At 43.6% G+C, this 288,358-nt stretch overlaps 3 protein-coding genes across 4 annotated transcripts in view; 1 reads left to right on the forward strand and 2 right to left on the reverse strand.

The window, feature by feature from the left end:
- Positions 1 to 5,898: 5,898 nt before the first annotated feature.
- LOC143984136 (uncharacterized) lies at positions 5,899 to 133,983 on the reverse strand. The gene is made up of 9 exons (XM_077484447.1): positions 133,865 to 133,983; positions 105,945 to 106,020; positions 84,716 to 84,774; positions 60,573 to 61,051; positions 58,565 to 58,617; positions 58,054 to 58,479; positions 31,930 to 32,082; positions 27,523 to 27,675; positions 5,899 to 6,108 (listed from the first exon to the last, which is right to left on the reverse strand). The coding sequence occupies exons 2-9, from the start codon at positions 105,993 to 105,995 to the stop codon at positions 5,899 to 5,901; spliced, it is 1,584 nt and encodes a 527-aa protein (XP_077340573.1). The 5' UTR covers positions 105,996 to 106,020; positions 133,865 to 133,983.
- Positions 133,984 to 190,796: 56,813 nt separating this feature from the next.
- Positions 190,797 to 194,751, forward strand: TOMM6 (translocase of outer mitochondrial membrane 6). Its single transcript, XM_077481373.1, has 3 exons — positions 190,797 to 190,956; positions 191,046 to 191,159; positions 194,232 to 194,751. Exons 1-2 carry the CDS (start codon positions 190,850 to 190,852, stop codon positions 191,140 to 191,142), a joined length of 204 nt encoding a protein of 67 aa, XP_077337499.1. The 5' UTR covers positions 190,797 to 190,849; the 3' UTR covers positions 191,143 to 191,159; positions 194,232 to 194,751.
- A 60,382-nt stretch (positions 194,752 to 255,133) lies between these two features.
- LOC143982541 (ubiquitin carboxyl-terminal hydrolase 49-like) overlaps positions 255,134 to 288,358 on the reverse strand; it is a 110,018-nt gene continuing 76,793 nt past the window's right edge. Inside the window, exons 5-6 of one of the 2 annotated variants that reach the window (XM_077481374.1) lie at positions 274,121 to 274,323; positions 255,134 to 258,671 (exon numbers count right to left, since the gene is read on the reverse strand). In XM_077481374.1, coding sequence (XP_077337500.1) covers positions 258,451 to 258,671; positions 274,121 to 274,323 — 424 coding nt within the window. In that variant the 3' untranslated portion in view covers positions 255,134 to 258,450. Of the gene's footprint in view, positions 258,672 to 274,120; positions 274,324 to 280,256; positions 280,315 to 288,358 lie in introns of those variants that run through there. The other variant, XM_077481375.1, reaches the window with a different exon arrangement.

A 288,358-nucleotide genomic window follows, 5' to 3' on the forward strand; every position in this document is an offset into this window, starting at 1 on the left:
GGGTGGGGGGTGGGTGGATGCGCGGCGCCTTCGGGAGTTTGCAGCTTGTGGATCTCACTGCTGTCTGTCAATGAAACCAGTTCGCAGACCCATTGGTCGGACAAACTGCATACTCTCTGAGCTGCGGTGAAGTTTTTGATGAACCATTGCCTCTGCATGCGAGTTCTGGGTCTAATGGTAGCCTCCTTTGAGGTGGTACCGTATGCCTAATTTCACACCAGAGCCTTGCAGAGGGAGATGCTGTCAAAATGGGACAAATCTCCATTATCCATGGATCGTCAGATTCGGGTGAGCCAGTTAGTCAGGGACTCTCTCTTCTCTGGTGGCTGAGGTCTCCGGCCCTTTGGTCCGGGAGATCGTTCCTTCCTCTTCATTGGATGGTGATCATAATGGATGCCAGCCTGACTGGCTGGGGTGGAGTGCTGGGGGTACAGTCGATCCAGGGCCTCTAGTCATGGGAGGAATCCCAGTTACCGATTAACGTGCTCGAACTTCGGGCGATCAGACCGTGTCTCTCCCCATGGTCAATGAGGCTACAAGGGCGTCCGATCAGGATCCAGTCAGACAATGCCATGGCGGTGGCATTTGTTGCTCATGAAGGAGGAGCGAGGCCGTAGCACGAGAGGTCGCTCACGTCCTCCGGTGGGCAGAGCGACGTGTCGGCCCTGTTGGCCATATACATCCCGGGGCGTAGAAAGCTGGCAGGCGGACTACCTAAGTTGCCAGATGCTGAACCCAGCTTCTTTGCCTGTGGTGGGGCACACCAAATGTAGATCTCTCGGCTCAATCGAAAGGAGCAGAGGTTTGTGTCCAGAACAAGAGACCCCTAGCTGGATGCGTCAGACGCGTTGGTGGCTCCATGGGAGCAGTACCGGCTGATTTATGCCTTCCCTCCACTCAAATGGTTACGTCTGCTTCGCAGAGTGGAGGAAGAGGGAATTCCAGTGATACTGATCACTCCAGATTGGCCCTGACGTCCCTGGTACGCCGACCTAGTACGCCTGGTGGCGGATGCTCCTTGGCGATTGCCGATGCTAGAATGCCTCCTATCGCAAGATCCGATTCTCCATCCTGCTTTACCGTCGCTGGTTTTAATAGCATGGCTGTTGAAAGCCAGGTGCTAAAGGACTCGGTAATTTCCACTATGCTGAGGGCATGGAAATCGTCTTCTTGGAAGATATACCATCTACGCGGAACTCTATATATCTCCATGTGCGAGGAGATGGGATGGCGTCCGCGCACCTATTCGGTTTCCAGGATCCTACTGTTTTTACAGCGAGGAGTGGATCACAAACTTGTCTTAAGCACCATCAAGGGACAGATATCAGCCTTGGCTGTCTTTTTCCAATGCTCCTTGGTCTCACTCACTGGCGAACTGGTTTGTGCAAGGGGTTCGGCGTGTAGTCCCTCTGGTTCGACCACCTCTGCGGGATCTGAACCGGGTGCTTATCGGCACTTCAGAAACAGTTTGAAAACATCAGGGAAATTCCCTTGTTGAATCTTTACCAGAAAGTTGTCTTTTTAGTGGCTATTGCATCTGCCAGGAGGGTTTCTGAGTTGGCGGCAATGTCTTGTAAGACGCCCTATGTGGTTATTCACAAGGATAAGGTGGTGCTTCATCTGCAGCCCTCTTTTCTTCCAAAAGTGGTTTCGCCTTTTCATCTCAATGAGGACATTGTGTTATCATCTCTTTTGTGCCCCATTCCCTGTCATGGCCCATTCCACCAGGGCAATTGGGACCTCCTGGGCTTTTCGACATCAAGTGTCTGTGTTCCAGGTGTGTAAGGCAGTGACTTGGTCATCCGTTCACACTTTTACAAAATTCTACAAAGTTGATGTAAGCGCATCCTCGGATGCTCACTTTGGCCGCAAAGTTTTGCAGGCGGCTGTGTAAAAGTTGCAATTTACACTCTTTTCTTTTTAAAGAAAGTTAGTTTTGTTTTAAACACATTTTTTGATGCATGTGTTGGCCGCAAGTTCTGATGTGGTTGTTTCAGATGGCAACTCCTCCGTTGAGGCGTGCCTCTAGTTGTGGGTGAAGTTATGTTTTTTGCTGTTTCCACCCCTTGTTTTGACATTGCTTGGGGACGTCCCTACGGTCAATATTTAAAGCAGCTGGGTTCGTTGTGAAACAAAAGAGAAAATAGGATTTTTGTACTCCTTTTCTCTGAAGTTCATTGACGGACACAGCACTCACCCCTCCTATTTTTACGTTATACTGCTTGTTGACATACTGAGCTACAGAAAGCAGGCTGAGGGGTTATAGCCCTCTGGGCAGAACTATGTAGTTCTGCTGTTTTTTACATGTGTTACATGTTCATGGCCAAGATGTGTCGAGTGGTTGGATGGTACCTGAACAGAAAAAAGATAAACTGTCACATAACAGTGTAGATTTAGATACTAACAAATCTGGGAAACATTGTTCCCGAGATATGTTTAAAAGAAAGCATGCCATGCAAACCATCTCCATTAGGTTTCCACTTAGCCAATACTGTAAAAGAAAAAATATAGCATAATGAATTTATAGATTTATTATCATTGCTTCCAATGAGCAAAGAATTTTTGAAACAGAAAAAAAATAGTCCATTATGTGTCACTTACCTGACACAGGAGCCAGCGAAGTCACTGCTGTCCCCTGCAGTCCAGCGCATCCATCTTCTCGGTGGGTCTCGCTGCCCCGCCGCTGTCATTCGGCGAAGCCGCAATGACTTCACTGCCGCGAATACGTACGGGAGCCGCCACTCGCAGCATATCGCCGCTGATCTGTGCGCCTGCACGCCGCTGTCTACAGGTAAGCCTTAATACAGGTAAGCCTTAATCTAGGCTTACCTGTAGGTCAAAGTGTGTTGTAAGGGTTTTAAACAAATGTTTGGAGTTTCTAAACTTGGATGGTTTTCAAGTGTCCAGTCATTCATTAAGGATAGGAGCTGCAACTACAGCAGCAAATATGGGTTTAGACAAAACTAGGCTAAAAATAATTGGTAGAGGGAAATCTAACCGCTGCGGGCGTCAATACAATGTTAATGACTCACCCAGATCAGTGTGAACTCTCACAGGAATCAGATCGCATGGGTGAGAACACCCATGCGATCGGATTACAGTCTGGAGGGGGGGGGGGGGGGAGGAGTCTCTGCACTATTTTTCTGCGAATCAAATGCGTGTTCAGCCATACAACTGGAAAAGTCAAAAAACTGTGGATAGAGCCTCCTAGGCTGCCAACATTCCACTAGACATATAGTGTATAAAAACATGAAAAAAAAAAATGTGGCTCTCCAAATGAGAACAATTAAAAAAACATGTACAGATATGAACCTGCAACGTCCAAGGTAAGAAAATGGTGAATGATTGACCAATAATCGTGAAAAAAAAATGTTCTAAAGTGAATAAAAAGTGGATTAAAGTTCATAGATGAATGTGTTTGTATTGAATTTTTGTAAGTGTACACCCACCCCCCTTTTTTTTTTTTTTTTTTTACATTAAACCTAAAACTATGTGCGGTTTTCTTTTTGCTTTTTTCACCCATTACCATGGATTATTTTAACTTCTGATGCAGTCCACTGCACAATATGGAGCTTGTTTTCTGATATTGGAACCTTTCCCTCAATACCGGATGGGGCTTACTCTCTAATCATCAAGCTTTCTGTACTGGATACTGTTGAGGTTATTCCCTCATGACTGCCTATTTGACCCATATGCTGTACCATATACAAGTCCACAATTTCTAGTAAGCGTATCATCACTTGTTTATTACACTTTAAAAAGATCAAGCTTTTATTCACCTTGCCAAGTGTGAGAGACTCCTATACGTTTTATTCCTAAGAACTTTTCTATGATGTTCATCTATGAACTTTAATCCACTTTTGATTCACTTTAGAACCTTGCTTTTTTTCATATATATTTTATACTTTTTTTTTTCTCAATTTTTATTTTACTATTTTTCACGTTTTTTTTGTCATTCATTCACCATTTTATTACCTTAGATGTTGCAGGTTCATATCTGTACGTTTTTTAATTGTTCAGATTTGGAGCCCTCCATTGTTTTATAAAACTGCGTTGCTGAACTCGCATTACACAGACATTGCATGCAATCGGCACCACAAAGCTGGTGCGAATTACAGGCAATGTCTGCGTTCGCACAAGTGTGAACCCAGGCTAAAGGGAATAATTCCAATCATTGCAGTTTTTTTTACAGCAACAGTCAGATACAGGCTCCTACCTGTTCACAACACTGGTCCCAATATAGGGTTTAAGCTTCATCTGTCATGGTGGGCATACTCCCAGAGCAATTACAGGATCCAGTGCCAGAAGCAATGTTACAGATCATCCCTACAGCTTAGGGTCTGTAATGTTTTACAGAGGTCACACCAATCCAGATGCATTTCTATTGTTGTATTAGAGAACAGTGAGGAGTTGCTTAAAGAATTGAAAGAAACAAAATATTAGAGTAATTAAGCTACAGCTGATTGCCCTGTAAAGAGGAGAATGTCTGTCTGTCACCATAGGACACTAGCAAAAAACCGAGTACTCATGGAGTGGTCTAGAGTTATTTGGGGGGGGGGGGGGGCGCGCACACAGTGGGCATGTCCTCAAAAGCTTGCTAGTGTCCAATCACCTTTACAAGTCTAAGTTGGGGTCTATGAATACTCAGCCCATGTCTTGCACAGTAAATAAATTTAACCACTTCAAGCCCATATGACGTCCTGGACTTGAAGTGGAGATATTGGATACCTCTCCCATGTGATTGGGTAGCACAGAATTAAATCCAGCAGCAGGTTACCAAATTTCTGGCTCTGGCAGATGCACTGGCATTTTTATTTCTGCAAAGAGATCAAAGTTTTCTTTTTTTTTTTTTGGCCTCATGCTTTCCAGGGTAGAGGAGAAATCTGGGGTCTTATAGAGATGTCTCCATAAAGAGGACCTGTAATGCCTTATTTTTTTTTTATCACAATGGAGGTTTACATTTCTTGTGATAGGAATAAAAGTGATCAAAAAAGAAAAATGAAAAGGACAGTGTAAAATTTAAAAAAATGTGAATGCATACGTAGGTTGTGCCTAGGATGGCTGAAGACTCCTGGGATTGTTTGCACCGATATCCCAGGAGTCCACACTCACCTAGGCCGGAACCAGGAAACAAAAAAAAATACAATATCCAAACAACACACTATGAGTGGACATTAGGATGAGACTAATGTCAAAAAATGGGTGAACAACTGCTTTAAGCTCAACAATGTATGTAGCTGATATATTGAGGAATGCTTATTAGCAAGCAAGAAGACCCTTTCACCCAGCAAACAAGAAGTGATGAGGGGAATGCAAGTACAAGGTTCTATCAGCAGCAACAGGTAGGTGTCTACACTAAGTTTTGCTAAAAACCTTGCAATGTATATAACAGACATGGAGAGGATTAGTGTTTTTTTGGAGTATAAACGACAAAACCAGCCAAATGAGAAGGATTTGCGATTAAGAGAGACACATTTCCTGCTTAGTGGCTCTCATTTCATGTAATGTGTACACACAAAGACAGCACACATACAGGTGCAAATCACTGTATGGTGTGCTAGAATATCGATTTTCTGGTTTTGAGTATGGTAAATACAGCCTTGGACCCTTCGTGTAACATATAAATAAAGCAGATTTTTTTTTTTTTTTTGGTCTATGGTTTTATTTATCTCCCCATATATAATACTGTTTGGGAAAAATGGGAGTTTTTCAAACCAGAATAACACAATCAAGAATACAACTCAGACATGCCTTGACTGCGGCAATCTTGGGCACTTGGGTGCAGTTTCTATAAAAAAAATTCTAGATGTGCTAGAAACAAGTCCAAGATGATAAAAAAAAAGAAAAGAAGAATGAATCTTGCTTATCCCTATAATTACAAACTGTCAGTATCAGTCCTCATATATCAGAATTCTGCAGTCTTTCTGAAATGTCGACAGGGATATTGTCATAATGGTCTATAAATTTGCTCAGTTCTTGCACACAACGTCCAGCAATGTCCTGCAGAGTAGACCGTAAGGCATTTGACACAGCAACCTCAAGAGATGGGTCTTTTTTTAGTAAGGTGCTAGCAACATATGCAAATGTCCTGCAATCTTGGGAAAATGCCTAAAAAGGAAACAAAAACAAAAAAATAGTTATGCACTTTTATATATTCTCATTTACATTCTAAAGTTGCTTACAGGGATATTGCCCATGTGAGCCCATTCCAACCCAATATTGCATATGGGGATGGCCAAACAAATCGTAGTCAATTTTGACATGTATAATAGATAGGAAATAACTGCTTAAACATGTTAAAGAACATAGTAACGAGGGGAAACTCACCCCAAAATATGGGCCTAGCTGGCAAACAACCACAGAAGGCCATGAAGAAAGGAGGAACCCCCCTCGTAAGCATGGGAGCAGGAAGCCAGAGCTGGTGGGATTTCTCTATATACTGTATATTATACAGACATACGCAAGTATATATAGTATCCATTTACGAAGGGTACACTTTACGTAGAGTATAAAAGGCAGGGCAGTTGCCATAAGAATAGAGGTTTACATACCAGCACAATAGTGTTCGCACCTGAACCGGGCTTTGAAATCGCACTGCAAACGGCCAGCACCTATGTGAACCTAGTCTGAAGGTATTGCTTTTAGTATTGAAGCTTGTACATGTACTCGTAGTTGTCATAAGGATAGAGGTTTACATACCAGCACGATAGTGTTAGCGTAAGTAAGTAAAGTTGGTCTTCGTTCTAGAAATTATGGCATAAGTAAAGCAGTGCTGGGCTTCAATAGTTTAAAATGGTTCTTTTCCAAGATGTGTAGCTTATAAAGTAGGTTGCAGTATACAGATAAAGTTGTTAAATAATGTAGTGTACCTAGGGATATGCAAGAAGATGGTATAGGAAAAATATCTTTAAAATCATAAGGGTACTAAAAAACCCCCATGCATAAAAAAACACAGGGGATTTGAACATACAAATGGATACAAAAGGCAAAAGACTCACCCCAAAGCCTGTACAGCCAGCAAGTGACTAGTAAAGCTTCAAGATGGCAGGGACATACAGTAATCATTACCCTGCCTTTATACTCTACATAAAAGGCACCCTTCATAAACGGATACTATATATATATATATATATATATAATTATACACATTATACACACACGTCGGTATAATATATACAGAGAAATCCCAGCGGCTCTGGTTTACTTGCTCCCATGCTCACCGGGGGTCCTCTTCCTAGATGCCCTTCTGTGGCTGTTTGCTGGCCAGTCCCATATTTTGGGGTGAGTGTCCTCCACATTACTATAATCTTTAACTTGTTTAACCACTGGGCACTTAAACCCCCTTCCTAACCAGACCAATTTTCAGCTTTCGGAATGCAACACTGTACCCATATGCAATTTTTGTCCTTTTCTTTCACACAAATAGTACTTTTGGTGGTATTTAACCACCGCTGGGCTTTTTATTGTTTGCGCTATAAAAAGAAAAAAAGACAGAAAAGTCCACAAGCTATGGTGCCAATATCTGCAAATTGATCACACCTGAAGTACTGGCGGCCTATCTCATTTCTTGAGACCCCAACATGCCAGAAAAGTACAAATACCCCCCAAATGACCCCTTTTTGGAAAGAAGACATTCCAAGGTATTTAGTAAGAGGCATGGTGAGTTTTTTTAAATTGTAATTTTTTCCCACAATTCTTTGCAATGTCAAGATTTTTTTTCTTTTCACAAAATTATCATATTAGCAGGTTATTTCTCACACACAGCATATGCATACCCCAAATTACACCCCAAAACACATTCTGCTGTTATTCTCGAGTATGGCGATACCACATGTGTGAGACTTTTACACAGCCCGGCCACATACAGAGGTCCAACATGCAGGGAGCACCTTTAGGCGTTCTGGAGCACCCAGACCAATATGACATTTCTCTCCTACATATAAAAATCATAATTTCTCTGCTAGAAAATTTCATAGAACCCAAAACATTATATAGGTTTTTTTTTTTGTTGTTTTTTTTTTTTTTAGCAAAGACCCTAGAGAATAAAATAGCGGTCGTAACTTTATCTCGCTCAGTATTTGCGCAGCAATTTTCCAAACGTGTTTTTTTTTTGGGGGGGGGGGAAACGGTTTTGTGCTTTAAAAAAAAAACAGTAAAGTTAGCCCAATGTTTTGCATAATGTGAAAGATAAAGTTAAGCCGAGTAAATAGATAGCCAACATGCCACACTTCAAAATTGCACACACTCATGGAATGGCGCCAAACTTCGCTACTTAAAAATCCCCAAAGGCGACGCTTTACATTTTTTTACTGGTTTAATGTTTTGAGTTAGAGTCTAGGGTTAATATTTCTCTCGCTTGAACGTTCGCAGCGATACTGTCAGGTCACCTTGAGCCCAGGTGACAGATGCACACCATAAGGATTAGGAGTGCACCGCAAGGTTGTGGACCCAACGGCTGACTGCTGCGGACAGGGGGTCAAGGTGATAGGGAGACAGGGCCGCCAGAACACCAAGATGGATCCCACCGGGGTTAGAGCGTAAGATTCCCTGGGGCACGGAGTCTAAGAGCCAGCAGGTGTTCACCAGAGCCTCGAGTGTTGAGGATGGATTTGGCTGCAACTGGCTCCAGGTCGCGACCCCCAGCTCACACCCACAGTAGGCAACAGGAGGCTAGGGATGGTGAGGGACAAAGCCAAGGTCGGGGCCACAAGCAGACAAGAATAGTCGGGGACACGCCAAAAAGGTCAGGATCACAGGCAAACAGGGATAGTCAAAGGCACGCCAAAGTCGGTAACGGAAAACAGTAGAAGAGCACACGGCAGGTAACAGGAAGATAACACACAAAGGTTGATCAGCAGGATGGGCTTGCAGTGCACAGGTAAATATAGGGTTCTCTGATAGGAGCTAGGGTGGAGCCATGCCAGAGAATGGATTATAAAAGCAGTCAGGTGAAGGCCGGCTGGTCTCTAGAAATGAACACACGGAGACAGGTAAGCAGACGAACTCTATTGCATAACCATGACAGATACCTCACATATGTGGGCAGGAATTACTTATGCGCGTGCTTCTGCATGCGAGCACACTGGGACAGGGGCGCTTTAAAAAAGTATTTTTTTTTTATTGTTCATTTATTTTGGTTTGACACTTTTTTCCCAAAAATATTTTTTTGATCACATTTATTCCTTTTACAAGGAATGCAAACATCCCTTGTAATAGGAATATGGCATGACAGGTCTTCTTAACAGTGAGATATAGGGTCAATAAGACCCCGCATCTCACCTCTAGGCTGGCAAGCCTGAAATAAAAAAAAGTGAAAAAAAGCAATCCTGGCTTCGATCGTAGTAGTGAGTAGGTAGACGCACCAGAGGGCAGTGGGGGGGGGGGGTGATGTTCCCTCTCGCCTCCCGTAAGAACGATCAAGCGGCGGAACAGCCGCTATGATCATTCTTCCGGTTTAGGGAATCACCGGCTGAAAAAGCTGATATCTGAATGATACCTGTAGCTGCAGGCATCATTCAGATATCCCCGCACAAATTCAAGGATGTCATATGATGGCTGGCGGGCGGGCGGGAAGTGGTTAAAACGTTTTTTTTTAACACAAAGTTGTCCATTTATACAATATTTCTAACACATAGAATGTACATACCGAAAATTACACCCCAAAATAGATTCTCCTACTCCTCCTGAGTACAGCGATACCACATGTGTGAGACTTCCACAGCCTAGCCACATACAGAGGCAGAGTATGGCTGAGCATGGCTGGATATGGCTGAGCATGGCTGGATATGGCCGAGCATGGCTGGATATGGCCGAGCATGGCTGGATATGGCCGAGCATGGCTGGATATGGCCGAGCATGGCTGGATATGGCCGAGCATGGCTGGATATGGCCGAGCATGGCTGGATATGGCCGAGCATGGCTGGATATGGCCGAGCATGGCTGGATATGGCCGAGCATGGCTGGATATGGCCGAGCATGGCTGGATATGGCCGAGCATGGCTGGATACGGCCGGGTATCGCTGAGCATGGTTGAGCATGGCCGAGTATGGCTGGGTATTGCAGGGTATGGCAGAATATTGTTGGTAGGATTTTTGCACAATACCCTGCCATTACCCAAGCAGTGTAGAATGAGCGCAGCTAAATACTCAGTGAATATGCGAATAATATCCAACCTCAACTCAAACGTACCCAATAAAGTATACACATAACAAACAACATTGATTGTTAGCAATTTAAACTATAATAGCAACACCCTGTGAAGTGAATAGTTGCAATAGATTATATGAAAAAGTAAATAAAGTGTCCAGTTTTAAAACACAGAGTACAACGTTCATTAGATAGTGACCAGTGAATCAATATAATTCATAAAGACTTCCAGAAACACCACTCCACCACAACGCCCTGACTTCAATCCCCTTATGTGCACACACTCACTGGCTGATTATGCCTCACACTGCCGTGCCCGGCTATAGACGCTTAAACCATCCCTTCACAGGCAGGAAGAGTGACAGATCCCCAGGCGCCAGTTAGAGGCAAACAAACAGCTCCCGACCAATCCTCTTCACACACAGCTGTTCATTCCACGCCTACAGACGCCTAAATCCTCCCTTCACAGGCATGAAGAGTGACAGATCTTCCGGTGTCAGCCAGAGGCAAATGCACAGCTCCCAATTAATCCTCTTTACACACTCCACATGTAAATGAAAAAAAACACAGCCTCCAATAGTGTAAAACGTTCACACACTTTAATGTCATAAAATGTGGAATATCAAAGGCACCCCCATAAACAAATTGCACAGCACTCCAAGACCAAAGTAGCTGGATAATGGATGGCCACAGCAGACCCAGGGTTTACGAGATAGCAGCTGTAAGGCTCACCACTCCTCGTCCCAGCCCCCGTCAGTAGCCACTCTGTGTATGTTGGTCAGCGTTCCGTGTCTACCTCAATGATCGCTCTGTAGCCACGCTCCCGACATGTTTCGTCATAAATTTTAGTTAATCATGGCAGGGTATTGCAGAGTATTGGCACAGTATTGCTGGGTATCGCAGAGTATTGGCAGGGTATTGCTGGGTACAGGTCTAGCCCACAGCGCTGCTGCCACCAATCTCTCCCCTCTCACACTGTACCGATTGGTACAGAGAGGGGAGGGATGAACGGGTATCATGACATGACACCGGTTTGTTTACAAGTGACCGCTACGTCATTTGACGGAGCAATCGCGTGGTAAACGGCTGCGATGAGTGGCCGTTTACCGTGATCCGCCAGGTCCAGATGTTTTTGGGTGCGTGCCCCAGGGGGCCGCGCAAGAGCGGGATTCTGGGAGGACATCACTGTACGCCCTCCCCGAGTTAAGCAACCGCCCTGTAGCCATCATTCGGCTATGGCCCGGTTGTTAAGTGGTTAAAAGAACTGTATGACATTCATCTGCTATGATTATATATATATATATTATATTACATTTTCCATTTGTATTTTAGTATATATTCTCCTGAAGAAGTGGGTAATCACAAAACATGTTGAGAGCCTGATGGCCTACACCAAAATCCCCCTGAAGCAACTCACCAGGTAGGAGGTGGTTCCCTTGATGGAGATGTAGGACATGCTATTAGGGAATTGTTTACCTGTATTTTGTTGTCCTGATGGGCTGTCTTTTTATATACTGTATGTGTATACAAATAAAATGTATTGTTTAAAAACAAAAACAAAAAAAAAAACCTTGTAATGTCCTTTGATGGTACCAGAAAAATCCTGCTGCCCCCAACTCCATCCAAGTTCTCTCTTGATTGGATAATATGTCCTATTTAGCACAGTTATTATAAAAGTCGTTTGCCAGGTCTTGTAATCTAGTATTACACTCAGGTGGCTAGACCTTTTATGCAATTTTTCCATAGTTTTTTAAAAATAAATTTTTCCCTTACAGCTTTCAGAGTTTTCAACCGCTTCCCGACCACCTCACACGATATACTGCAGAAGGGCACATACAGGCAGAATCATGTACCTGTACGTTGCCCTTTAAGAGGCGGGTTGCAGGCACGCGCGCACCGGGGGCTTCGTGAGCTTGATCGTGGGTCCCACAAACTCTCCAAGCGCTCCATTGACTTACACAGTGGGACTTAGTCAAATGCAGTGAAGAGGAAGTGGGTGGGCAGGCCTGACAGCAGCAAGAGCCAATGACTCCTGCTGCTTCTTGAATGCTGTGTGAAGAGGGAGTAAGGGGAGAATAGATGCAGCCATGCACAGCACCGATCTATTCTCCCCTCTCTTACTTTTTCCACAGGGGAGGGGCACAGGGAAATTGAAAACATTTTTTCTAACTTAATGCATTAAAGGTGAAAAAGCTTTAAGGTTTAGTAACATTTTAACCGCTTTCTGACCGCTTCACGCAGATATACTGTGGCAGAAGGGGATGTACAGGCAGAATCACGTACCTGTAGGTTGCCCTTTAAGAGATGGCATGCGGGTGTCCGCCGGGAGCATCGTGAGTGTGATGGCGGGTCCCACGGACTCTATGTCCACAGGGATATCCATGATCATCTCACGGAGGGAAAGAACGGGGAAATGCTAATGTAAACGAGCACTTCCCCATTCTGCCTAGTGACACTGTCACTGATCACAGCTCCCTGTAATCGGGAGCGGTGATCAGTGTTGTGTCACACACAACCTCTCCCCCCCTCAGTTAGAATCACTCCCTAGGACACACGTAACCCCTACAGTGCCACTGAGCGGTTAATCCCTTCATTGCCAGTCACATTTACACAGTAATCAATGCATTTTAATTGCACTGATCGCTGTATAAATGTTAATGGTCGCTATTTTTTTTTTTGTTTATAGCGCAAAAAATAAGGGGCTTAAGTGGTTAAAAGACCCCCTTCTCCCTCTGCAAACTATACATTTCCTGAAAGTATAGGACCAGTAGAATAAAAAGGTGCTACTGCTTTTTCTTTTTAGGACCAGCAATAGTTGTGCAAATTTTTATCACAACAATGTGTTTGCTATAAGTACACTAAGATAATTATTAGCACATACAAACACAACAAAACTTTTGGCTAAATTTCCACTAAATCTAAAAAGAAAAAAAAAATGTATTGAGTTAATAAATATTTGTAAAATTTTACATTGTGCCTTTTATCAAAAAAGGTACAAAAAACTGGATAAGCAGATGACTCTAAAAGTGTAGAGGTTATTTTCCATATCCAGCTTTCAGTTTGTGAAAGACCCCGGAAACTATACATGTTCTAAGAGCATAAAACCAGTAGAATAAAAAGAAGTTGCTATTTTTTTTAGGTCACAAACACAGCAAAAAAAAAATCCCTGTCAAATTCTCACTAAAGCTAAAAGGATAAAACTGTATAGAGTTAATAAATCTTTTTACCTTGTTCCTTTTTGTCAAATAATGCAAATTGAAGAAGGTCCCATTTTTTGACCTTCTTAGGCTCTGTGGTCATACTTATCTGGTTCTGTGGAAGCTATTGGCGAAAGGCGTCAACCGGTGTCTATGATCTCGACTACTAAAGTATACTAGAACGTGTTCTTATTTTTAAATACATTTTTATATGTATATGGTTCGTATTTTGTATCAATAAAATTAGAAATGTATTAAATTTTGTTTGTATATCTTGTTCAGGTACTGGTATAGTCCGTTTTTTCCTTCCCTTTTTTGTTTATGCCATTTAGGATGAGGTAACCCCTTAGCTTTTATCATATATTTTGCATAGTTAGTTTTGGGCCAAGCTGGCCCAAACTAACCATGTCCCTTACGAACCTGTGAGGTCACCGGATGTGCTGTATAAACTGTATGTTGTATGTATGGATTTAGTTTATAATTGGTGTTTTATCTTTAAATGGGGGCAGTTATCTGACAATTAATGGCAGCCACGCACAAATTGTTTCACACAGATTTTTCTAAATTACAAGTGTTGTAAATTACAAATATGTATATACAGTATATCAGGGCCGCTGTTAGAAATCATGGGGCCCCATACAGCCTACTTGACGGGGCCCCCTTGACCCCGCCCACAACCCACCATGGCTCTGCCCACAATCCCCGCCCCTCATCCCGCCCCTGCCTCCACACTGTCAGGGTGGGGGGTGTCTGGAGCCAGGAGCTGGAACATGTAACATTTACAGCGCCCCACCAATCATAACTGCATCTGGATGGGAGAGATGTCAGTGTTTTGACATCTGTGCCCATTCAGTTTGTTCCTTCATACAACACCGACTTGTGTCCATTTACATCAGGCTACCTCTGATCTGTCACATTTAGGTCTGGAAAAATAGGAAAGGATATTCTTTTCCAATTTTTTTTTCCCACCTGAATGGACACGGAGGAAGGTGGATATAAATGCACACAAGTCAGTTCATACCTGTAAACCTACATGGAGCTTTCAATCAGGTCTGCGTGAAAAAGGACCTAATTGCAAAGCTTGGGTGAAAGGTTATGAAAGGGGAGTGGTTTGAGGGTGGTAAAAAATGCAGCTTGGCTGTGTGTTTTTACTGTCCCTTCCCCCATCACATATATAAAAGTAGCATCTCACTATGTGCTCATTATCATTATGATGATTAGAGCACAGCAGGTGATGTATGGCTCTGTCAGTGTAACATGACTGTGTGGTGCTGACTTTGTTATGGCTGTGCTGAGATATAGTCTGTAACACACAGTCCAGCCAAATATCAGGAAAGTCAGCACCCAACAGCCATGTTACACTGACAGAGCCATACAGCACCTGCTGTGCCCTGATCATCATAATGATAATGACCATGAGCACACAGAGTCTGGGGACTGCACATTCTACAATAGTGTGACCTATCAGTGTGTGTGTGTATGTGCAGGGGACTTCTTGCCTGTGGACCACTGCCGTTGTACAGATTACTCCTGCTGTTCTGTCTGTCTCAGAACTCAGTGATAAGTCCCTCAAGCTGCAGCACTTACTGACTGAAGGGAGCCATCTAACAGTAATATCCATCCGCCGGAGAGGCATACAGTGAGAAGGAAGTACTTTAGTTTGTGAAGGTATACTGAGAGCAGCATGCTGCACAGAATTGTATCCCTGCACCCGAAAATGGAAAAAAAGTCCCTCTTCTGCTTTCACCTCCTGGGCCCCTCTGGTAACCTGATGGGGCCCATGAAATGAATATATATTGCTTATATACCTTAACAATCAAGTTAATGTGGGTTAATATAGTTATTGAGCTTTTTTTTTTTTAGCTAGAAGTTAAAAGCTGCTCGGGCCCCCCCTGCTGGCCAGGCCCGGTACAACAGGGCTGGTTGTACTGCCCTATCAGCGGCCCTGCAGTATATCTCTGTATGAAACATATGCATGTGCGCTATGACTAAGCGCTGAGGGTGGTGATGCTGTTCCCCTATAGCTTGTGTTTTTGGAATTTTTATATATGTATATAATTGCATATAATTTTTTATATGTATATGGTTCGTATTTTGTATCAATAAAATTAGAAATGTATTAAATTTTGTTTGTATATCTTGTTCAGGTACCGGTATAGTCCATTTTTTCCTTCCCCTTCTTTGTTTCAACTACGCAAAATATATAAAAAGCTGGAGTGTAGCTTTAAAGCTGCATTCACACCTGAGCGTTTTCAACTCAAAGCGCTCGAAAAACGCCCAACAAGCAAAATCCCATTCATTTCAATGGCACCTGTTCACATCTGAGCATTTTGTCACCTGAAAGCAAAACACCTGAAAAACGCCCTAAAGCTCAAAAAAGAACATGAGCTTCTTTGGGGCAAATTACAGGTGTTTTTCTGCCTTTTAAATTGGTGAACTGAACAAAATCGTGGTAAAAACCACAGTAAAAACGCGTGACTTTGAAACGCTCAGGTGTGAATGCAGCCCAATACGAATACCAATTATCGGTTCCCATTTTTATTGTCATGGGACTTTTTTTTTTTTTTTTTAGGGCTTGTTCACACAATACATGCATGAATGGGAAAACCACACAGATTTCACTGACAGACATCAGTTTTCATGTGCTTTTCAGTGAGTTTTCATGGCCTGTTCACATATATACAGCTAAGCCGCAGTGCAATTTGAAAAAGAGCCCTGTGCGATTTCAGTCTGGTTCAGGCGCAATTTCTAATTTCATACACTACAATTCGCACTGGATTTGCACCTGAACCGGGCTTTGAAATCGCACTGCAAATGGCCAGCACCTATGTGAACCTAGTCTGAAGGTATTGTTTTTAGTATTGAAGCTTGTACATGTACTCATGCAAATGCTTAGTGTCAGCCCTGATACTATCGGTGCAATGCCATTTTTCAGTGTACTCCAGCGGTAAACGCTCAGATTATGAAACAGACATTGGGACACAGTACTTTAGACTAGGAAAAGGATGGCCCGTGTATCACTAATGTAGCTGGGAGGATCTGCCAAAACTGATCAGGATACTGCATGTATACCTACCTACCCTAGTATTGGTGGCTAATAATTACAATAATAATTAATGCACTTTAGATAAGTTCACATCATTCAAGTCAAAGTCAGATTTCTATACAATGGCTGTGAGTATAATATATATATATATATATATAATATTGCATTTACTCTACGACTCATAACATCTTCTTATAAATTTTACAAAAATTTGTATTATATTGTGTTTGTATACACTATACTTCATTAAAGTGTATTTTTTCCAAAACATTTGCATAACCAATGTGCAAATATCGTTTCACATAAAAAAAATTACAGCTACCAACATTTTTTTTCTCCCAGGCCTTTTCTTTCAAAAGATATTTGGGGTTTCTAAGTAATTACCTAGTAAAAATAAAAGCTGTTTTTTTATTGTATGAAAGAAGTGTCAGAAATGGCTTGGGCAGCTAGTGGTTAAGAAAAAAAAAAAAAACTAGACACAAGATCATGCTGTACACTATTTTTCTTTGAAAACCTCCTACTTCTCATAACTTGAGTTGTACAGCCATTACATGGGACACATGACTGATGGAGAGATTTGGGACTCCAAATGAGGTTTAAAGCCACACAGGTCACATGTTGTATCTTAGTGTTGAAAATATTTTTTATTGAACATTTCAAGTAGAAACAATAAGACAGTAACCGTCATGAGGCAAATACAAGCAGGAACAGTAACAGGACTACATTTGTGAATGGACGGCTAACGACTATCAACCACAGTCGGTCCCGTCGGAAAGTTTGGAAAACAAGGAAAACAGCCTGTTCCCGATCCACAAGGCCACAGTAGGGAAAGAATACTCATGGGTTACTACATGAGACAACGTGTAATTAGTATTACGAAGAAGACAGAAAGAGAGAGAGAAAAGAAAGGGAAGAGAGGAGCAAAAAAAAGAGAAACAGAGTGTTACAGGAAAAAATGAATATCAAGATGAGATGAGAGGGAAAAGGGGGGAAGGGAAAGGGATACGGGTAGGGGGGGGGGAAGGGTAGGAGAGAGCCCACAGCGTCCCTACGCATTCAATATTTGTTCCATTAAGGTGTCAGAGGAAGAGAAGCGGAGCCAGATCGACCATTGAGATATAAACTTGGTGTAAGTATCATTGTCCAGTGCCAACATCTCCTCCATTCTCATGGTGTCATTCATGATGGATACCCACCGTGACAATGGGGGGGTAGTCGTCGTCTTCCAATAAGCAGGTATCAGCTGCCTAGCAGAGGACATAAAAAAACGAAGCAATCTTTGTCTCTGCGATTTAATAGACCCGGGCAGTATGGAGAGTAATGCAATTTTCGGAGAGATAGGAACCGGAGTATCAGCTAGAAGATTATAACATTCAAAAACCTGTGTCCAGAAGGGGCGGATCCTCTCACAGTCCCACCAGACATGTAGATAGGTGCCGACTGAGGCTTCACAGCGCCAGCAGGTGGCTGGCGTAGACGGGAAGATTTTGTGTAAAGTAGCAGGGTCTCTGTACCATCTGGACAGCAGCTTATAGTTCTTCTCTTGAGAGTAGCAGGAGATGGTCGACTTGTGGGTGAAGTGGAAAGAGGTTTGCCATTCCGGCACAGAGATGTCTTCACCCAAATCCGCAGACCACAGCCTAGTATAAGGTGGGAGCTGATCATGCACTAAAGTCTGTAGTAAGTTATATAAGGAGGATAGCAGGTGTTTGGGGGTTTCTGGGAGGGAGCACAATACCTCAAAGTTGGTAAGCTTGCGGTGTATTTGAGAGGAGGAGTGTAGGCGTTTGGTAAATGCGGACACCTGAAGGGCCGTGAGCCAATCTCCAGAGTCTGCTAGGGGGACCGGGGTCCCCTGAGAGGGATGTACAAATGTGAAAGCTTGCGGCCACTCCGTACGCCTAAAGGGTCCTAGGGAGGCTGCCCCTGTACTTTGTGGTAAAGCAGGGTGATCAAAGAGGGACGTCAGGGGGCCCGGATCAGAGGAAAGGGTGGTGTTTAGCCCTGTCTTATACCATAATTTCAGAGAGGCCAAGGTCAATGGGGATAAGGATGTCATACTAGAGTAGTCCTGATTGTATCCCCATAGAAGAGCTCGGAGATCCACAGGAGAAAGGTCCTGTTCAACGGCCACCGAGGCCTTGCAAGGAGGACGGGGGAACCACTCTATGATGTGAGTCACAAGAGCAGCCGTGTGGTAAGTCTCAAAGTCAGGGAGGCCTGTTCCCCCCATAGTCTTCGGGAGTGTAAGCAGTTTAAATTTAACTCTGGGGAGGCCCCTGTTCCACATGAATCTGATGGCTAACGAACGCAGGGAGATGAAAAATGATTTGGGGACTTGGATGGGGATGGTTTGAAATAAATACAGGAGCTTGGGCAGGATGTCCATCTTTAGGATATTAATCCTTCCGAACCAGGGCAAGGGAGACCCCCCCCATTCCTCAAGGTCCTTCCGTATACGGTTAAGCAGGGGAATATAATTCAGGGAAAACAGGTTAGCTAGGTTGGAGGGTATAATAACCCCTAGATAAGAAATCCCCTTGGTCTGCCATTTAAATGAGAAATTGGATTTTAGAAGGGACAGTGTGGAGGGGGCGAGGGATATGTTAAGGGCTTCAGTCTTAGTAATGTTGATCTTGAAGTTACTATGGGTACCAAAACGTTGAAATTCTCTGAGTAGGGATGGTAGGGAGGTGTGCGGATTCTGAAGGTACACAAGGAGGTCATCAGCATACAGGGAAAGTTTGTGATGCGCAGACGGAGTTTGGATACCTAGAATGGAGGGGTTTTGTCGTATGGCACAGGCCAAATGTTCAATAATAATGACAAAGAGGAGGGGGGACAGGGGGCAGCCCTGGCGGGTACCGTTTGCAATGTCAAAGGGGGCTGATGTGGTACCGTTGACCAGGACCGTAGCCGAGGGTCGTGAATATAGGGACAAAACTTTAGAGATGAAGGGAGTTCCGAGGCCAAGTTGTTGTAGAGACAGCTGTAGGAACCTCCAGCTGACCCTATCGAAGGCCTTTTCAGCGTCAAAAGATAAAAGGCAAGCTTTCAGACCTTTACGTTGGATCAGGGAGATAAGATGTATCGTCTTGGAGGTGTTGTCCCTCGCTTCTCTGCCAGGGACAAAACCCACTTGATCGTTATGAATAATTTTAGGCAATAAAGGGGACAGACGGGTAGCCAGAACTTTCGCAAATAGCTTAATATCTATGTTGAGCAGGGATATGGGTCGATAGCTGCTGCATTGGGATGGGTCCTTGCCCGGTTTAGGGATAATAGAGATGTTGGCAGATAAAGATTCCTTGGAGGGGAGGTTAAGACTGTCTACCGAATTAAAGGCCTTTGTCAGAAGGGGTGCAAGTTGTGGGGCAAATGTCTTGTAGAACCGGGGTGTAAAGCCGTCAGGACCCGGGCATTTGCCCACTTTAAGGGCTTTGATGGCCTGCAGAAATTCAGAAGTAGTTAGGGGCTCATCTAGGGACGTAGCGTCTGCATCATCAATAGTGGGTAGAGCAGTTTCCATAATATAATCCTGTGTGGGGTCGGGAGAGGGGGGGGACCGGTCGGAGGGGTTTGCACGCGGGAGGTTATAAAGCTGTGAATAGTATTGCCGGAAGGATTCAGATATCCCGGAGGTGTTAAACGTTTTCCTAAGGTCCGATTGGACGATAAAGGGGATAGAATGTCGTGGGGGTCTAGGGTGAATAGTTCTGGCCAGGTGTTTACCACATTTATTCGCCAGGGAGTAGAAGCGATTCCGTGCTTTATCCCTGGCAATTAGGGAGTGCGCGTCTAAAAGCTGGAGCAAGTCTCTGCGGGCGTTGGAAAGCTGGACAAAAACCGTAGGGTCCAGGTCTTTTTTATGAAGGGGTTCAAGGTCCGCTATGGTAGAAAGGAGTTTGCGTATGTCATGAGCGCGGGCCTTCTTAAGGCGGGAGCCGTGTTGTATGAGGGTACCCCGGATCACACATTTGAGTGTGTCCCACTGGTTCAAAGGGGAGGTTGTGTCCGCGGAGTGGTCACCTATGAAATTTTTAATGACTTTGGAGACATCCGCCACGCACACGGAGTCCCGCAGCAGATTGTCATTAAGCCTCCAGCTCGCCCCCCGGCGGGCAACAGGGGGGCGGACTAGAGTCAGATAGATGGGGGCATGATCGGACCATAGGAGGTTACCGATCGCCGTTTGGAGAGGCGTGTCTAGAAGTGATTGCGATATGAGAAAGTGGTCCAATCTACTGTAGGAGTTGTGTGAGACTGAAAAATAACTGTAATCCCTTTCTGTGGGATGCTGGACTCGCCAGGCATCCACCAGATGGGAGGAATGGAGGAGTGATTTAATACGTGTCAAGGTGGAACAAGGTACAGAAGACTTACCCGAGGACGTGTCTGCGGATGGGGAGAGGGCAATATTGAGATCACCTCCAACAATAAAAGTCGACCCTCCAAAGGAGGATAGTCTGGTGAGGACTGAAGAGAGGAACCGAGCCTGGCCCACGTTTGGCACGTAAACGTTAGCTACTGTAAAGAGAAAATCATTTAGTTTCAGTTTCAAAAATACATAGCGGCCTGAATCGTCTATGAGAGAGTCCAGAACCTCCGGGTTAAAAGATTTATGAAAGGCAACAGATACCCCCTTGGATTTGGCCTGTGGATTAACACTGTGGAACCATTGAGGGTAGTACCTATTGCGCAGTGCCGGAATAGCTCCAGCTCGAAAATGTGTTTCCTGGAGCAACAGAATTTTCACGCGCTTTTTGTGAAAATGGTAAAGTGTCTGGCTCCGCTTCTCGGGAGTGTTGAAACCCCTACAATTAAAGGAAGCAAAAGTTATCGACTCGTCACTAGCCATGGGGGATCATTGGGGTGGAGCTCGGGATCAATAGGATGAGTGACACTATGGGCAAACCCCATTGGGGTAAGGAACAGGAATAGAGGATGTAAAGGGGAGGTAAGGGAGGGGGGAAGGGGTGGGAGGGTAAAGGCAGAGAGAAGGCGGAGGGGAGAAGAGAAGGAAGAAGAGAGAGAAAGAACAGTACAACAACCTTGCATAGGTAGTAACAACAGTGGCAGGTATGGCAACCCATTCCCAGCACAATAAACAGAGGGACATGAAACAGGGCATTTAGAAACATCAGTGACAGGAGATGGGCCCAGTAGGTCAGGCAGAAAAGAGGAGTAGGCAAGAAAGATAAAATAAAAATAAAAACAAAAAAGGCCACTAGGTGGCTCCAAAAGGCAAACATTACAAAGAAAAGAAGCCTGTCATAAAGGCACAAATCAGTGCATCGCACAGTGATCATAGGATCACCGTGGGGCGCACAAAAAACAAAAAAAACTCCGTAAGGGGGGGGAGGAGTGTGGGATAAAAACACAGAGTCGGGCAGCTCCCAGCACCCCGGCCCCACGGGTAAACCAGTATCAGTTGCGACCTAAGGAGTAAACTAAAGAACATATTAAGCATAATCATCTTAGTGGTCATCAATAAATGCAATTGTAAACCGGCATAAAATAGAGAACATCTATGAGTCATAGGGGGAAGGACATGCAATAGGCCCAACAAAGGGGTCAGATTAAACAAAACAATAATCGTAAAGTAAGTCAAGGGCAACACGGAGGGGACCGTTGTATACAGTGGGTTGCAAAGACAAGTCTTGAGATCAGTCCAGGAACTATCAGCACAACGGAGAACCCCAACTATAGGGAAAGGGGGGAGGGGAACACAGCAACGGGGGTTATAAAAGATAAGTAAAAAACCTGTAAACATAAGGGTTAATCAACATGTGAGATATTCGACCCATATGGGTCCAAGGCCATCACAGGGGAAGGCCCCAGCGGCGGGAGGAGAAAACAGACCCGGGGGGCCCACTGGATCGGGTCAGTCGTTGGGATCCTGAAGCTGCGGGGACCGAGGGGTGCGCTTGCGTCCTTGCTTCTGCCATTGCGGGGTGTAGGGTAGACCTGGAGTGGTCGGTGCAAACGGCCAGTCAGGTAGGGCGACTTGAGGCAGTTCAAGCGTACTAAGAAATGTAGGCAGGTCTCCCAATGTACGAAATACAGCGGTTTTACCCGCGTGGTGCACTCGGAGATGAAACGGGAAACGCCATTGGTATTTGATCTGTCTTGCTTGCAGGAGTTGCGTGAGGGGTCGTAGGGATTTCCGCAAAGCCAGTGTTTGGCGAGAGAGATCAGGAAGAAGCATGACGGGTGTGTCATTGAAGAGGATCGACTGCTGCGTGCTAGCGGCCCTCATGATGTTCTCCTTTACTTTGTAGAAATGGACACGGCACAACGTGTCACGAATGAAGGAGGGGTCAGGGGTACGGGGACCCGATGTACGGTGCACCCGGTCCAATTCGATCGGGTCATCCTTGGGTCTTTGAAGCATTTGTTTGAAGATAGCCGTCACAGCTGCAGGCAGATTTTTGGGGTCAACCGAATCCCCCGTATACGTATGTTGTTGCGGCGACTGCGGTTTTCGAGGTCGTCCTGTTGGTATGAGAGCTGCTGAAGCAGGACAGTGTGAGTATTGAGGATCCGATCATGCGATTGTACGGTGTCCCGTAGGCCATCCACTGTGCTATCCACATCATCAAAACGCACCCCCACATCTTTTCTCAAGTCAGAGATCTCCTTTCAGTACGTTTCCTCGATCCGGAGTACACAATGTTCAAAGTCAGCTTTGGTGGGTAGGGACCTCATGTAGCTGTGCAGGGATCTAATCTGTGATTCCATGTCCCATCCATCCCCCGAACCTAGGGAGGCATTAGAGCGGCTTCTGGTAAGCCTGGGGGAGAGGGCAGAGTCCTCAGAGTGTGAAAGCAGACTGTGGGGTCTCACCTGAGACTGCAGAGCTGATTCAGAGCGTGCCGGGGATGGAGGGGCCGGCGTCCTCTTGGATGCCGGTCGGTGCTGTGAGGACGACCGACCATGGCCAAAATAATCATCGAGATCCCCTCCCGGGTGACGGCTATTACCGCTCTTGTGTGCTTTGGGCTTGTCTTTCCCCATGGTGCTGTGAATAGCTGGTTTACTGTCCGAAATAAGGGCCGTGGGGCCGGGGGAGCCAGGAGCTGAGCGTAGGCCCGACCTACATCTCCATACGTGGGGGCAGGCCCTCACAGGTGAAAGTCCAGATCATTCAGGAGGGACTTGCATAAATCAAAACGTGGTCCTATAGTTACAGACTTGATGTAGAGCAAGGTGACCTTCGCCGTAGTAATTCTGTGAGGTATAGTGACGTATAATCTGAGAGAATGAAAGGATTATCCAGGCAAAAGGAATGTAAAGTGGTCAGTCCCCTGCTGCAGTAGAGTAAATGAGTATACCAAGGTAGCCAGAGCAGAGTCTGTGTGCAGAGGGCTGCAGGGGATGCCTGGAACAAGGATGCCTGGAGTAGTGGACCAGGAGAGCAGGCTGGGGTCACAAACAGAGGTGGATGGAGAACCACAAGCAGGGGGACAAGTCAAATAAAACAATCCTCCGTGGTGGGGGTGGGCAATCAGGCCTGAGCCGACAGGCAAACCGCAGGAGTGGGCCAGAACATCCGCGGAGCACGTTCCCGGGCAGCAGCCGTAGGAAATCCCGGGGATCTTCAGGCCTCAGTAGGCCGCACTAGGCCGGAGCCGGCCGCGGGGCCCACCCGGGAGCCACGGGGGTCCGAAACCACCCCAATTACAATCCGGGCGGGGGGGGGATAGCTGGAGAGGGCCGATGACAGCCCCTTACCTCACCCGCCGGCGTGGCTCCGGAGGTCTCGGGCGATCCCGGAGGCCCAAGATGGCGGCGGCCGGCGGAGAAACAAACTGCAGATCCAGGCGGCTGGGAGCCCCAATTCCACATGTTGTATCTTAGAAGAGACTGGATGGATGATGAATTGCATGCATCATTAGACATTGTTCACACTGTGAAAAGTTGAATTGCAGGATCCTATAGCTGGGTACATTACAGAATTGCAGTAGACCAACTGCATTTATACCTTGTCTGTATATCATTCATCATTATTCCTTTTTCCCAATGGAAATGAACGACTATTAACAAAAGTCCTGCATTTACAGCAGCAGTACCCCTGGAGATCACTCTGATCTCCAGAAGGGGGCTGCAAACTGTGTAGGAGCCTTGACAGATTTGATCATTAACCACTTCAGCCCCAGGCCAATTAACAGCCTAAGGACCAGAGGTCTTTTTACAATTTCGCACTGCACTGCTTTAACTGGTAATTGCGCAGTCATGCAATGTTGTATCCAAACAAAATTTGCGTCCTTTTCTTCCCACAAATAGAGCTTTCTTTTGATGGTATTTGATTGCCTCTGCGATTTTTACTTTTTGCGATATAAATGGAAAAAGACCAAAAATTTCGAGAAAAAAAAAAAAGATATTTTCTACTTTTTGTTATAATAAAAATCGAATAAACTCAATTTTAGTCATACATTTAGGGCAAAATTTATTCAGCCACATGTCTTTAGTTAAAAAAATGTCAAGCGTATATTTATTGGTTTGCGCAAAAGTTATAGCGTCTAAAAACTAGAGTACATTTTCTGGAATTTACACAGCTTTTAATTTATGACTGCCTATCATTTCTTGAGGTGCTAAAATGGCAGGGCAGTACAAAAGTACAAACCCCCCCCCAAATGACCATATTTTGGAAAGCAGACACCCCAAGGAAATTGCTGAGGGGCATGTTGAGCCCATTGAATTGTGATTGAATAATGACACAAAAAATAAAATAAAATAAAAAGTTTACAAAAAGTTGTCACTAAATGATATATTGCTCACACATACCATAGTTATATGTGGAATTGCACCCCAAAATATATTCTGCTGCTTCTCCTGAGTACGGGGGATACCACATATGTGGGACTTTTTGGGAGTCTAACCGGGTATGGCACCCCGAAAACCAATCATTGCCTTCAGGATTTCTAAGGGTGCAAATTTTTGATTTCACTCCTCACTACCTATCACAGTTTCGAAGGCCATAAAATGCCAAAATAGAACAAAACCCCCCCAAATGACCCCATTTTGGAAAGTAGACACCCCAAGCTATTTACTGAGAGGCATGTTGAGTCCATGAAATATTTTATATTTTGCCACAAGTTGCAGGAATATTACAATTATTATTTTTTTTTGCACAAAGTTGTCACTAAATGATATATTGCTCACACATGCTAAGGGCATAAGTGAAATTACACCCCAAAATAAATTCTGCTGCTTCTCCCAAGTACGGGGATACCACATGTGGGGGACTTTTTGGAAGTCTAGCCATGTATGGGACCCCGAAAACCAAGCAGTGCCTTCCGGATTTAAATATAAAACGCTACAAAAAAAACTGTTGGCGATCGCAGGGATCAGGCCTGACTCTGCGAATGCTGCAGTTATGCGTTTAGTGTTTTGTAAGTGACAGTGATCGATCAATACTGCACTTGGGTGGGCTGGGCGGAGGGGCAAAACGCAAGTGCCAGCAGGTATCTGGGCTGATCCTGCTAACAATGCGTTTTTTTTTGGAACCCTAAACTGCTGGGGACGCTAGTATAGATCTGATCAGATCAGATATTGATCTGTTCAGATTCTATACCACTACGGGAGGTTTATGCTTTGCGCGTGGGTGTTAGCGGTACTGGCACTAACCTAGCGCTGCCTGGGGTAACGCAGACCCTGACCCTAAAACCTAATTGATATCACCCGCCGGGTGATCAGGGGGTTAAACCTTTATTGGGTAATAAATGGTGGGTGCCTTGAAGCTATAAAAAGCAAACTAACCAGAGTCACCCGTAACACTTATACGGTGATCACTGGTGAAAGGGTTAACTAGGGGCAATCAGGGGGTTAAAATCTTTACTAGGTAGTGAATGGGGGTCCCTGGCGCTATATAAAAACCTGACGAGGAACCGAAATAACTAACTGGCTAACCAGCGTCACCAGTGGCACTTATACGGTGATCGCTGGTGAAAGGATTAACTAGGGGCAATCTGGGAGTTAAAATCATTATTGGGTAGTATATGGGGGTACCTAGCGCTATAAAAACCGGGCGGTGAACCTAAAACAATAGGGGTTTGTGTGCCTACATGTTAGTGTAGTGTTGGTGCACACTTACTTTCACTCTTCTCCTCGTAGTCCGGTCAAAAAGACCGCCCCGAGGAGAATGACATCACTTCCTCCCTGCCTGTGTTTACTATACACAGCGGGGGAAGCTTCTCATTCACCAGGAGCGATCGAGAGGGGATGGCCAGAAACCAACGGCCATCCCCTCATCCCGGATTGCTCCTGAAGCTAAACGGACCACCGCATCCAGTGGGAGGGGGCCCGATCGGACCCCCCACCCGCTGGAAGGCCAGCACGTACATGTACGTGCTTGTGCCTGTACATGCCATTCTGATGACGTACATTGGCATGTGGCAGTCCTTAAGTGGTTAACCACTGAGTGGTGTCCTGAAAAAATCCTGTCAAAGGTCAAATAGAATCTCCTTGTTCAGGAAGAGAAGAGATCTGTCCCACCGGGACCTGGTACAGAATGGACCAAAGAGCAATAAGCCATTACACAAAAGGGGACACTTTCCTTAACCCGAAGTCCCGCGTATAGTGCTTTGCTCTGCACTACATTGGCCATTATTTGAACAATACAGGCTTCCTGGGACTTTTCCTGGTTTGTAATTTTTCATATTCTGAATGCTCAATGCTTTGTTTTATATCCTTTTGTGTTTAAAAATCTATATTTACTTGGATATATTGACAGTCTGTTGTCCATAACAGCAACAACCATCATATAGATATTTCTACTAGATGGCAACCACTAGGATGGCTTTTTTTCCTTCAACTGAATAAACAGGACTACTCTAGTAGGTAGATCTTCAGAAGTTTTGCCCTGGAAGCTCTACAGGAAGCGTACAATAAAGTGATCCTAGATCATCAGTCTCAAAGTAGTCAGCCAAAAAGTACTTTGTTAGTTTTTTTTCTAATTTACCCCCTTTTTTGTTTATAGGGGGGGGGGGGGGGAAATCATAAATAAACATAAAAACATAGACCTAAAATTTTATTTGTGTAAAACTTTGCATGGCCGCGCAATTGCCAGTTGAAGAGCCGCAGTGCTGTATTGCAAAAAAAAAAACCCTGAACTGATGAAAAGAAACTCACCAACTCGATCTCTTCTTTCTTCGCCAAAATAAATGCTTTCCGTAGTTCCTGTGCAGTATGAGAGAGTCCATAGTTCACAACTGGTTCTAAATGTCTCTTTGTACTGGTGCCAGCCGCCTCTATAGAGTTTGAGGGCATATCTGCCCAACCATCCTAAAAGTAGAAAAGATAATGCAAACATATCAAACTGTTCTCCTTTCATTGTCATACATAAACTGATTTTCTTTTCTATTCTAAGTTTTACTTTGGGCAGGCAGTTATATTAAAACACAAGCATTAAACTCTTCATAGCCATATAGAGCAAAATCGCTTTATTTATGTTTCCTTATTTCTGTACCAAACAGCCTTTCTAATCAATCCTACATTTTGCATCCTTTCCCAGAAAAAAAAAATATGAATTTAGGATATAGGTTTTGATTTGGAAAAGGGGGAGAATATGGTCAAGTAATTTTTCCTAAAAAGTTGTGCTATAAACAAAAATAGAGCGACAATTTTGAAAAAAATACAATATTTTTTACTTTTTGCTATAATAAATATCCCCAAAAAATATTTAAAAAAATTTCCTCAGTTTAGGCCGATAAACTTCTATATATTTTTGGTTAAAAAAATTAATAAAAATATTGCAATTAGTGATTGATTGGTTTGCGCAAAAGTATAGCGTTTACAAAATAGGGGATAGTTTTATAGCATTTTTGTTAATATTTTCTTTTTTTTTTACTAGTGATGGCGGCGATCAGCGATTTTTATTGTGACTGCGACATTATGGCGGACACCTCGGACATTTTTGGAACCACTGTCATTTATACAGCAATCATGCTATTTAAATGCACTGATTACTGTGTAAATGACACTGGCAGTGAAGGAGTTAACCACTAGGGGGCAGTGTAGTGTTATGTATGACGTTATGTGTTATTTTTATTGTAAGGGGGCATGGCCTGGCATGTGACGTCACGTCACGTCCTTCCATATAAAAGAGAAGAGACGATCGGTGACAGCCACACAGGGAAGCACGGGGAGAGGTTTGTTTACACAGACTTCTCCTTGTTCAGCTCTGTGACCCGATCGCGGGACACCAGTGGCGATCGGGTCCGCTGGTCCCGCGGCCACAGTCACGGAGCACAGGACCACGGCTGGGCACTTAAAAAGCAACGTACAGGTACGAGCTTGTGCCCAGCCATGCCATTCTGCCGATGTACATTGGCGTGAGGCAGTCGTTAAGTGGTTAACCCCTCAGCTAGCTACCATAACCCCCGGTATCCTCTTCAAGAGTCTGCGATTCTTTTTCAGATAAAAGTGGTCTCAGCGGCGGATTCGCCACAAGATCACTTTTATTGGTGGCGGGAGAGGGAGCTGCACTCCAGTGCCCTCCGTCGCTTACCAGAGCCGTTCCCTAGCTGTGCATGGAGACGAGTAAGGGGGAAGATGGCCCCCCACCTGTCTCCATGACACTGTAGGGTGGAAGCGATGTCAAAACGTCACTTCCGCCCATACCTCTTAAAACGGAAAAAAAAAATGTAATTTTTTCAAATGACATTTATTTTTATTTTTTTGGGCATTTTAGTGTAAATATGAGATCTGAGGTCTTTTTGACCCCAGATCTCATATTTAGGAGGTCCTGTCAAAAAACTAAAAAGATTTAAATGTGCCTGTGCCGCCGAGCTCGCTCGCAGAAGCCAACGCATACATGATTAGCTTCCGTATATGAAAGCTGTGTTCAAACCACACATGTGAGGTATTGTCGCGATCGGTAGAGCGAGAGCAATAATTCTAATTTTGAAGCGTAACATGTTGGGTATCAATTTACTCGGTGTAACATTATCTTTAACAATCTAAAAAAAAAAAAAAAAAAAAAAAAAAAAAGGGGGGGGGGGGCTAACTTTATAGCCAGACACTTGCTATGGGGACAAACGTCCACGTGCTCCCGAACTGTGTGTCTATGAAGCTGCGCTTCATTGACTTACACAGTGGGACTTAAGCCTGCCCACCCACATCCCACGTCAATTTAGTAATTTTGTTTGGGAGCCATGTCGGATGACTGCACAATTGTCAGTTAAAGCGACTCAGTGCCCAATCGCAAAAAGTGCTCTGGTCTTTGGCCAGCCAAACGGTCCGAGGCTTAAGTGGTTAGTAAGCCTAAGAAAAGCATAAAATACCCCCTAGGTGGGGCTTTAAATTGGCAACACTAAAAGGTATATAAAATAAATATTTATTGAAAGATAAGAGAAAAAAAAAAAAAATCATCCATCACATATGATGATTAATAAAACACACAGGCAATTGACAAAAAACAATATACAAAATACATAATATCTTGCAGTAGAATATTGGTACATATGTCTGATAATTGCTCTCCAATGTCTGAAGAGTTTTCTCTGATACTAATAGTACTAATAATAATAATAATAATAGTACTAATAGTCTACGGCAAGATATTATGTTTTTTGTCAATGGTCTATGTGTGTTTTATTAATCATCATATGTGATTGATGGAGTACCGAAGAGTTTTCTCCGACATTGGAGAGCAATTATCAGACAGGTCTGTTGGCATGTACCATAGGGTGAGTACATGGATTGAAAATTGGCTACAGGGGCGAGTTCAGAGGGTAGTGATAAATGGGGAGTACTCAGAATGGTCCGCGGTGGAAAGTAGGGTCCCCCAGGGTTCTGTCCTGGGACCAATCCAATTTAATTTATTCATAAACGACCTGGAGGATGGGATAAACAGCTCAATCTCTGTATTTGCAGGTGTTGCTAAGCTAAGCAGGGTAATAAATTATTGGCAGGATGTAGAAACCTTGCAAGAAGATCTGAAAAAAATAGTGGGATGGGCAACTACATGGCAAATGAGGTTTAATGTAAAAAAATGTAAAATGATACATTTGGGTAGCAGAAATATGAATGGAATTCACTCATTGGGGGGGGGGGGGGGGGGGGAGAACCTCTGGGGGCATCTAAGATTGAAAAGGAACTGGGGGTCCTAGTAGATGACAGGCTTGGCAATGGCATGCAATGCTGCAAGCTGCTACAAGCAAATAAAATAGAATATTGGCATGCATTAAAAAGGGGATAAACTCGAGAGATAAAACAATAATTCTCCTGCTCTACAAGACTCCCAGCTGCACCTGGAGTATGCTGTGTAGTTCTGGGCCCCAGTCCTCAGGAAGGATGTGCTGGAACTGGAGAGAGTCCAGAGAAGGGCAACAAAACTAATAAAGGGATTGGATGACCTTAGTTATGAGAAAAGGTTACAAGCACTGAACTTGTTCTCTCTGGAGAAGAGACGCTTGAGAGAGAATATGATTATTTCAATGTTTAAATACCATACTGGTGACCACACAATAGGGATAAAACTTTTCTGCGAAAACGAATTTAATAAGACATGCTGCCATTTACTAAAATGAGAAGAAAAGCGGTTTAACCTTAAACTGCGTAGGGGGTTCTTTACTGTAAGAGCGGTAAGGATGTGGAATTCTCTTCCACAGGCAGTGGTTTCAGCGGGGAGCATCGATAATTTAAAAGAAAACTATTAGATAAGCGCCTGAACGACCACAATATACAGGGCTATACAATGTAATGCTGACATAAAATCACACACATAGATTGGACTTGAAGGATTTGTGTATTTTTTCAACCTCGCCTACTATGTAACTATATGTACCAATATTCTACTCCAAGATATTATGTATTTTGTATATAGTTTTCTGTCAATTGTCTAAGAGTGTTTTATTTATCTCATCTTTCAATAAATATTTTATTTGATATACCTTTAGTGTATTTGCCAATTTAAAGTCCCACCTAGGGGGTATTCCATTTTTTCTATGCATCTAGGGATGTGGCAACTCACTAATTTGTTCTGCTATGGTGAAAACACCCTTCTATTAATAATGCTAAGGGCCCTTTCACACTGCCCATGAGCTGTAAATAGATGGTTGCTTCTTAAGGTGCCAGAACCAGACAGTGTTCTTAACCAGTGATAATGCCTTACCCATGGTCAGCATTCTTTAGCTCAGGTGCGATGCTACCACTGGAGGAGGCGGTGGAGCAGGACAGGAGGGAGCATTGGCATGCAGAACTTTATAAACCGCAGTGCAAGCGCAACACAGTGAAAAATCTCATAGGCTTTAAAAAGGCAAGTAATTTTTAATTTGCTTTTGTCCCACTGGAAAGGTGCGTTCCAGTGCGGCAAAAGTGCATCAGTAAGAGTTAGGGCCCTAATCCATCTATAAATACAAAATATGAACAATACAAACTTTAGGGTTTTTAAAGTTTATTTCCATGCAGCCGATTTCATGTGTATATCTAAAGAACATTGTAAAAGCTACGAGGTCCTGTTTAGTAGTAAGGGTTAAGGGCAGTAAAAAAACAAAGATATATTGAAGTAGCATGAACAATGGAATGGACGAATACCAGTAGTGGGATCTCCACACTTTTATTCATGAAGAACTGGTCTTCATCTTGTCTGCGTATTCTCTTTCCCAAAAAAGTTTCCTCTTGGGTTCCATTCCCAGTATTGCTGGATTCTTGTTTTTCTTCTTTAAATACTGTCCTTGTCTGAAAGTCCTAAAGAAAACAGAGGAGTTCAGAACCCTTCAACAATAGGTAAAAGCATCAGTGCTTGCAGGTTAGACAGGCATCAGCTTTACTTAAAGGAGAATTATGGGTTTGGGGTTCCCCCCCCCCCCCCCCCATTATACTTACCTAGGTGGATGCAGCATCGGTCCGATGCTGCATCTGTCCCCGGGTGTCTCTGCACTAAGAACCGAGCCATCAAACACAGCCGATGACTTGGTTCTCTTGGCTCTGTCAGAAAGCAGCTCTCCATCCAGGGTCAGGATGACAAGGTGCCTGGACTGATCTATGTGACGTCAGCAGAGAGCAGACTTCAGACTGCTGAAAATGGGATAGGAGAAGCCCAGCCAAATGAGCTCAGGCTGGACTTCTCCTTTAAGGTTCCCTTCAGACTTTCACCCACCAGCCACTTTATTAGGTACACCTGTTTAATTGCTTAGTAACACAAATTGCTAAACAGCCAATAACATGACAGCATCTCAATGCATTTAGGAATCTAAATGTGGTGAAGACAACTTGCTGAAGATCAAACGGAGCATCAGAATGGCGAATAAAGGGGATTCAAGTGACTTTGGCACAAGCAACCATGTTGCATTCAGACGGGCTAGTCTGAGTATTTCAAAAATTGCTGATCTACTGGGATTTTCATACACAACCATTTCTAATGTTTACAGAGAATGGTCCGAAAAAAAAAAAAAAAAAAAAGAAAATATCCAGTGAGCTGTAGTTGAGTGGATGAAAATGCTTTGATGATGCTAAAAGGTCAGAGTTGCGCAGACGTCATTTTCTGAGGTGCCCATGGCCGAAAAGTGGCAGTGCATACGCAGAACGTCACGCCACCTCCAGTTCGTAAGTAGGAGTTGCTTGCAAGTCAGAGGTTCGTAACTCGAAGACTGCCTGTAAGTCAAAACTCCTCTTAACTCAATTATACAATACAGGACACAGTCCTAGGAAGGATTTATAGACCCTGGGATGTACCCAAGCAATGAGTGAGAAGGATGGGCAACAACTAGGCAGATAGAAACTGTGCCAACAGGCCCAACAAAAACAAGGGTCAACAGACCAACTTCAGAGTGCCGCTGCAAGAACACTGAGGCTGAAAGTTGTATCCAAGAGGATTGGTGGCCACCTGGTAAAACTTTGAAAAGCTATGAACAGAGGAAAGATGGCACACTTACAAAACCGCTAAATTGGCCTGGTGCAGGAAAGCCCAGGAAGCTGGTGGAGTGAGTGCATAAGATCACAGAAGGAGTTTTATCCTTTCAAGGGTAAGCTCTGGTAATCAGTGATCTTATCCATCGAGCAATAGTAGACATTGCTTATGTGTCCACTATTCAGGACCTTGTAAAGTATACCCTGCTTCAATGTCTTCCTGATGGAAACTGTTGTGTTGAGGTTGATGCTAATGGTTTGGTCATTGAGGCGGAACTGTGATACCGCCCTTAGGAAGAAAGGATGGCTTTGGACACAAGACTCCCCTAGTCATTGTAAAGAATATGTAATGGCTCGCTAAAGGAGAGATGCCAAGTCAGACACATCTGACAGATGTGATCGCTACCAAAAAGGCCACTTTGAAGGAGAGGCAATTTTGGGGAACTGCCTCCCTGATTGGTTCAAAGGGTGGTTTCTGCAGGATAGAGAACAAAGTTGAAATCCTAAGGGAGCACAGGTGCTGTAATGGGGGTCTGATGCAAAACGTGCCTTATATTAAGGTTTTCAGAAGGAAAAGGGAAGCCAGAGGCTTTTGAAACAGATTGAGGCCAATTTATGGTCAAGACCTCATTAGAGGAAGGCCAGAATGCAAGGCACAGAGCAGTCTCTGGAGCTGAGGTGCCTGTGTTCACACTAGGAAGAAAAATTTCCAGGTACAAATCGCATATGTTTCTGGAAGTGGCTTTTCTTGCTTTTAGCAAGGTAGAGATGTCAGATTCAGAAACCCCACTGTTTCCCAAGCTTCAACAGCTATGCCATTAAAGTTTGTGGATAGAGCAATAAACATACCACTGTAAACACTCCTCCTCTGCCTGCTGTCAGGTGCCCACCAGCTGTCATAATATAATAGCCAGAGACTCCATGATTAAGCCCTTCTTTTGGGTGAATTGCCTTGGAATAGGGGGACAGGAGAGATCATATGCTGTAAACCTTTTTTGCTGGAATAAAGTCTGGTTCGACATTGGTGAAAAAAAGTGTATGCGGCCTGTTTTTTTCATTCTGACAGCCATTCTATTAAGCAAATGAGGACAAAGTGAAAATCAAATTTGTCAACATTTGCTCTAAAAATAAAAATAAATAATTGATAAAGATTTAAGATTTGTCCCTATATCCGATTTTATCTAGTTCAAATGGGTTAAAGACCTTAACTTATAAGCTAGCTCTAGACCTTAACTTACTAGCTCTTAAGAAAGACCATGCTAAGAAACATACCGAAAGGAATGTAGACAAGAAAGGTTGATAATTAGGCTTGTAGAATCCTTGCAAAGAGATCAAATCCAAAAGTGGTAGGCCCTTTCAAGAATCTGAAAATGTAATAAAACAAACTCCCTTCTCATTGAACGACCACATGGTAGAACTCTAAAAAGGTATGAACATAAGACCAGGTGGTGGCCTTCCAAAGCTGGGCAATAGAGGATTGGTGTCCCAGGATGCACCCACCAATATGGTGGAGTAAGCGTGTAAAATGCAGAACAAGCTTTGTCCTTTAGGGTGTATCCTCGGACAATGAGTTGTTTTATCCATCTTGTGATGGTGGACTTTGAAGCAGGATTGCAAGGTCCTGAGGAAAGGGTGAAGAGGGAGTCCATTATCCAGACAGAAGCTGTTGCTTTGAGGTATATTATAATGGCTCTTACTACATCCAGGCAGTGAAGAGTAATTGCATTTGGGTACAGAGCACAAAAAGGGAAGGACTAGCTCTTCACTGAAGAAGAGACTGATACCACTTTAGAAAGAAAGAATGGCCTTAGATGCGAGACTAGCTTATCCTTGGTGAAGGAAGAGGAATAGCGCCTTACAAACTCAGACATGTCTAACAGATGAAGGCCACTTTGAAGGAGAGATCATCCAAGGGAATTTCCCTGATCAGTTCAAATGGTGGTTTCTGCAGGGCAGAGAGAGAGACTGAGGCCCAGGAAAGCACAAGGTGCTGTAAGGGGGCCCGATTCAAGATACTCCTTGAATAAAAAAGGCACAGAGTAATCTATGTGACTAAAGTGCCTGTATTCACACCAGGCAATAGGAGGATTTCCAGGTAGAATAGTAATTCGGAAAATGGTTCTTCTTGTTTTTAGCAAAGTAGGAATGAAATTCATAGACCCCTCTGTCTCATAAGACTTTTGCTACATCAGCCACATCAATAAAGCCAGTGACTGAGAAGCAGGATGCAAAAGGGGGCCCTGAGGCAGTAAGCGTTGCCTGTTGGGAACCAGTTGTATGCTAGCAAACTGAATATGTCTGCGTACTAGGTTCTCCTGGACCAGTTTTATGCAATGAGAATCACCAGTCTTTTCTCCGGCTTTATTTTACAACGCAGTCGAGGAAAAATTCATAGGAGAATAGGCACAGAGACCAGGGAATTATCAAACCTCTAATGACAATGCTTTAGGATCCTTGGATCCTGGCCTCAGGCAGAGGATAACTTATTGATGAATCTGGAGACCAGGATATCAACATCCAAGGTTCCCCCCATCTGTGCCATAGCAGCTTGAAGAGGTCAGGGTGAAGGGCCCATTGTCCAGGCGATCGCAGTTCAAGTAATCCACCTTCCAATCGTCCATAACTGGGATGTGGACAGCAGAGATCGCTGGACAGTGCTTCTTCATCCACAAGATGTTCTGGTTTGCTCCTTTCAGGGCTGCATGACACCTGGTAGGCCTTTGGCGATTGTTATAGGTCACAGTCATGGTGTCCTTAAAGGGGGGTCCAGTTTTGTAGAGCCAATGCTGTGAACTCCAAGATGTTGAATGGGAGTTTGGTTTACTTGAGTGACCACGTTTCCCGACCTGCAATGGACTGGAACACTCCTCCCAAGCCTGAAAGCCTGAAATCTGTTATGATCACCTTCCAGTGATTTGGCAGAAATGACTTTCACGTTGTCAAGGAGCAGTGGGAAAATCCAAACTAGGGAATTCCTTAGGAGCATAGGTGTCATGATCAGGGGACAGGCTCAAAGACCATATGCTATAGCAGCAACAGGACTTCCACTGACCAATGGGATAGGTATACAAGGGGGTCAACCCTGGTGGATGACAAAGGCTCATCTGAGGTGTGGGGTCTAAGTACTAACTGGTGTTCACCAGAGCTCCTGATGGTGGATGAAAGAATCTTGTAAAAAAAAGCCCACCTAATGTTTACACTGCTTTGTGCTATATTATTGAAACTTAAGGCTAGAATGCTCCTTTAAATATATTATTGCTTCGGTACTCTGTAGAGAAAGAGGAAGTATTGTATTGGATTTAGCTGTGTGTTAGTACCAGGTTGTGTATGATCGGTCCACAAGGAGGTGAGCAAGGCGGGGTCCAGAAGCGTATATATATCTGGTAAGGATCAAAACAGAAGAATAGTCCGTAAACAAGCCAGGAGGTCAGTAATAGGTAGTTGCAGGTTGGGATCAGGCAGAAGTGTAAACAAGGAACAAGCCAAGAGTCAGTAACGAGTGGTAGCAAAAATAGGGGTGGCAGAAGGGAAGACAGAGCAAGATACTGGCTGGAGAAAACACAATAATCTGGCAAACAGGGAGTGCAGAGACATTGCTTAAATCAAGAAGTTCATGGGAGGAGCAAAGAGTTCAAGGTTTAGTAGAAGTCATGGCACAAGGCAGGACTGTCCAATAGATCAGACAGGGTGCTGTCCAGTATCTTAGGTAGTTCGTCAAGAAGAGTAATTTCCAGACACAGCACAGGTCCCAGGTGCAAGTACAGACCCTGACAATGGGCGAGTTGAAAGAAGGAGCATGCTTGCTTCAAGTCAAAAAGATGTGTTGGTGAGGTCTCAAATGAAATTGAGTGAATGGGCCAGAGATCAAAAGGGTAAGCCACAGTAAGACCTAGAACTCTAACGGAGAAGCTCACAGAGTGGCATCTCTGATCTCAAGTCCTGAGTTCTGGGAGAGAGCAGTTTTTTTCTCTGGCAGGAAGAACTTGAACTGTATCTAGCATTAGGTCCAAGTATTCCAGGCAATAAGGTTGGAGAGCAAATTTTTGGAAGTTGATGACCCAACCATAAACCTGAAGCATCTGAATTGTCCTCTGGATGTTCTCAGATAGCTAGCCCGTGACATGGATGTCCTGAATTCTCAAAAGGGCAAGGAGGTGTGCAAGCACTTTATGAATACTCCAGGAGCAGAAAATAGGTCAAATGGAAGTGTGACAAATTGGAAGCCTGTGCCTCTTAACTGCAAAGAGTAGAAATAGCTGAATAGGTGGATAAATGGGATTACGCCGATAGGCATCTTGGATGCCTATTTAAAAAAAAAAAAAAAAAAAAAAGTATTCCCCTCGTCTCACAGAGACAATAACTGACCTTGTGGCTTTAGTGCAAATTTTTTTTAACTCAAAATAGATCTGCTTAAAGACTTTAAAGCAGACTTTCAGTAATTTTTTTAAATTTCCACCTATTAAATATTCTGCCCTTGTTAATCAACTTTGCATAGTAAAACTTTTTTTATTTTTATTTTTTTGCCTGCAAATACCTTTTACAGCCCTGTTTCTTGTCTGGTCACAGCTGTCAGAAAGGGAGGGGGAGATGAGTCATAAGAGGGCCAATGAGAGCTACAGGTGTGCCTGTGTGTTTATGTAAATCCAGGAATTGAACAGGCAGCAGCTTCAGCTGCCCACAGTTAAAATAGCTGCAGCCTGACTTCATTAAGAGATTTCTGCAGCATATTTGGCAAGTATAGAATCACAGTATAGATAAAAATTTTATGCAAAGTGGTTGGAGGGAAGCTTCAGAATGGCAAAGATGTTTGATTACAAATTATGTGAGCAGACTGCAGTTCCTCTAAGTTAAGGGCATTCTGAAAATCTAGCTGTCTTTGGGCAGATTTTGGTTAATTTGATTTGAGAGAAGAAAGTGGTTAGGGAGTAGTTTTGAAATTACCGGCTGAACGCTCAGGTCTGGAACTTCTGTGACCCAGAGATAGGCAAACTTTAACACATCCCCACTTAGCAGTGAGGCCACCCTTATATTTGAAAGAGGGCTTTGGGGAAGACTTTTGTGGACAAAGTCTTGTGCTGCAAAGAAGGTTGTGGAGGTAAAAGCTCCTGGGGTGGGGTTTAAACTTTCTGCTTTGGAAGGAGAAGCTTCCTCCTCTGACATCTTTGATGAATTTAAGTGCCTCACCAAAGAGACGTCCTCCTTCAAAGGGCATGCATGTGAGGCGTCGTTTACAGGCAGACTGAGATGACTAGGCTTTGAGCTACTATGTTCTGTGCATGTGAATGGAAATCAGAGCTATTCTGGAGATTTGTGTCATAACTTGCTTTAGGTCATTCACACAAGAGCAAGGCATAAAGGTAATTGTATTAATTGCTCAGTTAAAAGTAATTGCCCTGAGATTGTCACCTGTGGCACAATGTGGATGAGTTGTTTGTTGGTTTGCCCGTGTGGTCTCCTGTGCGGTGGGGGGGCCGCCCGGCCTTTAAGGGTCAGAGTTGGACCAATGTCCGCGGGGGCTTTGTTGGCCGTGGTGTTTCTGGACGCTTTCGTGGGCATCATGGGAGGGACCATTCTGAATTAAAAATTATAGCCATAGAGAGGTACACCCTAATTTGGAAAGGGAGTAATATGGAAAGACAAATTTCCAGAAGAGAAACTCGATGGATTTTTGGCCTTTGTTCTTGCTACCCTATGGGGCTCAACATTGAATGGGACATTAATTGCTATATTAATAACAGCTGCATTTGTAGTTCTTTGTAAACCCTCACTGGAGTATAATTTTAATTAATTAAATAGTACAAGAGGTAATCAGATTAATGGGTGGTATTTTTATTGTTATTAAAAAGTCAGTCAAATGATTTTTGTGGGGTTTCCGTCTTGAGGGGCTGTCAGACGGATAACCTCACATATAATTATTAGAAGTAATATATTAATGTTTTAGGACTGAAAATAATAATAAGCCCTAGATTTAGATAATGTTTTAAGATCAATAATCGTTGGTGTTGTGGGACTTATTTTCTTCTTTTTTTTTTTTTAAGAATAAATCAATTAAAAAGCGGAGAACTAAGAAAAAGAAAATTTCATTAAACTTTTATTTTTTATTTTTTATTACATTTTTATATAATTTTATTCATATAGTCTTTTTTATAAAGCTGTGCTCCAGACTCATTGAATAAAATATTTCTGATGAAAAGTAATTGCCCTAGTCCAGCTAGCTGCAGTCTGGCTGACAGAATAGCAGCGATAGAATAGTTAAAATGTAGCACCAAGGTTGAAACGTTTACATTGTAAAAGTAAAGTTATAATAGGATGCCTATTTATTGTACCGTTACAGTAGCCACATAATCCTGACTAGTAAGTGTTCATACAATGCAACCATCAAGAAACCAGGACTGTGTTTGAAACATACCTGTCTATGTTGCTGGTCCCTGTATAGGGTCCAGGCCTCACCCATCATGGTGGGCATACACCAGAGTTCCACAGGGATGGACCATGGCTCTGGACCAGTGTAGCACTCTGCTGTTATCTCCGTGGGTTGCAAAAAGTGCTGCGGTGAATGACCGTGATCAAGTGCCCAAAGCAACATTGCAGGTTGTTCCAAAAGACCTAGGGTCTGGGTATGGCTTTCAAGGTTGTACCAAACTGGGTGCACAGTTTCTAATCTTGTAGTAGAAGACATTGAAGAGTTGATTGAAAAACCCAAAGAAAAAAAAAATTAAACTAGTTAAGCCAAGAGTGAGTTCTCCATGAAGAAGAGGTCCATCACCTTTGGACACTAGCAAAAAAACAGAGCATTCACGGAGTGGGGTAGGGTTATAGGGGGATGCCCAGGGAATGTGTCCTCAAAAGCTTGCCAGTGTCTAATTTGCCTGAAGGTTCCAGTCTTACCCTGCATCTATGAATATTCTGCATGCGTTCTGTACTGCAAGATCAACTACGTGCCACCGCACACTGTAGCTTTACTGCTACAGTGTGGGCCGGCTGCGCAGAAACACGTATATACGCTCAATTCAGCATCTACAGGTAGGGGGCATGTGCCTGCTGACCCGACTGTGCTGTCATTGGCTCCAGCATATGACAATCAGTGGGTCCCAGCCAATGATTTATGGCCGGAACCTGTCAATTGGCGAAGCGGATGGCAAGAGAGCTTGTATGTAAACACAGATCTCTCTACTAACAGTGGGCATGTGCTGATTTTTGTCTCCCTGCACCACACCGTAAATACATAACCACTTGCTAGGCACACAGTTAACCCATTGATTGCTCCAGATGTTAACCTCTTCCTACTCAGTGTCATTAGTACAGGGACAGTGCATGTTATCAGCAATGATCGGTGTTTTAGCGTCACTGGAGAGGTCTGTGTCAGTCACAGTCACTACAAGTTGCTGATCGCTGTCATTGCTAAAAAAAAAAAAAAAAAAAAAAAAAGGCAAAAAACAAATAAAAATTTCAGTATCTATATCACAGTTTTTTTAATTTTGGGTCTATTTCATATATATAGCAAAAAATAAAAAAACCCAGGGCTGATCAACTGCCACCAAAAGAAATCTCTATTGGTGTGAAAAAAATTATATAAAATCGTCAGTTAAAGTAGCGCAGTGCCGAACTGCAAAAAAAATCGCCGGGTCATGAAGTGGGTAAGACCTTCCAGAGCTTAAGTGGTTAAAATGGGTTCTTTACACTTTTTTTTTTTAACCACTTAACAACCGGCCCATATCCGGGCGGTTGTTTAACTCTGGTAGGCCGTCATATGACGTCCTCCCAGAATTCCGCTCTCGCGAGCCCCCTGGGGCGCGCACTCGAGAGCCTCCATGACCGCCGGGTCCACAGAACCCGGCACATCACGGATCACGGTAAACAGCCGCTCATCAAGGTCGCTCTTTCTAATGACGGAGGGATCACTTGTAAACAAACCGGCGTCATGTAATGACGCCTGTTCCTCCCTCCCCTCTCTGTACCGATCGGTACAGCGGAGGGGGAAGAGATCGGTGTGAGCAGCGCTGTGGGCTGCATCTGCAGTTCCCACATCGCTGCTCACCGAAATTGAACCCCTCAATACCCTGCCAATACTCGGCAACACCCTGCCATAAATTGCCATACCCGGACATACCCTGCAATACCCAGCCATACTCGGAGATACCCTGCAATATGCAGCCATAGGTCCTATTTCAGGCTTCCCAGCCTAGAGGTGAGATGACCCCCATATCTCACTGTAAAGAGGACCTGTCATGCCATATTCCTATTACAAGGGATGTTTACATTCCTTGTAATAGGAATAAAAGTGATCAAAAAATGTATTTTTGGGGGAAAAAAATGTCAAACTAAAATAAAGTAAAATGAACAATAAAAAAAAATAAAAAATTAAAGCGCCCCTGTCCCCGTGTGCTAGCATGCAGAAGCGAACGCATACGCAAGTCCCGCCCACATATGAAAACTGTGTTCAAACCACACATGAGGTATCGCTGCGAACGTTAGAGCGAGAGCAATAATTCTAGCGTTAGACCTCCTCTAACTCAATACATGTAACCAGTAAAAAAAATTTAAAGCGTCGCCCATGGGGATTTTTAAGTAGCGACGTTTGGCGCCATTCCACGAGCATGTGCAATTTTGAAGAGTGACATGTTAGGTATCTATTTACTCGGCGTAACTTCATCTTTCACATTATGTAAAAATTGGGCTAACCTTACTGTTTTTTTGTTTGTTTTGTTTTTTAAGGACAAAACTTTTTTTTCCCCAAAAAAACACGTTAAAAAAATTGCTGTGCAAATACCGTGTGAGATAAAAAGTTGCAACGACCACCATTGTATTCTCCAGGGTGTTTGCTAAAAAAACATATATAATGTTTTGGGGTTCTATGTCATTTTCTAGCAAATAAATGATGATTTTTACAAGTAGCAGAGTGTAGCCTTATGAGTTTATGTGAAATCTCCATTAATACCTGTACAATATTGTAATTAGAAATATATTTCTATTAGATTTAAATATATATTTAAAGTATTGAGTGTTTGTGTTGGTGTTACTGTAATTGGTTCAACTTCAAAGCTTGGCCTTTTGTTTTCCCTGATAACATCTCACCTGGGAAGTAAACAACAGCTTTCGTTGACTCATCCAATCAGGCTGTTCCCAATATACATTGACTAGGTACAGTGACCAATTAGGGAGAATATATCAGCCACACTACAGAAAGTAGGGGGGGGGGGGGGATATAATGCTTTGTGAGCAAGCCAAGTCACTCTGGTGTGGGAGCACACGGCAGTCACCATGGGCTGACCTGAAGTTAACAGGTAATCTAACTCTGAACTTGCACCTTATATTGTATTGTAAATATGATTCTGTGAGTAATTTGTAAATATCATGTAAGCCAGGGGACCTACACTGTATATTGTGATGTAAATACTGTCTGGTGTGTAATTTGTATATATTATGTAACCCTATAAATAAATGTGTATTGCTGATTGAACTATCTCTTTTGTACAAGATCTCTCAGATCTAGATATGTATATGTCCATACTACTACAATGATTGAGGGGTATGCACATAATCATAAATACTAGTCAACAAGAGAAATGTCAGAATTGTCCTGGGTGCTCCAGAATGCCTGGTGTCGCTCCCTGCATGTTGGGCCTCTGTATGTGGCCACACTGTGTAAAAGTCTCACACACGTGGTATTGCCATACTCGGGAGTAATAGTAGAATGTGTTTTGGGGTGTAATTTGTGGCATGCATATGCTGTGTGTGAGAAATAAACTGATAATGACAATTTTGTGTGAAAAAAAAAAAGTAAAAAAAGAATTGTGGGAAAAAAATGACAACTTCAAAATCATCATGCCTCTTACTAAATACATTGAAATGTCTTCTTTCCAAAAAGGGGTAATTTGGGGGGGGGGGGGTATTTTTACTTTTATGGCATGTTAGGGTCTCAAGAATTGAAATAGGCCGTCAGTACTTCAGGTGTGATCAATTTTCAGAGATTGGCACCATAGCTTGTGGACTCTATAACTTTCACAAAGACCAAATAATATCCACCAATTTGTACTTATTTTTACCAAAGATAGTAGTAGTAGTATAAATTTTGGCCAAAATTTATGAAGAAAAATTACTAATCTGCTAAATTTTATAACAGAATTTTCGGTCTTTTTTCTTTTATAGCACAAAAAATAAAAAACCCAGCGGTGATTAAATACCACCAAAAGAAAGCTCTATTTGTGCGAAAAAAAGGACAAAAATTTCATATGGGTACAGTGTTCCATGACTGAGTAATTGTCATTCAAAATGTGAGAGCACCGAAAGCTGAAAATTGGTCTGGTTATTAAGGGTGTTTAAGTGCCCACTGGTCAAGTGGTTAAGTAACATGAAAATGTGCAATTGTCCACACAAAAGATAACCAAAACAGTAACAGTGTTTCTATGAACCTTCCAGGATGGCACACCTGAAAGATAAGAAGCACCTCCCTACAGGAAACAATCAGTTTACCGTTTTTTTTAAAACCCACACACTTCCCCCTCAGTTGTAAAAAAATACCTCTTCCAACCAGTCCACAAGGGGCATGGATTTACAAAAGGTACTCACCACCTACTATACAAACACTTTTCCCTCCTCCAATAGGTAGGAACTAGGCCTGCTGTCCTGTAAGGTTCGTAGAAACATTGTTACCGGTAAGTCTAACTGTTGGTTTTCTCCTCTCACCTTCCAGGATGGCATACCTGAGAGGAAACAAGTAACCATTGGCCTACCTTAGGGTGGGGCCCACTGCCTGTAGCACTTTTTAGCCAAAGGCTAGGTCTTGCTGTGATATCACCTCTACTTGGTAGTTATTCAAGAACGTGTCTTGGCTGGACCAGGTGGTTGCGCTGCAAATCTGTTCCCAGGAGGCTCCTGCCTTCTCAGCCCACGATGTTGCCAGAGCTCTAGCTGAATTTGCTTTTAATCATGCTTGTGCAGGGATACCTGAGCTCTTGTATGCTATGGTAATAGCCTGTCTGATCCACCTGGAGATTGAAGCCTTAGATGCTTGAAGTCCCTTCCTTGGTCCAGAATAGAGGATCAAACGGTGATCGGACCTTCTAAACTCTTTGGCCCTTTGCAAGTAAATGAGGAGGCAGCTCCTTACATCTAAACAATGAAACTACTTTTCCTCATTCTTAGTGTCATCACAAAAAGATGGAAGGGTTATTTTGTCCTATGAAATGATGACACTACCTTGGGCAGATATAACGGATCTGGCCTGAGGGAAATCCTATCTGGCAGGATCAACAAAAAAGGTTAGACTTTTTAGGTCCCCTACTCTTCTAAATGTGCAGATAGCCAACAGAAAGGCTAATGTTACGGTCAAGATCTTAAAGGTAACCTCCTCTATTGGTTTAAATAGGTGCCTATATAATGCTTCTAGTACCCTAGGCAAATCCCACAGCAGGAACCCATCTTTAATAACTGGGGTATCTATCCCTGGCCACCAGAAACCTTTTAACTAAAGGATCTTTTGCTAATCTAGCATGAAGAAAAACTGAAAGTGCTGCGACTTGCACTTGAGGGGTGTTGCCTGCCACACCCTTTTCTACCCCATCCTGAAGAAATTCTAGGACTACTTGAACAGAGGTAGAAGAAACCTTTTTTTATTTTTACACAATGTACCAAAGGTTTTGGGTACTTTAGAGTAGAGCTTTCCGTTACTAGTTTTCTGGTTTAGAGGAGAGTGTCTATTTCTCTGTCCAAGCAACCCTTTATAATGAGGATCTGGCGCTCACAAGCCAGGCCATAAACTTGTACAATTTCTGGCCTGGGGTGCAGCATTGGACCCTGACAGAGGAGGGCTGGTAGGTTCATGAGGTTCCAGGGAGGCGCCACTAATAGCACCTTCAAGGTTGCAAACCACGCCCTCCTTGGCCACCATGGCACAATCAGGAAGAGTAGGCCCAAAGACTGACTGAGTTGTTGTAGAACTCAGGGGGAAAAGGCATATGCCAGCTTGAACTGCCAACTCTGGCCTAGGGCATCCAGGCTCTTAGACTCCCTCTCCAGAGAGAGCAAGAAAAATTCTACTTTATGTAGCTGGCAAACAGATATATCTTTGGATAGCCAAACCATTTTACTACTGCTTGAAATACTTTGGAGCTCAGCTCCCCCCCCGGCAGTTGCGGAAGTCTGCTTCTTAGTTGCTCGTCCCTCTTATGTGGGACAGCCGACAGTGAGACTACGCTTCGCTTGGTCCAGCCCAGAATTTTCTTGGCTATGTCTAGGAGAGGTTTGGATCTGGTTCTTCCTTGGCGTTTCAGGTATGCTATCGCTTTAGCATTGTTGGAGCAGACCTGAACCTCCCTGCCTGAGATAGTACTCTTGAAGGTCTTTATCGCTTCACCCACTGCTCTGAGCTCTCTGGAGTTGGAAGAGGTTTTGGCTATCCCACTGTCCCAAAACTGTGAGCCTTGGCTTTCTCTAGGTGGGATCCCCACCCCCAGGTGATTGCATCTGTGGCGACTCAAACAAGTCCCACTGAGCCAAAAGGCCTACCCTTCTCTAGGTTGTTTGGGGCCGATCATTAAAATTTACCTGAGAAGGACTGCGCTTTCGTCAAGGGACTTTTTTTGTCCCAAGAGGAAATATGGAAGAATTGAAGGTCTCTTGAATGGAACTGAGCCCATACAAATTCAAGAATGCTGGCTGACATGAAACCCAAGACTCTCAGGACTTCTCTCCTGGAGCAAGAGGGAGGTCTTCTTAATCTTTTGACAGATGAGACTACTTTCTTTACCTTTTCCTTCAGCAGAAGAATTTGTGCTCGAGAGTATCTGATAAACTAAGAAGGTTTTGACCTGAGCTGGCTTGAGGGACAATTTCTTCATATTCACTAACCATCCCAAAGTCTGCAGGGACTGTAGTTATCTGGGTGTCTGTCCTCACCTGAACCACTGAAGGAGCAAAGATCAGTAGTTTGTCTAAGTAAGGAATTAGAGCTATTCCATGGAGATGCTGGTAGGCTACAGCCTCTGCTAGGACCTTCGTGGAGATCCTTGGACTGTATTCAAGTCCAAAACGGAGCGCCCTGAACTGCCAATGAAAACCCCCCTCCTGGGTTACTACCACAGATCTGAAGAATGCCTGGTGTTCCTGGTGGATAGGAACATGTAACTAAGCATCCATGAGATACAGAGTAGTCAAATAAGGTTTTTTTTTGCACACTGAGTGAATACTCTCCATTGAAAACCTCTTGCACTCTAGAAATTTGCTTAAATTCCTGAGATTCATGAGGAGGCGGTATTTCCATGAGGGTTTGCAGACAAAAATGTGGGAGTAGAAGGCCTGGTAAAGTTGACTTTGTGGAAGGGCACTACCACCTGTGCCACCTGGATCCCTTCTGGGAGGGTTTCTTTTTTTATAGCATCCTTGGGCAGATACATTAGAATGATCATCGTGGGGGCTTGAACGAGAACTCTAGCCAGTAGCCTTCTCGGATGAGCTGACAAATGTACGAGCTGTCTGATATCCCCTCCCATTGGGAGATGAATCGAGACAGCCTACCATCTTTGGTACTTGAACCTGGGGAGGAGAAGAGCAAATTAGTTCTTTACTTCCCTCTACCAAATCCCCACTTGTTACTGGGTTATTTCTTAGTTATTTTCGGCTTGTGGGCAACACATTTTTTATATTTCTCCCTCTTTGGCTTGATAGGGAACTTCTACCCTTTCTCAGAGGATCTGGACAACACTTTGTCCAGGCCTGAGCCAAACAGTAAAGATCCCTCAAAAAGGATGATCACACAATTTAGCTTTTGAAGATCACCATCCAATGCTTTAACCCAAATGGTCCTCCTGGCTGAGAGGCAGGAAGAAAAGTGCCCTGGTCTCTTTGGGAGGGAAAACTCGAGAGGATGGGCTCTCCTTTGGGGTTGGCTACTCTGGGCCTTGCACCCAAGGCAGAGCTACAGAGGTGCAAAAAGACTGAATAGCTGGCAACATTTCTTCCTGCACCGATTTAAGCAAATCATTCAGTAAACAAGAGGCTTCTTTGCCAGCCACTTTGCTAATATATCTAACAGAATGGATTGGAGTGAGAACTGGGCAACCTTCCACAACAATAGCCAATTTTTTTTTTTGGAGAAGCTAGAACTAGCAGATGTAGAAGGTGGTTTATCAGAGGCCTCTTGGGTTCCAATTGGTGATTCTCCAAGAGAAGAGAAAAAACATCCAACTGTCACTCTTCATGCCCCCCTTGGCTGCAGGCCCCACCCAGAAAGAGGAGAGCATGGGAGACTACCAGGGACTGCCAACGGCCTTACTATGGCATCCCCCCCCCCCCCCGGTAAAGGCATTTACTGGACCATGACTTGCTCTGGCCCACAGCCACCTGTGCTTTCCTTCCTCATTTTCCATGAGGTGAATCCAAGCAGGCTTTTTGCAGCTCTCAGGCTTCCAGGTAGCTGAAGTCCCATGCCTCCTTCCTGCAGCCTCGGGGGTCCAGCTTCTCCTCCGCACTTTAACCCCTCTTCTGGGTCATGCCCTGTCCTACTCTGCTTCCTTCCCTGCTCTGGCCGGAAACTCCGGTTGCCGAGTCCTCTGCCCCCATCGCTGCTGATGTAATCCGGCTGGCTCTTCACAGCATGGTGCTCGCTGTGTGCGGGAGAGGACAGGAGGAGAACCAAGTTGCTGATCAGCACACAATGGTGGGAGTTCACCACAATGTGCAGGAACCACCTGTGCAAACTGGGGAAACCTGTGAGAAGCATGTGGCATGCAAGGTGCCTCACAGGGGTACCATCCGACTCTTTAGTCTTCTGGTCAGAGAAAAAAATAAATCAAACGTTTCACTGTGGGAGAAACAATCAATACAGAGGGACAAGAGGAAGGGTGGGGGGGGCTTTTAACAGCTGTAATTGTGTTTCCTGTAGGGAGGAGCCTCGTCTCTCTCAGGTGTGCTGTCCTGGAAGGTGAGAAGAGAAAACCATATTCGATGTCATGCTATAAGTAACATGTTACTGCATAAATGTTGCAAATGCACACACTCCGGAACAGAGAAGGGCATACAATTTCAGGGAAGGAGAGCAAAAAATACATTTCACAAGAGCCAATTTTTGTATGTCTGAAGTCTAAAACACTGTGGATAATATATTTCTCATGCACGCTGTAAGCAAGGCACAGGAAGTTGCTTTCATTACTTGTAGGTTAAAGTGGAAAAGAAAACAAGCTTTGAGAGGATGAAAAGAAAAATAGTATAGAATATAAAGGAAGACAAGTGCATGTTGTTTGGGTGTCTGAAAGGCCAAAATTTGTTAAAGCTGAACCCCGGTAGATTATAAAACTTTCTCCATAACTGCAATGATTCTAAGAATTTATGTAAAAACTGCCCTGTTTAATAGAACTTTAACTTTGAAAACTGATATTATCAACCCCTTGGATAAAATGCAGCTCTGGCTAGGCACTTGGAGGAGGTATTATATAGTCTCTGTGCAACCACTGTGCAATGCCATGGGAATTGTAGTTGTGACTAGAAGTGTACTAATTTGCATAGTCTGCCAGTTGTAGGCATGACAGACCCAGAGACTCATGGTCTGTCAGCCAGTGTGAAGCCATGGTGAACGGGAAAGTCCAGAGTTTCCGGGTCAGTAACTCAAAAACATGAAATGGTAGATGGTGGGTTAGATCATAAGTCCCTGCTGAAAAATTGACCGCAGAGGAGATCGGCAGCTAGAAGCATAGCAGGGCTCACAATATGTATTTTTTACTCTCTGCTCATCCCTACAATTGTGTCTGTTGTCTTGTGGTTAGGTTTTCAGCCACTCATTTCTCTCTCTCATCAGTGACATCTCCATTAAAAATTAAATAATTGCTTTGTTCTTCCCAGCATATTTTCCATTTTCAGAACACATATGATCCCCCTGATTTTTTTAGAATGACAGAATTTAGATAAACCTTTCAAAAAACGTAATCTATGGGTCTTGTAGCTTGTATTCATCACTGAAAGATGTACCAGTGGATTTATAGAGCTGGAATCACAATTGTATACAAACAGCTGTGGCCGCTCAGCCTGTACAAAATAATGACCGTAGCAATTGCAGTCAGCATGCAGCCGCACAAGTAGAGGTTAGGGACAGATGAGTGACCCTGGATGCAGACAAATGGGTCAAGGCTCAGACATTCGTCCCCTAACAGCAGCAGCAGACATTTTGAGCAGTACTGTGTCATCTCAAAGATATGGAATCCTTCCAATTCTTACTATGGACTATAGAATGATTAGTCTATATTTGATAGAACATACCAAGTGTGGAAGTAGTTCAGTAGTTTATCAAAAAGGACAATGGAAAGTGTAACACCACTAAGTCCACAAAAACAAACAGTTGTCCGTCCACAACAGAGCTTAGTGCATTTCTGATGCATTACATTACAACTAAAGGCAGCCTATATATTTTTTAGTGAACCAATAACAAAGTTCATGAAAATTATACATTATTAAAAATAATAAACACAATAATGATTACCTAATTTTACACCTACAATTGCTTGCTATAACCTCCCTCCCTGAGCCTGTGCTGCTGGATTCAGATAGTTCTGCTGGGAGGAGTCTTGCAGATATAGCACACCATTACTCTACACCATGCTAGCGTCTGACTTGCACAGGGAACTACAGTTTCCATGATTCAATGGGCAGTGGACAGAGGCAAAGGTGGGACATGGGAAGGGCATAGGTGGACTGAATGTGAGAAGAGCGGGCGGAGCCGTGGCGTGTCTTATAAGTTGGTTAGATGCTAGGGCTTTCTAAGGAAAGACCCCTTAATGACGTCAAGCTGCCGCGTTCTAGTCTTCTTAATAACTGCATAACGCAAAAGGGGACAACTGAAACATTTGGAAAATGAGGAAGATATGTTGTCTCTACAATAGAGGAAGCTGAAAGGCTGGACGGGGAGCAAGTACATTTCTCTATATACTTGCATTTACATAGTTGGTGAGGTTGAAAAAAAAAAGACACAAGTCTAACCTCTCGGTCGTCCAGGTTCTTATCTAATAGTTTCTTGAAACTATCGATGCTCCCCACTGAGACCACTGACTGTGGAAGGGAATTCCACTTCCTTGCCACTCTTACAGTAAAGAACCCTCTACATAGTTTAAGGTTAAACCTCTTTTCTTCTAATTTTAATGAGTGGCAACTTGTTAAACTCCCTTCCGCACAACAAAGTGTTATCCCTATTGTGGGGTCATCAGTACGGTATTTGTAAATTGAAATCATATCCCCTCTCAAGTGTCTCTTCTCCAGAGAGAATAAGCTCAGTGCTCGCAACCTTTCCTCATAATTAATATCCTCCAGACCCTTTATTAGCTTTGCTGCCCATCTTTGTACTCGCTCCATTTCCAGTACATCCTTCCCGAGGACTGGTGCCCAGAACTGGACAGCATACTCTAGGTGTGGCGGGACCAGAGTCTTGTAGAGAGGGAGAATTATCATTTTTATCTCTGGAATGAATCCCCCTTTTAATGCATGCCGATATTGGGTTTGCTTTGTTAGCAGCATTGCTGAGCCTATCATCTACTAGGACCCCCAGGTCCTTTTCATCCTAGATTCCCCCAGAGGTTCTCCCCCCAATGTATAGATTGCATTCATATTTTTTCCACCCAAATGCATTATTTTACATTTTTCTACATTGAACCTCATTTGCATGTAGTTGCTTAACCCATTAATTTGTTCAGATCTTTTTTGCAAGGTTTCCACATCCTGCAGAGAAGTTATTGCCCTGCTTAGCTTAGTATCCTCTGCAAATACGGAGATTGAACCGTTTACCTCATCCTCCAGGTTTTTTATGAACAAATTAAACAGGGTTGGTCCCAGCACAGAACCCTGGGGTACCCCACTACCCACCCCTGACCATTCCGAGTACTCCCCATTTATCAACACACTCTGAACTCGCTTTTGAAGCCAGTTTTCAATGCATGTACTCATCCTATGGTCCACGCCAATGGACCTTATTTAGTACACTAAACGTTCTACGGGGAACTGTGTCAAATGCATTTGCAAAATCCACATACACCATGTCTACGGGACTTCATCTAGATGTGAACTCACCTCCTCATAGAAGGTTAATAGATTTGTTTGGCAAGAACGATTCTTCATGAATCCATGCTGATTACTGCTAATGATACCGCACTAATTACTAAAATCTTGTATATAGTCCCTTTTCATCCCCTCCAAGAGTTTACATACTATTGATGTTAGGCTAACTGGTCTGTAATTCCCAGGGATGTTTTTTGGCCCTTTTTAAATATTGGTGCTACATTGGCTTTTCTCCAATCAACTAGTACCATTCCAGTCAGTAGACTATCAGTAAAAATTAGGAACAATGGTCTGGCATTTACTTGACCGAGTTCCCCCAAGTACTCTCGGGCGCAAGCCATCTGGTCCCGGTGATTTATTACTGTTAAGTTTCCCAAGTCTAATTTTAAAACTGTCCTCTGTTAATCATGGAGGTGCTTCCTGTGATGTGTCATGAGGATAAACAGTTTTGGCTACTGAAGCCCCCGATTCCCTCGTGAAGACTGAGTAGAAGAATAAATGCAATACCTTTGCCATCTCCCCATCCTTTGTAACCAGATGTCCTTCCTCATTCTTTATGTGGCCAATATGGTCTTATTGCTCCCTTACATTTTTTGTTGCATTCTTTATAAAGTCTGAATGCTGATGATGATCCCTCAACCTTGTATTTTTTTGAAGGCCTATTCCTTGGCTTTATACACATTTTTACATTGGGATGTAAGCCATCCAGGACTTTCGTTTGTGCTTTTAAATTACCCAATGGGATGCATTGGCTTATTTAATATGCTCTTAAAGCAAACCCATCTCTCCTCTGTGTTTTGTTCCTAAGATTTTATCCCAATTTATGCCTTCTAGCAAGGTTCAGAGTTCAGGGAAGTTGGCTCTTTAGAAATTCAGTGTCTCTGTAGTCCCCTTATGTTTCCTAAAGTATTTGTGTCATTTATACTGAAGCCAATTGATCTGTGATCGCTGTTGCCTAAATCACTCTGTATATCCACATTCAAGTCTGTATTGTTGGTAATCAGTAGATCCAGTAACGCTTTACTTCTAGTTGGTGCGTCTACCATCTGACCTATAAAATTGTCCTGCAAGACATTTAGGAACTGGTGAGCCTTATGCCGCGCACACACGATCTGACAATTCGACCGTGTATGGGCTACGGCGGACTTTTTCTTCCCAAAAGTCCGGCGGACTTTAAAAGAAGACTTGACTCAAAATTGTCAGCCGGACTCAGCTGTCCGGCGGACAATCCGCTAGTCTGTGTGCTAGTCCGCCGGACTTTCCAAATGAACAGACTTGCCCCCACACGGAGTAAAGTCCGTTCATTTTGAATGTGACTTGAGGTACGACGGGACTAGCTGCCTCCATTGATGAGATTGACACATTGCTAACCCCTGGCGCCCTGCGGTCGTCGTCCCCCCCCCCCCCCCCCAACGGCCAGGGTTGTTGGGAAGTGGCCCTTGTCCTCATCAACATGGGGTCAAGGTGCTTTGGGGTGGGGGCGCCGCAGGGCACCCCCCTTCCCCAAAGCACCCACCCCCCATGTTGAGGGCACATGGCCTGGTACGGTTCAGGAGGGGGGCACTCGCTCGTCCCCACCCCCTTTCCTGACCAGCCAGGCTGCGTGCTCAGATAAGGGTCTGGTATGGACTTTGGGGGCCCCCCGATGCCGTTTTTTCGGCGTAGGGGTTCCCCTTAAAATCCATACCAGGCGACGAGGCTAGCAAGGTGTCGATCTTGCCGATGGAGGCGGGCGACAATGACTTAAATCGCTAGTCCCGTTGTACCACAAGTCACGTTCAAAATTAACAGACTTTACTCAGTTTGTGGGCAAGTCTGTTTATTCGGAAAGTCTGGCGGGACTAAGTCCGCGGATAGTCTGATCATGTGTACGTGCCATTAGATGAATGCATAGTTCCCTCCGCCTAGTCTGTGTCTGGATAATTAAAATCCTCCATTATGATAACACTTCCCATCCTTGCTGCTAATCCCATTTGTGACAGGTGATCTGTCTCCCCTTCATCCCACAGGTTAGGGGGCCTATAGCATACTCCCAGTATTATTTTTCCCTTAGCTTCATCCCTTTGGAGCTCTACCCATAAAGATTCCACCTCCTCCCTAGCTCCCTTAGTGATGTCAGCTCTCACATTCACTTGTATATTATTCGTGATATATAAGGCATACTCCTCCCCCTTTTTTACCCTCTCTATCCTTGTGATAAAGGGTACCGTATATACTCGAGTATAGGCCGACCCGAATATAAGCCGAGGCCCCCAATTTACCCCCAAAAAAACTGGCAAACTTATTGACTCGTGTATAAGCCGAGGGTGAGACATGCCTGTCCATCCCTGTGTGTGTGTCCGTCCATCCCTGTGTGTCCGTCCATCCCTGTGTGTCCGTCCATCCCTGTGTGTCCGTCCATCCATCCCTGTGTGTGTCCATCCATCCATCCATCCCTGTGTGTGTGTGTGTCCATCCATCCATCCATCCATCCCTGTGTGTGTGTGTCTCCATCCATCCATCCATCCATCCCTGTGTGTGTGTGTCTCCATCCATCCCTGTGTGTGTGTGTGTGTGTGTGTGTGTGTGTGTGTGTGTGTGTGTGTGTGTGTGTGTGTGTGTGTGTGTGTGTGTGTCCAGCCTACCTTTGTCCCGAGCCTCCGTCCCGTGCCTTGCCTCCTTGCCTCCGTCCCGTGCCGTGCCTTGCATCCGTCCCGTGTCGTGCCTTGCCTTGCCCCCGTCCCGTCCCGTGCCGTGCCGTGCCTTGCCTTGCCTCCGTCCCGTGCCCTCTTCGTCGGCGGCCATTGTAAAATTCAAAAGCTGCGCCGCCGCCTTCGCCTGTGATAGGCGGAACACTGAATTTCCCAGCAGCCTGTGTTCCGCCTATCACAGACGTCGTATCATCCTCGTCCGTAGTACGAGGATGATACGATGTCCGTGATAGGCGGAACACAGGCTGCTGGGAAATTCAGTGTTCCGCCTATCACAGGCGAAGGCGGAGCCGGAGGCGCGGCTTTTGAATAGAATGGCCGCTGTCTGTCTGCTCGACACGCTGATCGAGCGGGCAGACAGCGATGACTCGAGTATAAGCCGAGGGGGGCACTTTCAGCCTCAAAAAAGAGGCTGAAAATCTCGGCTTATACTCGAGTATATACGGTATACCCTTGAATACCCTTGAATGGTTGCCAGCCAGTCTCTGAAATTCCTACAAAATCCAAATCCTCCTCGTACAACAGTATCTCTAGTTCGCCCATCTTGTCCGCCAGGATCCTGGCATTGGTGAACATGCCATGTAGTTTAGACCGGTCGCATGTTATCCTCTTATTGTGTGTTCCGAGATTGCAACTAGGATTTGCTACTATACTTACCTTGGGTTTATGTGCTTTGGTCAATCCATCACTAATGCCCCCAATACTACCCTCTGGAATACGTTCCGCGCTGTCTATCTCTACCTATGGACCCTCTTCCCCCACCCCCGTTGCCTATTTCAAAAACCCCTCTAACATTTTGGCCATCTGCACCCTCCTCATTTAGGTGCAGTCTGTCCCTTCTATAGTACTGGTTATTGTCTGAGAAGTCGGCCCAGTCCTCCAGGAACCCAAACCCCTCCTTACTACACCAGCTCTTCAGCCATTTGTTTACTTCCCTAATCTCCCTCTGCCTTTCTGGTGTGGTTTGATGTACCGGTAGTATTCCTGAGAATACTACTTTGGAAGTCCTTTTTCTCAATTTAGCTCTCAAGTCCCTAAAATCGCTCGTTAGCACAGTCCATCTGCCTCCGACTTTGTCATGGGTGCCAACGTGCACCATGACAGCCAGGTCTTCATCAGCTCCTCCCAGTAATCTGTCCACAAGATCTTTGACGTGCCGAACCCGAGCGCCCAGTAGACAACAGTTAAGCACTTCAGGTCTTTGTTACAGATTGGCCTCTGTCTTTCTCAGAATTGAGTCCCCTACCACCAGAATCTGTCTTTCCTTTGGCTTCGCTTCCCCTCCACTCTCACTGGAGGAGTTCTTCCTCTGGCAGCTAGGAGAGTCCCTCAGCTCCAGCAGTGCTGGTCCTTGACTGGTTTCACAAATGTCACTCAATGGAGCATACTTATTGGGATGCTCCAGCCCTGGATTGGCCTCCCTGGCACTTCCCCCTCTACCCTTCCTGACAATCAACCATCTACTCTTTCCTAGTGCCTTCACCTCTTTGTCTCCATCCGCCTCTGTGCTGGCCCCTCACGTGTATGTTCTTGGCTCTCCTTTAGTATGGAGGGACTCTCTCAGTGCTGACAGTTGCTTCCCCAGATTCAGAACCTGGGCTTCCAGGGAAACAATGTGCTTACATTTTGCACTGCAGTATTCACCCTCGATCGGATGATCAAGGAATGCATACACGCCGCAAGATGTACGAGTCGCCTCTCCACACCCGCCTGGCAACGTATCTATTCATTTAGTGAGGATTGGGTATTATACCCTGTCCAAATTACCCAACAACTAGCTTCCTGACATTAATACTCAATAAGACGATACACAGGTACTCAACAAGACAATATACAAGTACTCGCAGACCTACGTGCACATGACTGACCTACGTGCAAATGACAGATATTTTACACCCTACTTAGTTTTATCACTTTTTTTTGTTTTTGACCTTAGTTCTACTTTAACATTTATTTTTCTGTAAAATATTTGATTCAAGCGCCACACTTCAAGCATACAACACAAATTGTATCAAATTAACATCTGTCAAATATATGTGACAGTCTAACTTTTTTGAGCCTTTTAAAGTGGTGTTGCCACCAAAAAAAAAAAAAATTTGGAAATTTTTTTTTTTTTTACTCACCTCTAAATACCTGTTGCTATGGGGTCCTTTGTAGTCTGCCTTCTTCCTTGCCCGGGCTGGTGACATCATTTCCCTTCGTGCTGCAGTCACCTGGGACCCGTAATTTATTGTTATTTTTTAGGGGGTACCCCACTTTAAGCTTGCTGTTTAAACTAGTGTGGTTTAATGCACCATCATGTGGGAGTGCAATTTGTGTTTTATTTGATAGAAAGTGATATCAGTATAATGCTATGTGGAGTTTTATGTGTTTTTTACATTGCTTAAGGAGTATATGTGAAGCCTATAGCACTGTCATAAAAACATAATGGATGAACACTCATAGAATGAAGGAGAGGATTGTTCAAACCAAGTGCATTTGAGCTGAATATCTAGTAAGGCCATTCTTTTTACTACATTTTTGCAATGTTGTCTTCTTTACATATACACTTGACGGAGGCCCACACTTGGAGCAGTGTTCCCAGTGGCATCACACTCCTTGGATTCATCCCTAAGGGGGAATGCTTGTCATGACTTTCCTGTAACTCAGGGGTCATGGTGTTGAGGTAAGCAGTTAATTTGCTCCTTGATGGTAGGAGCCAGCGCATTTGCCACATTGATGCTACATTTGTCACGCTCTATTGCACTGAATATTCACATTTCAACAGCGTTTTGTAACCATTTTTGATTTTAGCTCATTGACTTTCTTAATATTTTAATACTGGTTTGTCCTGCACGCCTTTCTTTTGCATATAACTTACGAGCACAAAACTTGAGCAGGATGTTGGTTTGAAGGGAGCACACAGTGTCAAAAGATTCAAAGTAAAAGAATCAAAGTAGATACACAGTCACATATATTTGACAGACTTTACTTTGATTAATTTCTATATAGACCTGTAAAGTGTGTCACAAAATAAATTTTATGATTTTGAGATAGTGAGTGCACCTTAACCACTTACAGACTGGACCGTTTTGCTGGCTTAAGACTAGACCACTTTTTGTGATTCGGCACTGCGTCGTTTTAACTGACAATTGCACAGTCGTGCAACGTGGCTCGCAAACAAAATTGACGTCCTTTTTTTTTGACGTGAGACGATCGCGGGTATCCCCATGGCCAGACTCACAGGGGTCCCGACCGGCACACACGCGCGCACCGCCGTGGGAGCACAATCGATGGCAGGGCAGCAATTTCAACTGGATGTACCTGTAAGCCAGTTTGCCTGCCCGTGCCATTCTGCCGATGTACATCGTCGTGCGCCAGTCGGGAACTGGTTAAACAAGTATTTGTAGTTATTTGACAGGGCTTATAGGATCTTTCAGGATTCCAGAAAGATACTACATAATGTAAGTTTTTTTTTTTTTTGCCTTGACAAAAGCATTTAGCTCTGCCTTAAAAAGAGTTACTAAATCCACAAGAGTAAAACCATTCTGTAGATGCAGTAAAGCATGCTTGTTATACTCACTGTGGAACCTAAGGAGTTAATCCTCTGGATTGTGTAAAAAGGCTGTTTGATCCAATTTTCTCTGATCCTTGGGGACAAGCTGCACATGCTCAGTTTGTTGTGTATTGCTATAGAGTTTTTTTTATTTCTTGGGAGAGTGCATATCATCAGCACAGGGCCAATCAGCACTGTCCAGACAGAGGGTCAGGGGTCCTGCAGCCTCATAGGACAATCAGGGGAGAATGAAAACTCCTCAAACAAGCTTTAACCAAACACTGATAGAAGTCACAAGACTGCTCTAACTGCTGATGAGAAAAAAAGTTACGTGGCAGTTTATATTTACTAAAACCAGATATAGTGATCAGATGCAGGATCCTGGGTTTACAAACACTTGAGGCATATTTTATAGTTGCGCAATTTAAAAAAATATATATTTATCCTTACTCTTGATAAATGGGTAAATAAAGAAAACGTAATTGAAGTGTGTGTGCGTGCACAAATATTTTTTGTATGCAAATATTTAAATGGATTTTTGTTTTACATTACCTCTTTGGTATCTTTCAAGCACTTAGGCTGTGTTGCCATCTCTGTAGTGCTTGGTTTAGGGTCACATATTGGTTCTTCACTTTGTTTATGAATTTCTGTATCTTCATGTTCTACTTTCACATCTTCTTTGGCAGGATTTATCCCCTTATCTAAAGGCTTTATACCTTCGTCTGAAGGCTTCTTATTCTCACTAAAAAGTTTCATATATTCTTTTGAAAGCTCTGCACTGACTTGTGCAGGTTTTGCTCCATCTTGTGTAGCCTTTGCACCATTCTGTACAGGCTTTGTTTCTTCATGAGTAGGCTTATTATTTTCTTCAAGTAAAGCATCATCTGGTACAGCCCTTGCCTCTTCCTGTGCCGGGTTTGCAGTCTCCTGTGCAAGATTCTTATCCTGTGAGGGAACAGTCCTAGTTTCACTGGGTTTCTGTTTTAAATCAAAGAAACTAACATATAGCAATTAAAGTTTACAGTCTTGCAAAACAAATTGAAAAGATAAAGAGAAATCTCACCGGAGAGCTGCCACCTACTAAAGTTATAACACTCTGCCCTTGATTATGGACCACTGAAAAAAAAAAAGAAGAAAAATCAGAAACTGATGTTTCTAGCATATCCATTACCTCTGCATAAGAAACTGGGGGAGAGGTACTAAAATTGGTGAACACAGAATCTGGTTACTATGCACAGCTGCACCAATAAGCTTCCAGGTTTAAGGCCGGGTTCACACTGGTACGACACGACAGTCATACGACTGTGGATCCGACTTTGTACTGCGACGTGAAGTCTAACATCCGTCCGACTTCAATGAATGGGGATCCGACTTTAATCCCGATAATACCAGGCACTTTGTGTATGGTATAAATTTTTAGGGGAAACTCCACACCACATATAAAAAAAAATATAAATAAAAAACCCTTTGGTCTGGCATGGATTTTAAAGGGGAACCCCCCCCCCCATGCCAAAAAAAAAAAGGCATGGGATCCCAGCCAAAATCCATACCAGACCCTTATACGAGCATGCAGCCTGGCAGGTCAGGAAAGGGTGTAGGGATGAGCAAGCGGCCCCTCCTCCTCTCCTCCTGAACCATTCCAGGCCACATGCCCTTAACATGGGGGGATGGGTGCTTTGCTTTGGGGTGGGGGGTGCAGGGCCCCCTGCCCCAACTTGCCCCCATGTTGATGGGGACAAGGGCCACTTCCCGAAAACCCTGGCCATTGGTTGTCAGGGTCTGTGTATATTTATTTATTGGTTAGTGCAAAACGTTATAGCGTCTACAAACTAGGGTACATTTTCTGGAATTTACACAGCTTTTAGTTCATGACTGCCCATCTCATTTCTTGAGGTGCTAAAATGGCAGGGCAGTACAACCCCCCCCCCCCAAATGACCCAATTTTTCAAAGTAGACACCCCAAGGACATTGCTCAGAGGCATGTTGAGCCCATTGAATATTTCATTTTTTTGTCACAAGTGATTGAATAATGACAAAAAATAAAACCAAGATTTTTTACAAAAAGTTGTCACTAAATAATATATTGCTCACACATGCCATGGTTACATGTGGAATTGTACCCCAAAATACATTTTGCTACTTCTCCTGAGTACGTGGATACCTCAAGTGTGGGACTTTTTGGGAGCCTAGCGCGTATGGGCCCCGAAAACCAAGCAACGCCTTCAGGATTTCTACGGACGTAAATTTTTGATTTCACTCCTCACTACCTATTAGGCTCTCTTGCAGATGTGTCATTTACAGGGAAAAGACGAAAAACATTTGACTGACAAGTGCTTCCAAGGATTAGCTTTTATAAATGTAAAACCTTTATCTCGAAACAAAAACAAAAAACTAAAACTGTTGCTGTAACTGCTTATAATGCGTTAGCTGGAGTTTGGCTTCAATTTGTTAGTGTATCAAACTCTTCTGGTCCATCTAACACTCCCCTACCCCAGATTAACAATGCTGCTGTCCAAATGTGCAACTTGTGCTCCTTCAACCAGAGTGGAGGCACTCTAATACAGTAAGTAGGTTACTGGCCAGTAAGTATGAGCTCAGGCGTGTTTGCAACTCCACGTGCCCACGCATGCCAGGAAGCTGACACTCTGCAGCGCTAATCACAGGCAGCGAGACATTATCGCAGACAATACAGTTGATTCTTCAGTGAGATGTATACTGAATGTTAGCCTAAAAGGGCAAACAGGAAGTTCAGCTCAAAAGCAGAGACTTGCCCACTGTGCCATATCTAGGGATTTAGGATCTAGGGTTCACAGACCACAGTGAAAATATGTCTCACTATCCAAAACAATGGAGGTATAATTCCATTTCAAGGGTTTTCTGTTTCAGCCACATTCATTTTCTTAACTGCACTAAAAAGGAAACTAAATATTGAAATCTCTCTGACCACTATGGATAACAAACCCACTTCCCCGGTACTCCACATTGATTTAAAAAAAAAAAAAAAATCCCTATAATTGCAGCATATGGTTCTCAACTTATTCATTACTCTAGCAATACCTGCTTGTACTCACCTGACTGTACAGGTTTTGCCGTATTAGTCTTCATGCCAACATCATTTTCTTTCATTTGTGGCTTATAGGTACTCTTATGAGTATACTTCTTATGCTGAGATTTTGAAAGAGGATATTGACCTGATTCTCCATGACTTTGCTGATATCCCCCATGGAAATCCTTCTGATAGCCACCTTCATGGCGGCCTCTCACGCGATAAGTTTGCTCTCTGGTACCTCTCTGCTCATGATATGGTTGGTTTTCTTCGTGATATTGTTGGTTTTCTTCATGATATGGCCGGTCTTTTCCACGATATGGTCTGTCTTTTGCACGATATGGTCGGTTTTCTCCACGATATGGCCGATTTTCTCCACGATATGGCCGATTTTCTTCATGATAATCATGGTATGTGTTCTCTTGATATTCCATATACTGGCCCTCATCGTAATTTCTGTCATGGCTTGCATTATGATTATACTGCCCATAATTGTTATGGTCTCTGAAAAAAAAAAAAAAAATGATTACTACATTAAGTATAATCAGGAATTTTTCCCGCTACCTCTGACACTGGGCTCACTACTGTCACATGTAAACACAAAAGCGACTTCTGTGTTTAAAAGAAACAGCATACTTCTCCCAGAAGCTCCCACAGAACCATCCCTACCCTGCACTATCCCTATGACAGCTGAGGGGCAGAGGATTTACACAGCCACACTGGTTTCCTGAAGCCCTCACCCCCAGCACTCTCCTACAGTAATTTGTAGCTACTCTTCTGCAGCAGCCCATCTCTCCTGTACTCAATAGGCGAGGGAGAGCTCTGTACTTGGGGAGGGTTTTGGGAAGGTAAATTTTAGTTGTAAATCTGGCCTGTGAGAAATGCACTTCTGAAACCTGCACTCTTTACATAGCACACTCCTAAACTCTGCACCCAGGGCTCAATGCAATCCTGAACAATACACCATGTGCGTAGCACCTTCTTCAACCCTGCATCTTCCACTCTTTCACCCTGTGCATAATAATGCATTCCAGAACCTTGCACTCTGTGCACAACACACTCTTGAACTCTGTGCCTAGTGCATTACTCAACCCTGCACCCTGTGCGCAACATGCTCCTGAACTCTGTGCGTAAGCTCAACCCTGAAACCTGTGCGTAGCATAACCCTGCAAAGCATGTGCGATGCACTGCTTAACCCTGCACTTTGCGCACAATGCACTCCTCAGCCTGAACCCAGTAACACGCTCCTGAACCCTTCCATTCTTTGTAATATGGACTTCTGAAACCTGTGTGAAAATGCACTCCTGAACCCTGCACCTTGTGGGGTGATGTGTAGGGGGAGAAGGGGGCGGACTTGGCAAGCTTCTGCACTTATTCTCCAATGAAAAAGCCCTGAGTAGAATAAATGCCAGAATTAACATCAAGAATACATTTTATAAATAAGAATATGAATTAGAATGAATTAGTAAAGAGAATAAAAGATCAATAAAAAAAAAAAAAAAAAAAAAAAGACACATTAGCTGTTTGTTTCAAGACTTTGAAAATATCTAGAAGCCAGATCAAAAGGGGTTACAAATGTCTCTCTTGTATATCATGATTAAAAAGGCAGGGCTGCACAAACCCACTGTAATCAACGTATTTCTATGCATATAATGAAAAAATATACATTATGATGTTAAAAATTTGTGCCATGCAGAAGCATAATACGGTGTACACTCAACAGCACCCTTTAACCAGTCTGATGCACAATTGTAGATTACACAACCTCTGAGACAAGGTCTTGCCTTTGGCCTAGATTTTTCAATGAAAAACATTGTAAATCACTATGGATAAACACTCTCCTGTTTGATTGGTAACACAAATTGCTAATCAGCCAATCACGTGGCAGCAACTCAATGCATCAAGACGTGGTGTAGAGGACTTGAAGTCTCAAACCGAGCATCAGAATGGGAAAGAGGGGATTTAAGTGACTTTGAACATGGCATAGTTGTTGGTGCCAGATGGGCTGGTCTGAGTATTTTAAAAGCTACTGATATACTGGAATTTTCACACACTACCATCTCTAATGCCGCGTACACATGATCAAATTGTCCGGCAGACTTAGTCTGGTAAACAATCCGGCAAACTTTCTAACGAACGGACTTGGCCACACACGGACACTCCGAAAGTCCGGCAATTTCTAACGCGATGACGTACAGCACGTATGACGGGACTAGAAAAAGGAAGTTCAATAGCCAGTAGCCAATAGCTTCCTTCTCGTACTTGCTCTGAGCATGTGTCATCCTTAGTGCACCGGACTAGCACACTGACGAACGGATTGTCCGCTGAAAGCCAAGACAAATTTTGAGTGAAAACTACTTTCTAAGTCTGCCGGACTTTACGACGAAAAAGTCCGCTGGAGCCCACACACAATCGAATTGTCTTGCGTAATGTGGTCCGGCAGACAATTCGATCATGTGCACACAGCATAAGGTTTACAGAGAATGTTCTGAAAAAGATAAAATATCCAGTGAGCGGTAGTTGTGTGGAAAAAAAATGCCTTGATGTCGTCAGAAGTCAGGAGAATTGGTAGACTGATGCTAGATGTTAGAAAGTAACAGTAACTCAAATAACCACTCCTTACAACCAAGGTATGCAGAATACCATCTCTGAATGCACAACAAATCGAACCTTGATGGGCTGCAGCAGCAGAAGACCACAGTGGGTGCCACTCCTGTCAGTTAATAAGAAACTGATGCAAAAATTCACACAAACTAACCAAAATTGACAAAAGAAGATTGGAAAACCATTGTTTCATTTTAGGAGTCTTGATTTCATCTGCTAAATTCAGATGGTAGGGTCAAAATTGGCGTAAACCTCATGAAATCATGGATCCATCCTGCCTTGTATCAACGGTTTAGGATGGTGGTGGTGGTGCAATGGTGCAGGGATATTTTATTGGCACACTTTGAGCTCCTTAGTACCAATTGAGCATTGTTTAAATGCCATGGCCTACCTCAGTATTATTGCTGACCCCGTCCATCCCTTTATGACTACAGTGTACTCATTTTTTGGTGGCTTCTTCCTGCAGGATAATGCACCATGTCACAAAGCTCAAATCATCTCAAACTGGTTTCTTGAAAATGACCATGAGTTTTCTGTACTTCAATGGCCTCCACAACCACCAAATCTTGATCCAATAGAGAACCTTTGGGATGTGGTAGAACAGGAGATTCTCATCATGTTTGTGCAGCCGACAAATCTGTAGCAACTGCGTGATGCCATCATGTCAATATGGACCAAAATCTCTGAGGAAGGTTTCCAACACCTTTGTTGAATCCATGCCTTTAAGGCAGTTCTGAAGGCAAAAGGGGGTTCAACCTGGTACTAGCAAGTTGTACTTAATAAAGTGGCTGGTGAGTGTATATTGGATTGTATACAAATATAGCGTATACATATTCAAAAAGCAATATAGAAAAATTGAAGCTGGACTCCATGCCGAAATAAAAATTTGCTATTTTATTATGCTTTGGATTCTTCAAATAAAATATTGCTTCTTGTATCCAATAAAAAAAGAAGTGGGATTTTGACTTGCCAGTAACTTCCATTTCTTGGAGTACAGTATAAGACACAGGCAGCGTATTTAGAGACCCTGGGATAGCGGCAGTTACCCTCAGATGACTGGACATTGGCAAGCTTTTTGGGACATGCTTGGGGTGCTTCTCCTATAACCCTACACTGAGTCCTCAGTTTTGTAACAAGCAATGCAGAGTAACCAATAGGAGAGAAGGTGTCCTGTACTGTACTGATATAGAAGCTAAAAGCAAGTCAAAATTACTCTTACTTTAAATCATACAGTACATAAACAGGACACAGACAGTTTTGCACAGAGCAACCTTGATCCTCCTCTTTTCAGGTCCCTCGTCAGTGCCCCTGGCTCCTACCGCTCCATTGAATGCCCCCATAGGAAGCTGTTCCCATGGGGGCGCTTGTTCAAACTCACTCCCAAACCATGCTGTTTGCATCTATTCAGACGCAAAGCCCAGCCCCCCCTTCTCTGCTCACAGGTTTGGCTGACATAGGCTTGGATGAGAGCAGCAGGAGCCAATGAGAGCAAGAAGAGGAGAGAAGAGTGGCTGCAGAGTGCACAGCACTGGACCGAGATCTTGCCCAGGTAAGTATTATGGGGCAGGGGCTGCAGGAGGAGCTGCCCTAAAAATGTTTTTTACCTGAATGCATTCAAGTACAAAAAACCTTTTACCTTTACAACCACTTTAAACAGAGGGGCTATCAGAGGGTGCTTCCCAGATAGCAAGGATAACTTTCCACAAATTTGTGGCAATGTTGAATTGCAAGTCTTAACTTGCTGCACATTTTTACTGGCAAGTTGTACACTTGCAGAGCATTTGAAGCACAAGTTCTAGTTGCCACTTTTTCAAATTTGACAAATTTGTGTGGCAAGTCTCTAGCAAGAGCAAAGTTGCAGTGGTGAGTTTACAGCAAGAGTTCTGCAAGTCACAGTGACTCCTGTGGTGGGATGACTATTGCACAACTGTCAGGATCATCTAGCACTCTTGCTCCTCATTCCAGCATCCAGGTTTTGGCTATGGTATTCTGTCCACCTGCAAGCTGATTGATGCAGTCTCTGGGTGGAAAGTCAAACCTGTTATAAGCCAGCTAATCCCTCACTTGGATGCTTGTGATAGAGAGTGAAATGTGTGTGGTTCCTGGTCAAGCTCCCCGTCTGTCTGCCCTGTTAGATTGATGCTAGACAGATAGCTAGATAGATCGCCCTGTGTATGATCTTGGACCGGATTTTGGACTATTCCATGAACTCAGCCTGCCTTTTACCTGGACTCTCATAGAACCACGTTACCTATCTGCTTCCGCAAGTACCAATTTGCTTTGCTTAGTTCGCGCCTACACTGGTGTGGTGACTAGGCACTATAGCATTGTGTATTAAGTCCTGGGGGCAACAAAGTACCGGTAGGCCTGCTTGCCTTATGGGAAAGGGGGCTGCTATAGGTGACGAACACAAAGTAGCCAGCTATAGTGTCTGGCCACCTGCATTGGAGTAGATGTGACAACATCATAACTGAATCAGAACTTGCAGCAGACTGTTTGCGAAGAATGTTGATCTGGAGTCATGCAATGCGGACTTGCTGCAATTGTGCAGCAAACTTGTGAAAAATGCGTTTTGAACCACGCTCCCCAATTTTAAAATTCATCAACCTCAGCCAATCAGCAGAGCCAGCAAACTTGGACACAAACTAGATCTCCCAAAAAAGGTATAAAAAGGAGGATGCCTCCCATGGTGAAGTGCATATTGTTTATTTAAAATAACACGCTATACAGATTGAACCTACAGTGGATACATTTTTAACACAGCTCACAATTTTTGCAGGGATGCCGATATGCACTCCACCTGCGTTCAACTACTGGCGGAAGTGACGTGTAATGCAAGATCACACCCAAGACATCATCAGGGATCACATGATCGGACACATCCCTTTTAAACATTACCCCCATCTTAGGATATCCAATCCAGTTCAATACTTGCTTATCAAAATTAAAACCCTCTAGAACGCTCAATGTGGTTTACAACCAGTTTCTTCTATTTAATAATCTATATTCATTTTTTTAAATTACGTATTAAAATGTGTTATAAAATTTATATTGAACTAGGGATACCTACAGGATTTAAAGTAGGCAATTAAAAAAAATCTACTCAGTTACATTTTCTCAAATCACTTTAGAATACATCATAATAGGGATCCCAGTCTGGTGTCTTTTTGTGGGATCAACAGAGTTGAATCACTTTGAAGAGGTGGTAACATTATTACCGTATTTGCCGGCGTATAAGACGACCTTTTACACTAAAAGAAAACGGCCAAAAATCGGGGGTCGTCTTATACGCCGGGTATAAAGCAGGGGTCATTTTCTATGCAAGCCGCCCACTGGATGACAGCCTACTGGATGCTCGCAATAAATGTGCGGTAATACTGTATACAGTATACACCGCTGAGCCAATCCTGGCATGCAATGTATTCTATTAGTGAATACAAAGCCTGCTCGGATTGGAGTAACCACCTCTGCCAATCCGAGCAGGCCATACGGTAGCCTGCTCCGATTGGCTTTTGAGAGAGGCGCGGGCTGATGATGTTACAGCCCCTGCCAATCCGAGCAGGCTTTGTATTCATGAATAGAATACATCGCTCGCCGTGATTGGCTCAGCGAGGTATAATGTATGTATACTGTGACACAGTGTTAACTGTTACATCGAGCAGGCTGACAGACTGGTCGGAAGAGGGTCATCTTATACGGCAAGTATAGCACAAATCCAACATTATAAATGGAAGATTAGGGGGTCGTCTTATATGCCCAGCCGCCTTATACGCCGGCAAATACGGTAATATCCAACAATGAAATGGAGTGTATTTTTTAATTAAATACTTTAATTCCTGTAGGCATCAACGCAGATATGGATTTAAATTGCTTCATATCCAATTATTAATGTTTCAGCATTATTAAGGTGTTCCAATTGGATTCAATCAATTGGAGAGTGTGAAAGGATACACACAAAATTATAATATATATATATATATATATATATATATATATATATATATATATATATATATATATATATATATATATATATATATATATATATATACACACACACACATACATACACACATTTTTTTTTTACCTAATATCTCAACCTAAACAAGATGGTGCAGTTGAGTATGTGCCCAATAATTAGTTTCTCCTACCACTAGAGCAGTGTTTCTCAAATCCAGTCCTCGGGCCCCCCCAACAGGTCATGTTTTCAGGATTTCCCTCAGATGAAACGGCTGTGGTAATTGCTAAGGCAGTGAAACTGATCAAATCACCTGTGAAAAATAATGGAAAACCTGAAAACATGACCTGTTGGGGGGGCCTGAGGACTGGATTTGAGAAACACTGCACTAGAGTGAGATGAAATTGATCCCATTAAGATACAATGGTAGTTCCTGGTCCCCACCAAAGGAGGCAGTATAAGGATTGGAATCCCTGATTCAAAATACATTATATAACATATTTGAATACGTCATATTTTAAAAATTAACAGATTATTAAATATAAGAAACTGCCTGTAAAACCCCATTGAGAGACCTTGAGTTTTAAGTGTGGTAATCAAGGATTTAACTGCATTGGATATCCTAAGATGGCAGTAGTGTATAAAAGAGGGAGAGACATGTCCGGTCATATGATCCTTAACCACTTGCTTACTGGGCACTTAAACCTCACTCCTGCCCAGACCAGTTTTCAGCTTTCGGTGCTGACGCACTTTGAATAACAATTGCGTGGTCATACAACACTGTACCCAAATTAAATTTTTATCATTTTTTCCCCACAGCTGGGGGTTTTTATTTTTTGCTAAACAAAAAAAGAAATCATGTTTAATAGTTTGTTATAAAAATTTTGCAAACAGGTAATTTTTCTGCTTCATTGATATGCGCTGATGGAGGCGGCACTGGTGGGCACTAATAGGCACAGTTAATGCGGCACAGATAAGTCGGTACTGATGGGCACAGATAAAGCAGCACTGATGGCCACTGATAAGATGGCACGGATGGGCACTGATGGGTACCACTGATAGATGGCACTCTATGGACACAGATGGCACTGATGTGCAGGAGCACTGTCCAGGCACTGATTGTGAGCACTGATAGGTGATACTGTGGGCACTGACAGATGGCACTGGTGGGCACATTGCAGTGATCGGGACTGATGTCCCACTCACTGCCGCCGGTGATCGGCTTTTTTTTCTCCTCGCACTGAGAGCGCGAGGAGAAAAAATAGCCGATTACCGGCTGTGTTGACATCACGTGATCAGCTCTCATTGGCTGACAGCTGATCACGTGGTAAGGGGTCGGGATCGACTCACCGATCTCAGACACGCTGATCACAGAGCGCACCACGCGTGCCCTTCAGGGGGTGCGCAGGCCGCTCGTGCACAGGACAATAGACGTCGTCCCGGCAGTGCAGGTCCACGCTGTAGCCGTCATTCGGCTATAGCATGGATCCCTAGTGGTTAATGACGTCAGACATGCTGACAAAACGCATTGGATGGGATCTTGTGTGACACGTCACTTCCGCCAGTAGTGGAACGCAGGTGGAGCGCATATCGGCGCCCCTGCAAAAATCGTGAGCTCTGTTAATATTTTATCTATAGTAAGTTCAACCTGTATAGCGTGTATTTTAAATAAACAAGATGTACTTCACCACCCCTATCTTTTTATACAGTTTTTGGGAAATCCCAGTTTGTGTGCAAGTTTGCTGGCCCAGCTGATCAGCTGGGAAGAGCATTGGGAAACTGCATCCTCACTCTGCTTAATGTGACTACGTGTAGTGGGAGTCATCCGAGTCCGGTGAGTGGGCTGCGAGTTTGTTGGTGGAAGAGAACATTATAACACTGATGTGGAGTGGATAAGAAGACAGCAGATAATTCACCATTTGTATCAAGTTGAAGACATCTGGTGGCTGTATATGGACAGGACATTGCACTGAATGCACTTTATTTTTGAGCACTTATTTAATCTAACACTTTGTTTGATTTGATGAATTGTTTTTGATAAAATCGTTGAGAAAAACGCTTGATAAAATTGTAAAATTTGGGAGCGTAGTTTAAAAACACATTTATCACCTTAAAAACAGGCAGCTCTGTCAAGATTGCATTAGTATGCACAGAATAGGACACCGATTTATTGCGCAGGTTAAGGGAGATCTCCTAAATTTATCACACAAACTTGTGAAGCATGGCAAGTTTAGCAATAGCTTAGCAAGTCATTTTCAAACTTGCAGCTCAATTGCTTGCTATCTGGATTCCTGGAGACCCCGCTGGAGTACCTTAGACGTCATGATGCTCTACGACACTCCAGCGACATCTCCAAGAATAGTCTCGAATAGCAGAGCAGGGAGTGATCTATTCCTCAAGCTGTGCTGAAAGATTAACCCTTTAAAAAAAAGGAAATGCGTGGTCCAAATAGTTTTTGGAGTTTTTAAGCCTTGGTAGTTACAAGAGCATACTGGACCCATGAGTGAGTGGGTTCAATTAAAAAAGGGCACACCGAGTGGATGGCTAATATCATGGTGGAGAGCACTTTTTCAACAAGACAGTTTTGGGTGGAGTAAATTAAAGATGATTGGAAGAGTCTTGGTAGATACTGGTCTTTTGCACTACTGGATTCATTTGGATATGAGATATTTTTGGACACTTGAGTTATTTGATGCATAAGTGTTTTTTCTTTGCCATTTTGCACGATATACATACCGTACATGTACTTTATGGTATATATGCAAAAAAATATATAGACCAATATCAGCCTAACCAAGAAAATTCCCAGGATAATACAGTATTAAAAACAGCAGGTAGCTGGTGGGCAGCAACCATCCACTCACGGTGTTGGTCCAAAGATAGATAAGGATCACAGGCATGGCTACCCAACAAACTCAACATTCATCTAATGAGATGGAAAAAGTAATAAAGAATGCAGTTTGTGAAAAAGGACGGTCACTGGATATCCCAATATTCCCATGGGGGGGGGGGGGGGGTAAACTCTGCCCACTGTCTCCCGGTCCAGGACCAGAAACTCCAACGTGCCTGATGGGCACTCACTCATGCGCAGTGAATCAAACACCCGCTGCCGAAACATTGAAAGAGGGCATAGCAACGGGACCAAGTGAGCTAGCCAGGACAGAGGGACAATATGGACTGATGTCCCCAATGTTAAGGTGCTCAGAAAGGGGCCCATAAACATCTGCCTAATGCAAAAACCAGGGCAGGAAACCAAACTAAACCGATACCAGTATCCCGAGTGGCAACAAAGAAGAGGGGGTCCCCTGGGGGTGGACTTTTAAGGCACGTACAAATTATAATAGTGTACAAATTATTTTATTACATAAAACCAACAAAAGGTAATTGAATATACAGTATACATTAAAAAGTACACCAACAGGTATATATACAACCAGTATTGATGCTATGTCGTATCATTCATTTGAACAGAAACACCCTAAGCGTTTCGGAGCTTGGAAAAGCGTGTCCTTCTTCAGGGGTGTGTGGATACAATGTTTCTGTAGAATCTAATAAATGGCAAGGAACAGGGTAGCACAGTTATATAGTATCTAAACAGGTGGTGACACACGGGTACAAAAAATAGTTAGACACAATTTCAAAATACTTACAATACTGTTAACATATATGACAATAGAAATAAATATTTCTTGTAATACCTCTTTATTTAGAGGGTACCTTTGTGTTTCTACAAAACTTTGTATTCTCCTGTTCTGGTCCACTAAATTTGAAGTAGTGGATTCTGCATATTTAATGTTATAATTTCTATTGTTTTCAAAAAAGTGTTCATCTCTTTTCTGATTGTACTTGACCCTGCCTAAGCTCATGGTTACTACCCTTTGTCTTAAGCTATTATACTAGCTTTTATAAATATTACCATCAGTAAAGTTTACCCCTTTTTTTTTTGCTCCATGGTGGTTGTGCAAGCAGCATCAGCTGTTGATAGTTAAAGGGGCCTTTATTATCAGAGCCACCCTGACCGGTGTCTGCAGACCTTATTGGCAGGACGCCGGCTGGACGGACCTCTCACCCTCTCCCACAACTCCATATGGTGAAGTAAGTTATCAAAGTGCGGTTCACCCTGCGTTTTTTACTCCTATGCAATATTGATCACAGCAGGTATAGTTTTTCCCTATTGTTCTATACTTCTAAGGTGAATTCTGCTTGTGCTATTCAGTGTATATTTGTTTATTTATACAGATGATATCTGATATCCCAATACTCTTTACTCCATTACATAATAAGCAGATTTGTCTGATACACATAATATATAGGGAGGCCCCCTTTTGCAGCACTGTCAGTGCCGAACCTTTTGTTACTACATTGCTGGCTGTCATCTTTTAATTTACTCAGATGCAACCTATACTTTAATTAATTTTTTTTATTTGTACTTTTTAAATGACGCGCTAGTTTCTGCCCTGCACTGTAATTGTCAGCCCCAGTGTTTCCCCACTTGCACTGCTCACCCGGTGGGGTCAAACCTTTTACTTTTTATTTATTTTATTTATTTTCTATTTATTTATTATTTTTTATTATTTCATTTATTTTTATTTTTTTGTTAGCATTGTTTAATGTTTAACTTTCAGTCTTTATTTATATATATTTATTCTTACCCCATTCAAATTACTATCATTACGTTTTATTTCAAATTTTTTCCTAACCAGGTATTATTCTAGGTAAAACAACTATAAAAGTCCCAGTTCATATTAAAAAAATCTTCTTCCCCCAATAGGGGACTGCAGACCTGTTTTCACACCACTCCTGCAGGATCTCTACAACACTTTATTGAATAGAGATAGACTGGGGCATATACCTCGAGCATTGGCGGAGCCAAATATACCCATATGGTCCTGTACAATTGTTTGTTCTTTTATCAAATGGTGCCCATTGTCATATATGTTAACAGTATTGTAAGCATTTTGAAATTGTGTCTGTTTAACTATTTTTTGTACCCGTGTGTCACCACCTGTTTAGATACTATATAACTGTGCTACCCTGTTCCTTGCCATTTATTAGATTCTACAGAAACATTGTATCCACACACCCCTGAAGGACACGCTTTTCCAAGCTCCGAAACGCTTAGGGTGTTTCTGTTCAAATGAATGATACGACATAGCATCAATACTGGTTGTATATATACCTGTTGGTGTACCTTTTAATGTATACTGTATATTCAATTACCTTTTGTTGGTTTTATGTAATAAAATAATTTGTATACTATTATAATTTGTACGTGCCTTAAAAGTCCACCCCCAGCAGACCCTCTTTGTTGTGATGTTTTAGGATGTGGCACAACAAATTTACGTGACCCTGTCATACCCTCTCTTTTGAGTATCCCAAGTGGTGGAGGACTGACATGACAAGGTGACAGTTAATATGAAATCAAAAATACTAAAACAGGGACAAGGGACGTTCACAGACCATGGGACCCAGGCTGGCAGGTAGGTCTTTTGGCTTCTCCCCAATGCGATGCCTGTGTGGATTGTCTGCATTGGACACTGATAGGCTGCACTGATGAGGTGGCACTGATGGACACTGATGGACACTGATAGGCTGCACTGATGAGGTGGCACTGATGGACACTGATAGGCTGCACTGATGAGGTGGCACTGATGGACACAGATAGGCTGCACTGATGAGGTGGCACTGATGGACACAGATAGGCTGCACTGATGAGGTGGCACTGATGGACACAGATAGGCTGCACTGATGAGGTGGCACTGATGGACACAGATAGGCTGCACTGATGAGGTGGCACTGATGGACACAGATAGGCTGCACTGATGAGGTGGCACTGATGGACACAGATAGGCTGCACTGATGAGGTGGCACTGATGGACACAGATAGGCTGCACTGATGAGGTGGCACTGATGGACACAGATAGGCTGCACTGATGAGGTGGCACTGATGGACACAGATAGGCTGCACTGATGAGGTGGCACTGATGGACACAGATAGGCTGCACTGATGAGGTGGCACTGATGGACACAGATAGGCTGCACTGATGAGGTGGCACTGATGGACACAGATAGGCTGCACTGATGAGGTGGCACTGATGGACACAGATAGGCTGCACTGATGAGGTGGCACTGATGGACACAGATAGGCTGCACTGATGAGGTGGCACTGATGGACACAGATAGGCTGCACTGATGAGGTGGCACTGATGGACACAGATAGGCTGCACTGATGAGGTGGCACTGATGGACACAGATAGGCTGCACTGATGAGGTGGCACTGATGGACACAGATAGGCTGCACTGGTGGAAACTTATGGGCACTGATATACTGCCAGATGGGCACTGATGGGCAATGATAGGCTGCAATAATAGGCTGCACTGGTGGGCACTGATGGGCTGCACTGGTGGGCACTGAGGTGGCCCTGATGGGCACAAATAGGCTGCACTGGTGGGCACCGATTTTTTTGGAGGGGCATTTCATTCTTGGACCCAGGCAGCACAATGTCTTGGGCCAGCCCTGCCAAAAAGGTTGTGAAACAGAGACCCAGCGCAATAACATAATATGATGGAAGGAGGATCAAAAGACCCATTTTAAAGCCAAATCGCAATCTCAGCCCAAACAGGGCCTGTAGCTCAACTCATTAAGCCCAGGAGTAACAACTGTGCCAAGGAACCGGATCAGCGAGTCTCTCGTTGCAAAATGACCTTATCCCTATCACTGTCATGGGGGTCCTTAGGGATATGTTCCAATCTCACAAAAGAAAAGAGAGAAGTATCAGAATTTGGTTTAAAACCCATGTTGCAGCTGGTCACCTTGCACTTTTCAGAATAATAATTCCATAATAATAGTTCTCAGAGTAATAAATGCAATTATTAATTCTTTGACGAAGTGTCTGATTGTCTTACACAGCTACATAGGTGGACTTGTGTCTTTTTTCAAACTCATCGAGTACAATCTATGTGTGTGATTATATGTAATTATTGCATTGTATATACCTGTATGTTGCTGTCGTCTTGCCTATGTAAAAGGCCCCGAATGCACAGAGCATCAGTTGTCTCAAAATTGATGTAAGTTGGGGTAGAATAATTCCTCATTTGGAAGGGTCATGAATCCTATCTCCTTGAAGGAGAAGTTTACCTTTTTCTTAAATTTTATAAATGCACCAATAGTACTATCCAAAAAAATATGCATTTATAAAATGTAGATGTGTGCAACTACTGCATTATCTTGAGAAAGGCAAGATAGCTGCCAACACTACAATGTGACAAAATTGTATGGGTAATAAAAGTTAAAAAAAGTGTAGTGCTATAGTAAACAGAAAATAATAACAGTCATATAATGAAGATGACTCCGTTAATAAATAAAGTGGCAATGTGCTAATATAATGCAAATGAACATTAATATTTCTGACCAATAAAGTGCCAGCATGAATGTTATAATTGTGCAAATCATACACTGAAAAATCATCAATATTATAAAGTGCAGAAAGTAAAATATAAACAAGTAGATAATGAAAGTTCGTCCAAATCCAAACATGGAAATCACCCAGCTGGGGTGAAATGAAGTAGGAGATAGAAAGTCTATATGACAATGGAAGATCCTAGCTGGTTGTAAGGATCACCGAAGTTGTGCATCCACCTCCAAGGAGGGAGGGTAGGTACTCTTACTGGAATATGTGGACTCTAATCCCTGAAAAATCAGGAATGTAATGGTCTGCCCAGTAGAAGATGTGTCATATTTTGTGCTGTGGCAGGACTTTGTGCATCCTTGATGGTTTATGTACACCACTGCTGTGGCTTTGTTGCACAGTAACGGACCCTAGGTGGCCCGAGAGTTGTCCAATTAATGAGGGACAAATTTCCAATGCGTTGGACAACTTGGACTCCTCCTGCATCCATTAACTCTGTATTTGACAGGACAGAGAACTCACCCTGTCCAGAGAGCCTTGTGTGCATGGTAAGGATCTTCCAGTAAAGGTGCAAGTTTTCATGTGCGAGGTCATCTGAAGAGGTTTTTCTGTAATGCTTTAGTGGCAGTTTAAATTTCCAAAAGTCCGTACCAGGAATCATGGTTTGCCTTGTTAAAGGAAAAACACAGGTGGGTCCATTGTGGATTACCGTGTTCACAACTTCACCTGTTCCTCATAGAATGGATAAAATTGTAAAGAATTATAGAACAGAAAAGGCTTTGTCATGCTGTTTCTACTGTCTTACCATTTTCAAATTAAAGTTATTAGGCAAAAATTTTCTGGGATGGCAAGTCAAGATCGCGGGTTCCCGACCTGCCATCCCCGAGCATCAGCGTGAAGAACAGAGCTGGCACTAGAGGAAGCAGCTCAGATTCTTCCTTTATAGCGCACATTGTACCAAATGTACTCCGCCTGTGACAGGATGCAGCGCGATACAGGAAGAAATTGGCTCTATCTACTGCAGCCACATGTTTCCTTCCATGATGCTTGGGGATGGTGGGGTTGGGAACTAGCCAGCAGACCCCTTTCAGACCCCTTTCACACTCAGTTCAATCGGGTCTGCGTGTCAGTTTTTTTAGGTGGGCCTAATTAGACCTTCCATTCAGCTCTATAGAGCGGCAGATGTAAATGGACATGTGTCCGTTTACACGCCTATCTCCAATTCGATCCACCATAAAAAAAAAATGTTTGGTCAGATCTGATCGTAGGACCCATAGAGCAGAGCGGGCTGTGTCAGTGTCTTCTCTACATATGCAGAGTGGACACTGACCTGTCATCTGCCTGCTCTGCTCATTGTGGCCTGTGACCAGTTACCAAGTTGATAAAATGGCCCTCGCTCCTTAACCTGACCAGGTACATATAGTCATAGCGTCAATACCATCTCAAATGTCTAAGAGTAGTAATCAGAGAAAAAGAAGTACAAAAACAGAAAAGCCAGTGCTACTACCCATACACCACATAGATAGCAGAGCTCCCAGGTGCTTGATCCACAGTAGAGTAATGTTGAAAAAATGATCCGCACTCCATTTCTCTTAAAATTGTTTAATTTTACTGAATAGCCACAGTGAATAAATGCAGATTGAGTCAGTTGACGCGTTTCAGCCTATAAGGCCTTAGTCATAAAATTTTAAGAGCAACAACTGGAGTGCGGATCATTTTTTCAACATTACTATAATCAGGCAGAGAAAAAGAAGACCAAAACAGTCCAATACCAAAACACAAAAAATAAAATTGGTGTATATCACGCGGACATATATCTAATAGCAGCCAGCACAACATTATGGCAAGTGTAAATCAAAAAATAGGCGAAAAAGTAAATTTTTTTGTGCAGCACTCAAAAAAAAAAATACTAATTCATGTATATACAAATGTACACTGTGCAATGACCACAAAGACTAATGATAATGAAAAAGAGATGTGAAATTCATACCCAAACTAAAGTCCATGTGCCATCATATAAAGGTTGTTATGAAACAAACACAACAGTCATTGAATAGACGGCGAAAACAAATTGTGTGACTAGAAGTGGGATTCCACGTGACAACGTTGAGGTGAAGAGACAGACAACAGAACCACCACCGGTTAGTGAGGAGGCTTACAGGAGTGAGAAGACTCAAATGGGCATATGCTCAGTGAGTCAACAAGGCTGATGGTGCAACCACCAAAGTATGGGACCTCCACATCTGGGTTCCAGATCAAGTTGTAAGAGAATCCAATTGGTCAAGAGATGTCACCGAGAAGCAGTCCTCAGAAGCAGCCAACTTGTCAGACCAAATCCTCTCAAGTGTTCAAAATAGCATGACCAAGAAAGAAAATACTCCACCTAGTGTGAATCCGTATAAACATAAAACATTTAATAAAATAAATTTGGAAACACTCACGTTTAGAAAGTGGATCAAGCGCTTAAAATTGAGGTTTGTAGGTAATGCAATGACATAGTCCAGCGCGTTTCATCTAAAGAGACATCTGGGGTATGAGCCTGCTGTAATCAGTGCTTTTATATATGTTATGAAGCCTGATAATGAGATTACCAACCTGTGATCACAATTGCTGCTTCCTGCATGTGGACACTGCACTTCCTGATTTGGACAAAATGGCGCTGGGGTGTGCGTTCCAAGTCTCACTCTAGATAGACTTGTAAAATCCATTGACATGTGAGGAGGCGGGCTTTTGGGAGTCAAGCCTCACTATGATCTGCATAGGAAGTAACCGGATCAGCTGACACAGTGTCCTATGGGGACGTGGCCATAAACCAAGCCTCAAATACTCATGGACAGCTCGCGGTTGAACCCTCGCTTTGAGGGGATAGAATCAGCAGACACGTCCATCATGTCGTCAACGAAAAATACAATGATCATCAGCATTTGGCTCGCCACCTATAGGCATAATGTGGTACATACCTCAATCTGAATAAACAGAGAGGTTAAAATATCAACCGCAATCTAAAAAGGAAGTGAAAACAGCCGTGACACCATCATGTATTTAGAAAAAAAAAAAGGGAAGCAACTAATCATATAAACAGAAAATGAACTTAAATTTGAAACTATTTGATCACAGGATGGGTCTATGCATAATCAAATTGAATAGTAAATAAATGTGAATACATTAATTGAAATTATTAAAAAAAAAAATCCTGAAAAAAAAAAGTCCTAAAAAATTCCTTGTAGTATAAAAATAATTTCAATATAAAAAAAAAAAAAAAATCATGAGTTACACCTTAGGCTCTGTTAATGAAAGCATTGAGGTCTCATTCAAATGTTAAGGCCCAAGGGGGAGTGGTATTGGAGCTCATAAATCCAATAAGTTTTGAGTCATAACATGCCCCTGGTTGTAGTCCCACCCCACTAAGGGGGAACATACTCATTGATAATTAAAAAATTCAGTACCCATAGGATCTCTTATGGAACAGTCAATAACGTCTTGGGACATTATGTTAAGTGTCACCTTACCTAATGAGAGCTATGTGTTCATTAACGCTCACTGAAAAGGCCTGAATGGTTCTGCCCACATATTGCTTGCCACATGGGCAGGTCAGCAAATAAACCACATTTTTTTGTGGCACAGGTACAGACGTGTCTTGCATCGCCCTTGTGTGTTATGAATACATACAATATACTTCTTACACGGAAAGTAGCCAACCCAATTATGGGGAAAAAAAAAGTTCTAACTGGGGGGTTTATGATGTTAGGTGCCATTTTGCTCTGTAAAGATGGCAACTCCCTGTATATCACCATACATTGGTCTGGCAGTAGGGGGCCCAGAATTTTGTCTTTTCAAAACATCCCAGTGCTTACGAATAATTGACTTAATCTGCATATGTTCAGTAGAAAATAAGGTGATCAATGATCACTTAAAGGTTTCATTGAACGTATTATTAAACTCAGAACTGGGTTTCTCTGTCTCAGCAGGGAGTTTCTCTCCATCACTAATGCTCTCTGTAGTTCACCCTCAACTTCACTCCGATTATATCCTTCAAGGATTCTTTGTTTTAGGACATTCGCCTGAATTTTGAAGGTTTCAGTATCAGAATAGTTCCAACGCAACCTTAGAAATTGGCTGCGCTGAATTGAGCGGAGCCACGATCTATGTTGGCAACTGTCCACATGGATAAATCTGTTGCGGTCAGTTGGTTTAAAGTGGATTTTAAATATGAATTAACCACCAACAATCTCAATGTCCAAATCCAAGAAGGTTATCCTCGCCTGACTAGACTGATAGGGGGATTTCGCTGACCTATTGTCATTGAGGAAGACAAAAAATGAATCAAGAGAATCGGAACTGCCATTCCATACAAGAATGCCATCTATAGATCTTGCCCAGATGACCAACTGAAGCCACTTTTGGGCATAGCCATCCTCCTCCCACTTGGCCATAAAAAGATTGGCATGGCTGGGGACAAGTTTGGCCCCCATTGCCACTCCTTTCTGTTGAAGGAAAAAATGGTTATCGAACCAAAAATAAGTGTGTTGAGGCAAACTCCAACAACTCAATGATGTATGCACTTTGAAGTTGTGTAAGAGAAGGGCCTTTATACAAAACAATGCTGAACTGCTTCAATTTCCAACTTAAGTGGTACTCAAGTATACAGGGAGGCCACATAAACAGTGGCCATGATGTAGCCCCCCTGCACATCAACATGTGCCAACAGTCTAATGGTTTTACAGTGGTTGGAGGAAAAAAAAAGTTTATATTCACACCCCAAACGTGAGGTAATGGAATCTATGCCAATCACAATAGGGCGTCCAGGGAGGTGTGTAGAATTGCCCATGGGAATATACTTTGCAGTGAGATCACGGGGTTTGTTAACTTTAGCAATTCAGAGAGCTTTCGTAGGAGGGTCCAGCAAAGAGGAAAGCAGACCTTAACAGCATTTTGGAGTTGTATAGTAAGTTTTTGCATTTTTTGACTCATTGACCATTGCAACAGGCAGGCCTCCGGGTTGTCATGCAGTTCAACAGCGGTAAGTTAATGACAGTGGTTACATCTTGTCATACGGAAAAATACAGTGAAGTTGGGTGCAGACCTGACCCTGTGCCATCTGGTAAGGATTTTGTAGCTAGACTAGATCAGATTCCAATTTTGGGAGAAACTAGGGTGTATATTCCTCCCCGGGGTGGGTCAAGGAAGCATAAAGCAGGGGACAGAGAATGATGTACTGATTCCCCCCATGGCACAAGGATTCAAAGCCGGTAAGCAGACAGGCAATGCCTTGGTTGCGGGAGCACAGCCAAAGAAAATAGTATAGATGAAGTTCAACCTAGAAGTCCATAGAACTATTGGCAAGATGAGTGAGATCTGAAAATATCAAAGTCCCCTCCGATGTTAGAAAGTCTGATAAGTGAGTGTAGCCTTGAGTTGAAAGGCAATAAAATTGCCCATGTGGAGGCCAGGAATGAATTCAGGGTTGCCCAGTATGGGAATCAAAAGGTGAGAAGCGGAGAAACTGGGGAGGTTTGGAACATTTCCTGGGAGACCTGTAAAATACTACCAAGAGTAGGATGTACGCAAAGCTCCCTAGGCAAGGGGGATGTAATCCAAAGCCAAATCATGCGTATACCTTGAGAGTCCTCCAATTCCATGGAAACCCATAGCTTTGCCTCCTCATTGCAATGCCAGGCAACTATCCTAGCGAGATGGATGGCCCAAGAATAAGCTTGAACATCCGGAAGGGCAAGGCCCCCAGAAGTCTTAGACAAAGATAGGCTCTGCAGCATCGAACGTGGTTTCTTGTGAGAACAGATGAAATGCCAGAACTATAGATGTATAGGAAGGGCTTGCAGCAAGTAGAGGACTTGAAGAAGAACCGTTATTTTGAGAGCGCTGCAACGACCAAACCACATCAGAGTTAAAGAAGACCTATTGCATTGGACTCTAAGCTTAAAGAGAAGCAGCTGGCAATTAGCTACATAGATCTTGAACAGGGGTAATGTTTGTCCTGGGATATCAAATTGCATCAGCAGCCCATCTAAAAAAGGAAAAGATGGCTGGAGACCCTGGATTATGTCAGGGTCCGCAGCACTGCACCATTTTAACTAGCTTCGTAATTGTGAGGTCGTGTAACACTGTACCCAAACAACATTTATATAATTTTTTCATACATACTATAGAGCTTCTCTTTAGGTGGTATTTTATTACCACTGATTTTTTTATATATAAAAAGAAAAACTGCATTTTTTTTTTTTTTTTTTCCCACAAAACACACACGTCATAAAATTTAGGCCAAAATGTATTCTGCTACATGTCCTTGGTTTGCGTGAAAGTTTTAGCATTTACAAGCTATGAATATAATATAATTACTTTTTTTTATACTACTAAAGGCGGTGATCAGCAACTTAAAAAATGGGACTGAGTGAAGCGGGAAATCCGACACTAACTGGGAACCGACTAACTGCCACCGACACCAATACAGTTATCAGTGCTAATGACACTGGCAGGGAAGGGGTTAAAAACTGGGGTAATCAAAGGGTTAAATGTGTGTCTAACAATGAGTAGTGTGTGTGTAATGTGCACTAAGTTTTACTTTGCAGCGTTAAGAAACAGAGACTGTTCCCTCCGTACAGAGCCCTGTGTTGATCATCAACACAGAGTTCTGGGCTGTGATTGAATACAGGAAATCCGCAGGTCCCAGAAATGAATCATTAGCCCGGACCTGCTGACAGACTCCCGCTGTGTACAGTCAGGGCACGCATGCCCTAAACCCAGGAAGATACTGCAGTATCCCAGCAGGGCCACACATCCGCAGTACATTGTGAGTGGTTCGCAATTGGTTACATTTATGCACGATCTCAAAGCACCCCATTGTAAAATGTAAAAAGCAAAACTGAAAGTTTTACAACATTGCCCCAATGCTGACAGAGGGTCAAACAAGGAGGCTGTGCAATTGCCCGACATCCTCATCATCATCAATGACATCAGCATTTGTTAGGATGCTGGCAGTCGCAGTGCCATAGTTGTAATGTTGCACAATGAAAACCTGTGGCTTCGTGTAACAAAAACGGCAGGTTTGGTCCAGCTGCTGGCTTGTACACAATTTTAGGGGCAATTTTTAGGCATTTTGCCAAGACACTCTGGCTGAAAAGGGGGGCTCTAGTTACAGCCACACCTGAGGGATACACAGAGGGATTAGTTGCACTGGGGGTGGTTCCACATACATCACACGAGTGATTCAACCGGACTCCAATAAAATAAAAAAAAAATGAGGGTATACACAGTGCAAGAAAAATATAAAAATAGGCTCTATACATCCACTAGCATAAGCATAGCAACAAATGCCTTATTTCAGGTGTCAGACATGTTGCCAAAGTCAAGGAAAACAATCTAAAGAGGGTCATAGGTGATATCCTATTAAGAGAGCCACTGCATCTGGGAGCAAAGGTTTATATTCTCCAACATTTGCTGATTATTGTATATTATCCTGCATGTACTCTGTGTGGCAATGTTTTTATTAAAAGATGGTGCTTGTAGTCCGTCACCTCTCACTGAGCCTTAGTGCAGAGCTTTAAAGTGGTTGTAAACTCTCCCCCACAACTTTGTCCCATGTAAAATCAGCATAAAAAAACCCTAATTAAGACTGCTTGGAGATATCTCCTTACTTGCTTAGTATTGTTGTAATCCTTTTTGTTCTTTAGAATGATGTCACTGAGCATGCCCAGATCTCCCCTGATCTTCGGCACACTCTGTGTACTTTGTCTATCTATTATCAGGACGTCCTACAGCACAACACTGAAATCCCAGGAGACTACAGAATCATTGAGAGCTTCCTCCTACACCCCATGTGACATCACATGCTGTGTAAAGCAGGGCATGGGACAGCATTACTGCAGTCTTATCAGCTAAAGCTGATAAGACTGACAAAGGCAAACACTAGGTAATCGGCACAAGTAAATACTATGAAATAAAACAAGTCAGCTATGAACAGGGAAGCAGGGTTGCCATAAAACTTTGGATTGAGAAGGAGGCTTGGTTAACAGAATAGGAAGTACTCAATATTAGGGCGGAAATACACTCCACTGTGGACTGAGAAAACAATACTTAAGATGGCGCTGCCTAACCCCTGGAAACAAGTTTTTTAAAGTTTCTTTAAACAGTAAGTAATATGCAATTTGGGCTGGATTACAGTGGCTATAGTCTGATAATTACTTATTATAATGGACTAAATGAAAAGAAGCATCAGAGTGGGAGAGTTTACTTCCTCTTTAAGTAGTGTGCATTTCCCAGTCCCGCTTTGCTTTTAAGCCAGCTCTCTTCCCATTCAGGAAGGATTGACAAAAGGAGGAAGGCCCCTCAAACACATTGACGTTTGCCTACTACTATGGCGCTGTTTTGTGCTTTGACAGATGCAAAGCACAGCCATAGATGCCATGGTCATCTCTTTGAGGCTCTGGTGGCACTACACAGAAGCACACTGATCGGAGTTGTCCATGTGTTTTTTCTGACGTTATACTCACCCTCTCCTTTCTGCACTTGGAGTGGGACACAGGCTTTTTAGATGTAATAAGTGTGCCACATTTTAACCACTTGCTTACTGGGCACTTAAACACCCTTCCTGCCTAGACCAATTTTCAGCTTTCGGTGTTCTCACACTTTGAATGACAATTACTCAGTCATGCAACACTGTACCCAAATGAATTTTTTGTCCTTTTTTTCCCACAAATAGAGCTTTCTTTTGGTGGCATTTGATCACCTCTGAGGTTTTTATTTTTTGCGCTATAAATGAAAAAAGACCGAAAATTTTGAAAAAAAACCAAACCACGCATATTTCTTTGTTTCTGTGACAAAATTATGCAAATAAATTTTTCTTCATAAATTTTGGCCACAATTTATATTGCTACATGTCTTTGGTAAAAAATAACCCAAATTAGTGGATATTATTTGGTCTTTGTGAAAGTTAGAGAGTCTACAAACTGTGGTGCGAATCATACAAAATTGATCACATCTGATGTACTGGTGGCCTATCTCATTTCTTGCGACCCGAACAAGTCAGAAAAGTACAAATACCCCCCAAATGACCCCTTTTTGGAAAGTAGACATTCCAAGGTATTTAGCAAGAGGCATGGTGAGGTTTTTGGTGTTGTCATTTTTTCCCACAATTCTTTGCAAAATTAAGATTTATTTTTTTACATTTTTTTCCACAAAATTGTCATTGTAATAGGTTATTTCTCTCACATGGCATGTGTATACCACAAATGACACCCCCAAAAAAATTCTGCTACTCCTCCTGAGTATTATGATACCACATGTGTGGGACTTTCACAGCCTGGCCACATAGAGGCCCAACATGCAGGGAGCGCCATCACATGCTCTAGGAGCATAAATTACACATCTAACTTGTTGACTACCCATTACACTTTTGAAGGCCCTGGAGCACCAGGATAATGACACGTGGCACCGACGACAGGGGGCACTGGGGACAGATGGCACCGTCAGGGGGCACTGGGGACAGATGGCACCGACGACAGGGGGCACTGGGGACAGATGGCACCGACGACAGGGGGCACTGGGGACAGATGGCACCGACGACAGGGGGCACTGGGGACAGATGTCACCGACGACAGGGGGCACTGGGGACAGATGGCACTGGGCGGGGATGGTACTTTTTTTTTTACTTACGGCCGCTGCAGCCGTTCATCTGTCCCTTCACACACGCTGTCTGTGTGAGAAGGGAGAACGGCGCTGAGAGAGGATCTCATAGGTTTACATTGGATAGGCCGATCGCGCTGTAAACGGCCGCTGTGATTGCCCGTTTACAGCGATCTGTGACTGGCTGTGTCCGAGGGACACGGCCAGAACAGAACTTCCCCGATGCGCACTCGCGGGAGCGCGCATTGCGGAAGTATACAGGGCGACGTCCAGGGACGGCCTCCCGGCAGTTAGCGTCCGCTCTGTAGCCGTCTTTCGGCTATAGGACGGGCGCAAAGCAGTGTGATGTGTTCACCAATTACACACATACATTATTATATATATGGTTACGCTTGTGCCTGGGGAATAATTTTTATGTTGATATGAGCATAGTGACAGATGAACATTAATTGTATCTCTTAAAAAATAAATAAATAAAAAATAAACATTTCTGGAGAGAGACATTTCACACATGCAAAAACAAATAGCCAGCAAAGAATATATTGTTATTACTCATACCGATGATCCTGGTAGCCACCTCTGTAGGGAGCGGACTGGTGATTTCTAGGAGGAAAAACCTTAAAGAAAATAAAAAAAGGGCAACATTTAGGCTGAAGTTAGCCACAAACATAAAATACCTTTGCCTGCAGGAGAGCTTCAAATGGTGGGCGTATGACAGCAGGGGCACTATCTTGCTACACTACTATGCAGTCAGTGACCGTGAAAAAAAAATAAAAATTAAAAACCACCAGAGGGCGCATATCCAAATGTAGCTTAAAATTACATTTATTAAACAAGAAAGACAAATGCAACTCACAGACTATAACATGCAAAGAACATGTTACAAGGACCGTGACATGCTCTGCGTTTTATAGTCTGGAGTCAAAGGAAAGGGAAAGGAGCAGTTGCCCTGGGACTCATCATTGTTGTGGGGCCCAAAGCAGCTGCCTCATACTTGCCTACTATCCCAGTTTAAATGCCCTCATCACTTGAAGCTTTAGTCCTGTGCTGTGTCCCCCGATATCTCAGTGTAAAATTCTTGTGCTGCTGCCCAGCTCTGCCCTATTGCCATGCACTGACGACTCACCTGTTTACATGTAAATAACCTGCATTTATATGTAAATGACGGCAGCATTAAAATGTAAATAATCATGGGCCGCGGCATTGATATGTAAATAGAGGCAGCATTCATATTTTTGTCATATCTACCATCACTTCTGCTGAATGCTGCCCACTGGGGAGGTAAAGGAGCATGCTTGAAAGCCCAACATCAGCCTGTTCTACAAAAGGTAAGCAAATTGGAGGTGGAACCCTTCTTCCAAACAACATTGGTGGTCAGTGTAAATCTTCTCATTACTTTGGGGCTTGGTGTACAATCCTTTCATTCACACTAGAGGCCAGTTGGAAGGTTACATTACATTAGTGGGTAATGTGAATGCTCCTAATACATTAGTGGTATTAGGAGCAGTCTACACTAGCCACCCATTACATGGGTGGCTAGTGTAGAAACTCCTCTTTATATTGGCAGTTATTAAAAAATCCAAACTTGCATTTGTGGACAGTTTTGAATCTTCCCTTACATTGGTGGTCCATGTAGAAGCCCTCTTTAAATTGGTGGCGAGTGTAAATCCACCTTATATTGGTGGCCAGTGCAGAAATCCCCCTTTATTGGCTGTTGATGTAAGATCCCCCATCACATTGGTTGTCAGTGTAAATTCTTCATAACATTGCTGATCAGTGTAAATCCCCCCTAACATTGGTGGTTGGCGTAGAAGTGTCACCTTACGTTAGCGGTCAGTACAAATCGCCGACAATAGTGGTCATTGCATATTCTCCCTTATACTGGTGCTTGGTGTAAATGCTGTTATTACATTGGTGTAAGTGTAGAAATCCCTCTTTTCTAATGGTGGGTTGGGCAAAATCCTGTTACATGGTGGTCAGTGCAAATTCCCCCTCACATTGGTGGTCATTGTAAAATTCCCCATTACATTGGTAGAATCCCCCATTATATAATTGCCAAAGATTTCCAGCTTTGCTCTACATGATTCAGAATTTGCCACAATGTACTGCCTCCTAACTAATCCCACCTCCCCCCCCCCCCCACCACTGCCACTGATCCCATCAATCCCCCAACATTGCCACTGATCCCAGGATTCCTACAAGTTTTCCGTCTAGTGACAGGTCCCCCCCACAACCCCCCCCCCAGTCCATAGTGTGCAGACACTGAGGGGATGATGTGCTATAACCTTTAGAAACCAATCAGTGAGCAGTAATGCTGTGCACTAAGCTCTTGCAACCAATTATTGAGTGGTAAGGATATGCAGTAACCTCTAGAAACCAATCAGTGAACAGTAATAATGTGCAGTAACCTATGACAACCTATTAGTGAGTGGTATAGATGTTCAGTAACCTGTAGCAACCAGTGAGCAGTATTGGATCTACAGTAATCTCTAGCAACCGATCAACAAGCAGAAGTCATGTGCTGTAACCTCTAGAAAATAAACAGTGAGCCATAGTGTGCGCTGTAACCTCTAGCAGCCAGTAAGTGATAATGATACACTGTAACCTCTGTCAACCAATCGCAATCGCTGCCTGATCCGATTCAGTAAACGGATTTTGAGTCTAGTGAAGAGTGTAACTGCGCTCACCCTAAAAAGTAATATATACCTTACCACGTGAACAATTTTATCTGTCATTCATGAAAAAAATAATTGCTAATAAATTCATTCATCAAAACTCAAAATAATGAAAAAATAAAAAACAATTAAAATGAAAAATCATGTGTGAACAATAGCCCTCTTCACAAAATGCTTATCCGAATCACATGTGCACAAATTCACATCCATGACTTGAAAAACCTTTCACCAATTTGTGAAGCACCACCTTGTAAAATGGACACTCACCAGAGCCAAGGAAAAATTGCGCCTTTAGTTTATACTAGGTTAACCCCTCCAGTCTAATAGGTATATCTGAGATTCCTATAAATTGGTTGCCACTGGTTACTGTGACTAACTAATGTGGAAGAGTAAGGAGTATCTCATGGAAAAAAAAAAAAAAAAAAAAAAAAAAAAGACATCCATCCTTGTGCAAGATATTTTAAAAATGTATTAAATCAATAGCGTAAAGATATAGTATATACACACACTCACAATCGCGGTGCCTTTAGACCGGCATTGAGTCTTTCCAGCAGTGCGTTTCTGTCACTAGCTAGCGCGTTCCATTTCCCGGGTTGGAGCTTACCTAGAAGCCTCTACACGTTTCACGTCCAATCATGCATCATCGGGAAGCTTCCTGATGACACCACTGCTGGAAAGACTCAGTGCCGGTCTAAAGGCACCAGACTTGTGAGTGTATCTACTATATCTTTACTCTATTGATTTAATACATTTTTAAAATATGTTTAGCAAGGATGTCTGCTTTTTATGAGATACAGAGGAGTAAGGAGTAACCCAGCATAAACCATAGGTGCAATTTTTACTTGGCTCTGGTGAGTGTCCATTTTGGAAGGTGGTGGTGCTTCACGAATTGGTGAAAAGGTTTTTCAAGTCACAGATGTGAATTCGTGCACATGGGATTCGGATAATTCGCATTTTGTAAAGAGGACTATTGGGATTATTAACACATGACTTTTCAATGTTTATTTTTTCATTATTTTGATGAATGACTTTATTAGCAATTTTTTCATGAATCACAGATAAAATTGTTCACGTGGTAAGGTATAGGTGTGTATATATATATATATATATATATATATATATATATATATATATATATATATATATATATAAAGTTTTTAGGGTCAGTGCAGTTACACACTTCATCACAATACTACCTACCTCACAGCATTGGTGGTGGATTTATAACTGCAGATTGGATATTTAAAAGATAGAGAGTTACGTATTATTAAAAAAAAGAAATTTGTGCCGGTGACACTTAATTTTTGATTCTGAGTCTAGCTGCTATTTATTGTATATTTCAAAGCATGTGGAGAACGAAATGGAAGAGCCCATTAAAAAATGTGTCTTAAGAGGAGCTGCAGCAAGTGTTTGAGATGGAATGAAGTTAACCACTGATATACCATAATGGACTGTAATGAATGCCTATGTTTACATCTGTACATTTTATGCCTAGTTCTTTTTTACTCCTTGCTTTATTTTTTATCCAGGCAGTGATCGTGAAGCCAGGATACTGAGCCTGTAAGCCCACAGTGCTCAAGAGTCAAGTTCTCCCAAGCCAATTCATCCTAAAGAAGAGCTAAAAACGGGAGAGCACAGATCTTTTGCTGACCCACATCTTGAATCTGTCTACAGGGCTCCTGGGCTCGCCAAGGTGCCAAGTGAGTTCAGAGACCACGAGAATAAAGCATGCATTTGCTGAAACAAAGTGCACCTTGTTTTAAACTTAAAAAAAAACAAAAAAAAAATAAAAGTTAAAAAATTGCCCCATACCTTTTTATTTGCTTTAAAATCCTAATCAACATGTCCCTTCTATGTATTAAGGAGGGGGCTGGGAAGTTATTTTTACTAGAATTAACCCAGTCTGTACTGTGCTGGTAGATCATCATCGGTTGTAAACTAGATTTGCACACCGTCTTAACAAAGGCTTAAACATATCAAGGCTTGGCTGGTACATTGTTAATGCATTTCTAAACCGACCTGTCCCTAGTTATATGCCCCCATGTCATTCTGAACAATATAAACTCCCTATAGAGGACTGTGTATAATCCTGTTCCAAACAAACTACTGTATGAAAAGTTAACACTTTTTATAATTTTTTTTAATTTAAAAAAAAATAAAAAAAAACACCCCTTAGCTTTTAATTTCTGGAAAAAAAAAAAGTTAAACAAGAATATTATTTTTCCTATCTACAGTATTTACTAACGCTAGCAGCATAAGGATTAAAAATAAACTGTTGATGGAGAGAGTTTCGTTCCACTTCACCCCCAGCCAAGTTTCTTACTTTATTATAAAAATGTTGCAAATAAGTAAATCTCTGTTTCGTTCATTGAAGGACAGAGCACTTCCAGTTTGACCCTAGGGTTATATTGCCACCTTCAGTAGGCAGAAATAAAAAAACAAGCACAGCACCGCCTAGGGGGCAGTCCTTTCTGGCAGTAACCCCCCACTCTGCTACAGGCAGCTCAGTTTTTGTTCTGCCTAGTCTAGGAGAAGGACCTGGCTCCCTGCTGGGACTTGTGGTTCTTTGGCTTTTGTTTTATTTAAATGTATTTCTTTTGTGGTGATACATCTACAATCAATTGCTGGGCTGGGTGACAGGCTGGATATTATAGAGCCTGGTAGTCTCCCCAACCAGGCCACAGAGAGCGTGCAGACCTGAGCTCCGCGCTGGGTCAGCTGAGACAAGCCCCATTCTGGACTGGGGCGGCCAGGGAGATAAAATTCTTGCAGGGACACATATGACCAGACACCTGACATCTGGTTCAGTGTCGCCATGGCAGAAAGCCACTCCGTCTAGGCAGGAGGTGGCTCTGTCTGTGGAGTGCGAACTGCAATCCCTGCAGGAGGGGTAAGTATGTTCTCCACCGATCCGGGCACGGTGGAGCAGCTGGTTACTCCCTAAGGGGTTGGTTGGTTTTGGGAGATTAATTCATTCCCCCCCCTGCCCCGGTTTGCGCTGCCAATTGCTGGGCGCAGGGATGTTGTGTTTGGCATCTACCTGGCCTGGTGGGGTCCCCTCTGGTTGGTGTACGGGCATTCTAGGTACGGAGGGGGGGGAGGTTAGCTGGCATTTTTCCCCCACGTGTATAGCCGCCATTGATTGGGGGATGGGTGCCGTGGGCATTTTCCCGTAGCCTCCAGGCTTTCTAGGTACTTGTGCTCTAGCTGAGGAAGCGTGGCCGGCGGCCATTTTCTTGTAGTAGCCGTGTGAGGAGTGTTTCTGCTGGGCCTTTAGTGCTGGACTCTGCAATTGAAGCCAGGCAAGAGCGCGGATCTCCTCATGGCTTGTCCCATCTGCTGGAGGATGGATGGTACAGCACTGTTCCTCAGTCAGGATGGCAAGTCAAATAGGAAATTGGGGCAAGGGGGAAGAAACGGGACTTTATATGATAACACACCCCTCAGGTAGGATGGGACATACAATATAATATCTAGGCTAATCATAGGTGACGATAATGGACTTAATACAGTGATAAATATGCGTTTAATAAATATGATACAAATTAGTAAAGCATGATTGAGACATCATATAGTAGACAATGTATCATATAATAAAATCAATATCAGCAGTACATCCAGAATAGTCACAGAACATAAACATCTTGTATTAAATAAATTGATGACTCATCCAGATAAAACCCATGGTATGGACATGGTTGCTGTGACATGACATCAACTATAAAAGCTCTACGCGTTTTGTGGATTTGTATCCACTCATTAGGAGCAGCTAACTGGGGTAGCCTAGAATGAATAATAGGTAAATAATTAATATTCATTAATTAACACAGATTGTTTTGAATATCTAGTAATATATCTTACTGTTTCCCTACAATTTGCTGTTTTAGTTTTGTATAACAAAGAATTCTGTGATTGACGGAGAGTTTTCTTTGTTGACTCAGGCCCCGCCGTAGCAGGTGGCCCCTGCCTGGATGTCTCGGATGATGCGGCCCCTGATCTTTCAGACAGTGAGGAAGAATCAGCCACTTGCAGTGCATGAGAAAGCGCTGGTGGGTGCACTCATTAAGGCAGTGCCTGATACTTTGAAAATTGAGGATACGGCAGGGGCATCTGCAGTGGTGTCATCCGCTTTAGGTCTCACAAACCGGTCCGCACCGCTAAAGGCATTTCCTTACCCGTCTTATTTTGATAAGTTTGATAAGTTTATTTACAAGGATTAGGAACGCCCGCCAAGCTCCTTTTCAGTTCCGAGGCTGTTTTCGGTGCGTTACCCTTTTGAAGAGAGCTTGTTGAAGAAATGGCATTCCCTCTGGTCGTTAATCCTCCAGTGTCCAGGTTAAATAAGACGACCATGATTCCGGTGGAGGGGTCCCCTTCTTTCAAGGATTCTGCCAACACAAAGGCTGAGGCAGTTGCTCGGTCTAGCTTTACGATGGTGGGGTAGGTTCTTTGTCCAGTGCTAGCCACGGCTCTGGTGTCGCAGACACTTACTGGATGGGCTAAGTTATTACACCGCGAGTTGGGTAATGAGCAAGTTTCCCCAGTCTGTGTGGAACTGGCAGACCAGTTAGTGCAAGGACTTAAGTATGTCCATGATGCGGCCCTAGGTATGGACCCGTTACTTTCAAAGGTCTCCGTGGTTCTACGCCGGCTACTTTGGCTCAAGTGTTGGTCAGCGGACCAGACATCTAAGAAAGCTTTGGCGGACTTGCCTTTCCAGGCTGGGAGGCTATTTGGAGCCTCTCTGGATGACATTATTAAGGACATCACTGGGGGAATAAGTACTTTTCTCCCCCATTCTAGAAAGGGCAAGGAGCCCTGTCATAGGCAGGGCCCTTCTTTTTCCACTCACAAGTCTTTTTTGTCCGCCAGGATCTGCAGGCAAGCGTTCCCAGCCCAACAAGGCTTCCATGGATGGGCAAAAGCAAATTTTCAGGTACAAGTTTCCCCATCTTCCAGCCACCTATCCCAGACTTTAGAGTGCTTATGAGCACAACCCCTATGTGCATAGACTAGTTTTTTTAAATGGTATTGCATCATTGACGTATGGAGGGGGGGAAGCCTGCATCCATACCTTGGTTATTACCTTACGTAGCATAAACATAGTTTCACTTAAAAATTTATTTGTCAATTTCTACGTCTGGTAGAAGTCCCAGAAGGCATAGTTTGGGTTCTGATACTACTGGGGATCCCATATTGTTATGTAAGAATCGGACGATCTGTGTCCATTATGTCTGGACAATTGGGCAACTCCATATGAGATGGGAAAAAGGGAAAGGGCTGGTATCCCCAGTAACCCACTTCCATCCCTGTAACATATAATAAAACAAAGGGTTTGCCCTGGGACTTTAAATGAAGTGGGTACTGTTTCCGTCAGTAAACAAAACAGCAGTAAATGCATTATATGGTTTATTCAAGTAACATTGTTTACATGTATAGATATCACCAACAATTACCAATTTAAAAAAAGATACATAGAAAAGGAATATTGATACAAAGATGTAATAGCAGTCATAGTACATGGGCATCAATACTACCCGACACGTTTCGCAAGATCCAGATCGCTCTTCAGGGGTGGATTTGTGTAGCAATGTGCCCAAGATGAAAAAGTATATATTTGGCAATGTAGCACAGTATTAATTATAAAGGCACAGGGTAGGAGGGGTTCTGGGTCCCCATACTCACCAATGAGCTTGGCCATGGCTACAGGTGTGCGGCTCCAGGACATCGGCAGCAGGTGCCTCACCAGGGAGCTGAGGGGTGGAGTCAAATGAGACCCTGCCAGGGGCCAATTAAAGAGCAGGCATGGCATGGATATAGTGATGTATCCCTAGAGACCTCATTAGTCCATAAAGAGTATAGGCTGTGAACATAAGTATGTTTGTCAGGCCTCTAAAGTAATGACAGAGTCAATAAGTATTACCATAAAAATACATATATATGAATGAAAGGCCTGGGCCAAAGATGGTAGGGACAGGGAGATGGTTAGAAACATAGGATGGCAGAGGGATACTAGCAAGTGACAAGATAGAAAAAGTGAGAGGAAAGAGAGGTGGACTGTGATTGTGTAGTAGTAGTGTACTAATGTATCCCTAGAGACCTCGTTAGTCCATGGAAAATATAGGCTGTAAACATGAGTATGTTTGTCAGGCATCTCAAGTAGTAAAGTAAACTCAATAAATATTGGCATAAAGATAAGTATACATAAGTAAAAAAGCCTGGGCCAAGGATGGTAGGGACATAGAGATGGTAGAAAACATAACAGAATATCTTTAGTATAAAAGTAATGGATCACAGCAAGCAACCTCCAGAGCTGTGTGTCCTCTGAAGAGTGAGACTGAAATCCAAGCCATGCCTGACCTCCAATTGAAACCCGGAAGAGCCCAATAGGCTCCGCCCCCAACACCATGTGTGGATGGCTGACCTGTGAGCGCAGAAGGAGCCCACTGCCATAGGGCGGCACGCAAATGCGGACACTCCCCCAAGACATCAGATGATATAGTGCATCCAGCTGCGCACAATCGCAGATGCCACACCTCTGGCGCCTTAACATGGCGACGATGTGTAGGTGTCTCCATCCACCCAAAAGCAGATGGGGACAACAGGAGACAGAGGACACACACCGCTGTGGAGGTTGCTTGCTGTGAGCCATTACTTTTATACTAAAGATATTCACCATACTCAGGTACTAGAGATCTCTCTCTCATTATACACACACATACGTGTGTGTGTGTGTGTGTGTGTGTGTGTGTGTGTGTGTGTGTGTGTGTGTGTGTGTGTGTGTATATATATACATACATATATACACACACATATATATATATATATATATATATATATATATATATATATATATATATATACACACACACACACACACACATTTTTTTTATATATATATTTATATTACACACACACACATACACTTTTTGATACCTACTATATTTAGGCATACTTGCATATCTTAAACACAGTTCATTTTTTGAGCACTTATTTTTTATTACATTTTTTTTTTTCTTCTCCGATATCACAGATTCCACCATACATTCACAGTTCACCTTTCTCGCCTCTCCCTTATGCCAATATTTATTGAGTTTACTTTACTACTTCAGATGCCTGACAAACATACTTATGTTCACAGCCTATTTTCTTTATGGACTGTGTTCTCTAGGGATACATCCCTATACCCATGCCATGGCTGCTCTTCGTTTGGCCCCTGGTGGGGTCCCATCTGACTCCACCCCCTCAGCTCCCTGGTGAGGCACCTGCTCCTGCTGTCCTGGAGCCACACACCTGTAGCCATGGCCAAGCTCAGTGGTATGGGGACCCAGAACCTCTCCTACCCTGTACCTTTATAATTAAATACTGTGCTACATTGCCAAATATAAACTTTTTCATCTTATACACATTGTTACACACAGCCACCCCTGAAGAGCGAGCTGGATCTTGCAAAGCGTGTAGGGTAGTAAGGTGCCCATGTGCTATGACTGCTATTACATCAATGTATCAATATTCCTTTTCTATGTATCTTTTTTTTTAAATCGGCAATTGTTGCAGATATCTACGCAGGTAAACAACGTTACTTGAATAAACCATATAATGCATTTACAACTGTTTTGTTTACTGATGGAAACGGTACCCACGTCATTTAAAGTCCCAGGGTGAACCCTTTGTTTTACCATATGAGATGGAAGAACGCGCCTGGTGCTGCATGGCATAAATGGCATGTCGGGTCGTATGTATGAAGGAATTTTGCTTTTTTCAAAGGTGTTAGATAAGCTTTGTGTAGAATGTATAGCTGTGTCAGTCTGTCATAAAACTTGGGGGACCTCAGGTCGATTCCTTCCATTATTTCATCCCAGTCTTCCTCCATTCAACTTTTCGCCTTTTGCGCAAGGCCTATTGACCTACAATTTCTGATCATTAGATACAGGTTTGAGATGAGTTTAGAGGGTTCTTCTCCCATTATTATACATAAAGTTGAAGGAGAGTCTGACACTACCTCCAAATTTGGTAGTTTGGTTTTTAAAGCATGGCAGAGTTGTAAATATTTAAAAGCCATCTGTTTAGGGAGTGTATATTCTTTCTTGAGTGTTTGAAGCTGCTTGAGTCTGGAATTAGATAACACTTGATGGAGATATATTATGCCGTAGGTAGCCCATGTTGTTGAGCCTGGAATGGATTCTAGCTCGGGTGGGTGTTTGCTAAACCATAGTGGGGTATGGGTGTGAATTTACCCAGTGTTTTGCTTTTTCAGCGCGATTTCCCATACTCTCTGATCATGAAGTAGCATTCCCATATTATATCTTGGGGGGGTTTATTGATTTCCCTCGGAGGATAGCTTGGAGTGGGGTGAATGCTGGGTGACCCAGTTTATTACATACTAAGGCTCTATATCTCTGCATTTCTACTTTGTTGAAGTGGTATATATGGTAGATTTGAGCTGCCAAGTAGTAATCTTGCAGATCAGGGAGGGACACTCCCCCCATATCTGTAGGGTTCTTTAGAACAGTGGTCATCAACCCTGTCCTCAGGGCCCACTAACAGGCCAGGTTTGCAAGATAACTCAAATACATCACAGGTGATATGATTTGCTGCTCGGTAATTGCAGTATTCTAGTCTGCATCTCCCCAAAGTAATACATAAAACCTGGACTGTTAGTGGGCCCCCGAGGACAGGGTTGATGACCACTGCTTTAGAACATGTCAGGTCAATTTGTGCCTGCCATGCCCCCATACAAAAGGAGTTTAGAATGGCTTCCATTTGTTTAAAGACTATCAGTGGGATATAGAGAGGAGCATGCCATAACATATAAAGTATTTTGGGTAACAAGATCATTTTTATTAAGTGGACACGTCCCATCACTCCTAGTGGTAGTCTGGACCATGTCTAGGTTTTGTACTTTATCATCTCGAATAGAGGTGTGACATTCAGAGATGTCTAGTCTGCCAAAGTCCTAGTGACCTCCAACCCCAGGAATTTGATTTTGGATACTCTACATAATGGTAAAGTTGGGTTTGTTTTAGGAGGAGGAAAGATATCTCTAACGGGAGGATTTGGGATTTGTCCCAATTGATATGCAATCCTGAATATACACCCATTTTCAAAATTATTTCAAGCGTGGCCTGCAGAGAAGGTCCCTGATCCGCCAAGTACAAAATAGCATCATCAGCATACAACCCTATTTTGTCTACCATGTGTCCTCTCCTCAGTCCCATAATATTATGGTCTGCTCTAATGGCGATTGCCAGTGGCTCAGCGGCCAGGGCATATAGTAGGGGAGACAGGGGGAACTGCTCTGAAAGCCAGCCATTAACAAACACCCTCGCTCTAGGTGTCCAGTAGAGAAGCTTAACCCATTTAAAAAACTGGACCAAAGCCGTAGTTGTGCAAGCACTCCCACACGTATGGCCATTCAACGAAGTCAAAGGCTTTGGCTGTGTCTAATGCTACCACAACCCTGGTACCGGAATTGTCATGATGGGCCTGTATAGTAACGTATAATCTCCCGATGTTCATGGCAGTATTTTTGGCATAAAGCCTGTTTGGTCAGCATGAGCTTAAGTATAGCTGTGTTTAATCGGTTGGCCAGTATTTTAGCTGGTATCTTAATATCAACCTGTAAAAGTGAGATTGGCCTGTACGAGTCAGAGTAGTGGGGGTCCTTGCCCGGCTTGGGGAGTACAATTATTTGGGCCTCCTGCATGGATAGCGGGAGCGAGTTTGTGTCAAATATGGATTGGTATATAGAGCCTTGAGCTTAGATATGAGTGTTTGAGTATTTTGCATAAAACTCCAGAGGCAGACCAACTAGTCCAGGAGCTTTAGACTTAGCCAGTTGTGCAATCGCATCAGTAATATCTTGTGTGGTGATGGGTGCATCTAGTAGTTTCACTTGTTCAGTTATGCCTGGGGAAGTGAATTGTATTTAAGTACGTTTGTAGTTCCCTTTGTGTACTATGAGATTTATATAGGTTTTTATAAAATTGTAGGAACTGAGAGGCTACTTGAGAAGGGTCTGTAATGCGATTTCCTTCAGAGTATTTTAGGGAGACAACCACCGGGGACCTATCGTCTAGGTAAGCCAAATAAGCTAGTAATCTTCCCGCCCTCACCCCCTGCTCCTGTGTTCTTTGAAAAATATACTTTGTTTTGCCTTTTCAGTGCATAGTTGCGTTACCATGCGGGACTGTACTTTCACCTTGTTTAGGTTCTCAGGGGAGGGGTTGTAGTTAAACTGCAAGAGTTAGAAACAGCATATATCAGAAGGTAATAGTATCAAGTTTGATGACTGTTTAAGTCTATTTATTCTAGTGGACAGAATCCAACGTGCCTGCGCTTTAAATTCATCCCAGAATGTGTTAAGGGTGTGTTTCTAGGTCTGTCCAGGAAGGATTTGATCTCTCTTTCAATAGAATCATGGTCTGCGAGGGCCAAAAGCCAGTGGGGATTCAGTCTCCACATGCGTACGGGGGGGCTGTCCTCAGAGATTGTGACCCAGCAAGGGGTGGTGGTCTGATAAAGTCCAATCCCAGTCCCCATAACCTTAGATAGTAAAGGCTGGGACACTAAAACAAAATCTATTCTAGACATGGTATTATGGCTTGTGGAATGGCATGTGTATGATCTGGTTGTGGGGTTGTTATGCCTCCAAACATCCACTAGGGCAAACTGTCATGGTACGAAATACTCTGGTCTGTGCGGGTTCACCCGGTTGGTCCACTGTTTGTGACGGTCTATCCAGGGATGGAGACATAGTCTGGTTAAAGTCCCCCATCCAAATTGCTGGTATTGTCGGGTGCTGTGCTATAAGTGCTAGGCCCTCTGTAACCACTTCTGATCTGTATGGGGGGGGGGGGGGGAATGTAGCTGGCTATAATTAGCAGGGGGCTCCTCCTACAAGTGCATGTACAAAGATGTACCTAGCCTGCCGGTCAGTTTACACAGCTGTCAATTCAAATGCGGTGGATTTAGCAACAAGTGCTGCGATACGCTCAACCCACCGGAGGGGAGCCTCAACGCCACCTGCAAATGCCCAGTATTACGGATATACTCCAAAAATGTATAAACAAACATTTTTTCCCTCAGTTTAGGCCAATGCATATTCTTCTACATATTTTTGTTTACTTTAGCATCTCCCCGTTCTTTCTCCCCTTGAGACAGTCGTGGGTATCCCCGCGGCGATCGAGTCCGCGGGAACCGCGATCAGACTCACAGAGGTCCCGACCGGCGCACAATGGCAAATTTAAAGGGACATACCTGTACGCCCATTTGCCTGTCCGTGCCATTCTGCCGAAGTATCGATGTACATCGGCGTGCGCCAGTCGGGAAGTGGTTAAGGGGTGTAATATGTCCTCTGCCGCTCCGATGTGGGTCTCTGCTTCTGTGACCCGGTCCTTCACTTTATAAAGATCCTGTCTAAGCAGGGATATATCAATCTTGACATCATTGATCGGTGATGCGGTGAGTGTCCCCTGAAGGGTGGCTATGGCCTCCAGTACTTTGGCTGTGTCCGCGCCCTGGGGTTCTGCTGCGGAGCATATGTCGGCACCATCTTGGTCTATCTGGCCTTCATCCTGACGTGGTTCTTTTTGGCGGCGACATGGTACCGGTCCGTTCCCCGCTGTTATGCATTGTCTGGCAGTATGATTTTAAGGGCTGGTTCATGAGCAGGATATCAAAAAGGATAATCGTCAAGAGGAGCTCATTCTGCCTGCATCCTACTCCATTGCCGTCCAGGCCCGCCCCATTGCACTTATTGTTACACTGACTTTCATCTATCTTTTGGCAATGTCCATCAATATCAATATTCAACAGTTCTGAAATGGGGTAATCCAATTTAAAGCTAAAAATTACCGCTTTGCCCATCCGAGTATCTATCTACTGGGACTGGTGGAAGAGGTAGCCTCCACAACAGCTCTTAGAACACCCCTTGTTATACTTCTGTTTTTTGCTCATAAAAAGGCAAATTTTATTACCATGGAAGAAACCAACCACTCCTTACTTTTTGAAAGGAACTGTGTAATTCTGCACTACCATTTTATAAAATCATTTAGATAAATAGAGCTTGCCAAGCAAAATGTTAAAAAATATAGTACTGCTGGCTGTGAGTACCACTAATCTGTAAGTGCATGATAGAGAGTCTTAGCTCCTTAGTTTGATTAGATAAGACCATGATCTGTCTCAACACCTAGGAACTGTGCAATGGATACAGGAGTTATTGTAGTGTATGGAGAGGATAACTGTGTGGCCTTATCTGCTTCCTAGTTATTTATTGTTCAGTTAAACATATTGAATCTACCACTGACTTGTAGCGACAAAGCGAGTTCAGAAGCATAATTTCCATCTGCTGTATCATTATAAGCCCTCTTGTATAAGTGTGAACTTTTTTTCAGTCATCTTGGCATTTGTATTCTGGGGTCTGGAGGACTGTTTGGCAGATGCAACAAAGCAATAAAAAGGACTGAGCCGCTGACTGAACAAAATTCTGCCATTGCTGATCACAATCAGGTGGGACCTGAGAGAAGCAAAGCTCAATCGCACAAAATCGGGCCTCAGGGAATGGAAACCTTCTCCCTGGAAGAGTGCGAGGACCGATTTGGATGCCTGGTGTGTTAAAACTTACCGCTTGTCCAGAAAAGAGTGATTGTGTCTGCAGGATTGAAAAATAGAAATCATAGCAACTTCTATCCCTGTCTGAGGATTTTAAATGAATGAGAGCATATGTCTGGAGACCCAGAAGAGGGCTCCCTTGGTTTGGTAAGAGACTAACATACATTGTACAAGTTCATCTATTGTCTGCTTGAAACTGTTGTGCTTTCTTCAAGAGCCCCAATTTTGACAGCCAACATTCTCTCTCCCTCCCCCCCCCCCCCCCCCAATTACTGGCCAGTAGGATAAAATTGGTTATAACAAGTTAGGCCTGTCTTAATATACTGTTAGGTAAATGCAGTTCAGTCCATTACTGTTGGTCAGAATACTGCAGGTGTTTAACCATGGGAGTAATATTATCTTCCCATTGATTGTATAAGTACAGTTGCTAAACCTCTTCTTTTAGGCTATGCTTGGCTAATAAATTCTTTGAAATATCCTTAAGTATAACAAAATCAAAACTTATTTTTTTCAGTTTTGGAACAGTTTTTGGAATTAGAACCCCTGTCAGTTTTATTGCCATCTGTGCCCCCATTAAGAAGATTCACCCCCTCTGTTTACCATTACCATTGAAAGGGACAGTAAAAGAAAATCCCACATTTCAGGTTGACCCCAGTAAAGTAATAGGAGGGGAATTATTCTAACAGTAACACTAGTTCTGGTAACCAGGGGGTGGGGGGTCCCAAGGAAATCCATTCTTTTACAGGGATTTTCCCCCCAAATCCTGTTTGGCTATGGGACAGAAAGAAGAACAAAAAAATTACGACAGGTTATAATTCTCACTTGCTCTATCTAAAATGGGGAAAAAAAAAAAAAAAGTTTTGCCTACAGTTCTACCTTAACCACATGCCGACCGGGCCATAGCCGAAAGACGATTCTGCACTGCTTCGCTTTAACTGACAATTGCGCGGTCGTGCAACGTGGCTCCCAAACAAAATTGACGTCCTTTTTTTTCCTCACAAATAGAGCTTTCTTTTGGTGGTATTTGATCACCCCTGCGGTTTTTATTTTTTGTGCTATAAACAAAAATAGAGCGACAATTTTGAAAAAAAAGCATTATTTTTTACTTTTTATTATATTATCCCCCAAAAATATATATAAAAAAAACATTTTTTCCCCTCAGTTTAGGCCGATATGTATTCTTCTACATATTTTTGGTAAAAAAAACAAACAAAAAAAAACGCAATAAGCGATTGATTGGTTTGCGCAAAAGTTATAGCGTTTACAAACTAGGGGATAGTTTTATGGCTTTTTTATTAATTTTTTTTTTTTTTTTTTTTTTACTACTAATGGCGGCGATCAGCGATTTTTATTGTGACTGCGACATTATGGCGGACACATCTGACATTTTTGGGACCATTGTCATTTATACAGCAATCACTGCTATATAAATGCAGCGATTCCTGTGTAAATGACACTGGCAGGGAAGGGGTTAACCAGTGGGTGGCAGTTTAGGGGTTAAGTGTTCCTAGGGGTGTTACTAACTGTTGGGGGCTGGGCTTTAATTTAGTGAACACTGATCTCTGCTCCAATCACATGGAGCAGAGATTAGCGTCACTAGTTGCTAGGCAGAACGGGGAAATGCTGTTTACAAACGGCATTTCCTCGTTCAGCCGCCCCGTGGGACGATCGCGGGTATGCCCGCGGCGATCGAGTTCGCGGGACCTGCGACCAGACTCACGGGGCTCCCAACCAGCATGCGAGCGCGCCGCACTTGCGATGGCAGGGCGGCATTAAAGATTGGATGTATCTGTACGCCAATATGCTTGCCCGTGCCATTCTGCCGACGTACATCGGCGTGCGCTGGTCGGGAACCGGTTAATAGCGCAAAAAAATAAAAAAACCCAGAGGTGATTAAATACCACCAAAAGAAAGCTCTATTTGTGTGAAAAAAAGGACAAAAATTTCATTTGGGTACAGTGTTGCATGCTCTCATACTTTGAATTGTCATTCAAAGTATGAGAGCACCGAAATCTGAAAATTGGTCTGGTTAGGAAGGAGGTTTAAGTGCCCAGTAGTCAAGTGGTTAAAGAGGAGTTCCAAGCTCTTTTAGAAAAAATTTAAAGTCAGCAGCAGAACACTTACCTGTCCACGAATCTACAGGTGTCTTCAACCCAGCCAATTTTTAAATCGCCTCTCAGGTACTACCGAGACCATTTCTTGTAAGGGAAACTGGCAGGGAAGCCTTGTGGCTTCATAGCCGGTTCCCTACTGTGCATAAGCTAAGCGCGCTACACTTAGTGAATGGCTTGGCAGCGGGGGAAGGAGGAGGGGCCCAAACATCCAGGTGATCAAGTGGGAGCGTATACACACACACACACACACACACACAGCCAAAAAAAAAAAAAAATGGAAAAAATCCAGAGCTACTAGCCAAGCCTTAAGAGTTACTTTCCACCAGTTGCCCCACCAAAACCCCTACCCTGCTACGCCCTCGTAAATTATCTCATGAAATGACACTTAAATGTTGTATTCAGAATTAAGGTCCAAAAATAATTATTCACAGCAACAACTTTATCAGTGCCCATCAGCACAGCAACAGGGAGGAATCAGGAGGGAGAGCCAGCCGGATCACGCAGAGGGGATTTCTCGCTGTGACACAGTTTGGATCTGAAACGACGGCTGCTGTCGAAGTCCCACCTTCTGGACAGGCTCTTAGGATAGACGTCACACTACTTCGATTTCCTGGCATTGGACCAGCGTGATGTCCATCATAGAAGGCGGGACTTTGACAGCGGCCAGAGTTTCAGACCCAAGCTGTGTCACAGAAGTTCCCCTTCTCTGTGTGGTCCAGCCGGCTCTCCTCTTCCTCTCCCTTCCCCAGCCTCCTGGCCAATCGCTGGGAGGAGACTTGTCTCTCGATCGACCACACTTGCCTGCCTGCCCCCCGGTACAGCACACACTTGCCCCAAGCTTTTTTCCACTCGCCAAATGCGAGCAGAGAGTTTGAGGGCTGTACATACATACAATATTAGGCAGGTATGAAAAATGCTGTCTTATTAAGAATGCTTTCATAAATAGAAGTGTTGGGCCGGCAATACACTGAGCCACGGGCTGCATTAAGAAATTTGCTTGATTCCTCCATCAATACAGAAATGATGCAGGAATCCCTCCTGACAAGCCATTGTCTACTTCCGGTGGGGTCGAGGGTAGCCGTCCCTGCCGAGAGAAGATGGTGATTATGGCTAGTGGCTATAGCAGCCGCTAGCGATAATCGCAAGTAAAATCCGGCATGCTGGTTGTACCCAAGTTCGAACGATCAACTTGGTACATTCAACTTGCCCATATACGGTTCAAATCTTGGGCCAGAGCAGCAGGAACGAGCCAAAATTCGAACCATGTGCAGCCTTGCCTTAATTTGTTCTCATCAATAAACAAAAAAAAAGTAAACAGAAGAAAAAAAAACAAAAAGAGAAATCCAAATTTGGTGCGACAACCCCTTCCCTTCAAAACATCATTAATTGTTCTAGGTAAAAGTGCACACAGTTTTCACAGAGCCATGAACTCAACATCATCTGTCTGGGATTACATGGAGACAGAAGGATTTGAGGCAACCTACCGGTACATCCACAGACGATATATGGTTACTTCTCCAAGATGTTTGGAACAACCTACCTGAAACTGTGTGCAAGTGTACCTAAAAGAATTGATGCTGGTTTTAAACCAAAAAGGGTGGTCACACCAAATATTAAATCGATTTAGATTTTTTCTTCTGTTTGCTCACATTGCATTTTGTAAATCCATAAAAACAAACTATTAAAATATGTATTTTTTAAAGCATTCTTACTTCACACTTATGTCTGTAATTTAGAAATGTGCCTAAGAAATACAGTTTTTGTCTGGAATTCCTCCTTAAAAATAGCAGAGCACCTCCTGTCCTGGTGCCTATGCATTCCTGTGCCTCATCACTGTATATCTGCTAGAGGCTATGGCATGAGAATGCAAAACCCTGCTTGTACCACAATAGCCACCTCCACACAAAAGACAGTTTGCATAAAAAGGCATTCTAAATCAGTAATGGGGAAAGATAAAAAAAAAAAAAATGTAGGAAGAACACAGGCAATTCAGGCGACTAGTCCCATGCCTCTGCCTGCTTTTCTGCTTCAGGGGTAGCCAGAAACAAAAACCCAACATGCATCTTAAAGTCATATTAGTATAAACAGAATACAAAACAAGTGGTAGAATTGAAGTCCACGTACACATTGTAGATTTTAATATGAAGTTTTAATTGATTTTAATAATAGATATGTATATTTTTTCATATAGGTTGTTGTGTACATCTGTCCATTGGAGGGGAAAAGTTCCATTTAGGTTTGAACTCCTATGATTTGGCTCAAGGAGGAGACCCTCAAATGGTACCATTAGTGACATAAGCGCCACTCCCACATATACACAATATTTTAAATTGAAGTGGTATTACACCCCCCCCCCCCCCCCCCCACAAAAAAAAAAAGTGTTTTTTTTTTTATTATTAAACTTGCAGCTTACCAATTCTTAGATGTGGTGGCTGCATAATTTTTATTTTTTTTTTAAGCTTTTTTCCTTGATATTTTCACCTGATGATCTGGCCAGTAAGTCTTATTTTTCAACGTATTTTAACAGAACATGCTGTTGAGACAAATTAGCAGTTAGAGGACAAACCATTTAACACTAACAGGGTGCTTATAATGGTCAGCTTTTATTCACTTATGTAAAACCTTTATCCCCCAGAAAAAAAGAAAAAAAGAAAAAAAGAAAAAAAAAAAAAAAAAAAAAAAAGAAGGGGGGGGAGGGAGCTTGCTGGAACTGATTATAAAAAAAAAAAAAGTATTAAGCCGGCCGTAGATGGTGCGATATTCTTTTCTCTAACCACAGGTCAGTGTTGATGGGGGAATCCATCACGCAGAACTATGGTGTTCTCCCGCTGGGGGTTGCGGGGAATCATCCATGGCAGGAGACCACACAGTGATTGCTTGCTGGTTGTACCCAAGATTCGAACAGTCTATGGCCAGCTTTAGCTGGAGTCCAGCTTCAGTTTGTTAATGAAGTTCATCTAAATCTGCTAGTCTAAACCCTAGTACACACATTCAGATTTTCGGACGACCGTTCGTCTGATTTGTGTTGCTTGCTAGTCTCATGCCGAAAGTGAAGAGGTTATTCAACATACAAAAAATTCTCGTATGACAGAATACAACTTCAGAAGTGACGTCATGTGTCGAATAGTTTTGTATGTATTCTTTCGTTCCTGAGCATGCGTAGTCTTGCTCTTAATGATTTTTTTGGATGAAAACCGTACTAATGAAATGAAAATCGGACATCGAGTTGACGTACGACAAATTTTATAGTCTGCATATCCAGCTTTTATCGGACAAAAAATTGGAATCGGCCATTGAAAAGGACCATACCAACGATCCTAAAATCGGCAGATCGTTCGGATAAAATTTTAATTTTAATTTTCATATCGCGTGTACAGGCCTTAACACTACCTTTCCCCTAGACTGGCATGTTTTGTGGCTGGATGACCAGGTGGGAAAAAAAAAAAAAACGAAAAGCAGCCACCAGCCAAATCTAAGGATTGGTAGGTTTCAATATAAACATTTTATTGTTTTTGGGTTTAATCATACCTCCCAACTTTTTGATATATGAACAAAGTACACCTATTAGCAAAAGTATGTAGGGCATTGGACATGCCGCCTAAGACCCATTTCACATTGGGTCGCTTTGTAGGTGCTACAGTGCTAAAAATAGCTCCTGCAAAGCACCCTGAAAGCCCCTGCTGTGTCTCCAGTGTGAAAGCCCAAGGGCTTTCACACTGGAGCGGTAAGCTGGCAGGACAGTAAAAAAAAAAAAAAAAAAAAAAAGTCCTGCTAGCAGCATCTTTGGAGCGGTGAAATCAATGGGGCAGAGCTGCTATACTGCCGGCATAGCGCTGCTGCAGCAGGGCTTTGCGGTGGTTTTAACCCTTTCTCGGCCGCTGGGGGGGTAAAAGCGGCCTGCTAGCGGGCGAATAGCACTGCGAAATTGGTGGTAAAGCGCTGCTAAAAAAGGGGCCTTAAAGGAAAATTTCTTCCCAATCACCCAGGAAGCAATCAGATATGCCCTTAAATCAATAATCTCAGGAGTTATGTTATTACCTATAAAATCTACTTAGCTGGCCAGAACTAGTTCTTAGGTTTTCCTTCTGGCTTTTATTCTTATACATCATCTCTCTCTTATCTTATTTTTTTCTCTTGCTCAAGTTTGCACTGTGCCCCACCAACTTTGGACTCTAGGAATCACATTTGTAAATGTGGAGCAATGGACTAAAAATATACCATAAAATGTAGGCTGAGAGTATAACCAAGAGAAAATAGCAATAACTGCTCTGTTATAAATCAGACCCATAGTGTACTTGAACCTTCACAATAATTTAAGTATTTGTGTGGTATTTTTATTCATATAACTTGTGAGGAATGTCTGCAACATGTACTAAGAACACTTACATCTCTCCGATGTCTTTGATGCCAACCCCTGTCTCCACCACGATGATACATTTCTTACAAACCAGGCCAGCTTAACCTAAAATGTAAAAAGTAAAAAAGTTAATACACAGGACCTAAAATTTGTTTGCTTTTTCATTCTGAAGTTACCCGAAGGTTTCTTATTGGTTGCTATCCACATTTTTTGCATTATAGAGCAACTATTTGAGGCCTTACAAAAACATTTATACAAAAATGGATGCTCCTGGGCTTAAAGGATAAGTTTATTTTATTTCCATAAAAATATGTGAATTAAGTTTATCCCCCCCCCCCACAGGAGCACCCTGCGATGAGCGATTTGCTGCTGCAATGTCTGCACCCTGTGATCAGCGATTTGCTGCTGCAATGTCAGGCTTCTGCAGGCATGTCCTCGAGATTCTAACCATACCTCCGTATGGGCTGTCAAAAAGCTAAAGGTCTTGTGAATGGACTTGTGAGGAAGACTGGAAGGATTGGATGGAGTGTATGGTGGAAGGATAGGAAGGGGAATGAATGGAGTGTATGTATGTAGGAGGGTATGATTTTCAGGGGGAAAAACTCTATTGGAATTCACACAGGAAGGGGAAGAACCACATAGTTACAAGTGTGAGAGAAGACACACGAACACAAGTTTCTGGGATAACCATTTTAGTTCAGGGAAGAGGTAAAAAGGGCAGCCACTAAGAAAAGAGGAGGGAAATCCCTGAAGCACTCCAGGGGGTTAAAGATATACTCCTGGAATATTCGGGGGATGAGGGATTCATCTAAGAAGCGGGCAATTTTTTCAATGGCCAAGGCAGGTGGGGTTAAAATACTCTGCCTGCAGGAAACACACCTGGAGAGGGAGACTATATGCACATTAAGAGCCGGTTCACACAGGGGTGACACGACTTTCAGGACGACTTTGTGAGGCAACTTGGAGACAACTTGAACACGACTTAGACACGACCTGGGGAGACTTACAACACGACTTTAAGTCGCCCCAGGCCAGGCGACTTTTGCCGTGGCCAATCAGAGAATGAGCTCTGAAGGGGGAACTCCATGGCAAATAAAAAAAAAAAAAAATGGCATGGGTTCCCCCTCCGAGAGCATACCAGGCCACTTTTTTTTTTTTTTTTTACAAGCGGTGGCCCGGTCTTCTGTCGCCGCTGCCGCTGTCGCCGTCTTCTGTTCTCTTCAGGAGATGTTGCCTCATCGCTGTCTCTGCTCACAATGACAGGGACATGGCATGCGGCGACTTATATAGGGACATCACGGATGATGTCCCCGCCCAATTATGATGTCACAGTCCCAGAGGATGCTGGGACTGTGACATCATAATGGGCAGGGACATCATCCGGCGATGTCCCTATATAAGTCGCCGCAGGCCGCGTGTTCTGTCATAGTGAGCGGAGACAGCGACGAGGCAACATCTCCTGAAGAGAAGAACAGAAGGCGGCAGCGGCGACAGAAGACTGGGCCACCACTTGTAAAAGAGCTAGAAGAAGGCCCGGCAAGAAGAACCGAAGAGGGGGACAAGACCCCCGAAGTCGGAAGAAGACCCCCAGGCGGCGGCGAAGAAGAAAGCCGGGCTCCTCCGCTAGCAAAAAAAAAGAGCAGAAGATAGCGGAGGAGTCCGGCAAGAAGACCCCCGAAGACGGAAGACCCCCAGAGCTGTGCAATAAACTATTTTAACACTTGTGTGTTTTTTTTTTTTTTTTTTACATTTTTTTTTTTCGCAGGTGAATGGGTAGGGGGTACATTCACATAGGGTGGGGGGCTGGGATCTGGGGGCCCCCTTATTAAAGGGGGCTCCCGGATTCCGATAAGCTGTCCGGGTAGCATGCTGGGATAAGGGTCTGGTATGGATCTGGGAGGGACCCCCACGCCGTTTTTTTTCGGCGTAGGGGGTTCCCATTAGAATCCATACCAGACCTAAGGGCCTGGTATGCTCTCGGAGGGGGAACCCACGCCAATTTTTTTAAATAAATTTAGCATGGAGTTCCCTCTTGAGAGCTGATAATTCCATGAGAGTCGCCTCCGTATAGACGGAGATCCGACTTGTAGGCGACCTCCATTGAAATCAACGGGTACCAGTCGCCTACAAGTCGGATTGAAGTAGTACATGAACCTTTTCTGAAGTCCGAGCGACTTCAGTAGTGTGCATTAAGACAGCTCTCATTCACTTACATTGATTTTTACATGTTGTCCAACATGAGGCGACTAGGGGCGTCCTGAAGTCGGATCTGAGTCGCCCCTGTGTGACCCGGCTCTGAGGCATAGGAACTACTGGGTGCAATACCATTGTATTTACACCTCCTACTCAAGGGGAGTAAGCACTCTGGTGGATTTGGGGGTGGCTTTTTCCTACAGGCAGAGTAAGATGAAAGGTAGATATGTTTTTCTTTTTTGCATAATAGAGGATAGGTTGTGCATTTTGGCTAATGTTTATATCCCCCCCACCCTTTGGCATAGAAATTTTGAATCTAATGGAGATTATGGATAAGCTAGAAATACCGGTGATGGTGGCAGGAGACTTTAACATGACTATGGATAAAAACATGCATAAGTTTTCCTCTGGGACCCCCTCTGGTGGTACATCCAGCAGCCCGCTCTGTCAGTTTTGCGGGAAGATAGGACTTGTGGATGTCTGGAGGAGGTGGTACCCGGATGTAAAACAGTACTCCAGCCACCTTAAGATGCATTCTACCTTCTCTAGAATAGATCTTGTGCTCTGTAATGAAGATGCCTTGAATATGATGTAAGTAGTAAGGTATGAATTGAGGAGTCTCTCAGATCACTCACCCAAGGTCTTTTCAGTAAAAATAGGGAATAGCTATAGAATGAGTGATTGGAGGATAAACCCCTACTGTCTGGAATGGATTGAAGATTCAGGGAAAATAACAGCCAGCCTGGAGGAATTTATAGAATAAAAATGCACAGTCAGCCTTGGTGGGGGTGATTTGGGACACCCTGAAGGAGTTTCTTCAGAGGGTACTAATCCAGTAAATTTCAGGTTAAGAAACAAAATTAAAAAAAGATTATTGCACTGGAGAATGCTAGACAAGCAGAAAGGCGATACATGGCAGATCCAACACCGCTTTAGGTATGGGGAGTGGTTGGGGAGAAGGGAAGAATATAGGAAGCAGGTCTTGACTAAAGCAGAGAACAGGATGCTATTTCAAAAATAGTTTTTTTGGGTAGGGAGCGAGTGGGGAGAATCCTGGCTTTGATATAACCAGGGCAAACGCACCATCTTCCATTATACTGGCCATAAGGATCGAGGGAGGCAGGATTACTAGGTCAGTCTAAGAAATAGTGAATGAATTTAAAAATTATTATAAAAGCTTGTATAGTACATCACATATAAAAGCCCCCCCCACTCAAGCGAGCAGGAGCACCCTTTCATAAGGCTTTAGTATTCCGTTTTGTGGGTTACCTCTTTTGAAAAAAAAAAAAAGGGAACTTTTCCCATTAGAAATGCTTTGGATATACTTATCCAGCTTGTCTAACCACTTGCTTACTGGGCACTTAAACCCCCCTCCTGCCCAGACCAATTTTCAGCTTTCAGCGCTGATGCACTTTGAATGACAATTGCGCGGGCATACAACACTGTACCCAAATGAAATTTTTATCATTTTTTTTCCCCACAAATAGAGCTTTCTTTTGGTATTTAAATACAGCTGGGAGTTTTATTTTTTTGCTAAACAAACAAAAAAAAGATGCAAAAATAAAATCATGTTTAACCTCTTGAGATCCGCGCTATAGCCGAATGACGGCTACAGCGCGGACCTGCTTTGCCGGGACTACGTCTATTGACGTCGTCCCGTGCTCGAGCAGCCTGCGCACCCCCTGAGGGGCGCGCGCGGCGCGCTCTGTGATCGGCGAGTCTATGAGACTCGCCTGATCACGGATCCGAGCAAGGGGTCGATCCCGACCCCTTACCACGTGATCAGCTGTCAGCCAATGACAGCTGATCATGTGATACAACGGAGCCGGTAATCAGCTATTTTTCCTCCTCGTGCTGACAGCGCGAGGAGAGAAAAAAAAAAGCCGATCACCGGCGGCCACGATCGGGACATCAGTCCCAATCACGGCCAGCGTATAAGTGCCCACCTGCATCCTGCCAGTAACCCCCAGATGATTAAAAAAGTGCCACACAGCAGTGCCACCCATCAGTGCCCATAGTGCCACCCAGCAGTGCCCACAGTGCCATACATCAGTGCCCACAATCTGCCTCAAAAACATTGCTGCACCTCAGTGCCACCCATCAGTGCCATCAGTGGTACCCATCAGTGCCCCTTAGTGCCACCCATCGGTGCCCATCTTTGCCCATCAGTGCCGCCTTATCTGTGCCCATCAGTACTGTCTTATCTGTGCCTATCGGTGCCACCTTATCTGTGCCTATCGGTGCCACCTTATCTGTGCCTATCAGTGCCCACCAGTGCCGCCTATCAGTGCCCACCAGTGCCGCCTATCAGTGCCCACCAGTGCCGCCTATCAGTGCCCACCAGTGCCGCCTCATCAGCGCATTTCAATGAAGGAGAAAAAATTACCTGTTTGCAAAATTTTATAACAAACTATTAAACATGATTTTTTTTTTATTTTGCATTATTTTTTGTTTGTTTAGCAAAAAATAAAACTCCCATCTGTAATTAAATATCACCAAAAGAAAGCTCTATTTGTGGGGGAAAAAAATGATAAAAATTTCATTTGGGTATGGTTTTGTATGCCCGCGCAATTGTCAAAGTGCATCAGCGCTGAAAGCTGAAAATTGGTCTGGGCAGGAGGGGGGTTTAAGTGCCCAGTAAGCAAGTGGTTAATAGTTTGTTATAAAATTTTGCAAACAGGTAATTTTTCTCCTTCATTGAAGTGCGCTGATGACGCGGCACTGATAGGCTGCACTGGTGGGCACTGATAGGCACAGATAAGGTGGCACCGATAAGGCAGTACTGATGGGCACAGATAAGGCGGCACTGATGGGCACAGATAAGATGGCATGGATGGGTGGCACGGATATGTGGCACTGGGGTGCAGAACCGTTGAGGCAGATTCTGGGAACTGATGGGGGCACTGCTGGGTGGCACTATGGGCACTGCTGTGTGGCACTATGGGCACTGCTGTGTGGCACTGACGGGGGCACTTATTTATTAATGAGGTGGCACTGGCAGGGGGCAGGTGGGCACTGGCAGGGCTGGCCGTGATCGGGACTGATGTCCCGATCACGGCCGCCGGTGATCGGCTCTTTTTATAATAATATATTATAGCCGATTACCGGCTCCGTTGTATCACATGATCAGCTGTCATTAGCTGACAGCTGATCACGTGGTAAGGGGGTCGGGATCGACCCCTTGCTTGGATCCGTGATCAGGCAAGTCTCATAGAATCGCCGATCACAGAGCGCAGGCCGTCCCAATAGACGTCGTCCCAGCAAAGGAGGTTCTAGTGATTAAATAACCGTTCCCCATAAAAAGGGAAACTGGCCAAGAACTTTTTGTATGACGCTTTGGCTGACCATCTTTCAACCATAGGATTCTATGCACATATATCAGTCTTAGCATGAGCCGTGAGACCTGGAGAATAGAATCTTTCATAGCGATAACTGTAAAACAGAATAACCCGATGGATTCTTAAGACTCTCTTCTGGCCCTTTGTCCAGCAGCGGATTGAATATTAAGTTCATAATTTTCAGCGGTAGGGGGTGTGACCGGTAGCAGATGAGGCAGCAGGTGTGCATGCTGATGTGAGAGGTATGAAAGAGTGAAAATGTTATCCCCCCTCCCTCCCTCTTTACCCTCCCTGCAATCAATGTCCCTATGGACGGACGGACGCTGGAGCCGCCTGTGAGATACAGCCTATGGTAGGCACACAGCGGCAGGACATGCCGACATGCTGAGAGCGGTGGTGGAGATCAGCATATCCTCTTTTCCCTCTGCTATCATCTGAGGAGCGGACGACGGCAGTGGCTGGGGAAGTCAGCGGCGGTGAGAGCGGCTTTGACTGGAGTGGATGGTGGGGATGTGAGAGGTGTGTCTCTCTCCCCCCCCCCCCGTTTCGTTCTGAAACTCCAAGTACAGCTCTGTATCCTGGATGGGAGACTAAGTGTGTGGAGAGCTCACTCCCCTACTCAATGGAATCCCTCGGACTGCAGCTCGGCGGCTTGGTGAGTTAAGATTAATCTACTTTTGTGGAAGGAGAGGGAAGGAGGCAGTAAAGAGAGTGTCTCACCCTTCTTAATGTTTTTTTATAACAAAAACTGGTGTAATCCAGAATGCCGAACTGTGAGGTGCATTGTTTTTTGCATATGGACAGATGGGATTGTGACTGAACCCATCTAGGTTCTGACAGAAAAATAAACACTCAGTCTTAGCCTGAAATAAGCACTAAAGCACTTTTGCAAAAATCACTGTGGGGATATCCCAGAAAACTGAACTGTGAGGAGAAATTCCTTTTTTACTGGCTTTTTTTTTTTGACTGATGGTGTTGGAGCCCTATTAGGTGCTGACAGTATCCGAAAATGTGCCGAAAATATAATTTAGCTCCTGTATTTATTGGCTTATAACACTCACTTTTTCACCATGAAAATTGGGTGCAAATAGCGTGAGCGTGTTATACGCCAATACTACGATTTTAGATGCCTTGGAGGGGACAGGGAGGGGCGCAGGTCAAGCATCATCAGATTACATACAGTGAGAATCTCCTGTTTACTTGGCGGCCTCTGTAATAGGAAGTACTGTCTCCTGGGCCACCATTGGACCACTGTTCTGTCTATCAAAGGGGATTCTCAGTGTATGCAATTTGTCAGTGCTCGTCCCGCCCCCCTCCCTGTTCCCTCTAGGCTGCAGATGGGCATCGATTACACTGCACTGGTGGCAATGGTGAGGCTGCTGCATTGATGGCACTTGTGAGGCTGCAGATGGGCCTTGATCAGGCCGCATTGATGGCAATGGTGAGGATGCAGATGGGCACTGACTTATTTTGGTTCAAAGCTCCTTATTTAAAATGTACGTTTTTTTTTCCTGAAACTTCCCTCTTAAAGCGGGGTTCAACCCTAAAGTGGAACTTCTGCTCATCGGAACCCACCCCCCTCCGGTGTCACAGTTTGCACCTTTCAGGGGAGAGGGGGGTGCAGATACCTGTCTAAGACAGGTATTTGCACCCACTTCTGGGCATAGACTCCCACAGGAGTCTATGTCTCTTCCTATCCCGGCGCGCTGTCTGTTGGGACACACAAGGGTCCCAGAGACAGTGCAGACCATTCCTATTGCGCTGCGCGACTAGCGCATGCGCAGTAGGGAACCGGGAAGTGAAGCCGCAACGCTTCACTTCCTGATTCCCTCACCTACAATGGTGGCGGCAGCAGCCGAGAGATCGATCGCCCTCGGTGCAGACATCGCTGGATCCTGGGACAGGTAAGTGTCCATTTATTGAAAGTCAGCAGGTGCAGTATTTGTAGCTGCTGGCTTTTAAATTTTTATTTATTTTTTTACAGTGAAATCCCCCTTTAAAATGAATGTGCGTGTTATACGCCGATAAATATGGTAAGCACAAAATCGCTTTTGTAAAACATTGTGAAGGCTAACCCCAGAAAGCTGAACTGCAAGGTGTAATTTTTTCTTTTTTTCCCCACACTGGCTGGTTGGATTGATGGTGGTGGAACCCCCGATAAGGGGCTGATAGAAAAATAGTTATTAAATGATAAAAACACCGGACTCTAAAAAAAAAAAAAAAAAAAAATTATATATATATATATATATATATATATATATATATATATATATATATATATATATATATATATATATATATATATATATATATATATATATAGCAGCGGATCGCCCCAGAGACATTCTAGTGAGATTTCAAAAATATATAGAGAAAAAGCTGAAATTTGGGGTAAAATGAGGGGAAGACCCCCTGTAAAATATGAAGGGATGGAGCTTCAAATTTTTACAGATCTCGCACCTGAAACACTTGCTAGGCAACGAATCCTCAAACCACTCTTAGAACAATGAACATCAAGAATAACTGTGGATTCCCGGCATGCCTGATAGGCTATAGGGTATAAAAATGGTAGATCCGCAAGATTAAGATTCCCTGAAGATCTCCAGGAATTCTGCAATAAATTGGACCTACAAGTCCCAGAGATACCAGGATGGTTAGAGGGAGAAAATATCAGGAGGGGGTGCGGTTTGAGAATGGCAACCAGTGTATGTCCAGCCCATATCCCCAACCGGGCCCGGAGTGGACCGGGGGGGGGGGGGGGGGGGGCTGGGGGAGTGGGAGTAGGGGACAAAGGTCAGTGTATTACCTCAAGGGAAAAATACCAAAATCTGTGGAAATGAAGTTCAAATCCATCTATGGATTAGGGGCCAGAGGGGGCCTGGGAGGGGTGGGGAGGGAGGGAGAGATACCTCTCAAATTAGGTACAGCATTTACTATGGAAGAATATAATTAAGTTTTTGGCATACAATATTCACGGATTTAATACACCAACTAAGCGTCAAAACATTCTCAAGGAGTTAAAACGATATGGGGCAGAAGCTGTATTCCTGCAAGAGACTCAAAATGTCAAATTATTTTCTAGAGATTTCCCAACATGGTACTATGCTGATTCATCAACAAAGAGAGCCAAGGGGGTGGCAATTGGGTTAGCCGCAGGGGTAAGGTTCAAATTGGAGGAAAGGATGACTGACCCTGAAGGCAGAAATGGAATGTACTTTGGCAGACATCTATGCCCCCAATAAGAACCCAATAAAATATATGAAAGAGGAAATGGGGAAGTTGATGGATTTTAAGAAAGGTAATGTAATAATGGCGGGAGACCTGAATTTTTGTTTGGAACCTGAAATGGATAGTACGTCCCCTGTGCAGAAGACTAGAAATAGATCATTAAAAATTATTAAACAGAAAATGTATCAACACCAGATATTAGACGTGTTGAGGATTATGCATCCTAAAAACGCTTAATTATACTTTTTACTCCCCTGTACACGGGACATACACCAGAATTGACTACATAATGGTAGACCATAAAGCATTAGAGTGGGTAACTGAATCAAATATAAATATCAACGCTATCTGATCACTCCCCCGTGACCATGAAAATGAAAAATAACAGGAATACAAAGATCTCCCTATAACTGGAGATTAAATTAAGCATTAAAGAGGAAGTAAACCCTGATGAGTTTACTTCCTCTTTCATTCCCTGCAAAGGTAAAGCATAATGGACTACTGTGCATCGCATAGTAGTCCATTATGTGTCACTTACCTGACACAGGAGCCAGCGAAGTCTCCGCTGTCCCCTGTAGTCCGGTGCATCCATCTTCTCGTTGGGTCTCGCTGCTCCGCCGCTGTCATTCGGCGAAGCCGCGCTGACGTCACTCCCGCGCATTCGCACGGGAGCCGCCACTCGTGGCATATCGCCGTTGACCGTGGCGTGCTCAGTGCGCCGCTGTCTACGGCGCAAGCGGTGCCTGTCTTTCGGCAAATATCTCCTAAACCGTGTAGGTTTAGGAGATATTTCTTGGACCTACAGGTAAGCCTTAATCTAGGCTTACCTGTAGGTCAAAGTTGGTTGTAACGGTTTACAACCACTTTAATACAAGATAAGAAAGATGCAGAAACAGTCCGAAAAGGAGATAGAAAATGATTTCCTGATCAATGGGGAAATAAACCGAACATCTAGCTAGAACATTAAAGAAAAAAAAAATTTAAAAAAGAAAATAAATTAAATAGAAAAGATTAAAAATAAAAACAGGGGGGAATGGAATATAAGACAAAAAGCAAATAGCGGAGGTGTTCATAACCTACTATGAGGCTTTGTACTCAGTTAAGGTCAACATGAAAAAATTGAGATTATATATATATATATATATATATATATATATATATATATATATATATATATATATATATATATATATATATATATATATATATATATATATATATATATATATAGGGAAAATAGAAAAGTTTTTAGAAAGAGCAAGGCTACCCCAAATATCTGAGAGTGACAGGGACATGTTAGGCCTCATGCACACGAGACGCAGGTGAAAACGCTGCTCAAAAAAAAGCTGAAACGCGCGTTTTGCCGCGTTTGCGTTTATAAAGATAACATCATGTAGACCCTCCCCAAGCTCTCAAAAGCATGTTTTTTTTTTGCTCTTGATGAGACAGCAACGTCATTGCAAATTTTGTGAGAGGTCCAGAGTCAGAGCTCATCGATATTGGACCCATCCGTTGATGGGACAGCGAATGTCCATTGGATATTTCACAAACATGTATGTGCAGCTGCGTACCTACCCCGACAAGTTTTTTTTTAATTTTAGCTGGATGTCCATTGTCACATTTGATCTGCTCTTACAAAAAGTACGACCTGGTCTGACATTCATGGACACCAATATGAGAAACAGTGTGTCACCAGAGGAATGTCTGTTGGTAACGATCAGGTATGTGTATATATTTATAAAATATATTTATCTATAGATGTACAGATGAATTTTTTTCTCTGTCCTTTATTTAAAAAAAAAAATAATGTCTATTTATAGCAAATTATCCAATTTTTTAAATATCTAAAATTTTCTTGTGGCAATTTTTAACATGTTTTCATTATTTCTCATATAAAACAATATTAAAATAGTTAATTATCTATTAATCTTAATATATGTTTTTATTCATTTTTTCTAGTTTCAAAATTGTTTTATTTAAAAGCAAATCTATGTTAATTAGATTTTTTATAATTGTTTTAAATTTATTTGGCCAATTTTTTAATATATTTTTATCATGAAATATGTACTGATTAATATATTTTAATTCTTTGCTGCTGTATATGGTAGTATAATATTTTTTAATGCCTTATTAAAATATCCAGAATCCTAACCATTCATCCTAACCCTAACCCCTAACACTAACCCTACCCCTAACAGCTAACCCTATCCCTATCCCTTACACTAACCCTAAACAACCCTAAACAATAACCCTAACGGATAACCACTTACCATAACACCCAACCCTAATGAGCAAATTACATTGCCGCAGATGGTCACAGTTGACTGAGGCCATGTATCTCTGATGCAGAAAAGTGCATGATTAGATATGTTGTAGTACTAGATACACAGTGTCTGCATACCGAATTTGGGGCCCCCTATCTCTGGGTCACTTGGTGATAGGAACCCCAAATTTGGATATGTTGTTTGGGGTTCCTGGCAATAAATGGCCCCAAGATATGGGCCCCAAAGTCGGGTCACAAAATGTCGTGTTCCTTCACAAAATTGTGTTCCTTTAAAAATGCATATAAACGCAAACGCGGCTAAACGCGGGTGGCGCGTTTAGCATCTGAAACGTGGAAATTTTTGCGTCTGAACCCATTTTTTTGCTTCTGGAAAGACGAGGTTAAATGTAACTGCATAAAAACGGCAAAAAACGAGACTGTGCATGGACACATAGGATAACATTGAATGAGTTCAGGGGCAGTTGAAAAAAGCGTCCAACTGCATCTGAACACGCGTTTAACTGCGTCTCATGTGCATGAGGCCTTAGACAAACCCATAACTGAAGAGGAAATTAAGAAAGCATTACAAGAATCTGCCCCAGGTAAAAGCCCTGGCCCAGACAGGTTTCCTACATTTTACCTAAAAAAAGTATGGGGAGATATTGGTTCCAAGGCTTTGTCAATACATGAATGGACTGGGGGCTGGATATGAAATGAGCAGAGAGGCCCTGTTGGCATCAATAACCGTTACCTTGAAGGAGGGGAAAGATGGAACAATGTGTTCAAACTATAGACACTAAACACTGACACAAAATTATATGCAAAGGTCTTGGCAACAAGGATGAAGGATTTGATTAAATATTTGGTTCACCCTGATCAGGTTAGGTTTATCCCTGGGAGGGATAATGGAATGAGAACATTGCTCCTTCTCCAAAAAATAAAAAATGGTGGGTCCCCAGGTCTATTCCTGTCGATAGATGCCGAAAAAGCCTTTGACAGGGTGGACTGGGGACTCATGATAAAAAACACTGGACTTTATGGGATTGGGCCCAAGAATGATTCAGTGGATCAAAGTATTACATAAACAACCGAACGCAGCTATAAAGATTAATGGGGAGTTAACCCCTCCTTCGAAATGAAAAATGGAACAACACAGGGGTGACTTTTTGTACTGCCCCTGGAACCCCTCCTTGCAAGGATTCAATCCAATCCAGATACAGGAGGTATCCAGATTGGGGATGAGGAGAACAAAGTGGTGGTTTTGCCGACAATTTGTTGTTCTACATATCCAATCCTAGGATAATAATGCCAAATCTACTTAAAATATTAAAACAATATGGAGAAATCAAACTTTAAAATTAATCTTAATAAATCTGAGATCTTAAGTATAAATGTAAGAAAACAGGAAGAGCAGTGTCTGCAAAAAGATTTCCAGTTTCCATGGAGGAGGGAGGGATTAAAATAACAGGAATACAAAGTAGGAGTAAAGTTGGCATCTTCCTTGAAGAAAATATATAAAAAACTATATTCCCTTATTATATGAAATAAAAAAATGGTATCAAGACCCCTCTCCTGGATTGGGCGAATCAACTCAGTGAAGATGGTTTTGCTGCCAAAGATTACTTATAAGTTTCAAATGTTGCCCATTGCACTACCGTCCTATTACTTCCAAGTAGAACTGCACAAATCTGGCCAAAATGATAATCACAATTTTTTTGCTTAGAATAAAAATATCACGATTCTCTCGATTTAAAGTCTTTCACATTATACAAAAAATAAAAAAAGTAAAAATGGCCTAACTTTACTGTTTTTTTTTTTTTATTCATTAAATTCATTGAAAAAAAAATTGCATTTGAAAAGACCACTGCGCAAATACAGTGCGACATAAAATATTGCAATAACCACCATTTTATTCTCAGGGTGTCCACTAAATATCTATATAATGTTTGGGGGTTCTAAGTAATTTTCTAGCAAACAACACATTTTTTAGTTGAAACCAGCAAATGTCAGAAAAAGGTTTAGTGTTTAAGTGGTTAAAAAAATTTCACACACACAGTCTATTCCATTGACAAATTGTTACAAATGTTTATACTTCAGTTCAACTGATAAAGAAGGTTGTGATTCTTGGCAGACTGCCTGGTTTCTCTCTTACTTTCTTTTGAGGGCTGTGGCTTCAGAAGAGCAGAGAGAATTCCTTGCATAGAAAGAATTGTGAAACACTTCAGTCAAGATCGCGATAACAATTCTTGATGATTAATTGTGCAGCTCTACTTCCAAGTTTTAAAAACGATCATAGTGAGATTAATTTGTCAAAAAAAACAAAAAAAAACAAGAATTCCATTAGCCACCCTTAAGCCTCATACACACGATCGGACTTTGTACAAACTTTCCCGTGGATTTTTGTACAAAGGGCATCGGCTGAGAACTTGTATTGCATACACACGGCAGTACTTTTTCAGCCAACTTTCACCAAATCACGTGGTTTTTCTGCTCTTTGCCGCCACCTTTGGTCAACTTCTGTATTGTTGTCTGATCTTTTGCATTGGTTCTGAGCATGCGCGTTTGTACTTTGTACAAAAGTCCTATGGTTTTCTGTACACACGATCAGACTTTGCTCCATAGGACTTTTGTTGCCAGAAAGTTTGTTCGTTCGCACAGCCAACAAAAGTCTGATGAAAATTGAAAAAGTTTGTCCGATGGAGCGTAGACATGGTTGGATGTTGCCTTAAAACAGCTAATTTGCATGTTTGTTGTCAAAAAGTCTGATCGTGTGTATGGGCCTTTAGACAGGGGAAAAAAAACAAGGGGGATTAGCGGTACCTGATGTTAAAAAACATTGCTATGCTGTGGTGTTGTCACGAGTGGTGGAGTGGGCGAGGGAGAAAAGTGAAAAACAATGGGTTAAAATATAAAACAACATGTGTGGAGCAAGTTTAAACAATATAATATGGAATCCCTCAGAATATAGGGCATTAGGAGATAATGCACATGAAATGACACGGAATGCACTTAAAATATGGGACTTGGTTCACAAACAAGGTAAATGGGAATATAATTTGCCTTTAATTTTTTTGAAAGACAAACGATTTAATTTTACACCAAGGAAAAGGAATATAGGTGGGAATTGTATAAAAAGATAATGCACAATTAAGAAAGGGAAAATAAATACATTTTTTGAGTATTTAATGGTGATAAACGAAAGGAGCTACCTCCAGTTGAAGAATTTTGTCTAGAATCCGCCCCAACCAATAAGAACAGGGGAGGATTTAACGCCATTAGAAAGGCTATGCATAGCTGGATGTGCAAAAAGGTATATCTCTAGGATATACAAAATACTATTTGTAGATGAGGAACCGGAAGTACTGCCATTCCTAAAAAAAAAAAAATATAGCTGAGGTCACTTAATTATAAAAATAAGACTGGGAGGATTTTGAAACACATAGCTCCGCTATAGATATCAAAACGGCTCAAATGAATTAGAAATCTTTAACAAGGTGGTATGCAGCACCAGATAAACTGAGCAAATATCAACCGGAGAAATCCTAGAAATGTTGGAGAGGCTGCAAGGTCACAGGAACAATGGCCCAACTGTGGTGAACCTGTCCCAAAATCAAAAACGATTGGAAGGAAATTCTACAACTAATTACGGGAAAAGAAGTATTAGAAGATCCATGGACATGTATATTTCATGGAGTAGTGGGTTCAGAGAAGCAATATAGGGAATCACTATTACCAACTAGGCGAAAAAGTCTTATACCAAAGAGATGGCAGGAGGAAGGAAGCCCTAAAATCCGGGACTGGGTTATTGCATTTGACGGGACACATAATATGGAGGGCTTAAGATTCAATAGAGTGGAGAAAAGAGGAGAGGACAGAAAAGTGGGTGTGTTGGCAGGAATTTAAGAAGTCGTGGAGGTATTTCGAGGTTATGACCACTGGAGTCTAGTCTAGAGGGAATAAGCAGTTACAAAGAAATAGAAAACAGAATTCACTGAGGAGAGAGGTGGGTGGAAAGGTGGGGGGGATATAATGTATTGATTAGAGGAGCTGTGATGAGCAGTTCGATGTATAATTTTTTATATTGCGTGAGGTTTGGATAAAATAATTAAAAAAATAAAAATAAATAAATAAGGGAAAAGAAAAGAAAAGGAATAGGCAAAACAAATTTTTAAGTTCTGTATGTCTAGCAATTTTGTAGAACACAAAACAGTCACATTGGTCAAAGCCAAAGTTGTAACAAAGCCACCCTGTAAAGTAGCAATGGAAATCACAAAATCTTAAAGTCGCACAAGTGTGAATGAGGCCTTATTTCACTTATGAACCTAGTTGGCAATATGTGGTGCCTACTTTCTTCCCGATACTGTACTCTTAGTTTTAGTTGCCTTTTTTGTTATGGAATGCACACTTTGTTTGGATTTGCTTACAGAGTCCACTTCCTTTCTTTTTTTTTTCTTCATATTTTTAATTACCTATGTTGGCATTACTCTCCTTTCCATTTGACCTATAGGCCTCTTTCACACTGCTGGCACCCGGGTGTAGCGCCGCTTTACCGTTGCTTTAGCGGTGCTATTCAGCTACTAACGGGGGGATTAACACCCGCTAGCAGAAGAGAAAGGGTTAAAACCACCGCAAAGTGCTGCTACAAGAGCGCTATAGCCGCGCTGCCCCACGGATTTCAATGGGCAGGAGTATACACCGCTCCAAAGATGCTGCTAGCAGGACTTAAATATATAAATATATATATAATATAATATATAAATTATTGGCACTTGCATGCGGCGGTACGTTTTTGTGCAGTGTGGAAAAACACAAGATTTTGCACATGTTCCTGCACTACATGTGTTTGTATGCCTGTGTTTTATTTTGTTTTCCACATAAAAATAAAGTACCTAGGAGTAGTCAGAACTAGGGATGAGCCTCATGTTTAACTCGAACATTGGGTGCTCGCGGCAAACACGTTTTTTTAACCACTTGACAACTGGGCACTTAAAGTGGTTGTAAACCCCTACAAACAACTTTGACCTACAGGTAAGCCTAGATTAAGGCCTCATGCACACGAGACGCAGTTAAACGCGTGTTCAGAGGCAGTTGGACACTTTTTTCAACTGCTCCTGAACTCATTCAATGTTATCCTATGTATCCATGCACACAGTCTCGTTTTTTGCCGTTTTTATGCAGTTGCGTTTAACCTCGTTTTTCCAGAAGCAAAAAAATGGGTTCAGACGCAAAAGTTTCCACGTTTCAGACGCAAAACGCGGCAAAACGCGGCTGCCGCGTTTTCGTTTATAAGCGTTTTTAAAGGTGACCTTTTTTTTTACATTAAAAATCTCAAAAATGATTGCAAATGATGAAAAACCATTCGAAAAATATTTTAAACAATTGCAATTGCAAGTGGACAATCCACAACTTGTGGCAAGTGACATGGCAGGTGGCAAGTGACGTGGCAAGTGGACAATCCACAACTTGTGGCAAGTAACATGGCAGGTGGCAAGTGATGTGGCAAGTGGACAATCCACAACTTGTGACAAGTGACGTGGCAGGTGAAGTGGCAAGTGACGGGGAAAGTGGACAATCCACAACTTGTGGCAGGTGACGTGGCAAGTGACCTGGCAGGTGACGTGGCAAGTGACCTGGCAGGTGACGTGGCAAGTGGAAAATCCACAACTTGTGGCAGGTGACGTGGCAAGTGACGTGGCAAGTGGACAATCCACTTGTGGCAGGGGACGTGGCAAGTGACGTGGCAAGTGGACAATCCACTTGTGGCAGGGGACGTGGCAAGTGACGTGGCAAGTGGACAATCCACAACTTGTGGCAGGTGACGTGGCAAGTGACCTGGCAGGTGACGTGGCAAGTGACCTGGCAGGTGACGTGGCAAGTGGAAAATCCACAACTTGTGGCAGGTGACGTGGCAAGTGGACAATCCACTTGTGGCAGGGGACGTGGCAAGTGACGTGGCAAGTGGACAATCCACAACTTGTGTCAGGTGACGTGGCAAGTGACGTGGCAAGTGGACAATCCACAACTTGTGTCAGGTGACGTGGCAAGTGACGTGGCAAGTGGACAATCCACAACTTGTGTCAGGTGACGTGGCAAGTGACGTGGCAAGTGGACAATCCACAACTTGTGTCAGGTGACGTGGCAAGTGACGTGGCAAGTGGACAATCCACAACTTGTGTCAGGTGACGTGGCAAGTGACGTGGCAAGTGGACAATCCACAACTTGTGTCAGGTGACGTGGCAAGTGACGTGGCAAGTGGACAATCCACAACTTGTGTCAGGTGACGTGGCAAGTGACGTGGCAAGTAGACAATCCACAACTTGTGTCAGGTGACGTGGCAAGTGACGTGGCAAGTGGACAATCCACAACTTGTGTCAGGTGACGTGGCAAGTGGAAAATCCACAACTTGTGTCAGGTGATGTGGCAAGTGGACAATCCACTTGTGGCAGGTGACGTGGCAGGGGACGTGGCAAGTGACGTGGCAAGTGGACAATCCACAACTTATGGCAGGTGACGTGGCAGGTGACGTGGAAAGTGATGTGGCAAGTGGACAATCCACAACTTGTGGCAGGTGATGTGGCAAGTGGACAATCCACAACTTGTGGCAGGTGATGTGGCAGGTGACGTGGAAAGTGGTGTGGCAAGTGGACAATCCACAACTTGTGGCTGGTGACGTGGCAAGTGGACAATCCACAACTTGTGGCAGGTGGCATGGCAGGTGACGTGGAAAGTGGACAATCCACGTCTTGTGGCAAGTGACGTGGCAGGTGATGTGGCAAGTGACGTTGCAAGTGGACAATCCACAACTTGTGGCAGGTGACGTGGCAGGTGATGTGGCAAGTGACGTGGCAGCTGACGTGGCAAGTGGACAATCCAAAACTTGTGGCAGGTGATGTGGCAAGTGACGTGGCAGGTGACGTGGCAGGTGACGTGGCAAGTGACGTGGCAAGTGGACAATCCACAACCTGTGGCAGGTGACGTGGCAAGTGACGTGGCAGGTGATGTGGCAAGTCACGTGGCAAGTGGAAATCCACAACTTGTGGCAGGTGATGTGGCTGGTGACGTGGCAAGTGGACAATCCACATCTTGTTGGCAAGTGACGTGGCAGGTGATGTGGCAAGTGGACAATCCCCAACTTGTGGAAAGTGACGTGGCAGGTGACATGGCAAGTGGACAATCCACAACTTGTGGCAGGTGACGTGGCAAGTGATGTGGCAAGTGACGTGGCAAGTAGACAATCCACAACTTGTGGCAGGTGATGTGGCAAGTGACGTGGCAGGTGATGTGGCAAGTCACGTGGCAAGTGGACAATCCACAACTTGTGGCAGGTGATGTGGCTGGTGACGTGGCAAGTGGACAATCCACAACTTGTGGCAGGTGACGTGGAAAGTGGACAATCCACATCTCGTGGCAAGTGACGTGGCAGGTGATGTGGCAAGTGACGTGGCAAGTGGACAATCCACAACTTGTGGCAGGTTACGTGGCAGGTGATGTGGCAAGTGGACAATCCCCAACTTGTGGCAAGTGACGTGGCAAATGGACAATCCAAAACTTGAGGCAGGTGACGTGGCAAGTGACGTGGCAGGTGATGTGGCAAGTCACGTGGCAAGTGGACAATCCACAATTTGTGGCAGGTGACATGGCAGTTGGACAATCCACAACTTGTGGCAGATGACGTGGCAAGTGATGTGGCAAGTCACGTGGCAAGTGGACAATCCACAACTTGTGGCAGGTGCCGTGGCAAGTGACACGCTAAATACAAGTACACTGCAGCTCTCACAGCTGCTGCTACTCACTCTGGTCTCACAAAGTTGCTGAAATAGTTAATAATACAGTTTTTTGAGCTGGGGAGGGTCTATGATGTTAGCTTAACTAAACGCTTCTAGACGCAAACGCGGTAAAAAGCAGTAAAACGCCGCTAAATCGCGGTAAAAAAAATCGCGGCAAAACGCGCGTTTCTAAACGCCGGTTTCAGCTTTTAAAAACATGTGTCCAGCAGAGTTTGCATCTGCGTCTCGTGTGCATGAAGCCTAAGGCTTACCTGTAGGTCCATAAAATATCTCCTAAACCTATACGGTTTAGGAGATATTTACAAAAAGACAGGCACCGCTGTCTATGGTGCATGCGCCGTAGACAACGGTGAGCAGGCGCACTCAGCATGCCACTGCTAATGGCGATATGCTGTTAGTGGCGGCTCCCATGCGCATGAGAGGGAGAGACGTCATCGCTGCTCCGCCGCTGTGATTGGCCAGAGCAGTGATACCCGGAAGAAGATGGACGCTCCGTGCTACAGGGGACAGCGGTGACATCGCATTATCCTTTGCAGGGAGACAAAGAGGAAGTAAACCCATCAGGGTTTAACTTCCTCTTTAAACCCCCCCCCCCCCCACATGACCAGACCAATTTTCAGATTTCAGTGCTCTCACACTTTGAATGACAATTACTCAGTCATGTAATACTGTACCCAAATTAATTTTTGGTCCTTTAGTTTTTCCTGCAAATAGAGCTTTCTTTTGGTGGTATTTGATCACCTCTGGGTTTTTTATTTTTTGCGCTATAAATGAAAAAAAGACCGAAAATTTTGAAAAAAAAATAATGAATTTTTCTTAGTTTCTGTGATAAAATTTTGCAAATTATTAATTTTTTTCTTCATAAATTTTGGCCACAATTTATACTACATATCTTTGGTAAAAATAACCCAAATGAGTGGATATTATTTGCTCTTTGAGAAAGTTAGAGACTCTACAAGCTGTGGTGCAAATCATAAATTGATCACACCTAATGTACTGGTGGCCTATCATTTCTTGCGACCAGAACATGCAAGATGCATGGTGAGGTTTTTGATGTCATTTTTTCCCACAATTCTTTGCAAAATGAAGATTTTATTTTATTTCCACAAAATTGTCATTGTAATAGGTTATTTCTCTCCCATGGCATGTGTATACCACAAATGACATCCCAAAATACATTCTGCTACTCCTCCTGAGTATTACAATACCACATGTGTGGGACTTTCACAGCCTGGCCACATAGAGAGGCCCAACATGCAGGGAGCGCCGTCACACGTTCTAAGAGCATAAATTACACATCTAACTTGCCGACTACCTATTTTTTGAAGGCCCTGGAGCACCAGGACAATGACACATGACACTGATGTGGCACTGATGACAGATGGCACCAATACATGGCACTGATGACACACGGCACTAATATGTGGCACTGAAGACAGATCGAGTGCCAAGGGACACGGCCAACACAGAACTTAATAAACAAGAGGACGTCCTCCTGGCAATTGGCGTCCGTGCTGTAGCCGTCTTGTGATTGCGGCTGTAATGAATTGTCAGGTCTCGGCAATATAGATAAAGGCATGGGTTCTCCCCCTAGTCCATTACCAGGCCCTTCAGATCTGGTATGGACTTTAGGGGAACCCTGTACCAAAATATAATTTATATATATATATATATATATATATATATATATATATATATATATATATATATATATATATATATATATATATATATATTCTCCCCAAAATAAAATTACCCGCACACGAAACCAGGCAGGAAACGAAGGGGGGGGGAGAGAAAGAGCGCGCCAGCTTTGGGGGGGGGGGGGGGGGCGCAACTCCAAAGCACCCTCTCCATGTTGAGGGCATGTGGCCTGGTACTTTTCCTGTGGCCTGCAAGGTTGTGTGCACAGATAAGGGTCTGGTATGGATTTTGGGGGGTCCCCCTATGCCTTTTTTTTCCAATTTGGCACAGGGTTCCCCTTAATATTCATACCAAACCTGAAGGGCCCGATATGGATTTTGTGGAGACCCCATGCAATTCCCCCCCCCCCCCCATTTTTCAGGGTCCCCCTTAATATTCATACCAGACCCAAAAGGATGAAAATTCATTACAGCCCCAATCAGTTTTAAATGACTTTTTTTTCCCCTTTAGAAGTGTCATTTTGTTGTAGTACTGTTCTAAAAAGGAAAAAGGCACGATATTTAAAGGAATATTTCATTTTTATTTTTTCACTTTAAGCATTATTAAAAATCACTGCTCCTGAAAAAAAAGTCAGTCTTTAAAAAACTGTTTTTTGCATTGATACATGTCCCCTGGGGCAGGACCCATAGAATTTAATGGTGTTCGTCCAAATTTGCTGCCTGTTTGCAAGTTCTGGTGCGAACCAAATGGGGGGGGGGGGGTATGTTCGGTCCATCCTTAGTCAGAACATTGCATGCATTTTCTAGGAGTACCAATTTAACTACTTGCTGCCGGCCACGGTACATTTACGTCATCCAGCCTGTTCCGGGTCAGGGCCGTTACTTAACGACCAGGCCTTTTTCTGACATTTGTTGTTTACAAGTCTATATTTTTGCTAGAAAATGAAGTAGAGCCCCCAAACATCTATATGTTTTAGCAGGTACCCTAGAGAATATCGTTTTATGTGACACTGTATTTATTTGTGCAGCAGTCTTTCAAACGAAAAAAAAAAAAAAAAAAAAAAATTTCATGAATAAAAAAAAAAAACAATTAAAAATAAAAGCAATAAACCCAAAAAACATGTCAGGCTTTAAAATTGCATAAGCTCGACAAACTACAGTACTTAATCTCCATAGGCTACAACTTAAACATTTTTACAGGTTACATGTTTAGAGTTACAGATGAGGTCAAGCGACAGAATTATTGCTCTCGCTCCGAAGATCGCGGCAATACCTCACATGTATAGCTTGAACACCATTTACATATGTGAGCGCAACTTGCATACGATTCTGCTTCTCCAGCAAGATCGGAGGGACGGGGCGCTTTCAATTTATTAATTGCTGCTTAAAAGCTTAAAGCTGCTTAAAGTGGTTGTAAACCCTTACAAACAACTTTGACCTACAGGTAAGCCTAGATTAAGGCTTACCTGTAGGTCCAAGAAATATCTCCTAAACCTACACGGTTTAGGAGATATTTGCCAAAAGACAGGCACCGATGAGCGCGCCGCTGTCAACAGCGATATGCCACGAGTAGTGGCTCCCGTGCGCATGCGCGGGAGTGACGCCATCACGTCTTTGTCGAATGACAGCGGCGGAGCAGCGAGACCCACCGAGAAGATGGATGCTCCAGACTACAGGGGACAGCGGTGACTTCGCTGGCTCCTGTGTCAGGTAAGTGACACATAATGGACTACGATGCGATGCATAGTAGTTCATTATGCTTTACCTTTGCAGGGAATCAAAGAGGAAGTAAACCCATCAGGGTTTACTTCCTCTTTAAATGACAATTGTGAAGGCATGCTATACAGTACCCAAACAGAATATTTATAATTTTGTTACCACAAATAGAGCTTTCTTTTGGTGGTATTTGATCACCTCTGCGTTTTTTTATTTTTTGCTAAACAAATTGGAAAAAAAAAAAAAAAAAAAAAAAATTTTGAAGAAAATTTTTTTTCTTTTACTTTTGTTTCTGTTATAAAATTTTGTAAATATGGCACTGACGGGTGGCACTGATATGCGTCACTGATATGCGTCACTGAAAGGCTACACTGATGGGTACTTAAGGGTGGCACTGATAGGTATCAAGCTGGCATCACTAATGGCACTGGCAGGCATTGGGGATGGGCACTGAATGGCAGCTGCCTGGGTACTGATTGCCATTTCCCTAGTGGTCTAGGGTGGCATACCTGGTGGTCCAGTGTGGCTGCCATCCCTGGTGGCATCTTGGGTGGGCATCCAAGGGGGGGGGGGGCTGCGCTGATAAACAATCAGAACCGCATTTGACAGTGGACGGATGGCAAGTGGTTAACCTCCTCCCGCCCGCCCTATAGCCGAATGACGGCCTTAGAGCGGGCGGCTTCCTTCGCCTGGACGGCGGGCGGCTTCCTTCCCTGGATGGCCTTGTGTTTACTTCCGCAATGCCCCAGTGCCAGCCCCATCTGCCTCCAGTGCCATCTGCCTCCAGTGCCACATGTCGTCAGTGCCACGTGGGGTCACTTTGTGGGCATTTCCATTGTCCTGGTGCTCCAGGGCCTTCAAAACTAATAGGTGGTTGAGAAATAAGATGTGTAATTTATGCTCCTAGAATGCCTGATGGTGCCATTTCAATATTGGGCCTCTGTATGTGGCCAGGCTGTGTAAAAGTCTCACACATTTGGTATCGTTATACTCAGGAGGAGTAGTTGAACGTATTTTGGGGTGTCATTTTTGCTATGTACATGCTATGTGTTGGAAATCTTATAAATGGACAACTTTGCGTAAAAAAAATGCGTTTTCATTTTATTTTCCACATTTTCCCAAAACTTCTGGAAAAAAAATGAACCATTCAAACAACTCATTATGCCTCATAGATTATACGTTGGGGTGTTAGCTTTCCAAAATGGGGTCACTTTGTGGGCATTTCCATTGTTCTGGTGCTCCAGGGCCTTCAAAACTGTAATAGGTGGTTGAGAAATGAAATGTGTAATTTATGCTCCTAGAACGCCTGATGGTGCTATTTCAATATTGGGCCTCTGTATGTGGCCAGGCTGTGTAAAAGTCTCACACGTGTGGTATCGTAATACTCAGAAGGAGTAGCAGAACGTATTTTGGGGTGTCATTTGTGGTATACACATGCCATGTGAGAGAAATAACCTATTACATTGAAAATTTTGTGAGAAAAAAAAAAAATATTTTGCAAAGAATTGTGGGAAAAAGATGACAACATCAAAAACCTCACCATGCATCTTAGTAAATACCTTGGAATGTCTACTTCAAAAAAAGGGGTCATTTGGGGGGTATTTGTACTTTCCTGACTTGTTCGGGTCGCAAGAAATGAGATAGGCCACCAGTACATCAGGTGTGATCAATTTTGTGCGATTCGCACCACAGATTGTAGACTCTCTAACTTTCACAAAGACCAAATAATATCCACTAATTTGGGTTATTTTTACCAAAGATATGTAGCAGTATAAATTGTGGCCAAAATTTATGAAAAAAAAATTATAATTTGCAAAATTTTATCACAGAAACAAAGAAATATGCGTTTTTTCAAAATTTTCGGTCTTTTTTCATTTATAGCGCAAAAAATAAAAACCCCAGGAGGTGATCAAATACCACCAAAAGAAAGCTCTATTTGTGGGAAAAAAAGGACACAAAATTCATTTGGGTACAGTGTTGCATGACTGAGTAATTGTCATTCAAAGTGTGAGAGCACCAAAAGCTGAAAATTGGTCTGGTCAGGAAGGGTGTTTAAGTGCCCAGTAGGCAAGTGGTTAAGAACGTTTCGTTTGATTTTCTAATCGTTAGTGGGGTCAAATCGGTGTTAGTTTTCAACCACAGTGACGGGAAAATTTAGAAATAGAAAACTTCTTGCTGAAAAGAATTTTCAGACAGTGTATGTGGTTTTCGTTCAGAAATTACATTCATTTTAAAAACAGAATGCTAAAAACAAGTGAAGATTTCAAACATTCTTTCATTCAGTGAATGTACAAAGATTTTTCATATGAATATTCTCGTCTGAAAATTGATCTATGTGGCCAGCCTAAGGCTCGGTACATACCTATGCAGTTTGCTTTTGATCTGTTTCTGCAACACGTTTCGATTTTTGCGCACGTAATTTTGCTGCGATTAGCGTTTTTGCCTTTTTTTGGGCAGATTAAAAAAAAACACAAATTGCTGCAAAAACGCATAACATGCTTTTCTGCAGCTTCTCCTATGAAGTATATTGAACCAAAAAAAGCACAGTTTTGCTTTGAAAAAAGTCCTTGACCCTTTCCAAATATGCAGCAGCTGAAAAAAAGCATAGATGTGAACGTTAAGTGAACTGTAGTGCGTTTCTGCAAAAAGCACCAAAAAACACAGCAAAACAAAGCCTAAGGGCCGGTTCACACTGCGAGCCGCGGCGAGGCGTCTCCGACTTCCTCGCCGCGACTTGCAGGGGGGGTCAGCGGCGACTTGCAGAGGACTTCTGCATAGAAGTCAATGCAAGTCGCCCCCGAAGTAGCCCCGAAGTAGTACAGGAACCTTTTTTCTGAGTCGGAGCGACTCGAGTCGCTCCTCTCAGAACGGTTCCATAGCACTGAATGGGGGCGACTTGCGGGAGCGAGGCGAGGCGAGCCGTGTCGCCTCGCGTCGCAGTGTGAAGACGTATAGTAACATATAATGGGCTTAAATAAATAAATGTAGCCCTTTATAGTAAATAAAGAGCAAATCAATGCTTGACTGCACAATTCAATGTTGCATGATTGCACAGTTGCCAGTTATGCCTGGCACACGATGAGAAAATCCGACGAGTTATTGTCCATTTTTTTTTTGTATTCTTTCAGTTTCAAGCATGCACGGTCTTGGTCACACATTTTTTTTTTTACGGACGAATACTGTACTGATTAACCACATCCCTCTTAGCCTACAGCAAAATGACAGCTGGGTGGTGGTCCCGTTCCGACTGGACGTCATATGACATCCTTCAGAATGAGCGGTGGGGGCATGCAGTAGTGCGGTGTGCATTTCTGATCGCAGTAAAGAGCCTATGACATAGGCTCTTTACCACGTGATCAGCAGTGTCCAATCACAGCGTAACTAAGACGTGCCAGTTATCGGCATTCTATTCATGCTAACAGGGGGTTAGCAGAGGAAAGCTGATAAATGGCTTTCCTAACATGCGGAATGCACTGATAATTAGTGCAGCCCCATCAGTGATGCCCACTAGTGATGCTAATGCCCATAAAGGATGCCCATCAGTGCCACATATCAGTGCTGCATATTAGTGCCTCCTCATTGGTGCCCACCAGTGAAGCAGAAAACTTACTCATCTACAAAATCCAATAACCAAAACTTCTTGTCTTCTTTCATTTGTTTAGCAAAAGAAAGCTCTATAATAAAAAAAATTTAGTTTGGGTACAGTGTAGAGTCAGTCCCCACCCCCCTTCAGTTAGAATCACCTCCCAGGGAACACAACTGAGCGCCCCCTAATGTTAACCCCTTCACTGCCAGACATTTTTAAAGTAATCAATTAAATTTGATAGCATTGATGGCTGTATTAAATGCCAATGGTCCCTAAAATGTGTCAAAATTGTCTGATGTGTCCGCCATAATGTCGCAGTCATGATAAAAATTTCTGATCACCGCCATTACTAGTAAAAAAAAAAAATATATATATATATATATATATATATAATAAAAATGCTATAAATCTATCCCCTATTTTGTAGACGCTATAACTTTTGTGCAAACCAATCAATATACGCTTAGTGCGATTTTTTTTTTTTTTTTACCAAAAATATGTAGAATGCATATCAGCCTAAACTGAGGAAAAAAATTGTTCTTTTTTAGATATATTTGGAGGGAAATTTATTATAGCAAAAAGTAAAAAATAATAAAAGTTTTTTTTCAAAATTGTTGCTCTTTTTTGTTTATAGCGCAAAAAATAAAGACTGCAGAGGTGATCAAATAGCACCAAAAGAAAGCTCTATTTGTGGGGGAAAAAAAAAAAAAAAAAGGATGTCAATTTTGTTTGGGTATAACGTTGCATGGCCGCGTAATTGTCAGTTAAACCAACGCAGTGCCGAATTGCAAAAGGGGGTAAATTCTTCCGGGGCTGAAGTGGTAAAAAAGGGGAAGGTAGAGATACTAAACAAGACATGCCAACTAAGGATGAGCTCCGGTGTGTTCGCACAGCCCATGTGCGGCGCCTACCAGGCAGTCGGCACTGCGCTGATCACAGGCAATGAGACAATGTCCTCATGCGCAGCTGCAGAGATCTGGAAATTCCTCACTGCCTGTGATTAGCGCAGCGCAACCTTAAAGAGGAAGTAAACCCTGATGGGTTTTACTTCCTCTTTTGCTCGCTGCTGCAGCCTGCAAATGAAAAGCATAATGGGCTAGTATGCGTCGCATACTACCCCATTATGTGCCACTTACCTGCAAAAGAATCCAGCGATGTTCCCTATGTGGGCTGCATCCATCTTCTGGCCCTCTTCCTTCCGGGCCACGGACTCTTGTCTCTGTGATTCATCTGATCTGCGTGATGTCACTCCTGCGCATGCGCACAGGGGCCACGACTAAGGCTGGATTCACCTATGCAGTTTTAATGCTTTTTGCATATTTGCACTGCAGTCCATTTAGCATGGTTTCCTATGAAACACGATCTGTAGTGAAAATCTGCAAAATAGCATTAAAAATGCCATAGGTGTGAATCCAGCCTAACAACAATGGGCTAGGGATGAAACGGCACTTTGTTTAGTTTGTTCCCCACGCATGCGCCGTAGGAATTTTCGGCGGACTATAAGTGAAAGATCTCCTAAACAGCGCATGTTTAGGAGATATTTCCTCTACCTATAAGTAAGCCTTATTCTAGGCTTACCTATAAGTAGAAGTCCAAAAAGTGGGTTTACAACCACTTAAATGCCAAGCTGAATGAATACGTAAAACTGCGTAAACTGTTGGCGCTATATAAAGCCTGTATTATAATAATAATAATAATAATACACATGGATAGATGGGGTTTATAGAGAGTAAAGTGAGCTCTGGCATAGGATGAAAGTGAAATGAAGTGTTATGTGTGTGCAGACCTAATGATAGGAGGAAGTTGGAGCTAGCTGTAGGATGTCGTCTGCTCCTAGGAAGTACGCTTGCCTAGCTCCAGCAGTTCCACAAAGGATAAACATTCACCCTAGAAATGTAGAATGAGGGAGCCATGTGCCTACCTAGGAGAAGGCCAGTCCTCCGCTGTGTGCCTCCTTCCTCCCTCAGTGTTATGGAGTGGGTTCCTCTGTGTACACAGTTCGTCCTTCCTGTGATGTATTGGCGGGGTCCCTCCCCCACATCCTCTCATGGTCTGCACAGCGCACACTCACCTCTGCAGTACGGTCGGTGTACACGGTGCCCAGTCCGTACGGAATCTCCAGCACCAACCTGGAGGAGGCTTTGCCTTACCCTTTGTTGGCAGCACAAGAATTACGGGGTGTGAAATGCACCCACCTTAACACGAGAGCTTTAGCAATGGATGTGAACAGCTGAAAGGCCCCTCTCACATTCCTCGCTGCCTCCCATCCAAGGCCAGCTGCTTATCTAGACCCCTCCCCAGTACAGCTCCTTCCTTCCTCCATACACACTGCTATGGTTCATGCTGCTCCTTGCCTAACGCACACACAAGCCGCTATGGACAGCTTTTCCCACATGTGGTCTGGGGGAAGGATTGTGTCCCAGCACTAAAATTCAACAATCTCAAGAGCAGTCCTGTCTTGACAATGTTGCATTTAGTGCTGGGACACAAATAAACACAACTGCTTGGGCTCTTCTGCCAGGATTTTGTTCACCCTCCCCAAATTCAAAGCTGCGTTGCTTACTACATTTTCCAATATGGATGGTGGAGTTTATAAAAACTGAAATAGAGAGAATCTGCCAGCCAATCAGCTTCTAGCTTTCATTTTCAAAGTGTAGTGTCAGGAAATCTATAGATAAATTTCATCCGATGAACGATCTGCAGATTTTCTGATGGTTTGTATGCTGCTTTTTGACAGACGATTGCAAATTTTTGGCAGACAAAAACTAGATGTGCAGGCTTGAAAATTGTTTGTCTGATATGACCACAACGTCCGATTTTCTTTTCATTAATACGGTTTTCTGACCAAAAAATCTGAAAAGCAAGACTAAGCATGCTCAGAAATGAAAGAACACATACAAAACAATTCAACACATTTCGTCACTTCTGAAGTTGAATTCTGTTGTCAGAAACTTTTCTTCACTTTTGATTTGAGACTGGCATCCAACAAAAAACTGACGAAAATTCGTCCAATAATCTGACCATGCGTACAAGGCTTAACTTCTTGTTCAGACAGCCCTTGCAGCCCCTCTGATAAGCAATCTGCAGGGGATCACTGTTCAGAGGCAATATGTTGCATGAAAACCTGTTTTAAAGGCTAAGTTCACCTTTCTAACATGTTACATGTCCCACTCGTATTTATGGTGGCAGATGTAAACCCCCGTACACACGGTTGGACATTCCGACAACAAAATCCGTCAGATTTTTTCTGGTGTTGCATACACGCAATCGGACAAAGTTGTCAGAAAATCGGATCGTTCGCAAAGTGATGTTCTTTCGTTGCGACAGGACTACGTGGCGGCTAGTAGCCAATAACTTTGGTCTCGTAATTTGATCTGAGCATGCGTGGCACTTTGCCCGATCAGAATTCTCTACAAATGATCGGAAAAAGTCAGATCGGATTTTGTTGTTGGAAAATTTGTGGTCCGATAGAGCCCACACACGATCAGATTTTCCGACAATATAATCCGATCGGACCTTTTCCGTCGGAATTTCCGACCATGTGTACAAGGGCATAACATGTTCCAGCTCCTCCCTATATCTTCACCCCTCGACAGCAGGCAGACAGGCATTCTTCTCCCTGCACCCGTTTATCACTTTTTAACCACTTGAGCCCCAGAAGGATTTGTCCCCTTAACGACCAGGCCATTTTTTGCAATACAACACTGCAGCGCTTTAACTGAGAATTGCATGTTCATGCGACATTGTACACAAACAAAATTTATGTCCTTTTTTTCCCCACATATGGAGCTTTTTTTGGTGGTATTTTATCACCTGTGTGGTTTTTTTTTTTCGCCCTCGGACGAAGTCGGAAATGACGAAACGCGTCAGCGCGTAACACACACCGGAAGTGACGTGTGCGTTCCACATACTCTGCCGTGAACAACCAAGGTACCAGGAAGCGAATCTAGCACACAGAGCGGACGTCCGCGGTTACCTAAGGGGGTTCACCACGAGGAATAAGGCACAGTACACATATCTATTGCGATTGTTTTTACTATATTTGGTACGCATAATTCTATAAGGGGGGTCTCTAATAAAGATATTTAAACAATATTACGCTATGTTGGTATGATCTTGTTTCCTTTATAAAAAACACCGGACCGCCCCATTATGGCGACATCTAGCGACCAAGGAATATGATTGCTTGATATATTGAAGGCTCATATACTCTTGATTTTCTGGTGAGTGTACCCCCAAGGGGGGCTCGTATTTTGAGAGCACAAAAGGTGGAAGGTGGTTTCGATCTTTCTTCTTTTCACGAGCTGGACTCCATCACCACTATTTCATGAGCACAAATGAATGACATCTGAATAAGATTCTGCATGTTTTTGAGCGCTGCTATATATATAATTAGTGAACTTTTACTGGAAGATCTGATCCTTTTTTTTATATATATATAATTTTATATGGATGTATGTTTCAAATAAGCAGCAGCTATTATTATTATTATTATTTATCTGATTTATTTGAATATTTTTTGGGGATCATAATTTTTGGTCCACGGGTTTAGTGTTGTTAAACTCTTTTAAATTATATTTCATCCTGAAGCGCTGAGTAGTGTGCAATTGTAGTTAGGGACGGAAAATTTTCAGCACGCAGACTTTGAATAAACTAAAAAAAACTGACAATATTGAAAAAAAAAACAATAATTTTTACTTTTTGCTATAATAAATATTCAAAAAAAAAAGGTAAAAAAACAAACAAATATCTTCATCAGTTTAGGCCAATATGTATTCTTCTACAAATTTTTGGTAAAAAAAAAATCAGTAAGCATATATTGATTGGTTTGCGCAAAAGTTATAGCATCTACAAAATAGGGGATATAGTAATGGCATTTTTAATATTATTATTATTTTCACCAGTAATGGCGGCGATCTTGCGATTTTTTATTTTTTTTGAAAGGTGTTTATGTTTTACAAGTAAACACAAGAGTAAAAATACAGTAAAGTAAATAAAGGGGGTACCAAGGCACCAATTATGTATTGCAGAAAAACAAGTACATCTTTGTGGGTCATGGTGACCCATTGAGAGCAATGACATGGCACAACAATCACAACGATAATCCCAATTCCCTGGAAAAATATTTCCCCTTTTCCCCATATTGGGGGGGGGGATTCAGGATGCAGCTAGTAGGGTACCATAACAAGACAACAGCAATCGCACACACACTCATACACTTTTAGGCCACGTACACACGGGCGGACTGTTGGCCCAACTTTGTCCGCTGAACAGTGTTTCAGCTGACAGTCCGCTCGTGTGTGGGCTTCAGCGGACAGTTTCAGCGGACAGTCTGACGAACAAAGTTTTTCGGAAATCCCGTAAAACTGTCCGCTGAAACTTGGTTTGAGCGGACAGTCCGCTCGTGTGTAGGCTTGTTCGTCAAACTAAGTTCCGCGCATGCTCAGAAAGGATTTACACGCCGAAGGTTGCATTGCAGTGTATAGGACGTCGTTTTTCTAGTCCCGTCGTACGTGCCGTTCACGTCATCGCGCACGGTTTCAGCGGACTGTTCGTTCATCGTGTGTGGTCAAGTCCGCTCATGCTAATTTTGAGCGGACTGTTTGTCAAACTGTTTGACGAACAAGGTTGGGCGAACAGTCCGTGCGTGTGTACGTGGCCTTATGCACCTCAAAAATACATTAGTCTCAGCCCACCTCACTCTTGACTTCATAAGAGGCAAAAGATTGAAATTATACAAAGCCACTTCTAATTCTAATATCTAATTACCTCTTGGAGTACGAGGATACTACTCATTGTAACTTAAGTTTGATTAAGTCTTCTGGGATGACAAGAATGTGCCCCAAAATGAATTAGTGACATCTAGCCATGGCTGCCATATTTTAGTGAATTTTTATGTACAAGCTCTGATTTTATATATTAGTTTTAGTTTGGGGAGTTCCCCATTAATTATGCGATAGATAGAGGGTTTGGGTCATTGGAAGGTTTACATCCTTCCAGTCTAATAATAAAACTTTTCGTGCATAGTACAAAATTGTGTGTGTGGGATACGAGTATGGGCTCTGTATACAAAATCGTTTAGTATACCTAAAACCTCGTATACACGATCAGATTGTTGGCAGGGGATTGTCAGTTGACAGACTATTGGCCTAAAATCTGACCGTTAGTATGCTCCTTTTGACAACTGTTGTCCAACTTTCTGCCAACAAATGTTGGATGACAGGCTAGTAAATTTTCAACGGACAACGGTCTGCTGTCAGATTTTCTGAAGGTCAGTGTACAAGTCTGTTACATAAAAGTCGAAAGTACAAACTCGCATGCTCACCAAACATGAAATTAGCAGAAGGGGCCCAAAGGGTGGCGCTCAAGAGCTGAAATTCCTCATAGTACGTCATTATGTTTGTGTTTGTTGGCCGACAAATGTGTACCTTTTGTGTACCCTTTGGACAAAAATCAGACGCTCAGTTGGCCAACAATCAGATCGTGTGGGGTAAACAGCTCAATCTCTGTATTTGTGGACAATACTAAGCTAAGCAGGGCAATAACTTGTGGAAACCTTGCAAAATGAAGGGGAAGTTGTAAGCTTGGTAAGAAAGAACTGCCTAGAGCACTAACTGGGAACTGCGCCAAGGGAAAGAGACAGGAAGTCTGAAACACCACAAAAACCTGGCTGGTAACTGGTAGCCGTGCCAAGAGAACATCCAAGACTTCCCTCCCTTGACGGCTTAGAGAGGGTGAGCTGCATAAAATGGATAGACTGACAGGAGTTTGTAGGTCCTGAAAAGCTGGTCACCTGATAGATACTTCATGGAATTGGCAGATGAGGCCAAATTGCCGATGCAATAAGCAGCAAAAGTCAGAGACGTGAACCTGTGAAACCTTCCCACCCTTGGTAGAAGCCCTCGGAATAAAGTGGATAAGAACCATTGGCCAGAACGATTACCTGAGACCAAGCTTGCCCCGAGTTCTACATGCCACTGTAAAGAAATTCCAACATCACTTGCAGGCGTACTGAGAAGAGCAGGAGCCACAACTGACGCCTCTGCGCAAGCCGAGTGGGCTAAGATCTCCTCCATCCTGTCTAACAATGTCGTATAGATGAGAGAGCTCATGAAGTACCGCATGAATCTGGGTTGAAGAATCATGCATAGAAGGGTTGGGACGAAGTTGGGATTAACCACCTAAAAGTACTGCCCCTCCCCCCCAGCTGAGGCCAGGCAAGGGGTACGCCAGTGATAAAACTAAGCTATGAGTTTGGTATGGTCCCACCCCTTGATGATGGGGTGCTATCATGCACTGAAACCCCTATGTAGCTGTGGAGGAATGAATGTGAAAAGGCAGCTTCCGAAATGCACGACATACCCTGATCTAAGGAAACACAAACTAGAGAAATGAGAACAGACAACCAACACACAAATCAACAACACCCCTACGTACCCCTACCCTACCCCTACGTACCTGACAAGTATGACCAGTCTGTGCTGAGAAAGAAATATTTGATTACGTTCAGTGTTTCGGAATTCACTGCTGCTGCTAGCATTAGACTTTAATTAGAAACGATCTTGGAGGACTGAACAAGAAGAAGGTAGATGCACAGTGACATATTGTCCCTGTGTCGGTGTACAATGTAGCGATGCCAATTGAAGGGAGAGAGGAGCTGGCATAAGTAGCGGGAGAAGCCAGCGGGTGGCCCCCTCGGGAAGGCGAATGAGCACATGGAGAGAGGAGCTGGCGAGCAGCCTACCCCTCCCCCCCCGCAGGAACACCAGGGGACGTGGGCGGGCAGCCCCCACGTGAAGTCAGATCTGCACATAGAGAGAGGAGCTAGCGGCGGGCGATTACCACCCCACATGAGTGCCGGGAGAAGCGGGCGAGCCCCTCGTGGAGTCTAACCTGAACAGGGAGAGAGGAGCTGGAGGCGGATGATCATCCCCCGTTGTGAGCCCGGGAGAATCTGGCGGGCGAGCGCCTGAACACCCCCCCCCCGTGTGACAAGAAGGTGGGTAGGCGGGAAGTTTCCCCAGTGTGAGCACCGAGAGAGGAACCTCCACCATAGTTGCGGCTGACCGCCGTTCAGTAAAGACCCAGAAGTGACGTATGTCGGCGTAACCCAGAAATGAGCCGACGAAGGCTCTGATGGGGCAGGAGGGATTTAAAGCCCTCAGACTCCTCTTACAAATTCAGGCTAGCCTGCGGCCAGCCTTCCAATCTATACACTAGGGGGAGAACCTCTGGGGGAATCTAGGATGGAAAAGGACCTGGGGGTCCTAGTGGATGATAGGCTCAGCAATGGTATGCAATGCCATGCTGCTGCTAACAAAGCAAACTGAATATTGGCATGCATTAAGGCTTGATTCACACTAATGCATTTTTTGATGCATTTTGCAGGAATGCAGGGAATTTTTTTTAACATGGGTTCCTATGGAATATGTTCACATCAATGCATTTTAGTGCCTCTGCGTTTTTGGAAAGGGTCGGGGACTTTTTTTCCCTCAAAATGTAGTGTTTTGCATGTAATAGAATTCAATGGACCAGCATGCCAGCATGCCGTGATTTGCATTTTGCATTTTTTTTGTTTCTTTTTTTTACACTGTATATAGCTGGTTGCTAAGGAGAGGCCCGGCCACCTTGTCCTTAGCAACCAATGAGTCATCAGCTGTCAGCTGACTTCCCACTGAATGTAAAAAAGAAAATTCAAGAAAAAAAAATGGCTTGGGGTCCCCCCAGGTGCATACCATGCCCTTGGGTCTAGTATGGATTCGGAGGGGACCCCCACTCCAAAATGTAAAAAAAAAATGACGTGGGGTTCCCCCCTAAAATCCACACAAGATCCTTATCTGAGCATGCAGCCCGGTAGGTCAGGAAAGGGAGGGGACAAGCGAGCGCCCCCCTCCTGAACCATACCAGGCCGCATGCCCTCAATATGGGGAGATGGGTGCTTTGGGGCAGGGGGGGCTCTGCGCCCCCCACCCCAAAGCACCTTGCCCCCATGTTGATGGGGACAAGGGCCGCTTCCCAACAACCCTTGTTCGGTGGTTGTCGGGGTCTGCGGGCGGGGGGGCTTATCGGAATCTAGAAGCCCCCTTCAACAAGGGGGCCCCCAGGATCCCCGCCCCCCTATGTGAATGAGTATGGGGTATATTGTACCCCTACCCATTCACCTGGAAAAAAAAGTAGTGTAGTGTAGTGTTAAAAAACAAGACAAGTCTTTTATTATTTATTCTTCTCCGCTTCATCCTCCGGTCTTCTCCTTCTTCCGCTCTTCTGTCTTCTTTGTCTGGTGTTCTTCTGCTGCCACCGCCGCTGCTCCCACCGACAACCCTTCTCCGATGCTGTGTGTCAGGTCACCTTGAGGCCAGGTGACAGATGCACACCGTAGGGATCAGGAGTGCACCGCAAGGTTGTGGACCCTACGGCTGACTGCTGGGGACCGGGGTTCAAGGTGATAGGAAGGCAGGGCCGCCAGAACACCAAGATGGATCCCACCGGGGTTAGAGCGTAAGATTCCCTGGGGCACAGAGTCTAAGAACCAGCAGGTGTTCACCAGAGCCTCTAATGGTGAGGATGAACTTGGCTGCAACTGGCTCCAGGTCGCTACCCCCAGGGTTCCCCAGCTCACACCCACAGTAGGCAACAGGAGGATAGGGATGGTGAGGGACAAAGCCAAGGTCGGGGCCACAAGCAGACAGGAATAGTCAGGGACACGCCAAAAGGACGTCACATGTGGCCTCCAGGTGATGTAATCTGATTGCCACGCCCCCTCGTTATTTAAGGAATGCCGGACCTCAGTGCCGGCAGATCAGCGGGACGCAGCATCGGAGGAGGGTCGTTGGCGGGAGCAGTGGCGGCGACAGAGGAAGAAGAACACCGGACAAAGAAGACAGAAGAGTGGAAGAAGGAGAAGACCGGAGGATAAAGATGCGGAAGAAGATGGACGAAGAAGCGGAGAAGAAGAAGATTTTTAATAAAAGACTTGTCAAAAACTGTCTACTGTATTTTTTAACACTATACTACAGTACTTTTTTTCCAGGTGAATGGGTAGGTGAACAATGTACTTCGTAACCTTGGGCTTCTAGATTCTGATAAGCCACCTGCCGCAGACCCCGACAACCACCGGGCAAGGGTTTTTGGGAAGAGGCCCTTGTCCTCATCAACATGTTGATGGCATGCGGCCTGGTATGGTTCAGGAGGGGGGAGCGCTCGCTCGTCCTCCTCCCTTTCCTGACCTGCTGGGCTACATGCTCGGATTAGGGTCTGGTATGGATTTTGGGGGACCCCCATGCCATTTTGTTTTTTAAAATTTTGGCGTGGGGGTCCCCTCCGAATCCATACTAGACCTAGCCGGCATTTTTTTTTTTTTACATTCAGCGGGAAGTCAGCTGACAGCTGATGACTCATCAGTTGCTAAGGACACGGCAGCCAGCTTCCTGGCCCTCTTCTTAGTAACCAGCTATATACAGTGTAAAAAAAACGAGAATCGCGCCAAAATCGCTGTAAAAACGCGTGTCCAAAAACGTGGCAAGCACCACAAAAAGCACTGCAGAAACGCTCAAAAGCAACATGCATAAATGTGAATTGAGCCTAAAAAGGGATTCATTCCAGAGAGCACCGGTCCTCAGGAAGGATGTACTGGAAATGGAGCGAGTACAGAGAAGGGCAACAAAGCTAATAAAGAGACTGGAGAATATTATGCCGCGTAAATACGTATCAGACTATCCGGCGGACTTAGTCTGGTGGACAAACCGCCGGACTGTCCGCCGGACTTTCCGAACAAGCTACCTGCCTACACGTGGTTGCTGTACTTTTGAAATGAACGGACATGCCCACACACATGGAGGAAAGCCCTTCATTTTGAACGCGTCTCCAGGTAGCCGGGACCAGCGAAGGAGGTGTCACCTGGTATGGAGTTAAAGGGGAAGCCCTGGATGTAATAATGGCAGGGGATATTAATTTTTGTATGGATCCAGTATATGATAGTACGTCCAGTGCAAAGGGGATGAGTGGGAAGAGCTTAAAAACAATTAGGCTCCGGTTGAGACAGAGCCAATTGATAGATGTATGGAGGATACAGCATGAAAAAATAAAAGATTATACGTTTTATTCCCCAGTGCACGGGACGTACTCTAGGCTGGACTATATATTTGTCGAACATAGATTATTAGAGACCGTTACGGAAACAAAAATAGAAATAGCAACCTTGTCAGACCATTCCCCGGTGACAATGAAGATGAGGATACCTGGGACACAGAGACACCCGTTCACCTGGCGGTTAAATGAGGATCTTCTTTGGGATAATAAAACTGCAGAAACGATACAGAAAGAAATAGAATTTTGTTTTATGATAAATGATACAGGTGAAGTATCGGGTGCTGCCCTGTGGGAGGGCCATAAAGCTTATGTTAGAGGTATTCTCATCTCCATAGGGACCAGAAAAAAAAAGGAAAGAAGAGAAGAAAGGGAGAACCTGATAAGAGAGGTCCATAGTTTGGAACAGGAGCATAAAAAGCAAGGGGGTCGACAACAAGACATCTTTCATCGATTGATCAATAAGAGAGAGGAGCTTAAAGATATTTATGACGAGGAAGCTAGAAGGGTATTAGAGGGGAGAGCCAGAGAGAGATACTACGGGGAAAATAAAATAGGAAAAAGTTTAGTGAGACAAGTGAAAAGTAAGAGAGGGGTTAATTTCATTGATAAAATAATGGATAAGAACGGTAAAATGGCCTACACCTCCAGGGAAATAGCGGAAGTATTTAAACAATATTATGAAGCACTGTATAACGTAGGACAGAAGGGGGAACAGGGTAAAGGGAAAAAGGAAAAAATTCAAGAATTTTTGCATAAAGCTAAAGTACCTAGAATACCAGACTGGGACAGGGAGGATATGGATAGACCCATTACCGAAGAAGAAATTCACAAGGCGCTGAAAGATACTGCTTCAGGGAAAAGTCCGGGTCCTGACGGGTTCGTGATCTCGTACTATAAAAAATTTAAGGAAATTTTAGTCCCCCAATTCTGTAAATATATAAATGGAATAGGTTCAGAATATGATATGGGGGGAGAAGCGTTGCGAGCTGCAATAACGTTGATCCCGAAAGAAGACAAAGATCATACACTTTGCGGTAATTATAGGCCGATAGCCCTGTTAAACACGGATGTAAAATTATACGCCAAAGTATTAGCAGCAAGATTAAAAGGAAAAATGACAGAATTGATACATCCGGACCAAGTCGGATTCATCCCCGAGAGAGAGGGAAGGGATAATGGGATTAGGGCATTGCTCCTTATCCAGGCATTAAAAAATAATGGGTCCCCAGGGCTATTCCTGTCAATGGACGCTGAGAAAGCCTTTGACAGGGTAGACTGGGGACTCATGTTAGAAACACTAGAAGAGATGGGGTGGGTCCGAGGATGCTCCATTGGATCAAGGCGTTATATAACAATCCACAAGCGACGGTAAGGGTTAATGGTGAATCATCTACATTGCTTCAAATGGGAAATGGCACCAGACAGGGGTGTCCATTATCGCCCCTGCTGTTTGCGATTTCCCTTGAACCATTGTTGGCCTCAATCCGAAACAACCCAGATATTAAGGGGATTAGGGTGGGAGAGGAAGAGCACAAACTTGCCGCATATGCAGATGATGTGCTCTTCTTCATTACAAACCCCCGGATAACGATCCCGAATCTGCTAAGAACGTTAGAAAAATTCGGACAAATATCAAATCTGAAGATTAACCTTGGCAAATCTGAAGTTCTAAATATTAACATTAGCATTCAAGAAGAGGAAAGACTTAAGAGCACAATTTTATTTCCCCTGGCGTAAAAAAATTAAATACTTGGAAATTCTCCTCTCGAATACCATAAGGAAAATATATCTGAAAAATTACATCCCTCTTTTAGAGGAAATAAAGAGAGAAATAAATAAAATTTCATCTAGCCCCCTCTCGTGGTTGGGACGGATAAACGTGGTCAAAATGATTTTAGTCCCGAAGATTATCTATAAGTTCCAAATGATACCCATTGCACTCCCTGCGACCTTTTTTGTAATATTAAGGAAAATAATATCGAAATTTATATGGCAAAATAAAAAGCCGAGAATTGCGTTTGCGGTATTAAGGAGAGGGGAAAAGCAAGGGGAGGTGGCAGCTCCGGACTTAAAAAGATACTATAATGCAGTGGTTCTTTCACGGGTGGTGGAATGGGCGAAAGATGTAAATGAAAAGAGATGGGTAGGCATAGAAAACACATTATGTCAAACACAATTAGGGAGATTAATATGGAATCCGCCACAATACAGGACATTGGGTCCTAACACACATGAAATAACACGACACGTATTTAAAATTTGGGACCGAAAACACACAAAACAAATGGGGGTACAATTCACCTTTGATTTTTTTGAAAGAAAATAAATATTTCCCACCGGGACAACAAGAAATAGGGGGGAATTGGATAATAAAAAAGAATGCACAATTAAAAGACATTTTAGTAAAAGATAAATTAAGCACTTATCAAACACTAAGGGAGGACACAGAGCTCATGAGGATTGATGAATGGCGGTTCCTCCAGCTACGTCAGTTTGTTGCAAAGCTGCCCCAACCAATACGGAGCAAAGAAGAGCTTAGACCCTTTGAACAGCTTTGTCAGAAAGTAAAATCAAAAAAAAATATAGGTCTTATCTATAAAATACTCTCTGAGGGGGACGAGCAGGAGGAGCCGGCATTTATCAAAAAATGGGAAAAAGAGCTGGGGGTACAATGTAGCACTCAAATTAGAAAGAAAATATTTAAATGAATTCACTATGCGGGGGGAGTGAACAAACTGATAGAAACGAACTACAAATGTATAGCAAGGTGGTATGCCACCCCTGACAAATTAAGTAGGTTTGGAAATGAACAATCCCCGGACTGTTGGCGGGGATGTAAGACAATTGGGAGTATGGGTCATATATGGTGGGATTGTCCCACAATTAAAGAATATTGGAAGAGGATTATTGATATAATAAAAGTGGTCACAGGAAAAGAAATTAGAGAAGACCCATGGATGGTTTTATTTCATGGGACAGATGAGACAATAAAACAATATAAATCCTCGTTAGTTCCCATATTACTTGATACCGCAAAAAGCTTAATCCCGAGAAAATGGCGAGAGAAGGAGAGCCCTAAAATACAGGAGTGGTTCTCTCGAGTATCCGAAATTCAACATATGGAGGGTTTTGAGGAAGGGGAAGAGGAACCATCCGCAAAGGAGGATAGAGTTGGGAAATGGGAACCCTGGGTAAAATTTAAAAAATCTTGGCGATACGTGGAGGAATTAACACAATAGCAACAAAGAAAAGTAAATAGGAAGAAATAAATAAATAATAATTAAACTGGAACCCCGCGAGAAATTAACCAGGAATGGGTGGGGGGTGGTGGGGGAGGGAGGGGTGAGAAGATAGAAGGGTATTTAAGGATTCGAGAAAAATTTTGTACAAAATTAAGATTAAATCAGATAATAGTATGAAATGTTTGTAAAAGAGAGGAATGAATTGTGGTTTATTTTATTTTTCTCTGTTTCTCTTTGTTTGTTTATATATGGATGGAAAAAACAAATAAATAAAGATAATAAAAAAAAAAAAAGGGAAGCCCTACGCTGAAAAAACGGCATGGGGGTCCCCCTCTAGGTCCATATCAGACCCTTATCCGAGCACGCTACCCGGCCGGTCAGGAAAGGGGGTGGGAATGAGCGAGCGCCCCCCTCCTGAGCCGTACCAGGCCGTGTGCCCTCAACATGGGGGGGTGCTTTGGGGAAGCACCCCAAAGCACCTTGTGTCCCCATGTTGATGAGGACAAGGTCCTCTTCCTGACAACCCTGGCCGTTGGTTGTCGGGGTCTGCAGGCGGGGGGCTTATCGGAATCCGGGAGCCCCCTTTAATAATCTTCGCCACCGCCCTCTTCTTTCGACTTCGGGGGTCTTGTCCCCCTCTTCGGGGGTCTTGTCCCCCTTTTCGGTTCTTCTTGCCGGACCACCGTGCCTTCTTCTAGCTCTTTTACAATCGGTGGCCCGGTCTTCTGTCGCCGCTGTCGCCGGAGCTGTGCAATAAACTATTTTAACCCTTGTGTGTTGTGTTTTTTTTCACAGGTGAATGGGTAGGGGTACATTGTACCCCATACTCATTCACATAGGGTGGGAGGCCGGGATCCGGGGGCCCCCTTATTAAAGGGGGTTCCCGGATTCTGATAAGCCCCCCGCCCGCAGCCCCCGACAACCAACGGCCTGGGTTGTCAGGTAGAGGCCCTTGTCCTCATCAACATGGGGACAAGGTGCTTTGGGGTGGGGGGCCGCGCACCCCCCCAGGTTGAGGGCATGTGGCCTGGTACGGCTCAGGGGGGGGGGCGCTCGCTCGTCCCCACCCCCTTTCCTTGCCGGTCGGGTAGCGTGCTCGGATAAGGGCCTGATATGGACCTAACCTAGGGGGGACCCCAGCGCCGATTTTTCGGCGTAGGGATTCCCCTTTAAGTCCATACCAGGTGACGGGGCCAGCGATGCCTCCTTCACTGGCTCCGGCTACCTGGAGACGCGCTCACAATGAGCTGACTTTTCCCCGGGGCGGGAAAAGTACGGCAGACTGGCACACGCACGGCCATACTGTCCGCCGAAATGCGAGTCCGTCGGTCAGATTGAAGTGCAAAAATACTTTCTTAGTCCACCGGACTTTTGGGTAAAAAAAGTCCGCCGGAGCCCACACACGGGCGGATTGTCCGGCGGACTCAAGTCGGATTGTTTGATCATGTGTATGAGGCATTAGAAGAAAATCTGTTAGAGCCTGCAAAAGACTTGAGAATGGGGCAGAGGTTCACCTTCCAGCAGGACAACAACCCTGAACATACAGCCAGAGCTACAATGGAATGGTTTAGCTAAAAGCATATTCATGTGTTATGCCCCATACACACTATCAGTTTTTCTTTTGAGTTTTTCCTTCAAATTTACCAAAACCATGTAGTGCAAGGGCCTGTCTGATTGAAACTCCTAAGGTTTGACCTCATATTATATGGTTTTGGTAAATCTGAAGGAAAAACTCAGCAGAAAAACTGATAAGCCCTGTACACACAGTTGGGCATTCCGACGTCGAAATCTGTCAGATTTTCTCTGACGGACTTTGGCTCAAACTTGCCTTGCATACACACGGTCACACAAAGTTGTTGAAAAATCTGATTGTTCAGAACGAGGTGATGTAAACCACATATGATGGGACTATAAAGAGGCCAGTAGCCAATAGCTTTCGTCTTGTAATTTATTCTGAGCATGTGTGGCACTTTGTGCATCGGAATAGTATAAACACAATCGGAATTTGAACGATTGGATTTTGTTGTCGGAAAATTTTAGATCCAGATCTCAAACTTTGTGTGTCGGAAATTCCAACGGAAAAAGTCCAATGGAGTCCCCACACGATCGGAATTTCCGACAACACAGTCCGATCGCACATTTTTCGTCGGACAGTCCGACCGTGTGTACAAGGCAATAGTGTGTATGGGGCTTTAGAATGGCTCAGTAAATGTCCAGATATAAATCCAATTGAGAATCTGTGGCAAGACTTGAAAATTGGTGTTCACGGATGCTCATCTAATCTGACAGAGCTTGAGCTATATTGCAGAAAAAATTGACAAAAATTTCACTTTCTAGATGTGCAAAGCTGGTAGAGACATCTTCCTACAAGCTTCACCAGGAACGGATAGAAATCACAAGACTGCTATATACTGCTGATGAGAAAACGTAGTTAACTGTTTATATTTACTAAAATAATTGCATTTCCTTGTTCTGGGTACTTTGGGAGACCAGATATAGTGCAGTGTCCTGGGTTTAGTAACACTTTAAGAGAGATTTCACACTGCGCCGCCCATAGCGCCGGCGGTTAAACGCCGCTATTTTTAGTGCCGTTTTACCATCGGATTTGCGGCGCATTTCGCCCGCTAGCGGGTCGCGTTTAAACCCTCTAGCAGCCAACAAAGGGTTAAAACCGCCCGCAATAGCGGCGTTTTGCCAGCGGTATTGCATCGCTGCCCCATTGATTTCAATGGGGAGCGGAGGTGGAGGAGTGGTAAACACACCGCTCCTTCACTTCTCCAAAGAAGCTGCTGGCAGGACTTTTCCTGACGTCCTGCCAGCGCACCGCTCCGGTGTGAAAGCCTCGGGCTTTCACACTGGAGACAATGGTGCAGCAGTTTGAGGGTGGATTGCAGGCGATATTTCTACCGCTATAGCGCCTGCAAAACGCCCTCGGTATGAAAGGGGTCTAAGAGAGGGATATACTGCAGAGCAAAATATATAATTTTACCCCTGTGCAAAGCATTAGTAGGACCTTCAGTTTTGGTCGCCAGTTCACAAAAAGGATACTGGGGAACTGGAGAAAGTGCAGAAAAGAGCACCCAAACCTATAAGAGGCCTAGAGGCGATTCAGTTCGCATTGTGCGCTATACAAGTATTCATTCATTCATTCATTCATGGAGATGCTTAGCTATGAGGAAGGATTAGCTGAACTGAATTTATTCTCTCTTGAGAAGAGGAGATTAAGGGGGGATATGAAAAACATTTTTAGTAGTGGTCCATATAGTTATTCACTTTAAGGTCATCACAGAGGACAAATGGGCACTCTTTACGTCTGGAGTAAAATCTCCAAATTCAGAAAGTTTTCTTCACAGTAAGAGCTGTGAAAATGTTGAATAGACTCGCTCAAGAGCCAGTTCTGTCCAGCTCAGTAGATTGCATTAAAAAATGCCTGGATTCTGTCAAAAATGTACATAATATAACTGGATACTAACATTTATAGGTTGATCCAGGGAATATCCGATTGCCTCTTGGGGAATCAGGAAGGAATTTTTTCCCCAGCTGGGGTAAATTGGATCATGCTCTGCTGTTTGTTTATTTTTTGCGTGCATCAACTTGGGTATAGGATTGTATATATGGAGGTTTTCTATTTGTGTGTGCGTGTGTGATTTTTTTCCCCTCTAGGTTAGTTGAACTAGATGGACTTGTGTCTTTTTTTTCAACCAGACTAACTACTGTATGTAACTATAAAGCATTCACATATTTGGTAGATGGTGGTTTGACAGAAAAAGTGGAATCTTAACACTATAAGCGTATATAAAGAGCTAAGGCTCCATTCACACCTGGGTATTCCGGAATCGCTGATTGTGCCCAAGATTCCAGAATCAAGGCAAAATGCAAGACGCGTCTGCGATGCAATTAATTCTAATGGCACTCCAATCACTGTACAATTTTGCCATGGATATCTTTTGGGCGATATTGTAATGCGTTGTGATTTGCCGCGATTTATCATGCGACAACTGTGGCAAAATTGCACCGCAATTAAGGTGCCATTAGAACGAATGGTTTTGCAAACGCGTCCCACGGTTTCCACAATTCTGCAATCTTGGGCACAATCGCCCGTGATTCCGGAAATGGTTTAGCAAGAAGCTTGTTCTTTTATGGGGAACCATCAGGAATGACATAAAGAGAGTCAGCTTGTCTAATGCAAGCAGTGTCTGAAAGGTAAACCAACACAGCATGAAGTACATTCAGAAAGTGAAGAGAAATTCCCTTCTGGTGTACTGGAGCTTGATGAAAGGACGAAAGAACAGGTTAAAAACTGAAAACACTTTAAAGTGGTTGTAAACCTCAGAAATTACATTTGTATAAAGCATATCCCTCTACTCAATTAGGAATACTAATGCCGCGTACACACGATCAGACAGTCCGGCGGACAATCCGTCGGACTTTCCAACGGAGGTCCGCCGGACTTTCTGAAAGAGCGGACTTGCCGACACACGAACAGACTTTTGGCGGAAGTCCGCCGGACTTTTGGCGGAGGTCCGCCGGACTTTCCAAATGAACGACTAAAGTCCGTTCATTTTGAACGTGACTTTAGGTACGACGAGCCTAGCGAAGGAAGTCAATGTCACCGCTTCCATCGGCGAGATTGACACCTTGCGAGCCCCGTCACCTGGTATGGGTTTTAAGGGTAACCCCTACGCCGAAAAACGGCGTGAGGGTCCCCCAAAGTCCATACCAGATCCTTATCTGAGCACACAGCCCGGCCTGTCAGGAAAGGGGGTGGGGACGAGCGAGCGCCCCCCACCTGAGCCGTACCAGGCTGCTTGCCCTTAAGTAGGGATGAGCCGAACACTCCCCGGTTCGGTTCGCACCAGAACTTTCGAACGGACCCCAAATTCGAACGAACTTTAGAACCCCATTGACGTCTATGGGACTCGAACGTTCAAAATTAAAAGTGCTAATTTTAACGGCTAATATGCAAGATACTGTCCTAAAAAGGGTTTGGGGACCTGGCTCTTGCCCCAGGGGACATGGGTCAATGCCTAAAATGTTTTTAAAAATGGCCGTTTTGGCAGAAGCACTGATTTTAATGATGATTAAAGTGAAAAAAAAGTGAAATATTCCTTTAAATATGGTGCCTGGGGGGTGTCTGTAGTATGCCTGTGAAGTGCCACGTGTTTCCCGTGTTTAGAACAGTCCCTGCACAAAATGACATTAAACAGAAATAACATAATTGAAAACTGCTTGCGGTTTTAATGTTATATCTGGTTCCTGCAATATGGTTGAAAACCATTGAGAAAGATGGCATGGGTAGCCCTCCCTGCCCATTACCAGCCCCTTTGGGTCTTGTACGCATATCAAGGGGAACCCTGTACCCATATTAAAAAAAGGAAATGCGTGTGGCCCCCAGGCCCTATATACTCAGAACAGCAGTATATAGGCGGTGCAACTAAGACAGGGACTGTGTAGGTTTGTTGTGTTAAGTTGAATCTGTCTGTAATTTTCAACTGGTACATTTTTAAAGTGTAGCTCCAGTCAAAAAAACTATTTTTAAGCTTTTTGGAAAACATAGGGAAGGGTTATCACCCCTGTATAATTTGTTTTGTCGTCCATCTTTTTTCGTCTCACTTGCTGTTGTCTCCTTCCGTTTGCAAGTAGGAGATGTTTGTAAGTTGGATGTTTGAAAGTAGGGGCCTGCCCTATATGCTCTGCAGAAATGGCGGAACAAGGTGTTGGTTTTGCCACAACATTGTAAGCCCTCAAAGTGACTCTTGCTGGGCGCTGGACACACACACAGGGGGGGCACTGGAGGGAGAACACACAGGGGGACACTGGAGGGAGAACACACACACAGGGGGACAGTGGAGGGAGAATGCACACACACACAGGGGGACACTGGAGGGAGAACGCACACACACACACAGGTGGACACTGGAGGGAGAACGCACACACACAGGGAGACACTGGAGGGAGAACGCACACACACACAGGGGGACACTGGAGGGAAAACACACACAGGGTGACACTGGAGGGAGAACACACACACAGGGGGAAACTGGAGGGAGAACACACACAGGGGAACACTGGAGGGAGAACACACATAGGGGACACTGGAGGGAGAACGCACACACACACACACACACAGGGGGACACCGGGGAGAGAACACACACAGGGAGACACTGGAGGGAGAACACACACACAGGGGGACACTGGAGGGAGAACACACACAGGGGGACACTGGAGGGAGAACGCACACACACACACACACAGGGGGACACTGGAGGGAGAACGCACACACGCACAGGTGGACACTGGAGGTAGAACGCACACACACAGGGGGACACTGTGGGGAGAACACACACAGGGGGACACTGGAGGGAGAACAAACACAGGGGGGCACTGGAGGGAGAACACACACACACAGGGGGGCACTGGAGGGAGAACACACACACAGGGGGAAACTGGAGGGAGAACACACACACAGGGGGACACTGGAGGGAGAACACACACAGGGGGACACTGGAGGGAGAACACACACAGGGGGACACTGGATGGTAGGGGCACCAGGGGAGTATCATGGGCCTTCCTGCGGTCATGTTGGGGCCCATACATCTGTACTACTTCCCCGCCCATCATTTGTGGCGGCCCTGGTGTTTCACTCACCGAGTCACCCAATGCCAGTAATAAAATTTCTAATCGTGCACTGCTCCCCGCCGGCCCCTCCACTCTTCTCATCCATCCCAGGTCACGTGATGTCACGATGCATACACTACACAAATACCTGGGATGGACGTGAGGGAAGGAGGGGCCAGTGGGGAGCAGCGGACCATTAGCAGCAGTATTATAATCGGCATCACGGCATCGGCATGTAATACAGCCGATTCAAGTAGCCTGTCAGGTGGCCAAGTCCAGGCCCCTAACGACCTCGGGCGGCACCCGAGTGACCGACTGGTCAGTCCGCCCCTGGGGGGGACAGAAGAAAGACATATCAGTCTGTAAGTCGGAAGTAGGAGTCTTAGCAAAATGGCAGAAATAACTAAAATTAAAGTGATAGTCTCTTGAGCAATAATAGTCTCTCATATGTGAGGGCAAAAGCCATGCAAATGTCCATAATTTTCAGCTTATACAAAATCCCTCAGGTGATACACGTTTGAGATCTCCCCAGAGTGGTGTAATGATTTTGAGGTCAGGAAACTAAGATGGCCACTCCAGAACCTTCACTTTATTCTGCTGTAGCCAATGACAGGTCGACTTGGCCTTGTGAAATTACATAGCAGGAGGGGGAAAGAAGGGGAAAAGAGGACAAGGGGGATTTTTCAGCGGTGCAGAATATGACAAAACTAGAACAAGATATAATAAAAATTCATATTAATTTATTAATGTACATTAAAAAAGCACTATAGTATCATACAAAAATTCAAGAAGTAGTGTGCGCATTATTACTGGACTAGAGGGATCCCAGCAGTAAAAGTTGACAGGCTGATCGCACTTGTTCCCAACATGTTTCGCAATAAGCTTCTTCAGGGGAAATGTGCAACTAACAATAAATTTAATAAAAAATTTGTATACAAAGAACAGAATTATTATGAAATACATATCAGTATACAGTATGGTTAAAAGACTGCATAAATACAAATAACCCCAGTATGTGTGATCTGACAAAGTGGCGCTTACCGCAATCGCCAAGCAAACCGCAAACCCGGAATCGACAACAAGATGGGAATATTTGCACCCAACAGGCCAAATCAGAGGCCACCAAGCCTAATGGAGGACACAGATGGGGGTAAGTCAGCGCTAAAATATGAATAAATGAATGTTGTATTTTGGATCATTGTGATGTTGGAATGACCAAGTACGTCCCATGAGCAGCTTCCTAGCTGATGAATGGAAATGTTCCTCTGATATTTTATGCTAACATACTGCATTCATCTTGCCATTAAATGTGACCAAATTTCCTGGGCATTTGTAACTCACACGTCGCCATCAGCGACCAACCTCCGTGTTCACAGTAGGAATGGTGTAACTTTTCATTATAGGCCTTGTTGACTCCTCTCCAAAAGTAGTGTTTATGGTTGTGGCCAAAAAGTTTAATTTTGGTCTCATCACTCCAAAATGAATTTGTGCCAGAAGGTTTGAGGTTTGTCTCTATGCTGTTTGGCGTATTACAAGCGGAATACTTTGTGGCATTTGCGTAGTAATGGCTTTCTTCTGGCGACTCGAACATGCAACCCATATTTCTTCAAGTGCCTCCTTATTGTGCATCTTGAAATAGCCACACCACATGTTTTCAGAGAGTCCTGTATTTCACCTGAAGTTATTTGTGGGTTTTTCTTTGCATCCCAAACTATTTTTCTGGCAGCTGTGGCTGAAATTTTAGTTGGTCTACCTGACCGTGGTTTGGTTTCAACAGAACCCCTCGTTTTCCACTTATTGAGTAGAGTTTGAACACTATTGATTGGCATTCTTAATTCCTTGGATATCTTTTTATATCCCTTTCCTGTTTTATACAGTTCAACTACCTTTTCCCGCAGATCCTTTGACAATTCTTTTGCTTTCCCCATGACTCATAATCCAGAAACGTCAGTGCAGCACTGGATGAAAGTTGCAAGGGTCTGCCAGGAGTCCAGAAACTCATTGACCTTTTATATATGCAAACACTAATTACAAGCAAACAGATCACAGGTGAGGATGGTTACCTTTAATAGCCATTCAAATCCCTTTGTGTCAACTTGTGTGCATGTTATCAGGCCAAAATCACAAGGGTACGTAAACTTTTGATCAGGGTCATTTGGGTAGTTTCTGTTGTGATTATGATTTAAAAACAGTAAACACAGTTGATTGATAATAAATGGCTTCAGCCACACACTAACCACGAGTGAAATAAATATTTTTGTTTTATCATTCATATTCTCTGAAAATGGCCATGAAATCATAAATAAGAGCACAACTGTAGGTACAAATCATACAAGGGAGTTTTTTCCAACTTTAAAGTGGTTGTAAACCTAGTTACACCACTTGTACCTACAGGTAAGCCTATAATAAGGCTTACCTGTAAGGCCACGTACACACGGGCGGACTGTTCGCCCAACTTTGTCCGCTGAACAGTGTTTCAGCGGACAGTCCGCTCGTGTGTGGGCTTCAGCGGACAGTTTCAGCGGACAGTCTGACGAACAAAGTTTTTCGGAATTTCCGTAAGACTGTCCGCTGAAACTTGATTTGAGCGGACAGTCCGCTCGTGTGTAGGCTTGTTCGATAAACTAAGTCTCGCTCATGCTCAGAAAGAATTTACACGGCGAAGGTTGCATTGCAGTGTATTGGACTTCGAATTTCTCGTCCCGTCGTACGTGCCGTTCACGTCATCGCGCAAGTTTTCAGCGGACTGTTCGTTCGTCGTGTGTGGTCAAGTCCGTTCATGCTAATTTTGAACGGACTGTTTGTCAAACTGTTTGACGAACCTAGTTGGGCGGACAGTCCGCCCGTGTGTACGCGGCCTCAGTATTGCAAATATCTCCTAAACCTGGTTTAGGAGATGTTTACCATATACGCTTGTGTTGACATCATCAGCGCATGTGCTGTAAAGAAACGGCCCTCCGTGCTGTTTCTTCACTAGCAAGTGCCGTGACTGATGGCTCCTGCGTGCATGCGTGGGCGTAACGTCACGTGACTCCAGCCAGTCACAGAGCTGAAGTCCGTGGCCCCAGAAGGAAGAGGGGTGAAGATGAATGGGGACAGGGCGGGCTTTGATTGCAGGTAATACTAGCCCATTATATTTTTACATTGCAGGGGGAAAAAAAAGGAAATAAAACTTATCAGGGTTTACTTCCTCTTTAAGTAGAATGTTCTATGTCCTTTTATTGGCTACTGCAAGTCAGTTTGTTAGTTTGTCAACAGTACACAAATAGGTTAGTTTATATTGTACTAGCACATTTTTTAGCACTTTTTAGAACACTTATGTATTTCAGAATAAATGTATAATACATATTGTGCTTCTCATATATTCTCATTTCATTCTCCAATTCCCACTCCGACTGTTCTAGTTCCTTTTTGTTTATGTGTTCTGCAAACAAATCTAATCTCTATTTCACGTGTACTGTATGTAGGGAGAGGAGATGATCCATTCCTCTGAATAGAATAATGCCCTCCACAATCAGCTAAGTTGATCAAGTTCTGCTCTGTTTGTTTATGCACCATACTGCTGTTGTCTGAAAAAACAAGAGGAATAAATACTTTTAGAACTTTCCCTGTTGCTGCAAGCTTCCATTTTAGCATACTCTTCCCTTGAGCAACTGATTTGTCTAATAGGCTCCCCACCCCACCACAAACTTGTATTGATTTTAGTTGTCGTTGGGATGCTTCGGAGCTGTATTCACCCCTCACACAGGTTAGAGTAATTTCTCCACCATAATAGACTCTGTTTTACTGTACCCAGTAAAGGTATCATCAAGCCCATTGGACCCACTGATTGTCTTCCCCACAGATTGCCGTGTACACCTATGGCACCTACCTTGCCCAACGTACGGCAACGGCAATTTGCACAGCCGAGTCAACCTGCCACAGTATAACTTCCATGGCTGGTCGGCAGTTAATGTCATAATGTGCTAGTATGCCTCGATGTGTATGCAGTGATGTGAACGAAAGCAGCGGCTCTCCCAGGTCTTTGCCTCCTCATTTGCTGAGACACAGCAGCGGGAGCTGCAATGACGTCATATGGGAGTCACAGTCTTGGTAACACCTCTCTTAATGGAAGGCATATCGTCACCAGCTGCTACGGTGCACATTTAGGAGATATTTACTGTACCTTAGAGCGGCAAGATTCTGGCCAAAATGAGAATCACGATTCTTGCTTAGAATAAAGATCACGATTCTCTTGGCGTAACATCATCTTTCACATTATACAAAAAAATTGTGCTAACTTTACTGTTTCATTTTTTTTTTTTTTATTCATTAAAGTGTATTTTCTCCCCCAAAAATTGGGTTGGAAAGACTGCTGTGCAAATAGAGATATATGGAAAGAACCTGGACTCTGGAATCCATCCAAATTCTTTATCCAATAATCACCAAGTACAAAGTAACTGCTAACATGGCAAAGAGTCTTGTTCCCAGCTGTGCAAATACAGTGTGACATAAAATATTGCAACAACTGCCATTTTATTCTCTAGAGTCTGTGCTAAAATATATATATATATATATATATATGTTTGGGGTTCTAAGTAATTTTCTAGCAAAAAATATAGATTTTAACTTGTAAGCAACGAGTGTCAGAAAAAGCTTTAGTCTTTAAGTGGTTAAACTGACTACATTTACAGACTGAAGTTCATCCCTTTGATATAAAGAACTAAATTGTTACAATGAGAAAGAAATCTGTTGCGCTACAAGAAAAAAACAAACTAAAAGAAAACACAGCAGCTAACACAATATTGTTGGATACAAAATACAAAAAATAAAAAGTATAGTGTAGCGCTATAAAGATAATTTCAATGAGTCCAAAGTTCATTTCAAAACTTGAATCACTCTCAGTGTATAATCAGAGTAGAGTCATTATCAATCCATCCATGAAAGAGAGAAAGGGGACCTCCACCAACACCCGATAATACTGACTCTTACCGTCAGTGCACGTATCATATGCACATAAGATCAGATTTGAATGGGCCAGGTCTCCACACTCCTCATTCTCCCAACTTAATAGCTCCGTATGGAAAATATCCTCAAAGGGCAAAAATATCCTCAAAGTTCAATGGCCACATGTAGAGATGACAAAAAAAAGCTCTCATTGCGCAGAGGTCATAATAAACGAACCATTCTTTAATATGAAGCTTCCAATAAAATTACACTCACATTTTTGGTGAAGTATATACAGCATGTAGATAAAAACAACATCAAACGGGAAAGATGGAAATCACTCTCGCACTCCTTCACATGTCACAGGTCCCTCTTCCGCCCAACGTTTCATCACAACAGTGCATCATCAGGGGCATGACCGTGACATCTGAAGAGAGGGCTTTTAGAGAAACAAAAATTACGCCTAACCTTGTACAGCTGTTGTCCCCCATGTATATAGGAGGATGCCATTCTCATACCGCCATTTTCGCCATGCCTGGCGTGCGTTTCAACCAGAATGGATTAATATTAGAAAACACCTAATGCGGACTCTCTAGTCCGCCCTGCATTCCAAAAACTGGAAGTCAACCAACTGGGAGTACCGCAAATGGAACGCACGTGCGTTCCAATGGACGTAAGCCGCACCTACATCACTTCTGCCCAGAAATGACGCCAGCGTCAAGCCAAATATAAGATCTCCGGTCTGCCATGCACTCCAGCGGCCGGAGATTTCTTTACAGGAAGTAGTGGGGATGGAGCACACGTGCGTTCCAGCGGGTATGCCCAACACAATTGCGTCCCTCCTGCCTAGAACGCAATCAAGCCCCCAGGGGAAGGTGGAACGCAACGCACATGCATTCCAGCGGACATGCCCGGGGGAACAGCGTCCCTCCCATCTAGAGCGTCATCATGTCACTAGGGGAAGGATTAGCTACCACCAAAGGCGGAAGTCACTCTCCTGTATCTGCTTAAGTAAAAAAATAAAAATAAAGGTGGTCATTTAAACCTTATCTAAAAAGATAATAAAATAACCCCCATACAGTGCAATCACCTCCTCTTAGAGAAGAATTACTTTGCATTAAAAAGCATGCTTCTTAATTTAAAAACATAATGGACCCAAAATAGAGAAAAATTAAAAAATAGAAAAAACTCTGTCAAGAAAAGAAAAATTATTTTCCAAAAATAAACAGGAAAGAGATGATAAATTATCTCCTCTGTTTATCATATTGCTATCAGGAATATATGGAGCGTAAAAAATTAGCAAAAATTATTATAATACACTAATACCCCAAAGGTTAAAGTGCATTATCATATCACTATCAGGAATATATGGAGCATAAAAAATTTGCAAAAATTATTATAATACACTAATACCCCAAAGGTTAAAGTGCATTAGGCTGAAAGGGAAAAAATATGACCTTTATTCGGAGTCGAGAGTGAAAAAAAAAATATATACTAAAAAATATACTAACTATTGCTAATAAATGCATTTACATCCCATTCAATGTTCATACCGAATGGGGCATAACATTGGACTTGATAAATCCACTTAGTTTCCAAACGGGATACTTCCCGCACCATGTTGCTGCCCCTCCATATTAAAGAATGGTTCGTTTATTATGACCTCTGCGCAATGAGAGACTTCTGAAGGTTCACATTTTCACAGCTCTTACTGTGAAGAAAGATTTCTGTATTTGGGGAGGAAATCTTTATTCCTCTAAACGTAAAGAATGCCCTCTTGTCCGCTTTGATGACCTTAAAGTGAATAACTCAACACGAAGTTCACTATATGGACCACTTATGTATTTATACAAGTTGATTATATCCTCCCCTTAATCTTCCCACCCGCCCTATAGCCGAATGACGGCTATAGAGCAGGCGCTTTCGTCCAGGAGGCCATCCCTGGACATCCTGGTGTTTACTTCCGCAATGCGCGCCGCCGCGGGCACGCATCGGGGAAGTTCTGTGTTTGCCGTGGTCCCCCGGAGACAGGCAAACACAGATGGCTGTAAACGGCCAATCACAGCGGCCGTTTACAGCGCGATTGCCGTGTCCAATGTGAGATGATCTCATATGTAAACATATGAGATCATCTCTCAGAGCCGCTCTCCCTCCTCACACAGACAGCGTGTGAGAGGGGAGAGATGAACGGCTGCAGCGGCCGTAAGTGGGAAAATAAAAAAATAAATTAAAAAAGTGCCATCCTCCCCCAGTGCCATCCTCCCCCAGTGCCATGCTCCCCCAGTGCCATCCTCCCCCAGTGCCATCCTGCCCCAGTGCCATCCTCCCCAGTGCTATCTGTCCCCAGTGCCATCCTGCCCCAGTGCCATCCGCCCCAATGTCATCCACCCCAGTGCCATCCACCCCAGTGCTACCTGCCCCCAGTGCCACCTGTTAGTGCTATCTCTCCCCAGTGCCACCTGTTGTCAGTGCCATTTGTCCCCAGTGCATCTGTCATCAGTGCCACGTATAAGTGCCATCTGTCATCAGTGCCACGTGTTATCAGTGCCACATAGTGCCATCTGTCATCAGTGCCACATATTAGTGCCATCTGTCATCAGTGCCACGTATCAGTGCCATTTGTCATCACTGCCACGTATCAGTGCCATTTGTCATCAGTGCCACCTGTCAGTGTCACGTGCCATCTGTTGTCAGTGTCACGTGTCATCAATGCCACTTATCAGTGCCATCTGTCATCAGTGTAATGCGTCATCGGTGCCACGTATTAGTGCCATCTGTCATCGGTGCCACGTATTAGTGCCACGTATTAGTGCCATCTGTCATCAGTGCCACGTATTAGTGCCACGTGTCATCAGTGCCACGTATAAGTGCCATGTATAAGTGCCATCTGTCATCAGTGCCACATATTAGTGCCATCTGTCATCAGTGCCACGTATAAGTGTCATCATTGCCACGTATCAGTGCCATCTGTCATCAGTGTCACGTGTCATTGTCCTGGTGCTCCAGGGCCTTCAAAAGTGTAATAGGTAGTCAACAAGTTAGATGTGTAATTTATGCTCCTAGAACACCTGATGGCGCTCCCTGCATGTTGGGCCTCTCTATGTGGCCAGGCTGTGAAAAAATCCCACGCATGTGGTATTGTAATACTCAGGAGGAGTAGCAGAATTTTTTTGGGGGTGCCATTTGTAGTATACACATGCCATGTGAGAGAAATAACCTATTACAATGACAATTTTGTGGGAAAAAAAATGAAAAATCTTAATTTTGCAAAGAATTGTGGGAAAAAAATGACAACATCAAAAAGCTCACCATGCCTCTTACTAAATACCTTGGAATGTCTACTTTCCAAAAAGGGGTCATTTGGGGGGTATTTGTACTTTGCTGGCTTGTTCGGATCACAAGAAGCGAGATAGGCCACCAGTACATCAGATGTGATCAATTTTGTGCGATTCGCACCACAGCTTGTAGACTCTCTAACTTTCACAAAGACCATATAATATCCACTAATTTGAGTTATTTTTACCAAAGATATGTAGCAGTATAAATTGTGGCCAAAATGTATGAAGAAAAATTAATAATTCGCATAATTTTGTCACAGAAACAAAGAAATATGCGTTTTTTTTCAAAATTTTCATTTTTGTTCATTTATAGCGCAAAAAATAAAAACCCCAGAGGTGATAAAATACCACCAAAATAAAGCTCTATTTGTGGGAAAAAAATGACAAAAAATTCATTTGGGTACAGTGTTGCATGACTGAGTAATTGTCATTCAAATTGTGAGAGCACCGAAAGCTGAAAATTGGTCTGGGCAGGAAGGGTGTTTAAGTGCCCAGTAAGCAAGTGGTTAATCTCCTCTTCTCAAGTGGGAATAGATTCAGTTCCTCTAATTCCGACTGAGTAATTTCATTGGATATTCCAAGTCTGACGGATATAGAAATAGAACATGTTTTGTATATTTCCGACGGAATCAATTCCTATCGGGAAAACCGTTCGTCTGTATGCTAGTCCAACGGACCAAATACGACGCAAAGGGCAGCTATTGGCTACTCTCTATTGAACTTCCCTTTCTAGTCCTGTTGTACGTCATTGCGTTCGAAACAGACTTTGGTGTGATCGTGTGTAGGCAAGTCCGTTCGGTCAGAACTCCGTCGGAAAGACCGTCAGAGTTTATTCTGACGGAAAGTCGGGTCGCGTGTACGTGGCATTATACTCCCCTATAGCTGAGTTCTTCCATGCCTCTTATCCGTTTGGTTGCCCTTCTCTGCACTTTCTCCAGTTCCCAGATATTCTTTTTGAGAACTGGTGCCCAAAACTGAACTGCACATTCCAGATGAGGTCCTACTAATGACGTGTACAGGGGCAAAATAATATCTCTCTCTCTGAAGTCCATACCTCTCCTAATACAAGAAAATACTTTGCTCACTTTGGAAGCCACAGCCTGGCATTGCATGATATTATTGAGCTTATGATCTACCAAAATCCCCAGATCCTTCTCCACTATGGATTCCCCCAGTTGTTTAATGCATGCATATTCTTTGACCCCAAGTGCGCGACTTTACATTTATCAACATTAAACCTCATTTGCACTTAGTTGCCCAATTAGACAGTGCATTGAGGTCGGCTTGTAAATTGGAGACATCCTGAAAAGACATTATTCCTCCACATAGGTTGGTTTCATCTGCAAACATAGACATTTTAATCCCTGACCCTATATCATTTATAAAAAATATTAAAAAGTAAAGGTTCCAGCACTGAACTGCCCCCTCCCCCCCCCCCCCCCCCAGTGAAATTTACTGGCAAAATTTACACCAAAATTTACAAACAGCACCAACATTTTTACTGGCAGAAACCATGACATTTACTTACAGCTGCATTTTTTACTGACGCTGCAAAAAAGCACCTAAAATGACAGTTTTCAGTGCTAAACAGTGTAAATATCAATATTTAAACATGATACAGGAAGTGGAGAGAGGCTACAGACAATGATACTAAAAGTGGACAGAGGCTGCGGACATAATACAGGAGGTAGACCCTCACTGCCAGTAAGGGTGTAGACCTGCGTATGTAGCACCGTACAGTCAGTGTGAGACTGTATGTACAGTACTGAGCAATGTGTTTGTCAGAAACCATGAAATCAAGCTGAGACAGAAGAACAGTTAGGCCCCTTTCACACATGCGGACGATATGTCCGTATTTCATCCATCCGTTTGCGGATGAAATATGGACATACATTCATCCCTATGGGATAGCGGGTGTCTGCGGATGAGCATCCGCAGACACCCGATTTCGTCCGCCTCCGCAACAGTCCGATTCTGCAGACGGAGGAAAATCCTATTTTTCTATCCGTCTGCAGAGTGGATCGGACGAACACGGACAGACGGTCCGTGCTCATCCGATCCCCATAGAGGAGAGCGGAGAGCTGACAGGGCGTTCCCCGCACAGTGTGCGGAGACCGCCCTGTCCGCAGCCGGCTCAGCGGGGACAACGGAGCGATCCCCGCTGAGCGAGCGGATCTTCACGGGGCGGATCATTACTGATCCGCCCCGTGTGAAAGAGGCCTTAAATCACACTTGTTTAATAATAAAAGTAAAAAGAACAAACGTAGTCAAAACATAGCCAAAATTCAGTAACCGGAATGGATAGTCAGCCAAGCCAGATGTCAGGGATCAATGTAATGGAACAGCAAGCAGGATCTGGAGCCAGAAGGGATGTCAGCAAAGCCGGTCTTTAAACAGGACCGCAGGTGATAGTTTCTTGTGATGTGACCAAGGCAAAGGCAGAGCTCCTCTGGACTGGATGGCTTAAGTAGGCAGGACTGATGAGCAGGATCATCAACAGCTGAGTAACTGTGGAGAGAGATGGGAGCTGGCAATTAGCTGACAGCTGAGCGGCTAGCTCAGAGAAGGAAGGGCTTAGCCCAGCATATCCTGTAAAATGCAGTCCAATGTGAGCTTATATATGTAATACAGAATGCAGTGCAATCCGAACCTTGATGTGCACTGTGAGCCTGCATATATATTCAGCACAGTGCAGCGTATGCCTGGATATACAGTATGGTGTAGTCTGGTGTCAGCCTGTAGGTATAGTACAGTACAATATGAACTTCCATGAGTCACATAATAATGTCCTCCTCTGCCTTTTTGTTGTCACACACACAATGTCACAGTCACTGACTGTCCTCAAGCATGCATCTTCTACTGAGTGTGGACTGGAGGGAGAGCACTCACAGGTCAGGGCCACCAGAGAATGGGGCTTTGTCTGGGCCTGCCCTGAGCTCTGCCTCTGGCTGTGCCTGGAGTCACTACAATATACATATACGCTCTGCAGTGCAGTACAGTACACCCCCCACCCCTGCCCACTCGAGTGGGCAGTGAGCACTGACTGAGTCCCGACTGGAGTAAGGGGAGACTTCTGCAGACTGCGTCCTGTCTGTCTCAGTCATCTCTCTCTGAGAGAGAGCAGATTAGTGTCACTGTCCTGACTCTGAAAGCTATACTCCCATCCTTTTTGGCTTGGCGGCTTTGGAAGTTGGAAGAACTGCAGAGAGTACCGAACTCACCAGGGTGGGCTGCAGGCTCAGCCAGGCAGGAATCCGTCCAGTCTGGTGAGGTCCAAGTCCATGCTTCACGTCTCCATTTTAGAGTCCGAACCCACAGTGCCAGTTACACGCTTCTGCTCTGTCCACTCCACCACGAGGCTCCTCCATCTGCCCGCTCGGCTCCTGACTTTTTATAGGCTGCTTGCAGTGTGGCGAAAAAGATGGCATTATTGCGTGCGGCGGGCTGGGCAGAGGCAGCAGGAGTCAGACTCGCTCATGGTCTGACTCAGGCGGCTCAGGATCAGATCTTTTCGAAGATTTCCAGAAGTGTGCATGCGTAGTTTCCAACCCAAGCCAATTGCCAACATTTTTACTAGGGATGCACCGATACTTTTTTTTAGTACTAGCCGATACCAATTACCGATACTTACCGCAACATTTTTGTTTTCACTTCAGCTGTCAGCAATGGTACAAAGCATTGAAAAGTTATTTACAAATGAAATAAATAGATTTTTGTTTTTCATTTTGCGCTTTTTCAATGTGAAATGTGTAAATATATGTTAATATAGATGTGCAAAAATATTCACTAACAAAGCAAACGAAAAAAGTTTAATCGTTTATCCTAAAATAGACATGAACAAAAAAAAAAGAAGCAGGCAAATAATAATTAAATGGAGGAGAGTAGGGAGTTAATTAAGGCTGATTAGAGTAAATTAAGGGTTAATAATGGGTTAAACAGAGGAAAGAGATTTGTTCATCCCTTTGATCTGCAGATGAAGAAACAGAAAGATAAAAAATAAACAATGTTTCTTTTTATTTTAGTGTTTCAGTGGCTGAGCAAAGTTGTTAATAAGCATTGCCAGCTGCTTTTTTTTTCCACAGCTCTAATTACCAGACTTCTTTAACACTTTAGCTGTCAACAGGGGAGACCCACTGACAGCTCAAAGAACCGAGCCTGCAAGTATCAGTTTCAGGTAAAGGTGCATTTGCACGAGTACTAGGGGTGCAACAGATCAAAAAACTCACGGATCGGATCGTTCCTCGGATCAGAGTCACGGGTCAGATCATTTTTCGGATCAGCAAATAATAATTTAATTCGCAAAAACCTGTAAAAATTCCATCACCATATAGTCCCCGCTGTAATATCCACAAAATCTCCTCCACTGTAATACCCACGCCATTTCCCCCACTGTATTGTCCAAGTCATCTCCCCCACTGTAATATTGGCTAGGTATGGCTGGATATCGCCGAGTATGGCTGGGTATTACCGAGTATTGTAGGGTATGGCTGAGTATTACCAAGTATTGCAGGTAGGGATGAGCTTCGTGTTCGAGTCGAACGTACGTTCGACTTGAACATTGGCTGTTCGGGCGTTCGGCGAATTCCGAACGCTTTGGCCGTTCGCGTCAAAATTCGAGTGGCGCGCGCGTGGATCACAATGCACTGCGGTGGCGCAGTGCATTGCTGCCTCATGATTGGCCAAGCATGCACTGTGACCCCGCATGCTTGGCCAATCGCAGCGCCAGCAGCGAGGAGAGCCATGATTGGCCACAGGCATCCTGCCTGTGGCCAATCATAGCTCAGGCTGTGTAGTGCACGCCCCACAGTATATAAGGCCGCCTTTGAGGCGGCCTCGTGTAGTGTGTTAGCATCTGAAGCAGTGGGTGTTCTGTGTACCTTCAACACAGTTACACACCAATCGTTTTTGGCTGATTTCCTATCTTGCTGCTGTGTAGTGGTTGTTGTCTGTGCCCTGACCGCAGTATACACCACTATATTCACCTCACCTATATAGCTAGTGATCTAGCTTTAACCACTTAACAACTGCCCATTGCCGATTAACGGCTTCAGGGCGGTTGTTTAACTCTGAGAGGCCGTTAATTAACGGCCTCCCAGAATTCTGCTCTCGCGCACCCCCTGGGGCGCGCACTCGAGAGCATCCGTGACCGCCGGGTCCACAGGACCCGGCGCATCACGGATCGCGGTAAACGGCCGCTCATAGCGGCCGTTTACCACGTGATCGCTCCGTCAAATGACGGAGTGATCACTTGTAAACAAACCGGCGTCATGTTATGACGCCGGTTCCTCCCTCCCCTCTCTGTACCGATCGGTACAGCGGAGGGGAAAGAGATCGGTGTCAGCAGCGATGTGGGCTGCATCTGCAGTGCCCACATCGCTGCTCACCGAATTTAACCCCTCAATTCCCTGCCAATACTCTGCAATACCAGTGCATACTCTGCAGTACCCTGCCATTACTCTGCAGTACCCCGCCATTACTCTGCAGTACCCCGCCATTACTCTGCAGTGCAGTACCCTGCCATTACTCTGCAGTACCCGCCCTTACTCTGCAGTACCCCGCCATTACTCTGCAGTACCCCGCCATTACTCTGCAGTGCAGTACCCTGCCATTACTCTGCAGTACCCGCCATTACTCTGCAGTACCCCGCCATTACTCTGCAGTACCCCGCCATTACTTTGCAGTGCAGTACCCTGCCATTACTCTGCAGTACCCGCCATTACTCTGCAGTACCCCGTCATTACTCTGCAGTGCAGTACCCTGCCATTACTCTGCAGTACCCGCCATTACTCTGCAGTACCCCGCCATTACTCTGCAGTACCCCGCCATTACTCTGCAGTGCAGTACCCTGCCATTACTCTGCAGTACCCGCCATTACTCTGCAGTACCCCGCCATTACTCTGCAGTGCAGTACCCTGCCATTACTCTGCAGTACCCGCCATTACTCTGCAGTACCCCGCCATTACTCTGCAGTACCCCGCCATTACTCTGCAGTACCCCGCCATTACTCTGCAGTGCAGTACCCTGCCATTACTCTGCAGTACCCGCCATTACTCTGCAGTACCCCGCCATTACTCTGCAGTGCAGTACCCTGCCATTACTCTGCAGTACCCGCCATTACTCTGCAGTACCCTGCCATTACTCTGCAGTACCCGCCATTACTCTGCAGTACCCCGCCATTACTCTGCAGTGCAGTACCCTGCCATTACTCTGCAGTACCCTGCCATTACTCTGCAGTACCCCCCATTACTCTGCAGTAACCCCCATTACTCTGCAGTACCCTGCCATTACCCTGGAGTACCCCCCAATACTCTGCAGTACCCTGCTATTACTCTGTAGTACCCCGCCAATACCCTGCCAATACTCTGCAATACCCTGCCATAAATTGCCATACCCAGCCATACTCGGAGATACCCAGCCATACTCGGTGATACCCTGAAAAACCCAGCCATAGACGCCCCCCACCCCTCACCGCCCTCCGGTGCTTCTACCAACTCGCCAGTACGATCAAAGCCAGAATCTTTTTTTTATTTTTTATTTCAGGCTTCCCAGCCTAGAGGTGAGATGTGGGGTCATATTGACCCCCAGATTTCACTGTAAAGAGGACCTGTCACCCCATATTCCTATTACAAGGGATGTTTACATTCCTTGTAATAGGAATAAAAGTGATCAAAAATATATTTTTGGGGAAAAAAATTTCAAACTAAAATAAATAAAGTAAAATGAACAATAAAAAAAAAAAATTAAAGCGCCCATGTCCCCATGTGCTCGCATGCAGAAGCGAACGCATGCGTAAGCCCCGCCCACATATGAAAACGGTGTTCAAACCACACATGTGAGGTATCGCAGAGAACGTTAGAGCGAGAGCAATAATTCTAGTCCTAGACCTCCTCTGCAACTCAAAACATGTAATCAGTAAAAAAAAAATTAAAGCGTCGCCTATGGGGATTTTTTAAGTAGCGACGTTTGGCGCCATTCCACGGGCATGTGCAATTTTGAAGAGTGACATGTTTGATATCTATTTACTCAGCATAACTTCATCTTTCACTTTATGCAAACATTGGGCTAACTTTACTGTTTTTTTTGTTTGTTTTTTAAGCACAAAACTGTTTTTTCCCCCAAAAAAACGCGTTTAAAAAATTGCTGTGCAAATACCGTGTGAGATAAAAATTTGCAACGACCACCATTGTATTCTCCAGGGTCTTTGCTAAAAAAAATATATATATAATGTTTTGGGGTTCTCTGTAATTTTCTAGCAAATAAATGATGATTTTTACATGTAGGAGAGAAATGTCAGAATTGGCCTGGGTGCTCCAGAACGCCTGATGGCGCTCCCTGCATGTTGGGCCTCTGTATGTGGCCACGCTGTGTAAAAGTCTCACACATGTGGTATCGCCGTACTCGGGAGTAATAGCAGAATGTGTTTTGGGGTGCAATTTGTGGTATGCATATGCTGTGTGTGTGAAATAACCTGATAATATGACAATTTTGTGAAAAAAAAAAAAAAAAAGGAAATAGGCCGTCAGTACTTCAGGTGTGATCAATTTTCAGATATTGGCACCATAGCTTGTGGACTCTATAACTTTCACAAAGACCAAATCAGGGGCGTAACTAGAAATCACAGGGCCCCATAGCAAAATGTTGTATGGGCCCCCCCCCCAAAAAAAAAATTAACTAATACCATTGAACAACAGATTACCTCACCCATGTGGCACAGTACCCAGGCAACAGCTTATATTCATTTCGAACAACAAAGTATGCAGTATACTGTATGCAGCCCCTGAAGGACACACATTGCTGACCTCCATCAGTACAGTGCAGACCCCCCAGCAGTACAGACACCCCTCAGTACAGACCCCCCAGCAGTAAAGACACCCCTCTTAGTACAGACACCCCCTACCTCAGTGCAGACCCCCCTTAGTACAGACCCCCCCAGTGCAGACACCCCTTAGTACAGACCCCCCAGTGCAGACACCCCCCTTCAGTGCAGGACCCCCCAGCAGTACAGACCCCCCTCAGTAGTACAGACCCCCCAGCAGTGCAGACACCCCCCTTAGTACAGTTCCCCCCAAGTACAGACACCCCACTTAGTACAGACACCACCCCATTACAGACCCCCCCTCAGTACAGGACCACCCCAGCAGTACAAATACCTCCCAGTGCAGACACCCCCCCCAGTCCAGACCACCCCCTCAGTACAGACCGACCTCAGTGCAGGACCCCCCTCAGTAGTGCAGACTCCCCCCTCAGTAGTGCAGACACCCCTCCATTACAGACCCCCACTCAGTGCAGGACCCCCCAGCAGTACAGACACCCCCCTTATTACAGACATCCCCCAGCATTGCAGACACCCCCCAGCATTGCAGACACCTCCCCCCTAAGTAGTGCAGACCCCCCCGAGTAGTGCAGACGCCCACCCCTCAGTGCAAACACCCCTCAGTAGTGCAGACACCCCCCCATTACAGACCCCACTCTGTGCAGACACCCCCCTCAGTGCAGACACCCCCCCAGCGGTGCAGACTCCCCCCTCAGTAGTGCAGACTCCCCCCTCAGCGCAGACCCTCCCCCTCGGTAGTGCAGACCCCCCCCTTAGTAGTGCAGACCCCCCTCAGTAGTGCAGACCTCCCCTCAGTAATGCAGACCCCCCTCAGTAGTGCAGCCCCCCTCAGTAGTGCAGGCTCCCCCTCAGTAGTGCAGGCTCCCCCTCAGTAGTGCAGACTTCCCCCACAGTAGTGCAGGCTCCCCCCACAGTAGTGCAGACCCCCCCACAGTAATGTAGACTCCCCCTCAGTATTGCAGACCCCTCAGTAGTGTAGACCCCCCTAGTAGTGCAGGACCCCGTCAGTGCAGACCCCCCTCAGTGCAGACCCCCGAGTAGTGTAGACCCCCCTCAGTGCAGGACCCCCCTCAGTAGTGCAGGACCCCCCCTCAGTAGTGCAGACCCCCTCTCAGTACAGACTCCCCTCAGTAGTGCAGACCCCTCCTCAGTAGTGCAGACCCCTCCTCAGTAGTGCAGACCCCTCCTCAGTAGTGCAGACCCCCCCTCAGTAGTGCAGACCCCCTAGTAGTGCAGGCTCCCCCTCAGTAGTGCAGACTTCCCTCTCAGTAGTGCAGGCTCCCCCCACAGTAGTGCAGACCCCCCCCCCACAGTAATGTAGACTCCCCCTCAGTGCAGACCCCCCTCAGTATTGCAGACCCCCTCAGTAGTGTAGACCCCCCCCTAGTAGTGCAGGACCCCGTCAGTGCAGACCCCCGAGTAGTGTAGACCCCCCTCAGTAGAGACTCCCCTTCAGTAGTGCAGACCCTCCTCAGTGCAGCAGACCCGAACTCAGTGCAGACCCGAACTCAGTGCAGACCCCCCCCCCCCATACCTCAGAACAGCGCTCAGCGCTGATACACAGTGCCGTGTGTGTCCCTCCAGCGTAAGCTCCTCCTCCTCTGTGGATGTAAACAGAGAGGAGGGGGAGGCGGCTACGGTCCGTGCTGCTGTGTCCCTGCACCCGCACTACAGAGAGCAGTGTTAGTGATGCGGGCGGCTGCCGCTACTCCAGCGTGTCACCCGGAGCGGCCAGCACCCCCCCACTAACACCACTCACCAGGCCCCCAACTCGGCTGCGGGCCCCATAGCGCCCGCGTGGGTCGCTATGGCGGTAGTTCCGCCACTGGACCAAATAATATCCACCAATTTGTACTTATTTTTACCAAAGATATGTAGTAGTATGAATTTTGGCCAAAATTTATGAAGAAAAAATGACTAATCTGCTAAATTTTATAACAGAAACAAAGAAAAATTCATTTTTTCGCAGAATTTTCGGTCTTTTTTCTTTTATAGCACAAAAAATAAAAAACTGAGAGGTGATTAAATACCACCAAAAGAAAGCTCTATTTGTGTGAAAAAAAGGACAAACATTTCCTATAGGTCCAGTGTTGCATGACTGAGTAATTGTCATTCAAAATGTGAGGGCACCGAAAGCTGAAAATTGGTCTGGTTATTAAGGGTGTTTAAGTGCCCAGTGGTCAAGTGGTTAATAATAGAGCTTGCAGTCAGTAGTGTTAGGAGATAGTGCGTGCTGTCTGCGTGCTCTGTACCCAGTACATACCGCTATAATATAGGGCAGGCCCCTACTTTCAAACATCCAACTTACAAACATCTCCTACTTGCAAACGCAAGGAGACAGCAGCAAGTGAGATGAAAAAAGATGGACGACAAAACAAATTATACAGGGGTGATAACCCTTCCCTATGTTTTCCAAAAAGCTTTAAAATAGTTTTTTTGAATGGAGCTACACTTTAAAAATGTACCAGTTGAAAATTACAAACAGATTCAACTTAACACAACAAACCTACACAGTCCCTATCTTGTTTGCACCACCTGTATACTGCTGTTCTGAGTATATAGGGCCTGGGGGCCACACGCATTTCCTTTTTTTAATATGGGTACGGGGTTCCCCTTAATATGCGTACAAGACCTAAAGGGGCTGGTAATGGGCAGGGAGGGCTACCCATGCCATTTTTCTCAATGATTTTCAACCATATTGCAGGAACCAGATATAACATTAAAACCGCAAGCAGTTTTAAATGGTGTTATTTCCGTTTAATGTCATTTGGTGCAGGGACTGTTCTAAACACGGGAAACACGTGGCACTTCACAGGCATACTACAGACACCCCCAGGCACCATATTTAAAGGAATATTTCACTTTTTTTTTTTCACTTTAATCGTCATTAAAATCAGTGCTCCCGCCAAAACGGCCGTTTTTAAAACTTTTTTTTGCAGTGACCCATGTCCCCTGAGGCAGGAGGCAGGTCCCCAAACCCTTTTTAGGACACTACCTTCCATATTAGCCGTTAAAATTAGCACTTTCCATTTCGAACGTTCGAGTCCCATAGACTTCAATGGGGTTCTAACGTTCATACCGAACGCGGGGGTCGTTCGCAAGTTCTGGTGCGAACCGAACCGGGGGGTGTTCGGCTCATCCCTAATTGCAGGGTATGGCTGGGTATGGCAGAGTATTGGCAGGGTATGGAGGGATGGCTGTGACTGCAATTGTCACAGAGCAGTGCTGTGGGAAATACAGATCCAGCCCACAGCGCTGCTGCCATCCGATCTCTCCCCTCCACTGTACAGATCTGTACATAGAGGGGAGAGATGATGATGATGATGACGCCGGTTTGTTTACAAATGATCGTTCCGTCATTTGACGGAGCGATCACATTGTAAACGCTGACGGGTGCACCAAGATGGCCGCCGCTCTGGAACTAGGCCGAAGCCATGGCCTTACCTAAGGCCAGGACCGCGGAAGCGCATGCCGATCCGAATGGGGTGACCCCTAATGAGTACCGATACTTGTGCAAATACTCATGCAAATACTTGTTATCGACACCGATACCAATACTAGTATCGGTACAACCTTAATTTTTACTGCCACTTTTCTCTTGCTACAGGCTTTTATGGGCAGGGAAAAAGAGAATTCTTGTTGGGCAGTGTATTAGTTCTCGAACTAACACACAGACCGAATTTTAATGGTTCAAAGAATGTCAGGCAAAATGGTCGGCCCTCACACATGTTCACTTCATCAAATCTGGCCCTCTTTGAAAAAAGTTTGACCACCCCTGCCTTAGACCATTCAGAGTAAGAGTCATTAACCACTACTGAATTCTGTCTTTTAGACAGTTTTCTATCCATTTACAAACTGATTTTTCCAAGCCTGTAGACTTTACCTTACACATGAGCTGTGTGTGGGGAACTTTCTCAATTTCTTTTGTAAAATCCAGGTATACCACCTCCACAGTCACCACTATGTCCAAGGTTTTACTTAAGTGGCAAGAACTGTTTATAGTAGTTCATTATCAGAGGGTAAAGGATCTGTTTGATGTTTCCTCTGCTGACAAATAACTCCCCTAGGAGAGTCTGCTGTCTCACTGGAAACCACTGTGATAACGTTATCATCATAAGCCAGCGAAGACTTCATGGATGGGACCAACTGACTAGCAGGGTGTGTGTGTGTGTGTATGTTGGGGGGGGGGGGGGAGTGCGAGGTTGAGAAATCATGCAATAAAAGGCTGAATGATTGGAAGGTAGATCAGGAAAAATCACCATGGGAGACTTTTTTTTGGACATCAGGCGCTCCTCTCCTATAAACCAAGTGTTCCCTGCGGTAACGCTACCATTGTTGTTATCAGAAAGCTAGCAGCCCTAGACCCCAACGGAGTCTATCCCCTACCATCCACAACTGGGATATAGCTCATTGGAAGCAAACCCTCTATACATTTCACACAGTAATCTGCTGTTAGGCAGCCTCCAGCAGCACCAGTCCAGCGCTGTCTTCCACCCAAACGAGAAATCTTCTTGTGTCTTTGTAACAACCTGTGCCCTGAAGATTGTTAACTGGCTTCCCAGCTATCTTTTGTAAACAACAAAACAACTCCCCTCTATTTAATGTAGATAAGAAGAGGGGATGTGTTTGTAGTCCATGTCAAAATAGCACCTTAGAGAAACAATGCTGCTCCTCTATAGCTACAAACAGTGAGTGAGCGTTATCGCCAGGAAATGTGTTGCTGGCAGGATCGCCAGGTAAAAGTAAAAGAAAACTATAACAGATAAAAGAAAAACAAACGCAGGCAACACATTGAAGGACTGCAATACATAATCTACACATCTAAATTCACATATAGAGATGCAATATAGAATATATAATGATTGTTCTTAAAACTTATAGCAATTCAATAGAAATGACAGGTCATTCCCATATTGCAGGAACCAGATATAACATTAAAACCGCAAGCAGTTTTAAATGGTGTTATTTCCGTTTAATGTCATTTGGTGCAGGGACTGTTCTAAACACGGGAAACACGTGGCACTTCACAGGCATACTACAGACACCCCCCAGGCACCATATTTAAAGGAATATTTCACTTTTTTTTTTTCACTTTAATCGTCATTAAAATCAGTGCTCCCGCCAAAACGGCCGTTTTTAAAACTTTTTTTTGCAGTGACCCATGTCCCCTGAGGCAGGAGGCAGGTCCCCAAACCCTTTTTAGGACACTACCTTCCATATTAGCCGTTAAAATTAGCACTTTCCATTTCGAACGTTCGAGTCCCATAGACTTCAATGGGGTTCTAACGTTCGTACCGAACGCGGGGGTCGTTTGCAAGTTCTGGTGCGAACCGAACCGGGGGGTGTTCGGCTCATCCCTAATTGCAGGGTATGGCTGGGTATGGCAGAGTATTGGCAGGGTATGGAGGGATGGCTGTGACTGCAATTGTCACAGAGCAGTGCTGTGGGAAATACAGATCCAGCCCACAGCGCTGCTGCCATCCGATCTCTCCCCTCCACTGTACAGATCTGTACACAGAGGGGAGAGATGATGATGACGCCGGTTTGTTTACAAATGATCGTTCCGTCATTTGACGGAGCGATCACATTGTAAACGCTGACGGGTGCACCAAGATGGCCGCCGCTCTGGAACTAGGCCGAAGCCATGGCCTTACCTAAGGCCAGGACCGCGGAGCGCATGCCGATCCGAATGGGGTGACCCCTAATGAGTACCGATACTTGTGCAAATACTCATGCAAATACTTGTTATCGACACCGATACCAATACTAGTATCGGTACAACCTTAATTTTTACTGCCACTTTTCTCTTGCTACAGGCTTTTATGGGCAGGGAAAAAGTGCCCTGTTTTTACGGGCTGCACGTAAATCTACGGGCGTTTGGCAACACTGACCTTGGGGTTCCCCACTCATAACCTTAGACCAGGCATATCCAAAGTCCGACCCGTGGCCCGCATTCCGCTTTTGAATGGCCCGCCTGGTTATCTGGACATATATATCTTTTTGTAGCCCCCAACGATCTCCCAGCGCCGGGGCCACAAAAGATATATGTCCAGATTACATGGCAGCCCCATCTCCAGTGCTGCCATTGGACGACTGTTCTGTCCATCAAAGGAGGTGGGACTTTCTATTAAAGAGGTCGCAGAGAAAACAGGAGATTCTCTGGTATCTAATCTTTTGGCGTTTGTGCCGCCCCCTCGATGTTCCCTCCAAGGCTGTAGATGGATGGGCATCAGTCAGGCTGCACTGATTGAAATGGTGAGTCTGCATTCCTGGCAACGATGGGGGTGCTGCATTCCTGGCAATACTGGGCTCTGCATTCCTGGCAATGGTGGGCGCTGCATTCCTGGCAATGGTGGGTGCTGCATTCCTGGCAATGGTAGGTGCTGCATTTCTGCTAATACTGGCTGCTGCATTCCTAGCAATGGTGGGTGCTGCATTCCTGGCAATGAGGGTGCTGCATTCAATGGTCAATCAATTGTGAGGCTGCAGATGGGCACTGACCCTTATTTTTCTTTATAGTTCTTTATTTAAAATGTAAGTCTTTTCCTGAAACTTCCCTCTTAAAGTGAAGGTGCGTGTTATACGCCAATAAATACAATAACAAACATAAAATACAACATAAAATAACACGCTCAAGCTCATCTCTTTACTCACACACAGCCACAAAGGCAAGAGAATTCTTGTTGGGCAGTGTATTAGTGCTCGAACTAACACACAGACCGAATTTTAATGGTTCAAAGAATGTCAGGCAAAATGGTAGGCCCTCACACATGTTCACTTCATCAAATCTGGCCCTCTTTGAAAAAAGTTTGACCACCCCTGCCTTAGACCATTCAGAGTAAGAGTCATTAACCACTACTGAATTCTGTCTTTTAGACAGTTTTCTATCCATTTACAAACTGATTTTTCCAAGCCTGTAGACTTTACCTTACACATGAGCTGTGTGTGGGGAACTTTCTCAATTTCTTTTGTAAAATCCAGGTATACCACCTCCACAGTCACCACTATGTCCAAGGTTTTACTTAAGTGGCAAGAACTGTTTATAGTAGTTCATTATCAGAGGGTAAAGGATCTGTTTGATGTTTCCTCTGCTGACAAATAACTCCCCTAGGAGAGTCTGCTGTCTCACTGGAAACCACTGTGATAACGTTATCATCATAAGCCAGCGAAGACTTCATGGATGGGACCAACTGACTAGCAGGGTGTGTGTGTGTGTGTATGTTGGGGGGGGGGGGGGGAGTGCGAGGTTGAGAAATCATGCAATAAAAGGCTGAATGATTGGAAGGTAGATCAGGAAAAATCACCATGGGAGACTTTTTTTTGGACATCAGGCGCTCCTCTCCTATAAACCAAGTGTTCCCTGCGGTAACGCTACCATTGTTGTTATCAGAAAGCTAGCAGCCCTAGACCCCAACGGAGTCTATCCCCTACCATCCACAACTGGGATATAGCTCATTGGAAGCAATCCCTCTATACATTTCACACAGTAATCTGCTGTTAGGCAGCCTCCAGCAGCACCAGTCCAGCGCTGTCTTCCACCAAAAAGAGAAATCTTCTTGTGTCTTTGTAACAACCTGTGCCCTGAAGATTGTTAACTGGCTTCCCAGCTATCTTTTGTAAACAACAAAACAACTCCCCTCTATTTAATGTAGATAAGAAGAGGGGATGTGTTTGTAGTCCATGTCAAAATAGCACCTTAGAGTACCAATGCTGCTCCTCTATAGCTACAAACAGTGAGTGAGCGTTATCGCCAGGAAATGTGTTGCTGGCAGGATCGCCAGGTAAAAGTAAAAGAAAACTATAACAGATAAAAGAAAAACAAACGCAGGCAACACATTGAAGGACTGCAATACATAATCTACACATCTAAATTCACATATAGAGATGCAATATAGAATATATAATGATTGTTCTTAAAACTTATAGCAATTCAATAGAAATGACAGGTCATTCCCATCTTGAATTAATGGCTCAGACTTACTAACCATATAATTCCTATGTATAAGTTGACATGTGAGGCTTGTGACTGTGTGAAGAAATTTGAAAAACTTTGGTCCCCTTGACTGGAATTACAGTCTTCAATATGGGTGGGCACTAAGAGGTCACTTTCATTGTATGTGATTAATAGGCATGCATGATAACCTGATATATGTGATGTATGATTGGTTGATACATGCTATGCTCCAGTTTTCTTTGTCTATGACAAATCTAATAAAAGTTTCCTTTAATAAAAAAAAATATTTGGGGGGTTATATACATTTTAATCATGATATAATTGAATATATGAAATATATTAGCACTTTGTAATGTGCTGGATCCACTTTGAGAAACATTCTGAGACATGTTCAGAAGGGATGTGCTAAAAACAAGTCCTTCTTTCTAAAAAGGGCACTAGTCTACTGGCCTTAGTTTTCCTAATCTAACTTATGCCCTGTACACACGACCCGTTTTCCCATCAGAATAAACTCTGAAGTTTTTTCCGACGGAGTTCTGACAGAATTCCACTAAAGCTGTCTTGCATACACCCAGTCACACCAAAGTCCGACCGTCAAGAACGTGGTGATGTACAACACGTACGACAGAACTAGAAAATGGAAGTTCAATAGCCAGTAGCCAATATCTTCCATCTCGTACTTGCTTCAGAGCATGTGTCGTTTTTGGTACGTTGGAACAGCATACAGACGAGCGGTTTTCCCGATAGGAATTTGTCCCATCGGAAAAATATAGAACATGTTCTCTTTCTAGGTCCGTCAGAATTTTCAACGTAAAAAGTCCAATCGGGCATACACAAGGTCGGAATATACAATGAAAAGCTCCCGTCTGACTTTTTCTGACGGAAATTCCGACCCTGTGTACGGGGCATTAGAAACACCCCACCTGGCTGGTAAATTACCTTAGCATAACTGCAGTGGCCAGCTCCAGCACGAAATTTTTGTCTGGCTGACTTTGCCTGCGCAGTGAGCCATCATTGGCTAAAACAGTGATCTTTAAACTGCGGCCTGCAGGACAGATGCCACCCTTCGCTTGCCTTTTTCTGGCCCTTGGGGCATTGTTCTCCCATTTATATAAGTTGCTATAGTTCCTAGTGCTAATCCTTTCATCCAATTTCTATATTGCTGCATTTGTACATTTTAAAAGCCAATATAAAGGAATAGTAGTGATAAAAAAAAAAGCCTTTGTGGATTTAATTAACCTTTTTTTCTTGTTAATTCTCCTTTAAGGGGGTGTGACTGGGGGCGTATCCTATGCCTAGATACGTTTGTTAGCAGGTGTCCCTCATTCCCATCTCAAAATGTTGGGAGGTATGGTAAACGGGTCCTTGGTTTAGAAAGTTTGGAGACTCATGGACTTGAACATGACTGTTCTCCAAGGCCAAAGATGTTTGGAGCATGTCTCATTCAAATCTATGGGGCTTGCTAAGGAGGGGAAGTTAGCGCTGAAGATTTTAGCTCAAAGTAGATCAGAGGACTCCAAACTTTCCAAACAAAGGACCAGTTTTTGCAGAAAGGGGAAAAATTTGTCAAGGGGACTTTAACCACTTCCATACCGGCCTATTCTATCACTCATCTCCTACGTGTAAAAATCATAATTTGTTTTGCTAGAAAATTACTCAGAACCCCCATTATATATGTTATTTTAGCAGACACCCTAGGGTTTTTAAATTGCAGTCATTGCAACTAATTTATTCAACACTGTATTTGCGCACATGAATTAAAAAATAACAAAACAGTAAAGTTAGCCCAATTTTTTATACAATGTTAAAGATGTTATGCCGAGTAAATAGATACACAACATGTCACCCTTTAAAATTGAGCACACTCATCAACTCCCCCCCCCCTGATTAGAGAGGTTCTACAATTGGTAAATGATTCATACGCTTACGAGAAGACAATAGCATGGAAGGAGGGAAACCAAAAAAAAGTAATAGCCCAGTGGTCATTATGGGACAATTTTAATAAGACAAATTAGTTTGTCTATCCACAAACTGGAAGTATTGCCTTACTATACTTGTTCTATTTGTTTATATTTGTTCATACACGTTGTATGTGTTTATTATAGAAATATCGCAACATTACATACAGGGGTTTGCTAAATTTTCATCTGTCTTAGTGTAGGACAGCAAAGTTAATATGATGGTAATCTATTGTATACCTGTTTAAATTTTACAATGCAAACCGGTTCTTGTATGGTCCATGCATATGTTAAATATGGTAAATATGGATATCAAAGCTTTCCCCTACTTTTCTTATAAATCTAATAAAAACAATTGAAAAAAAAAATAATTGAGCACACTCACGGAATGTCACCAAACTTTGGTACATAAAAATCTCCATAGGCGACACTTTACATTTTGTACAGGTTACCCGTTTAGAGTTATAGAGGAGGTCTATTGGTAGAATTGTTTCTGTCGATATAGCACACGCGATGATACTGCACATACAGTGCCTTGCGAAAGTATTCGGCCCCCTTGAACTTTTCAACCTTTTGCCACATTTCAGGCTTCAAACATAAAGATATAAAATTTTAATTTTTTGTGAAGAATCACCAACAAATGGGACACAATTGTGAAGTGGAACAAAATCTATTGGATTTTTGAAACTTTTTAACTAATAAAAAAATGAAAAGTGGGGCGTGCAAAATTATTCGGCCCCCTTGTGTTAATACTTTGTAGAGCCACCTTTTGCTGCGATTACAACTGCAAGTCGCTTGGGGTATGTCTCTATCAGTTTTGCACATCGAGAAACTGAAATTCTTGCCCATTCTTCCTTGCAAAACAGCTCGAGCTCAGTGAGGTTGGATGGAGAGCATTTGTGAACCGCAGTTTTCAGCTCTTTCCACAGATTCTCGATTGGATTCAGGTCTGGACTTTGACTTGGCCATTCTAACACCTGGATAGGTTTATTTGTGAACCATTCCTTTGTAGATTTTGCTGTATGTTTGGGATCATTGTCTTGTTGGAAGATAAATCTCCGTCCCAGTTTCAGGTCTTTTGCAGACTCCAACAGGTTTTCATCCACAATGGTCCTGTATTTGGCTGCATCCATCTTCCCCTCAGTTTTAACCATCTTCCCTGTCCCTGCTGAAGAAAAGCAGGCCCAAACCATGATGCTGCCATCACCATGTTTGACAGTGGGGATGGTGTGTTGAGGGTGATGAGCTATATTGCTTTTACGCCAAACATATCGTTTTGCATTGTGGGCAAAAAGTTCGATTTTGGTTTCGTCTGACCAGAGCACCTTCTTCCACACGTTTGGTGTATCTCCCAGGTGGCTTGTGGCAAACTTTAGATGAGACTTTTTATGGATATCCTTGAGAAATGGCTTTCTTCTTGCCACTCTTCCATAAAGGCCAGATTTGTGCAGTGTACGACTGATTGTTGTCCTATGGACAGACTCTCCCACCTCAGCTGTAGTTCTCTGCAGTTCATCCAGAGTGATCATGGGCCTCTTGGCTGCATCTCTGATCAGTCTTCTCCTTGTCTGAGCTGAAAGTTTAGAGGGACGGCCAGGTCTTGGTAGATTTGCAGTGGTCTGATACTCCTTCCATTTCAAAATGATTGCTTGCACAGTGCTCCTTGGGATGTTTAAAGCTTGGGAAATCTTTTTGTATCCAAATCCGGCTTTAAACTTCTCCACAACAGTATTACGGACCTGCCTGCTGTGTTCCTTGGTCTTCATGATGCTCTCTGCGCTTTCAACAGAACCCTGAGACTATCACAGAGCAGGTGCATTTATACAGAGGCTTGATTACACACAGGTGGATTCTAATTATCACCATCAGTCATTTAGGACAACATTGGATCATTCAGAGATCCTCGCTGAACTTCTGGAGTGAGTTTGCTGCACTGAAAGTTCAACTTCACAATTGTGTCCCACTTGTTGGTGATTCTTCGCAAAAAATTTAAATTGTATATCTTTATGTTTGAAGCCTGAAATGTGGCAAAAGGTTGAAAAGTTCAAGGGGGCCAAATACTTTCGCAAGGCACTGTATGTGGTTTAAACCGCATTTACATATGTGGGCTTCTGTGAGCGAGCACACGGGGAAGGGGGCGCTTTTAATTTTTATTGTTTATTTTACTTTATTTTTTATTTTTAAGACCCCACATCTCTCCTCCAGGCTGGAAAGCATGAGATCAAAAAAAAAAATGACAGTTACTTACCGTTAACTTTTTTCTGGGATATCTTCCAGGGTGGCATAACTTGAGAGATGACTGGTCCACCTGACAGGAAACACAATCAGCATACGACATTAAAAGGCCTATCCCAGAAAAACAGTTAACGGTAAATAACTGTCAATTTTCTCTAGTCATCTTCCAGAATGGCATAACCTGAGAGGATGGACGAGGAGTTTAAGGCCTACCTCTAGGCAGGACCACTGCTTGTAGGACCTTCCTTCCAAATGTTAGATCCTGATGTGATAGTAGTTCCACTTTATAATGCTTCAGAAAGGTATCCTGCTTTGCCAAGTGGCTGTGCGACAGATCTGTTCTATTGAAGTCCCAGCTCTCTCTGCCCCAGAGGCCACCAAGGATCTCGTTGAATGGGCCTTAAGGTCAACTGGCACTGGGGAACCTGTTTGCTCATAGGCCAATCTTATTATCTGTCTAATCCACCGAGCCACGGTAGATCTAGGTGCCTGCCCTCCCTTTCTAGGGCCGCTAAATAAAATCAAAAGGTGATTTGACTTCCTGTAGTCCTTCACTATGTCTAAGTATGTCAGCAGACATTTCCTGACATCAAATAAATTACATTTCTTCTCCTTCTCCCTCTGGATTATCACAGAAAGAGGGCAAAATTATCTCCTGAGATCTATTATACTTAAATGCGACCTTGGGAATATATAATGGATCTTGCCTGAGAATTACTCTATCTTCTAGTATCAACAGAAAAGGTTCCTTAATGGATAGGGCCTGCAGGTCACTAACCCTTCTGGTTGTGGTGATAGCCAGTAAAAAAGCTAACTTAAACATCAAAAACGTAACTGAAATCTCCTGAGCTGGTTCAAAAGGTGCTTTCGTCAGCGCCTCCAAAACCAATGTTAGATTCCATGGAGGGAATACATTAGTCCTGACCATGTTTAACCTTTCCCTTGCCAGTAGAAATCTCTTGATTATGCGAGCCTCTGGTCTAAAAATACAGATAGGGCTGCTATCTATACCCTCAGGGTGTTCAGGGCAATCCCCTGATCCACCCCTGCTTGCAAGAAATCCAACACCTTTGGTACCGATGGATAAGACACTTCTCTATCCTGGCACCAATGTGAAAATCAATTCCAAACATTAAAGTATATCCTCCTGGTGACCAGCTTCCTGCTGCCCAAGAGGGTCTCAATTACCCTCTCAGAGCAACCTTTGCCTCGGAGGATCTCCTTCTCAAAAGATCTCCTTCTCAGACTGAAGAACCCCAGATCGGGGTGGAGGACTGGCCCCTGTAGAAGCAGATCTCATCTGGCTGGAAGACGGAATGGAGAGGAAACCGACCATTTTTTGAGAGTTGCAAACCATGTCCTCTTCAGCCAACATGGAGCTATCAGGATCAGTTTGCATTCTGAGCGGGCCAACTTTTGTAGGACCCGTGGTATTAAAGCTAGTGGAGGGAAAGCATATGCTAGATGGTAGTCCCAGTCCTGAGATTATCCACTCCCTGAGATCCCCGTTCTCTGCTGAGAAGATCCACCTTCTTGTTCCCTCTGTGGGCAAAAAGATCTATGTCGGGAATTCCAAATCTCTGACCTATCTAGAGAAACAGCTCCTGATTTAATTCCCATTCCTCCTGGAGGATGGGCTGTCGACTTAGAAATCTGCCATCACATTGACGGTTCCTCTTCTGTGAACCCGCTGATATGGACTAAAGGTTTCCCTCGGCCCAATTTAGAATTTTCAAAGCTAGATTCAGTAGCTTCCTGGATCTGGTGCCCCCCTGACAATTTAGGTAAGAGACCATTGTCACATTGTCCGACTTGGACCTCTGAATTCTGTCTCGGAAAACTTTTAATGCTTGGTCCACCGCCAGAAGTTCCCTGTGGTTGGATGAGGCCTCCAACTGGGAAGGAGTCCAGGCTCCCTGTGCCTGGAGATCACCCAAGTGAACGCCCCAACCCCAAGCGCTCTTACCCTTGTTGGAATAGACACCCTTTCATCCAAATACTCCCTTTTTCTGTCCCAGGAGGATAGAAGGAAAAACTGCAGCTCCCTGGAATGGAGCTGAGCCCATGGAACTGCTGGAATACACAAGGTCATTAAACCTAATACCCTCATGATATGTCTGCAAGATCACTCTCTGGGTTCCTTTAGAGAAGAGACTGCTGTAACCACTTTTACCTGTTTTTCTTCTGGCAGAAAAAGTTTCTGACCTCCTGTATCCACCAGATATCCCGGGAAAACTTTCATTTGGGATGGGAGCAGAGAGGATTTCTGCCTACGTCTACAGTCACCTGTTCTAGCGACTGTCTGTATACCAGAAGGTCATCTAGATAGATCTAGGGTATAAGAGACACCCTCTGTAGATGTAGGTAGGCTACTACCTCCACTAGGACTTTTGTGAAGATTCTTGGGCTTGCGGTTAATCCAAAGGGGAGAGCTTGGAATTGCCAGTGCTGAATACCCTTGTCTGTAAGGACTGCGAATCTCAACAGGGATTGGTGTTCCCGAGCAATCGGGATATGAAGGTAAGCATCCCTCAGGTCTATTGTTGCTAGAAATGCATTTCTTAATAGATGCCTGCGCACTGTGTAAATACTCTCCAATATCAGGCAACATTTTTCTGATGGCTTTTGGATGACAAAAAACATGGGAGTAAAATCCCTGGTAAAACTCTTCCAATGGAACCACCACGATCACCTCCTGGAGCGCCAATCTCTGCAAACTGTCCAAACAGCCCTGCTGCTCTTGAAGTATCCTCGGGGAGATGGGTCAGAGTAAAATTTTGAGGGAGAGGAAAGAGAAGTTCCAGACGATATCCCTCTGTCAAGATCTGCAAGATATAAGGGCTCTCAGAAATCTCCTTCCACTGGGGAACAAAGAGAGACAATCTCACCCCCACCCTCACATCACTTAGACTGCTTGGTGCTGTTTTAGATCCGGAAAAGAGCAGGCTACCCTTTTGCACGCTCTTTCCCTTCCCCCACCTTCTGTTTGCGTCCTTTTTGGCTTTGAATTGACCCTGGTTAGGGGGACAAAAAAACTTCTTGTCCCTCTCCCTTTTACTGGGAACTTTTTCCCTTTTTCTGCTGACCTTGACAGAACCTGATCCAGGCCAGGTCCAAAAAGCTGGGAAACCTCAAATGGCAAACCACAGAGTCGTGATCTAGACATATGGTCCAATTTCCCACCACTTGACCCAGATGGCCCTTCTTGCAGAGTTAAGGAGGACCACAGATTTAGCCGTGCTGCTGACAGTTTCCACTGCCGCATCAGCTAAATATGCTACTGCCTTACCTATAATCTCTAGGGAATCTGTGACTTCCTTAGACTAACTCCCTCTAGAGACATGATCGGAGAGCCTGCCTAACCATGCATCCACATTTCTTGCCACACATGCTGATGCCAAGGCAGGAGCCATGGCTGCTGCTTTGGCATCCCATGCTCTTCTCAAAAGTGTCTCAGCCCTTCTGTCCATCTGGTCTTTTAGGTTACCAAAGTCTTCAAAAGACAAATCAGATTTCTTAGAGACCTGTGTCTAACTTGGGAGTTTTGAAGAATTTCTGCTCTTCTTCCTCCCCAAAGGGAAATCTTCTCTTCAGAGTCTTGAGTTTAAGGACCTTTCTGGGTTCTTCCACTCCCCCAAAATCACTTCCTTTAGAGCCTGATGTACCGGGAATACTCTGGACTGAGGTTTACCCAATCCCCTGTACATCCTATCTTGGGCTGACACCTGCACCGGAGGCTCTGGAATATCTTCTGAAGCATACCGTATATACTCGAGTATAGGCCGACCCGAATATAAGCCGAGGCCCCCAATTTACCCCCAAAAAAACTGGCAAACTTATTGACTCGTGTATAAGCCGAGGGTGAGACATGCCTGTCCATCCCTGTGTGTGTGTCCGTCCATCCCTGTGTGTCCGTCCATCCCTGTGTGTCCGTCCATCCATCCCTGTGTGTGTGTGTGTCCATCCATCCATCCATCCCTGTGTGTGTGTGTCTCCATCCATCCATCCATCCATCCCTGTGTGTGTGTGTCTCCATCCATCCATCCGTGTGTGTGTGTGTCTCCATCCATCCATCCATCCCTGTGTGTGTGTGTATCCATCCATCCGTGTGTGTGTGTATCCATCCGTGTGTGTGTGTGTGTGTGTGTGTGTGTGTGTGTCCAGCCTACCTGTGTCCCGAGCCTTTGTCCCGAGCCTCCGTCCCGTGCCTTGCCTCCTTGCCTCCGTCCTGTGCCGTGCCTTGCCTCCGTCCCGTGTCGTGCCTTGCCTCCGTCCCGTCCCGTCCCGTGCCGTGCCTTGCCTCCGTCCCGTGCCCTCTTCGTCGGCGCCTCGGCGGCCATTGTAAAATTCAAAAGCCGCGCCTCCGCCTTCGCCTGTGATAGGCGGAACACTGAATTTCCCAGCAGCCTGTGTTCCGCCTATCACGGACATCGTATCATCCTCGTCCGTAGTACGAGGATGATACGATGTCCGTGATAGGCGGAACACAGGCTGCTGGGAAATTCAGTGTTCCGCCTATCACAGGCGAAGGCGGAGCCGGAGGCGCGGCTTTTGAACTATAGAATGGCCGCTGTCTGTCTGCTCGACACGCTGATCGAGCGGGCAGACAGCGATGACTCGAGTATAAGCCGAGGGGGCACTTTCAGCCTCAAAAAAGAGGCTGAAAATCTCGGCTTATACTCGAGTATATACGGTATATTGCTCTGAGTAACTGCCCCATGTCCTCCAACGGGAAGAGGTGACTACTAGCTCTAGGATTGTCACTATCCTGGCTCTCAGAATCTGAGTTTTCCCCCTCCTCTAATGAATCTTCCTCTGATTCCTCTTGGTCCTCCAATCTTCAACTCCCAGAGTGACAGAGGATGGGGGTCTCTGCAAGGTTTTCTGACCCCTGCCAGAGGTACCTTCCTGGGAAGAGGAGCCTTCTCTAGAGGACAGGGTCTCTCTGTCAACTGTCCTCGGTACTTCCCTAGGTGCTATAACTGTCCTGAGAGACTGGAGGGTAGAGAGCATCTCTGACTTTACTGCAGGGAAGTCCTTCATAAATTGTGAGGTCTCCTTGCTAAACAGTTTATGTATGCGCGTATAACAAAAAGGTTTTGCATGGTCTTGTGGGAGCTTTTTGTTACAGTTCCCACACCTTTTCAACCTGAGAGGAGGAGGGTTTTCACCCTTAGTCTTGTGAGCCCCTTGAGCAGAGCCGCTAGGTTCTAGGGAGACAAGAAGACAAAGTCCAAAACTGCATCCCCCCTCTTCAAGGAGTAAGTAGGACCCCTCTTACTTCACCATCATGCAAATGGGAGAGGACTCACCACCTGTGGCCTCTTCCTGTGCTAAGGGTGGGGCTGTTTCCTCCTCTCTTTCCATATCTGCTCCTGCCTGTTATTTAGTGCAGTTTAGAAGTCCAGAGAAGAAAATTGTGAGGCCTCCTGCTTTTCTCTCTGGAGCTCTGTGTAGTCTACTCCTCAGACGCCGGCAATCTGCTTCATTTTTGTCAGAGAACCGCCATCTGAAGGGGGATTTGGCCTCTAGTATTAGCGAATCCATCATTTTAGCGTAGACCGGAAGCTGGAAGTGACAGCGCCCGAAACCGGAAGCTCCATAGCCGGAATGCTATGTCCAGACACAGGAGACTTCAGCGTTCCTTATGGAAATTCCACCTCCCAAACATCAACCAGCCCTGCCCAGCACCACTGGTACCAACCTGAGCTGACATCCTCTACCCCTTCCACGGCCTAGACCCCAGTCTGAGCTCCGGTTCCTTCTTCACCCCTGTACCTAACAGGGGTGGAAGGTGAAGCATGAGGTAAGTGCTCACAGGGACCATCCGCTACCAGTATCATTCAGATATCCCCACTGAAATTCAAAGACGTCATATGACGTCCTTGGGCTGGAAGTGGTTAAATGTATTGATGCAAATCGCACCACAAATTATCGGTTTTGGTATAATTTGGGCAAGTACCGATACTCGCTCAAATGCCCAGTATCAGCACCGATACTGGTATTCGTGCATCCCTAGTTTTTAACTTAATGCAGATAATGCATTAAGGTAAAAAAAAAAAAAACTTCTACCTTTACCACAATTTTTTGCAAAATATGGATTTAGCCTTTAACTGTATACAGTACATATGCATCAGCACATTGCTAAACACATGTTTACAAGGTTTTTCATAGAGGACTTCGCCTTTAAAGAAGAATTCCATTAAGTGTTATACAGAGCTGAAATTGTGATACTTATTATATCGTATCTGCCTAACAACTAAAAAGGAAGTAGCTGGGCCTTGTCACTAAAAATGAGAAGTAGCAGTGTCTTGTCTCTTACTAGACAAAATTGATCAGTTTTCATGATACTCCTTAAAGTGGTTGTAAACCTCCATTTTCAATTTGTACCTATGGATAAGTTTTATTTTAGGCTTACCTATAGGTACAGTAAATATCTCCTAAACGTGCGCCATTTAGGATATAAATACTCTGTACTGTGGCGATTATGTCATCGGCGCATACTCTGTGAAGAAACGCCCCCTGTGCTGTTTCTTCACTAGCGAGTGCTGTGACTTGCGGCTGCTCCGTGCATGCGCAGGGGTGACGTCACACAACCCCTGGGCAGTCACTGCCGGAGTGCGCAGTCCTGGAAGTAAGAGGGGCGAAGATGGATGCGGCCTCCAGCAGGGACAGCACGGGCTTCGTGTGCAGGTAAGTGCCACACAATGGGCTAGTATGATTATGCTTTTACTTTGCAGGGAACAAAAGAGGAAGTAAAACCGGTCAGAGTTTATTTCCTCTATGAATGTAATACTACAGGAGGCTTTGAGGAGGGAAGTGCAATCTGTAAGATACCTCTAGCTGTGTCTTTTAGGTCTTTTTCGCATTGGGTGGTCCATCAGTCTGTTTTTGATCTGTGATTAGATAGATCAAAAACTGGCTACAACATTTCCCTGTGGGTGCATGGATGAAAATGAATGTGCTCCTGAATCTGTTTACATTGTGTTCAGTGTGACTATCAATGTGGTCACATTAATGAGTTTATATTGCTGTTTCCCAATTATTATGCTCTTATCTTAGAAATAAGACACAGAGACCGTTCTCCGTATATCAGCTCCGAGGATGAAGTCCCGTGCCAGGTTAGGTTTTATTCAGAGATATTTATACACAAACAAAGACAGGTCAGCAAGATAACAGTTATCATACGATTTCCATATAAGGTAATACTTGGTTACACAAGTGATCATGCGATGTGACCCATGGGGGGGTGGATGGGGGTGGATGCCGTAACTACTCCCATATTGCATAAGATACCAATTTCTGAAAAACAAGTAAAGAAAAACTAGAACAACCTGATCTTCTCAATTGAGGCTGGGTTCACACTTTTGCAAATTGGATGTGGCTTTCCCCACATCTAATTTGCATGTCAGGAGATTGCGACCAGCTCTCTATGGAGCCGGTTCACACATCTCCAAAGCGGCTCCGGTGTGAATTGTACAGAAGTCCTGTGCGTCTTCTGGTCCCTTTCAGGTCAGAATTCAGCCAAAAATTTGGGCTGAAATTGGACCTGAAACGGTGAACGGGGACGAACCAGTCCCCTGCTGTGAGCCGCTCCGTGCTGCGGTGTGAAACCAGCCTCAGGTCCATTCAAGTTTGTTGGATGGAATGCAGTAAGTTTACATCCAGGTAAACATTTGCACACCATCCAGTAAGCCACAGGGGTTAAAGTGGTCCTGGTTTCCTCCATTGTAAGCTGGAGGAAAAAATGGAATGGGCATTAAATGGCATCTGTCTCCATTCTGATCCGACTCAGCAAGGGATCGTCTATAAATCCCCTGTTGAGATGAAGAAGTGTTGAAGGGACCTAAGAAAGATGCTACAAAACCTCTTTTCTATCTGTAAAGGCCCGTACACACGGTCGGACTTTTTGACAACAAACATGCAAATTAGCTGTTTTGGAGCAACATCCGACTGTGTGTACGCTCCATCGGACAAACTTTTTCTGTTTTCATCGGACTTTTGTTGGCTCTGCGAACGGACAAACTTTTTGACAACAGAAGTCCGATGGAGCAAAGTCCGACCGTGTGTATGCAAAAGCATCGGACTTTTGTACAAGGTACAAACACGCATGCTCAGAACCATTGCAAACGATCAGACTACAATACAGAAGTTGACCAAAGGTGGCGCTGGAGTCATTGAACGTCCTCTTTTGAAGCGGCGTCAGTACGTTGTGACGTCATTACGTTCGTGTTTGTTGTCAAAAAGTCCGACCGTGTGTATGCAATACAAACTTGTGGACAACACACTTTGTACAAAAGTCCACGGAAAAGTTTGTACAAGTCCGACCGTGTGTATGGGGCTTTATTCTCACAATGCCCTCCAGCTTCTGGTCCCAGTGCTTGAAATAGAACTAAAGGCAAAATGTTTGTTCATTTTGGATAGAGAAAGGGACCCCTGTTTTTTGCCATCTGTGTCCTATTGGTGTGATTTCCCTTCACTTCCTGTTCCATAGCCAAAACAGGAAGTGAGAGGAAATCCCTCCAAAGTGAGGGAATTCCTGGTTGTCACCAGAACTAATGTCTGAAAGTTATGTCAAAGTTGCATAAAAATTGCACCAAAGTTGGTGCAACTTAAAGTGGCTCTTTAGTAATGTTTTCATCTTTCCATCTATTAAATCTGCTGCCCTTGTTGTTTTAATTTTGGATAGTAAAATTTTTTTTTCTGCCAGTAAATACCTTATACTTCCTGTTTCTTGTCTGCAAAAAAGCCTAGGCTTATGACATCATGCACAGCTCACTCTCTCTTGTGAGCGTTTGCCAAGAAGGAAGGGGGGATGAGTCTTAAGAAGGCCAATGAGAGCTGCAGAGCTGGAGATGTAAATCCAGGAAGTGAACAGGCAGTAGCTTCAGCTGCCCACAGTTAAAATGGATGCAGCCAGACTTAGGGAGGGAGATTTCTGCAGCATATTTGGAAAGTACAGAATCACAGTATATATAAAATAATATGTAAAGGGGTTGGAGGGAATCTTCAGAATGGCAAAGATGTTTTTATTACAAATTATGTGAGCAGACTGCAGTTCTTCTTTAAAGTGATTTTGCGCCCACCTTGTAAAACAACCCAATCAGTTTAAAACATAAATGCAATGCAAAATATTTTTGTATAGATATAAAAAAATAATAAATACTTTTTTCCCTTTTTTTTAAATACGTGATCACATTCCATCTGTTCATAGCTGCATAAGAGCTGGGGGGGAGCAGCAGTACACTAAGCTTCCCAGGCGTGTCAGGACAAGTCTGATCGTTGGAGGAGAGTACACTTGAGTTCCCAGTATTGCTAGAAAACTGACCACAGTGTGCTCTCCTGCTTAGTATGGTCAGTGTGTAATAGGAAAGCAAGGGGATGGGCAGGAACACCGGGGATTTCACATAAAGGAAGCAATACAAAGAGAACAGGATACTTTCTCATACAAGTACATGGTAATTAGGAATATGAAGTTTTGGGGTAATAAATGCTTTAGGTGTGAATGGAGCCTTACCCAACATTTGGGATTTTCTTGCACTTTCACTTTTAGTTGTAATAGTAAAATGTGACAAAGAGAGTGAATCTCCCTAATAGGGACACAGGCTGCAATCAAAACCTGAAAGGGGTTCTAATCCCTCTCCACTACTAAAAAAAAAACAAAGAAGCAATAATTGAATTACATGAAACTAGGCAGTCCTATAAATGTCTATAGAAGTAAGTACATGCACACAATAGGAAACCAGCAGAAGAGAAAGAAGATATTTCCAGCATAGAACACACTGTGGTTATTTACTCCTCCCACCGAATTCAGCTTTGTGGCGTCTACAACCAAATACCTCACAGGGTAAGGAGGAATCAGCGGTATACTCATGTGCATAAAAAGTTCGGGGTGAGGGGAGGAGCCGGAAGCGTGTGAATGTTTGTCCTCTGCGGCAAGGGCGGAAGTGCACTTCGGGTCACCTGGAAGTTATTGCCTGGACAGCATGGCGGCCAGTAACGTGGAGAGGGGAGCTGGCAGTTCGGGTGGAGGTAGCGTGGGATGGATTCGTGGAATGTGCCGCTTTATCACCGATAAAAATGACTTTCGCCGGTATGAATGTGCGCGGTTGTGAACAGGTGTGTCAGGACAGAGCCTGCATGAGGCGCTAGGAATAATATCACCATGTCTTCTCTTGGCAGGAATCTGCTAGTGAACCTCGGCCTGTTTGCTGCTGGAGTGTGGGTGGCTAGAAACATGGCCGACATTGACCTGATGGCTCCACAGCCGGGCGTGTAGAGGACCAGCAATGGCAGGTAAGATTGTGCGCCATGAGCGAATGAGGGGGCTGGGTGCAGACATCCGGTCATGTGACCTCTAGGGGATAAACATTGTTACTTTGGTTATGTGGCTGACCTCCATCTCACACCAGAGCTTTTTGTCCTGTGATTCCTGCAGCCTGACAGTGCTCAGGATAAAGAATCCCCATTATTCGCGCTGCTCCAGGTGCAGGCGCCAATATCTCTACAAAAGGAAGCAGGAATTGAAGCCTTGCGGCTTAACAGCCGGCTTCCTGCTGTGCACGTACAAGCCGTGCTGTGCCTTATGACTAGTCCCATAGTCTGCTGGGATCTGTGATGTGTCGCAGAAGACTGCAGGGGAAAAAAGGGTTAGTATGAGCCGGCAGTCAGAGCAGGTACCTGTCAAAAAGTGGCAAATGTGACACTGTGCTTCCCCTTTTGGGTGGAGATCTACTTTAATGAGCCTGCAGATCACACGTATTGGCCTTTACAGCAGGGGTCTCAAACTGGCGGCCCTCCCGCTGTTGTGCAGCTACAATTCCCATCATGCTTCTGCCTGTGGGGGCCATGTTTGTAACTGTCAGCCTTGCAATGCTTCATGGGCCTTGTAGTTTCAAAACAGCTGGCAAGCCACCAGTTTGTGACCCCCTGCTTTACAGGGTTGTTTCACCTTTTACCAAAAAACTGCCTTTGCAAGTGGAGTGCTTGTAGATAAAAAAACAAACTGTGCAGCTCTTACTAAAATTGAATAACGCCCTTGACATTTATGTACCTCTCTTTAATTTCATGCTTTCCAGGGTAGAGGATAGATGTATATAAATACCTAAAGGATAGGTTCACTTTACTTTTTATAAAAAAATAAATAAAAAAAAAAAGCACATATTTCTGCTGGTGCATTTATTATTATTAATTTTTTATTAATTTTTTTAATTGGCGACTGCAAAGTATTGTGCCCACTATCAGCCGATTGCCGGTGAAGTGACAGCTCTGTGCCCATACTTCTGTGGCTGTCATTGCAGAGCTGTAGGCAATGTGTGTGAACTACAGGCATGCTGATCAGTGTGCTTGCAGTTCATTTAAACTAAGTCTGCCTGCTGCACTGGTGAATCGGACTTGCAGTTTATGCATTCACAGATTCCTGTGAATTAATGAGGCTGTGTGGTAGGGGGCAACTAAAACATGTTAGAACATGTTCTAAGAGGTGAGCTCATTATTTAAAGCGGGGTTCCACCCTAAAGTGGAACCTCCACTGATCGGATCCCTCCCCCCCCCCCCCCCCTCCGGTGTCACAATTGGCACCTTTCAGGGGGGTGGAGATACCTGTCAAAGACAGGTATTTACACCCACTTACGGGCATAGACTCCCGTGGGAGTCTACGCCATTTCCTGTCCTGCCGCGCTGTCTGCTGGGACACACACGGGTCCCAGTGACAGTGAGGAGAATTCCTATTGCTCTGCGCGACTCGCGCATGCGCAGTAGGGAACCGGGAAGTGAAGCCGATTCGCTTCACTTCCTGATTCCCTCACCTAGAATGGTGGCGGCAGCAGCCGATCGATCGGCCTCGGCTGCCAGCATCGCTGGAACCCGGGACAGGTGAGTGTCCATTTATTAAAAGTCAGCAGCTGTAGTATTTATAGCTGCTGGCTTTTAATATTTTTTTTTTTTGGTGGAATCCCTCTTTTAGTGATGGGCTCGGGCGTGTTTGGATTGAACCCACCAATCATAGGCACTGAGGCATTTCCTGACTGGCAGCTGCACATACACATGCTGCCTTTTTTATTGCTAGCTGACAGGTTCTTGCATCTACGCAAGCGATGTGGATGCAGGAATCCCCCCCTACTGGGACACTGTATTCTGACAGCGGGGCCTCCCCACTATCAGAATACACTGATTTAGTTCTGCAGCCAATTGGCTGCAAGCCACTAATTGAACGAGGTTTCCAGCAGTCCTGTTCAAGAGAAGATCATTAGATTGGCTTCTGCCTAACAGGAAGGGCTATACACAAACTGAAAGCGGAGTTCCACCCAAAAATGGAACTTCCGCCTTAATTGATGGTGACCCCTGACATGCTACATTTGGCATGTCATTTTTTGGGGGCTGAGCGCGGATACCCTCAGGCATCCAGCTCCTACTTCCAACCGGGGCTCGGCGGCGCCAGAAGGAAGTTCACCCCCCCATTACTGAAGCCACAGCTGGGCGCATACAGTAAGAATGCTGGTATCATGGCGAGGAGGAGTGGGGCTTTATACGCCCGCATTGCTGGGCCATGGTACAGGCGAGTGTCTGATTATTAAGTCAGCAGCTACACTTTACGTAGCTGCTGACTTACAATTTATTTTTTCGGCGGAACGCCACTTGAAGTTTAGGCAATCCCTGTTCAACTGGACGAATCTCAACCTGTGTGTACCCTGCTTTACCTTATTCCTTTATCCAGCAGGCTCCCTTCCCTGCTGTGACTTGTTCCCTTCAGCTTCTAAGTTACTGGCTGTGGCCACACTCCAGCCTCCCCATCATACTATACATGGTTAATGTTCCTCTATGGTATGTGATAAGAGAAGTATGTTGTGTTTTTTTTTTTTTTTTTTTTTTTCCATCCATACTTACCTAGGTGGATGCAGCATCGGTCTCCCGGTGCCTCTACACTGAGAACCGAGTGATTGAACATCGCAGATGGTTCGATTCTCTCAGCTTGCTATGGAAGTACCCAAGCCAACTCGCAGCCCCCTCTTTCTCCTGATTGGCTGACTGACTTTGACAGCAGCGGGGGTCAATAGCGGTGCTGCTGTGTCTCAGCCAATCAGGAAGGAGAGTATCGCATGGCCGAGGGACTTGTTTTACATCGCTGGCCAGAGATGGGGTTCTGGTAAGTATTGGGGGAGGGGAGGGGGGGGCTGCTGCACACAGAAGGCTTTTTATCTTAATGTATAAAATGCATTAAGATTAAAAAAAGACTTTACTTTACCTTTTTAAGCTTGATTCTTGCACACCTCAATCTTTATACTTGTGGTATGTGATGAGCAAATTGGAGGAATTCAGGAGATCAATCGCAATTTTAATGAACTATATTTGTTATTTTCTTTTCTGCAGGTGTTGCATCCCAATTCCATGACTCCCTAATTTGCAGTTCCATAGCTATCAAATACTTTTTGTGTATGGGCTGCCAGGATGGCAATGGCGAGATGGACTTGTTGTACTGGCAGAAGTGGAACATCAGTGAAGACCTTGGCATAGTGTATTTCATTTTCTTTACTTCTAAAGGGGATTTAACATACCCTTAATGGAATAAAATGACTTTTATTTTTATTTTTATAAAGTAATCTTAATATTACAATCTCTAAAGTGTAAAACCACAAACTAAATTATATATAATATATTCCACATACTATAACCCTTCTATACCTGTTTGGAATATGTTTTTATTGCAACTGTAATCAGGCTCGTTTGTTGCACAAAAGTGATAATTGGAAGAAAAAAAAATGACTATAGTCGTGTGGGAAATTCGATTCCCCCCCCCCCCCAAACACCGTTAAAGAGACGGGTATTAGATCTTAATTGAAACAGTGCCAACCAGATAAAGGAACAAAGAATAAATGGAAAATGAAATTGGCATTGTGTATTCATTTTATAGCAACAAAATTGCATTAAAATAGAATCTGTGTTCCATATTAGGCTATGCATCAAGAGGACCTCCTTTGCGAGTATGTAGATGGAACCTGTCTTATTTAATGCAGAATTGCATGTTTAACCACTTGCTACCCAGGCCAATTGACATTTCTCTCCTACATGTAAAAATCATCACTTTTTGCTAGAAAATTACGTGGAACCCCCAAACATTAGATTTTTTTTTTTTTTTTTTCTTCCTTTTTTTTTTTTTTTTAAAAGCAGAGACCCTGGAGAATAAAGTGGCAGTTGTTGCAACATTTTATCTTGCACGGTATTTGTGCAGCAATTGGGGGGGAGAATTAAACATTTTGCATTAAAACAAAAAATTAAGTAAAATAAAAATTGCTGTGCTACAAAAGATACATTTCATATAGTCAAATGATACAGTGTATAAATATTTAAAATATCCCAATTGAAAAAAGTAAAAAAAAAAAAAAGTGTCCATATGTAATTCAGTGAGCAAAACAATGGTGAAAAGACAAAATAAAGATTTAAAAAAGCACTTCAGTCCAATACGAAAGCAAACAGATGCCCATCAACTTTCAGCTCTTTAAAGAAATAAATCTGTAAGTGAGGGTCCTTACCAGAGCGAGTGGACTCCCTTTCAAGCAAAGCCACAATCACAAGCAGGTTCAGCCCTCTGCAGGGATGGATGAATCTCTGACAGCCACTTCCGAAGGTAGACAAGGAGACCCGACAGCAGAGGGCAGTGTGAAGATCAGCTGGTGGATAGGCTCATCAGTCAATCGCATGGTAGAGTCGGTAAAAGCACCAGAGGGAGAATGACGACGTCCCCTCCTGCCCCCTTTAAGAACGATCAAGCAGGCATCATTCAGATATCGCTGCTCAAAGTCTGCGGCGTCATATGACACTGGGCAGATGGCAAGCAGTTAATTTGACTTCAAATAGTTTGTTTGGGCCATTACCTATTTATGCGTCCACTCTGTGTGTTGTAATACAGTGTTTCTCAAATCCAGTCCTCAAGGTGCCCCAACAGGTCATGTTTTCAGGATTTCCCTCAGATGAAATGGCTAGTAATTACTAAGGCAGTGAAACTGATCAAATACCCTGTGCAAAATGAATGGCAAGCCTGAAAACATTACCTGTTGGGGTGCCTTGAGGACTGGAGTTGAGAAACACTGTTGTAATATACTGTAGTAGCATTAGTGATATAGTTAGCAGGGCTATGTATGGGCTGCAGTATTGGTTCTTATCTGCTGATGGACTGAATGCTCCTCTTTTATGCAGGAGATGCCTTGTATTTTTATCAATAAACACAAAGCTTCCTCTGATAAGCACAGGTGGAGAGGCGGTGGATGTTAAAATGTCTGCCTTGGCCAATTAAAGGAAGTCTTGTAATTCACTGATAAAAATATAATGCTTTTTGTGAATGGCCCAAAACAAAATATAGTCAAGTGAAATTCTATTTCAAACCTAAGAGATATATCAAGATCAATACAGCTCTCTAAAGCCCTCAGAAAGAAGGTTCAGTCTGACAAGGGATTTAAAAAGATCAAATTATGACATTCAATATTCCACTGTAACCTAAGTAATCTGAAAATGGTGTAGATGTCAACCAGCTGCTAGTTTTGTACTTGAATGGCTGGCCCAGCAAACCCAGTCTAAACATTTTATTTTAAAACACGTTTCCAAAAGCCTTTTAGTGTAATCACGGGAACTACAGCTAACAGTTGATATCAAAGTGGATGCATTAGCAATTAGAAGATTGCGCTAATTTAATCTACATTGGAAGTATGGTAGGGCCAAGCTTTGGCCATCAAAAAAAACATTTCAGTAAGGAGGCCTTCTGGAACAAGATGCTGTGGATGAATCAACAATGGAGTTTAAGTGTTACTAAACCCAAGGCCCTGCATTCACTATATCTGGTCTCTCACAGAATATGGAAATGCAATTATTTTGGTAAATTTAAACTGCTAAATACCTTTTCTCATCAGCAGTATATAGTAGTCTTGTGACATCTATCCATGTGTGCTTAAAGCTTGTAAGAAACGGTTTCATTTTGCACTGACTGTCCTATCAGGATGCAGGACCCTGACCCTCTATCTGGACAGTGTTTGGCCCTGTGATGATCACATGCACACTCACAAGGAGTAACAAAAAACTCTATAGTAATACACACCAAACTGAGCATGTGCAGCCTGGCTCTGTATGATCAGGAAATATATTGAGCACAGGATCTGCCTTTTTAAATAATGCAGGGCATTAACCCCTTAGGTTCCACAGTGAGTATAACCAGTATGCTTTACTGCATATACAGACAGATTTTACTGTTGTGGGTTTAAGGCCTCATGCACACATGAGTTAAAAATGCTGCTTTTACAGGCGTTTGACCTTTACATTTTTTTTTAGTGCCTCTCTGTTACCTTATGTGTCCACGCACACATAGGAGTTTACATGCAGGAAGAATAAAACATCATCTTTTGCGTTTAGAACATGAGCAGTTAAGCATAAAAAAATGCTGAAAAGCACATCTACTCTAAGTACATTCCCATGTTAATGCATTCTAATGGCCAGAATTCAGCCCAAAATAATGTATACACATGCCAGATGCAGGAACGTGCATAAACATGTTTTTACTGCTATTAAAAACTCCTGTAGCAGAGAAAAGCATCAATAGAATACAGTGTGCAAGAAACCTAACAGTAGCCATGTATGCCTCAAACCCAATGCAGAATTTCTAGCCAACTGTGCAACGTATAAATTATTATGGTTTGGGATGGCTTCAGGGTCTGGGGAGCTTGCAGTCATCAGGCCAACTATGAATTGTGCATTAAATCAAGGTGTGCTTGATGAGAAATGTAAGACCATCTGTCTGAAAGTCAAATTTGAAATGGATCTATCAACATGATAATGATTAGAATCACAGTAGCAAATCAACCAAGGTATAATAAAAAAAAAAGAAGTGGAGGGTTAGAAATTGGCATAGACAAAACCCCGATTTGAATTCCATTTACCCACTTTAACCACGGAAGATTTTACCCCCTTCCTGACCAGAGCACTTTTTACAATTTGGCACTGCGTTGTTTTAACTGACAATTGCGCGGTGATGCAATGCTGTACCCAAACAAAATTTGCGTCCTTTTTTCCCACAAATGGAGCTTTCTTTTGGTGGTATTTGATCATCTGCGGTTTTTATTTTTTGCACTATAAATGAAAAAGACAATTTTGAAAAAAAATTAAATATATATATTTTTTGCTATAATAAATATCCCCCAATTTTTTTTTTTTAATTCAGTTTAGACCGATATACATTCGTCTACATATTTTTGTTAAAAAAAAAAAAAAAAAAAATCGCAATAAACCTATAGTGATTGGTTTGCGCAAAGTTATAGTGTCTACAAACGATGTATGGCATTTTTATTATTTTTTTTTACTAGTAATGGTGATCTGCCATTTTAGCAGTATTTCAATGGACAGATCGGACACATTTTTGGGACCATTGACAATTATACAGAGATCAATGCTATAAAAATCCACTGATTACTGTGTAAATGTCACTGGCAGGGAAGGGGTTAACACTAGGGGGTGATCAAGGGGTTAAATGTGTGTGTCCTCTGTGTTCTAACTGTATGGGGATAGGACTGAGTTGGAGAGGAGACCTATTGCTGTTCCTACTTACTAGGAACAAACGACTTGTCTCCTCTCCTGTGACAGCACAGGGATTTGTGTGTTTACACACACAAATCCCCATGCATTTGATCGTGACCGCCGGCCACACGCATCGGGTCCCTTGCCGTGCAGCAGGCGTGCGCCCCCTGGTGGCCAAAAAGGGGAAAGACTTACCCATATAGGATTTCACCCAGGAGCACCATTGGCTGCAGTATATCTGTGTGAGCTGGTCGGGAACCGGTTAAGGTGTTCGTTTATGAAGCAGTGGAAAATATTCACTGCTCCATTCTTCGGCATTCACAGTGGAGATCTGTCCTCTGAGTGCCAGTTTATGAAGAGGTGTAGGTCGCTTCTCCTTTTGTGAAGTGAAGCCATCTAAAATGCTTCAAACAGTGGATAACGCCCCCTTATACTGGAATCTCATGAGATAGAGCGAGATTACAGTAACAGAAATTCACTGAAAAACTGGGGGTGTCTCTCTGATAAATTATCACTGCTTAGTACACGGACAGACGGTCTGCCTCATGTTAGTAAAATAGTCCCCTTACATAATATGTGTGTATATATTTTATACACACACACACACACTATACACGATTTATATAGCACCAACAGTTTACGCAGTGCCTTACAATGTAGGGGGGGGGGGGGCAGCACAATTACAGTACAGTTCAAGGGAGGGCCCTGCTTGTAGAGCTCACATTCTAAAGGGTGGTGGTACAAAAGGTAATAGATGCAGAGAATGATTTGATGGGGGCAGCTCAGGGACAGTTGGGTGTGGGATAGGCTTCCCTGAATAAGTGTGTTTTCACACATAAATATGACAGGGGGACATGTTTACCGTCTTGGAGGGTCTGATCGAGGTAGAAGTAAGGTAATAATCTTCCTCCTTAATTCCCCTGGAATTCTCTCTACACTTCCCGATTCACCAGCTCTGAGCTGGTGGATCAGGGAGGGTGATATCTGACACAGATGACCAGTGCATTTCTGGGTTGGACAATAACGGATTTTCAGTGAGCAGAGAACATGTTCTCCCTTGATCATCTCTATTTCATAAACCGTTTGAGCTGAGATCAGCGGCGATCCTCTGGCTCACTGCTGTTAAGTTTCATAAATGTGGAGGATTTGAACCAGGCTGGTCATACAAGTAAACCCACAACCCATTTGCAACTAAGGCCTCATTCACACTACATGTGCATAAATACTTTGCAGATTTCACTTGCAGAGACAAAAGTTTACATCAGTTTTCATGCTTGTTTTTTTATTTTTTATTTTTTTGTGCACAAATAGACATCATACCCTTTCATTGGTTTCTCTCTTCTGCCCTATTTTTTTCTAAAAGTGGATTTCTAAACTGAATTTCACAATTGGAAATGTATTACATGCATTTAGAAATGTCCTATAAGTCTAGGTTCACATCTATGCAGCTGTGCTTGATCCGTTTTTCAGGCACATTTTGAAACCCTTTTTTTTTTTAAATATTTTTTGCAAGTTTTCATGCATTTTTAAGTTTTTTGTATTCTATCTTTAAACACTGTATATAGCTGGTTGCTAGGGAGAGAGCTGGGAAGGGGGTTCTCTGCTGACAGCTGAATGTAAAACGAAAAAAAAAAAAAAAGATTGCCGGTGAAAAACGGTGTGGCGCCAACCCCCCCCCCCCCCCAAACCAGACCCTTATCCGAGCATGCCGTCCTGCAGGGAAGGGAGGGGACGAGCGAACACCTCCTGCCCCATACTAGGCCACATGCCCTCAACATGGGGGGGAATCTACCTCTCTCAAAGCACCTTGCCCCCAATTTGTTGGGGACAAGGGCCTCCTCCTGACAACCCTGCCTTGGTTGGCGGGGTGCTTATTGGAATCTGGAAGCCCCCTTTAACAAGGCGCCTCTTCCCCCCTACCCATTCACCCCAAAAAAGCAGCGATGTGTAAACAAAAAACACAAGAGCCAGTTTTTGACAAGTCCTTTATTAAAAAACAAAAAAGCTCTGAAACATCTCCCCCCGTCTTCTTCCTTGCCACTGGTTACCCACAAAAAAAAAAAGCTGCTATTCTGTGGATATTTTCCTCCATTGTGTTGTTGCCTGCTGCGTGGCATCTCTTATATAGTCATGGGGCATAGCTATCTGATGATGTCAAACGGAGGACCGCCCCATGATGTCACAAGGGGCAGGCTATCTGAGTGACATCGGATGACTCATCGGTTATTACGGACACAGCGGCCGGCTTCCTGGCCCCTTTTTAGCAACCAGCTATATACAGTGTGTTAAACAAAAAAATGCATCACAAACACAACACTTGTGTTTCTGGTGCGATTCTATTGAAGTCTATTGCATGCAAAATGTGGAAAAAAAGTCCCTGACCCTTTTCAAAACGCATAGATGTGAATGTGTACCATAGGAAACCATGTTAAATGGACTGTAGTACGTTTCTGCAAAACGCACAGGTGTGAACCTAGGGTAAATGCAGGTTTGACAGTGTGAATGAGGCAGAAGGGTATACTTACTTTTTACCACAGTACATCATTTTATCCATTGATATTTTGTTGACTTAATATGGAAATGTCTGTTTTTATTCAGTAGATAATCTTTATTTGTATACAATGTTTGAATGAAGAACTAATGTTTACAATATGTAAAAAAAAAAAAAAAAAAAAAAGTCAATTTCCACATTCCAATCATGCCTACTTTTTCTTAACTTTATACAATGGTAATTCCTTCCTTTACAACTCTAAAGAGTTCTTCTGGAAAGTGGGGCATACCTTGAATGGCTAGTGCTTCTCACCCTTTCTGGCTTATGCAGTTACTGACAGCAGCTCTTTCATGAAATATAACAGCAATTCAATTATTTGTTAAAATTAAAGTGTACAAACTGCAGGCTCTTTATGGCAGAAGTTATGTCATTTGCCACCAGCCTATCAAGATGCTTAAAGACTCACCAGTGGAGTTGCTGCATCACTGGAGTACTCCATGAGTCCTGTGTTTTTTTGTTTTTGTTCTTTCAAGCAATGAATATAAGGAAGAGAGGCCTTGGTCCTCTAATGTACTGGATGTCAAGATATGGAATTTACAGGAAAGTCAAAACTCATCGTACAGTACAGGATTCTGGCTGAAAATGCATACACTATGGGATATCCTCAATCAAAGAATAGGTAGGGTCGGCAAAAAGAAGGGTGCCAACAGGCCTAGCAACAAGGGTTATTATACTTGACCTTAGAGAGCCGATGCAAGAACCTTCTGGCCAATTGGGGCATCGGCAGAAGATTTACCTCCACCTGGTAAAACTGAAAAAGTATGAACAGAAGACTGTGGCGGCCATAACTAGGCTACCGTGGCTTGGTCCTGAAATGCCCATGACAATGCTATCATTCTCATTACAGCAAAGGGCTGCCAGTTCACAAACACACCTGGCAGGATGTGATAGTGACCAAAAAAAAAAAAATAGGATTTTTTATATACAGCTTACCTGTAAAATCCTTTTCTTGAGAGTACATCATGGGACACAGAAGCTTCATTACATAGTGGGTTATATAGACACCTCTGGTGATTGGACACTGGTTAACCCCAAATTAAGGAGAATTCCTCCCCTATATAACCCCTCCCATATGGGAGGCACCTCAGTTTTGTAGCAAGCAATAGGAAACCACGTAAAATCCAAGAGGGGTGGGAGCCCTGTGTCCCGTGATGTACTCTCAAGAAAAAGATTTTACAGGTAAGCTGTATATAAAAATCCTATTTTCTTGATCATACATCACGGGACACAGGAGCTTCATTACATAGTGGGATGTCCCATAGCAATGCTCAGATTGAGGGGACGGAGACACAGATCATAATAATAGACCGCCATGGACCGGAGGACCTAAACTGCAGCCTGCAGTACACTGCGCCCAAAGGCGATATCCTCTTGCCCTCTGACATCCACCTGATAGAATCTGGTGAATGTATGGACTGATGACCAAGTTGCAGCCTTACAGATCTGAGCCAGGGAGGCCTGGTGATGCACTGCCCAAGAAGCACTTACAGCCCTAGGTGAGTGCGCTTTCACTTGAAAAGGAGGGATCTTCCCTTTAACACTATAGGCCTGAGAAATAATCTGTCTAATCTACCTTGAGAGAGTGGATTTTGATGCCGCCTGGCCCTTCCTAGGGCCTTCCGGCAAAATAAATAAGCAATCCGTTTTTCTTATTTGAGCAGTTGCCTGAAGATGGATACTGATTGTCCTTACCACATCCAAAGTGTGCAAAGACTCTTCTGTGGACTGTGGGTCTGGAAAAAAGGATGGTAGGATTACATCTTGATTCAAATGGAATGCCGAAACCACCTTAGGCAGAAAGGACCTGTTGGGACGCATTACCACCCGGTCCTTATGAATAATTAGATACGGTTCCTTGCTGGAGAGAGCTGCTAGCACTCTCCTAGCCGTGAAGAACTAATGAAGCCAGATGCAAAGGTTCAAATGGTTGCCCCTGCAAAGCTGAGAGAACCAAATTCAGATCCCATGGGCATACCGGAGGTTTGACTGGCGGTCTTATCCGCATGGCCCCCTGAATGAAAGCCCGCACCAGGGAATGCGATGCAAGTGGCTTCTGAAAAAACACTGACAAGGCCGAAATCTGCACCTTGATAGTGCTTACGGCCAAATTCATTTCTAGGCCTGACTGGAGAAAGGCCAAGATCCTGCTAATGACATACTTTCTAGGATGTCATTCCTTGAGTTCACACCAGGAAACATATGCCTTCCAGATCTTGTAGTAAACAAGCCTGGAGGCCGGCTTTCTGGCATTGACCAGAGTAGAAAGGACTGGCCCACGATCCCTCAGAATGTTTGTCTCAGCAGCCAAACCGTCAAATTCAGACTGTGTAAAGCAGGATGGTAAATTGGACCCTGTGAGAGCAGATCTGGCCGGAGAGGAAGGATCCATGGCCTGCCTACTGCCAACTTAATGATCTCTGCGTACCAAGGTTGCCTGGCCTACCAAAAGCACCGACTTTGTTTCCCTCTTGATTCTTCCCAGGAACCGTGACAGAAGCGGGCACGGGAGGAAGGCATAAATTAGATTGTACTGATCCCAGGGTACTGTCAGAGCATCCGCCCCTGAGCAAGAACATCTCTTGTCCTTGACACGAATTTGTCCAGCTTTCTGTTGAATCTGGACGCAGACAGATCTACGTCTGAAGTACCCCACCTGCGACATATGTTCTGAAAACACATCGGGTTGCAGAGCCCATTCTCCTGGGCACAACTGCTGGCGGCTCAGAAAATCCGCCTGCCAATTTTCCAGTCCTGGAATGAGGACTGTAGAAAGGGATGGAACATGCCTTTCTGCCCAGGCAAGTATGCGATTCACCTCTTTTTGTGCAACCAGCCTCCTGGTACCACCCTGGTGATTGATATAGGCCGCTGCTGTGTCATTGTCAGACTGAACCCGAACAGGGAGTCCCCGTAGTCTGTAAGACCACTTTATGAGAGCCATATAGACTGCCCGGATTTCCAAGACATTTATGGGCAATAGCTTCTCGATCGCAGACCATTTCCCCTGCGAGCACTTCTCCTCCAACACTGCTCCCCAGCCCGTCAGGTTGGCATCTGTCGTAATAATCTTCCATGGAAGAGGAAGAAAAGGTTTGCTTTTCAGCAAATTCTCGGTTTGTAACCACCAAACGAGACTCTTGCGTGTCCCTGGGGACAGACACATAGGAAGATCCAAGGCCTGGGGCTTCCTGTTCCACGCCGCAAGGATGCATCTTTGCAGAGGCCTCGAGTGGAACTAAGCGAATGGAACGACCTTGAAGGAGGCGACCATTTTCCCTAACAGTCTCATGCACAACCGAATGGGGAAGATCTTCTGCCCAGAATTAGGCGCACCAGACCCCCAATGGCCATGGCCTTTGTAGAAACACCCCACCCTGAGCGGTGTCGATGACCATACCCAGGTACTCCAACCTGGTAGCAGGGACGATTTTTCTAGGTTTATAATCCAACCTAGGCGTTCCAGGAGGTCTAGTGTTCTGGTAACACTGTGGTTCAGGAGTGCTACTGTTTTCTCTATGAGAAGCAAAATCGTCTAGATACACCATGACGGCTATACCCTGAGCTCTTAGGTTTGCCAAGAGAGGGTCTAGAATCTTTGTGAAGACTCAAGGAGCCGTAGCGAGCCCGAACGGCAAAGCCACAAATTGAAAATGGCGCCGCTCTACCGCGAACCTTAGATTCTTTTGGTGTGCGGAAAATATTGGCACATGAAGATATGTATCCTTGATATCTATTGATGCCATAAACTCTCCCCCTTGCAGGGAGGAGACCACAGCGCGTATTGACTGCATTCAGAAGGACCGGATGGGTAAAAACCGGTTCAGATCCAGGATAGGTCTGACACCTGCATTTGGCTTTGGAACGGTGAAGACATTCAAGTAAAAGCCTGAACCCTGTTCTTTTGGGTCCACTTCCACTATCACCCCCTGGGATAGTAAGTGATCTAAGGCCAGGAATAGCGGTCTTTGCTTTACTGGATCCCTGGGGATCCTTGACCTTAGAAAGCAAGAAGGTGGAATCTCCTAAAACTCTAGCTTGTAGCCCAGAGATACCGAGGAGAATATCCACTTGTCCCGGATCTCTTCCCGCCAGGCTTCTGCAAACTGCAGGAGCCTTCCCCCCACTCGGCCGAGCGGGGGCGCCCCTTCACAAGGAAGCTTTTGGGCTCTGCTTGGGAGGCTTTCACCCCCAAGCCTTTTCCTGCCCCTGGGCCCGGCCTCGAGCCTTTCCTGTAGGGGGAGGTTGGGAAGGCCGTCGCCACTGCTTAGAGCTTGATGCTCCGGGAGAGAGAGAACACCTAAATGATGGACGTTTGCTCCTTTTGATTGGAAGGAGAGTAGATTTACCCCCTGAAATTCTTTGGACGAATTTGTCTAATTCTTCTCCAATTAAACGTTCCCCCTTAAACGGGAACCCAATCAAATGCTTCTTGCATGATGGCTCAGCTGCCTAATTTTTTAGCCATAGGGCCCTTCGCATGTGTACCAAAAGGAGAGACAAACGAGATGCTTGTTGGACAGAATCCAAAATCGCATCAATCATAAAACACAGAATTTGAGGTATTTCTGCATAGTTCTCCACTTCCTCACTGGGAAGGAGGCCAAGCATCTGCTTAACTTGTTCCTTGAGGAACTGACACAACCCCACGGCTGCGACTGTAGGTTGCACTACTGCGCCAGTCATGGAAAAGGAGGCTTTCAATAAGGTTTCCAGCTTTTTATCAGTTGGATCCTTAAATACCTGAGCATTATCCAAAGGACAGGTCAGGTTTCTATTCACTCAAGAAACAGCCGCATCGACAGATGGGACCCCCCATTTCTTGGCAAAACTTTCCTCCAGAGGATAAAGCATAGAAAACCTTTTAGGAGGAGCAAACAGTTTATCGGGATGTCCCCAATCCTCATACAACAATTTATCCATTAAGGGATGAATTGGAAAGGAAAAGGCAGTCTGTGGGATTACCTGATTCCCAGGGAAGAAACAGAAGACGTAGCGACCTCAACAGCAGGCATTCCGAATGTGGTACGCACCAATTCAGTATAATACTGCACCTGTTTTCTGAGCGCCTGGGAGGAGGGACTCTCTCCTCTTCCTCTTATTCATCCGATTGCTCATGATCCCTGTCCCAAGATAGGGATCTCTCCTCATTGTCAGAAGTGTCATCTGAGAGAGTAATCTCAGCAGAGGGAGGGGATCTACCCCTTTTCCTGCTATCCTTCAGGGAAGCTGAAATAAAATTCATGATTCTCCCTTCAAAACCCTCCAATGTAGCCCTAAGGGAGTCCTCAGTGACATATCGGGGCTGAGACATTAGGAGAGGCTGCAAAACCTGACAGGGGCACTGACTCATCCTGTGAGGCTGGCTCCAGTCTTGCAGGGGGGGGATGGTAACCTACAGGTATTTTTTAAAACCCCTAGACCTAGGCAGTGATTTACCAGTGCCTTTGTTGCCTCCCCCTGAGACCCTCTTATGAGGAGACATAGTCCTAAGCTACAAAGCAGAGGTTCTAGTACAAAGTGCAATCACCGTTGTGCTCAAAGTCTCACAATAAATATATATGCTTAAACTGCACAAACTGATGCCCAGTAGGTGCCTTAGGTTTGCCTGGATCCAATCCCTTGGGATGCTTACTGCCCACAGCTCCTGTGTCTCCACTTACAGCCCCCTGGCGCTCTGGGCTTTTTTTAAAATTGCTGCCTGGCGCCTGCGCAGTACACGGCCGTGCACACCAACATGCATGGCTCGCAACCACACCCCCCCCTCCATTAGCACGGGAGCGCGTGTGCACGAGGACCACCGGACGTCCAGGGGGTAAGGGGACCACCATCGGAGCTGCGCGGGACCCCCAGACTACGTGGGACCCCTGTATTATCTTTAATGTGGCAGGGATTGCAGTGGAGACGTGAGTCATCTGGGAGAACCAGGCTTCACTGAGCGTGTGTATCTGAAAGGCATGTAAGTATGCATCAGGCTTCTCTTACTCCCTCTAGTGGTGGAAACCAGGTAAGACATACAACTACTCAATGAAGAAATCCATAATATACAATTATATAGGATTATCTTCCCTTACCTGTCCTCGCCGCAGGAATTGCTGAAAACAGACAGATTCCAGCCTTCACGCATCACGGCGGGCAGAGTTGTGCCAACCTTCAGGTTTTTTTGGGATTCCTTCTCAGAAGAACCTCCTACCTGGACCTTGTAAAAGAGACTGCTAGAAACTTTCGTGCCACTATGTAAATAGTACACCAAGTCTGGTTTTCCCAGAGCCCAGTCTTCCAATAGGAGAGGACTTACAGGCAAAACCTAGTTTCTTCGGATGACGAGGCCCGGGTACCATACCATCTTGGGAGTCAAAATATCGGCCCGAGATATGGATCCAGTTTGTTGCAGCCCTTAGGCCCCCGCAGGGACCTGCACAGAGTTTCCTTCAGAGCACATGTTTTACGTGACCAACCACCATAGACACTGGCGAAAAAACTGAGGTGCCTCCCATATGGGAGGGGTTATATAGGGGAGGAATTCTCCTTAATTGGGGGTTAACCAGTGTCCAATCACCAGAGGTGCCTATATAACCCACTATGTAATGAAGCTCCTGCATCCCGTGATGTATGATCAAGAAAGGTACTTTGCATCTACAGGGAAATTCCCAATAGGTTCAAATGGTGCTTTCTACAGGGTGGAAAGCACAAAGTTGAAATTCCTAAGAAACGGAGGGTGCTGCAAGAGGGGCCTAATACAAGATACACCTTTAACCACTTCCCACCCGGCCAATGTACATATACGGCCGGGTGGGAGCTCTCTACTTCTGATAGGACGTTCAGGAACGTCTTTCAGAAGGAGGGGGATCGCGCGCGTGCCCGCGCAGCGGCGCAATCCCGATGTGCTCGTGTCACCCGGACACGGCGCATCTCGGATCGGCAGGAGGGCTCTATGATTGGCCCCCCTGATCACATGACGGCCGTGTCCAATCACGGCCCTCATGTGATGTAAACAAACAGCCGGTTGCTAGGCAATCGGCTCCTCCTCTCCTCACACAGAAGTCATCGCACCGGAGAGGAGAGCAGATTGCTGCAGCCGGCTGGTGAGCAGTGAATATGAGCTGTTTTTACAGCTTTTTACTAACTGATCACCAGTCTAGTGTAAACACACATCACCACACAGTGTAAACACACGTCACCACAATATACGTCACCACACATGTCCCCAAATAATAAAAAGACATGTCCCCAAATAAAAAAAACACATGTCCCCCACATATGTCCCACTAAAATCACATGTTCCAACGATTATCTGCACACATATGTACATGATCATTTGTGTACATATGTCCGTGATCACACAAACCAATTATTATACACTTAACGGATTTCTTTTTTTTACCAAAAACGTAGCAGAATACATTTTGGCTTAAATTTATGACAAAATTTGATTTTATTGGATTTCTTTTAAAATAGAAAAAAAATTGTTTTTTTTCAAAATTTCCGCTTTTTTTGCACTTATATCGCAAAAAATAAAAAACGGAGTCGTGAATAAATACCACCAAAATAAAGCTCTAATTGTGCGAACAAAATGATAAAAATGTCATTTGGGTACAGTGTAGCATGCCCGTGCAATTGTCATTGAAAGTGTGAGAGAGATGAAAGCTGAAAATTGGGCTGGGAAGGAAGGGGGTGAAAGTGCCCTGTATTGTAGTGGTTAAGAAAGGTTCTTACAAGGGAGAATGAAGCTTGAGCTTTAGCCCTCGTTCACACTGAACGCGGGTTTAAAATTGTGCGAGTTCAGCTGGAAAAAAAAAAAAACTGGACAAAAAAAAAAAAGAAGACACTTCTGCTACATCTTAAAAAAAAAAAAAAATTATAATTTTATTCAATCACTCAAAGAATAGGCATCTTAAATGTTCATAGATGCCATGTATTCCCTATGTCTCACAGAGGCAATTACTGACATGGATATGAGAAATTATGGAATTTGCTGAGGGATTTTAACTCCAGATTAGTTTGAATACTCCTGTTGTTGGGCTTTGGTATTGTGAACAGGTTTAAGTCGAATCCTTGGAATCTGTTTTGTGGCAGTGTTGGCACAACAACTCTCTGGGAGTTGGTATTGCACCGAGTGGTCCTGAACCCCCTCTTCTAGAGTCCCACGGTGGCACTCAGCTCCTCCTCTTCTCTGTACACCAACATTGGAAGCTGCTTCCTATGGTGTTACATGTGTGGGCTCACTACCAACCTAGGCTGCATGCGTCTAGATGCACAAAGAGCGGCTTGGCCCAATCCTTCACTCCTTCCTCACAGGATTTGATTGACGACAGCAGCAAGACTGCTCTTTAACCACTTAGGGACCACACACCGTGGATTTATATAGCTTCTTTGACATTAAATACTGTTGTCATGGCAGCAGATAGCTGCTATAACCCTGGTATTTTTTTTTTCCAACACTGGGCAGATCACTTATATTGACGGCGGGAAAGGTTCCCACCCTCCCATCGCGTCCCGGTTGTCTCCGCCGCTTACCGGATAAGTCGGTAGCAGCAGAGACAATTTGATGCTTTCCCCCGCTGGGCAGGAAGTTGAGTGAGGGCATGATAGCTCCACTCAACTATGCCCTTGGAGGATGGGAGCAACGTCAAACTTCACTTCCGGCCTTAAAGAGGAAGTAAACCCTGATGGGTTTACTTCTTCTTTATCTCCCTGCAAAGGTAAAGCATAATGGGCTACTATGCATCGCATAGTAGCCAATTATGTGTCACTTACCTGACACAGGAGCCAGCGATGTCACCGCTGTCCCCTGCAGTATGGAGCATCCATCTTCTTCCGGGTATCGCTGCTTCACGCCGGAGCAGCGATGACGTCACACCCGCGCATGCAATCCCACTGACGGGTGGGCAACAGTAACCAAAACACTGACAGGTCCATATAATCAAAATAGAATTGTGGGTGGCCTGCAGCTTAAAGAGCTTCCAGAAGTACCTAACAACTGAAGCTGTCACCTGCACATCCACCTGTTTAAATATAAAGAATGTACAAACAGATGACTGGGTGGCAGCCTTGCAAATGTGAAAAACCACTGCATGATGCCCAAAAGTCCAAGAAGCACTCACAGATCCAGTAGAGGACAACTTCAGAAAAGTTTTGAAGCGTTTCGGCACTATCTACAGTGGTGTGAAAAAGTGTTTGCCCCCTTCCTCATTTCCTGTTCCTTTGCATGTTTGTCACACTTAAGTGTTTCGGAACATCAAACCAATTTAAACAATAGTCAAGGACAACACAAGTAAACACAAAATGCAATTTGTAAATGAAGGTGTTTATTATTAAAGGTGAAAAAAAATCCAAACCATCATGGCCCTGTGTGACACTTTTTCACACCACTGTATATCACGCAGTAAAGGGAATTTTCCATCTGGTGTACTGGAGCCAGACATACAGATGGAAGAACGATGTGCTGCCACTCATTTAATAGTACCCCTCAGATAGCTTTCCAGCACTCTAATGTGTTCCCACACCATACAAAGCTATCATGCAAAAGTAACTGATTTACTTAAAAGTGTTACTAAACCCAGGACCCTACATTCACTATATCTGGTCTCCCACAGTACACAGAACATGGAAAGGCAATATTTTTAGCAAATATAAACTGCTAAATACCTTTCTTATCGTACATCATGGGACACAGAGCCATAGTAGTTACTATGTGGGTTATAGGCGATGAACACTGGCACGCCCCAAGACAAAAAGTGCACTCCCTATATAACCCCTCCCACTGGCAGTTTTTTTGCCAGTGTCTAAGCTGTTGGTCACGAGTAAAGATGTGCTGTGCTGAGCTCCACTGGAACCATTCTTGCTGGGGCTAGCCATGCAGCCGGATCCATTCAAAATGTCTTTTAGGCCGAATTGAATGGTACCCGGGCCCCGTGTCCGAAGAAACAAGGTTTTGCCTGCAAACGCTTCTCTTTTAGAGAGCTGGACCCTGGGATCCAGTACTTTTGGTAGTAAGGCCATAAAGTTTTACTGGCGGTGGTACTATTACAGGTCCAGGATTGTGGGTTTTCCCTGAGGATCCTGGCTCCTGAAGGTTTAACGGAACCCATCGTGAAGGGTGAAGATTGGGTCTGTTGGTTTTACCACAGAAAACCCTGCGGTGGGAAAAGTAAGTGGAGTTTTCTAAGAATTTTTTTTTATTTTCTTATGAATGTCTCCTTAAAATTTTGTAAATGTTGTCATGCCTATGTACCCCACTGGGGGTGTACACATACACCACTGGGGCCTGTATAGACCACTTACATACCACTATATACCACTTACCTTCTCACGCTTCCTCAGAGAGCTCACGTTGTGTCCAGAACAAGCAGTTTTCCTGCAACCAGTCTGGGGAGGTGTTTTCCTTCACACCAGATGCCCCCCTGTGCTGTTTTTTTCTCTTCACGAGGAAGAAGCGCAAAAGAGAAAAAAGAAAAGAGAGCGAATGGCACGCCGTCTTACTCGCTGGGTTTCAGCCCCCCCTTCGCCATTTTCTTCCCCTCACTTCCGATCCCATAGGATCGAAAAGCCTTAAAAAGGGAAGGAGAGGGGAGCGAGGCTTAGTGCGACGTTGACGTCCTCCAATGCCCAGCGCGGGAATAAAGTGTTTAGAAGGCACCTTTGTTGCTGCTGCAAGCTGCAGAGGGACACAAGAGCAAAGACGGCATGAAAGAGGCATTCATTTTGACACATTTACTACTGCATCAGGCTGAGCATTAATAGCAGGGACAGGGCTGGACTATTGCTTAAGCAGTGGATGCGTTCCTTCTGGTAGTACCTCTGCTTTGTGCATCAGGCTATGGTCGGAAGGGGGGGTAAAAACACCTAAAAAAAAGGGCTCAAGAAGGACATCTACAGTCACACAGAAGCCTATAACCATCTCTAAAAAGATGTCATCCTCCCCCGAGATTAATATGGCTGGTCACAGTGAGCCATCAGGAGGGACGAGTGATGCAGCTGCGCTCAACACTGCAGCCCCTGTATATAGTACTAAGGAGGTTTTTTCTTCAACCATTTTAGACTTCGAACAAAAAATTGACACTCCCAGATGCGCAGGTCCCTCATGCTGAGGAACAAGGGGCGAGAGATGATGAATTTCTCTCAGGGGACCAGGAAGAGGCTGGTGACTCCTCTCTCAAAAGAACCTAATGCGGAAGGATCAGGTTCACAAGAAAGGTTGTTGGTACAATCTCTCACGGAATTGGTTCGCTCCACATTTTTGCTGCCAGTAGCACAGTCAGTCGATGAACCAGTGATGTAGTGGTTAGCACTCTCACCTAGCAGTAAGAAGGGTAGCTGGTTCAAATCCCAACCACGACACTACCTGCCTGGAGTTTGCATGTTCTCCCTGTGCCTGCGTGAGTTTCCTCCGGGTACTCCGGTTTCCTCCCACAATCCAAAGACATGCAGGTAGGTTAATTGGCTTCTGTCCAAAATTGGCCCTAGTATAAGAATGGGGACCTTGGATTGTCGGCTCCTTGAGGGTAGGGACCAATGTGAGTGTGCTATGTACAGGGATAGGGACAATTGTAGACGCTCACTGAGGTTGAACTGGATGGACTGGTGTCTTTATTCAACCTTACTAACTATGAAACTATGAATTGGTTCGCTCCACATTTTTGCTGCCAGTAGCACAGTCAGTCGATGAACCCACTTCTGGTTTGGGTTCACTAAAGCCTCCCCAAACTGTTCATGCTTTTCCTATCTATTTTTGGCTAAAAAAGCTTATGTATTCTGAGTGGGAGTACCCAGATAAACAGTTTTTTCCTCCAAAAAAGTTTTCAACACTTTATCCCATGGAGGAAGAGTTTAATAAGAAATGGGGGTTTCAACACTTTATCCCATGGAGGAAGAGTTTAATAAGCAATTGACGCTGCTAAATCCTCTGTGAACAAAAACCTGACTTGTCCTGTAGACAATGCTCATATAGTTTCATAGTTAGTAAGGTTGAATAAAAACACCAGCCCATCCAGAGTGTCTACAATTGTCCCTGTACATTGCACGCTCACATCGGTCCCTACCCTCAAGGAGCCAACAATCCAAGGTCCCCATTCATATACTAGGGCCAATTTTGGACAGAAGCCAATTAACCTACCTGCATGTCTTTGGATTGTGGGAGGAAACTGAAGTACCCAGAGGAAACCCACGCAGGGACAGGGAGAACATGCAAACTCCAGGTAGGTAGTGTCGTGGTTGGGATTTGAACCAGCAACCCTTCTTACTGCTGGGTGAGAGTGCTAACCACTACACCACTGTGTCGCCCAACAAATGCTGAAGGAGCCAACAGATAAGAAGTTGGGATTCCTTTTTAAAAACTATTTCGCTCACAGGTTCATTGGTTCAGCCTGCGCTGGCAGCAATAGGGGTATCTCAGTCCCTAAAGGACCAGTTTATAGAGGTATTCAAAATTATTCCTGATAAGCAGGCCCAGTGGATGCAACGAAAGGTTGTATTCTCCAGGCCTCACGGCTTATGCTAGGGCTGGTACATGTGCGTAGAATCTTATGGTTGAAAAATTGGTCAGCCGAAGTGCCATACAAAAAGCTCTTGGCTAGTTTCCCATTTCACAGTGAACGGTTATTTGGAGATGATCTGAATAAAAACATCCAAAGAATTTCTAATGGGAAAAGTTTCCTTTTACTGGTTAAGAAGTTTAAGCCTTTTTCTTTTAGACAAGCATTAGCCTCCAGGGAGTCACCACGGCCTCCACCGTCAGGTCCAAGAGGTAAACCTCAGAGTCAGTCCCAGGGGGGAAGACTTCTGCAGTTTTCAAGGGTCTGGCAGGAACAATATCAAGACAGATGGGTGGCTTCCTCAATTTCTCTAGGTTACAAACTAGAGTTCCGGGAATTCCCGTCTCCTTGTTTTCTCACATTAAATGTTCCCAGAGATCCAGTAAAAAATAAGTCTCTTTCTAGCTTTGGATCATCTCTTGTCAAAGTGATATAGGTGGTCCCCTTGGAAGAGCAAGGATCAGGGTTTTATACAAACCTTTTCACGGTACCAAAACCAACCGGGGATGTCAGACCCATTTTAGATCTCAAAGATCTAAACCGGTTTTTAAATATCCGCTCTTTTCGCATGGAGTCAATCCGATTAGTAGTCTCCATCCTACAAGGTGGAGAACTTCTTGCCCCAATCGACATCAAGGATGCTTATCTCCATGTGCCGATTTCCCCCCGCTCACCAGAAATATTTACGCTTCGAGATAGAAAATCGTAATTTCCGGTTCGTAGCTCTGCCCTTTGGTCTAGCTACTGCATCTTGAGTGTTTACAAAGGTCCTGGTCCTGGTGTTGTCTGACTGAATTCTGATTGGGTGACCCCAAATACAGGCTGTCCAGTGTTGGAGGAACAATCAAATTTCTAACAGTTCCAGATTGTTGATCAAAGACAGAACTCCTCCAGCATCCATGTTCTCTGCACTGACAGACTCCTCCCCTGCCCATTAGACTGCCATCTATTGTGAAGATTTTCCAGGAACATATTAGGAAGGATTTTCTGGAATGCACACTTGGATTCCTAAACCACCAAGACAGATGAGTTAGGTTGTCTAGACACTGAACCCATTGTTCCCACTATGATGCTGTATTTTAGGGGTCTGTAGTAGAATTGAGCAAATTACAGTACTTTGAAGGCGGACACCATCAAGTCTCTCCCTGAGAGCTCTCACGCAGAATTTCAGAAATAGACAGCACCTGAACTGTAGGCTCAGAGTTTGGGGCAGAAAGGCAGAAAATTTTCTTGAGGGAGGAAACTTTGGCCTGGGTTTTATCTAGGATAAGACCAGATATAAAAATTGATGTGTCAGTTATGACTTTGATTTCTTAAGGCTCAGGATCTAACCAAACCTTTTTAAAAGGAGAAGTTTACCTTTCATAACGTGTTACACCCATATTAAGGGTGTAACATGTACCTGCAAAAAATGGTGTATTTCTAAAAATTTTTGAAAAGGTCAACTTATCCCCCAAGGTCTTTGTTTTATTGTTGGTCAGGATTTAAGATGACCATTACAAAAAAGGAGGCTGTCTAGGTATCCTACAATGGGAATACCCTGGGAATGTAGTAAGGCCAGCTCAGATGCCAGATCCTCGGTGAACACTTTGGGTGCAGATGATAGACCAAAATGGTAGGGCTAAAAACTGATGGTGTTGAGTACCCACAGCAAAATGGAGATAGCGTTGATGTGTTAGAAAGCTGGGGACATGTTAATTCACATCCTTGATGTCCATAGGGGCTAGAAAGACTCATTGATGGAAAGAGGTTTTGTCAGATTTGATTCAAATGCAGAACTTTTGAACTTCATGGAAAACATTTAAAGCTTTCAGATCGAATATGCTCCTCCCTTTTTGAATAAAGAACAGGAATAAAAACCCTGAAACTTTCTCATCACCGGCACAAAGGCAATTAACCCATGACTCAAAAGGTCTGCAAGTGTGGCATAGAGGTCAGTTAGCCCGATCTGTATGCCACTCTTGAAGTGGGGTGGAGGTAGATAGTGAAATAAATATGTAGACTATGTAAGGGCTTATGTAATACAGTGCCTTGCGAAAGTATTCGGCCCCCTTGAACTTTTCAACCTTTTGCCACATTTCAGGCTTCAAACAAAGATATAAGATTTTTATTTTTTGTGAAGAATCACCAACAAGTGGGACACAATTGTGAAGTGGAACGAAATCTATTGGATTTTTGAAACTTTAACTAATAAAAAAATGAAAAGTGGGGCGTGCAAAATTATTCGGCCCCCTTTCGTTAATACTTTGTAGAGCCACCTTTTGCTGCGATTACAGCTGCAAGTCGCTTGGGGTATGTCTCTATCAGTTTTGCACATCGAGAAACTGAAACTCTTGCCCATTCTTCCTTGCAAAACAGCTCGAGCTCAGTGAGGTTGGATGGAGAGCATTTGTGAACAGCAGTTTTCAGCTCTTTCCTCAGATTCTCGATTGGATTCAGGTCTGGACTTTGACTTGCCATTCTAACACCTGGATACGTTTTTTATTGTGAACCATTCCTTTGTAGATTTTGCTGTATGTTTGGGATCATTGTCTTGTTGGAAGATAAATCTCTGTCCCAGTTTCAGGTCTTTTGCAGACTCCAACAGGTTTTCATCCACAATGGTCCTGTATTTGGCTGCATCCATCTTCCCCTCAATTTTAACCATCTTCCCTGTCCCTGCTGAAGAAAAGCAGGCCCAAACCATGATGCTGCCACCACCATGTTTGACAGTGGGGATGGTGTGTTGAGGGTGATGAGCTGTGTTGCTTTTACGCCAAACATATCATTTTGCATTGTGGGCAAAAAGTTAGATTTTGGCTTCATCTGACCAGAGCACCTTCTTCCACATGTTTGGTGTGTCTCCCAGGTGGCTTGTGGCAAACTTTAGACGAGACTTTTTGTGGATATCTTTGAGAAATGGCTTTCTTCTTGCCACTCTTCCATAAAGGCCAGATTTGTGCAGTGTACGACTGATTGTTGTCCTATGGACAGACTCTCCCACCTCAGCTGTAGTTCTCTGCAGTTCATACAGAGTGATCATGGGCCTCTTGGCTGCATCTGATCAGTCTTCTCCTTGTCTGAGCTGAAAGTTTAGAGGGACGGCCAGGTCTTGGTAGATTTGCAGTGGTCTGATACTCCTTCCATTTCAAAATGATCGCTTGCACAGTGCTCCTTGGGATGTTTAAAGCTTGGGAAATCTTTTTGTATCCAAATCCGGCTTTAAACTTCTCCACAACAGTATTACGGACCTGCCTGGTGTGTTCCTTGGTCTTCATGATGCTCTTTGCGCTTCCAACAGAACCCTGAGACTATCACAGAGCAGGTGCATTTATACAGAGACTTGATTAGGCTGAATATTTTCGCAAGGCACTGTAGCTGCATTAGATACTGAAAAAAGCATGTAGCTCCTGGACTCCATACCTCTTACCCAGACATCCGGGATGCATTCTGACCAGGTGTCCGTAAAGGCAGATGTCCCTCCACTTTGGAAAGTGTGGGTGTCTCTTCATTTCATGCTGAAGAGAACCTGTCTGCAGGTTTGGAGAATTTAGAGGTCTGAGTTTTTTTAAATGTATTGGGCACCTTAGGGACCTTCAGGGATAGATTAGGTCGTTTGAAGCTTCATCTTCTTCTGCTGAGGTAATTACTCTAAAACAGGAATATGCAATTAGTGGACCTCCAGCTGTTGCAGAACTACAAGTCCTATGAAGCATAGAAAGACTCCGATAGCCACAAGCATGACACCCAGAGACAGAGGCATGATGGGACTTGTAGTTTTGCAACAGCTGGAGGTCCACTAATTGCATATCCCTGCTCTAAAAGAACTCTTACCATGTTCTTTTAACCGGTTCCCAACTGGCTCACGCAGATTTACTGTGGCAGAATGGCTCTCATGGGCAAGATCCTGTATTGGTACATCCTTCCTTTTAGCAGCCACCAGAGGGCACGCTCCCACTGCACAGTGGGAGACCAGATGCACATGGCTGGGGGGCATGATCACCACCACAGGGATTTGTGTGTGTAAACACAAATCCCTGTGCTGTCAAGGGAGAGGAGACATAATGTTTGTTCCTACTAAATAGGAACGGCAATATGTCTCCTCTCCTAATCAATCCTTTCCCCATACAGTTAGAACATACTGAGGGAACACACATTTAACCCCTTGATCGTTCCCTAGTGTTAACCCCCTTCACTACCAGTGACATTTACACAGTAATCAATGCATTTTTATAGCACTGATCACTCTATAAATGTCAATGGTGTCAAAAGTGTCTGATCAGTCCATCACAGTACCGCTAAAAATCGCAGATCACCGCCATTACTAGTAAAAAAATAAAATAAAATAAAAAAGCCATAAATCTTTCCTATAGTTTGTAGATACTATAACTTTTGCGCAAACCAATCTAGATACGATTATTGCGATTTTTTTTTAACCAAAAATATGCAGAAGAATATATATTGGTCCAAACTGATGAAGATGATTTTATTTTATATATAAATAGGCTTTTTTATAACAGCTTACCGGTAAAATCCTTTTCTTGCAATACATCACGGGACACAGAGGCTCATAGTAATTACTAAGTAGGATGTCCTAAAGCAATGCCCACTGAGGGGAGGGAGACACAAACGCAGATCGCCATCAGACGTAAGGCCCTATACTGCTGTCTGCAGTACACTGTGCCAAAAGCAGCATCCTCTTGCCGTCTTACATTCACCTGATAGAAATGAGTGAACGTATGTATAGACGGCCAAGTAGTGACCTTGTAAATCTGAGTCATAAAGGCTTGGTAACGCACTGCCCATGAAGCGCTTACTGCCATGGTAAAGTGCACTCTAAAGGAGAAAACCTTTTCTTCAAACCACAAGCCTGAATGATAACTTAATGAATCAACATTAAAACAGTTGATTTAGACGCTATCTGCCCCTTCCTGAGACCTCCTGGTAGCGCCACAAACATTCGTTTTCCGTATCTGAGCAGTCACTTCAGGTAGGCCTTGACTGCTCTCACTACAAGAGATTGCAACCATTTTAACAGCTGATTTGAACGCTGCCTGCCCATTTTTTAGGGCCCTCTGGCAGCACAATAAACGTCAGTTTCCTGTATCTGAAACATTCAGATATACCTTTACCGCTCTCACTATATTGAGAAGAAGTAATAACTTTCTTTCCGCAGAACAAGGTTCTGGTAAAAGGAAGGTAAAACATCTTGCTTCAAATGACAGCTAGATCCTTTTAGGAAAAAGAAAAGGACTGGGTGAGGATTTAACATCACCCTATCCCTAAGAATAATTAAGAATGGCACTATACAAAAGAAAGCTGCCAACACCGAAACTCTTTCAGAGGCTATTGCAACCAAAAACACCAAAGGATCAAAGGAATATGGTGCATTGGTCCAAGGTGCTGTCCTTGTAAGCCAACAAAACTAAACTCAACCCTATGGGCACAAGTATGACCTAACTGGTGGATTTATACGCATTGTCCCTTGTATAAAAAGCCCAGATCAAAGAATGTGTAGCAAGCGGTCTTTCAAAAACAATAACAAAGGCCAAGATCTGACCCTTGATGGTATTCAAGGCTAGCTTCATTTTTATCCCAACTGTAGGAAGGCAAGAATTCTACCTATGACATACCTCCAAGGATGCCATCTTTTGGTTTCATACCAGGAAACCTAGGCCCTCCAGACCATATAATAAGTGGTCCTAGAGGCCAGCTTTCTTGCATTAATCAGGGTAGTTACCACTGAACCTGAAAGCCCCCGATTATTTTAACTTTAGCGATTGTAAGGCCAGATGGAATACCGGCCCTTTGCAAAAGCAAATCTGGACTAGATGGAAGAGTCCACGGTTTCCCTACTACCAACCTTACGATCTTTGCATACCAGGATCTTCTGGGCCATGCCGGGCTAGTAGTATTACTGGCTTCCCTTCTACTTTGAACCTGTGTAGAAGCTGCGGAACGGGAAGGAATGTATAAATCAGTGAAAAACTGATCCCACTAACGCATCTGTCCCATATGTGAGTAGATCCCTAGCTCTTGACACAAGCTGTCCAACTTCTTGTTGAACCTGGACACCCAAAAATCTTATCTGGTCAGAAAAAAGTCAAGGTGCAGAGGCCATTCTCCCGGGAACAATTGTTGACGGCTCCAGAGAGCTGCCTGTCAATTCTCCATTTCAAGAAATGAAGATTGTCGATAGGCAAGGTACAAGCTCCTCTGCCCAAACTAGAACATGGCCCACTTCCCTCTGGCTGCGTGACTTCTAGTGCCGCCTTGGTAAATGAAAAAAAAAACACTGATGTGGCATTATCGGATTGTACCCTGAGAGAACGATCCTGCAATCTTAACGCCCAGGCCATTAAGCCAGACGTGCCATTGGAAGTTCTAGAATGTTGACAGTCAAGGGTCTCTGAGCTTGACCATCCCTAGAGGCCACCACCTCCTAGGTAATTGGCATGAAGGATCTTTGCTGCCATCTTTGCTGAGAAGAACAAAGTTTTACAGGGCTCAAATTTGCCTTAAAGATTTGAACAAATTTGATGTTTTTATTGAATTTCAGAAATAAGAAAAATTAATATTAAAAAAGTTTTATGCAAAAAATAAGTCAACAGCCAATCAAATAGCTGAGGAATTTGTCCGTACTAATTTAAGGAACAATTCAATGTTTAATCACTTTGTGGAAATTTTCAAATCAGTCGTTCAACAGGATTTTTAAAAATTAAAAATTTGCCCTAGTAGGCGAAAAAATAAAATAAAAGATGTGAAAAGAGTTTTAATCATTAGAAAAAGAAAAATATTGTCATCAGGCACGCTGACAAAGGGGGGGGGGGGGGGGTTTAGTGATCATCAATAAAAGTGACTACCTAGACCAAGACCAAGGCTGCGTAACTGGAGCTCCCATCCATGAGGCCCAGCAACAGCTTACCGCGGCAAGTATACCGACTCTTTGCCTTTTTTACCGGGAGAGATGTATCGTAAGCATGTCGGCAGCAAGATCCCGATCCCAGCCAGAGCCTGACACGCAACTAGGCAGACAGGTTACGGACATATTCTGGTCGAGGCCCAGAGGCAGCTCCCAAGCCGCATCATCGAGTAAATCGCACTCCCACAGCAGGAGCCCACTGCGCTCGAGAGCTGATCCAGAAGCCCCGGGAACATCCAGCGCTATGCCTCGATGACCTCCGCACTGTCGTGGCCGACATAAAGAGTACTCTTTCGGCCACGATATCGGATCTGAGAGCTGACATATAATCCATGGCCCTGAGAGTAGAAGAAATAGAGGCCACGCAAGCCCGCCATGATTCCTAACCCTCTGCCATGTTCAGCAATTGACCGAGGCCCATGCCATACATCTAAGGGAAAACAGGCATATGGAGGATCTCGACAACAGGGGGAGACGCCGCAACCTTAGGGTGGGGGAATCCCCGAATCTGTAGACCCTAGCCACCTCTTACAAGCAGTCACCAACATTTTTAACGATCTGCTAGAGAGACCCCCAGACACTGAGCATCTTTGAGCACATCCACAAGGCTCTCCCTCTCGGGCAACTTATAGTAGACCCTGAACATCACCCTCTAGCAGAATGCCCCTCCTGAAAAGAAGCCAGACATACTCTTCCTTAAAACTTGTCTCACTAAACGCTAAAGGATTAAACACCCCTGAGAAACGTTCCCAATTATTGATGATGCGAAAGTTGAGAGCTGAAGTGGTTTTCCTCCAGGAAACACACTTCTGTACAAAGTCCACCCCCAAATGATCTGACCACACCTTCCCCATCTGCTTCAACGCAACATCCCCAACATCCAAATGCAAGGGGGTTTCCATACTTCTCTCCAAAAACTCCTCGATTCAAATTTCTGACACCCTAGCAGATGAGAACAGGAGATTCCTGTTTGTTAAAGGAACAATTAAAAATAGGAAAATTATAGGGCCGAAACAACTAATCGATTAATCGACAACTAATTGATTATGAAATTAATAGATTACTATTTTCATAATCGATTAATCGGCCAGTAACATAATGATGGGGTTAAGAAAAAACTAAAATTAGCCCTTTATAGTACAAAAGGAGCAAATCGCTACTGTAAATATTACTTTCACTACCCCATAGTAAAAAAATTAACCCCTTACAGTAGCGATTATTTGCTCTTTTTGTACCAATTTTAGATTTTTTAACCCTGTTATGTTACTAAACATCTCAGGCCTGGGTTACACCTCTGTTTTTTGGTGCTTTTTGCAGAAACACACTACAGTTCATTTACATGGTTTCCTATGGGACACGTTCACATCCATGATTTCTTCATCTGCTGCGTATTTGGAAAAGACAAGGACTTTTTTTTTTTTTTTTTTTTTTTTTTTTAACGCAAAACGGTGCTTTTTTGTTTTTTTGGTTCAATATACTTCAATGGAGAAGCTGCAGAAAAGCATGTAATCATGCGTTTTTGCGGCAATTTGTGGTTTTTTAATCTGCCCAACAACAAATTGGGCAAAAAAAAAAAAAAAATGCAAATTGCAGCAAAATTAACCTTAAAAAAAAAAAAAATAAAAAAAAAATAAAAAAGGTATTAACCGATTAATCAAAACAATAATTAATTACTAAAACTAATTGATTATGAAAATAATTGTTAGTTGCAGCCCTAGAAAACTGCCTAACCCAATATTTTAAAAGGAAAATAACACACCGGATATCCCCCTATTAACACAGTGGGAGGCACATAAATGCGTGATGAGAGGCAAGTTTATCTCCTTGTCTGCCGCAATTAAAAAGGAGAGATCCGCCAAGTTAGCAGACTTATTTTCGAAACTCAGATCACTAGAAGCGAAACATAAGCGCACCCCTAGCCGTAAGCACTCACTGTGACCTAATGGAAACCCGCACACAGATACAAGAGGAACTAGGGCGCCAGATGAGAATATTTTCCCTCAAAGGCTCTTTTATGAGTACGGAAACAAGACAGGCCACCTACTTGTCCAAGCACTGCGCTCAAAAAAAAGCGAAGCAGACGATCCACCAAATACACTCCCCAAAAGGTACAATACACGAAAAAAACTCAGAAATTGCACGCAAATTCGAAAAATATTATTCATCCCTTTATGATCTCGAATCTACAAACTCGAATACTAGGGACCCCCAACAACGACACACTACGGCCGTGAAAATTCCCACAGACACAATTCAAACACTAAAATGGCTGCAAGCAGTGAAACAATTAAAACCCGGCAAGAGCCCAGGCCCCGATGGGCTAACCGCGGCATATTATAAACTGTTTGCGCAAACGCTCCAAACACCCTCTTACAGCTTTTAACTCCATCTCCTGTTCAGGGTCAATCCCACAACGGCTATTAGAGGCCCACATAACAGTTATACCTAGAACAGACAAAGACCCCACGGACATAAGCAGCTACAGACCAATCTCCCTCCTCAATGTGGACATCAAGATCTTCTCGAAGATCCTTGCGAACACATTACTTCCTCTCCTCCCAGCCCTTATCGCTCCTGATCAAGTAGGTTTTGTTCCTGGCCATGAAGCCAGGGACAATACCATAAAGACCATTAATATACATCAACTAATATTACAATCTAGACAGAAGGCCTTCCTCTTGTCCCTAGATGTGGAGAAGGCATTTGACAGAGTGGCTTGGGACTATATGGAGGCAGCACTTCGGAACCTGGGCCTCGGCCCTCAAATGGTAAACATGATATTGTCCCTATACTCCTCTCCGATAGCAAGAGTCAGAGTCAATAGCACTCTGTCAGACGCCTTCTCCATCAAAAACGGAACGAGGCAGGGGTGCCCCCTTTCTCCTATCCTGTTTGTCTTGACCCTAGAGCCCCTCTTATAGCAGATCAACCTCAACAGAGACATCAGGGGTGTTCAAGCCCCACACAATGAATTTAAATACGACATATTGTTGTTCCTCACTGAACCCCTGACTACCCTACTGATCATCCTGTCGGAATTCCGACGCTTTCAAGCCATATCCAATCTCAAGATCAATTTTTCAAAGTCATATGCCCTAAAGATCTCCCTACCCAAAGACATTAAAAAACAATGCGAGGACAATTTCCCAGTGAGATGGAAAAATGATTCGATCACCTACTTAGGTACTCAAATTCCTTCAGACCTATCCGAACTTTATGTTAAAAACCACCTACCCCTCCTACATAACCTAACAGCTGACCTTGAGAGATGGAACAAACCTAATTTTTCATGGTTTGGCAGAGCCGCGATATTAAAGATGAACGCCCTGCCAAGGCTACTTTACATACTCCAGGCAGTTCCGATACAGGTTCCCTGAGCCTTTTTCAAAGCTTACAAATGCATATGTTCCAAATTCCTCTGAGGGAACCGGAAACCCAGAATCTGTTTTAGACAGCTCTCCCGACCAAAACACTTAGGAGGCCTGGGCCTCCCGGACATACAAAACTACTACAGGGCCATTCACTTAACCAGAATAGTGAACTGGAACGTCCATAGTCCCTATAAAGATTGGGTCCCATTAGAAGCATCTTTCTCCCCCCTCCCATTAGCCTCTGCGCCATGGATGCACCGGAGACATATTCCACAGAACCTCAGCTCGCACCCACTTTTAGGTCCAACCCTGACATGCTTTAAACAAGTCTGCTCCCACATGAAGATATCCTCAGTGCCAGGGCCCCTAACCTCAATTAAACTGAACCCAGACTTACCACCAGGTATGTCCCACCACTTCCTGTCAGAAAATTGTACACAATATAGAATGCAAGCCCGTCACTTCTATGAAGAGGGGAAACTTATTCCTGCCTCATAAATGGTGAACCAAAATGGATAGGCCACCCATTCCCCCCTGGACATATCTGTTAATAGCCCACTACCTGAAGACAAAGACGCCCAATGCTCCAGACAACTAACCCCTTTCGAGAAGCTCTGCACACAAACACACCCCCAAAGACACCTGATAGCTCTCACGCATAATTTTTTGTTCGAAGATGAACTGCCCAGCTCGAGCAAAGCCTGTAGATGGTGGGAAGAGGATCTATCCCTCTCACTCAGGGATAAACAATGGGAATCCATTAATATTCACAAGGGTTCCCTAAACGTAAGCACCCAAGAAAACGGCTACAAAATACAAATCGAGGCGGTATCGTACGCCTGCACTCCTTAACAAATTCCACCCTAACGTACCAGACACACGCTGGAGGTGTCAAAAGGACACGGGGACATTACTGCATATTTGGTGGTCATGTACCATATTACAAAAGTTTTGGAGAGAGGTATGTCGAATCACCTCTCAAGTAACCACTTATAATATTGAACCAACCCCAGCCCAATGTCTTCATCTTTCGCCCTTACCGCATGCTGCTTACCACGGATCCTTAGCGATGCATATGATTATTGCTGCAAAGCAATATATCCCCACTCATTGGGGCTCCCCCTGAACCCCCTCACTTAAAGAATGGTTTATCAGAATAGATAAAACAGTGGAAATGGAAGAGTTGATCACATCTTTAGAGACACACCCGCGAAATTCAGCAAGAAATGGGCATGCTGGAAGCATTTCCAGACCACTCCCACCTACTCCAAGATTTATAAGACGTACAATTATTTGTTTTTAAGGTTGAACTGGATGGACTTGTGTCTTTTTTCAACCTGACTAACTATGTAACCCTAGAAAATAAAGTGATAGGGACAAAGCTGGCTGGAACGCTCTCAGAAACAAGATGGGAGACAGGAGGGGAGGGAAGGATGTAACAGACTGCTATCCTGAGCAGGGGACAGGGGAAAGGTGAGGAGCAAGAGAAATCCCGAGAGGGAGTGAGTGAGAATGTCTAGGGGGAACACCCCCAACCACCCCGCCCCACTCTAAACTCACCCGCCGCCCTGCACCCCCCTTTTTTTTTTTTTTCACCACCTCCCCCGTCCCCTGCCCAACCCCTATCCTTGACCCCCATTTGTGACCCCACTCTAGCGTCCCTAAAACACATGCAAGTACATACGAAGTAAAGAACCCCAGTAGAACCACCCCCAATTACCCTTAACCAACATCTCCCAAGCAATTTCCCTTAGCTAGAACAGTGGACCCCCCCTCGAGGACAAACCCAAGTCATAGAGACCTAACCTACAACCCGCTGAACAGTACCCACAACTGTCCATGGGCGGCTACCGGGAAAAAAAGACCATAGTCAGATCAGAGCTCAGGACCCCATCAATGTTGCAAAATACCCCCCCAGGTTGAATAATTATGTTGGAATCTACGCAACCCTCGAGAGGAATAAGATTTGAGACGAAAGAGACGATGTTTCGTTAAAAATACGCGTGTAATAGCGGATGTTCAAAAGTTACTCTTGTATAAACTGTTGGAGAGTTCTGTACACTTGTGATTTTTCCTCAATAAAATTTGTTTTAAAACAAAATTAAAAAAAGGGACTACCTAAATTAAATAGATTCGTTTCTGATAGAGCAACATATGAGGAACCCAAAAGAAATCCAAGCAACAAAAAAGATGCCCATTAAGTCGGGATAATTAACAAAAAAGAAACGAGATACCTTGTTCCAAATGCGCCCAGGGTCCCTGTTATCTATCAGTTGCCCAAAATTCATAAGGATCCCCACAAGCCCCCTGGTTGGGCGAATATCTGGATAATGGTTTACAGCCTTTAGTTCAAAAGTGTCCGGCGTATCTTAAGGATAGCAAAGATCTGATGTCATTAATTGAACCCCTAACAGATATTTGCTTCCTTGCGAGTGTGGATGTTAATTCACTGTATACCAATATACAGCAACATCACGCACTGAAAGCAGTTAAGTGGGCTTTGGATGATACTGATATTAAGTCTAAGCAGAAAGATTTCTTACTGGAAGCTTTGGAACTGGCAATGAGCCATAATTTTTTCTGGCACAAGAAGAAATATTATAGACAAAAAGGGGAGTGGCCATGGGGGTGAAATATGCCCCATCGTGGCCAACTTTTTTATTAGTTGGTGGGAATCTCAAGCAATCTACGGAAAAAAACACCACATGTAAGTTTTTATAAGCGGTATATTGAAGATATATTTATCATTTGGCCAGGATCAAAAGAATCTTTTTGCGATTTTTTTGAACCAAATTGGTACCAATCCATATCGTATATCTTTTTTTTGGAAGTCTTTAATCAAGTATCAGTGAATTTTCTACATCTTATGTGACAGGTTCCAAGAGAAAGGGTATAATACTAAGGAGCTCTGGAAAATCCAGGAACAGGGAATCTCTTCTTAAAATGAAATCTCAAAAGAAAAAGGCATATGGTGTTGCTTTTTTAACAGGTTTTACTAAACAGCACAAGCAATTTTAAAAAATAAATCAAAGAACATTGGTTGCTGTTGCTTAAAGATAGAGACCTCAGCAATGTTTTACCTATCTCACCACAGTTTATCTATACTAAACCTCCCACTTTGGGATTAAAACTGATACATAATGTTGTAAATCCTCCTAAGAGATACTTTTTGGATCAGACAGGTTTTTATAGCTGTGGTAAATGTGTTGTTTGTCAACCTCCAAACACCGTATTAGAAAAACAACACATTTTACCTCTTTTTCTCAGGGTAAAACCTATGAAATAAAAAATTCATTTCCTAGGGAACTACTCATGTAATTTACCTTTTGTCCTGCCCCTGCAGGCTTCAGTACGTGGGGAGAACCACCAGAAAATTAGGGATTCAATTAAGAGAACATGTGAACAGGATAAAAAAGGGCTTCAAATATCATAGTCTGTCCAACCATTTTAAACTATTCCACAACTGTGACACAGTTACATAGTTAGTAAGGTTGAATAAAGACACCAGTCCATCCTGAGTGTCTACAATTGTCCCTATCCCTGTACATTGCACGCTCACATTGGTCCCTACCCTCAAGGAGCCCACAATCCAAGGTCCCCATTCATATACTAGGGCCAATTTTGGACAGAAACCAAATAGCCTACCTGCGTGTTTTTGGAGTGTGGGAGGAAACCGGAGTACCCGGAGGAACCCCATGCAGGCATAGGGAAAACATGCAAACTCCAGGCAGGTAGGTGTCGTGGTTGGGATTTGAACCAGCGACCCTTTTTACTGCTAGGCGAAAGTGCTAACCACTACACTACACTGTGCCACCCTTCTGTGGAAGCGACAGGATCCACAGGACAGGAAGCGACAGGATTGAGGCCCATTGGAGGGCTTCCAAACTTAAAAAAGTGATTTTGCAGAACGAAACCCAGTAGGTTGTGCACTCTCAGCCTCCATGGCCTAAATATTGAACCAATTGGTAGCCACTTCATTATTTTTATTTTCCATTTTTATTTTTTAGATTTTATTTTAAAAATGTTATTTCATTTTTTTTTTTATTTCATTTGTATTTTATTTCAGTGGCCATCATCCTCAACTAATGATTTCTTATAAATTATTTAGATTTTATTTTCATAATTATGTTGAAATTCATTATGTTTCACCATGTCTTTGAATATGTCTATATTGTTATGTGTTATTAAAGTTTTTTACGATTTGGCAAAGACAGGAAGTGATGTAGTGTGAAGAGAAGTGAGTGTATGATTACACCGGAAGGTTCTCGCTTACCCTATTGGCTATTTAGCTATGAGGTAGTGACCTCCAAGCATATAAAATTCCGTCTTACAATACTGGAAGTAATGTCCTTGATGACGCCTTGGAGGAGGGGCGAATTACGTTGACGTATTTCCAGTATAGTGAACCATTCTACTTCCAGTTCCCGCGGAAGGTGCAGACCCGGAAACACGCTGATGCCTGTTTTTTTAAATGTCATCTCGTGAGTGACATGTTAGCAGTACAGTGTTTGTGTACTGGCGGTACTTCACATGTATATCTTCTCTCTCTTTTTTAGCATGTTGCATCACAATACCCTGGATCCTTCTGAGACCCTCTACTCTGAAAAATGTTCTGGATAATTTGTGCCACATCTCCTCAAAACCTTAAGCCTGTTTGACCCCTGGACTGCAAAGCTGAGGGTCCAGCAACTCTGTGAGTGGGGTCACAAGAGGGGAGTACCACCCTAAAGGAAGCACCTTTTTATTAATTATTGAAAGCACCTAAGCACTTTAATTTTCAGTGTGTTATATATTGCGGTTTAAGTTATTGTATCACATGTTACCATAAGGTGTTATATATCAAAGCACCTTATATGTTTAAGCACTTTATGTTAAGCACTTTATTCCGCTAGCGCAAGTTTTAGTTTATGTTTGATAGGCAAGGTACAAGCTCCTCTGCCCAAACCAGAACATGGCCTTCCCTCTTCCCACTGGCTGCTTGACTTCTAGTGCCTCCTTAGTAAATGAAAAAAAAACACATGTGGCATTGTCGGATTTACGTCAGTCCCGGGAACGAACGGGCAGTAGTCGAGAGCCGGCTGGCTCGTATGTTTTTCATGGCCTTTTCTTTATCTGGATAATGTGAGTGTATACCTGCTTATTGTGCTAAGAAATTTTAAAGGTTTTTTTATGCTATGCAAGCATCTTTTGCCTTATTTACGAAACGGCTTATCGCTGTCTGACATCCCGCTGCTGAGAGCGAGGGACTGCCTGTCTGCCATCCTGAATGTCAATCCTAATGACCAATCTTTGCGCTCCTAGGTCCCATATAATAGGGACCCAGGGTTCTGGTAAGCGGCCAGAGTATTTATTGGTGGTGGTATCCTTTATATTTCACAGCACTTTCCAAAGGGTGTTATGCCGCGTACACACGACCGGACTTTTCAACATCAAAAGTCAGATGGAATGATTCCGGCAGACCATTCAATCGTGTGTGGGCTGCAGCGGACTTTTGATTTGCAAAAGTCTGACAGACTTTAGAAATGGAACAGGTTTCAAATTTTTCCGCCAAAAACCGACGTGAGGGCAGCTATTGGCTACTGGCTATGAACTTCCTTATTCTAGTCCAGTCGTACGTCATCACGTTCGAATCCGTCGGACTTTGGTGTGATTGTGTGTGGCCAAGTCCGTTCATTCGGAAAGTCCATCAGAACTCTGTCAGAACTCCGTCGAAAGTCTGTCGGACCTAGTCCCTCGAAAAGTCTGGTCGTGTGTACGTGGCATTAGATTCCAACACTGAGTACCTGCTGATACCTCTAGAATGAATCTCTTCAGTTTCAGATTGGATATTCTATATGGACTTTAATTTTTTGGAATTAGTGTGTTTATATTAAGTGTTATCACTAAATAATTTAATTAATTTTTATTTTTATTAATTAATTCATTTTTTTAACACTTTTATGGATTTTTTACACTATCATGGTATCTGAATTTCTGTTTTGGATTTGGTGGCATTTCACTTCATTATGGGTATTGGTGTTTCTTGCTATTAATGTTTTTCTAATCAGAATCGTCTGCACTGCATATTTTGTTAGATTATCAATTTTTTTAACCAATAATCACATATTTATTTTAGCGCAGCTCCTTGTATTTTGTAATCGTTGTGTGGCATTGTATAACGATTTGAGCTGCTGCTTAGTGGGTGGGTTTTAGCAATAGCGCAGTTTTTCTTTTTACTATTTTGTAATTGTGGGATTGTACCCTGAGAGAACGATCCTGCAATCTAAACACCCAGGCCATTAAGCCAGACGTGCCATCGGAAGTTCTAGAATGTTGACAGTCAAGGCTCTCTGACCTTGACCACTTCCCCTGGGCAATGGTCTCCATCCCTAGAGGCCAGCCTTCGTAGCCACCACCCCCTAGGTAATCGGGAAGAAGGATCTTCCTTTCTGCCATCTTTGCTGAGGTTCTGGAGTATCCCTGGGACCAGACCCTTTGGATAATGCCCAAGGTAGGATCTAATTGTTCCAGGCAGACAAAATAATGTTTATAGCAGCCTTGAACGAAACTGAGCATAGGGAACCGCTTTGAATGAAGCCATCTTCCCTAACACCTTAGCAAAGGTAAAAGTAAGGAACTCTTCCTTGCCTTGACCTCTTTTTGGGCTGAGTCCCAAACACTCCAAGCTCCTTACTGACTGTAAGAAAGTACCTTTAGACTGGGATCCCAACTCAGGAGTTCCAGATACTTGACCATACTGGACCACCTAGATCCAGCCATGCTACTGACTGATCTATCAGCAGCAGATTGCCTCGGTATGCCATTACCCCAGGCAAAACAAGAAAAGTGTGCGCTGAAACAGGCATCTTGCAAGCACGCATGCGTTTTATGCAACATTACACACCATGTATCCATGCAGACACACGTTCCTATGAACATAAGGAATAATGTATATTTAAGGAAAACTTAAATTAACATGCCTCGTTATGAAACTATGTCAATCTAGGTGATCGTGCAACTTTAGGCGATCATGCATCCTTATGTGATTTAGCATTTTTTATATGATCAAATATTTTATGTATTATAAGCACTGCCGTGCAGACAAGTAGCCTTGTGTGACCAAGGACTCTTGTGCGATCCAGCATTTTTATGCGATTTTAGGCCTTTCTGTGCAAAAAAAGCACTTTAAAGTGACCCAGCGTCCTCATGCGACTATGTAAAAAACAGAAAACACGTATCTTTATGTGATCAACAAGAACACATTCTGTAACTTGTTTTACCCACATGATGTGCATTCCAAACTCATGTATTTTATGCAAACATGTGGACTAGTAAAGAGGAAGTTATCCTTCACCAACGTGCGTTTCCACGGTCATGTGATTTAATTGTTTGAGCATTAGCAACAATGCACACCAGCAACTGTGCATCCCAGCAGTTGTGTATTTGGCTAACTTGTAAGCAAGCACCTGCATGAGGGTTCTGTGGAGATTTTTTAACCTGATGATCAAGCATCTTTATGCGATCAAGCCTTTCTACGTGACCATGCGACTAGAAGAAAAAAAAACAACAATGCATATCTCTACAAACAAACATGCATCTTTAGGTGACCGTGTATCTTTAAGCGATCCTGTCACCTTATGCGATCACGCGTTCTTATGTGATCAAAAATAAGCATGTTTTGTGTGTGTTTTTTTTAATTTAAACACAAAACATGTCCAAACATGCATTTTGCACACACGACCATGTATCTTTATGCACCCTGTTTGTTTAAGCAGCAACCTTGCGTTTCAGCAGCAACTGAGCAAGCTAGCACTGTGCGATCCAGCCACTGAGTATTTCAGCATCTGTGTGTTTAAAGCAACTGTGCATGTTAGCAACTGAGCGATTTTAGCAACTCTACAGAGCATCCGTGCGTACTAGCAATTGTCTGATTTTAGCAACTGTGCATATCAGCATCTGTGCGTATTAACAACTGTGTGATTTTAGCAACTAAGCATATCAGCATCTGTGTGTATTTAGCAACTGTGAAATTTTAGCAAGTCTGTAAGCAAGCACCTGCTCAACTGCAGTTGGTCCTGTACTTATACATATAGGATACCAAGCACATATGCACTGTGCTCAAACCTTTCAAACATGTATTATAACATGAATTTCAAAACTGCAAGCGTGTTTATTATGCTGTTCATGACCTCAAGCAGACAATGACACTTTTAAAGTGAACTGCTAATCATCCAGGGGTGTATCTACTACTTTCAGCATGTACATGCCCCATGGATGGGCAGAAAATATGCAGCATGTAATCATAACTTGTCTGTAACTGTTCCCAAGCTGGCACTCACACTCACGGCCCACTGTTCTGTCTCCAAGGCCGACTGGCCTATCAGCACATGGTAATGGCTGCCCTTCTTCCTGCCTACAACAAAAGGCTAGGAGCAAATCTGCGCCCTCTAGTGGCTGGGGAACAAACAGCAACCTGCCTGAGCCAGTGTACAAGCATTATATAACAGCACACTGCTCCCAGTGGCCACCAGGAAACAGACAGTCAGAACGCTCTCTTAATAGAGACACTGCAAACAAATGCAGACTCCCCATTCCTCACTGCAGGGTACTGCTAGAATATCACAGAAACCCAATCTTCACCCATCACAGTGGGTTGGTGTCATGCCAGACCTTCAAGGACGGGGTCCCCTCTGTATGTAGGATACACTGCCTTGGGCCTTGTATAGCGCCCTGCCAGAGCAAATCTGTGGTATAGCAATGTGACCAAGGTGCTGGAGCTCAGGGCCCAGCTCTCCTATGAGAAGCGTTACATGTAAAACCTCGTTCTTCAGTATCGAGGCATCGGGTACCATCCACTTTAGCCGTTGACTTGGCTCTTTGAATGGATCCGATAGCGTAACTCCCTGACCCTGTTCAGGCCATCTACGGAGCACTCATCAACCGTGACCGACACAGGCGAAAAAACCCCCGTAGGGGAGGATTTATATAGGGAGGAAACTTCCTGTCTAATTGATTACACCAGTGTTCAGCACCTGAAGGTGAGATATAACCCATTTAGTAATTACTATGCGTCTCTGTGTCCTGTGATGTATGATAAAGAAATTAAAATTTTTTGTTTATAGCACAAAAAATAAAAAGTGCAGAGGTGATAAAATACCACCAAAATAAAGATTTATTTGTGGGAAAAAAAGGACGCAAATTTAGTTTGGGTACAGCATTGCATGACCACGTAATTGTCAGTTAAAGCGACGCAGTGCAAAAAGTGCTCTGGTCAGGAAGGGGGGTAAAATCTTCCAGGGCTGAAGTGGTTAAAGTTGTTCAGAGAAACACCAAATAAACATCTATCAAACTAATAAACTTACTATCAAAAAGCATGAAGGGCTCGCATTCCACAGACCAAAATTTCAGCCAAAGGGATCTCCTTATATTCACATATGGGAGACTCTGCATTGCCAATAAATGCAGACCCAGATAGCGGCGGCGGCGGTCGGTATTAGTTCGGGAACGATCCCGGACGAGGGGACGGCCATTCATTCATGGCCAACCCCTCGCGATCGCTCACGACGAATAGAAATCCTTCGTGACATCACTTCCTCTCCTGTAATGTAAACACAGGAGAGGAAGTGATGTGATCTCTCCTCGTGTCGGTCTTTTTCGTTCCGGCACGGAGGAGAGAGGATCGGTGAGTTGCACCCAACACTACACTTACAGTAGAACACGCCAGGCACACTTTTCACCCCCCCGATCACCCCCCAATCACCCCTGCCCCCCCCAGTCACAGTGACACCAATTGCATTTTTATTTTTTATTTTTTGCATTGGTGTTATTTGTGACTGTAATAACTGTTAGGGCAGTTAGGGTTAGCCCCCTTTAGCTCTAGGGTGCCCCCCTAACCCCCCCAATAAAGGTTTAACCCCGTGATCACCCCCCGTCGCCAGTGTCACTAATAAGCGATCGTTTTTCTGATCGCTGTATTAGTGTCACAGGTGACGCTAGTTAGGCAGGTAAGTATTTAGGTTCGCCGCAGCTTTTTATAGCGTCAGGGACCCCCATATACTACCGCATAGCCCCCTGATTGCCCCCCAGTTAACCCTTTCACCAGTGATCACCATATAACTGTTACAGGTGACGCTGGTTGGTTAGTTATTTTTTTTTGTTTCAGGGCACCCGCCATTTATTACCTAATAAAGGTTTAACCCCCTGATCACCCGGCGGGTGATATAAGTTTGAGGGTTAGATAAGGTCTGCGTCGCCCCAGCGTCAGGTTAGTGCCAGTACCGCTAACACCCACGCGCAAAGCATACACCTCCCTTAGTAATATAGTATCTGATCAGATCTATATTAGCGTTGCCAGCATTTTAGGTTTCCCAAAACGCATTGTTAGCGGGATCAGCCCAGATACCTGCTAGCACCTGCGTTTAGCCCCTCCGCCAAGCCCATCCCAGCCCAGCCCACCCAAGTGCAGTATCGATCGATCACTGTCACTTACAAAACACAACACACATAACTGCAGCGTTCGCAGAGTCAGGCTTGATCCCTGCGATCGCTAACAGTTTTTTTGGTAGCGTTTTGAAACAGTCGCTGACAGGCTAGGTGCTTTTTTACCTGTGAGTCTCACTAGTGTACCCCTAAATTTAGAGCCCAAAATGGCAAAGCGAGGGTACACTAGTGAAGAGGCCTACACGTTTCTGAGCATGACAGATAGTGAAGAGGACGTCACTCATCTGTCAGATTCAGGCTCAGAATACGATCCTGTAGAGGACAGCGGCTCCATGACAGATAGCTCTGACGACGGAGATGAGGCCGCTGTTAAGAACAGGTGTGCCCGATCCCGAATGTATTCTGTTGTTCAGGTGCAGGAACCGCAGGTCACTCATATGGAGCAGAGACGTACTAGAGCCGCTCATCCTTCTGGTGAACTGGCAAGCACCAGCGGCCTAGTACACCCTGGACCTACATCCAGCACTGCAGTAACACGTGGTGACGTGGCGAGTCCCATAAGTGCAGTTCAAGCTGGCGAGGTGGCAAGCACAAGTAGTGTCCCGCTGCCACCAAGAAGAAGACAAAGACAGGCCCGTCATACCCATAGTGCCCTTCCTGCAGAATTCGCCAATCCTATTTGGGTGCCCACCACTTCTGCAGAACCCGTACTTCCCCCATTCACTGGCCAACCTGGCATTAACGTGGAAACAGTTGATTTTACGACACTTGACTTTTACTCACTGTTTTTCACCGAAGATCTCTATAGATCTATTGTGGACCAAACCAATTTGTACGCTGCTCAACACATCGCCCCTATTCCCCAGTCTGCCCTTGCCAGACAATGGAAACCAGTTACGGTTTCCGAATTTAAAATCTTTCTGGGCCTCTCCCTCAACATGGGCATAACCAAAAAGAGTGAGTTGCGGTCATATTGGTCCACTGACCCAATTCACCATATGCGCGTGTTCTCTGCTTCCATGTCCAGGGCACGATACGAGCAGATTTTGCGGTTCATGCACTTCAGCGACAATGAACTCTGTCGTCCTCGTGGAGACCCTGAATACGATCGGCTCTACAAAATTCGGCCCCTCATAAACCACTTCAACCAACGTTTTGCAGACTTGTTTACTCCCCATCAAGTTGTCTGCGTTGATGAGTCCCTGATTAAGTTTTCTGGTCGCTTGTCATTCAAACAATACGTCCCCAACAAGCGTTCCAGATACGGGGTCAAGATGTATAAGCTCTGTGACAGGGCCACAGGCTATACACGTAGTTTCATGGTTTATGAGGGTAAAGATAGTCACGTAGAGCCGGAGAACTGCCCTGACTACATAGGAAGCGCTGGCAAGATAGTGTGGGACATGGTGTCACCCTTATTCGGAAAGGGGTACCACTTGTACGTGGACAATTATTACACAAGCGTGCCACTGTTTAGTCACTTGTTTGATCAGCAGATTGGAGCATGTGGCACCGTGCGACCTAATCGCCGGGGCTTTCCCCAGCGGCTTGTAGAGTCCCGTCTTAGGCTGGGGGAGAGAGCCTGCTTGCGCAGTAATAATTTGCTCGCTATGAAGTGGAGGGATAATAAGAATGTTTTCATTCTTACCTCCCTTCATGCAGACACGACGGTCCAAATTCCTACGGCGACTGGTATTGTGGAGAAACCCCTCTGTGTCCACAAATATAACCTTAACATGGGAGGGGTGGACCTCAATGACCAGTTGTTGGCGCCGTATCTAGTTGCCCGTAAGGCCAGACGCTGGTACAAAAAAGTGTCTGTTTATTTATTCCAATTGGCTATACTGAATGCTTATGTACTACACAAAGCTTCAGGACGGACTGGATCCTTCCTCAAATTCCAGGAGGATATCGTCAGAGCCCTTCTGTATCCAGGCGGTGCTCCACCTCACCTTCCCCTACCAGATGCAGTAAGCCGGCTGCATGAGAGGCATTATTCTTATGTCATCCCGAGTACCCCTACCCAACGAGCCCCCCAAAGAAAATGTTGTGTCTGTAGAAAGCGCGGATATAGGCGTGACACCCGTTCTTATTGTCCACGCTGTCCTGACCAGCCTGGTCTTTGTCAGGGTGAGTGTTTTGAACGCTACCATTCACTAGTTGAGTATTAGCGTAGGGTACAGCATTGCACAGGCTAGGCACACGTTCACAGGGTCTCCCAAGATGCCATCGCATTTTGAGAGACCCAAACCGCTGGAACCGTTACAACAGAAGTGTTAAAGTTACATAAAAAAGTGTTTAAAAAAAAAAAAAGTAAAAAAACCAAAAAACCAAAAAAAATATAAAATAAAAAAACCAAAAATAGTTGTCGTTTTATTGTTCTCTCTCTCTCTATTCTCTCTCTATTCTGCTCCTTTGTACTGTATTCTATTCTGCAATGTTTTATTGTTAACCATTTTTTGTTTTCAGGTACGCCATTCAGTTGTAGCGTGGATTTATTTATCTTGACAGCAACAGCGTTTGCTCCCACGATACGTAAAGCTGCGACTCCAGCGCTGTCGGAGGTGATTTCACCACCACAGTTAAAAAAGAGCATATATGCCGAAGCATGGGGGCATAAGGGGTGGAGGAGCGATCTGCTCCTACCTTTTGCGGGAGGATGCCCCCATGCTTCGGCATATATATATTTTAGGCACAGATTGTGTTAAATGTGTTATTTTTTGCTATTTTTTTTTTGTATTTGCTTTGCAGGTAAGGTAAGTCTTACTGTTATACTGTAATGTTACTTTGTTTTATTGTTAACCATCATTTGCTTAGCAGGTACGCCATTCAGTTGCAGCGCGGATTTATTTATCTTGACAGCAACAGCGTTTGCTCCCATGATACATAAAGCCGCGACTCCAGCACTGTCGGAGGTGATTTCACCACCACAGTTAAAAAAGAGCATATATGCCGAAGCATGGGGGCATAAGGGGTGGAGGAGCGATCTGCTCCTACCTTTTGCGGGAGGATGCCCCCATGCTTCGGCATATATAAATGGTGCATGTATGCCCACCATTAAAAGTGGGTGGATGAAGGGTGGTATCTAATGGTGGGCATACCCACCGATCAATATTTTTTTTTCGTTCAGCCCACAGGCTGCATGAAAAAAAAATTACAATATATGCCCAACCAGTTCCAGCAACATACTGGTATGTTGCGGGACTTTGAGTGCTTATACCAGAATGATGCCTGCAGGTTTAGGTATCATCTTGGTATCATTCTTTTCAGCCAGCGGTCAGCTTTTATGTAAAAGCAATCCTAGCGGCTAATTAGCCTCTAGACTACTTTTACAAGCAGTGGGAGGGAATGTCCCCCCCCCCCGCACCATCTTCCATGGTTTTCTCAGGCTCTCCTGTCCCAACAGGGAACCTGAGAATGCAGCCGGTGGTTCCGCCAGCTGACCATAGAGCTGATCAGAGACCAGAATGGCTCCAATCATCTCTATGGCCTAAGACACCGGAAGCTACGAGCATTTCATGACTTAGATTTTGCAGGATGTAAACAGCGCCATTGGGAAATTGGGAAAGCATTTTATCACACCGATCTTGGTGTGGTCAGATGCTTTGAGGACAGAGGAGAGATCTAGGGTCTGATAGACCCTAATTTTTTTTTAAAAGAGTACCTGTCACTACCTATTGCAATCATAGGGGATATTTACATTCCCTGAGATAACAATAAAAATCATAAAAAAATATATATAAATGAAAGGAACAGTTTAAAAATAAAATAAAAAAGCAAAATAAATAATAAAAAAAATAAAAATAAAAAAAAACACCCCTGTCCCCCCCTGCTAAGGCGCAACGTGGAACGCAAGCGTTGGTCTGGTGTCATATGTAAACAGCAATTGCACCATGCATGTGAGGTATCACCACGAAGGTCAGATCGAGGGTACTAATTTTAGCAGTAGACCTCCTCCGTAAATCTAAAGTGGCCACCTGTAAAGGCATTTAAAGGCTTTTAAAAATGTACGTAGTTTGTCGCCGCTGCACGTTTCTGCGCAATTTTAAAGCATGTCATGTTTGGTATCCATGTACTCGGCCTAAGATCATATTTTTTATTTCATCAAACATTTGGGCAATATAGTGATTTTTAGTGCATTAAAATAAAAAAAAGTGTGTTTTTTCCCCAAAAAATGCATTTGAAAAATCGCTGCGCAAATACCGTGTGAAAAAAAAAAAATGAAACACCCACCATTTTAATCGGTAGGGCTTTTGCTTTAAAAAAACACCTCATGTTTGGGGGTTCAAAGTAATTTTCTTGCAAAAAAAAATATTTTTTCATGTAAACAAAAAGTGTCAGAAAGGGCTTTTTCTTCAAGTGGTTAGAAGAGTGGGTGATGTGTGACATAAGCTTCTAAATGTTGTGCATAAAATGCCAGGACAGTTCAAAACCTCCCCAAATTACCCCATTTTAGAAAGTAGACACCCCAAGCTATTTGCTGAGAGGCATGTCGAGTCCATGGAATATTTTATATTTTGACAAAAGTTGTGGAAAAAATACATTATTATTTATTTTATTATTTTTTTTTTGCACAAAGTTGTCATTAAATGATATATTGCTCGAACATGCCATGGTTATATGTAAAATTACACCCCAAAATACATTCTGTTGCTTCTCCTGAGTACGGGGATACCACAAGTGTGAGACCTTTTGGGAGCCTAACCGCGTACGGTACCCCAAAATCCAAGCACCACCTTCAGGATTTCTAAGGGTGTAAATTTTTGATTTCATTCCTCACTGCCTATCACAGTTTCGGAGGCCATAGAATGCCCAGATAGCACAAAATCCCCCCAAGTGACCCCATTTTGGAAAGGAGACACCCCAAGCTATTTGCCGAGAGGTATGGTTAGTATTTTGCAGACCTTCATTTTTGTCACAAAGTTTTGAAAATTGAAAAAAAGAAAAAAAATATACATTATTTTTTTTTTTCTTCATCTTCAAAAACAAATGAGAGCTGCAAAATACTCACCATGCCTCTCAGCAAATAGCTTGGGGTGTCTACTTTCTAAAATGGGGTCATTTGTGGGGGTTTTGTGCCATCTTGGCATTTTATGGCCTTCAAAACTGTAATAGGTAGTGAGGCGTGAAATCAAAAATTTACGCCCTTAGAAAGCCTGAAGGCGGTTCTTGGCTTTCGGGGCCCCGTACGCAGCTAGGCTCCCAAAAAATCCCACACATGTGGTATCCCTGTACTCAGGAGAAGCAGCAGAATTTATTTTGGGGTGTCATTTCACATATGCCCATGGCATGCGTGAGCAATATATCATTTAGTGACAACTTTGTGAAAAAAAAAAAAAAAAGTTTGTAATTTTCCCGCAACTTGTGGCAAAATATAAAATATTCCATGGACTCAACATGCCTCTCAGCAAATAGCTTGGGGTGTCTACTTTCTAAAATGGGGTCATTTGTGGGGGTTTTGTGCCATCTTGGCATTTTATGGCCTTCAAAACTGTAATAGGTAGTGAGGCGTGAAATGAAAAATTTGCGCCCTTAGAAAGCCTGAAGGCGGTGCTTGGTTTTCGGGGCCCCGTACGCAGCTAGGCTCCCAAAAAATCCCACACATGTGGTATCCCCGTACTCAGGAGAAGCAGCAGAATTTATTTTGGGGTGTAATTTCACATATGCCCATAGCATGTGTGAGCAATATATCATTTAGTGACAACTTTGTGAAAAATTTATAAAGTTTGTAATTTTCCCGCAACTTGTGGCAAAATATAAAATATTCCATGGACTCAACATGCCTCTCAGCAAATAGCTTGGGGTGTCTACTTTCTAAAATGGGGTCATTTGTGGGGGTTTTGTGCCATCTTGGCATTTTATGGCCTTCAAAACTGTGATAGGTAGTGAGGAGTAAAATGACATATGTATGCCCTTAGAAACCCTGAAGGCGGTGCTTGGCTTTCGGGGCCCCGTACGCGGCTAGGCTTCCAAAAAGTCGACCACATGTGGTATCCCCGTACTCAGGAGAAGCAGCAGAATGTATTTTGGGGTACAATTCCACATATAACCATGGCATGTGTGAGCAATATATCATTTAGTGACAACTTTGTGTAAAAAAAAAAAAAAAAAAATTTTTTTTGTCATTATTCAATCGCTTGCGGCAAAAAAATAAAATATTCAATGGGCTCAACATGCCTCTTATCAATTTCCTTAGGGTGTCTACTTTCCAAAATGGGGTCATTTGGGGGGGTTTTGTACTGCCCTGCCATTTTAGCACCTCAAGAAATGAGATAGGCAGTCATAAACTAAAAGCTGCGTAAATTCCAGAAAATGTACCTTAGTTTGTAGATGTGACAACTTTTGCGCAAACCAATAAATATACAGTTATTGACTTTTTTTTTACCAAAGACATGTGGCTGAATACATTTTGGCCTAAATGTATGACTAAAATTGAGTTTATTGGATTTTTCTAATAACAAAAAGTAGAAAATATTTTTTTTCAAAATTTGCGGTCTTTTTACGTTTATATCGCAAAAAATAAAAATCGCAGAGTCAGTCAAATACCTTTAAAAGAAAGCTCTATTTGTGGGAAGAAAAGGACGCAAATTTAGTTTGGGTACAACATTGCATGACCGCGCAATTACCAGTTAAAGCAGCGCAGTGCCAAAGTGTAAAAAGACCTCTGGTCATTTACCAACAAAATGGTCCGGTCTGAAAGTGGTTAAAGAAAAAAAAATGGATGGTCTTTTGCTTGCCAGTGTTCAAATCCTCCAGCAGAGTGCAGTACACCCCAGTCAAATCAGAATAATTGAGTCTTGTGTCCCTTAATGAATGATAAAGTTAGATCTCCATAGAAGTGTCAGTTGAAGTAGTGAAGAAAAAAAGAAAAAGAATGGTTTTGAAAACATCTTGGGTGAGATTATATGAGGGGGCACTGGGGGGTGTTCTCAGCAAAGCTTTTGCTAGTGTCCAATCACCTGAGGGTAGGGATATATAACCCATGATTTATAACTTCCTGTCCTGTGTCTTGTACGATTTGGATAGAAAAAAAAATATGTTTTTCCCCTCTTAGTGTACCTACACAGGTAAAAAAATGAAACCTTTGCAGTTTAACAATTCTTAGGTTGTTGTGTATAATGTGCGTCAGCATTCAGGAACTCGAAACCCACATTAAAATAGAGCCAGCACACAAAAATGTGTCCCACACCTCTTCACACAAAAGATATAATAAATTGCAAAAGGCTTATAGTACAGCACTGCACAACTGTAAAATCACATGTACTGCCGACATTGACATAATCCTGTGAGGGGGAAGAGTTAACCGAACAACCCATTGGGGGGAGCGTTTTACATGTGAATGAACCCACTGAGGATGCTGGCTGCTTGTTGTACACGCCTGTTGAGTTTGTTACTCCGTAAGTGCAATTGTATTTGTTTTATTAAATGCCATTTAAACAGAGCATTAGATCTTCCCTTTCTTTTGTTTACAGTGCCTTGAAAAAGTATTCACACCCCTTGAGATCGACATCTAGTCATGTTACTAACGTAAATGTATTTTATTGGGATTTTATGTGATAAACCAAACACAAAGTGGCACATAATTGTGAAGTAGAAGGAAAATGATAAATGGTTTTTAACATTTTTCACCAATACATATGCAAAAACTGTGGCGTGCATTTGTATTCAGCCCCCTTTCCTCTGATACCCCTAACTAAAATCTAGTGGAACCAATTGCCTTCAGAAGTCACCTAATTAGTAAATAGAGTCCCCGTGTGTAATTTAATCTCAGTATAAATACAGCTGTTCTGTGAAGCCCTCTGAGGTTTGTTAGAGAGTCTTAGTGAATAAACAGCATCACAAAGGCCAAGGAACACACCAGACAGGTCAGGGATAAAGCTGTGAAGAAGTTTAAAGCAGGGTTAGGTTATAAAAAAAAACATCCCAAGCTTTGAACATCTCGTGGAGCACTGTTCAATCCATCATCTGAAAATGGAAAGAGTATGGAACAATAGCAAACCTACCTTGACATGGCCTGTCAGTTTAGGTGGCTGGCCGGGCAAGGAGAGCATTAAATTAGAGAAGCAGCCAAGAAGCCCGTTGTAACTCTGAAGGAGCTGAAGAGATCCACAGCTCAGGTGGGAGAAGCTGTCCACAGGACAACTATTAGTCGTGCACTCCAGAAATTTGGCTTTTATGGAAGAGTGGCAAGAAGAAAGCCATTGTTGAAAGAAAGACATAAGAAGTCCAGTTTCCAGTTTGCAAGTAGCCAAATGGGAGGATACACCAAACATGAGGAAGACAGTACTCTGGTCAGGTGAGACCAAAATTTAACTTTTTGGCCTAAAAGCAGACAGCTATGCCTGGTGGAAAACAAACATTGCACATCACCCTGAACAAACCATCCCCACCGCGAAACATGGTGGTGGCAGCATCATGTTGTGGGGATGATTTTCTTCAGTAGGGGCAGGGAAGCGGGTCAGAGTTGATGGGAAGATGGATGGAGCCAAATACAGAGCAATCTTAGAAGAAAACATTTTAGAAGACTTGCAAAAGACTTGAGGATGGGGAGGAGGTTCACCTTCTATCAGGACAATGCCCCTAAACATACAGCCAGAGCTACAATGGAATGGTTTAGATCAAAGCGTATTCCTGTGTTAGCCCCTGTACACACGGTCGGAGATTTCGACAACCAAATCCATCGGATTTTGTCCGAAACTGTTGCATACACACGGTCCAACTAAGTTGTCGAAAAATCAGATCTTTCAGAACGTGATGACGTAATTTCGTTACGATGGGACTACATTCAGGCTAGTAGCCAATAGCTTTGATGTAGGAATTTGATCTGAGCATGCGTGGCACTTGGTCTGATCAAAATTCGCTACACATGATCGGAGTATGTCCGACCGGCCCAGTTGGTCGGGAAATATTTCCAACATGTTGGAAAATTGGGTCCGACGAAATCAGTCCGATGCATACCACACACAGTCGGATTATCCGACGACACTGTCCGATAGGACACATTCCGACGGATTCTCTGACCGTGTGTACAAGAGCTTAGAGTGGCTCAGTCAAAGTCCAGACCTAAATCCAATTGAGAATTAGTAACAAGACTTGGAAATTGCTGTTCACAGATGCTCTCCATCCAATCTGACAGAGCTTGAGCTATTTTTCAAAGAAGAATGGACAAACATTTCACTCTCTAGATCAGGGGTGTCCAAACTTTTTTCAAAGAGGGCCAGATTTGATGAAGTGAACATGCTCGAGGGCCGACCATTTTGTCTGACATTCTTTAAACCATTAAAATTCGATCTAAGTGTGTTCATCCGAGCACTAATACACGGCCCAACAAGAATTATCTTGCCTTTGTGCTGTGTGTGGTGAACAGATGAGCTCGGGTGTGTTATTTGGATATACTGTATTTAATCGGCTTATACCACGCACCTTAACTTTAAAAAGGAAGTCTCATGAAAAAAATAAAAATAAAAAAATCTTACATTTTAAATAAAGACATGTGAAGCAAAATAAGGGTCAGTGCCCATCTGCAGCCCCCAGCGTATTGCCATGAATGCAGCCCCCAGCGTATTGCCATGAATGCAGCCCCCAGCGTATTGCCATGAATGCAGCCCCCACAGTATTGCCATGAATGCAGCCCCCAGCGTATTGCCATGAATGCAGCCCCCAGCGTATTGCCATGAATGCAGCCCCCAGCGTATTGCCATGAATGCAGCCCCCAGCGTATTGCTATGAATGCAGCCCCCAGCGTATTGCCATGAATGCAGCCCCCAATGAATGCAGCCCCCACATTGCCAGGAATGCAGCCCCCACATTGCCAGGAATGCAGCCCCCACATTGCCAGGAATGCAGCCCCCATATTGCCATGAATGCAGCCCCCACATTGCCAGGAATGCAGCCCCCATATTGCCATGAATGCAGCCCCCACATTGCCATGAATGCAGTCCCCACATTGCCATGAATGCAGCCCCCATATTGCCACACATTGCCATGAATGCAGCCCCCATATTGCCATGAATGCAGCCCCCATATTGCCATGAATGCAGCCCACACATTGCCATGAATGCAGCCCACACATTTTCATGAATGCAGACTCACCATTACCATCAGTGCAGCCTGATTCATGTCCTCTGCAGCCTTGGAGGAGACAGGGAGGGGGGCGGGATGAGCGCCGACAGACATACAGGAGAAACTCCTGTTTCTATCGACGGCCTCTTTAATTGAAAGTCCCGCCTCCTGTGATGGACAAAACGGTTGTCCAATGGCAGCGCAGGACAGGACTTCCTTTTACACAGGACGCTGTCCTGTATCCAAGGCACTCGTTCCGCCCCCTCCATGGCAGCCAGCACATCTATCTTTTGTGGCCCCCGGCGATCGGGGATTCGTTGGGGGCCACAAAAGATATATATGGGAACATGACCAGACGGGCTGTCCGAAACCGGAATGCGGGCCGCGATTGGCCCGCGGGCCGGACTTTAGACATGCCTGCTCTAGATGTTCAAAGCTGGTAGAGACATACCCAAAAAGACGTGCAGCTGTAATTGCAGCTAAAGGTGGTTCTACAGAAGTAGTAGAATTTAATGTACACCACAGTTTTCATATATTTGTAAAAAATTAGGAAAACCATTTATCATTTTCCTTCCACTTCACGATAATGTGCCACTTTCTGTTGGTCTATATCACATAAAATCCAAATAAAATACATTTACGTTTTGGTTGTAACATGACAAAATGTGGAAAATTTCAAGGGGTATAATGAAAATTGTGACACTTTTATTTTGGGACATACAACAAAGGACTCAGTATTATTACACAGTATTGTTTGCATAGTTGTATTCACATTGGATGCACTTATTGGTTTATGAAAGTGGTTCTAAAGCATAAACATTTTTACCTTAATGCATTCCCTGCATTAAAGTGGAGGGCAACCCTAAAATAAAAAATAGTATTAATCGTCTTAAAAAAAAAAATATATATATATTTTTTTTAACTTACCAGAAACCCGTTGCTAGGCAGTCTTCCTAATCTGCCTCTTCCTATTCCGCAGAGCTTCCTCCTCTTCGGCCCCGTTGCATTCTGGGACATGTGTTTGTCCCAGAAAACAACAGGGCCATTCACAAAGCCAGCACGACTCGCGCACGGGCACTAGTTTCCCTTCATTAAGATGGCGACGCCGACAGTCGATCCGATGGACGGCTCGCTGGTCAGGTGAGTGTCCTTATTAGAAGTCAGCAGCTGCAGTGTTTGTAGCTGACAAAAAAAAAACGCGCCCGGAATGCCCCTTTCTAGAATATGTAAACCCAACATTTCATATTCCTGATATGTGCATGTTGTACCATATACTTGTATGAAAAAATATCTTAATCTCTTTGTATTGCTTCTTTTGTGTGAAATCTCTGGTGTTCATGCCAGTTTTCTGCTTTTCTGTTAAAAACTGACAACACTAAGCATTAGAGCACAGCGTGGTCAGAACTCTAGCTGGGAACTCAGCCTGCTCTCTTTCAATGATCAGACTTGTGCTGATATGTACCCCCCCCCCCCCCCATTATGCACAGCCATTTACTGGGAAAACGGGCCTGCTGCTGTTTCAGAGAGCTCCAGCTCCCTGAGCTCTTTATGCAGCTAAGAATAGAGGGTGGGGGGCATGGCCAGGAGCGGCATGTGAGCGGACATGTCTCACTGAGCGCCCTCTTCAAATGCTGCATGAATCCTCTTCTCAGCTGGTAAAAACACCAGAAACAGCCTAATTTTTCTTGGATACCCTCCATGGACTTACCCAGTTCCGGAACCGAGCACAGAGGGAGACACGATGACACGCAAACAGCTAGAATCCAGTGGCCCGGCAGAAATCCAACATGGCGCCACCGCTCCCCTCTCCCAGTGAGCACAAGGCAGGGACAGATCCAAGGATGTGGGTAAGACATCCAAAACAACTAAGGGCATTGTGAAGGATCCCCCCAAAGATATGCTAAAAAAATGGCAGGCGCTGCGGAGCAGGGAGGGGGAAGAGGATATGTTAGCCACCCCGGCCATCTTTCAACCACAGCCCAAGGATGCATGGTCTGCACAAGGCCTCTTACAGGACACTGATCAGCCATCCCCAGACACGGAGGAGGAGCAGGAGGGGGATGAGGGAGAACAACCCATCCTATCTGCAATACTTAAAGCAGTACATAGATCCACAGCAACAGTGCACACTCTCCAGGAACACTTTGGTGGTCTCAAGGAAGGACTGGGATTCATTAGACACGATCTGCAAAAAAAGGGGAATGTACCATAACTGCGGAGGGCCAATACCCTGTGTGAACTACTCGTGGGTAGGCTGGACGTACCACTCTACACACACCTCGTATTCCAGGGGTGCGAATGTCCTGGTACACCCAACGATTGATTTTCAATTAATTGATAAATTGATAGATGCTGAGGGAAGTTATGTGATTTTGATGTGCAGGATTTACCAGTTAAAATGCATAATTGCGTCCTTATATGTATCACCGCCATTTGGCTTAGAAGTGTTGAGAACAGTGTTGACATACCAGCTGGGCACCCTGGAAGTTCCTTTCATTGTACTGGGAGATTTGAATTGTTATATGGACCCGGCCCTGGCCAAGCATCTGCCTCCCACAAAATTGCTCGAACAGCACTGCGGAAATTCACGGAAGTTGGATGGGTTAATCCATGGAGGGACCGCAACCCACAGCAAAAACAGTTTTCCTGTTTTTCCAAAACGCACCTTTCTCCGTCTAGGATAGACCTGTGCTTATGCACCCTCCAGACGGCACACCTTCTGCGGGACATTCAATATCTGGTAAGGGGCCTGTCGGACCACTCGCCTCTGGCGATATCCGTGCTGGCTAAACCACCCACAGATCTACCCAGAGCTCCGTGGAAACTAAACGCCTTCTGGCTCAATCTGTTCCCTGCCCCAAAGCTGTTTTCCGTGGAGATATCTGGGTTCTGGTAGGGGCACGAGGAACACCCTGATCTAAATTTAACATGGGATACATTTAAAGCATTTCTTAGAGGCCTCCTTATTAAGGCGGTAAATTGAGTTAAATCTAAAACAAGTGCCCAACAGGAACAGGCTACCCGGCTGGTCAGTCGATTAGAGGCAGAGTTTATAGCTGACCCGTCAGATACCTCTAGAGAGACCTGGTTAGCTGCTCAGGAAGCGGTCGATAGCATTACTGGATCTGTAGTAGTTCAAAAAAGGTTTTTCAACAGGTTAGCCTTTTATGTGAAGGAGGAACACACGGGCAGACTACTTGCAAAAATTGTTAGAGCCTCACAGACTTCCCCGTCTATTGGTGCCTTATGTCCGGGGGGGGGGGGACTGGTGAAGACCCCTGATCTTATAATGCAGACATTGGTGGAGTTTTACTCGGATCTGTATAGGTCCCGGGTAGACTACACACCAGCAGACCTCCAGGACTATCTACAAGGTATAGAGCTACCCTGTCTGACGGACACACAGAGATCGCTGCTAGATGCCCCAATTAAGATAGAGGAGCTACAGGAGGCGCTTAGCCTCTTCCCCAATTTTAAGGCCCCAGAAGATGACGGTCTTCCTATAGAACTTTTCAAACAATATGGAAGCAACATCCTGCCCCACTTACTCAGGGTACTGAATGCGGCCAGAGAGCCAATACCTAAATCCATGACTAGGGCCAATATCGTCCTTATTCTTAGCCTCTTCCCCAATTTTAAGGCCCCAGAAGATGACGGTCTTCCTATAGAACTTTTCAAACAATATGGAAGCAACATCCTGCCCCACTTACTCAGGGTACTGAATGCGGCCAGAGAGCCAATACCTAAATCCATGACTAGGGCCAATATCGTCCTTATTCTCAAACCAGGAAAGGACCCTCTAGACCTGGGGTCCTACAAACCAATATCCTTATTACAAAGCGATATAAAAATCCTAGCCAAGGTCCTGGCAATACGGCTTAACAGAGTTATCTCCAGTATCCATTCAGACCAGTTGGGTTTTATGCCCCAAAAGTCCACTGCAATTCACCTCCGTAGACTTTTCCTAAACCTACAGACGGGGACAGGGCACTGCCGTTGCTAGATGCACATGAAGCATTCAACAGCATAGAGTGGCAGTACCTCTGGGCGGTCATGGGCAAGTTTGGCTTTGGCAAAAGTTTCCTCACGGGTTCAGTTGCTCTACTGTTCTCCGCAGGTGGTGATAAGGGGACATATATCCTTACCACTTCAACTACACAGAGGCACCCGGCAGGGCTGTCCACTGTCCCCCCTCCTCTTCGCCATTGTCATCGAGCACATGGCAGCCCTGATTAGAGCCAACACGCATATCAGGGGCTTCCAATACGCAGAAATCCATGAGAAACTCATGTTATATGAGGACGATACTATGTTGTTCATCGGAGACACAGAAAAATCCCTTAGTGAGGCTATGTCATTGATTAGATGTTTCAGTGTTTACTCGGGGGTTGTGACTGATCCAAGTCTTTTCTCATGCTGCTGGATGCGGATCCAGACAGTGAAATGATGGCAGTCCAGGGGGTGGCGGTTACACGTAGCTTTAAGTATTTGGGAGTACAGATCACTCCAGAGCCCAGGGACTTTGTCTCGCTTCATTTATCCCCCGTAATTAACAGGATTAGAGATGGAGCTAAAATCTGGTCATGTCTTAAAATGTCACTGGTAGGATGGGTAAACCTTATTAAGATGGTATTTATGCCCCAGCTTCTGTACGTTACACAATACCCCTATGGTGATTCCCCTCAAAGTATTTCACATAATTAACACTATCTTTAGAGCCTTTATATGGCTTGACAAACCCTCATGGACCAAACTCGAACAACTACAGAAGTCCAAGGAGAGGGGAGGCCTTGCGCTCCCTAACCCATGGATTTACTACTTGGCTGCACAGCTACAGCATATTGCCTGGACTATGGTGACTTGACTAGAGACAGTAGAGGAGTGTGAAGATTTTGACCCCATTAGGGCCCTTATGTGTCATGCCACTGGCACAACAGATGTTGCTGAGGGGCTGGAGGCCTTGGCATACGCACAATCCAACAAAAGATTCCCAACATATGTACTCATGCAAAAAGTATGGAATAAGCTCAGGCAGTTACAGACTGTGGGTGGGTTCACCAGCTACAGTCCGATATTGGCCAATGGACATTATGAGGAGCTGCAGTTACTGGGGGATGGGGGGGGGGGTCAGTGGAGGAAACATGGAGTCGCGCTCCTGTAGCACATTTTTACCAATGGGAAATGGCGCCCTTTCTCTGCATTGAGGGAGCAGTTCTGCCTCCCCCACTTGATGCTCTTTTACTACATGCAACTACGACATGCAGTGGCGGCGCAATCCAGTGGAGCTCCATGGGTCCTTTCTCCGACGCCTGTTTTCCATTACATGGAGGAGGTGTCTCTGTTCAGGGGCTTCATATCTAGATGCTACTCCATACCCATTTAAGGAACTTCCCCCTGGGGGCGGCGAATAGGTGGGAAAAGGACGTGGGAACTTTCGAGGAAAAACTGTGGGAAGAGGTGCTACAGGCAGTACAGCTATGCTCGCTTAATGCGGCCCAACGACTGTCCCAGCTGTACATTGTCCTTAGAGTTCACTATACAACGGCCAGACTATTCAGAATGGAGGTAAGGACTGACTCAAACTGTCCTAGATGTGTGAGAGACCATGGTGACCTCATGCATCTGCTATGGGGCTGTCCCAAACTACACCGGTTCTGGACAGGGGTCATGTCCACGATAAATAGTGGCATCACCGTGCAGATAGACCAGAAGCTTTGTCTGCTGGGAACTGTGGATGAAATCCCCACAGATGATGATCAGAAGCAGGCCATTGCCAGAGCCCTGTTTCAGGCTCACAAATTAATCCTTAGGCAACGGAGGGCGGTTGACCCTCCGGCACTGAAGGAGTGGGTAACACAGATGGGGGACACGCTCTGGCTGGAGAAATGTATATCTCAACATGGGGGCGCCCACAAAAATTTGACAAACTACAGTCACCCTGGCTAGATACCCCCGGCATCTCGCCTATAGACCTTGTGATGGACAGACAGCTTTAAACTGCTCAGATTACACTGAAGTTAAAATAGGTGCAGGAGCAACAGACGCGGTGCCTCAACGGCAAGTGGTAGACTTCATGAGTGGTGGTATGAGCAGGAGTAGCTTGGGGTTAATGGTAGCTTGATCCCATTCTGAATGTTTCCTGAGAGCTGTGGGCACAGGTAGTTACACTGAACAATATATGTACGGTTTCCATAATGGTTGATGCCTTATTCATGAAATCTATATACAGATTCGTTGCTGATTTATCTTTGTAAATTGTAATGTTTTTCTTCGTTTATGTTACAATTAAACGTTATTTTTATTTTTTTATCAAAGAATAGAGGGTATGTGATCACTTAGGAAAAAAGGGGGGGGGGAAGGGTATTGGTGTGTGTATGTGTATATATACAAAAAAAAAAAAATTAAATAATACACATTATATTGTTAGGCTTTAAAGAACTATCAGATAAAAAATATATATTTTTGCATCCTGAGAAACAGAGGTAGTAATCCACCCTATTTTTGTGTATATATATATATATATATATATATATATATATATATATATATATATATATATACACACACACATATATATATATATATATATATATATACACACACACATACATACATACATATATATATATATATATATATATATATATATATATATATATATATATATACACACACACATACATACACACACACACACACACACACACACAGTATCTCACAAAAGTGAGTACACCCCTCACATTTTTGTAAATATGTTATTATACCTTTTCATGTGACAACACTAAACTTTGCTACAAAGTAGGGAGTGTACAGCTTCTATAACAGTTTAAATGTGCTGTCCCCTCAAAATAACACACACAGTCATTAATGTCTAAACTGCTGGCAACAAAAGTGAGTACACCCCTAAGTGAAAATGTCCAAATTGGGACCAATGTGTCAATATTTTGTGTGGCCATCATGACAACGTCACAGAGCTGGTGGATGTTAAAGACCTTGCGCTCCTCCACCTTCCATTTGAAGATGCCCCACAGATGCTTAATAGGGTTTAGGTCTGGAGACATGCTTGGCCAGTCCATCTTTACCCTCAGCTTCTTTAGTAAGGCAGTGGTCACCTTGGAGGCGTGTTTGGGGTCGTTATGTTGGAATACTGCCCTGTGGCCCAGTCTCCGAAGGGAGGAGATCATGCTCTGCTTCAGTATGTCATAGTACATGTTGGCATTCATGGTTCCCTCAATGAACTGTAGCTCCCCACTGCCAGCAGCACTCATGGAGCCCCAGAACCTGAGACCATGACACTCCCACCACAATGCTTGGCTGTAGGCAAGACACATTTGTCTTTGTATTCCTCACCTGGTTGCTGCCACACACGCTTGACACCATCTGAACCAAAAAAGTTTATCTTGGTCTCATCAGACCACAGGACATGGTTCCAGTAATCCATGTCCTTAGTCTGCTTGTATTCAGCAAACCGTTTGCGGGCTTTCTTGTGCATCATCTTTAGAAGAGGTTTCCTTCTGGGAAGACATGCAGATCAATTTGATGCAGCGTGTGGGGTATGGTCTGAGCACTAACAGGCTGAGCCTCCCCACTCCTTCAACCTCTGCAGCAATGCTGGCAGCACTAATACGTCTATTTCTCAAAGACAACCTTATGGATATGACGCTGAGCTAACATGCTCAACTTCTTTGGTCGACCATGGCGAGGCCTGTTCCGAGTGGAACCTATCCTGTTAAACCGCTGTATGGTCTTGGCCAATGTGCTGCAGCTCAGTTTCAGGATCTTGGCAATCTTCTTATAGCCTAGGTCAGTGATGGCGAACCTTGGCACCCCAGATGTTTTGGAACTACATTTCCCATGATGCTCATGCATTCTGCAGTGTAGCGGAGCACCATGGGAAATGTAGTTCCAAAACATCTGGGGTGCCAAGGTTCGCCATCACTGGCCTAGGTCATCTTTATGTAGAGCAACAATTCTTTTTTTCAGATCCTCAGAGTTTTATGGGCATGAGGTGCCATGTTAAACAACCAGTGACCAACATGAGAGAGTGAGAGCGATAACACCATATTTAACACACCTGCTCTCTATTCACACCTGAGACCGTGTAACACTAACGAGTCACAAGGCACAGGAGGGAAAATGGCAATTCGGGCTGAATTTGGAAATTTTCACTTAGGGGTGCACTCCCTTTCGTTGCCAGCAGTTTAGACATTAACACTTCAGCCCTGGAAGAATTTACCCCCTTCCTAACCAGAGCATTTTTTGCGATTCGGCACTGCGTCGCTTTAACTGACAATTGCGCGGTCCTGCGATAATGCACCCAAACAAAATTGACGTCCTTTTTTCCCCCACAAATAGAGCTTTCTTTTGGTGGTATTTGATTGCCTCTGCGGTTTTTATTTTTTACCCTATAAACAAAAAAGTGCGACAATTTTTTTTTTTTTTAAACGCATTATTTTTTACTTTTTGCTATAATAAATATCCCCCAAAAATATATAATAAAAATTACAAAAAAATAAAAATAAAAAACGCAATATGCATAAAATGTATTGGTTTGCGCAAAAGTTATAGCGTCCACAAAATAGAGGATAGATTTCTAGCATTTTTTTTTACTAGTAATGGTGGCAATCTGCGATTTTTATCGCAACTGTGACATTATGGCAGACACATTGGACAATTTGACACATTTTTGGAACCATTGGCATTAATACAACAATCAGTGCGATTAAAAATGCATTGATTACTGTAAAAATGTCACTGACAGTGAAGGGGTTAACTATGTTCCCTGGGAGGTGTTTCTAACTGAAGGGGGAGGGACTAACTACAGGAAGTGACAGATCGTGGTTCCTAGCTAATAGGAACACACTCCAAAGACATGCTGGTAAGTTAATCAGATCCGGTCTATAAATTGGCCCTAATATCTGTGTATGTGTTTGTAAGCGCATTGGGACTCTACGGAGTAAGACCGCACTATATAAAGATGCAACTCAACAATCTGTCACTCCTGTCAGAACAGAACCGGGAAGTGTGCGTTTACACACACTCGTCCCTGTCCCGTGCCTGCTGGTCATGATCGCTCATGGCCGGCGGTCATCGCGACCGACGGCCACAAGCATTGGCACCCCCGCTGTGCATCGGGCGTGCACCTTCTATCTGGACCCCGCGAGATCACATACAGTAATGTGATTTCGCACAGGGGAGCTAGCCTGCCACAGGAAAACTGCATTGGCTGGTCCGGAAGCAGTTAATGGCTGTGTGTTGAGTTATTTTGAGGGGACAGCAAATTTACACTGTTATACAAGCTGTACACTCACTACTTTACATTGTAGCAAAGTATAATTTCTTCACATGAAAAGATATAATGAAATATTTACAAAAATGTGAGGGGTGTATTCACTTTTGTGAGATACTGTGTGTAATATATATATATATATATATATATATATATATATATATATATATATAATTACACACACAATTTAAACTGAGTGGATTGTTTCACGAGGTGAGGGTTAACATGAACTTTAAGGTGAAAAATGTTTAGGTAGCAATATCACCCCCTCACACCCCCCCCCCCCCCCCCATAATCACCCGAGTCCTCAGAGCAGGAGCGCCAACAGGACCACAGAAAAAGGTTTACCATTGCTCAGAGCAGGTAAGGTTAACAACTTCAGCGCTAAAGGTTTTGCCCCCTTCATGACCAGGCCATTTTTTGCCATTTAGCATTGCACCACTTCAACTGGTAATTGTGCAGTCATGCAACACTGTACCTGAACAAAATGTAAAAATAGAGCTTTCTTTTGGGTTTATTATAAAAAAAAAAAAAAAAAAGACTACATTTTGAAAAAATAAATTGTTTTTTTGCTTTCTGCTATAAAACATATCCAATTAAAAAAAAATCCAATTTCTTCGCAGGCGAGCCATGTCCCTGGGGCACGGTGTGGTCTCTGTAAAGAGCCTATGATGCTGCTCTTTACCCATGTGATCGGCTGTGATTTGACACAGCCGATCACATGGGTAAAGAACAGCATCATCTACGCCATCTCCTCGCAGGAGAGACCTGTACAGGTAATCAGAGCACTGATTATGCAGTCCCAGCAGTGATGCAAGTCAGTGACTACTTGTGATGCCAATTTGTGCCCATCAGTGACACCCATCAGTGCTGTCTTTCAGTGCCACCTATTATTGCCCCCTCATCAGTGCTGTCTTACCAGTGCAGCCTATCAGTACCGCCTCATCAGCGCACATCAGTGAAGAAGAAAAATTACTCACTTACAAAATGTTCTGACAAACTAAGGAAAACTTTTTTTTTTTTAAATGTTCACTCTTTTTTAAATCACAAAAAAAATCCAGCAGTGATTTAATACCACCAAAAGACAACTCTTTATGTGAAATAATGTTAAATTTGGGTACAACATTGCATGACTGCAAAATTGCCATTCAAAGTGTGACAGTGCTGAAAGTTGGCCTGGGCAGGAGGGGGTGAACGATTGAAGCGGTTACACCTGCTTTAGCTGGTAACTGATCAAAGCCTAAATCTGTGTTAGGCAGTGAAAAAAAATTATTTTATTCCCCATTTCCGTTGTGCGACAACCAGTCCCCTGAAGATGCCCTTCCTGCCAGTCCCAGACTTACCAATGCTGCTCTTGTATTGTATGCGATGACCTAGAAGTGCCTACCTACATTCCAGTGATGGAGAGAAAGTGAGGGGACCACTGGCTGTCACAGGTCCAGATTAAGGTAGGAAAGTAAGAAGGAAAAATATGTTAAATCATACCTGTTTTTTTTAATGCTACCCACAGTTTTCCTCTAAACTGGAATCTTGATTAGGTTATTACAGCAAAATCTTTACAAATATGAAAACAAAAACATGCAGATCAAAAAGATACCAGACTCCAGATATTTATTAAGCTTTGAAGATTTGGGTCAATATTGTACAAAATAAAAATGAATACATTTTTGTGCCAGCACGTATTGGACTTGGGTGTGGACTGACTCCTGAGTTTGGCAGGTGAAGAGAGCAGTGACAGGAACACAGAGCTCCCTTGAACTTTTAACAGATTAAAAATTGGGTCGAGTTAGGCTTAAATTGAATTCACTGTATATTAACCACCATCTTGTCTGCACAAAGCATAGCAAACAGAGGCTTTGGAGAGATGGCTTTAGCCCCTGAGTTCAGCTGCCTCTCTAGCTTAAGAAAATGGGGGTGAAGTTTAACAAAAAAAACTCTACATTTAAAACATAGGGTTATATTGCTTGAAAAAAAGCCATTTAAACAGAGTGTCGGACAACAGGAAGAGGAACAGAAACTTCTTAAACACACAATACTGTGACAAACTCAGTACTGTTGCCTAATAAGCCTACTACTTTAAAAAACAGAAGCACTACTCCTGTTTGAGATTCACATCTGACTAAAAAAAAAAAAAAAAAAAAAAAAAAAAATGTATTACATTTCTAGTAATAAAAACAAAAAAACAAACAAACAACCAATGCCCCTTTGACATGATCTTAAAATGTTTTCGCTGCCTGAAAAGAATAAAAATAATAATAAAAAAACACATTTCCAATCCTTTCATTTCTTCAATGTGCTACTTTGCTCCTTACTGCACACCCAGTGCACCATTTGTTAGGACTGCTGTGTAGAAGCGTACCAGCTATGTCCACACACAAAGCAGATGATTCCGTAATGATGTAAGTAAATATCAAGAAGGAAAGTATCCACTACAAAAATGAAAGCTACTTCTGTAAGATCTTCTAGATTTGCAAGCACAAATGTAGTACTTGTATATCAGCTCCAGAACATCTGGCTCATACCTGGCAGCCCAATGTTGCCAATAGTCATGAGCCCTTCTATTTGTTCCAGCCAGCTGACTGTTTAGAGTTTGTAGCACCCATGGACTTGTATTACTATACAGAACGATCCATTTGCATGTGGTAAGTGAAAATAAATTATAAAGCTCCATTCATGGCAATTTCACACATCTTAACACAGGTAAATGTGATTTAGACCCCTTTCACACTGGGGCACTTTGCAGGCACTACAGCGCTAAAAATAGCGACTGCAAAGCGCCCTAGAAGTGCCGCTCCTCACTCTCCAGTGTGAAAGCCTAAGGGGTTTCACACTGGAGCGGTGCGCTGGCAGGATGGTAAAATAAGTCCTGCTAGCAGCATCTTTGGAGCGGTGAAGGGGCAGTGTATACACCTCTCCTTCACCGCTCCTGCCCATTGAAATGAATGGGGCAACATGGTTATACCGCCGGCAAAGCGCCACTCCAGCAGCGCTATGCGGCCGAATACCACCGCTAAAACGCCGCTAAAAATACCCACTTTTAACCGCCGGCACCCGCACTGCCGCAGTGTGAAAGGAGCCTTAGAGGAAAAAAAATAAAAAGAGGAAAAAACCGTGACATTTTTATGTTTCTAGACAGTATGCTACACTGTTACAAAAACAGTCATCCAACATTTTTATCTTGCAGCATGTTACATGATGAAGGGCCCTTTCAGGCAGCACTGAGTGGTAGGTTCCTGCATTCCTATGGACCGCTGGATGTAAATGGACTCTCTCGGTTTACATTTGCCTATCTCCAAGTCCAATCAGGCCCACTTAAAAAAAAAAAAAAATAGGCTGGGTGCTCTTCTGTTCAGGTAGGCCAGATCGGAGAGAGCCAGGTGTAAACAGAGTTTTGGACTTCACCATTTATTCCCAGCTGCCCATACAGCAAAGAAAATAAGCGGAGACAGACCTGTCATCCACCCCGCTCTGATCAGCAGGGGATCAATCAGCTCACAGATCCCCTGCTGATCGGAACCGAAGGAGCCCGCATGAAAGGGCCCTAAGGCTGGGTTCACATCTGTGCAGGGCACTTTAGGTGCATTAGTATTGAACTCTATATAATGTGCTTTTTGATGAAAGCACGTGAAAGATACAGCAATCAGGATTTTTTTTTTTTACTGCACCACACCTAACGCGCATGTACAGGGGTGAACAGGGCCTAAATGGCAAAAAGAAAAATGCAAGTGAATACAATAGTTTTGTGCCCATCTGGCATTGCTCTGCCAGTTAAAAATGTTAAACTTTCCATACATTATTTTATCAAATGTGATCATGATTTATGAAATTCTTGACTGTTTCAATAGAAAGACTTAAGAGGAGTGTAAAACAAGGGCATATAAGTGCAGGCACTTAAGGTGGTATTTCATACTTTTACAAGTCTTTTTCCTGGGACTCTAGACCACTCCCAGAAATCCAAAACAATCAGCATGCAAATACAGACTTTCTAAAAGTCATAGGCATGCCCCCTTTTCAACTTGAGTTTTAAATACCATGGCTTCGCAGAGCAATGCATTGTGAAATGGGGGCTGGTCGAGTTGATATTGCACAAGATGTTTGGGAACCTCCAGAAGCATTGTGGAGGACAGGAGGTGGCAGCAGTCATGTGATTGTTCAGTTCTCAGTGAAAATGGTGTGTACTTGTCATGTCTGCATTTTATGCCCATGTTTTACACATTTTCTCTAGTGCCAGTTTTGCTAAAAGGTTTGATGTAATAATTGTATTTTTGAGCAATGTTTATGATCGATGCCATCATCCTGATGCCAGCATGAAGGCACTATGCAGGTTTTAACAGGGTATAATTTTCTGCATGTTATATGGAAAAACTTGTACTTGGTATGGTTTATGAAGCATATTATGAACTGTGATATAGCCGAATAAAAATCCATCAGAATAGAGAGGTTTCAGATTTTAAAAGACCAGCATCTGCTATGAAGCTGATACTTTTCACAGGCGTTGAATGCTACTCCACATAATCACTATAGATGCTAATAATTTAATTAAAAGTCTAGCACAACACCCCTCACATTGATGAATGCTCGAGGGGCTCCATTCTATATCCTGTACATTCTAGGGATAAAAAAAAGCAAGTTTTAACAATACAAAGTTAAACAACCCTAGATCTTTAGAAATAAACTCTGCTCTAAAGACAGTTTGAAGGATGGTGCCATTTCCCTGCCATGCAGACACACATGGGAGCCATATGCCAAGTTCCTATAGGAGGACCTACTGGTCACACTGTAAGTCTTCTGGTGCTACTCTTACAAGATGATAAAAAACACAGCTAAGAACCAGTCTACATATTTAAAAACACCCCCCAAAAAAAAAAAAAAGAAAGCAAAAAAGCCAGGAATTTTATAGTGCTAGTGGTGTCAGGGTATGATTATCTGCCTGTTGCTCTCCTCTGTACTGGTTGGAGCTTGAGGTGGAAAAAAGAGATCAGGAATCCCTGCATCACTCGGCTTGTTGCCGTTTTGTACTCCACTCTGTGGCTTACTCCTCTGGGTGTAGAAAAGGATGTATGCTTGTGTCCTGCACACCTCCTCGACAGAGCACATGTTCAGTTTGGAGTCATTACAATGAACCCAGAACCCTACAAAAGAAAACAAGAGAATACAGCTTAGTTAGTTTGTTTACTGAATTTGAAACAATAATCACAATTTAAATGTGTTTTATTTATAAAAATGCACTATGAGCAGATTTGCATATGATGACAGAGCTGAAGAGAACATAATCTCTAGACCATGAGGAAAAACAATAGTTGGGTGTGCTGTTCTAGAGTAGCAGCATTCTTAAGAAGCAAAATGGAAAGTTACAATTTCCCATTTTTTACTATGCAGGGGGAAGGACTGAAACACGTGTGTTGTGGATTATATGTTGTGAGCAACTGGTCATTACTAGAAATCATGGGCTTTGAGCGGACGGTTTGGGCCGAGATGTACCACGTACTGAGAGAGCAGATGCTTAGGAATACTCACTATTTTTGGTTCTATTCCACGTCAAGACTTGCATTTCTGTCTATTTGGTTCAAGATTTGTATAGCCTGCCTAGCAGGTAAGGTGCTTTGCTGTAGTTCAACTTCATTTGCAAGTCTCATCACCATCCCCACCATGTGTCTGGACAGTGAATGGAGACGTAACACACTAATAAGCTCTTCTCTTTCTTCATATCAGTATGCCCTTTGCACTGCAGTATGTGTGACTGGCTCTTTGTGTGACTTCTGCCTCCTCCTCTCTGAGCTCTGCTGTATAGACTGTACAGTAGACTTCAAGAGACTCGTAGCAAGTACATCAAAATCAGGAATTTACATTGCCTGTATTTTAAAATGAACTTAACCACTTCCCGACCGCCTCACGCCGATATACGTCGGCAGAAGGGCACATACAGGCAGATTCACATACCTGTACGTTGCCTTTTAAGAGGTGGCGGGGGCACACGTGCCTGCGGGAAGCTCCATAAGTCGGGTCCCGCGGACTTTATCTTCGAGGGGATATCCACGATCGCCTCACAGAGGGGAAGAACGTGGAGATGCTAAAGTAAACAAGCATCTCCCTGTTCTGCCTAGTAACCGTGACACTGATCTCTGCTCCCGGTGATTGGAGCAGAGATCAGTGATGTGTAAAACACAGCCACGCCCCCCCCCCACAGTTAGAAACACACCTCTAGGACACACTTAACCCCTACACTGCCACCTAGTGGTTAACCCCTTCAATGCCAGTGTCATTTACACAGGAATCAGTGCATTTGTATAGCACTGATTGCTGTATAAATGACAATAGTCTCACAAATGTGCCAAAAATGTTCGATGTGTCCGCCATAATGTCACGATAAAAATCGCTGATCGCCGCCATTTAAATTTTTTTTTATAAAAAAATACAATAAAACTATCTCCTATTTTGTAAACGCTATAACTTTTGCCCAAACCAATCAATCGCTTATTGCAATTTTTTTTACCAAAAATATGTAAAGAATACATATCGGCCTAAATTGAGGAAAACTTTTTTTATATAGATTTTTGGTGGATAATTATAGCAAAAAGTAAAAAATAATGCGTTTTTAACAAAATTGTTGCTTTTTTTTTGTTTATAGTGCAAAAAATAAAAACTGCAGTGGTGATCAAATACCAAAAGAAAGCTCTATTTGTGGGAAAAAAAAAAAAAAAGGACGTCAATTTTGTTTGGGAGCCACGTCGCGCAACCACGCAACTATCAGTTAAAAATGACGCAGTGCCGAATCACAAAAAGTGCTCTGGTCAGGTAGGGGTAAATCCTTCCGGGGCTGAAGTGGTTAATGATGCATTAATTATTACAGAGCTACATTCATTTGTATTCATCGCGTTCTGCTCAGAGCTTAGCCTTAAAAGGGGTTGTAAAGGTTTGTGTATTTTCACCTAATCCTTCATCCTATACATTAAGGTGAAAGAACATCTTGCAGTGACCAGCCCCCAACCCCCACTTCCGCCGTTTTACTTAATTGAATCCTCAAACTTGTCCCACGGGGACGCTCCCAGGGGTGGAACTGACAACTCATGGGGTCCCCAGGCAATAGGAGAAGATTATGATGCCCCCGGGCAATAGGAGATTATGGGGCTACATAGTATACACACACACACAGAATACACATACACACAAAAGGTACTGGAGAGGTGGGGCAGCTATAATCTTGGATTTTTTTTTTTTTTTTTTAAAACACAGATTTTTACATACTGTCACTGGTTTTATTGAGGCTGGCAACTCTGATGGGGCTTATTAGCATGGGGCCCTCGGGCAGTGCCTGAATGGTCAGTCCACCCCTGGACGCGTCGTCTCTCAGCTAGGGGGTTCTTGGCTGTTGATTGGATAGACTGATAGCAGCGCAGCCATTGGCTCCCGCTGCTGTCAATTAATGTCCAATGACACGGCCACCAGGGGGAAGGGCCGAGTCCAGCATTCGCCGTCTATGGACGCTGTAATGGAAATTTGTGGATTCCGTATATAATTGTATTATATTTTATATGTATTGCACAATGCCCTCACTGCGCACACGGCACTAATAATGATTTCAGTACATGTTTTGCATTATTTCGAGTCTTGATTAGAATTAGCCTGCCTATGCAACACCCTTTGTTACCATAAACGTACAATTGTAATATTAATGTGATACCTACGTAATCATGTGTAGAAAAACCTTCAAATGCGTCATAACAAAGGAGAACGGTTATTTGGAAAGATGCTGATCGTATCTTGTGTCTGTTCCCTACTGCAATAGTTATTAATTTGGAACCAATCAATATGAGGATAAGCATTTCTCATCTATAAAATATCTATGCCAGGTGGCGAGCTTTGCCGAGGAGGGGTTTCCAGGTGACCCTGAGTATCCGAAACGAGGAGCTTGAGATGATCTGGGAATTTCTGATAATCAGCCGGCTGAGGTAAGCCTTTTGCTTACATTTGAGTTATCAGACTAACTTGATCAGTAAAGCATTTTTGGGACAAAGGGTACCTATTTTACTCCCCTTAATCGAACTGTATTGATTAGTGGTTATATGTTATGTTGTCACTGTCTACTGTCCATTGGAGTGTTAGAGATAACAAAGGGAAGAATAGTGCTGTTCACAGGTATATGTAGTACATCTGCTAGATAAAGTAGTTTAGAGGCAAGAGGGTATAGGCACATGTAGAGAAGACTGGCCAGTCATTTTGGGCATTCAATTAAGGGAATGAAGGGTAAGAGACCCTCAAAAATGCCCAGCGCAAGAGGAGCGCTATATATGAACCAAAGGTGCAGTTCCGCCTCTACTGAGCCCCTAGATTAATGGTTAAAGTGGACAGTGATCCACAATGGGTTACCAAAGTCCACAGGGACTAAGAATCATGCAGAGTATACAGCTAGAGAAACAGCTATGTATGTGAGCAGGGTGGATCAAGGGTGACAATTAACACTAGACCTTTCTGTCTAGTGTTAATTGTCACCCTTGATCCACCCTGCTGTCCCTTTCTGGACATTTTGATGTTAAGTTGTGGGATGAATTTGGGGTCAGGCACTACAACTAGTAAAGTCAAGAAACAGTAATGAGAGTTAAAACAGAATGCTTTATATGTTGTCAGAGAGGGAAGATGGGACGAGCATTATAGCTGCCCATCTCATCACAGAAGATACAGTATGTGAAGTATGGTATTACAATACATTGGATGCAAAGGATATCAGAACAAAATAAGGAAAGCAAAAGTTTAAGCAAGGAAGTATTAAAAAAGTTAAAAGAATGTGAGAGAATGATATGCATGTGTTGTGTACATATGGGAATAATGTAAGTGATTTTAGAGAGATATTTGTGCTTGTGTGTCATGTACGCAGATGTGACCCCCTCCTTTGCGCTCTCATGAAAGAATGCGGCTGGGATGAGAGGGTGATAAAATGGAAGGACACCATGCCAATTTAATTTTTTTAGACAAAACATTTATAACAAAATGTGCCGGGTTAACGAATCTAATGATGAAGAATGTGATCACAATTATTTTTTAATCCGTTTTCCAAATATGGTAAAATGAAGGTTGCATTTAACCGTGTCTTACACAAATTGAATATCCTTTGATAGTGGAAACAGTGCATTTAAAAAAGGGAAATTAAGTAAAATTAAGTAATATGTATCTTTTTAGGATCTAAAACTAAAGCCAGGTGACTTGTGGATTGTTAAGAGACATTTATATAGAAGGAAATGTTTGGAGACTAAATACAGCATCTACAGTAGGGATTGAAAGTTTGGGCACCCCAGGTAAAAATGTGTATTAATGTGCATAACGAAGCCAAGGAAAGATGGAAAAATCTCCAAATGGCATCAAATTACAGATTAGACATTCTTAGAATATGTCAAAAAAAAGTTAGATTTTATTTCCATCACTTAAACTTTCAAAATTACAGAAAACAAAAAAATGTCGTCTGAAAAAGTTTGGTCACTCTGCAGAGTTAATATGTTGTACTGCCCCCTTTGGCAAGTATCACGCTTTTTGTAGCCAGCCAAGAGTCTTTCAAGTCTTGTTTGAAGTATCTTTGCCCATTCTTCCTTACAAAAGTGTTCCAGTTCTTTGAGATTTCTGGGCTGCCTGTCACGCACTGCTCTTTTAAGGTCTATCCATAGATTTTCAATAATGTTGTGGTCAGGAGATTGTAAAGGCCACGGCAAAACCTTCAGTTTACGCCTTTTGATGTAATTCCCTGTGGATTTTGAGGTGTGTTTAGGATCATTATCCATTTGTAGAAGCCATCCTCCCTTTAACTTCAGATTTTCACAGATGGTATCAAGTTATCATCCAAAATTTGCTGAAATTTTATTGAATCCATTTTTCCTTCTACTCGTGAAATGTTCCCTGTGCCACTGGCTGCAATACAACCCCAAAGCATGATTGAGCCACCCCCATGCTTAACAGTTGGACAGAGGTTCTTTTCATTAAATTCTGTGCCCTTTCTTCTCCAAACATACCTTTGCTCATCCCGGCCAAAAAGTTCTATTTTAACCTCATCGGTCCACAGAACTTGTTTCCAAAATGCCTCAGACTTGTCTATATGTTAGCTATTCACAGCGCTGTGATGATACACTAGGGAAAGGGTTTGTGGAGTGTGTATCTTTAAATTAACATAACATTTAGATAATCACGAGCAGCTTGAGGTGGGCTATTGCCTTTTACACTCACGGGTGGAGGAATGGAGGCTATTAATTATCTAGCCTCACGACAGATTAATCCAGCGAATATTTTCTCCAACCACCATGTAATGATGGAGGAGGAGGAAGACATCACGGGTCTTTTGAAAACTTTAGATCATTTATTAGAGAAACAGGTTAAAACCTGGTGGGATGTACTCACATTTGAACAATACTTAAAAGAGGGTCTCATTTTCAGGAGTCTGAGATGGGAAGTATGCCCACAAGACGGTCTAAACGACCAACTTTTTATGGATGAATGGCTCACTTTTTTTAATAAAATGGGTATGGAGCTACAAGTTCTAGTTTTAAAAAGGAAAGAGATAAAATTGGCCAAATTAAAGGAACAGATTGAACAAATGAAAATCAAATTAGAACCTTTAGGAGACAGTAACCAAATGAGGGAGTTCAATGAGACAATGAAGAAAAAACTTGAGAAATGGGATAAAGATATTCAAAAAAAGAAGGTTAAGAAATATAATAGAGACGCGACTGACTTTAGAAATAATAAGATCTATGCCTGGCAGTCGAATGAAGGACAGGCCATAAAGAACCTAGCATCTACTGACACTAATGAACCTCCAATTAAGGAAAATAACAATTCCAAGCTGGGGAATAAAGGAGGGGTAGGGAAGGCGAAGACTAACAATAATAAAGGCCCCCTAATCCAGACACCCAATCGAGGGTATAATAACACTCAACAGGGTAGAGCGAGTTCCTATGGTAATTACCACTCACCTACACCATATTCGAGGGGAAGGGGAGATGATTATCACATGAACTATTACGATTACCCATCACCCTATGGGGAGAGGAGCCTTTACCCAGCACACTATGCACCCCATAGTAACCAAAGATGGGGACAGGAATATGGATATGATGGTAATCGAGGAAGGGGCAATTCGATACCATTACAGAATAGGTTTATGCCTTTGGCATACGATGATGGAAATGGAAGGATGAATGAACCTGGACTCCCACCTCGTACTCTTCCCCCTCCCCCTTTTTTAAATCAGAGGGGGAGAGGAGGAAGAGGGGGAGGGACAACCCCAAGGGGGCATATTCCAACCATGCCCAATGGACAGAGAAACGTACCTATCCAACAGGGAGGTCCAATGGGGAGAGGAGGAGGGGATGCAGGGCAGGACGGAGGAAACAATCCAAGAAAAAGACTGAGGGACACTTAGACAATGGCATCTTCAATTTGAGCAAGGTGATATTGGATAAGAAGGAAATGAATATTCTGAATATGGGACTTAAATGTGCTCCACGACAGAGTATGAATAAATTTGATGTATACATTGATATACACAAATATATTCGCACTTTAAACATCAAGAAACATTTTTTGATGCACCCTAATACGCCGAAAGTAGGGATCAATAACCCTAATAGCCAAATGGATAGTGGACTGAGGAATCGGTCACTATTCAATCCGCAGCTGACTGCCAATCATTTTGTAGAGGTTTTTAAAAACTTGGTATTAAATGATTTAGAAAAACTCCCTGTAAGTAAGGGTGTGAACCCTAGATATATAAAGGAGGGGATTACATCCCTAGAAGAAAAGAATGAGATCATTATACGCCCGGCAGATAAGGGAGGGGGGGTGGTAATCCTCGATAGATTATTCTATCACAACCAGTTGGAGGAGCTGTTAGGGGACACCACCACCTACAAAAAATTAAACGTAGACCCTACAGATGAATATAAGAGCCAATTAGAGTTGTTGGTGGAGTGGGGGTATGGGAAGGGAGTACTTAATCTGAAAGAAAAGAAATACTTGGTCCCTAGCTCCTGCAGGATACCGGTAATTTATACTTTGCCCAAAATCCATAAGGATGTGACGGCTCCTCCACCTCGCCCTATTGTAAACGGGATAGGATCAGTCACGTCGAGATTGGGCGAATACTTGGACAGAGCACTCCAACCCAGTGTTAAAAACACAAGAGCGTATTTGAGGGATACAACAGATTTGTTAAAATCCCTCAATGAGATCTCTATCCCCTCTACCATGGAAGTGTATTTGGTTACGGCTGACGTGGCCAGCCTTTATACCATTATTCAACATCAAGATGCCCTACTGGCACTTAACTGGGCCATGAGCAGGAGGGAGGACATTCCACATTCCCGGAAGGTGTTTGTGGGCCAGGCATTAGATTTTTGCATGACCCACAGCTACTTCTGGTTTGATGGATCCTTTTTTGCCCAGAAGGTTGGCGTGGCAATGGGGGCTAAATATGCCCCCAGCCTCGCCAACTTATTCATGGCTGAGTGGGAGGATAGATATGTGTTTGGTATTGACTGTCCACAACTAATTTTTTATCGCAGATTCATAGATGACCTGTTTTTTATATGGGGGGGAACAGAGGCTTCAGTTTTACATTTCTTGGAAAGATTGAACTCCAACACGAATGATATTAAGTTGGAGTTCAATATTAGTTCCACTGCGGTAAACTTCCTTGATCTCCTGATAGAGAGAAAGGATGATAAATTGAGCACGACAGTGTACTTTAAGAACACAGATCGAAATAGCTATTTATCAACTAAGAGCGGACACCACCCATCCTGGATTAGAAATATCCCTAAGGGGCAATTTCTAAGGGTCCGTAGGAATTGTTCAACTAAAGAGGATTTTGGAGCCCAGTCCCAAATCTTGAAGGAGAGGTTTATACAGAAAGGGTACTCAGAAACCATCTTGGATGAAACTATTGGGACGGTTGCAAATATTCCAAGGGAAACCTGCCTGGAGGGGAGGAGAAAGGAAGGGGAGGGGTCACAACATCAACTAAGATTTCTGTCCAATTTCCATCATCAATTTAGGGAGGTAGAACAAATTTTTAGAACACACTGGCATATTCTGGGTAGGGATAAATATTTGGGAGGGGTGATACCCAAAACCCCGGGATTTATCTACAGACGGGCACCCAATATAGGGGATAGGGTTGTAAAAAAGGTTCTGGACCCCCCTAAACGAATCACCATCTCTGGTGACCTGAAAGGTTTCTATGCTTGCAGGAGGTGTATATGTTGTAGAACTGTCCATCAGATAAACAGGGGGATCACCTCAATAACCAACAGTGAGGGTGAATCATTTGAAATCAAGGAATTCATGACATGCAATATGTCTTATATTGTATACCTGTTATGGTGTCCTTGTAAATTACTATATGTAGGACGTACAAAGAGATTATTGAGAGTACGTATCTCAGAACATTTGACCAACATCCGAAAAGGCTACCAGTACCATAGTGTGTCACTACATTTCAAGGAACACCATCAACAAAATCCCGATTTACTACAGTTTTGTGGAATAGATCATGTCCATCCCTCCTGGAGAGGTTCAAATCGGGTAAGGGATCTGTCGCAGAGGGAGACCAAGTGGATCTTCTTGCTGAGGAGCCTCTATCCGAGAGGGATGAACATAGAGCTGGACCTTAACTGCTACATTAGTGATTTATAGGCAAGTAAGTATGGACAGTAACAATGTGGTCCTAATAGGGAGAATTAGTCCCTTCAGTAGAAACATCCTGTATGAGATGTTGGGGTTCAGTGATTTCTCAAGTTTTACAGATAGTTGGTAGCAATTCCGATATGGAAATGCATATGATGTCCACTATCTGAGGTAGTAAGCCCGAGAGGGAAATGTATAGGAGGTTACCAACCATTGATCTCTAAAATAAGTCTTCACATAAGTTTCTGATGGGGAAACCCTGAAATTATTATGATATTGCCAATTTCATCTCTGTTTAGGGTATTAGCATTGGGATCTCCTTCTATGCGATTTTAGATTTTTTAGAATATTTTGCATTTGGAGTTGTATTTATATGTTAAGTGCACCCGCAATATAGATGGTATCTTGGAGATATATTCACTTTTGCTTGAATTGAATTAGATTTGCATGTGTAATATCGCAATTTATATTTCTATCAGCCAGTTGAAGACGTATGATATCTATTATTGTAACCATTATTGTAAACGTTGGCGCATTGATGACACGGCGACAGAGTATGGCACCAGTCTATAGTTTTATATACACTGGTTTGCACCCTGTATTGTGGGGAGGGTTACTCAGGATTAGTTGACTTAATACAATGCGTCATACAGATGGACACCGTTTACGTATATGGAGAGATACTACTGATGGTTATTAACATCACTGGAGGTAGTACTTTAAGGATTCCACATTTTCTCAATGTTGGAATGCGGGGACATGGAACTCAAATACTAGATTATTGTGGAGATGGGGACACTTAGTCTCGATCCCGACGCATGCGAGATCTACTAGCATGAAAAGTTTGTTAAACATTGAGACCGGAGCGGAACCTATAAAGCATCGAATGCAATATCTAAGGTCGAATGTTTTGATACACGTGACAAATACCGACGCACGGACAGGAAACTGTAGCGAACTCTTAAATCGAATGTCTGGGGTGAAGCGCCGTTTTTCGAGATGGAGGGGTCGAATGTTGTGATTTGTGATTTGGGCATGCGCAAATCGGGCGTTTGGCGTCGGCGCGTGTTTTGGACGTGAGTATACACTCCATTAATATGGGAGTGACAGAGGAAAAATTAAGGACGCTGATTCGACGATGGGGGAATATAAGGAGGGATGATGGACCAGATAGCCAATCCCATGATTAAGTCTGATGTGACGAAACATGTCGGGGGCGTGGCTATCTGGAGACTTTTGAGCTGACATACACGGAGCTGGGAAGGAGGCACAGGACTGAGAGGACTGTTTTATTTGACTTGAAGGCGCCCTTTTTCGAATAAACCCGCTGTGTGGGACCAGGCGGGACGTACGAGGAGGGGTGAGATCAAACGATACAGTATCGCATCTTATGAGTCCGCCGTGACCACCAATGCCCCGACGTATTCAGAGTAGTATTGTGGAGTGAAGTTGTGAAGCGAGTCTTTTTACTCTCTTGAAGTGATTTTGCATTTTTAAGTTCATGTGAGTGCATAAGGAGTGAGATTTTTTACACATTAAAGAGTGTTTGCAGTATTACACTATTGGGGTCTCCCTCTGTGATTTCTCTTTGAGGTATATATTTATACAATGAAGTGTATAAGTGGAGAAGTTCCAATCGGATGTGCTGGGGTCTGAATTCCATCTTGAGAGATCATTTGAAAGCCCTTGAGCCTCACACGAGAGTGTAAGGCTTAGCAGTCGGTGAGTGTTTTCACGAAGGGGGGAGTAGAAATCACGGTTGGTGTGGTGAAGGAGTCACTTGTAGAAAGGAATCTGAACACCGGATACTCTTCCTATGCATTTATAGAAAGACTTTCTGTAATCTGGATGCTTTTTTGAATATTGTGTGGTGGATGGACTATATTCACATTCATTTATATGTAGTTTTCACTATATGTGTAATCTAAATGTATATTTGGGTATTCACTGAGTGATTGATAGTTATATATTTTGTTATTGATTTTGCCAATTTATGATTTTAGATAAGATCACTGAGGAGGTGAGGTTCTGTGCACTGAAAGGTACACAGTTTATAGCGCCACGTGCAACTAACTAATTAGTTTTTTGATAATTCATTATTATTTTTGTTTGCACCTATTTATATTGTCTATATGTTCATTTGCAAAGTTCAAATGCTGATTTTTGTGGCGAGGACATAGAAGAGGTTTTCTTCTGGCGACTCTTCTATGACGACCATATTTGTACAAGTATATCTTTATAGTGGAATAGTGTACCACAACTCCAGTGTCTGCCAGATCTTTCTGGAGGGATCGTGCAGTCAAACGTGGGTTTTGAATTGCTTTTCTCACAATCCTGCGAGCTGTTCTGTCTGATATTTTTCTTGGCCTTCCAGATCTTGCTTTAACTTCTACTGTTCCTGATGACTGCCATTTCTTAATTACATTCCAAACAGAGGATATTGACATCTGAAAACGCTTTGCTATATTCTTATAGCCTTCTCCAGCTTTGTGAGCGTCAACTATTTTCAGTTTCAGTTTTCTAGACAACTGCTTAGAAGAACCCATGGTGCAAGGTCAGATGAGTCTGGCCATTTAAAACCTTTGAGATTGACATCACCTGGTCTTCCCAGACGATGATTGAGAACAATCCATGACACTGGCAGGTCTCAGCTTTGCAAAGGGGGCAGTGCATGCTATAAATTCTGCAGGGTGCCCAAACTTTTGCAGACGCCATTTTTTGGTTTTCTGTAATTTTGAAAGTGTAAATGATGGAAATAAAATCTAACTTTTTTTGACATATTATAAGAATGTCTAATCTGTAATTTGATGCCATTTGGAGATTTTTCCATCTTTCCTTGGCTTCGTTATGCACATTTTTACCTGGGGTGCCCAAACTTTTGATCCCCACTGCATTTCATGTACAGTTTTGCAAAACTTGAAGAAAAAGTCACCTGGATTCACAACAGACACTGCAAAAATGACTAAATTAAAGAAATCTCCGATTTGTTTCCCTCTTGTGATAACAGTCTAGGGTACTTTATGATTCAATTACTTTAATTTTAAGGGATATATATATTTGAAAAGTAGTTTAGCCATGTTGAAGTCATATTTGTCTTTTGTACCTCTTCCATTTTATGTAGAATTGTCTGTTTACATATGCTGATAAGTCAGCATACCAACAATTAAGCTAGAAGGCCATTCTGGCCACAGGAGTGTACAGCCAGTACTCTGTAAATATGTCTTATCAATCATTTGTTTTTCACAATGAAAAGTAATTTTGTAATGAAAAAAGCTGCTCAGCTATTATTTTCTCCACAATGGAGTTTTTGCCTCTTTGGCCAGGACTACCTCCACCTAAGCGTGTGGAGGTTCCAGATTAAAAGGTAATAGCAGGTATGGTTAGTAAAATATTGATCAAAAAAGAGGAGACTAATGGAAATTTGTAGGTTCTGTATATAATTGTATTCTATTTTATATGTATTGCACAATGCCCTCACTGTGCACACGGCACAAATAATGTTTTCAGTACATGTTTTGCATTCTTTCGAGTCCTGATTAGAATTAGCCTGCCTCTGTAATGCCCTTTGTTACCATAAACGTACAATTGCATGAATGTGATACCTATGTAATCATGTGTATAAAAACCTTCAAATGCATCATAATAAAGGAGAACGGTTATTTGGAAAGATGCTGAGCGTATCTTTTGTGTCTGTTCCCTACTGCAGTAGTTATTAATTTGGAACCACTAATCAATATGAGGATAGGAGTTGCCTATCTATAAGATATCTATGTCAACGTCGAATGCTGGACTCGGGAGTGCACCCGCAAGGTAAACCCCCGGGAAATCGATTCTCCCAGGGGGTTATCTAAAGCGGGGAGGAGTCGAGAAGTTGAGGTTCAGGGCCACACTGTGCAAAACGATTTTCACAGTGGAGGCAAGTATGACATGTTTTAAAAAAAAAATAAAAAAGGAACCTTTAGTATCACTTTAAGAGAGTACTAGCCACAAACATTTAAGGGGCTATCATTAACCACTTCAGCCCTGGAAGGTTCGTAAAAAATGGCCTGGTCAGGAAGTGGGTAACACTTCCTGACCAGGCCATTTTTTACGATACGGTACTGCATTGCTTTAACTGAAAATTGCTCGGTCATGCGATGTTTTACACAAAACAAAATGTATGTCCTTTTTTTCCCCACAAATAGAGCTTTCTTTTGGTGTTATTTGAGCATCTCTGCGATTTTTATTTTGAAAGAAAAAAATAATATGTACTTTTTGCTATAATAAATATCAAAAAAAAAAAAAAAAATGTCTTCAATAGTTTAGGCCAATATGTATTCTACTTTTTTTGTTACCAAAAATAATCGCAATAAGTGTATAAGGATTGGTTTGCACAAAAGTTATAGCGTCTACAAAATAGGAGATATATTTATGCCATTTTTATTATTTTTTTTTATTTTTTTTATTAGTGATGGCGGTGATTAACGATTTTAAGCGAGACTGACATTGCAGTGGACAGATTGGACACATGACACTTTTTTGGATCATTCACATTTATACAGCGATCAGTGCTATAAATAGCTGATTACTGTATAAACATCCCGGGCAGGGAAGGGGTTCACACTAGGGGGTGATCAAGGGGTTAAGTGTTTCCTAGGGTGGTGTTTTTACTGTGGGGGAATGGACTGACTGGGAGTAGAGAGAGATCGCTGTTCCTGATCACTAGGAACAGCAGAGCTCTCTACTTCCCTGATAAAACGGGGGATATGTCCGTTTACATCCCCGTTCTGGCTTTCTGAGGATTGATTGCGGGTCGCCGGCGGACACATGGATCGGCGCCCCCCCCCCCCCCCTTAGCTCTTAAAGTGGCCAACGTGCACCTACAGCAGTTTGCGCAGCGGCGCCAACCTGCCGCAGTATGATGGCGGTTGGTCGGCAAGAGGTTAACCCCCATCATAAGAGGCACTTTCTTATGACTACTGCATTCTGCAAGCTTCAGAGAACAATGGGGTGGCCCCTAGAAGTCACATATAGGTGTCCTGAAGTGTAAGTATAGTGGCTATCTCAGCATGGACTCAAACCAGGCCAAGCCCCCATTCAATTTCATTGAGTGCAAAATCAATCAAACCCAAAACACACACTGGATGCAGATTGGTTTGTCTGAAGAGCTGCACCAGATTTTGCACTCTCCAGCTTTAGGAAATCAACCTGTGTTAACAAAAAGGTGCATTTATTTTATTATTGGATTATTATTCACGATATATAGCACCAACAGTTAACGCAGCACTTTACAATGTATAGGGAGGACAACACAATTACAGTACAATACAAAAAGGTACAGGAGGGCCCTGCTCATAGAGCTTACATTCTACTGGGTGGTGGTACAAAAGGTAATAGCTGCAGAGAATGATTTGATGGGAGTGCCATTTTTATTGAATGGCACATTACATACAGGGAGGTTTTCTTCCTATTGAATTTAGGTACCGTATATACTCGAGTATAAGCCGAGATTTTCAGCCTCTTTTTTGAGGCTGAAAGTGCCCCCCTCGGCTTATACTCGAGTCATCGCTGTCTGCCCGCTCGATCAGCGTGTCGAGCAGACAGACAGCGGCCATTCTATTCAAAAGCCGCGCCTCCGGCTCCGCCTTCGCCTGTGATAGGCGGAACACTGAATTTCCCAGCAGCCTGTGTTCCGCCTATCACGGACATCGTATCATCCTCGTACTACGGACGAGGATGATACGACGTCAGTGATAGGCGGAACACAGGCTGCTGGGAAATTCAGTGTTCCGCCTATCACAGGCGAAGGAGGAGGCGCGGCTTTTGAATTTTACAATGGCCGCCGAAGAGGGCACGGGACGGAGGCAAGGCAAGGCAAGGCAAGGCACGGCACGGCACGGCACGGGACGGGACGGAGGCAAGGCAAGGCACGACACGACGGCAAGGCACGGCACGGCACGGGACGGCACGGAGGCAAGGAGGCAAGGCACGGGACGGAACGGAGGCAAGGAGGCAAGGCACGGGACGGAGGCTCGGGACAAAGGTAGGCTGGACACACACACACACACACACACACACACACACAGATACACACACACACAGGGATGGGTGGATGGATGGAGACACACACAGGGATGGGTGGATGGATGGAGACACACACAGGGATGGATGGATGGATGGAGACACACACACACAGGGATGGATGGATGGATGGATGGAGACACACACACAGGGATGGATGGATGGACACACACACACACAGGGATGGATGGACGGACACACAGGGATGGACGGACACACAGGGATGGACGGACACACAGGGATGGACGGACACACACACAGGGATGGACAGGCATGTCTCACCCTCGGCTTATACACGAGTCAATAAGTTTGCCAGTTTTTTTGGGGGTAAATTGGGGGCCTCGGCTTATATTCGGGTCGGCCTATACTCGAGTATATACGGTAGTTTGCAATTGAAATTTATTTTTGCTCCTGATATTGCCAAAATGCAATAAAGTGCTGCTTATTGAATGTGGCTTTGTACAAACATGAAGAGCAGGGGTGGCCAACCTTTTGACTTTCCTGGGCCACACATAAAATACACTAACAATAAAGATAGCTGATGAGCAGAAAAAGTCAGGCAGATCACAAGTTAATAATCACCGATAAAGAGAATGTAGCTCAGTAATAAAAGTTCATTTATTTTGTAATGTTTTTTTATTATAAAAAGAGGGCAACATAAAACTAGTGCGATATTTGACAGTTTATGATAAACTAAAGCATTAACATCTGGTTCTATGGATGTAATAGGATTCTCAAGGTGCACATCAGATATTGTGGTTCTAGTTTTGCCCTTTGGGCGTTTCATCCTTAAAAATTGTTTCTCACAAAATAGGCATTTCCAAAAACTTAAAATATTAAACTGTTAAAAACTTACCACCCTCTGTGTTGTAGCAATATGCTGTGTAGTGGCCAGAACCAAATCCTTTACCATGATGCATCACCACTGCAGAAAGGTCATAAAGATAAGTCCCAGGATCTGAGGGAGATAGTGCACCTCTACAGTATGGCTCCATGTTCAGAACTTGGTCAAAAAACACATGAACTCCAATTTTCTCACGGTGATTACGGCCAGACCACCTGTGTATGAAAAGGAACTACTTTAATGTAATTTATAGTATTTTGATAACACTTTTTTTTTTACAGATAAAGAAATCAACGATGGAAATAATCTCGTCAATGTATGTTCATAAAAACATTGTTTTTATGTATAGTTTGCAACTATAGATATACAAGAAGACAGCCATATTTGTCCATTACAGAATTAGAGGTGCACCACATAGAAAATGTTGATACTGAACCCAAAAATTCAGGATGCACTTGGCCGAAACTGAAAATGACAAATTAAAAGAGATTAATATATATATATATATATATATATATATATATATATATATATATATATATATTTTTTTTTTTTTTTTTTTTTCCTAGGTATAATTGTATTATATTCAACTTTTTAATGACTATCATGAATTTAAATGATTATGAATTTAATGTCCGCCATTAATCGTCACTTTAGCGCAAGAAAAGCTCAAGAATACATCCCCTTAAATTCTATGTATGTCTTCACACACTTGCGCTTCCATTGTGGTGTTAAAAATCTTGCCTGCTGCATTCTTGGTTAGTTAAACAAAAAAGCACAAAAAAAAAAAAATCCCCTTAGAAATGCATTGAAAACACAGCAAGATGGCAAAATGCCGAAACACCATTTCTGGCAGTCGACATTTTGGCGCATCTCTAACAAGAAGGCTTTGCTGTAACTGATATACATGAACTAACAGACCAAAGTTAGCTTCTTTTCTAAGATACTTACTGATTTTTTTATTTTTTTTTAGATTAGAAGGCTATAATGGTTACTCATTAGCTAGATTGTTAGGCTTCTGTAGAAGGGCATATAAGAAGATGCAACATTTCATAAGTACAACTGTGCTGGTGATTGGACAGGTAAATCCAATGCGCTGGTGTCAGGGCTGGCTTAGCCCTTCCTTCTCCTGGGTTTCATCCTCTGACGTACATGCCCCTGTCCTCCTCCATGAGTTCCATAGACGGTTTCCCCTCAAGCCCGGTGGCCCTCCGAGGGAGAGGGGTCATTGAGAAGGGGTACGGTCAGGGCTGGCTTAGCCCTTCCTTCTCTGGGCTGGCCGCTCAGCTGTCGGCTAATTGCCAGCTCTCGTCTCTCTCCACAGTTAACAGCTGTTCCAGATGATGCTCGTCTGACCTGCCTACTTAAAGCCTTCCAGCTCACTTCACCTCTGCCTTCGCATTGGTCACATCACTAGAAACCATCTCTTTCAAGACTGGCTTGCTGACATCCCTCCTGGCTCCTTATCCTGCTTGCAGTTGCTCTACTTGGACTTCTGGCCTGGCTGACTACCCGATCTGGTTACTGGACTCTGGCTATGCTTGACTACGCTTTTTCTATTTACCTTTTTATTTTTATTAATAAACAAGTGTGATTTGATTGTACTTCTGTCTCAGTCTGAGTCATGGTTTCTGACAGCTGGTGTATATTTTATTTATTCAATGCCGCTCATCAGGGGCACCTTTACAGTGAAACATGCTTTCTGCAGATCCATACTACTATTGCTTCATCAATCAATATAATTCTAGAGCAGAGCTATATGTTAATACTTTTAAAATTCACCCGAAGATTATACGCTTCACGTTGAAAAAAATAAAATAAAATCTTTTTGCACCAGTGTTAAATTAGGATGACAGAGAGAACAGATTATGAAAGAGAGACTATATACATACCCTTTATCTTCCTAAATACTTGATTGATAGAAATGTATGACAATTACTTATTAGCTTGTGACACGCATAAATTAAGTCCAATTTATTTCATACTTTGCTCAATTATTCTAAAAAATTCTCAAGTTAAAAAAATAATTACCAGGAAATCTGCATCTACTGTAGTAGCCATTTAGAAGAGGACACCTAATTAGAAGCCTTTGTTCAACGGCAAGTAAAGCTGGCAATCCAATTTGGATTCAGATTTTGAGCCATTGGTGGCCACTGTAGTTGTACAGATGTCCATTTACTGATTTACTTCTGTTCATCAACACACAGGGACAGCACTTACATTCATTAAGAAGTGTCCCTTGTGCTGGTCGCTTGTGTCCTTTTCTACCCCCTCAATCCAGAGAAGGTTTACTAAAGCTTCCATCAATGAATAGTGCTCTATGAATGAAGGACAGGTGGTTGAATGAAAGCTCTTCATTTATAAAGATCTTTTCATTGATTGTAGAAAACATACAGCTCCTATAAATGGAGGTTGTCAGAAAGGTATAGTCGGCACTGTTGACAAGGGCCTATGACAGGTCCAGTGGCTGTATTAACCCCCAACAGCACTGAAACATTACAGCTGGGGCTGTAGGTGTGGGCAGAGGACCAAAGATTTCAAAAAATAAATAAAAATCAGCCACCAGTATTAAAGTGGTTGTAAACCCTTACAACCAACTTTGACCTACAGGTAAGCCTAGATGAAGGCTTACCTGTAGGTCCAAGAAATATAGGACATAGATATTTGCCGAAAGACAGGCATCGCCGTCTACGGCACATGCGCCGTAAACATTGGCGAGCAGGCGCACTGAGCGCGTCGCAGTTAACGGCGATATGCCGCGAGTGGCGGCTCCCGTGCGCATGCACGGGAGTGACGTCATTGTGGCTCCGACGAATGACAGCGCCGGAGCAGCGAGACCCACCAAGAAGATGGAGGATCCGGACTACAGGGGATAGCGGTGACATCGCTGGCTCCTGTGTCAGGTAAGTGACACATAATGGACTACTATTCGATGCATTGTAGCCCATTATGCTTTACCTTTGCAGGCAATCAAAGAGGAAGTAAACCCATCAGGGTTTACTTCCTCTTTAAAAGGGACACTTCTCATTGAATCACTCTTAATGATTTTGTATTTCTCGGATCTTGGTGCGGTGGGGTTTGGTCCAATCCCTAGTTAGATTTTTACCGCTGTCCCACAATCTGTCAGGAGAATCTACCCTACCCCCAGTAAAGTCATAACACACAGGGAGTTTGACTGAAATGTCACACTGCTTTTTTTTTCCCCACCAGCCTCTAGTTTCACAATATTCCTATGAAAAGCATTGCAAAATTATTTCATGCTAGCTTTTACAACACGGTGTAAGGGTATCTTCAGTTTTGTGGGGAAAAAGCTAGCAAAAAAAAACAAAACAAAAAAACATAATATAGTATGTACAATTGCTACACAAGTTCTATTGTAATTGAATGTTATTAAAAATTACCTTTCCTGTTCAATTTGCAGCACTATCATTTTCTGTAAAATGCAATGCAATATGGCAACCCAGAGGTGTTCTGTACACAGAACGTCCCCCAGTAACGTAATTTCCTACTTGTATGACTGACTTACTGATTTTGCCAGAAGTTTGCACTAAGCTACAAGTCATATTTTGGGCATCCACTGCAAAAAAAAAAAAAAAAATCTTTAGTGAGATACGATTTCAAAAGGGAAATCATGTCTAAAAGGAATGCAGACCCTGCCACTTTCCTCATCAGACCCCTGAAAGTGGAGTAGCTAAATTGATAATTATAAAATCATTCCGATTCACATTCATTTTGCATATGGACACAAACAGCCGTTATTTCTTCAGGATACAAAAATGTAGGAATCTGCAACAAAGTTTGTTAAAATCCTTGCAATATACATAGATCACTCAGAGGGGAATGTTTTTTCTCAACAAAAGTGGAGTTACTTTTTAAGAAACATGACACATATGGGCTTACTAGCAGAGAGGTCCAAAAGTACAGCAACAAAACAGCATTAAGATGGAGAGGGTAAACATTTAAAACTATACCTTCAATAAAAATTGAAGGTATAGTTATATATATATATATATATATATATATATATATATATATATATATATATATATATATATATATATATATATATATATATATATATTTATTAATATTATATAAAATATATAATTATACTTCCACAGTGGTTTAAAAGATCAGGTGTCTTTGCAACCTCCTGGCTGCAAGACAAAGGCAGATATGCTCCATAAGGCTGGGTTCACACCACAGTGATGCGGGAACGCCGCAAATCCGCGGCGTTTTCCCGCATCGCATGACTCCCGCCGGCAGCTCACACTGCCCTATGCGAACGGCTGGGAGTGTCAATGAAATGTTAATGACACCCCCAGATCCGTCCGCATATCGCAGTGCGATCTGCAGACTCGCACAGGAATCGGATCGCATGGTGTGAACACCCATGCGATCCAAATCTGCTGCGGACCAAAAAAAGGGTCCCGTGCGAGTTTGCTGCGGGAGCGATGCGAATTCAGCCATACTATCTGTATGGCTGAACTCGCATCGCTACGGAGATCGGATGTGATTTGCACTGCAGTGCGGTGCGAATCACATCCGGATCTCCCCCCGCAGCAGTGTGAACCCAGCCTAAATGTATACATTTATATTGATCTGTAATGTGCCTGTACAGCCAGGAGATAAAGGCTTGCAGTGAGGGATGTAAAAACAACTGAGGTTGAGGTACTAATTCGATTAAGGTGACCAGATTTTTAAAATTAAATCCGGGGACATTTTTTTTTAAAATGTTTTATTGGCAAATGGTCAATTATTTTATAACCACATTTTCCATAAACGATATATGCAGAGTATGTGGTATGTGTTTGTGGATTGATTGTATGATATATACATTATTTCTCACATTTCATCCATGACAGCCTAAAAAATTCTAAAGTATCTTTTTTTTTTTTTTTTTTTTTTTTGATAGGGCATGTTAAGAAGATAAGACAGAGAAAAGAAAAATTTCAATGCATATATATTTGTATTTTATTCTTACCAAAGAGTTTTGGTTCAACAACAATATAAATCATCAATTCAGAACAGTAAAAGATTGCATGGTAACAACACGTACCCATATTACATTTTTATAAAAAAATAAAAAAATTTTTTTCACACAGCTAGAGCTTTCTTTTAGTGGTATTTTATTGCCACTGGGTTTTTTATTTTTTGCAGAACAAAAACGAAAAAAGAACCAAGAATTTTGAAAAATAAAAAAGGTTTTTCTTAGTTTCGGTTATAAAATTTTGTCAATAAATAAATTTTTCTCCTTCACTGATGTGCGCTGATGAGGCTGTACTGATAGGTGGCAATGATGGGTACTGACAGGCAACACTGATATGCGGCAATGATGGGCACTGATGAGATTGCACTGATAAGGTGCACTAATGGGCACTGGTAAAGAGGCACTAATAAGGCTGCACTGATAAGTTGGCATTGATGAGGCTGCACTGGTAGGAGGCACTGATGGACACTGATACACGGGGGGGGGGGGGGGGGGGGATTAATCTATAATGCCATTTCTAATATGCAGCATGCAGGGGGTCAATGTATTGCCACTGGTCACTGTTGCATTAACATAAAACCCCTTTGTGCTGCATTAGTGGCAGTGGTGTCCATGTTTATTACCCCCTTTATGCTGCAGCTGTGATTTTTACTGTTTTTTTTTTTCAAAGTTAGTTTGTGATTGGTTGGTATGGATACATGATGACTAATGCCTGGCTGGTTAGTAACCAAACTTTCGTTATCTTGGATCAGTGAAAGGTAATCTTTGGTGGTAGATATTATTTACAATTTAAAGCAGGAGCATTCGGACAGAGAACAAATGAGAGGAGTGGCATAGGAGCTCAGATTGGAGAGGGAAGAAGAAGTGTTAAACCAAGTACCTGAATTGTTTGCCTTTAGAACTTGCATGTGGTCATCTTTATAGGCAGAAGAACGGATACACTGGAGTTTTTGACAAAAATTAGGATAAATAATATAGGCTGCTGAGGGGTGGAAGTTTCCCCAACCCCGTTTTCGAAAAATTACCTAGTTCTTAACATTCGCAGATTGTTTCCAATTATGAATACATATAAATAAAAAAAATAAAAATAAAAAAACTTCACTTAATTAGAAAAAGTAAAAGATGTTCAGGTTTTACACCCATGAGGATAATCCTTACCAGTACTACTGTTTCTTGAGTTTCCACAACAGCCCCAACTGAGATTGCCTCCGCCCACCTGAGAAGGGACAGGAAACACAAGAGAGGTTAAATACTCCCATCCCACCTCCCCAAACCTCCAGTGTTCTCCAATAAACAAATGGGACACTCGAAGCCAAATGCTAGAAAACTTAGTTTACAGCAAAAGAAGGTTGGGCATATGCGGGTGCTGTTGTGAAAACTCAAAAAAAAAATATTAATTAGATAACCCTTCTCTGTTCCAATCCAGATAGCTGGAAATCTATTCTAATGGTCAAAAAAAGCACAATGGCTTGGAGATCTGTCACCTTGAGTCATCTTGATTAGACAGAACATCTAGGTGGTATTGCTTGACAGAAGGCTGATGCCTCTCCTTGGAAGATCTTTTCAAAAGAAGCCAAAGCTTTTTTAAACCAGAAGTAGACAACCATCACAGAATGAATCTCTAAACCTGATAGTCGAGGATTATTGATGGCTTTGCAGCTTTTACAGGACTCCAGACCTAATAATCTCATGGGTGTAAACGTGAGGCACAAAAAAAACAAAAAAAAAAAAAAAACACAAAAATATAAATTCCTCAGTAACCATAATGTATATAAAAATCCACTCTGTTTGCATCAAATGCCTTTCAAACCCAAATATTACCTTGCAAAATAACGACAACATCCCTGTGCAGACAGCAGAGCTGTGGGAGGGACCCGACAGGCCCACTCACTACAGGTTGCCTGCAGAAAAGTACAGGAGATGGACAGATATAAACACAAGCAAAGTCACCTTGTACAAGGAGAGAAGGCAGCAGTGACTGCTTTTGTGCAGAAATGTCCTGTAATAAAGGCAGCGTTTCACACTGGATTACTGCACAGATCTTAAAAGAAATGCACAAAGTACACCAAGATTCAAGTAAAAATGCACATGCCTTTTCTATTTGGACAATATTTTATTAACCTGGGGTTGAGTTTTAAAGCTGAACTTTTGTGGAATTCAGCAACTTTGCAAAAGGTTTAGGTATTGTATACTTAAGTCTAAAGAGGTGAATACGACCTTGTGGACTTCTCTCTAATTTACATCTGACAGGTTCATTGTGCTCCAGCCAGATAGAGAAGCCAGTGAAGAGGAACAAGTGAGGCTGTTGCCAGCACAAGATGAGCTGTGCATGTTTGCACTACACTCGAACCAGGCTGATTATTTACCTGAAAGTGCAAGATTACCCTGAGGTTTTGTGAGTGGAACCTTTGCGTCTCTACATTTAGTTATTGCATCTATACATATTGCGCTATAATATGTATTTTTGTTTTATTGCATGAGTCCATCTACAGCAGTGATTCTCAACCAGGGTTTCGTGGAACCCTAAGGTTCCTCCAGAGGTTGCTAGAGGTTCCTTCAGCACTGGGCACTTTTTGCCTCTCTCAGATAAGTTCCCAGCAACACCATTGATCTTTTTAGCTATCTGTAAGGAGGTAATTCTTCCATTCTTCCCAATGACCACAAGTATAAGGACCATTCCCACTGACCATCACACTAATGTATCATGAGTTGTAGATTTCTAATTTTTAGCAGGGGTTCCTCGAGACCAGAGAACAATTTCAAGGGTTCCTCTGTGTTTAAAAGGTTGAGAAAGTCATTGCTAATTTAACATTCCAGCACGCCACGGAGATTGGTCTGAATTTTAATCTCCTAAGAGACTGTGGACTTTTGTTTGATTTATTTCTTAATTGGATACTAGATCAGGAGATCGGACATTTTGGTTTATCCATTAACTATTTGATGCCATTTTTTTTTTTTTTACACCTCATGTCATTCAGGTTATCTGAAAACTAGCTTATGTAATTGTAACCACAAGTATGAGCCAGACTCGCCGGATATCATTTGCGGGATTGAACTAATCCATATAGGAGTATTTATACCACCTATTGTCTGCTCATCACAGTACTTTATTTAGTGGTTATTTAGTGGTGATTCATAGTTTTTTTTTTTGATAAAATTTTCAGTTTATGGAGCACGCAGATTGGGGTATACTTTTTTTTTTTTAATAACCCAGATTAATTAGCACTTTATATTTATTTCAAGCACACAGCAGTTATCCATATAGGTTTTTGATCTATCAATTTTTAGTTTGTGGAGCACGCTGATTGGAGTATATTATATATATATATATATATATATATATATATATATATATATATATATATATATATATATATATATATACACACACACACAGTGGTGTGAAAAAGTGTTTGCCCCCTTCCTCATTTCCTGTTCCTTTGCATGTTTGTCACACTTAAGTGTTTCGGAACATCAAACCAATTTAAACAATAGTCAAGGACAACACAAGTAAACACAAAATGCAATTTGTAAATGAAGGTGTTTATTATTAAAGGTGAAAAAAAATCCAAACCATCATGGCCCTGTGTGAAAAAGTGATTGCCCCCCTTGTTAAAACATACTATAACTGTGGTTGTCCACACCTGAGTTCAATTTCTCTAGCCACACCCAGGCCTGATTATTGCCACACCTGTTCACAATTAAGGCATCACTTAAATAGGAGCTGCTTGACACAGTAAGGTCCACCAGAAGATCCTTAAAAGCTACACATCATGCCGAGACCCAAAGAAATTCAGGAACAATTGAGAAAGAAAGTAATTGAGATCTATCAGTCTGGGTTATAAAGCCATTTCCAAAGCTTTGGGAATCCAGCGAACCACAGTGAGAGCCATTATCCACAAATGGCGAAGACATGGAACAGTGGTGAACCTTCCCAGGAGTGGCCAGCCGCCCAAAATTACCCCAAGAGCGCAGCGACGACTCATCCAAGAGGTCACAAAAGACCCCACAACAACGTCCAAGGAACTGCAGGCCTCACTTGCCTCAGTTAAGGTCGGCGTTCATGCCTCCACCATCAGGAAAAGACTGGGCAAAAATGGCCTGCATGGCAGAGTTCCAAGGAGAAAACCACTGCTGAGCAAAAAGAACATCAAAGCTCGTCTCAATTTCTCCACAACACATCTTGATGATCCCCAAGACTTTTGGGACAACATTCTGTGGACCGATGAGACAAAAGTGGAACTCTTTGGAAGGTGTGTGTCCAAGTATATCTGGCGTAGAAGGAACACTGCATTTCATAAAAAGAACATTATACCAACAGTAAAATATGGTGGTGGTAGTGTGATGGTCTGGGGCTGTTTTGCTGCTTCAGGACCTGGAAGACTTGCCGTGATAAAAGGAACTATGAATTCTGCTGTCTACCAAGAGATCCTGAAGGAGAATGTCCGACCATCTGTTGGTGTACTCAAGCTGAAACGAACTTGGGTTCTGCAGCAGGACAATGATCCTAAACACACCAGCAAGTCCACCACCGAATGGCTGAAGAAAAACAAAATGAAGACTTTGGAGTGGCCTAGCCAAAGTCCTGACCTGAATCCTATTGAGATGTTGTGGTATGACCTTAAAAAGGCCGTTCATGCTCGAAAACCCTCTAATGTAACTGAATTAGGACAATTCTGCAAAGATGAGTGGGCCAAAATTCCTCCAGGACGCTGTAAAAGCCTCATTGCACGTTATCGCAAACGCTTGGTTGCAGTTGTTGCTGCTAAGGGTGGCCCAACCAGTTATTAGGTTTAGGGGGCAATCACTTTTTCACACAGGGCCATGATGGTTTGGATTTTTTTTCACCTTTAATAATAAACACCTTCATTTACAAATTGCATTTTGTGTTTACTTGTGTTGTCCTTGACTATTGTTTAAATTGGTTTGATGTTCCGAAACACTTAAGTGTGACAAACATGCAAAGGAACAGGAAATGAGGAAGGGGGCAAACACTTTTTCACACCACTGTATATATATATATTGTATTGATTAGCTCAGCTTAATTAGCACTTTATATTAATTTATTCAAGCATGCAGCACCTTATTATGTTATTTATTCTAATAGTGCGCTTTACAGAGCATTAATAATATCAAGCACTCAGCACCTTTGCAGGAATTTGGACACAGGGTAGAACACATTTTTCAAGCACGTAACACTTTATTTGGTATTTTGCCACAGTGTTGCTAGTATTGCTATATTGTTTACATTACACTACTGAGGCACTGGGTGAGAAGTTAATTAGAGCACAGCATTTGTATGTTTTTTTCAATTATTCTTTAGTGTGGATCACTTATATTATGCTTGCAGCTTAATTCAGTCATTTCTCATTTCTACATCCATTTTTGCGCTTTTTTTTTCATCACATATATATTTGCTCCAGCCAGATAGCTTCCAGAGCTCCAAAGCTGGATGCTGTGGTCTCAGCGTCTCCAAGTGCAGAGTCCATGCAGCCACTATACCCACTTCTCCCATTCTGCCCAATCACAGAAGCCTTTAAAGTTATGTGAACTCACTCACAAAATACTAAGGCTTCTGGGAACTGGGAACAAAGGTGAGGGCTGGGCACAACTGCTGTGTGCGCTTCTCTCCTCTCAGAGCCCCGAGTGTCTCATTTGGGAGTGCCATAAACCTGTCCGATGTAAATAACAGAGATAAGTCCAGGAGGTGAAATGCACCCACTTTGGGATTTACCTCCGCTGTTGGTATTTTCTCTTTCCCTTGGTGGTTGGCCGATCGGGGACCCATACTGGAACCGTAAAGGTGGAAAATTTGAGAGGATTTTAAACTCAAGAGTAACTGCTAAACACGTGATTGGTAACTATATTTAAAATAATGAATTTTTACACCACTACTATAATGATTGTGTACAACTTTTGTTTTTGAGTACTGATAATCAGGGCTGTCATCAGGGGGGTACAGGCATTACACCTGTAAGGGGCCCGAATGCTCCCAGGGGCCCGACTGCCTCCCATTATCAGCTCACGGCTGAGAGAAGGGAAAACACTTTCATTTCAGCAGTTCCTCCCCCCGCTCTCATGTTGCGGCTGGAGAGAGGAGAGAAAATGGTCACAGCAGACTTGCAGTTCAGTTCAGCTGTCATTCAGCCACCCCCCTTCTCCTATCACGTGTCCCCACGGTGATCTCTCCTCCCCCGATCCTCGGAGTCCGTCCCAGCCTGCCAGTGACCATCTCAGCAATGATGATGAGCAGGGGAGGGGAAGTCGGGGAATGGATGAATGGATTGGTGCCTGTGCAGGGCATAGTGCTGGCTGTGGGGCCCGGGGGCTCTGTGAGGGTGTGTTTTGTTCTCTCTTTGTAGCAGGAAGTGGTAGAAACCTTTCAAGGAGCCAATCCATTCATGCACGGACAAGACGCTTACTGATAGAAAGTTAAGGCAGAGTGGAGAGCTCATCATTGTGTGTATAGATACTCCCAATGGCATACACTACCCATCCATTCATCCCCCCGTCATAGACTGAGCCCTATTCACTGACCCCCCCCTGTAATAGACTGACCCCTATTCACTGACCCCTATTCACTGACCCCCCCTGTCATAGACTGACCCCTATTCACTGACCCCCCCTTTCACAGACTGACCCCTATTCACTGACCCCCCCCTGTCACAGACTGACCCCTATTCACTGACCCCCCCCTGTAATAGACTGACCCCTATTCACTGACCCCCTCTGTCATAGACTGACCCCTATTCACTGACCCCCCCTGTCATAGACTGACCCCTATTCACTGACCCCCCCTTTCACAGACTGACCCCTATTCACTGACCCCTATTCACTGACCCCCCTATCATAGACTGACCCCTATTCACTGACCCCCCATCATAGACTGACCCCTATTCACTGAGCCCCCCATCATAAATTTACCCCATCATTCACTGACCCCCCCCCGTCATAGACTGACCCCTATTCACTGACCCCCCCGTCATAGACTGACCCCTATTCACTGACCCCCCGTCATAGACTGACCCCTATTCACTGACCCCCCGTCATAGACTGACCCCTATTCACTGACCCCCGTCACAGACTGACCCCTATTCACTGACCCCCCTGTCACAGACTGACCCCTATTCACTGACCCCCCGTCAGACTGACCTCTATTCACTGACCCCCATCATAAACTTACCCCATCAATCACTGACCCCCCCCCCCATCATAGACTAGCCCCTATTCACTGACCCCCCCCAGTCACTGACCTGCCCCCTATTCACTGACCCCCCCTGTCATAGACTTCCAGGGCCTCCATCAGGGGGGTACAGGCAGCACCCCCCCCCCCCCCGTTTCTCAACTTGCTGCAGGAGAGGGAAGAGGAGGTGAGATGACACTTTGAATTTTTAGCCCTCCCCCCTCGGTTCTCTGCTCCAGGGGGCCCATGCCTGAAGCTGTGTAAGGGGCCCCAATATTTCTGATGGCAGCCCTGGTGATAATGATATATATTTTTATAATTGTAAATTCTTCTATAGCGCTCAATCCTCTGAAGATGACCCGTGGGGGTCGAAACACGCCAGGATTCACTCAAACCATTTCATCACATAACGCTTTAACAGCCTATAATAATGTGTTTAGCTTGATATGCGTTATTGTGCCAGTATCTCCTGGATCATAGCTCATATTTTTACTGTTATTGTTGCCTTTGAAAGTTATATGTTCCATTAACCACTTTCAGACCGGACCATTTTGCTGGTAAATGACCAGAGGTCTTTTTACACTTTGGCACTGCGCTGCTTTAACTGGTAATTGCGCGGTCATGCAATGTTGTACCCAAACAAAATTTGCGTCCTTTTCTTCCCACAAATAGAGCTTTCTTTTGATGGTATTTGATTGCCTCTGCGATTTTTATTTTTTGCGATATAAACGTAAAAAGACCGCAAATTTTGAAAAAAAATGATATTTTCTACTTTTTGTTATTAGAAAAATCCAATAAACTCAATTTTAGTCATACATTTAGGCCAAAATGTATTCAGCCACATGTCTTTGGTAAAAAAAAAGTCAATAATTGTATATTTATTGGTTTGCGCAAAAGTTGTCACATCTACAAACTAAGGTACGTTTTCTGGAATTTACGCAGCTTTTAGTTTACGACTGCCTATCTCATTTCTTGAGGTGCTAAAATGGCAGGGCAGTACAAAACCCCCCCCAAATGACCCCATTTTGGAAAGTAGACCCCCTAAGGAAATTGATAAGAGGCATGTTGAGCCCATTGAATATTTTATTTTTTTGCCTCAAGCGATTGAATAATGACAAAAAAAAAATTATTATTTTTTTTTTACACAAAGTTGTCACTAAATGATATATTGCTCATGCATGCCATGGGCATATGTGAAATGACACCCCAAAATAAATTCTGCTGCTTCTCCTGAGTACGGGGATACCACATATGTGGGACTTTTTGGGAGCCTAGCCGCGTACGGGGCCCCGAAAACCAAGCACCGCCTTCAGGCTTTCTAAGGGCGTTACAGTTTTGAAGGCCATAAAATGCCAAGATGGCACAAACCCCCCCCAAATGACCCCATTTTGGAAAGTAGACACCCCTAAATTTAGGGGTACACTAGTGAGACTAGGTAATAAATGGCGGGTGCCCTGAAACTATAAAAAAATAACTAACCAACCAGCGTCACCTGTAACAGTTATATGGTGATCACTGGTGAAAGGGTTAACTAGGGGGCAATCAGGGGGCTTTATGCGGTAGTATATGGGGGTCCCTGGCGCTATAAAAAGCTGCGGCGAACCTAAATACCTACCTGCCTAACTAGCGTCACCTGTGACACTAATACGGCGATCAGAAAAATGATCGCTTATTAGGCTGGGTTCACACTGGAGCGATGCGGAAACGCAGAAACAGTGAAATGTTACTGACACCCCCAGATCAGTTCGCATATCGCAGTGCGATCTGCAAACTCGGATCGCATGGTGTGAACACCCATGCGATCAGATTCTGCTGCGGGCCAAAAAAAGGGTCCCGTGCGAATTTGCGGCGGGTGCGGCGGGTGTGGCGAATGGCTGAACTCGAATCGCACAGAGATCGGATGTGATTTGCACTGCAGTGCGGTGCGAATCACATTCGTTCTCATAAACCGCTGCAATGTGAACCCAGCCTTAGTGACACTGGCGACGGGGGGTGATCACGGGGTTAAACCTTTATTGGGGGGGTTAGGGGGGTACATTAGAACTAAAGGGGGCTAACTCTAACTGCCCTAACAGTT

This window comes from Lithobates pipiens, unplaced genomic scaffold (assembly GCF_037356315.1).
Source record: "Lithobates pipiens isolate NorthernLeopardFrog02 unplaced genomic scaffold, aLitPip1_a1.2 Scaffold_16, whole genome shotgun sequence".
NCBI classification, from domain to species: Eukaryota; Metazoa; Chordata; class Amphibia; order Anura; family Ranidae; genus Lithobates; species Lithobates pipiens.

What these genes read in the sequence shown, in the direction of transcription:
- LOC143984136 (XM_077484447.1), bottom strand. Translation starts at nt 105,995, where the DNA reads ATGTATCATCGTGGTGGAGACAGGGGTTGGCATCAAAGACATCGGAGA. An exon ending in GGTGGCTACCAGGATCATCG is followed by an intron (nt 61,052 to 84,715) that starts GTATGAGTAATA and finishes TTTTTTTTTCAG; the next exon opens with AGACCATAACAATTATGGGC. An exon ending in TAGTAGGTGGCAGCTCTCCG is followed by an intron (nt 58,480 to 58,564) that starts GTGAGATTTCTC and finishes GATTTAAAACAG; the next exon opens with AAACCCAGTGAAACTAGGAC.
- TOMM6 (XM_077481373.1), top strand. Translation starts at nt 190,850, where the DNA reads ATGGCGGCCAGTAACGTGGAGAGGGGAGCTGGCAGTTCGGGTGGAGGT. An exon ending in GATAAAAATGACTTTCGCCG is followed by an intron (nt 190,957 to 191,045) that starts GTATGAATGTGC and finishes TTCTCTTGGCAG; the next exon opens with GAATCTGCTAGTGAACCTCG.